The following is a 288,358-nucleotide window of genomic DNA, read 5'->3' on the forward strand; positions in this document are numbered from 1 at the left end:
CAGGAGTGTTTGGAACTATATTTTGTTTGTTTGCTTGGTTTTGTTTTTTAATGTAATGGCTACATATATGACAGATAAACACTTAGGAAACTTAGGGTTTCACAGGTAACTGCAACCTGCTTTGGGCTGGTTCGATTCAAGTGATTATTTTTCTTACTCATTTTAAACTTCCTCCTAAAAGAGGGCTTTTTCTTCTTTGGCTTTTGCACAGGCAGTCTGCCAAATGCTAATAAATTTAGTGTGGTCTGACAAGTCTGTTTATATTTTTGTGAACTATGAAGATCAGGGGGGCCTTGGAGCAGATATGAAAAAAGAGTGTAAGGTGTCACTTCGTTAATTTAAAACACATTACTGGACAGTTATTTTTGCTCCTAATGCTATTGTAATTGAATTTTATTCCTGTTGAAAAACAAGTATCTCTGGTTTTGAATGTGGATAAATATTTCAGTGATTTTTCTTTATGTATCCCTTTGCAGTGTTTTTTCTTTCCCTTATTTCTGTGTTCCAAATAACTCTCTTAATTATATGTATCTTTTCTGAATTACTGTAGATACACAGCTAAAATTTCTAAGATTAAGTATTTACCTGTTAACACTACATAATTGAGTCACATGTAATCCTATGAGTTGACACAACCTTGTAAGCACTAGTTAAAGAAAAAAACTACTTGGAAAAATCACACTTTAAAAGTATTGCACTTATGAGGATTTATTTTGTGGGAATGGATTTACTATAGCATTTTAATATTGCTATAAAATATATTTATGCACATTTATCCTTTATTACTCATAAATACCCACTAAGTAGGTAAAAGACATGTCATGAAGCTGCTGAGAGAGTGATACTGAGTAGGCAGGGGGAGTTAGAGAGACTGCAGTTGCAAAATGTAAAGGGATAGTTGCATCTGGATGGAAACAGTGTGCTCCACTACCACCAATGCCTACCTCCCAGGCTTGTGACGAGGATAAAATGATACAGTGTTATACAATGGCCTTTCTTAGTTCTTGATACATAATAGCTTGCCAACAGATGGTAGAGTCAGCATTGCTAATGATACCACTATGAGTTTTAGTCATAAACAAAGTAAGTCATAAGACAAGGTAAGTTATACTCTACATGCCTGAAGGTATACATGTGTGCACAGTGGCACGGTGTGTGTGTGTGTGTGTGTGTGTGTGTGTGTGTGTGTGTGTGTGTGTGTGTGTGTGTGTGTGTGTGTGTGTAAGTCAAAGCTTAAAATTGATGCGTTCCTTAATCATTCATCACCTTATGTTTTTAAGACAAGGCGTCTTACTGAACCAGGAGCTCATCAATTCAGTCAGGCAGATTATCCAACAAGACTCATAGATCCACCTCTCCTTGCCTCTCCAGGACTGGAAGGTGTACACTATTACCCACATGACTGATGGGAGTTGGAGCTCATGTTTTCCTGCATGACAGATTTGAAGACTGAGCTACCTCTCTAGTCTTTCTCCTCCTCTTCCTTTCCTTCCCTCTCTCCTTCCTTCCTTCTTTCCTTTCTTCCTTCTCTCCCTCCCTCCATTTTTCTCCTTCTACCATTTCTTCCTCTTGCCCTTCATTCCTTTCCCTTTTTCCCCTTAATACTTTCTCTCATTTTCTTCTCCATCTTCTCTTACCTCCTTTTCTTCTTCTTTCTTTTCCTCCTGTTGTTGCTGAGAATTAAGCTGCCCCATGGTAGACAGCACTTTACAACTGAACTACATTCCCAGCCACTAGGTCTCCACACTTGACAGATTAGATCACGTTTATGAGGTTGTCTTTTCTGTTGGGCAGAGTGGTTTGAGAGGCCTTGTGACCTAGACAAGGGCTAACGAAGAATGCGTAGTTATAAGAGCTCTGTGGTGTTTATTCTATGACTTGTGACCACCTTAGATATTGGGAATAGTTTGATATTTTTTGGCTCTGGAAGGCAGAATTATGATGGAATTGGAAAAAAATTTAAGACAATAAATTTGAGATCAACATAAGCGAGAATTTTCTAATGCTACAATATTTAGCCACAGTCAAAACTGTAGAAAAAGATGGTGAATTTCTTAGACTTTGAAGAAGAAATAGGAGATAGATAAAGAGTGACTAAGTTGGTTGAAGGTATTTTAAAAACCAATGAGTTAACCAGGATGCTAAATCAATAGTTTATTTCAATGTGCAAGAAAAATGTATAATCATTTACAGAGTTCAAGAGGAAAAAAACCTCAAAGTGACATAGAATTACGTGAGGGATTGGGCAACCTTAGTAATGACTAGCACAAATAACCATCTATCTTGACACCTAAGAGACAGAGTCTTTCTTTTCATCAATGGACATATTTCTATCCAATTTTTACTTTCAGTTCAAGTTTAGAATTGAAAACAACAACAATAACAATAACAACAACAAAGCCCTTACCTTTAACCTCTAGGTTGCAGTGCCATCTTTTATTCCTTTCTTTGCAATTTCATACCATGGATATTTGTGTTTTAATTTACCTTTATTTGCATGATAAACCTAGATCTCTTGTTTGTAGTTAAACTGAACACTCACCTGTTAAATGGAGATGGGAATAGCACCAATCTCACATGCTTATTATGGGGAGGAAAACTGTATCTCGAAGCATGCCATACAGAATGGGCTTAAAATAGAAATTGAATTGAGGACTTTTTATTTATAGCGTAGAGTAGATTCACTAGGTATTTCCTAAAAATTAATGGGAAACATAGTCCACGAATAACACATATATATTTCTTACATGGGTGAAAATGACATTTTTAGTTATGGAAAATAATAAAGATATCAATAACTGGAAAATTATGGCTATTTGGCTATTGTTAACTAACAGTGCTTGAGTTCTAAGAAAGTCTAAGATAAAGAAAGAGATAGGCAGCACAGTTTCCTTGTGGATCCCATAATATAAGGAGTAGGGTCTACCTCTGATGCGGACTCTGATGCTTACTCACTGATCACCTCCCCCTGGTGGGGCAGCCTTGCCAGGCCGCAGAGAAAGAAGATACAGGCAGTCCAGAAGAGACTTGACAGGATGAGGTCAGATGATAAGGGAGCAGGTAGTCCTCTTTCTGAGGACTAGGGGAAAGTGAAGGGGGGTTGAGTGAGGGAGGGTGGGAACAGGAGGCAAAGAGGGAGGGGTCATATAAAGTGAGCAAATTAAAAAAAGAGAGACAAACTGAATTATACTTACTCAACAGTTAATTCAATGCAGTGTAGTTCAGAAAATAGAAACACAAAATTTAAAAAAAAAACTTGAAATAGTATTATGTACAGATATGTATATATTATATATAAGCTTTAAAAACTCTATTCAGGCTATTGTTGCATGGCTTATTGGTAGAAATAGTTTCTTCTTTGAGTCGAGACTATGTCTCCTATTTCTTTAAATTACATCATTTCTATTAGTACATTGAGTACACAGTGCATATAATTGTCATTTCCGGGCAGGTGCAAAAATTGGAGAATGTTTTAAGTTATGATTTATATTTGTAATAAGATATGTAAATACAACAGTCATTGAAGGCATACTAAATGGAACAATAAGACCAGGAGGGAAAAACATACTTTCAATTACCTACTTTACACCCACAAGTCCTAAAGGACCTGACCAGTACTTTTTTTTTTAAAGCTGTGCTTGCCAGACTTTGTCCAATTGCTAAAACCAGTTTTTCTCTTCTTAAATAAATGATGTGTTTTTTCTCTCTGCTACATCAACTTTTCTATTACATTTTGCACAAGCACTTTGGATCTACATCCCAGAGGAGCTCTGGGAAGCCTTAGGGTATCAGATAAACTTGCACTGGAGGATCGCCAGGAGCATAAAAGCATCTCCAGCTAGGATAATATGAGTTGTAAATTCCTCCTTCCCAAGGAATCTGAATAGATAAAGGACAAGTTAGTTTTGTAACTTCCCTTTTCAATGATACAGATCTCTGTCTTTCAAAATAGCACTATTGTTTGCTAATCTTCCTGCAAAGTCAAGTGTAATTTTGGGGCTTTCTCCAGATCACTTGAATAAACAGCACATTGCAACATGTTTCTCTCAGAGAACAGTTAATGCATCACGGCACAGGCAAGGAAGAGACTGCTGGGAGCCTAAGATTGCCGTCAGAACCTAAAGAGGACAGATACTTTTTTTTATAAGACTCTTCCTGTTTATAGCTATCACTCAGTCAAGACTACTGTTTACACTAAGTACATAGCATAGGACTAGCTAAAATTGGGAAAGGTACAATGAGACAGAGCACTCAGGAAGGTGGGACATACACATTATGTGTTCATTACTGTGGGAACAGATTACAAATTTGGTGCTTAAAAGGAACACAACCGTATCAGCTTTAAAATTTTAGGGTTTTTTTTTTTAATTTTTTTCTCCTTTATTAATTTATTCGTGTTACATCTCAATGGTTATCCCATCCCTTGTATCCTCCCATTCTTCCCTCCCTCCCATTTTCCCCTTATTCCCCTCCCCTATGACTGTTCCTGAGGGGGATTACCTCCCCCTGTATATGTTCATAGGGTATCAAGTCTCTTCTTGGTAACCTGCTGTCCTTCCTCTGAGTGCCACCAGGTCTCCCCCTCCAGGGGACATGGTCAAAGGTGAGGCACCAGAGTATGGGAGAAAGTAATATCCCACTCTGCACTCTACTGTGGAGATTGTTCTGTCCATTGGCTAGATCTGGGTAGGGGTTTAAGGTTTACCGCCTATATTGTCCTTGGCTGGTGCCTTAGTTTGAGCGGGACCCCTGTGCCCAAATCTGCCTATCATAATGTTCTACTTGTAGGCTTCTAGGACCCTCTAGATCCTTCTACTTTGCCATTTTCCCATGATTCTCTCATCTAGAGTCCCACTAGAATGTCCTCCCCTCTGTCTCAGTTTCCTGGTAAGTGAAGGCTTTCGTGGGAAATGCCCCTTGGGCTAATATGCAGATATAAGTGAGTATATACCATTTGAGTCTTTCTGCTTCTAGGGTCTAATTTTAGGGTTTTCAACCTGACATTGGTCTTACCAAGATAAAGTCAAGGTGGCTTTAAGCCACCATTCATTCTTCAAGGCTCCGTAGGAGAGTTTCTTACTTGTTTTCAGGAATTATAATCCAACAACGTTTAGTCAGTGTCTACTTAAATCGGTCTTTATAGCCAGTGACTTTGTATGGATTCTTCAGCCATCATTCATTTCTCTGAACATGGCTGAGAACTTTTTTTTTCTCATTGAAATACCTAATGGGATGGGTTCATCTGGATATAAAGGTGCTGAAGTATATATACCCTTGAGTATATCCCAAAAGCCTTATACTAAAAATTGGATCCCCAGGTCAGTGCTTTTGGGAGACCATAGAATCTTCAGAAGAAGAGTTCTAGTCTTTAGGTCACTGGGAATGTGCCCTTTGCGGGAGGGGTCATGGGACCTGTACCCTCTTTGCTTTTGCCATGCTCTCTTCCTTGATGTGCCCCACCGCTTTCAGGCAAAAAGCAAAGATTCTAACCCTGTCAATGAACTGGAAGGTTCCAAATTGTCTGTCAAAATAAACCTGTTGTCTTTGTGAGTTGTTTATTTAAGGCGTTTTTGTTATGACAAACACGTCAGGATTGTTTCACAACCGAAAGCACCTCTTGTCCCAATTATGCAAAGTCATTTTTACTGTGTAGGTTGTCATGATTTGGGAGTTAAAGCATGGGTACATTGGGAGGCATCTTCTAATACAACATGCATAAATCCCTGTGTGATTACTGAAAGTTGGCAGGGTACTCCGTACATATTTTGAATCAATGAATGAATATAAAGATGTATGAAGGAATAAAGATATAAGGAGAGCACGCTTAGGTTCATGTACACTGCACCCTTGTAGAAAACTGTAATGATTTGTGTGTGGCTCCACACCATCAAACTATTTCAAGTCAAATAATGATTTCAATGTAGAATTTGTAAATGTATGCTTATTTATTCTATTGGATGTATTTGGAACTATAAAAATGAATTGTATGTCCAATACTAATACCTTGTAACTTTTGCTATTATAAACCACAGCCAGAGGAAAAATCAGTTTTCTCAGTGGTGTGTCACTGGGTGTACCAAGTACACTTCACGGTAGGCCTCGTGTCAAGGGGCAATTGGCTAACAACACAAAATGAACTCCATGGTTTTTATTGTGAACCTGAATCTTGGATTTTTGTTCAAAATCATATATAAAGATGAGTATCAGAGAACTGAAATCTTTTAGAGTTCTAGAAATCAAAACCTTTCTAGTCTCATTTATGTCATTTGTAAACTGACAGACCATAGATGACTTAAAGGCATAGTTGTCCATTCTGTGGTAGCAGGCTAGCCTTAGAGTCATTTATGATATCGTATAAACAGATTTTACATAAGCATTTGTGTGTGCATGCACACACGTGTGTGGGGTGTGTGTGTGTATGTGTGTGTGTATGTGTGTTTGCCTAAAACAAATTGGGAAATTTACTATTATTTAGTTTAATGCTTTGACCTGTTAGTACAATTCCTCATGTGGTGGTGATACAATCATAAAATTATTTCATTCCTGTGTCATAATTGTAATTTTGATACTGTTATGAAATCATAATGTAAATATTTTTGGAGATAGAAGATTGTCAAAGGGGCCATGACCATGACCCACAGGTTGACAGCCGCTGGTTTAAAGACAAACACAAAATACTGAATATGCTACATATAAATGAATAATGCCTACTTAGCATCTACCTAGTTGTCTTAGTGTTCTGCTGCTGTGAAGAGACACTCCAGCAATAGCAACTCTTATAAAAGAAAGCATTTCATTGGTCTTGCTTATAGTTTCAGAGGTTTAGCCCATCATTATTAGGCTAATTAGGAAGCATGGCAGCATGCAGGCAGACATGGTGCTGGAGAAGTAACTGGGATTTCTGTGTCCAGATCCGAAAGCAGCAGGAAGAAAGAGAGCCTTTGGGGCTGGCTTCGGCTTTCGAGAACCTAAAATCTTATTCTCACTGACCCGCTTCCTCCAAGAATGCTACACCTCCTAATCCTTTGAAATAATGCCACTTCCTGCTGACCAATCATTTGAATTTACTAGCCTTTGTGGGACATTCTCATTCAAATCAGAATAGTTTCTGGTAGTTGCTAAAATACATTAGACACTGTTATAGGATCCTACTTATGAGATTAAAGTACACCTATTCAATCATATATTCTATAGGCAGTAGTGAATGGCTATCTCAGTTCTTTAGAAATAAAAAAAAAAGTTAACATTTTAGCACTGAGATGTTTAATCAATATGAATGTTTTGGGCCAAGCATGTTATTGATATGACTGCTTATATGGAACAAATACAGACATCATTAATTTCTGAACACTCTATTTTCCTTGAATAACTTCAAGAAAAATCATTTTAAGTTCTGACATAGTGGCACACAGCTTTAATCCCAGCGCTCAAGAACCAGAGGCAGGTGGAACTCTGTGAGCTCACGGCAAGCCCAGGCTACACAGGGAGTTCCAGGGCAGCCAGGACTAATAGTGAGAACTTACGTCAGAATTTTTTTTTTTAGAGGAAAGAAGAAGAAGAAAACATGGTGACATTTATCCAGAAGAGTGACCAAAGCAAATTGGGCATGCTTAAAACTTGTTTACAATGTATAACTACATAATATTTTTTTCATTAGCTATATTTTATAAGATGGATTTCAGTTTTTTCTTCACCTCAACATGAGTTAATATATGGACACATATGGAAAACCTAATTTATATTTGGTTTCACATAAAATTTATTATAGTATTAGCAGACATTATGGATTAAATAACTGTAAAACACTAAGGGATTGCCTAACATCACTATGCCAAAATCATGTCTTCACTCTTTCTTTTAAATTAGGTGTTTTCCATTTGAGATATCTTAAATATTTTGGTATCAAAAATAATTTTAATAACTAAAACTGAGTGTATCCTAATGTGTGTCTCTTGTGTTTTATATGCCTATTCTCTGTAACAAAGAATTATGATTATATTTCTATAATATAAATGTAATTATGCATCTCTGTTGCAATTGCTCTTATTATAACTTTTCAATGATGTATAGTAAATTACTTTTTTAGCTTTTTCCAATTAGTAAATGGTATAACTATAATTATGACTTGAACCATTTAGTCTGGTCTTTACATTATCTCAGTATGTACTTTAACCTGGAAATAAATAAATCCATAAGAAGAACCATTAGCGGCCAGGTGTTGAAATACATCCAGGTATATCACGGAGAAATCCTTAATAAAAAATTAAACAAATAACTCTTTTTTTTTTGATAAGTAACACTCAGGACAATGCTCAGTTACAAGAAGTAATACTGTTGAAGAATTAAATACACATAAAAAAATGTTAGCACAGAAATGCCAGAGTGATGCATGGCTTCAAGCAATAGTTTGCTTGACTCCTCAAGGACAAAGCTGTAACTTCTCATATTTATATAAAAATGATAAATTATTTAATCAACCATGCAGAAGAAATTGCACAAACTCAATGAAACATTTTGTTTATCCAGGCAAAGAAAAGAGGTTATTTTTTTTAACCCTGTGTGTGTGTGTGTGTGTGTGTGTGTGTGTGTGTGTGTGTGTGTGTGTGTATGAGTGAATGCAGGTGTGTGTTGTCTGGAGGTGAAAACATTCAAAGCAGGCAGTCTACCACTGAGCCACATCTCCCACCTCAAGAAGGTTTTGTTTTGTTTTTTAAGAAAGTTATAATCTAGTGTTCTTCATAGTGGGTGTTCTGCTTAATGTCATCGCCTATTCAGTATACGAGGCGTGGTTCTGTTTTAGAGGTATGATGTGAGAACATTTGGCTCTTTTGCCTTTCCCCGTTCTTTCTGGATTAGATTAAAGCTTTGGGAAAGGTACTTCTTCTGTCCTTTATACATTTTTTAGAATTTTGATATTTCCCAATAGCTTTACTGTGACTTGTAAAGCCACACAAAAGGTTAAATTGTTTAACCACAGCAAAGTTAAATAATTAAAAGGCACAAGAGTTTTGGATACCATGCATTTCTTTTTCTCATCCAATGCTCCACAGCTAGAGAAAAGCAATGTTTCTGGTGGGTTTGATAGTCCCTCTGCTCTCTGTAGTCTCCACAGGTCCAAGGAAAGTCCATATTCTTGAACTCAAGAGAAAGGTAAGAAGTTTGCTAAGGACTCTAACACTTTCCATGAGGATCCTAAGGAGTATAGATTAAAGACTCCTATGTAAGCATTTTACAAACCTGCAGTACTTCCATGAATTATAAATCAGATACAAATTCAGCCATTGGAAAATGTACATATATTGATATGTTATAAAGGATCACACTACCATCACACTAAATAGGTAGTAGGTCATCAGTAATTATAAGTACAGCCAATATACCGGATGAATTGTGTACAGTATAGCATATGTGTGTATCTATATACACGTATAAATATGTATATGGATGTGTGTGGAGCCTTTTCTCCCAAGTTTGAAACATAACTCCTGGTGCCTAGTACCATCTGGCAACTTGAGTTGCCCTCAGATATCCCCAAGACCACAATAAACATGCAACATGTACATATAGTGAAAGAGAAACCTCAGTTTTATGGCATGGCTTTTAAGATGCAAGATGGATGGATTAAACAGTTGCTTTGAAAAATCATTCACTGTGAAGACTGCATTTTTTTTTTTGCACTGAGGTTTTTATCTTCAGTTGATTCTAAAGTCAGACAAAAGAAGGTGATTTCCCCCAATTCCTGAATTTTACTGATATGCCTGGGTTCACATGCCAGGTGTGGAGTGCTTAGGGTTTATAACATTTGGGTACTTCAGATTTAACAAAGCAACCAACACCTGGAAATACATAAAAGCTGGCCTCTAAGCTCAAGGTGATGAGTGTTAGTTAACTAGGCCCCCTGGATTCAGAGAACAGTCCCACGTGGCTCAGAACACAAAACGTAAGAGGAGGCAGGATCAGAGTTTAGTTTCAGCTCAGATTTCCTGGGGCTCTCAACGCCTGTCTTCTCTCCACTCCCAAAGGCAAGCGTGCCTCAAGTCATGCCTGTTTTAGAACAGTCTCTCCATATGCACTATAGTATTGTTGCTTCATAAATATTAGTCAGCTCTATGCATTTTTTCCTGCTAAAGTCTACCTAGCAAATTTCTAGAGAAGCAGTGACCCTTCTATTTTTATGACTATGATGATTTGTACCCATGACAATATGCTCTGACTCTTCCTGTCATTTTCCTGGATGCTGTACTGTGGTCTCACCACAAATTCTGCAACAGATTTCCTGGGGGGTGTGGCCAAGGTCATGGGGGAGGGGGTGAGTCTATGAGCTGATTGCTCCAACCAATAGAGTTCTTTGAAAGACTCATCAATATTGAAGAAGATCAACTTAGCCTTAAGTGTATAATGTGTCTGAAAAGTGTGTCACTTGTCCATGTACAGCACAAAGTCTTGCTATGCTTTCAACTCTCAGAGGCTGCTTGGCTCTGTAGATTGCATCACATTCCTTGGTAAACAGGTGTTTTGTGAAACAGCTATTTAAAAACATTTTTTCCCCCTTAAGACCATGTTCCCTAGGTTTGGGTCTCAAATGGAGAACTTGATATATCTTCTAAGCAATGAGTCCATTTCCATCATCCTTTCTTTGTGCTCAGTAAAATGCCTATCATTGTTCATAATGCCTAAAAATCTGACACTATGACTAGGGTATCACATTAGAATGATACCAGCAAACATTTTTTTAATATATCTAGGTTGTTTGTTATTGTTGTTGTTGTTGTTTTTATTTTTCATCATTCATTGTCATTGGCTGGTTCCACCTATCTGATTAAGCCCATAATCACAGTTACCGTATTTTTTTATACCATAAGAGACACTTTTCCCCCCAAAAGTGGGGGAAAATTAGGTGTGCTTTATGGTCCAGTGGCTGTTTTTACTGTTTTTCTTATTTTACTGCTTTAAAAACTGGGTGCGTCTTATGGTCAGGTGCATCTTATCATCTGAAAAATGTGGTAGATAGCATTTAATGAACCATCTTCGACTAATCAGTGTTATATCTAGGGATTTTATGGAATAGTGATTGTACTGGTTGTTTGATGTCAACATGATACAAATATAGACATATTTGGGAAGAGAAATCTGAAGTGAGAAACTGCCTCCACTAGATGGGCTTGTAGGGAAGCTTGTGGATCATTTTCTTAGCTAACGGTTGATGCAGGAGGGAGGACCCAGATCACTGTTGGCAATGACACCACTGGGCAAGTAGTCCTGTAGTCCTGGGTAGTATAAGAAAGCAGATTGTGCTAGCCATGGAGAGAAAAGCAGTCAACAGCACTCCTCCATGACTTCTGCTTTAGTTCCTGCCTTGAGTTCCTGCCCTGACCACCCTGGATCACAAACTATAAAATGTAAGCTGAGATAAACTCCTTCCTCCACAAGTTGCATTTGGTTATTATGCTTAGCATAGCAAAAGAAACTTAGCAGTGAAAATAGGAATAGCCATCCTATACAATGGAAGGATCTTTTTTTCTTTTTTTTTTCCTCAGTTGTTACTATTGAACTTAAAGTTAAATCCTCAAAATAGGTTGTGTAAGTCATGTAGGACAATCTATAGCTACAGAGCTACCCTTCAATAATTTCTGAATGAAGTAGCATTCCTCACGCATGCATCAAATTGTTTTCTCTTTCAGTTTAAAAACATTTTGTGGTTTCAGGTACTAATGGATTTTGTACCACTTCCTATAGTGAGGGGGAATCAATGTAAGTTAATGTAAGTTATCCAATAGCAAAGCATATGTGGAAAACAGTACAAAGAGGCAGAACAAAGGAAGGAATGATAAACCAAAGAAAAGGTAAGAGTTCAGTACGTAAAAATATGGAAGAATTCACATATATGAAATTTTAAGCCTGGAAGGAAGATTCAGAACGTCTTTTAAAAGATGTGCTGCTTCAAATCATACTTTCATAACTATTTAACCCAAACTGAGTTAATTTCTTAACTATCCCTTAGTTTCCTTACTTGTAAATCAGCGATACTATTAACATATGCTTCTTAAATACGCATAACATAGCACCTCCCCTTTCCCTCAAAAGAAGGAATAGTGAGATTATAAGCAGAAAGTGGTTAGTTAGCACCTAGAGTACAGTAGTACTATGTTTTAGTGATAGGGAGGCTTGAGTATTAGACTAATTATAACTATCCACTAATTGATTTAATAAGTGACACAACTAGAATTTGAAAGTCATGTTAATAACATGAATCTAAAGAGGGCTAATCAGAAAACAGAAGGGGGCACTCCTTAAGTTGAATGAGCTTGTTGATACGTAGGAAATTCAGTAGTTGTCTGATACCATGTCTGATACCACGTGTGGTGGTCTGCTAGATACCATGTGTGGTAGTCTGATACCACATGATCACCCCACAAGTTTAGCTTCTTGACGATCACCTGTAGGCACACATCACTTGTGACTGATAAGATGGGCTTTTGAAAAAGTTAGCAGCGTGTGTGTGATATTGTCACTCCCCGTGCTCCAGGAAATTGACTTAGGGCCTCACATATATGAGGCAAGAACTCTATCCCAGAGCTATATTCCTACCCCAGACACATGTTCTAAAGGCATAGAAAGCCTGTAAAATGTGCACTAGTATACGCTTTTTCTGTTCAATTCATCCAAATTACCTGATGCACAAGAGAACTCAATATCAGGACAGATTTAGAATGAGTTTTTATGACAGTGAATATCTATAATGTGTTTACTTTCATAAATTATGGCATGTAAAATATTTTCTTAGAAAACTCATTTTATAAAGATTTTCACAAATTTGAAGGGTTTATAAAAATACTGACACCTGATAATTAGCATGCAAAAGGGAAAGCTTTATGATTTAGAAAGAAGATAGACTGGCAGGCAAAACAATTGCAGTATTAGTAATTTATTAAATTTAGGTATTCCATTATAGATTTGGACACTTTTAAATTGTTTATATATGTATGGAAAGTGTTTGCAGAGATGGGATCTTACTATGTTAATAGGCTTGCCTTGGAGCTGGACTGTTAACGTGGCCTAAGATGGCTCCTATATGTACCTGACCCAACCCAAGACACCCCATGGGAGAGAAATAACCCTTGACATTATTTAAAGATACTCTGCACTGCTTGCAGAGACGAGTCAAACAGAGTTGTTCATTGAAGAGGCTCCACCCAGCAGCACTGGAAATAGATGCTGAGATTCACAGCCAAACATTGGGTGATGCTTAGGTAACCTTGTGGAAAAGTGGAGGGAAGGAAAAAAGGACCTGGAGGGGACAGGAGTTTCACAAGACCAATAAAGCCAACTAACCAGGGCCCAGAGGGGATTGCTGAGACTGAAGCAAACAACCAAGAAACTTGCATGGACTGGACCTAGGTGACCTACAAAGATATAGCTGATGGGCAGCTCAGGATTCATGTGGGTCCTCTAGTAAGGGGAATGGGGCCTCTCTCTGAGAAGGACTCTGTTGCTTGCTTTTCAGTTACTTACCCTTAGCAGGACTGCCTTGTCAGGCTGCAGGGGAAAAGGACACACTCAGTACTGATATGACTTCATGGGGCGGGGGTGTGAGGGGAAAGGTGAGGTGAGGAGGGATGGGGCTATGACCAAGGTGTAAAATGATTACATCAATACAAATTTAAAAATAAATTAATTATATATGTGTTGAACGTGTTTTTAGAGATGGAATCTTACTATGTTCACAGGCTTCTCAGGTAGCTGGGATATTAACATGGCCTAGAATGGCCCCCATATGTTCAAACATGTGTATGCCAAGTCCTTAGTTGGTAAACTGCTTGGAAAGGATTGGGAAGTGCCTCTTTGTTGGAGGTGTGTCACTAAGGATAGGCTCTGAGGTTTCAAAAGCATATTCCAGGCCCAGACTCTCTCTGCCTGTTGCCTGTACATCTGGATGTAAAGCTCTCAGCTACTGCTCCAGCAACATGCCTGTCTGCTTCCTGCTGTGATGGTCATGGACTAGCCCTCGGAAGCTGTTAGCAGGTCCTCAATTCAATGCTTCCCTTTATAAAAGTTGTCTTATAGAAGCAAAGTTGCCTCATATTAAAGGTATCACATACCTTTAATGCCAGCACTCGGGAGGCGGAGGCAGGTGGATCTCTGTGAGTTCAAGACCAGGCTGTCTACACAGTGAGTTCAAGGACATGCAGCATTACGTGGAGAAAGCCTGCCTTTAACTCCTACGGCTACAAAAAATTTGTCTTGGTCATGGTGCCTTTTCATGGCAATAGAATAGAAACTAAGACAGGCCTGTACCAATATGCCTTTGTATGTTATTAAACTGACTTTGGTCATTAGAATCTTGAACATGCAATTCTCACTACCCATAAGTCTTAAATAAACATATCCTTTCCTATAGAGTATGATCAATCTACTTGAAATTATCACCCAGGTATTTACTGTTTTGTGACCTTGGACAATTCAACTTTGTATAAATTTACTTAAGTTTTTTTAAACTATAATATAGGTACTATAATTGTCTTTCTTATGTTTATCCCAAGATTGAAATAAAACAATATGAAGACTTAAGCTGTTAAGCGTGTACTGAAAGGCCAGTGAATACTAGATAAGATTTCAATAAAAAGATAAAAAATAACTTGTCAGAATCAAATAAAAAAGAATGTATAATTTAAAATAGGTGAAGGATGTTTACTGTACTTACTAACATAATTCAATTTATGATAATATGCCCCTGTGATGTTCTGTTTTATCACAGATATATTAGGTCCTAATCTTTTAAAATGATTTTATTAGCAGATATTAATTACATATAATAATGGGATTCATGATGACATTTTGACATAAGGATATATTGATCAAATTTATCCCCCCCCCCCATTATCACCTTCCTGTGGCTGCCCTACTCAGCTGGTCTTCTCTCTCTTCCCAGTGAGGCTCCCTGCTACTTTATAAGTGTTGATTCTTTTGTGAGGGATGGAGTGACCTAATGAGTTTCATGAGGATTGTTCATAAGAGTGTGGCCAACCACAGAAGAAACTGTTATTCTTTCTGTAGTTATTAACTACCTATAGAGCTAACAAGATCCATAGGCTGGACAAGGTCCCCTCAGGCTTTCCCTAATCTATAAGCCCTGAAGACTCTACTCACTCTGAGAGAAGAGAGACAAGCAAAGAGAAAACCTGATTGCTTCATTCCATTCGTTCTATCTACAAAAAAAAAATCTACAGGGAAAATTGTTTTCTAAAAACTCCCTTTACTTTCCAACAAGGCACTAGAGATGTTGCGGGCAACTCGGAGTCATGGTCAGTAATACATTGACACTGACGTGTTTCTTAAAAGGTCACCGGACTCTGTAAAAAGTAAAACAGACAATTGCAACATGGGAACGGAACTGAAAAACGTGTGTTTGGATTAGTTTGTATACAGAACATTGAGGAAAGAAAAGAACAATAAGAAACAGGTTATATAAAGTAGCTCCTTTATGGGGGCAAGAGAAATGACTCAATAGCCAGGTTAGGACTACTGTTTGTACTTCCAGATTTCCTGGGTTCGAGGACAATCATCTGACGCCCTCTTTTGGTAACCTCAGGCAGCGGGCATGTAAATTGTACACAGGCGTACACGAAAGCAAAAAGCATTCATACACATAAAACCGAAGAATAAAGTCCATCAAAAGAGTTCTCCTTCATTGCTAGACATCCCTTAGCCCCAAGGACCTCCCAGCACAGCTCCCTTTCTTTCCTTCTTCTCCCTCTCATTGTAACCTCCTACTCCTTCTTCCTACCTACCTTCCTTCTTTCCCTCCTCTTCTCTTCTCTCGCCCTTCCCCAGCCTTTCCGTTTCTCTTGTCTCTGCAGGTGCCTGCAGCTGTGCGGGAGGATGGGGTTGAGAACTGCCTCAGCTGGTAGAGGTGGAGAAAGGCCATCCTGCAACTGACTTTAGTTCTGCCCGTGGCTACCTCTATAGGGCAGCAGGGCCACACTAGGGAAGGACTCACATTCTGTGGACCGTTCTCTTTCTTTGAAGAGGATCTAGTTCTTATGGGTATTCATCTCAGGAGTTCATCCAGGCAACTATTCCTTCAAACCCACTAGAAACACAGCACTCCGTCCTCTGACATATCAGAGCACCCTCCTGATGTTGTAATAAAAGGAGAAGTCTGGGCAATGATCTCACCAAAAAACGTGATACTCAGGGATCAGAGCCCCTCCACCCCCTGCAAGCATCGGTTCCTCCCTCCCCCGCCCCCAGACTGTGATACTGTGGGGGTGTAGGGGAGAAAAATAGACATTATTTAGGAATTAAAATAGCTCAAGGGAAGTCAAGTGAAAGTCTTACATACTTACTGATACGTGAATATATGCGACTGTGTGCAGGGTCAGAAAGATCAGCATCTATTTGCTTGTCAGGGACAAGCGATGGGCCATGTCTATCCCTTAGAGGTTTTAAGGGAAAGTATCACCAGATGTACCAGAAAAGACACAGTGGAAATATGTATTTGGGATCCATTTGTAGTGGTTTGGGGTAGCACACCTCCTCCTGAAGAGAGCTGTCTGTCCCAAGCCTGTCCTCCACACACCCCCCTACCCGGAGAGGGCAATTTTCTGGCCTGAAAACCTGAGTGCTTTGTTTCTACTGTTATTTCTTCTCATCCTTCAAGACCACACCCTTTTCTTACCTGCTTTCTTCCTACCTAGGATGTCCTAGGCTCTGCCCCACTGGCTCCCTCCCTCTGCCCGTACTGCCTTAAAAAAGAAAAAAAAAGAAAAGAAAAGAAAAGAAAACACAACAACAACAACAACAACAAATACAGGGATCTGGGGTCAGTGTTCATCCCTGGATCTCTCCAGCACTGTAAGCTCGCAGACTGGGAGCTGGGGCTCAGTTGGCAGAAGGGCTGCTCCGTTCTCTTCTTATGCTGCTTCCCCTTCCTCTTTTCCCAGATAGATATGTAAACACATGCATTTTCGTGTTCCAACGGGGCGAAGTGGTGTTCTGCCTGTGCCTTGACTTAGCGATTGGGCTGAGCCCTGCTCTTTCCTCCCTTCCCTACTCGGATAGGAGCCACAGGGATCTGGAGCTCAGGCTTCCAAATTGCAGCTGGCCTCGGGCCAGGTGACCTTTGCTTTGTAAGTTTCTTTCTGGTGGGGGGGGGTGGTGAGTGCGTGGAGGGGGGAGCTGGGATCTGTTGCTTGTTGGTGGGGGGGGGGGTGTGGTGAGGAAAGGAAGGGGCTGGAAGAGAGTAAAGGGCTGTTGTTAAAACAGTTTCTTACCGTAAGAGGGAGTTCAGACCTAGATCTTTCCAGTTAATCACACAACAAACTTAGCTCATCGCAGTAAAAGCAGCTCAGAACCGACCGGCTTGCAACAGGATTCTTTCAGCCCCGGCATCTCCTGCAGGGGGATCAGGCTGCTGCTCCGAACTGCAAGCATGATGTGGGGGACCAAACTTCTGCCGGTCCTGTTGCTGCAGCAAGTCCTTCTGCACCTCCTCCTGCTCCCTGTCGCCATGCCCTATGCAGGTAAGTTTACTTCTGCTTCATGGAGACGGTGATTCCTTTAAGTCTCCTGCTGACCTTGCTCTTTCCTTCCAAGAAGCTCTCTACCCTATTCCCAGCATCCTTTCTTAATTCCATGTGTGGTGTGGGGCTTCCAAACCTCTCATTATGCTCTCTTTTGACATTCCTTTTCTGCTTGGGAAAAAAACAACACACGTTTAAAATAATTAAGATCCTTCAGTGATACCCCTTCCCCCACCAGGTCCCACCTCATTTAGCCAGGCAGTCCGGAATTATGGGATAGGAATGAAGTGCTAACACCGGGCTGGAACTTTGCTGGTTTGGCCAAGTTTTAGAAAACGAAGACAGATTCTGGATTGAAGAGAGGAGAGTGATGGTCAATCTAACCAGGGATTCATGCTTTCCCAAAAGGAGGATTTCCTATAAGTGTCTGTTCAGTCAACCTTCAGGTCCAAATGATGACATTATGCAGGTCTTCATTTGAAGGAGGCAGATTAGTCTCTGAGTACATGAGTGTTATAAAATGAAAGAGAAAGCTTTCCCTTCAAGCTCCCCTCCTCTCTGGGGTATGGATGATTGCCCTTGATGCTGCAGTGCAGGGAGGGACACTTCTGTGACTTGGATGGATGCAGCAGAATTATTCCTGATCTGTTTTCCCCTGTTTTCCCCTGATCTGCAGATGGGGAGGAGACCCGTGGACTAGTTCAGATTTCCTGGGCATTTAGGGATCTCATCTGCTGGTATAGGACATTTTCTGTTATTATCAAGAGCAGAGGAAACATCTGTATTTAGTTGTGTTATTATTGTAGTGGCTGGCCTGGGGTGCCAGCTAAATGACATTCAGCATAGACACAGGGAAACAAAGACTGCAAATAATAAATAAATGCCCAGATAGTAAATAGGTGACCTTTTGAAACCAAAAAAAATCAAAGAAACGGCTTCAGGATTTGGGATAAGTTAACTACGGACACCTCTGGTCCAGTATCTGATGCAATACAAGAAATACCCAGTGCTAGTAAGAAATATTGAACCCACCTGTTTCTTCTGCATTGGGCAGTAATTCTTTGAGGGGGAAAAAGACACCATGGAAAGGATCCTTTGAAAGGGTGTTGATAAAGATTCCTGAAGAAGTGGAAAAGAACTGAGAGATGTGTCATAGTAAGGTGGATCTTTAAGGCTTTGCTGGTTTAGAGGTGTTAGCATAGGTTTTAATCTTGGTCCAGTTTGCTGGTTTCCCTTGTCGTCTGAAAGTACGGTTACCTGAGCTCAGCTGAGCTAATATAAGATCTCAGTTCGGAAAACCCAAACAGTAGATCGACCATAGACACTGTCTATTTGGTTTTTTGGCTTGCATTATGGAGTTTTGGCAGGAGATATACATTTGTAATTATATTTCACTTTGGCTAATGTTGAAATGACTGCGTTTCCTGAGTATACAGAGAGTAGCCTGAGAGTGTGCTGGCAGTCCAGGAGAGGTCCTTTGAGAATTACAGATATATGTTATGAATAATTCCTGAAGTGGATAATGCTAAAATTGTCATCAAAAGAGGGCCCACCTTTGTTGTGTTTGCAACCTTGTTTGAACAGCATCCTAGTTTTAAATGACTCCCATAATAGAGACAGGTAGCTTTCTTATAATATGTAATGAGAGTTTGTTTTTTTTTTTTAATTTTTGTTTAATCTTGAACATTTAGTTTGTTGTTACATGTGTGGCTTATTCTTCAAAAAGTAAGGGAATGCTCTAATATCTTGACAGGCAGGTGTTCACAGAGGGCATTATGTAGATACGTTATTAGGAAGTTTCTTGAGAAATATTTGATGTGTATGATTCAAGCAACTTTGATTGGAGTTGATGATCTATCACATAATATTACTGTCTATTCTCTCACACTAAATACTCTAAGCAAATATTGGATACTCTGTTTAAGAAAATTAAACATTAAATGAATACCCGATGTACAAGGGTCTTGAGGAACAGAAAGGTGAGAAAAAGAGAGAGGTGCCTACATTTGTTGAACTGTAGTGCTAAGGGAGAAGTTGTAAAGTAAAAGTCACTTAATTCTGATAAGACCTGTATTCTCTGATTTATTAGACACACGAAAATCAAAGCCTGAACATCTTATTTTATCTTTAAGACTGAACTGAATTTTCAGTTCAGTTAATTAAGGGATTGAATTGAAATTTCTGAAATCTAAGTGGAATGAAAGATGTAAGTTTTCCCTTATCCTAAAGCCGACAACACTGTAATCAGCTTAAGCGTACTTTTGAAAAATCATTTGGCTAGGTAATTAAACATTAGCCATAAACAAAACAAAACAAAATGTCTCCATTAGAAAAGACCATTACAGCATAGTTGAGAGTTTATTAGTTTAGTGTTCAAGCCGGGTCTAAGAGGTGAGTGGTACCCAAGTCAAGGATGAGAAGAGTCATAGCATGACGGCTACCCTAGTGAGGAGAGTCCAAGTGGCCTGAAATGCTGATGTAAGAAAGTGTAAGAGGTGCTCCAGAAAGATCTACAGACAGCAACTGAAGGGCACCGCTTAGGACTGGTGTGCTGGGTCCTGAGTGGGAGTGTAGCGTGTGGTTGAGAGAGTAAGATGGGATCAAATGGCAGCGCGGAATACCACACAAGGACTATTGGAAGCAGCAGGTGAAGGTTTTTTGCCTGAACAGAACAGGAGCAGTTGCATTTCCGTGTGCTTTCTTTACTTGCTGTGTGGCAGAGTTGCAGGCAAAGAAGGGCAGAGGAGGCAGAGAGCAGGGTGGGGCATCAACAGTAAGGAATTCCAGAAAAGGAACTAGAAGGGAGCGGGAGACTCATAACCTTACCATGATCACTTTACCCCACAAATCTCCTGGAAAGAGATTATTATGTTGCTTCTTAGCCACCAGTGTTTGGTCGAAATGTGCCCGGTCTCTTCCTTCTCACCATCTTCACTTAGCATGAGATTAGCATCTCTAAAAGCGGGGAGTGCATTACTGTCAAACAGTAAAGGCGCTGAGTCCTAGCTAATAGCGGTGGAAACAGGGGCTTCTTTAAGTGATCCTTGTCTTTAGGAGTTAAAAATGTCCAGTCACAACCATTGGCTTCCATCAATTATTTGTACACTTTCATCTTTACATCTTGCCAGTTCCAACTGTTAACCACTAATCGTGGGGGTAGGCTTTTTTTTTTTCAGTTACGGGGAGCCAGATTCCTGCTCTTTCCACACCCCGCAAATCCTTTCTTTGCATGACTTTCCTTTGAAGTCCATGGTTCTTCCACACAGAAGAAAATATATGAGGTACTGAGAGAAGTGAGTGTGAGACACAGGGACCAGTGGGAGAAATGTGTCTTTCTTCAAACACCTTGATATGCTTGACCCCGCTTTTTGTTTGCAGGTTTTCACCAGGATCCTGACCAGTTAAGTTCTAAAATAGAGACTTCATGTTGTTCAGGAAATGTACCTTCCAGAGTATTTTTCCTAAGCCGGCATAAGAGAAAGGACCATAACTGAAAATAAAGGAAAACTTGACAAATTTGCAATGCTCTCTTATCCTTTGGTTTCATTTCAGTATTTTGTTTATAAACTTTAACTACCAGTGACATTTAAAAAAAAATGGTAGAGAAAAATCTGACCCAAACATATTTTTGAGTTGTTTTCCTAAATTAAGCCTGACTTTTATTTGTTTTTAGCAAAAAACAAGCATCAGTTGATACATGTGGAAGACAGTGAAAGCTATTTTCATAAAAAAATTTCATTTTCAGATGCTAAGTTTGAATGACTTCTGTTTTGACTTTTTCTCTTGCTGAAGAAGTAATTAGCTTTATAGCTGCATAAATTAATTGATGTCTAAGTACTTTGAACTTCATAGTTTTGAGTAATTAGTTACTGATCCAGTATAGAGGACTGGGTTACGAAGGAAAGCTCGCATGTCCCAGTGCTGAGGGATTCTCAGTGTCTGGTTCTGATTGGTCCTTATTAACACTGAAGTACTGGCACCTCTACTTATTACGCAATAAAGGCAGATTAAGGACTTATTTATTTTTCAGAATGCTTTTTGATCTTTAGTCACGGAACTCTTACTAGTAAGCAAGAGTAGCTTGTTTTATGAGGCAAAACCCATACATTAACACATTTCAATAGGACAACTGAGGATCTGTAAAACTAATCAGAGCCAATAACTGCAGCGACCTCTTTCATTCAGAACAGTCTTCACCCTTTTATAGCATTGACCAGAGGCTCCGATTTGGTTGATAATTACTAAGATGCCTTAGGAACTTAATGCTTATCATCAGCTATTTTGAAATTACTTTTATGTTCTTATTTTGCTCTCAGACACATACGAAAGCACACTGTATATAAGACAAATGGCATATTCTTAGCTGGAAGAATTAATATTATACATTATATAATAAATACATATAGATACGTATGTACATGTATATAGTCAATTTTGGCTAAAGTTATTTTAAAAATAGATCTTTCTCAATGTATGCTCCTATCACTTATGGGAAACACCTAAATTTATAAGCAATTAAATTGTTTTCATACTGTGAAATATTTAGGAGTGTCAAAGAAGTAGTGAAATAAGGTCACAGAAAGAGAAACTTGTGATGGAGAATTATCTCTCGTTAACAAGATTCTGTGACAGAAATGTCAATCTGAAAAGTATCATGCTTTCCTTTCCTATAAGAATAATAGTTATATCAGAAATTAAGTGATGAGATTTCAAACACAATACCAAAACTCTAATCATTTTTATTTCAATCCCAATTATAATCCTAATATTTACTTAGTGATTATAGCTCAAGTAACATAATTCATTAATTTAACTTTTCTTCTATAGATTGAACAATCAGTATCGTATATTTTTATATAATTAAACAAAGTCATTTGGAAAGTCAATAAAAATGTTCGCTTTAGCTTACTGTCAATGTTATGCAAGGAATGTGGACCCTATACTCATTAAATAATAAGCTACTATTAACATTTAATAGCATACTAAGAACTATTAACAGCATACATTAAATAACATAAATAACAGATTGCTTGAATGTTTATAGAAGGTTTTTTTTTTCTCATTGTTGTTTAAACAGAATCTCTGACATTCTAGCAGTTGTGTCATATAGGCCAAGGAAAGGCATTGCTCTAGGGATTAGTACCAGTCTGTTGGAGACTGTGCTCTGGAGTTTTGCAAAGAACTAGGGATTTAGAGAACTGGATGTTTTCTCTTATTTACTGTGGACTTCAGATTCGAGTAGACATTAGTGAATAGGTCTGCATGCTTAGTAAACTCACTGGAGCCAGCGGTTGCAGGCAAACAGCTAGGATGCCATTCTTGGTACTTCGTTCTGGTAGCCGTCTTTCCAACTTGTCTGCAGAGAAAGCTTCATCCTCTTTTGCTGACACATTTTAGCACATTTGAAGACCAGGAATGCATTTCCTGCTGTGGCATCCAAGCTTCTTTTCACTGATAGCTCTGAAGCAAATCTTTGGGAAATGTTTATAAATGACATTTCCACATACATTCTTAGCAATTCTTAGATAAAAGATGGCAATGTGAGTGCTAACTGAGTGCGAGCTCCCAAGCTAGGTCTCTGGACTTCCAATCTGAACTCTTTAAAATGGTCAATTAATTTCTTCCCATGCCTTTAGATACCTCCAGTTAAAAATAGAAGTATTTAGCTGCCATTGTGATACGTTCTATTAAAATAATTGGCAGGCAGATTTGCATAGCTCCATACCGGCTACACAATAGTTGCAGTCTAATAGATAACTGATACTTATTTCTTTGCTTAGTATTAGATTGTGTACTTTTTAGGAAATTAAGAATAAAGTAGCAAGTTCTTGTTATGCATACGTTTAAGAACATTTGGATGTTTTGGTTCTGGTTGTTAGGTACATCTTAAGTTTCATGCTATCTATGGGTTTTGTTCATTCATGAAGAAAATGGTATTGCTACATCAAAAGATAAATCTTTATATACATCTGATTTGCAGTGATTGGCCTGATATCAACACAGTTTAATGAAATTGAGAAATAGTGTCCCAAACATGAAATACATTTTTTTCTGTATAAAAATAAGAAGAAAGTAGCTAAAATATATGTATAGTATGAAACACTTAAAGGGCAAGTACAAAGAATGTGTCTAGTGTAGAGCATTCAGTGGGAAGTTTCTCACTTGTCTTTGGATTGACAAGCCTACTTAGCTCTGTAACTTACACTGTGGGAGAGAATGATCAGTTTACTTACAAAGCATGGTACACTATGCTCCTGGCTCTGATACTTGAGTCTATGTTGTCTGGAGAACATCATTTCTTTAGGGCGAGTTTTGTCCTAATTTTGAAATAATTATTCTTTAGGGTTATTTATTCTTCGGGGGTAAATTTTGTCCTAATTTTTCAGTACATCCTTCATTTGAAATGGTGTAGATTAATGAGTTTACATAGCAACTATCTGTTTTTACATAATTATAATCTTCATCTCTCTCTTGCTCTTTACATCCTCACCCACTATCCTTCCCTAGAGGTATACTGTGATGCCCTATAAAATCATTATCTTGAGGATACTCTTTAAGGAATTTCCCCTTCTATAATCATTAGAAGCATTCCTTTCACATTGAATTGTTTGATTTTTGTATTGATAGAAGGACAGAAGAAAAGAAGAAATACACTCAATGAATTCAAAAAGTCACCAAAAACTACTCTGACCAAGGATGACCCACTAATGAAGATTAAAAGCAAAAAAATGAACTCGGCTGAGGACTGTGCCAACAGATGCAGCAGGAATAAGGGCTTACCATTCACTTGCAAGTGAGTCACTTCATTTTTTTATTGAATAACTTTCTAATAAAGCAAGAATGTAATAACCATAATTTATCTTCCCTTTTGGTAGTCAATGCAATTAGTCCTTTAGAATAAGTTCAACTCTAGCTGTAACTTATTACAACATCAGACAGAACTCTCAGCTGATGGAGACATTGAATGAGTGTGAGAGACTCTGAAAATTGTCCTCCAAAGTACACAGTTTCTTTGGCTATGGATTTTGAATAATTAACATTGACCCAAAATCCTAGACTGACTTTTATCTTTGCTTTGTTCTCATATGTAGTATTTTTGTTTTCTTCTCCTGCACAGCAGTGCAAGGATTTTCTGGGTAAGAACTGGGCAACAGCCAAAATCTACTGCAACTTATATCATCTCTGCAGGGATTTAAATAAAAGGTGTTGAAAGAATTATATAAAAACCTAGAGTGACTGGTGTCAGCAACAGAGACTGCTTCAAAGAAGTTAGAAGGGAGTGATGAGAAAGGTTTGTTGCAAAGTGAGAGAGCCTTTCAGAGGCCTGAGGTAGCTCCAAGTAGAGACGTTCTTATCTCTGAATGGTCCCCCTTATTACTTTTCCAGTGATCTCAGAGGTGAAAGCTTAAGATTTTGAAATAACAAGATGAACATTTCATCCCAGAATTCTTCCAAATAGCTATAAGAATATGTTTCTATACTCTATAATGCCGAAACATAGGAAACTACTTACTATGAGTTCAAGACAGGCCTGGGCCACAAGGCTACACACACACACTCTCTCTCTCTCTCTCTCTCTCTCTCTCTCTCTCTCTCTCTCTCTCTCTCTCTCTCTCTCTCTCTCTCTCCCTCAAATGCATGCTTTTTTTCTTGATTTATTTTGTATTCTCTTTTGTCCCTTAAAAAAAAAACATCATCTAGCTAGGTGCTGGAGAGATGGTTTGGTGGTTAAAAACACTGCTTTTGTACAGGATATGATTTGATTCCCAGAACGTACATCAGGAACCTCACCATCACCTACAGCCAGTTCCAGGGTCTCTAATGTCCTGTTCTGGTCTCCAAAGGCACCTGTACACATGTGATGCACACACACTCAGGCACACACACATACTCTTAAAATAAATTAACTCTTAACAAAAGATTGTGTGGCTGGGAGGTAGCTTAGTGTCAGAGTGCTTGTTTAGAATGCAAAGGGTCCTGGATTTTATTCATAGTATTAAAAATGAGGTTTGTTTTTTTTTTTTTTTTGCAAAAAATTCTATCGATGTTCAATCCTGATATATTCTATTTTCATGGTGGCTTTTTATGAGAATACAAAGGTCAGAGATCTCATGGTGAGGAGTTCTCATTTAATCTTTCCTGTCTCAAAGAAGTGAGGGTAGGGGTCTGTAGGAAAGGACGTTGTCACAGAAGGTCTTCAGTAGGCTTAGACAGAAGAAAGACAAGGTCTTTTCTATTTTTAAAGCCAAACTGCCATGCTCAGGAAGACATTTCCTGGCAACAGTAGTGGGACTGGATTTGTAAGCTTATCCCTAGGATAACTGTGTTTCGTTCTGACTTTTGCGCAGAAGGCTTGAGATTGAGGAAAGTAAAGCAGGAAAGATTACCCTCAATCAGCATCTGAGCTGTACACATTTATGGAGCGGTTCTATTGGCAACTGGGTTGAAGTTGAGTTTTCCCTCCTCAGGACTGAATGATACAGGAAAGGCAACAGGAGAAGCACATTTCGCTGTGGATTTTTAATGCTGAGTTTGAAAATCAGGCTAAAATAAATTTCGAGAAAAATTCAACACAGGGAATGTGATGGTCCCACACACTTCACATGGAAGTGTAAAATAACATAGAAAAGTACGGTTTTTTTTGAGAGACTGCTGTTGTAATAGAAGGAAAGAAAAGGTTCCATAGACTGAAAATCATACTCACTTTTCTGGTTGAAATTGCTTTAAAAATGTAAAGTATTTTTGGGCAGTTATCAGTTTGTTTTGGCAAATGCTTTTAGTAAGCAATGGGGAAAGCAGTATATTAGCTGCAGGATTTGGGGGTGGGCACCCCATGTTGACATCTCCTATAAGAACATGTATTAAAGGCATATTCTCTAGTGATAATAGTTTATGCAATAAAACGTGTATGCAGATAAACTTATTTAGGGAACGTTGACTTAGAAAAATAGCAGCCCTACAGTCGGATTCACATTCTCTTTAGAAACTCCACATTTTATGACTCATCAAACAAGGATATTATATGTGACAATTTCCAAACATTTCATTTCTGAATTTTCTTTCCTAAGATAATCTCTGGGGGTGGTGATTTGCCAAATATACTTTTTTTTCCATGAAAATTTCTTAAATGTTTACAATGTATCTTGGTCCTATCCTGGTCCTGAGCTTCCAATGCTACTCAGGGTCCCTAGTACATCTTCTTCCAAGAATTTCTTCCTTTAAAAAAAAAAAGAGAGAGAAAACCCACTACGTTTGATTAGTGTTACTTAACCTATGTGAATGGCTTTGGGCTGTCCACCAAGGATCATACTCCTGAAAGAAAAATGACCTTTACTCCTTTAGCAGCTCAAAGCTCTTCAGGTAGGGGTACACCATCAGGAGCCTGTCAGCATTCCATGCTGGACTTTTCAACTGGCTTTGTCTGGTAAAGGCAGCAAGAGTTGCAGTGAATTCCAGTGTGGAAGAGCCAGGTTTTGTCCAGTGAACAGACTTTGAGAGCCCTCCTCTCTGTCTTCCAGTTCTTAGTCTTCACCCTCCCCCCATCCCGTTTATGCCCCAGTTCCTTAGGCTTTGGCAGGGGCCTGGTTCCTGTGGTCACTTATTCTCAGTGCTTTGAACTGTTTGTGGATTAGCCACTGCCCAACTCAATAAGAAGCTTCTCTGCCTGAGAGTAAAAGCAGCACAAAGCTATCTGTGCCTGGAGCCTGAGTACCATGCATTGTTTTGTTTATTTGATTGTTGTTGTTGTTGTTGTTGTTTTGTTTTTGTTTTTGTTTTTCCTGATACAGGATTTCTCTGTGTAATAGCTAAACCTGGCTGTCCTGGAACTCTCTTTGTAGACCAGGCTGGCCTCAAGCTCAGAATGATCCTCCTGCCTCTGCCTCCCAAGTGCTGGGATTAAAGGCATGCACCACCATGCCCAAGTGGTTAGTTGTTTTATGTTTTTGAATTGATTTCTAAATTTATTATAATTTATTCACAATACATCTGGATTGTTATCCCTCACTCTTATCTTACCATTTCCACTCCATTCCCCTTCCCCAGACCTCTGAGGGGCGCCCTCTTCCTCCACCATTTGGCCATGGTCCATCAGGTCTCATCAGGACCTGCATTCCCTTCCTTTGTGTGCCACCCATCTAAGGGGCAATGATCAAATGGTAGGCACCAGAGTACATGGCAAAGGGTCTGAGGCAGTCCCCCCTCCCTCCCCCATCCCTACAGGGAGAATTAGCTGTCTGTTGGGTATATCTGAACAGGAGTTCTAGGTTCTCTGCTTGCATTGTTCTTGGTTGGTTTATCAGCTTGTGCAGGCCCCCCTGTGTCCAGATCTGCAGGCCTCGATGGGCTCTTTGTGGGGCTCCTGACCCCTCCTGGTCCTTCCATCCCCCACCCCCCGGTCTCCCATACAACTTTCAGCATAATGCCAAAGTCTGGGACTTTGAGTCCCAGTATCTGTCCTGATCCCCCACTGGGTGAAGTCTCTCAGAGGACATGTATGTTGGACTAATATCCACTTTTAAGTGAGTATATATTGTAATGCATCTTAAGGAATTCCATATGGGTCCTTTTATTTGAAGAATCCAAGGCATGCTGGGGGCATCCTTCCCACTGACCCATATTCCTGCCATTTTACATTTTGTTTTGTTTTGAGGTAGGGTCTTGCAAAGTTGTCCATGTCTGCCTTGAACTTACTATGTAGCCTACATAGGCTTAGAATATGTTTCTCCAATCTCAGCATCCCTATAGTTGCAATTACAGGGCTACATCACCAGGCCCATATGATATGCCATTTCAGAATATATTTGTGTACTTAAGAGCTTTGGAAACTAATTATGATAGCTTAAATATAATAATTTACATATAAATAACAAAAATAACTAACTGGGCACTTACAAAAATAGTAAAAAAGCCTGAATTAATCTGGGTAGTTGTTGTATGTAATGATTTACTTCTCAAACCCTTTAATTTTCCTTATAGATTATTGAGATTAATGTCAAAACTTCTCACAGAGTATTGATTTGGTTTTCTAATCTGTACCTACTAAAACATCATTTTGTTTTTGGTTTGTTTGTTCCATCAAAACAGAACATACATACACACACACACACACACACACACACACACACACATACCCCACAGTATTTTAATACACAATAATGCCTCATTCTATATGTCTTCCTTGGTAAACCATGTGCACATTTAAAAAACTGTTAAATTTTAATATTCCTTCTTTTCATTCGGCTATCTTTTTCAGGGCCTTTGTTTTTGATAAGGCAAGAAAGCGGTGCTACTGGTTCCCTTTCAATAGCATGTCAAGTGGAGTGAAGAAAGGGTTTGGCCATGAGTTTGACCTCTATGAAAACAAAGGTAACTGCATTTTTCCCTAAGCAATTACGTAACAAAATGAAGGATAACATCTCCTTGGCATTCCTTGCCACACAGGCCTTCCCTGCAGAGGTTTTGGTTGGTTCTGCTCTGTGCCACAGTCAATCATTGCTTACGATTGAAGACAGTGCAGACCTGACTACATGGTGGCTGTTAGCACATGGCTTCCGTGAAAGGCTGCGCATCTCAGACTTTCCTTAATTGAAATCCCTCTCCCCCCTCAGCTAGTCTACTCTGCATTCATCTTTTACACATCATTTGTGTTTTTAGATCAGGGCACCCTATACTGGGAAAAACTGTAAGATGAGGATAGTACTTTAAATTATAACAATTTTATGTAGCTCACGTTGTTGTACTGGTGGTTGGTGAGACAAAGCATAGAGATTTGGGGCAACTAAGTTGAATTCATATATACGTGCTTGAAAAGTTGTTTGAATTAGGAATTGAAGTTGTTAATTCATCTATCATGTGGTATCATATTATATACGATATGATATATAAAGTATTTTTACAGTTTAAAAGCAAAAAGTACCAGTGGGATAATTATAGAATATTAAATATACATCTTATTGAATAAATAGATTTAAAATATTAAAACCAAAACAAGTGACATATGAAATAAAATGTAAGAAAATAAAACTGATTTATCTAGCTCAGTAAAAATTGTATGGGTTTGTTTTGTCATCACCTAAAATAATTATGAGTGGAATGTATGAAAATAATCCTTTTTTATTTTTTTACAAAAAAATCTATTGTGTCCTATTGAATTAGAATATGGATGACAAATACAGACACCTTTATTATTGATTGAATGGATATTTAAATAAAAGTTAATAGTAGAAAATAAATCAATTTTTACATATACCAATAATTTTGCATATCTGAAATCTAATTATTGATAGAAGAGTCATTTTTATTCAGTCTTTCCCTAGTTGGCTAGGTGCACATCCAAATTGTCTGATAACTAATATTTCCTGTTTAGAACTCATCTCTCTAAATTAGAAGTTGAAATGTTAGCAAAAATAAGGGAGATAATAATTAACTAAATGTAGTATGTCATAAAAATACACACACACACAGAAGGAGAGAGGGACACAAAGAGAGGATAAAACAAGACAAAACAAACCTATACAATTTTTACTGAGCTAGATAAATCAATTTAATTTTCTTACATTTTATTTCATATGTCACTTGTTTTGTTCTTAATATTTTAGGTCTATTTATTCAATCAAATCACAGTGTCCTAACCATTTGAATATGAAAACTACTCCAAAAGAAAGATAAAGAATAATCTGTAGCTAGCCAGTATTTTATACTCAAAAATTAAATTAATGACTATTTGACTTATTTGTTTTGTGTTATTCTGAAGCGTGTTATGTTAAAAATACTAGTAGAAGTTTTAGGCAAGAACTTTCATTACATGCATTAATGACTTACAGGCTTATGTGGATTCTTATTTTTTCTCTCCAGTAAGTGCAGCACGTGTTTCACGTAGTTCTAACATTTGTTTCCATCTATGCTATTCAATAGACTATATTAGGAATTGCATCATTGGTAAAGGAGGCAGCTACAAAGGGACGGTCTCCATCACTAAGAGTGGCATCAAGTGCCAGGCTTGGAATTCCATGATCCCCCATGAGCACAGGTAAGAACAGCATGAAGAAAAGAGGGAGCACCCTCCGCTGTCTGCATGTGAACAATTGTTCAGTCATCCTCGGGCATAGCACCGCCCTGTCAGTGGCTGCTGGGCTGGGCAAGGACAAAGCTTAATTAGTATTATTTAAATGTCCTGGACTTTTTTTTATTTTTATTTTTATTTTTATTTTTTGCTTTACCTCAGTGTCTCAATTTGTTGATCTTATTGGAAAGGATTCTCTCTGCTTATAAACTGTGAGAGACTACCCCAGATTCATGGAGAAACCATGATTTAGACCTGTGATCTCACAACAGGTGTGCTTACACTTTGGGAAATCTCAGCTTTGTCTGCATGTTAAAAATGACCCACTGCAAACCTTGCAAAGTGTTACTACCCAAGGTACAAACAGACCAGTTTAATTAGAGCTTCCAGCACAGTAGTGAGGATAAGGCTCCAGGAGATTCTAGGATCCATTCTAAAGTGCCAATAAAGCTGAGATTCACTCCTCAAAGTGCCTTTACCTCAGGTTGACTAGCTTTCTCATCTTTATGTCATCTGTTGCCTAAAGCCCTGGAAAACATTTTTTTTCTTGAACACTAAATGTTTACACTGAAGAGAACTTTATTGACTATAGCAAAAGAATAGTATTTGAGGATCAAAAAGCGATAACAGTCATAGGCATAGGAGGTTTCAATCCTTTTGGAGGAAAAACATAAGCCTTTTATAGGCACTTGAGGACTTAATGGCTCCATGATCTTCAGACCTATTTCACAAATAATTTCAGTAAGAATCAAATAGTTTAAAACAGCTCTCCCTAGACAGACACTTCAGTACAAGGGTTAGTTTACCATGCCCACGTTCCTGGTAGACAGCTTGTTAACTGGACTATTTCATATATTCCTTGGACAAAGAGCAAAGTGAATTGTTTTCTGTTCTTAGTCATGCAGTGCAAATGTAGCCCAAAGAAACAGCATTTTCACAACAACCTTAGTGTTTTCGGGTTTTTACAGAGAAGGTAAGTGGAGTTACCAAGGTATAAGTCCTAGGAGTCTCATGCTGCATCCAGTATGCACAGCGACCCTCCAGCATGGGGCCCTGGGTCTATCTAAAGTAGACGTGCTTAGCTGCAGTAGTGAAATGTGATGTTCGTTTCTTCCTCCTTTTAAAAAAGCATACATTTGCAAGGTGATTTTATTTTAGGAAGTAGATATGAGTTAACCAACTGATTATAGAGTAAAAGTTCATTTGTTCCATGCTGTAACCAAAGCTTTGGGCATCGCCTTATAAACACTAGCTAGTGACTGTTCAAATTGATCAGTTCTGTAGTATTTCAGTAATAGGAAACAACACATTTTCCAAATTATCACAACAGTTATCAAGGAATACCTATGAAACATAGAATTACCACTAGGTTAGAAAGAAATAATGCAATTAGTTTTGTCTTCCTTAGGGGTTTGCATACTGAAGAAAACCTGTTGGTTGTATAGTTAAACCTGATTTTTCACAAACAAAGGAGTACCATCAGAATCAATCCTACCTTAGACCAGGAGAGTGTGCTAGGCTCCCTATAAGAGGTTTTTATTTCAACCCAAATTCTCTATGACTGTTATTCTTTTTTTCGAGGAGTAAATGTGAAATAGATCTTCCTGGGAACTGGCTTTCCTATCCAATCAGACATTTTGCCAAGGAACTTCTAAATCTTGTGATTTACAAGTATACATTTGAGGGGTACCTTGCATATTATTCAAATCCTTTTTCTTTAATGAGGGAAATATTTAATTTTCACCAACTAGCAGTTTTATTGGTATGTCTTCATGATAGCTTAACACTTTCAAATTAGGCATTAACTAAAGACAAATTTTATGGGCAATGGAAAAAGAAATATGTTTTTGTATAGCAGAGTGATTTATTGTTGACTTTCTAAACTGAAATATTTTACAAATGACTTAATGGAAAGATGATGATAGATGTTGAAATTAGTATAAAGCTTAACAGAAAATCAAGTGACCTGATATCTACATCTATACCCTTCACCAGGTTCTTAGCATTTATTAATGAAGCAGATGATGGAATAGATCACGTTTCCTATGAACACAGTTCATATTAAAAGAAAGAGCGAGAGAAAGGGGAGGCTAGTACCCAGAAGATCTGGTTTATGGTTTAGAGTATATTTGGGCATAACCCAGTTTTAAGTATTTCTTCACTTATCTCTCCCAAACTTTGCTAACAGCAAGGACAGAGATAAAAATAGTATCTATGTGAATAGAAGCGCAGTATAGGCCCCACGGGCTGGCACAGGCATTTTGGGTAAGAAGTGCTCATAAACATTTGTCTAATGAACACCTATAAGTGAAAGAGCGAGTGAGGCTTTGTGCTCTGGCCAAGGGTGGGATTTTGAAGGTAGTCAGAGAGAATACCTTATGATACAAAAGAAAGACAGCTGGTTTGTGAGGAAAGGTAAAAAAAAAAAAAAACACCAGATAAAGAAATGAGTACTCAGAGGAAGGATAGCAAGTTACCAAGAAGAGACTCGATATTCTAAGAGCATATATAGGGGGAGGAGGTCTCCCTCAATCACAGACATAGGGGAGGGGAGAAGGGGGGAAGTGGGAGGGAGGGAAGAATGGGAGGAAACAGAGGAAGGGCTAACAATCGAGATGTAATATTAATAAATTAATAAAAAAAGGTAATAAAAAACCAAAAAAAAATGAGAAGCTCTTTAACCTCTTTGTCCTAAGGAGGGATTTGATGTAAACTGATTCATAATTATAAGAACAAGCACATCTCTTCATTTCTTGATTTCAACTCCAGTGGGAATTTTTTCTTCTTTTGGTCATCCTTAATTTAAATTTCTACTTCTCTCTGTTTCTTTTTATTTGTATTTTTCTTTTTTTTAAAAAAAAGCAAAACAAACAAACAAGCAAACAAAATCTCCACCACTTCTTCTTTACAGCTTTTTAATTAAAAAAGAAATGTTGGCTCTACAAATAACCTGGATGCCCCACCTCCTATCCTTGATTTCTCTGGAACAATAATCTTCTGAAACTATAGATATTGAATAAGAATATACTGAACCTGTTCTATGTTGTTATTTTCTTACTTTTTTTGTATTACTGGGTGTTTTTATTTTATGACTTCAAACGTTTTCCCTTTTTTGAAAATAATTTTTTCCCTCATACATCATGCCCTGATTATTGTTCCTGATTCTCCCAGCTGCTCCCTACCACCTCTCCTAGCTGGATCCACACCCTCTTTGTCTCTCATTGGAAAACAAGCAGGCTTCTAGGAGATAATAATAAATATAACAAAATAAATTATAATAAGACAAAAACTACCACATCGGAGTTGGACAGGGAAAACAAAAAGAAGGAACAGATGCCAACGGAAGGCACAAGAACCAAAGACTCCCATGTTGGTATTCTAGGGAATCCCATGAAAACACAGAAGTGGAAGCCATTAGTATACGTGAGGAGGACCTAATCTGATTCATGCAGGTCTGGTGCATGCAGCCTCAGTCTCTGAAATCTAGTGTGTTAAGTAAAATATTGCACCTTTGAAGAACCTGAAACTAGATAAATAATTGTCAGGGGATCTTCATGCCCAGATGATAAGGACATAATATCATGGATTGCTAATAACTAGTATTACCACCACTTGTTCCTAATTTAGTTACAATGGAGTTTTCTTAAATGCATTTGGTTGATGAGTTACTTTATCAAATACATAAAGCAAATGACAGTTATATTTCTGGTAGAGAAATATTTTGCTACTAGTTTACTATGAACTTTTGAAGAAGCGTAAACAAAATGAAAATATATAAGACATAGACACAAAATTCTAGAGTGATGAGGCCACAACTAAGAAAAGACAAATGTCTTACTTTTTGAAAATCAATTCTTGTTAAGGTTTTAGAAATTATAATTGTGTTTAATTACATTGTAGCATCTGTCACTCACATGACCTAATGTTTTATTTCCATTTCCTATATTTAAAATGCTGGGGAAATAAGGATATAAATACTTTATTGAAATAAACCTTGCAGTTGCTTGATTCTTATAATGTTGGTGTGGCTCCTTGCACATGTTTTGTAATTTCTTAGAATGGAGTATTTATTTTGGTCACTGACTTCTGTCTTTGGAAGGCTTGAGTCTGGTGTCCCTTCCTGCTCAGACAGAAGCTTTACCTTGTAAAATGTTGCTTGGAGTATGATGCGTGCTAGTGTCTTTTCTGTAGCTGAACTACTTCATTTTTTTAAAAAAGAGATTTTTCCCTACAGCCTCCTTTTTGATTAGTATATAGTAACTTCAACTATAGCATGTTATATTTTGATGATGTGTATGACCAGCTCAGGATAATTAGCATATCCACTTCTCAATTAGAATGACGTTGAATAGAAAAGACATTTCAATCATATTTACTGAGAGACTTAAAATTTTCATCTTTGTATTCATGCAGAAATCTGAGGCCAATAAATGTAGAAATAGCTTTCAGCAAAAGCCCAGTTAACTACTAAACATGTGATTGAGTTAGAAAAATTTTTACTTATATTGCCTATAGAGGGATTTTCTATCTTAGGATGCTTTGTAGCAGACAAGTATAGGATCCAATACCATAAGCATTACGAACATAAAAGGTTTTCGCCTTTTCTCTTGTTGGAGGATATTTCTGGGTCACAGAATGCCAAGAATCTTTAGAAGTTTCAGGTGCAGTTATTACACTCAATGACACACACTTGTGGCCCAAAACTAAGAACGCCAAGCCTTAGTCTCAGCCATCATCTAAAAAAATTTGAAGACAACAAGCCATTTGATTACTTCTTATGACAGTGACAATGGGTAGTGTGTGACTAATTGTAGTGAATATGGTTGAAATTTGTTAAGTGTCAACTACTCATCATCTCCTGGAACTTCTATAAATTACCATACAAAGTCTAGATCGTTATCAAGCTCTGGGTTTTCTTAGGGAATGAGTAAGCTAATAGTTTGGAGGGGTTAAAGTATGTGCTGGGGCTTCGCAGTTGGCATGAACAGGAGGTAAAAGTGGTACCCAGGCTTATGTTGATCCTGTATTACTGGTTTACGCTATGTCAGCAATATTTTGGCAATTGTGAAGAAACAAAAGTGTGTGTGTGCCTGAGTGTGAGGAGGGGCACAATGGAAGGAGGGAGAGGGAGGGAGGGAGAGGGAGGCAGGGAGAAGGAGAGGGAAGGAGGGAGGGAGGGAGGGAGGAAAGGAGGGAGGGAAGGAGGGGCAGAGGGAGAAGGAGAAGGAGGAGAGGGAGTCCTCATGAAGAAAGTGGTGTATAAGCAGATAAGGACATAGGTAATGACCCTGGATCTGCAGCGTATAGGTGAGATCTGGAGAGTCAACTGCAGATGGAGTTGGTTCAGTTTGTCCTAAGTGGCCTTGTCTGATCATTTGTTAACTGTGATTGGTGTTTTGAACTTGTATTTTATAAAGCACAATTATATTTCAGGATATTTGGGCTTGAGGAAATTCATGGGCTAGTAATTATGAATTTGATGTGAGATACAGAATTTGTTAGGTAAATTTTAATAAAATTCCAGTATTTTTTTTAAGAATATTGGAAATGGCAAATGTACAAAGTCACGTAAGACAGACAAGTTTCTCTACTTTTGGGGAAAATGTACCTAGTAACTGATCATTAATAGCCCAACACTAAAGTTGCCTGCTCTTACACTGTGATGATTATCATTTTAAAACTAGCTTTTTGCCTTCGAGCTACCGTGGTAAAGACCTACAGGAAAACTACTGTCGAAATCCTCGAGGCGAAGAAGGGGGACCCTGGTGCTTCACAAGCAATCCAGAGGTACGCTACGAAGTCTGTGACATTCCCCAGTGTTCAGAAGGTAAATGAACCTGAATGTATCACGGGGTGCTGCCCCCGCATATAGAACTGTAACTCATATTAAAGGCTGCAATGAATATACGGCTCACTCAAGTGCAAGTATAGATAGTTATGGGAGCGTTCTCGCACAATGTGTCAACAAACCTGTGGTCAGCAGATTCTTGCAAGATAACAAAAGACAGTTAACAATGTGAATTTCAATGGCAGGAGGGGGGGACACTGTTCTGGGAGAGGAATTGTGGGCATTTACCTGTTCACTTGCCTACCTCTAATTCTATCCTCATAGACCATCAGAGAGGACCTACGATCTAGGTCAACCTTTGGGGTCACATATCATATGTCCTGAGTACCAACTCTTTGCACTAAAATTCATGACTGTGGCAAAATGGCAATTATAATGTAGCTACGAGAATAATTTCACAGTCGGGGGTCACCGCAGTGTGAGGAACCACTGACCGTGATTTAAAATATGTTTATTATTAATTGTTCTGGTGCTGTTCATCCAGGACCTGCTTCTGAAGAAATGTGCTTAAAACTACTCTGATGTATCTCAGTGCAGGTTGTGTAGAGTCAAGATGTGAAATGCCAGGGCTCACTGAAACTGAACATTTCCATGTGATTTCTGTCAAATGTGAATGCAACCAAATGTGAGACATGACTGGCACTCAGTGCCATTCAGAATAGTGTCTGAGGAGATTAAAAATTGTATCTCAAATTGCTCAGAAGGCCAGCACCTAAGCCAAGATGGTGGTAGAATGGCCATTTCAGCATTGTATATGGTTGATTTTTTTCAGATATTTGCCTAGAGAATAAACTGAAATTTTCTTCTTTAATTCTGTCAAAATCCCTATGATTTCACAAACCCAGAAGAAACACAGATTAAATCATTTTCAGATTCATTAAGATTTTGAAGTACTTGGGGAAGGGGAGAGGCTTCTGGAATGCTGTCCATTTTTATAGTTGGGTATCATACCTGTTTATGAATATCTTCCATGGATATCCATTTCATATTATGTTTCTATTAACCACCTAACAAGTAAAGGAATTGTTAGCTAATTGTCATGGAGAAGGGAAACATGTTTGTGATTGGTTACGTTAAAATCCTTGACCTCAATGTGCTGCAGACAGTGTGTCTCTGTAAATTCTTACTTTCCATTACTTGTCATATTCTGTTCGCTCCTACACCTTCATTGTTTTATTTACTTTTAAAAATAATAAACTTATCTGTGATAACATTATGAATAAGTCTGTTTTGTATGAATAAGTCTGTAATTTGTATTTGTCTCTAAATTATACATGGAAGAGAATAAACCCTTTACTCCTAGGAATTCTCCACTGTCACGATTTTCTGAGACTGAGAATCACTGGCAAATTTGATTTGTTGGTTTTGTTGGGTCTGAGAAAGTGTTTGGAGGGCAGGTAGTTTGTTCAAAGTGCTTAGCCTAACTCTTGCATTACCTTCCTTGTTCTTACTGGGATGTGAATTTCAACCCCCCCCCCTTTCTTATGAAATACATTGGCATTTATTCTCAGAGGGGATTTTTTTTAAGTTCTAGGAAAAAAGTACTTTAAAACATTCCCATTCTTAGGTATCCTTAGGGGCGTGTTGTTCCTCAATAATCTGAGTCCCTGGACATCTTATAGGGAAAAACCTCATTCATTTGTGTGAAAGACACTTGATACTGTTGGTCACCATGTCATTAAAGATTGCAGACAAACACAGAGACCTTACAATAGAATAAGCCTTTAAGAGAAGTGACTGAACACCTGCCCAATGGGTTACACACATTCTAGGCATCATGAGTTGAACAGTGAGATTTTTTAAATTTAAGCTAAAAAAGACTTAGGTTTTATATCTATTTTAGTGAATAAAATTCAAAATAAGCAGCATTGTCCGTACACCCGTGAACAATAGAGCTAATAATAAAAGGGATGTTACAAAAAAGCAAATCTACCTACATCTGATGTGAATGGAAATATGGAAAAGAACTCACAAAATCCACTGTACTTAAGCAAGCTGATGAGTTGGTTGTCTTTGTCATTAGGTTTCAGGAGCAAGTTACAAAGATTCCTTCGCTATGAATGAATCAGTAATTATCAAATAGCTTTATATAGTTGCAATTAAGGTAAAATTCTATGATCAAATTCTGTTTTGTAGTTTTTAAATGAGGGGCTGGCTTCCTAGGCCTCACAGAAGACCTGTTCATTTTCTACACCAACAGCAATGGCTTTGCCTTCTAAAACCTAACTTTTTTTTTTTTTTGCTAACTTATAGTTAATGTATTTTTATCACGTTATACCACATTTATTGCATATTGTTTCTGTATATTTTATCAACTGTTACCTAGATTTTAAAGACAAGGAAATTAGTCTCCTAAAAACTATTACCACATACGCTTAGAAGTTTAGAATACATCACACAGTGAGGCCCTGGGGCCAACAACAGCCATATCTTCTGGGACCTTATTACTGATTAACCTAGCCAAATCTGCTTAACAAGGATCTGAGTATTAAGGATATCCGAAGGTGACACGTATGCACATTAAATGTGGATGCACATTGATCTACCGTGTTTGTTCTGGAAAGTAGTCATGTTATGTAGTCATTAATTTCATCCATGTAATAATTTTTCCTAATGCTGTTAAAAATCTAAGTCTGAAAATATTTTAAAATAATTTCCATAGTAATGCTTCCCAGAAAATAATTATATTCAATTTGATTAGCAGATATACTATTACAAACTGTGAAAAACCAGTTATGAGTAGTACATTACAATGGAAATTGTATATTTGGAGGCTTATGTGTTATGTGAAACTGACCTCGGGTAATTCACTTTTTCACTGAATACAAAGGAGCAAGCAACAATAATAAATGTTGCAGTGTTTTCATGGAAAACATCAAACCTTATATCCTTTTAAAAATGGGGCTAACTAAATAAATTTGTTTCATTCAAATGGAAAACTGAACTGTGATGAGACATAACCCATGTGGAACATTTCAGTGTGGAATTGACTGTGGTTAAACTGATCTCCTTTCTTCCTGAGCTTTCACATCACCCTCCTTTACAGTTTAGGTGCCTATTGGTCATATCCTGGGCAATCGTCATATCACATGAAAGGCGCTGAACTGGTACCTTATCTTATTTCATAAATTATCCCATATGAAAAGAAAGTAGATGGGCCAATCCAATACGTGGGTCACATATTCCAGACAGTTAATAGTTAATGTCCTGTTGTCTTATAAATGTAAACATTTCAAAAGAAGAGATCACTCTTATGCCATAGACCAAGACACTCCCAATATTTATTAGGCAAGAATCCAGTGGATAAATTAATTTTAACATGAATATCTTTCCTCACTTCAGCTAAGGTTAGGTGATCAATGCTCACAAGATACAAATGATGTGTGTGGGGAAATTGGCCGGATTCGTAGGGGAGCCAAGCAATGATTTATTCCAGGATGCTTGCTGTGCTACAAATCAACCTTCTGTTTGAGAAATCTCATTTGCAGCTAGTTGATGTGACTCAGTTTTCAGTGTGACTTGAGACCAGCCAGAGGTGAACAATTAATTAACCCGCAGAGCCGTCAGTATGATCCTGCATAATTAGATCAGCTTATACATTTTTTTAAAGAGTGGGTGCGCGGAGTTCAGTAGCAGGTCATCTTCTGTCCTAAGGTAGGTAAGAACGCTAGCTTGCCCAGCTGCTCAGCATGAACATTTACTAACAGAAGGGAGCTGTGATTATATGATTATCTATAAAAGCTTTGTGTTATTTAACTTGCAGCAGACCAATTGTCTGATTGGTCTCTTAAGTATATTAATTTTTAATGGACTGTAGTAATGTACTCTGCACTCTGTTGGTGTCACCAGATCTTGTATATGTTTAGAGGGTAAGCTGAGAAAGAATTACTATTCTGCTTATGATACAAACACTGAGATCTTGAATAATAGCTAACTCGGGAATAATTTGCAGTTGTCTCTTATTTGTCCAATTTTGATGTAGTTTTGCATAATTATTGAAATTTAGGCAGCATTATGTCCTTATGCTAAATCTCTATGAAACAAACTTAAAACTATTTTAATTACATGATACATCCCAGAGGTATTATTTTATAGTGCTATTTATGGGCATAAGATCCCAATTTAAAATTAAGATGTACAGCAGTTTGATTTTGTAAGAAAAACTGATTAGTTTAATGTTCTTTAATGCTATTGGTTTTACTACCAGAAACAACTAACACAGCATACTTTAATTTTATTAGTTGAATGCATGACCTGCAATGGTGAAAGTTACCGAGGTCCTATGGATCACACAGAATCAGGCAAGACTTGTCAGCGCTGGGATCAACAGACACCTCACCGGCACAAATTCTTGCCAGAAAGGTACCATCTCAACAGATTTTGATGCCATTAATCCTTCTCCTTACAAACTGTTGTTCATGCTGTAATACAGCACCACAAAACAACTCCTGTGCTTTCCTCCTGGGATGCAGGCAGATACGTTGGAATTAGCCTTCCTATGGTGGCTTCTGCCACAGCTGCTGGAGGCTTTAGCTCTGCAGAAAATATACTTGGACTGATAGGATTTATGAGCAAACATTTGAGAACAGTAGCTTCACTTTCAATTGAGTTGCTTAAGTTAGAAAGATTTTGAGCAAACCTGACATGAGGTGCAGAATGGAGACAGTAGCGGAAGTCTCCTCTTGTTTCCCATAGCAGTAAACAGACAGAAACTAAACCAGACAAAACAAAAAGCAGTCTGATGTGGCTCATAAAAAAATAGCTGGTTTGGTAGGCCCAGCCTTCCTGCAGGTAGCAGAGCTAAATGCAACCTCGAGTACTTAGGGTCCATGTCAAATCCCTTAACATCACTCATGTCTGTAATAAATAGAAAGAGGACACAAAAAATAACTTGGATATTTTATCCTTATGTATTTTTAAATTTCTAATGTAAACATTCATTTCATGTCAAAATTTTGAGTTGAGAAAAGAAAGCAAAGTGTAATTAATTTTATAATAAGGAATTAAAATGCAAATATTAGAGTAATCTATTTCCACCTTCTTTTGGAAATTGCTGTAAATTGCTTTGAAATTTTTATTTATTTTTGTTTATCTCTTCTTTTTGTTATTGTAAATGGAATGAAAACTTTTTTTTAGTGCATGTTATTTCTTTTAAGTAAGAACAGAAAGTATATGGTAGCAATTAAATTCAAATCACCAGTTCAGGACGCTGCTAATTTAAAGGGAGGTGGGATGTGGAGAAAGTGGTGTGATGGAGTTTGTCTCTTTCTCCAGTGGAGGTGAGGGCATGACCTAGAAAGGCTCCATTTCGAACACTGAACTGTCATTAGTAGCAAAGCTATTGAAACCGGACTTCAGTCTGAAGTTTAAGCCTGCCCTAGAAAAGAAGCTGCTCCCTTAATGAGCATTCTACACAAGGTCATGTTTGTGGAATTTGTATTTAATTGGACTCTGTGAAAAAGAGATGCAGTTGGAGATCCTAATTGGGAGACAAGCTCCAAATGGACCTAACTTATTAACAAAGAGGATGATATTGTATCATTAATGGAATGTGTGCGTTAAATTGGATGGTTGGTGACTTGCAGGCCCTATAAAACAGAAAGGAGGGAAACTTGTTCTTTTCCTAACTCTAGCATCCAAGCTAAGTGGAAAACTATTCTGTGACTTGAGGGCTGTGTGGTATTTCTAGGCAGATTTACGTGACACTTTTCTTGGTGTGGTTTGCAGATATCCCGACAAAGGCTTTGATGATAATTATTGCCGCAATCCCGATGGCAAACCGAGGCCATGGTGCTACACTCTTGACCCTGACACCCCTTGGGAGTATTGTGCAATTAAAATGTGCGGTAAGCTAGGGTCAAATTTATTGCTTCCTTTTCCTCTAACAGACTGGATCTAAGCAGCAGTTATTAGGGAGATAGGTTAACAACTATTTTATTTGCTATCTTAGCATGCCTGAGTTTTAACATTTTAAGACTATGTTGTGTCATCCTACCCAACCCTTGCAATTTTCATATAGCAATTGTTTTAAAAGGGATACATGTATAAGCGTACACATATAAACATGTTTGTTTATATATGGTGGTATGATGTAAATATGGTGGTAAATACTTGCAGTTTAATGATACCAAGAGAAAATTTAAAAGCCCATAATTGGGGAATATGTACACAAGTATAAAGTTCTCCAACTTCTCCTGGATGCTTTTTCTGCCTATTCTCTGTGAGTTGGAGCTTAAGCTGTCATCAGATAGCAAACCTCTTTTGGATCGAGACAGACCCTGCAATGGGGAAAATTATGCTTCATAGAAGCTGTTTACTGGTGTCTTTAATGTCCAGTGGTCGATGCCCTCCCTCGGGCCTGCCTTGGACATGGTCCTTAGCTAAATGCTCAGGATGCAAGCTAAATATCTCATCTTCTTACTTGTGATATTGCTTTAAATTTGTGAGTGTAGTCCTCTGTTTTTCTTTTATTCTAACCCATGTCTTCTTTTCTCTTCTTTAGAGTTACATTATGTAATAATAATTAGATAGAGACATGCTTTTACAAGACAAAAGTTTTTATTTTTGCAACTGGAATCTAAAATGCTTAAAGATCAATAGAACTGCATAGATTTATGAGGATGTAATAATATTGTAAATTGACTGGTAGTTTAAAGCTATGTATTGGTATAGAGGTATACAAAGAAATGGTTTATATAAAATCGTGTGCCTGTACCCAGAATAAGACAATATCATGTGGCCACGGATAGATAGTTGGAGGTTTCCCTGTACCACCTAGATGAAGAATGTCTTCTGAACAAGCCTTACAACATTATTCAGAGTACTGAATTGTCACTGTAATTCTTAGACCCACTAATAAAAAGAAAGTGTTTGGGCAAGTCATAAGGACGTAGAGAAGGGACACAGCATATGTGAATTGGTCACAGAATCTGGAAGCATCTCAGCTAATACTCAATGTTCCAGGGAGATTGAATCATCTGTTTTGTCCTTTAAAATCTAAGATGACTCCTATGACAGTGTCACTCTGTTGAGACTGGATTAGTTCCACCCATTGACTTATTTAATCATACTCAACTTTCCATCTTTTTAGATCAGTCAGATACAATACACCAATTGTTTGTGATCTAGGCATTATTAAAACATTTTCCTGGAATAAGGAGTAGTGAACACACACACACACACACATGAATGCACAGTGAATTAACCCAGGAATGCATACTCATAGCACACGAACCCATGTTCACATGCATACTCACATACACACTCACCCTTTGACTGGTGTGTGTATACTGGGAAACTTGAGGGATCCTCTCCCCTGTGGTTCCAAACCAAATCATAAGGTTTTTAAAAATGTAGTTGTAAAAGGAAATAAAGAATGATACTTTCATTATTATTATCCTTTTCTACTCTTTGGAACAAAAGCACGTTATCTAATACCTCCTGATTTTTACTATAACACATTGCCTTGAGGTTTAAAAACAATAAAGACAACAATAAAAGAGATATTGAAAATATATTAAAGGTGGGCATGGTGGTGCACACCTTTAATCCCAGCACTTAGGGAGGCAGAGGCTGGTGGATTGCTGTGAGTTCAAGGCCAGCCTGATCTACAAAGTGAGTCCAGGACAGCCAAGGCTACACAGTGAAACACAGTCTGAAAAAACAAAACCAACCAATCAATCAAACAAACAAAAAATACATTAAACACTTACGGCATTTATCAATGTGGGTTATTAATAATTGCTTACTTCTAGATGTCATAATTCATATACATGTACACATATGCACTTCTGTATGTATCCTATAATCATAGGAAATTTATCAATTCAATTTCAGTATGTGAAGTTATTTCAGAGCAATATAATGAGATAAGAAATAAAAGACACCCCAAAACAGTATACAGAATACAGGCTATGAAGAAATAGGGTATAAATTAAAGGAACAAACAGTGAGAAGACAAAGTGCAGATGGATGTGAGTAGTCTTCAAGAGGTAGAATATAAAGCATATATGTCACATTGGGAGGAGTCAGAAATGGGATGAAGATGCTTATGTGAGAGGTGTGCATCTCATGGGAAGGACAGGAAGTGCCTACATTAGGTGAGTTGCATCTAAATCCACTCTTCTGTATGATGTTGGGGAGTGTCATTAGAAATTAAAAGCATGTGAATTCATTAGTAATAGTAAAAACATTGGATAGTAATACATTTAGTTTTAATAAGAATAACTATAGTTTCCAGATACAGGGAATTCTATGGTACTGTAGTAATGTGTGTGTTTCAAATATTTTAGTGCCCCCTTGATAGGAGGTAACCAAGCACTTTTTGCTTACTTTGGGCACAAATGATCTTAGAGTCCGGTTGTGAAGACAGTTTGATTCTGCAGGCCGCCGAGGTTCTCAGGAATGTTAGGTATACCTGAGAGCAACTTTGTAATATGCTAGATCACAGAATGTAGCTTTGGTCCTTTAGAGAACATGGATTAGAATACAGCTCTTGCCCAGTCTGGTTGATCTCAATCCATCACCACCAGTAACTTACCTATCTGTCAAGATCTTTCTCTGAATTTCTTCTTTAATCTTTCAGTAGGGTCTAAAATGCTAGAATAATCCCAGCCCTAGAACTCTGCTCTGTAGTTCCTGTTTTATACGTCATCCACAGCTGTTTGTCTAATCATATGTGAATTTTTTAATTGGCCATTTTTACTCTTCACTGTTTCCTTTATGCCATAAAGTATTATTTTTCACCATCAGTATTTGGATGAAAGCTTTTCTAAGAGGAGTTATCAATCTATTCACTGTTTTCCTCTTCCAATTTTCCTCAAACCACACTACAAAACCAATGACGTTTCAAAATTCTGGTGACATCATTTTTCATCCTTGAGCTGAACTGTAACACACACACACACACACACACACACACACACACACACACACACACACACACGGGGGCAGGAAGGGAGAAGAGAGAGAGAGAGAGAGAGAGAGAGAGAGAGAGAGAGAGAGAGAGAGAGACAGACAGACAGACAGACAGACAGACAGACAGACAGACAGACAGACATATTGAACGTTTTCCTTGATACCAAATAAAGATAAAACAAAGCATCTTTAATTCTTCTTCCACATTTTTAATGTCCTGAGTGACCTTACAATATACCATTTTTCTTTCTAGAAGTTGTTGTTTTCTGTTCCGGGTACATTTTTAAAAAATTCTTCATTTTCTTTTTGCTATCTCATGTATTTTGAATTTCCATGATAATTCCTTTCCCCATAATGTCCCTTCTGCCTTCACTACTGTTTTCTCTCCTACCTTGTCTAAAACCATACCTCATGTCAATTTTATCTTAGCCATCGTTTTGCCCATAGCTATTCTTTCCTCTTTCTCCTCCTTCTCCTTCTCCTCTGCCACCACCCCCTCTGCCTCCGCCTCTTTCTTTTTGAGGCATTTTGTAGCTCTTGCTGGCCTAAAGCTTATTGTATAGTTCCTGCTGGCTTAATCGTGGGGCATACTTCTGCCTTTGCTGCCCAACTGCTGAGGTTACAGGCGTATGCCATTAAGTACTATTTTCATTATCATTTCTAAATTATCCTTGAGTTGGTCAAATATCTACCTATCTATCTACCTACCTATCTATCTATCTATCTATCTATCTATCTATCTATCTATCTATCTACTTATTTTTTTTTGAATCAATATTTTACTATGTAGCCCTGGCTGCCTTAATACTTTCTATGTAGACCCAACTATTCAATTTGCTGAAATCTGTTTGCCTCTGCCTCCTGAGTACTGGGATTAAAGGCATGTGCCACAATGCCCAGCTAAATACCTTCTTCTACCTTTATTATGTATTTATATCATACAGATATTGCTTTTCATGTCCGTAACTGATCAGAATCTCTTAGGCACTTTTTAAAATTCATTTTTTATTTTTATTTGTTTGTTTCTCTACTCATATCCGGAGGCTCCAGTAAGCAGAGTGCTTGGATATTGTAGGAGTTTAATAAAAAGTTGTTTATGAATTAAGGTTGATTCTTAGAAACTTGGAATGTTTTCACTTTTCTTTTTTGTTTCTTTGTATTTGTTTCTATGATTCTTGATTTCCACATAAATGAGGTCTAATGTGTTGTTCCCCATTTTTCTACCATGGCCTAAGCTCATGCATAACTTAAAGGTTTCAAAATTTGCTGGGCTAATGTGATTTTTGCTGTTTACTGGCTTAGTAGATTTTTCTCTGGTCTTAGGTTATCTCACTTCTGTTATTCTATTTCTTCTCTTCTTTCTTATTTTTGAATTTATAGATGACTTTTATTTGACCAGAATTCTTTCACAACACAGGCATCTATTTGAGGCATTTTGATAGACTGAACTGTACAATCCCTAAATTTAAATATTATAGCCTTAAATCCCCACATCATTATATTTTGGCATATGTATTTTAAAAGGGATTTAACACTAAGTAGAGTTCTAAGAAAGGGCCAACAGCTAGTGGGAATGACGGACTTATAGCAAAAGGAAGAGAGGTTCTTCCTGTGCTCCTTTCTCATGAGAGGACAAGGCAAGCAGCCAGCCATCTGCCAGCCAAAAGAGCCCTCATTAGGACCCAGTGGACCAGGACGTTGGTCTAGGACTTCCCAGTCTCCAGCACTGTGAGATAATAAATCACCATTGCTTATAATACTGAGTACTTGGCACTTTGTTATGACAAAATAGCCATTAATAACAAATACAAAAGCCTTCCTTGTGGTAAAAAAGTCAATATAAGCCCATTTAAAAGAGAGTATCATTATGTTTAAAACTTCAGTGTAGTCAGAGATGCTGAGAAACTATTTATGACATTTTTTTCCTCTTAGAGGAAATCTGACTTTTTCACTGAGTTTTATTGGAAGTTCAAGGCCAAAGTAAAGACTCATAGAAATACAATTTGTATTATATTCTCAGTCAGGAAAAAAAATCACACTATCAATACTCTTCTCGAGGGAAAAGTCTTTCACTTGGATGGCTTTTTCAAGTCATCTTCTAAGAAATAATACTATAGCATTGAAGACCTTTCATGAAGGCCTTGTCCCCTGTGTATTTTGTACCAGAAAAGACTTGGACAAAGTCCAGGGAAATGTTTCAGTATGAGTACTGGCTTCACATGGAGAGCAAACGTGCAAGCAATTTGAGGTTTGTAGTTTGGAGGTCTTTACTACTTTCCCATGTCAACTTTAAAACAAGAAGCTCTTTAAATTTACAGTGGGTCTGATCCTGCCCTTTGTGGTCCAAGAAGCACAAGTACTGTTGACTGGAGTGAGGTTTTATATACTGTACTCAAGTCTCTGGGGCCCATCAGGAGGTGAATCTGGTGTTTCCTTGCCTTCAGTAGCTCTGTTACTGAAGGTATGAGGTGGGATGAACTCCAGGGGATAGTCAGGTGTTTGTCCACTGGCCTGCTAAGCAATTTCTTCTTCACCATTGAAAACATATTAGAAGTACAGGGCTAGGGAGCTGCATCCGGGTAAGAACGTACTCAGCAAGTGTGGGGACATGACTCAGTATCCTTAGCAGCCATGTGAGAATAGGGTATCTGCTCTTCCTATGAATTACCTTCTGTTCTCTTCTGGTCTCTGAATACATCACGGGGAGGATGTCGGGCTTCTTACCTCTGTTGGAAAAATCATTTATTTTTGGCCAGGATTGTAACTTGGGAAATTATTGTGAATGTAAGGGTTTACTTGCGTGTATAACACTTATTAAGCCCTGGGTGTGGCTCTTTAAGACTCTTATACTTTAGCTCCCACTCATAGACATTAATTAAAATAAAGTTTGTCTGCAAAAATCATGCAAGATCTCCACAGATCATTCATAAAATTTGTTTATAATAGCATCTTTTAAAAATTATATATTCCAAGCTGCCCTTGTTCTTATGAGCGACATTCCCCAGCCTGTCAAAGGCTAAGTTATAGGTGCATGTCTCCATGCTTTGTTTGGACTGTCTCTAGAGATTTGTTTCTACTAGGAAAAGATGCCTGCCCTAGAGTTAGATATATTAGTCCTCTTTATCACTTTATCTAAAGATATGTATTCAAACTCGCAAACTGCCTTCCAATGTTCTGGCACCCTGATCATCCTGCACTCAAGACAACAAGGTGAACAAGTGCTTCAAGAAACCCCCGTTGTGTTTGATGGTTTTGTAACAAGACAGTGGACATTTCTGTACTGAATATTGTGTTCCTTAAAATATTTCCAAACAGAAATGGTTGTGTCAATCATCAACGACGAACATTCCTCCACTCCTAGGCCACAGAGGAGCACTTATATATCTTTCCGTCTGTTTCCAAAGCCTGGCCACCACTGACACCCCTGGCAAGATATTTTATTTGTGAGGAACTCTCAAAAGAGTTCCTGGTATGTTCAGTGTGAACTTGGTAGACATACTTGAAAAAATATTTGTGTGTGTGGTGATGATGTATTTCAAAACTATGTTGTTTTATCTTGAGCCGATCAGCTTCAGCAGATACTTGGCTCTGATGCTCTTCTTCCTTAACTCTTAGAATGTCCATGAAAGCCTCTTTCAGACCTTACTCAATCCAAGTACCACACTGAAGGATTAATTACAAAGGAATGCCTTTCCCAACATTTGACAGCCCCTTCCAAATCAATTATCTTGAAACATTTGTTTTACTTTTGCTCCAGGTTTTGGTGTTTATACAGTAGGGCTGCAGAAATAGTTCTGAAATAAGTTATTTTATTTGAAGAATAAGTAAGTGAGCAGTGACATCAGACATTTAGACCACACTTAAATGATCTATGGACAAATCATGTATCATAGATAATATTTATCCTTCATCAGATAATTTTATTGAATAGCTTCAAAGAGTCTCACAATGTTTCGATGATTAAAATTATTTAGTTGCCCTAAGTAGTTGTACTAATAAATCTTCATTCATCCAAATTATTTATTATAGTAACTGCAGAATTATGTAGTTTTTATGAGGCCACTTTTAGCAGCTGAATATGAAGTGAAATAAACACAGACTTACTAACCTTGTATTTAGTGTTTACCAAAAATGAGTATTTTCTTTTGTAGTTAAAATTATGATACATTTACAATAAAATAAAATGAGAAAAGTAAAAACCAAGATATTTAAGACTCTATAGAGTTACAGATGCTTATTAAATTAATAGGTAAAAAAAGATGATCATTATTTTCATAGTTTGTGTCTTTATGAAGCCTAATAAAACATTATGTGTATATATATATAGAGAGAGGAATGTATAAGTTCATCAGTACATATATATATACATATACACATACACATACATATGAAATACATATATATATATATATCTTTGGGTGTGTTTGTACATATAGATATAATACATCTGTATACATGCATATGTTGTGGAGGCCAGAGTCTGATATCATATGGCCCACTCAGTTATTCTACATTTTAGTTTTTGAGACAGAATCTCTGAACCTGTAACCTATTGATTTGGTTATTGGCCACATAACCAACTGTCTCTATGGATTTGCCTGTCTCTGCCCACCTCCACCAACCATCCACTCTTTTTTGGGTCATAGACCCATTGAAAGACCCAGATTTTCTGTGGGTGCTCCAGATCTGAACTCAACTGCTCAAATGTGTGAGGAAGGTACTTTGTTGTCTAAACCATCTTCCTAGCCCCTCATAACATTTTTGTTAACATACTACTGTATTTTTCATCAAAGAATGACTTTTAAAAATATACAGGGGGAGAAGGTCCCCCTCAGTCACAGTCATAGGGGAGGGGAGTAAGGGGAAATGGAAGGGAGGGAGGAATGGGAAGATACAAGGGATGGAATAACAACTGAGATATAAATTAATAAATTATATTAAAAACACTCTAAAAATAATTTTCTATCAAAACCTTAAAAATATTCACCTGAAGTACTGAACATGGTGGTTTATGTCTATAATTCCACCCTTTGGATGGCTGGAAAAAAACTCAAATAATAATTATGGTAATAATAATGATGATGATGATATAAAATGAAGAAATATTTAAAAATTTCTGAGTGAAAGTGAGTGAAAGCCGAGATGAACAGTCAGTTTAATAGTTTAAATGGTGAATATTTTATAATTGTTTAAAAGTGGAAAGTTCTTTAATTATTTCTAGCTGGAAACTTCTTTAGCTGAGATTTATTCTAGCAACAGAGGCTTTCAGCTTGACCCTGGCATTATAGTCGCTAAAACATTAATAAGGTAGTTTCCTAATATTACTATACAATTAATTTTCTTTGTTTAAATTAACTTTTATAAACAATATATTTTAGCATATTTTTCTCTTCCCAAAGTCTTCCCTGATATTCCTACTTCCACATTTATCCAATTTCGTTTTTTTTTCTTTCTCTTTGATTTTATTAGAGTCAGATAATTTTTAAATGTTTACTGTGCCATTTTCTTTTTTATTCACTTTACATCCTGGTCATAGCCCCATCCCTCCTCACTTCCCAGTCTACCCTCCCCATCTCTTCCCTACATCCCTCCTCTTATTCCTCAGTAAAGGAGAGCACCCACTTCCTATCCACACCAGCTCAACAAGTCAATCTGGACTGAGTCCCACCAAGGGGAAGTGATCAAAAAGTTGGCTACAGAGTCCATGTCAGAGTCAGTCCTCACTCCCCTTCCTAGGGGATCCACATGAAGCTTGAGCTGCCCATCATCTACACCATTGTAGGGGGCCTAGGTTCAGTCCATGTACCCACAAAAGCTTCTACCCAAAAGTTACACTGTCTAAAAGTTGTGAAAGGATAAAGATAGAATAGATAAAGCAGAAATTGAGGGAATGTTCAATCAATGTCTGGCCCAACTCAAGACCCACCCCATGGTAGAGAACCCACTCCTGACACTATTAACAATACTCTGCTAACCTTGCAGGCGGAGCCTAGCAGAGCTGTCCTCTGAGAGGCTCCATCGAGAAGTGGATATGAAACAGATAGATGCTTAGCCTCACAGCCAAATATTGAATGATGTGTAGGTAGTCTCATGTAAAAGTGGGAAGAAAGAGAAAAGGACTTAAGTGACAGGAGCTCCATAAGAAGACAAACAGAACACCAACCAAGGACAATACGTGCAGTAAACATTGAACCCCTACCCAGATCTAGCCAAGGGACAGGCATTCTCTACAGATGAGTGATATGTGGGGACTGACTTTCACATGAATTCTGATGCCCCATATTTGACCATGTCCCCTTGATGGGGAGGCCCAGTGGCACTCAGGGGAAGGATAGCAGGCTACCAAGAGGAGACTTGATACCCTATAAGCAAATACAGGGGGAGGATGTCCCCCTCAGTCACAGTCATAGGGGAGGGGAACAGGGTAAAAGTGGGAGAGAGGGAGGGATGGGAGGAAAGAAGGGATAACAATTGAGATGTAATATGAATGAATGAATGAATGAATAAATAAATAAATAAGACAAACAGAGCCAACTAACCAGGGTCCAGAGGGGATTTCAATGGTGGCAGCATGTATAGAGTCAGAATTTTTATAATGTAGGCTTTCCTGAAACTTAAAAATGTGCTTATTCATGTGAAAATTGTGTATTTTATTGGTGTTTTAAATGTATATGCTCCTTGTATTTTTCTATTATGTTACTGCTTACAACTGTTCCTTGCATCTACCAGATATTGATTTCCTTATGAGTTATTGTCATCTTACTTATCTTAACAATCTTCTTCACTAAGTGGATTTCAACTTGTCTTTGAACTAACACATCTATCTAGTCTTCAGGTATTAACTGTCATGGGCTTTCATCAGTATATAAGGTCACACTGAATTGTGAATGATGAGTTGAGGTAGAATGTCTGCTTCCAGAAACCTGCACCCCCACCACGACATCTTTTTTTTTTTTTAATCTAAAAGAAGCTTACACAGTAGAAAAAGCAGTCTTTAAAATTTGTGTATAAGTGAATATATACCATGTGAGTCTTTTGACTTCTGGGTTAACTCACTCAGTATGATCATTTCTAGTTCTATACATTTGTTGCATGGTATATACTCACTTATAGTTGGGCACAAGTCCGAAAGGCATGTCCCACAAAAGTCTTGACTTACCAGGATATTGAGATAGATGTGAGGACATCCTACTGGGACTCTAGGTAAAAGAAATATAGGAGATAGGGAAATTGAAGAAGCCAGAGGGTCCTAGAAACCTACACAAAGAGCATCGTGATGGGTGGATTGGGGCCCAGGGGTATCTGCTCAAACTATTGCATTAACCAAGGACAATACAAGTAGTAAACATTGAACCTCTACTCTCATCGATCCAATGGACAGGACATTCTCCACAGTTATGTGGAGATTGGGGACTGACTCTGACATAAACTCTAGTGCCCCATATTTGACCACCTCCCCTTAGTGGGGAAGGCCTGATGGCACTCAAAGAAAGAATAAGCAGGCTACCAAGATGAGACTTGATAGCCTATGATCATTTAGTCGGGGAGGAGGTCTCCCTCAGTCATAGACCTAAGGGAGGGGAATAGGGTGAAAGCAGGAGATAGGGAGGAACGAGAAGATACAAGAGATGGGATAACAATTGAGTTATAATTGGAATAAATTAATTAAATGATAAAAAATAAAACCTGTTTATATATGAAAACATTCTATCAGGTTCCAAGTTTCCAACTATGACTATTTTATCCTTTTGTGTTTACTTTCTTGGTTCGTATCTGTCAATTCAAAGCATGCTCATTTCTTTGGAATTAGCTTTGTACTAATTTCTCAGAGATATTACAAGCCCATATCTAGACAATATGGCCCTGACTGTGACACTGAGCCACTGACAGACAGTGAGACTGATCTGTGGTGTGCAGGATAACAGGCACGGAACACTAAGCATAGTGCTTGAGAAGACCAGTAACCCAGTACACAGACAAGACAAACAGATAAGGAGGGGAGTAAAGAGGCCAAGTGATTAAAGCACGTGATAACACTGAAAATACCAATTGAAGTATAGTTTTTACTGGCATTCCTAACTGTGAACTCCATTGCATCTTCTGGACTCAAGTTCTTATTGCCATCACCAGTCTGCTAGGCAAGAATTTGTGCCTAAGAGCTAAGCTTAGTCTCTTTTATGTTTCTATGACAATATGGACAATAGTTATCTAAGCTTACAGTCCTGGACGCTGCAAGTCTAAGGCGGAGTCAGAGCAAAGGGCAAGGAACTGATATTGTGTTAAACATCTTGGAAGGGAGAAGAGCAAGAAGCCATATGAGGGGAAGAACAACATATTGAAATTAAGTTTAGGATCTTCAGTACAAACTTCTATCTAAGCCACTTAATAAGACAATATATATATTTATTACTTATGAAGCTGTTGTTTTTTCATCTATCTATTCATCCTTCCATCTATCATTCACCCACCTATCATTGATATCAATGATTTTACATAATACTCATCTCAAATGGCAATATAGAGGCCAATCATTGAACATGTTTATCTTCATTTGAATTTCTTTATAAATTAGAATATTTTTGAGCTAGAGTTCTATTTTCTAAAGGAAATGCATAAAATATGAACTATTTTAAATGAATTAGAACAAAGTTATTATTCTAATACGTTTTAAGGGAAATCAGAGGAAACCATTGTTTTACTGCAAGAGACTACCCCAACAAAAGCAGCTTAATGGAGAGAGAGTTCATTCTGTCTCCCAGTTTAAAGTCACAGTCCACAGGGTGGGAATGGCAAGATGGCCAAGGTCTGAAGTGCTGGTTCACATCACATCCATAGTCAGGAAGCAGAAGTGTGAGTGAGTGCTGCTCAGTCCCCTTCTCTACTTATGCCACCCAGGATGCAGGCCATGGAATTGCATCATTCCTACTCTGTAGGGCTTCCCACCTCCATTAACAAACTCAAGGCCATAGTCATGCTCTGATGCCCATCTCCCAGGAATCCTTGTCGCTGTCCAGCTGAAGTGCTCTTTTGTGTAACTGTCCCTTGTTTATCTTTATTGTTGTTTGTTTGTGTTTACAGAACTTTACAGCATAGGCAGTACTTAGCTTGCCTAAGGGTAAAGAAAATTGGCTCAAGAAAACTTAATGAAGTAAAACATCGGTCTACAAATAAAAGAAAAATTAACTTAGAAAAGTAAAAGGTTGTTTTTAATAATCTTATACTTCTACATATAGAAAGCATAAATAGACCATTCTGTGTTTGTAAAGGCAAGCCTTCTAGTTCTAGGATGTAACACCACAGAGAAATTTACTTAAGTCTAAAACAGTTCAAGATTGTGAAAAATGGCTTTTATCTAAAAATTGTTGCATAATCATTTGTCATAAAGAAGAACAGGGGAGTTTACTTCTTATTAAACAAATCAGGGTTTATGCATTTCTTCTGGGTTTGTTTTGAGGAAGGGTGTTAGCATAGTCCAGGCTGGTCTCAAATTGTGGTCTTCCCTCCTTGTCGGTTAAGTGCCCGGATTCCTTATGTACATCCTTACACTCACCTTCTAGATTGTTTCCCACTATATTTGATTGAGAATACATTCAACACCAAAAGACTGAGTCTGGCTTATAGTAAAAATTAATTTCATGTTTATTTTTATATAGTAAGTAAAATCAGTCTCTGTCTCTCGGTCTATCTCTGTCTCTCTCTCTCTCTGCATATGTGTGTGTGTGTGTTTGTGTGTGTGTGTGCGTGTATGTGTGTGTGTGATTGATAGAAGAAAAATATAGGAACAATTCAATTTTTTAAATCCCCAAAATTTGTTCGAAAAGAAAATAAAGTATCAACCTACAGAGCATTTACCATATAAAAATTTGTTGATGATTAAATTGTTCAATTGTATGTCCTGGAGACACTTGCCTTTAGGAATGACATTGTAGTCCTTTCAGAAAGAACTTATTTTAGCATGTGCATGATAGAGATATGTGGAAGCAAATTTATTTCAGAATTTCATGAAAAAATTAATCTAGGGTTAAGATGAAAGGAAAATTGGAATGATAATAGGGATATGTTAATTTAAAATTTTTTACTTCATTTAATTATCTTTTAAATTTTAGAAATGATAAAAAAAAAATCCCTGGTACCCTAAATAGAACACATACTGAATGGGTAATGGCGTGATGAAAGGTATTCTTTAAGTTCATATTTTTTTCTACCAATAGCTCATGGTGCTGTGAATGACACTGAGGTCCCCTTGGAAACAACTGAATGCATTCAAGGCCAAGGAGAAGGCTACAGGGGAACCAGCAATACCATTTGGAATGGAATTCCCTGTCAGCGCTGGGATTCGCAGTACCCTCACAAGCATGACATCACACCTGAGAACTTCAAGTGCAAGTGAGTCAATTCTGGGAAATGCTGCAAATGTCAGTGAATCCCAGGGAAATGGATAGCTTGCTTGTTACTCAGTCTGTACTACAGTTTAATGGCCTAGGTATATTTAAGAGCAAAACGGGAGATAATCTTTTCAGGCCTCATTAAACATTTTTAACAAGCATTCCAGGTAATGCTGATCTAGAGGGCTGATAAACCATATTTTATAAAACACATCTTTAGGTTCTTTTTCATTACAGTTTTTTCCCTGTATGATTTACTTAAGGAATTAATTTTTCGTGAAAGCTGTCTGGTTTCAGACTAGATCCTTTTCAATTTTTCTTATTTGCATGAAGGCAAGGATTGCATTTTATTCTTTTACAGTGATACACACTTTGATTTCTGTCAACAATTCAAATTATTAAGCTTTCAGCCTTAAAAGTCCATGAACAAAATTATTTTCAGTAGTGTAGGTGTTTTCAATTATTTCTGGATCTGTGAAAATAATGAGAATCAAAAATATGTAAATCAGCCAAATCAAAGAAACTGGCCTCCAGTATTAATTACATTGTGGTTATGAACTTTCCTCACAATTCCTTGCCCACTGATTGTCTTATTAGATAACTGCAATACTGCTTTCATGTGTTTTTAACTTGTCCACGTTGTTAGAAGGAGCATGAAAACATTAGTTTCTTTTGAAATTTATAACATACACGCCATGCATAGAGGCTTTTCTGCATTAGCATCAAAAAATAACATATATTGGCTTTATATAATTGGCTTTTAATAAGACAATCTGACAAAACAGGATGGAGAGTTCTGGAAAGGAGGTCTGTAGGTTGCGAGTGCACTTGCACGCGCATGCGTATGCTAGTTAAGTCATTAGTTTTTGTCCTGACTTTTTTCATTATTTTATAAGCACATAATTTATATTTGTCCTTCTGGTTTAACTTCTATCATGCCCATGACACAACCCTATACTCTACTTATGCAAAGGTCTAGTTTGACAAGATTGATTATTACTTGTTGCTTTTCTGACTAGATGCAAATCTACGCATCAGAACCTTGTGTGTTTCCTGTGTTCCATTTGGATATGTATGAAACTGAAAAGCTCTTAATTGTACTGACACAAGCACTGTCCCTTGCAGATGAGTACGCATGTGTGCTTCCACGATTTGTTTAATGTGAACCTTATAGTAAGAAATAAAGACATGGCTGGTGATGGAGATTAGGATAGAACTGTGAACACATTGTTTTGACTTTCAGCACCACAGTACATAGATAAATATGCCAGGAAAATAGTCTTAAATATAAAGAACTTTAATGGACACTGGAGACTAGGGAAACTGCATTTCCAGTGAAAAAACTGGCAAAAGATACGCATGCCTTTCACCGACATCTTCCTCTACAGTTAGGCATGCATATTATAATCACTTCTTAATTTTTTAGTAACATTTATAACAGTAATAAATAACTTCTCTAAACTGAAAAAAAAACCCTATTCATTTAGAAGAAATATGTGCACCAAATTACATCTATCAAAGAAATACTTATTCATATAAAGGAAGAAAATTACCTTTATTTGAGTGTTTGCATAGTTTCAATTTTCATTTAAGTAAGAGAAGTGGATATAAGAAATTTTTCTTCTTCAGAGGGAATGAGTTCTTCATTTATATATATGGAGCCAAACTTTGAGACTGAACGAGAAAAACTGAGAGCTGCTGCCTCTGTGGTCCCTCAGGCAGCAGTGTGCCTGGGGAACTCTGAAGTTTGGAGGACAGTGTTTATTTTACTACCCTGGGGAGTGTGTGTGGTGTATACGGAGCTCCAAGTTATTATCACTGCTCTAATCTAAACCATGCGTACATCTGGGATCCTAGAAACATAGTGGTGCTAGCTTCACCAGGCGATTTACCTTAACATGCTTCCTCTCAATAGGGACCTTAGAGAAAATTACTGCCGCAATCCAGATGGGGCTGAGTCACCATGGTGTTTTACCACTGATCCAAACATCCGAATTGGCTACTGCTCCCACATTCCCAAGTGTGACGTGTCAAGTGGACAAGGTAATAGCTGACATTTTGTAATACGGGCGTGAGTAAATCCACGGGAAATGTCTATAGAGAGGACATATTCTATTTCTTTTGTTTTTTCAAATTTATTTATTTATTATCATTTATTCACATTACATCCCAATTGTTATCTTCTCACTCTTATCTTCCAGTTCCCATCCTTCCTCCCTCTTCTGCCCTGTTACCGTCCCCCAGACTTCTGAGTTGGGGCTCCTTCCCCACTGTCTGACCACAGTCTATCAGGTCTCATCAGAGTAGCTTGCATCCTCTTCCTCTGTATGCCTGCAAGGCTGCCCTGCCAAGGGGACAGTGATCAAACTGCAGGCACTGGAGTTCATCTCAGAGGCAGTCCCCACCCTCCCCTCTGCAGACACACATGGAGAATGAGCTGTCCATCAGCTATATCTGAACGGGGGGGGGGGGGGTCTAGATATGTTGCATGTTGAACTGTTCTTGAGGCTCACAAGGAAGAGCACATGGAGTCCGAAAGGTATATTTTATATATTCATTCCTTTGTTAACTCATTTAATATTTATTTACTCATTTATTTAGTTAGCTATTATTCACGAGAGGGTGTAGTGCTATGTAGTGGCTACATAAAACCCGTACCATCACACAAAACTAAACACCCGGCTCTAGAGAACTACTTTTTTATATTTTGGTTGTGAGCCTAGCCTTTCATGGCTGAGCCATTTCTCCAGCCCAAAAATTCTTTTTTTTTTTTTAAATTATTTATTTTTAATTTATACATCCCGATTGTAGCCTGCTCCCTCATTCCCTCCTGGTCCCCACCCTTCCTCTGTCTTCCCACTTCTCCCTCTCCTGTAGTCCTCAGAAAGGGGGAGCCCTCCTACCCTACCTGCTGCTCCCAGCCTATCAAGTCTCATCTGGACTGCTTGCATTCTCTTCCTCTGTGGCCTGGCAAGGTTGCCTTGCCATGGGGAAGTGTTCAATGAGCAGGCAAGAGAGTCCGTGTCAGAGGTTAGCCCGTCCTCCACATATTATGGGACACACGTGGAGACTGTGCTGTCTGCCTATTGACTACATCTGAGCAGAGGGGCTAGGGTCTTCTCTATGCATGGTCCTTGGTTGGTGCAGCAATCTCTGCAGGCCTACCAGGACCCAGATTTGTTGGCTCTGTTGTTCTTTTTATGGAGCTCCTGTCCCCTCGAGGTCCTTCAATTCCCCCAACTCTTTCATAATACTCCCTGTCATCTGCCCCTAAATTTGGCTGTGAGTCTCAGCATCTGCGCTTTGATCCCCTGCTAGGAGGAGTCTTTCAAAGGACATCTATGGTAGGCTCTCATCTTGTCCCCTCTTTCTGACCACTCCTGTTTGCCCTTATGAATGAGAATCAAGAAACCTCCCTAAGGTCCCCTTTGTTATTTAGCTTCTCTTTAGTAAGCAGGAAACATGTAAAATGAAAATGCCAGTGGCTTGTTATGTAAATTTGTCGCTAAATACCAGAGAGAAAATGAGCTACAAATGAGAGGTGAGGGGTGTAGCAATGGCCATCTGTGTAAAGTATAAAATGATTTAAGGAGTCAGGAGGTCAGAGAGCTGTGCCCTCCATGCATACATGTGAAGAACATCCTGGGGAGATGTAAATTCAAGTAGTTCAAGAGGAAGGAGTACTTGAAAATTTGAACAGGAAATGAATTCTTTCACTCTGACTGTCACCAAATGAGCAAGATGGACCAGTAAACAAGGCTATATAAAGGCAATAGTGTTCAATTGTATTGGGCTCGCAGGAGCTCTCAGACTGATGCACGGGAAGTGTTGGTGTATTGCTATGAAGTTCTGTGATCTGATTGGAGCTTCAGCTGGATCACACTGGCTGCCTCAGAGAAATAGACTTCTTAGGGAGGGCTACAGATAAGCGGGCCAAGAAGCAGTGTTTCAGCAGATCCTGCCAAAGGAAGTGACTGTGACCTGGGTGTTAGTGAAAGTGACCTTTAGTGCTGTGTTTAGATAAAATGCAACTGACTTGGAAAGAAGAGCTGGTTCAGGGAGCAGTAGTAGATAGATTGAGTTTACTCTGTGGAAATAATTAATCAGTGGTGAATAATCACGTTGCACTCTGGACACATGTTGATGTGCAGTAAATTGAGAGCTATACTTTTAGTGATTATATTCTGGTTCACATAAACTTAAAAATCATGGCCATTGTCATGAAAGGTCCAATTTTACCCTAAAACTCCATTTCTTAGGCTCATGGCACTGTGTACACTTTTGTCCTTTAACATTTCCCCCAGTGGCACTGTTGTGGAGCAGCTCGGAAAACAGAGCTGTAGAACGAGCCACAGAAGAGTTCATTTAGTCAATCTCACTATTTGGTAGTCTTAAAGGTCAACTGGAAATAATGTTAAAACCAGTAATTAGGGAACATTTGTTGGCACGTGAGTCTTCTGCATCCTTGCTGAAATTATGGTAGAAGAAAATGAACACAGCTCTTTTTAGAGCTTCTGCTTTGAACTGAGTTACTTTTATACATACAGGCTTGCTTACATACAGAAAGAGCACATACACACACAGACACACACAGACACACACACACACACACACACACACACACACACACACACACATCAACACATGCCTCAGCATTTTGTGAAATTTGCTTAGAAATAGGATGGCTACACAGTTTCAAACCCAGGCAGGTTTAGGATCTGCTGTTATTGCTACATACAAAGAGAATTTTTTCCTTCCCATTTCTTAATTTACTGACCAGATGCATCAGTTATCATGCTCCCAAATTGACATCATGTGCCCAGGCGTCATACTCTGAAGAAAACAAACTATTACCTATGTGGTTTTCCTGTCAAGCATCTTTAAGTTGATCTCATGAGTGAGAAAATAATTAGACCAATTGAAACTTAAGAACATTTTTACAATGGCTGTCTTGTGTGACTCAGCATGCCAAGATCACAAGAAACCAAAATCTAAATACAAGGAACTGACTGGTGTAGATTTTTATTGTTATTTTTATACATTTTCTGTGCAGTGAAGAGCTTCAAAAGAAAATTCTTGGGAATACAAAGATCATTTTAAATGTTTTTGGTGTTCCAAAGAGCTGCCTGTCTGATTTTCTTCTTCTTCTTCTTCTTCTTCTTCTTCTTCTTCTTCTTCTTCTTCTTCTTCTTCTTCTTCTTCTTCTTCTTCTTCTTCTTCTTCTTCTTTGTAAATGTGAGAGATGTTATTATGTAAACATTTACAATGGGAATCAAAAGTGTAGTTTTTTTGTTTGGTTTTGTTTTTTTTGAGACAGGATTTCTCTGTGTAGCTTTGGCTGTCCTGGACTTGTAGATCAGGCTGGCCTTGAACTGACAATGATCCTCCTGTCTCTGCCTCCCAAGTACTAGGGTTAAAGGCATGTGCCACCGCGCCTGGCTGTGTAGAGATATTTTAATCTGAGATATTTCTCACTAATTCACATAGATGTTAGTTTCTGTTTTCATTGTTAAGTTGATTTTGATGGTTTCACATGCTTACAAAATATTTATGTTTTACCCTACACAAGAGTGTTGAGTCTTGTGTATTTTATGCCTAGATTGTTATCGTGGCAATGGGAAAAATTACATGGGCAACTTATCCAAAACAAGGTCTGGACTTACATGCTCAATGTGGGACAAGAATATGGAGGATTTGCACCGGTAAAAGATTTTTTTCTTTCACTTATAAATTGTGATGATAGTACCAATCAGGTATATTCAAATATACATAGTTATTTCCTTCCATTTTTTAATAGAGGAAGACAAAAGAAACTATGGAGTATTCTGTTTATATAATTTATGCTATTGTTCTTTCTCTACAGCAAATGTTTAAGTATATAATATAAGCAGTATGTATTTGTTGAACACTTCATATTAGATCTGAAATATAATAGATACTGTGAGGAACATGAAAATGTGGACATGTAGTTTGATCCCAAATTTCATCAAGGATCTAGTCACACAGACAGAAGCTTTACATAACTCAACAAGACAGTATGGCGGCCAGGTCAAAGGTGATAGTGTTAGTAAAAATAAGACTAATAATAGTGTGCAAAAGAAATCAACAATAATTTTTATATGCATATTTAAATTAAATATCCACTTGACACGTAAAATTTATGGAAACCGTGTCTCTCTAGCAGTTGTAATGTATAAAACTTTGAAGTCATTACAGAAATATACTTAGGAAAATATTTATATTTTCAAGAAATATACATATTCACATTGGATATTTTCTTAAAGAAGGTAACATTCACAAAACACTAGAAATAGTATCAGCACTTGCAAAATCATAAATGAAGACTGACATATAGTCTTTACTTAAAACAGATTCTCAGTAAATATGGCAGAATATACACACTAGAATAAGGGAAAAGTATGTAAGTTAGGATCCTTCAATTAAATGCCTGCCACACATCTTTTTACACCAGTTTTGTACTGCTTTATCATTATATTATTATATGGGAGATATTTCTCTGTGTGGATAAGAAATCAAGTATTCAGAGAGGTTGGATTACTTTACTTCAGGTCATGTCTTAAATATAAAATTCCCTTCTAAATAGTATGCTACAGTGGTTGATATTTTTTAAAATTTATTGACTTCAAAATCAAACAAGATAATGTATATAATATTTTTAGACAGGTTGCTTTTAGATCATGATCATTTACAACTCAATTTTGTAATTTGTTACTTAGCTGTCAGAAAACTCTATGTTGCCAGTATTAAGCCAAGAGAAATTTAGAATTTAATTGACAACTCATTTCTCGTTCGTTGTGATGATTGTATTGCTAGTGAAGATGCTTATTTGTGTGAAAGATTAAAAATTTTTTTACAGTAGCTTGTATTTTGTACGTATTTTATAATTTAATATTCAACATCTAACTGCTTTCGTTTAGATAATGTTTTCTATATTTTATGCATAAAATTGTTATTTTGCACTGTAAAATCTCTCACCACTCTATGCATACTATTTATTGAGCTTCATTCCGTATACTCTAAACGTGTAAGTTGAAAGTGTGCTTCGAAACTACAAGAAAGATAGCCAAGGCTTGTGTTGGGTATGTAATGAGGGAGGTGTGTTAAGATCATATCTCCTTGTGCCATTGTGTTTCTCTTGGCTGGAAGAGACACTTCCTAATGTTCAGCTTGTTTTCACAGTCATACCTTCTGGGAGCCAGATGCTAGCAAGCTGAATAAAAATTACTGCCGGAATCCGGATGATGATGCCCATGGACCTTGGTGCTACACGGGCAATCCTCTTATTCCTTGGGATTACTGCCCCATTTCCCGCTGTAAGTAGTACATGTCATGTTCTTCCTCAGTTGGAATGTTTCAAATGTACTGCATCTCCACTAAAACAACTTCTTAATCAGAGGTTACAATGATGTAGGACTCGGCAACTGATTCCAAACAAGCAGTTCTCCAGAGAGCAATGAACACAGCCTGTCTCCTCTGTCTGTTCTTCTCCCTTCCCTCCCACCAACCCTCCACTCACCTCCTCTTTCTACACTATTTTCCCCTCCCTTTCTCTCTCCTTTCCTCGTTCTTTATTTCTCCTTCTCTTCCATGATCTTTTTATTTATCACTTCTTTTCTAGAATAAAAGCAATTATGCAAAAAAAGCAATTATGCTTCTTTAAAAGTGTTCGTATCCTCAGAAACTTCAATTTAAAATTAAAAAGTAATAAACTGTCATGGTGTTACTATATTTGGGCCAAAAGACTCATCCCAGCACGAACACTGCCTATTCATCACTGAGTATAGTAGAGCTCCTGGTAAACTTTCTACTTCTGCAAAGTCTGTGAGAAGACTTGAAATCCTCTGTAGTAAAACACGAAAATGCATGGAGGTTCAATTATACTTTGTAAAATGTGTTTTAGTATTACTATTTAACATTAGTAATAAAAGTTAAGATAATTTTGTTTAAAACTATAATGTATAAGTGCTAGGTATAAATTTCATTTTACATATTTCATAAAAGTATGTGCTGTGTATTTCATATTTAATGAGATATAGTAATAAATAAAAATGTGACAATTCAGGAGAAATGACAAAAAGTTAGCCTTTTGGAATGAATATAGTTAATAAGCAAATGCAAATTAAAAATAAAAAAGAAGGCTGGATATCAAGAGAAATCATTTCAAAATGTCTGATGGCAAATGATAAAAATGATTGCTAGTATTCAGTACTGGTGAGCACATGTCACCCAGTGCAACACTACTTTGGGTAGTAGGAAATCCTGTCTATACGTCAATTTTGACAAATGTATCAAAAGAAACACATATGTGATTTCCCTATTTCTTCTGGTTATGTTGTTCTGGGATCTAACCCAAGGCTGAATCTTCTACCAAGATCTGGCTTGTGGCTCATTTCTGGGCACTCATATTGCATCGTTGTATCTTTAAGCAACATTCTATGATTAAGAATAATAAAGGCTTATATAGTATACAATCATAGAAGAATTTTTGAAAAGCTGGCCTTTAAAATAGATCATACTAATTTCCATGTTAAGTATTGCTCAACCTAGAACAAATGTATAGACCAGAGGGATTGAGGGCTTGTGTGTGGCTTGACTTATAAACTTAAGGCAGGCAGCACTCATGATTTTCAGGATTTCAAAAACAGATATACAACTGACTTCTGCAAACTAAAATCATCAAGATGCCGTTGAAAGATATCAGTATGTTACTAGTGTTTGATTAAATGCTCTTACCAATAACTCTTTTTTATTTCAGTGTATACTGGACGTTAATTGCAATAAATATTTTCACAATGTCATTTTTCCACTTATATTTATAGGCAGGGTTTATTTACATTTTCTCCTTGGTGAAAAGCTAATACAATTTATCTTTAGAAGATTGAGCTCTTATTATTTATTTAACCTCAGAGACAATATTCATCATTTTTCACTATATCTTTTTCTCACAAAACATGTGAAGATTTGAAATTGCCAAATAGTATCTAGCATATGTGGTGGTGTGGAGTTCATCAAATAGGTAATAATGAAGATATGGCTATATGAATTCTGTATGTACACTGACCCACACATACATACACTTTGTGTAGCTTAAGTAAATTGTAGTTATTGAGAGTGTAGTGGTTGATTTCAACTCAGATTTCCTAAGTAGAAAAAACAGTTCTATGGTTCTACAAGTATATATAAGTAAAAAAAAAAAAAGCTCCTTATCCTACTTATGACATGTATTCTGTATTTGCAAAATTCTATAATGGAAGTAATAATTGTACTGGGCTACTGTGAATAGAATCTATAAGTACAAAACTTTTTTATTTACCTGTTATTACAATATGATACTTATAGAAATTATTTATATATTATTTCTTAACCTCAAGCAATTTGCAGTATGGAGGAAACACTTATAAAATAACACAATCCTCCTCTAAGTATACATTAACATAAGAACAATGGGAAATAGATATTTTAGTGGAGAAATAAGTTATACTCATAATATTTTAAATTTTAATGCAAAAATTTAACTGTATGAATGAGGTTCTTCATGTTTTCAGGAAGATCCAAAATACTATAATGTGAGGCTCTCCAAATATGTGTACACACACACACACACACACACACACACACACACGCTTTCCAACCTTTCATAAGTAAAACTTTCATAACTGATACAATTATAAAGTTCTCAGATTAAAGTTGAATCATGGAAACAAGCTTCATTGCTCATTTGTCAGGTATGAGTAGCGGGGCAACAGAGGAAGGAAAGTGAAGGAAGGGATGCATGGCTAATGCTCAACAGTGAGGCAGAGACAGCACACTAAACAGTTCCATGGCGTTTTCCCTACAGCATGCACCAGAAGAACTTAGAATGTTCAGACAAACCCAGAAAACTACCGTCCCCAGAATCTGGTTGTACATGACATTTCAGCTTAGTTTTAAGTTCAAGAATAGTAAAATAGAAGAATCAAAATAACAGTTCATTATCCTTGAGTCATTAATTATTACAACTTCAGATATAAGATCCCTTTAAATGTGTTAAAGTAAATAAACACCTAAACACCAAGTAACCAGCCGTGGAACTGACTGTATTTAGTTTGGCCTTTACTATAGAACGCATATCTTAATCTCTGTTGTGACAATGTAAGGGATGAATACCACATTACTCAAACATTTCAAGTCATGAAATTGAATACACAGCAAATATTTTTGCTGAGTTAGTGGCTATCCATTGTCTTTCCTTGTACAATGACCTGAAGACCTACGCCTTGCAGGACTGTAAGGGAAGACCATCTGTAGGCTTTGTTTTTTGTTTTGTTTTTGTTTGTTTGTTTTTTACCAACCTACTTTATTTTGGAGTCTTTAATAGCTACACCTCCCTTCCAACCCACCTGTCTTAGACAGGAGAGAAAGGAGGTTAGTGGGGACAGGAGAAGTAGACCTTTTTAGACTTAGTTCCTTGGAGCAATTCCACTCTTTGTCCTCAGCTGGAAGGAGGAGCAGCAGCTGAACCCAGACCCTGGAAGCGGTCCCTGGAGTGTTTCTCTCTAGGAGGGTCTCAAAGTGGAGCGATGAACAGAGAAACAATGATATAAAGGGATGTCAAAACCAGAAACCCAAGCCTCGGAGTTGGGGATAGATATATATCTTCTCAGATTCTGTACTAAGATGTTTGTCAGCTGGCAAAGACCGTGCCCCCCTTCCCCCAGGAGGCAGTTCATTTTCTAGTGGACAAACAGCACGTGTCCTTTCACAAGTCTTTTTCACATCCCACACTTGCGATCAAGCAGAAACATGTTTATATCCACTACAACTGTCCACATAAAGTAAAAGAAAATGATGAAGAACATTTTTTTGCTGTACATTTATCCACCTATAATATCTCAACCTAGAGACATAAATCGAAACCCTTTTGTGTGAATTAAGCCTCCCAAGAACTCTCATAAATAACAACCACATTTGCATTCCAAAGGTGTCTATATGCCATTATTGTTTTGTTGCTGGATTATCTGAGCTCAGGGCATTTCCAGGGATTAATGGCCAGCTGGGTTTAGAGAGAGCCTGGCTGAACTCTAGGCCATCAATTCTGCAGTTAAGACCTTAAGCTTCAGGAAATGTCTTGTATCTCATTCATTACTATTCAAGTTCTTCCAAAATCCTAGCCTCTTTTAAGCTTTTCTTTATGCAGTAATTAAGCTCCAGTAGAGAGTTCATGGAAAAGGAATAAGTCATGAAAATTCAGGTATAGTTATGTGTAGTGGTGTTTTCTTTTTACTATACTCCCTCCCCAAACATCTGGAAAAGCTAACTTTTGGCACATTCTATCAACAAAAATAATTATTATCCTCGTTTCTGAAGAGATGACATTAATCTCTATTTTGCAAATTCTTGCAAAGATTTACAAAGCATGTGCATTTTCAATGATCTTCAATCATGTATAAATAAAAGTAGCTTTTAGAAAAAGCAAACAGTTCCAAATTCAGTGAAAATAAACCAGTTAGTCTATATGGAGTCTCCACTCAGACAGTAATGAATATGACTGCTTATATATGGAATGACTATGGTGTATTTCTCAGAAAGAGATAATCTCCAGCTATTGTATAGAATTCAGTGTGTCAGAAGCCAAGAAGCCACACACACCTGCAGCCTATATAGTCACAAAACAAGACTTTGCCCACATTATGTAGTACCAAGCACAATGTCAAACAGGACAGAATTACTCAGAAAAGTTATTATATTTAAATTTTATTTTAATATCAATAATGTTAATAAGTTGCTCATTTTTAAAGATATGAAATATTAATAATTTTAATAAGTTATAAATAATTAGATTCCAATGACATCATTTGGTTTTATATAGATGTATGTGTACAGGTTTATAATATTTATCATAATATTTATTTCTACAGGTGAAGGAGATACCACACCTACAATTGTCAATTTGGACCGTGAGTAGTATTCAAAATATTAAATATAATTGACTTTCTATATCTCAAAATCATTTCATGATTATCTTCATAAATAGAATAAGAATAGAAAAAAGTTATAAATAAGTATGGTTTATATGAAAATATTTAAAACCACAAAAATCTCTTCTAAAGTCAATGTGTTTCTTTTCATTTTATGGCTAAGTTATGTGCATGTGTGTGCCTGAATGGGGGTTTGTGCACATTGGTGCAATAAGTAGCCCAAGGAGAACAGAAGATGGTGTCAAATCCTCTGGAGCTGGTAGTGAGGCACCTGATGTAAGTGTTGGGAACTGAACTCAGGTCCTCTGCAAGAGCAGTGCTACTGAACCATTTCTCCAGCTTCTACTTGACTTTATTTTTAAAATATACACTTCCCTGAATATGGATGTGAAATAGTTATAAGACCTGAATTTGACTTTGAAAAGAGAATTTACACACTTTTAATTTGGGGGAATACCAATAGCAATTGACTGCACTTATATATACGACCCTCTAAAGGACATGAGAATACTAATGGCAGAAATGATCAGGACAGGTTTCGAACATTCGTATAGTATATATATTTTGTTCTGCTTTAAAGTTTTTTTTTTTTACCAGCCCTGTGGTCTGTTAATAGAGATGACAGCATCAGAGATAGTCACTTCATATTTACAGCCACAATCTAGCAGAAGCATTTGTTTCTATTTTTCGCATATTTTTTAGGCTGAAAGAAGTTATTTATATATTTTGTTATTTACAAACAACAAACAAATAAACAAGCACCCATTTTCTGTGCCCCATGCTGAGGAAGCAAATGAAAATCTAATCTAGACCATGGACAGAGTACAAGAGACCAGATAGAGAACACAGCACAGGGTGAAGAGAACACTAATTCAGCTCATTTGGACATGACAGTCTGGTTATAATAATGCCATTAGGCATAAACTTCATGAGTAGAATGCTAGTAATGAATTTCAAAACTCTTCCCTTTCAAATTAAGAATAAATGATTATAATTTTGTACTTTTCTCACTTTGGCTATTTCAGTGGTTCTCAACCTGTGGGTCGTGACTCCTACACAGGTTAACTGACCCCTTCATTGAGTTGCATATCCTGCATATTAGATAGTAACATTGTTCTCATAACAGTAGCATAATTAGCTAGGCAGTGGTGGTGCACACCTTTAACCCCAGCACTTAGCAGGCAGAGGCAGGTGAATCTCTGTGAGTTCGAGGCCAGCCTGGTCTACAAAGCGAGTCCAGAACAGCTAAGGCTACACAGAGAAACCATGTCTCAAAAAAACCAAAACAAACAAATAGAAAACCAAAACAAACAAACAAACAATAAAAAACAGTAGCATAATTACATTTATTGAATAGCAATGAAAATAATTTTGGTTATGGGTTCCCTAGAACACGAGGAATTATATTAAAGGGTCACAGCATTAGGAAGGTTGTGACGACTGGGATATTTCACTGTGTACTGAGATCAGTGAAAAAACACACTGGTGCTAGATTTGGAGAACTTTGTCTGGGTGCATTGTGAGCTAAGCTATTGTCATTCTCACTGTGGGCCTGTCTACTTTTGGTTTTTCTGTGTCACTCAATAGCAAAGATGAAGATGGTAAGTACCATGCACTTGATATACAGTTGTGGCCTAACCTTAAAAGATTGCTTTAAAAAAAATCACACTAGCCACACCTGTTTAGCTATCACTGAATAATAAAAGTAAAAGGCACTGTCTTGACAAATCTTTTATGTGGTCCTGTTTTTTAGATCCTGTAATATCCTGTGCCAAAACAAAACAACTGCGAGTTGTAAATGGCATTCCAACACAAACGAATGTAGGGTGGATGGTTAGTTTGAAATACAGGTAATTATTAATGATTACAAATCACAATATTCTGAAAATTTGCAAAACAGTATTCTCAGCTTAAGATTGCAAGAAGATTGTGTCCCATACAAGACACTAAGCTGAGGATTGAGGACTGACTGCTGTCCTTACCAAACTGCATACTCTAGATTATATAATATGTTCATGTGATAATAACTAAGTTTTAACAAAGTTTTCATTAATTCTGATTCTATATGACACTGGTTCTGATAAGCTAGAAGACAATGACACAAAATACCTATCTATACCTTCATGTTACCATGATAGCTATAGTACATATGTTAAATTTCTAATCCAGAATATTTTAAATATATGTTCTAAGGTGTTTATATAATCATGAAGTTATGTATTTGTTTTTAGCTTCCAACAGCATTGAAATTTAGAGAAGCAATTTTCACATGTTTCATTATAGAAATCAATAATCTATTATAATAATTGGGTGGTTTTTGATTTTTGTAATTAGCTTGGATGCAGAAATTTTAATCTATTTCTCAGAGCTCTTACAAAATAGTAATATGATCTATGTAATATCAATATGCAAATTATATAATAGCAAAGGTTAGAACCATGACTTAAAAGTTAGACTTACATTGTTTATATCCTATGCATATTAGTCCACAGAGTCTTTTCAATCCAAGTTCTTAGTAACCACAGCTGTTTGGTTATTTTTCCAAAACATACACTGAAGGGAATAGAAGTTAAGGCTCAGTATATACTGCATCCTCCTGTGTGGTAAGCCGTAAATAACTGTCTCCTCAGCTAAGAGTTTCTCATGTTGCCCTCTGAAGCCCCGAGCAGCTGTTCTCTTTGGAAATGTGAATTGTGAAATGCTGTAGTCTTTCTACATTTCTGCCAAAAAAGGAATGGATTTACAGATTTTTGGAAATCAAAAAATACATGCACTAGTTCTTATTCTTTTTTTTTTTTTCTTCAGTTTTTTGAGACAAGGTTTCTCTGTGTATCCTTGACTGTCCTGGACTCACTTTGTAGACCAGGCTGGCCTTGAACTTACAGAGATCTGCCTGCTTCTGCCTTCTGAGTGGTGAGGTTAAAGGTCTGTGCCACCACTGCCCAGCTTTAGTTCTTATTCTTATGAACAAATATTTTTAAATTTCCTAGATGATTTATCTTGAAAACATTATTTTACTTTCATAAGTAAGAACTGTGATACTGACATAACACTTGGCAAATTTATCAAAACCCAATTGTATCACATCAAAACTAAATGGTCAATGTAAAACATGTTGTTAGTGTATGCAAGGCATTTACCATATCCAGAGCTGCACAGAATGCAAAACCCAAAACTACTAAATAATGGCAGATGAAAAAGGTTAAATGGAAATGGAAAAAGGAATGATGTAAAGGTTAAAAATAATTGATACCCGTGGAAGGTTGTTCAGAATTGCTTAATGAAATTTCAAATTATTATTTTCATAATCAAATGATGAATTTTTAAACACTTCCACAATTTTATTCATTTGAATTGTCCTATATTTTCAGTGTGTATTGGAGATGGACATATGCATAAATGTATATGTTTCGAGTATATACTGATATGTAGTGAGTATATTTTCTATTTCTAACTTGATGTCCTACAATTGAGAAAAGATATTACTTGTTCTTTTCCCTCTTTTTCATAGAAATAAACATATCTGTGGAGGATCATTGATAAAAGAAAGTTGGGTTCTTACTGCAAGGCAATGTTTTCCAGCCAGGTAAGGTGATTTTTAAATCAGTCTTTGTTTGGGAGCATTTAAATACGTCTTCTATTTTGATTTCAATATTGAGCATGTATTTTTACAGGAACTTAATCAGAATAAGCGAAGCTATTTAGTTTACTATAAAATAAAAATAAATTGTGGCATGTGTGTGTGTGTGTGTGTGTGTGTGTGTGTGTGTGTGTGTGTGTGTATGTGTGTGTGTGTACTTGACATGGCCGGCATGCGGAGGTCAGGAGACAACTCATGGGAGCCAGTTCTCTGTGTCTATCATGTGGGTCTCAGGGATCAGGTTCACTTCATCAGGCTTGGCTTGCTTATCCACAGAGTCATCTTGTCACCCACTCCTCTTAAAATGTAATTACAAACATCGGCTTCCGTAATATTTTCATATTTAGTGCTAATTCGGTGTTTAGAATCCATTCAGCTGATTTTTTTTCATCAGTGAACTTCAACTCACTTGGGAAAAAATATTACTTTGAATTATGTAAATAAAGCCATGTCCGGACTTCCCACTTGCACTTTGTATTTCTAGATATAATTGCCAGCAGGCTTCCTTGAATCCTTGCATCTCTTTTCCTATGTAGAGACAGTGTTATGACCAATTTGGGAGTAATTTCAATGGGCATTACATCAGCAAAAATAAGGAGGCTATCCTTGGATCTTACTTCTTACTTCTCTTCATATCACTTGTTTGTTTTTTTTGTGTGTGTGTGTAAAAAATCTTCAATACATTTCCTAAACTTAATAATAGCCTTTTAGAATTTCTGTGCCTTCAAACCCTTCTGCTTCAGTACATCTGTGATGTTCAGAACTTCCCTGAACAAATGTGTTGGTCTATATTATGCTCTGAATCAAAATTTAAATGTGGGCATTTATCCTTATAAGTTAAAAAGAAAATGTAAATTAATAATAATCTATAACTATAAATTAGAGCTTACATACTTTTTTTTTTTTATCTAGAAACAAAGACTTGAAAGACTATGAAGCTTGGCTGGGAATTCATGATGTCCATGAGAGAGGCGAGGAGAAACGCAAACAGATCCTAAACATTTCCCAGCTGGTCTATGGACCTGAAGGGTCAGATTTGATTTTGCTGAAGCTGGCTCGGTGGGTTTAAATAAGATTTTGTATTTTAATGGAAACTAGGTTTACTGAAACTTTTTTCAGCTGTGCTTCTTTTTCTTTCACATGTAGATTTATTATTATCGCACATATCATGAGTATGTATTTATGTATGCATATATATATATATATATATATATATATATATATATATATATGGACACACATTAGAAAGAGGTATCAAAAGATTTTCAAATACTAAATAAATTTGGTGAAATATTCTTACAACTTTAAAACTGAGGTTTAATAAGCAATTATTTGACTCCTTAGAAAAATAAAGATAAAAATTTTATAGAATGAGAAATTATTATAGACTATTTTAGTAAAGGTCTCTTTCCTCTATGACTTATCCCAAGCCATATACTATAAATTAATTAGGTACATTTTCTTTGCTTTTGTTCTTATAACTCATATGTGTTAATGTTGTACACATACTGCATGTACATGTTTCTGTAGAGTTGTATACAACAGAGTACTCACACTATATTTTGTCTTTTCAGGCCTGCAGTCCTGGATAATTTTGTCAGTACAATTGATTTACCCAATTATGGCTGTACAATCCCTGAAAAGACCACTTGCAGTGTTTATGGCTGGGGTTATACTGGATGTAAGTTAATTTTTAAGACATGAGGCACTATAATAGTTATTTACCATATAAATGTTTTCTGTTTATTGTTTACCTTGCCTTTCCTCATGCTCATTAACTGCATGTTTTTAATGCCATTCCAGTGATCAACTCAGATGGTTTATTACGAGTAGCACATCTGTATATTATGGGAAATGAGAAATGCAGTCAGCACCATCAAGGGAAGGTGACCTTGAATGAGTCTGAATTATGTGCTGGGGCCGAAAAGATTGGATCAGGACCATGTGAGGTAAAAACACAAACCAAACTGTTTAATAAAGAGTATATCATTGAAGGCAGGCAGGTGGAGCATCCTATAACCCCTGAATTTGGGAGGCTGAGGCAGGAAGATGCTAAGTTATTGGCAAAAGTCTGTCATAAAAAAACAAACTAAAACAAAAATGTCTTAAAAGACAACAGAATACTTTCTTGGGTGTCTTCTGTTCATCTTTGTCAAATTGAAATATTTGCTTACTAGCCCATTCCTCAAGAGAAGAAGTGTATAGATAGCCCCCTGTAATTTTTGTTCATCTTTTTCAATTGACTAGCTAGCAAGCCCATGGTTCTTTCACATTTGCCTCTAAAAAGAATACTATAGAAAACTCTAGAAGCCTCAGAGGAGCCTGTGCTGGTTAGAAGTACACAGCTAGGTTTTCTACTTCTTTGTAAGTTTGTCTATATTCATGAGTCTCCCTCGATGAACCTTACTATTAATATTGAGAGATACATGCCTGATTTGAAGTTCTTAAGGGTGCTATGGGTAGGCTATGTATTTTTCTAAAGAAGTTTTTGTTTTTTGTTTTTTTTTTAAATCAAAGGTCAACATTAGTAACTGTAGTAGCTTGATTGGTTTCCTTTGTTAGGCAACTGCTCTTACAGTTTGGCAGGGTGACTTTCCTCGTTTTACAGAGACAAGCTGCTAAGGTATTATTTCAGATATACTTTGAGTGTGAGAATTATGTTCTCCAAGGCTCACAGTTGCAGCATACTGGAATACTGTGTGGAATAAATTAAATAATTTGAACATTATTGAATGAGATAACATCGTTGATATGTAAAAGAATGTATATCCTAAGCATAGACTATAAGTACACTGAAATGTATGCATGACATATGTGTCTTTCTCTGGAATTTTGTTCCTGAAAAGTATATGTTTATTGAGGCACAGAGTGCTTAGAGCTGCTTCAAGTAATAAAGTTAAAAATGGGTAGATTTCTTTCTAGCCGGTGAGCATTATTATGGCATATAGTGTATTATTATGGAAAGGAACATTTAATAAGGAGAAAAGGTACTTATTTAAACCCACAGTTCTGTGAATTCAGGAGTTTGGGCTCAGACCAGCCTGTGGGATTCTCTAGAGGAAAATACAGATGTCTCCTCCTGCTTCACTGTCCGTGACTTGGTAACTTCCTCCAATTTTCTTCTTTATTGCTATCCATGTGTATGGCTCAGTTTCCGGACTTTCCCCTTGAATTCTTTGTCCTTTCATTCCTTGTTTACAATTTCTAAATCTGTGGAGGAGAGTTAACTTCATATCGCTTTCATATCTTCCTCAGAAAACAATTGTCATTCCGAAGACTCACGTATTCGTGTGTGATCATTTTTTCCACTCTTCCTTCACTCCTTCTTCCTGCCCAGCCTCTTCCTATCTGTCATTTGGTTATCTCATCACTGAAGAATATTTGAAGACCCAGCTACACAACCGTTACATATGTGCACAGGGCTTAGGTTTGTTCTGTGCGTGCTCTCTTGTTTGCAGATCAGTCTCTATCAGCTCCTATGGGCCCAAGTTAGTTGATTCTTTGGGTTTTCTTGTGATGTCCTTGACCACTCTGTCTCCTTTGTTTCTGCCTCCCCATCTTCCATAGGATTCCCCAAGCTCTATCTAAACTTTGGCTGTGGGTCTCAGCATCTGTTTCCATCAGTTTCAGGATGAAGCCTCTCTGATGACGGTTACGCCAGGCTCTCGATTGCTAGTACAACAGACTATCATGGATAGTGTCAGGGGTAGGCTCCCTCTCATGGCATGAGTCTCAAGCTTGGTCAGTCACTGGTTGCTCCTTTCCTCTAATACTTCTCCATCTTTACCCCTTCACATCTTAGAGGCAGGACAATTTGTGGGTCTAATTTTTGTCTCTCTTTTGGGGTTCTAATGCCTTCACTCAAAGTCTTGGCTGAGAACAGGAGATGGTCCATTCAGGCTCCATATCCCTCGTTGCTAGGAGTCTTACCGAGGGACACCCTTATAGATTCCTAGGAGTTTCCCTTGTTTCTAGCTCATCCCAAAGATGCCTCCCCAATCGAGTTGTCTCTCCCTCTGTCCTAACCTCACCTGGAACTCCTAAAGCAGGAGCAAGGACTATCTGTGAATACATTTCCTGCCTTTGGCTCCCTTTCCCCTAACTCAGCTGCCTTGTCTCGCCTCAATAGAAGAAGATGTGCCTAGTCTTACGGCCAGCTTGATATGTCAAGGCTGTTTGATATCTATGAGAGTTCTCCATTTTTCTGAGAAGAAAGGGAGGAGGGGTAGATAAGGGGTAGGAGAGGTGAGAAGGAGGGACTGGAAGGAGAGGAGAGACCGGAAGCTGTGATCAGGATGTAAAATAAACTAATAATAATAATAATAATAATAATAATAATAATAATAATAATAATAGACTACTTGAAGAGAATGGTCCTAAATGTCTGTATGGAAGAAATGGTGTGGCATCTATTGAAAGCCCCCAAAGAAAGAAATTTTGAAAAGTGCCTGTCAGGCATCACTAGTGTAGTATTTCAACATCAATATTATAACCTTATGAAGTATGATATATAAAAGGTGTGTTAAAATAAAGGATTTCTGTACTGTTTGACATTTGACTTCGTGTCTACCTTAACATCCCTATTAAAAAAATATCAATGGCTCCTTCTTTTTGCTCACAATCCAGAAGTAACGTTTTTCAGAATTTATTTAATTTTTTAAAATCACATCACTTTTAGAGGAAAATGAAGATAATCTTAAACATTCTTCTTTATATAAGGATGCCCAAATCTACCCACTGTGTTCCTCTTATGTGTATGTAATAGAGCTTGAATGCATATATGTAAATCACATGCATACTCTGTACCCATGGAAGCCAGGATAGAGTGTCAGGTTTCCAGTAACTGGAGTTACAGGCACCTGTAAGTCACCCTGTATGTGTGCCCGGAGCCAAACCCGAATGCTCTGAAAGAGTCCTCTTAACAACTGAGCAATCTCTATCCCTGTCACTGTGGTCTTAAGAGGCTGCAGGGCACACAAAAGTGGTACTGCACTATTTTAACAGTTTATGGATAACAAGGTGTGTATATGCATATTCACATACTTAACCTTTATATATTCATGTATGTGCAATGTGTGTATATGCACAAGTTAATCTATATTCATTAGTCATATATCTTTACTTGATGACATAATATTGTTATCATTTAAAATTGCCATGGAATCATAGGTTTACCTTTTAAGGAAATATACATATCTAAACTACTAGCATCAACTGTGAGTAAATATTTCATGCCTGGAAAGTAATTGCCAAATTATATGGAATCGTTGTTTCAATTATAAGGATTTTCAATGTTGGAGGAAGGGAGAGTTTCAGAAAGGAGAGAAAGTTTAACGAAGCCAATCCTTAAATCATGTAATTAGAAGTGGATTTCTTTTATATTTTGTAATTATTTACATTTTCAAATGATATTAAACAGGTGGTGAATATCAACACCAAAATAAATATAAAATTGACAATGCTGAATGACTATACCCATTAGCTGCAACTCAACAGTGGATTTTACTACGAATTATTGCCATTTACTTTCAAAATAACTTTTTTTTTCTTCTTAGGGAGATTATGGCGGCCCCCTCATTTGTGAGCAACACAAGATGAGAATGGTCCTCGGTGTCATTGTCCCTGGCCGAGGCTGCGCTATCCCAAATCGTCCTGGTGTTTTTGTCCGAGTAGCATATTACGCGAAGTGGATACACAAAGTGATTTTGACATTCAAGTTGTAATCACCATTGAAGAAGCCAGTGTGCTCGCAGCATCCATCAGTACATGAGGATTTCAGAGACTGCAGGATTAAACTGTCACCTAAAACAGTTCTAAAACAGCTACTTGAGTATTCAAATGCTCATTAATATATATGGATGTTTTCTGTTGCTCTGTTTGTCAGTGTTATTTCACAAATGTTGAAGTGAATTAAGGTACCTGCAACTGCAGTAACACATCTCCTGAAGATACTTGAATGGATTTAAAAAAAAAAATGCAAACTTACAGTTGCTAGATCATAAAAGATTTAAAGGAAAAGGTTAGTTAATCATTCTGTGCTGCTTTCCAAGTTAATAGAGAAATGATGAAGTATTCATAAGTTAAACATTATTTTAACCCCATCAAAACAGTTTATATCTTGTCTTTTTAGCTTGTAACTCAATATTAAATTATATTACATTTCATATGCCATATGTTATAGCCGATTTATTTGTTTTACAACATATATCGTGACATAATGATATACAACCATTCTTTTACAAAAGCAGATACCCATAACACATGGCTGAGTACACAATACAGTTTCAACCATAATATATCTCGTGTAATCTCTAAATATTTTTGGATGTACACATCTATATTTCTTCTAAAATTAAAATGTTTTGAAAGATCAGTGGGAATATTCAGGAAAAGTGCAAAGTATAAGTGACGGGCCCTCTCTCTATATGGCGAATGACCTCCTCTGGGTGGTGTTTAAAGTGAGGACAGGACCCATAAGATAAAATAATGACTAGTTGATAGTTATTTACATTTATTATACTAGTTATTTTGTGTGCTATCTAATTCCTAAAACGTGGAAAGTAATATGTGTATTTGTATTATTTCTTTCCTCCAAATTTGGCCTACTTATTTATGCAGGTAGATCAATTTTCCTAAGACATTTATTCATTTTTCAAATGTGTGTCTTAGTGAAGAAATTTTAAAGTGTCTCTGTTTTAAAAATGCCTCTAAAAATGTCATTCTCCTTAAATTAAAAAGAAAAAGATTTAACATATAAGTTTCTATGTCTGCAAAGCTTCCTTTATTAAATTTTATTTTGAAATATTTTGGACAAAAAAATTGAAAATACTTTTCTCAACCTAAAAAGCCTTAGCCTGTGAGTAATAGAAAAAAATATGAAAGGAGGAACTAGTTCCTCTAAATTCTTTAATTCAATTACCTTAAAAATATAATTGATTCAAAAATTGAGTATGTTGTGAAGACATTGTCATATTATCTCATTTCTTTTAACAAAGGTCTTTTCTAATAACATGGAATATTCATTTAAATTTTATAATCTATATGATAGCATTCAAATTATACTTACTATTTTACTTTCCATGACCAGTTAAAAATTGCATATTTATCCAAAAGCAGGATATTAAAAAGTAATAAGGCAGCTGTTAAATTCTTACAGTCTTCATGTATAAATCGGAATATTAAAAGTTTGAAGTGTTTTGAATCCAGGATTAGCTTTTTCAGATTGAAGTCTCTTAAATTATCTACAGGCAAAAGATCTGAACATTATCCCAATGTATTTTCCTGTGTGTTCCTAGGGAAGGAATCCAAAAATTATCATACAAGGTATGACATATATGTGTGTGTATATCATATATATATACATACATATATATCATGCATACACATACATATGCAAATATGTTTCTGATCACGTAGGTACTGTGTTGAGAAATGGTGAATGCAGAGCGATGCAGTAAATCTCCAGCCCATATCATTTTAGATTCAGTACACTTTTATTTCCCTTTTGTAACTCATTGTTTGAACTAAACAGAAAGTTTAAAGATACATTATTAAAATATTAAAGTCATTTTCATAGCTTCATAACGGACTGTATAAATTTCAGTGCTATATGTAAATTATATTGATAATGCTATTATAATAAATGCAATATTTTAACATACTGACATTTTAGACTACTTCTTTTGGTGTATTTTTTGTAAGTACCCATGAAAAGAGAAACAGAAATGACCAAGAAACAATATGAAGTCAAGTTTTCAGCTACTTTGGAATCAGCATTTCTAACTTTTTTAAAGGCAAATAAATGTCAATAAATCACCAAATGAGGCTCATAAAGCAACTCTCCCATGAGGTTTCCTTTGCAAGAGGGCAAAATGGACAGCACTGATTCTGAACAAGATTCATAGTGTTTTACTTGGTAGGAGAGGGTATTTATCTTGTAAACAACACTATGCATGGGATAGTTTTCTATGAATAAAATTCAAAGGAAAAAGAAAGAAATTTTTCAGCTTATCTATAAATCTATATTATATTGTGTCATGGACAAGAGCGCCTTTTAAAATGTGAGCTTTCAAGGCTGGGTTGCTTTGACTAAGTAGCAGTTGCACACTGTTATAATTGTAGACATTTTTTTATGTCTGCAGGAATAGAAGCACAAAGCTAAAATATTAGTCATATGCCTCTGCTGTGCAGGGGATGAGAATTCTTTCGCATATTTGTTTAATGGTATTGTAAAATGTAAAGTAACTTTTACCTATTTGCTGTGGGCAGGTCCTCAGTATAATGGTTTATAGAGAGTCAGTCTCTAGAATTAACAGGCTCTTCCTTGCTGTCTAAGTGTTTCAAGATATGTGAATGTGAAACACTGGAAGGCAAGAAAAATAACAATAATGGCATGTGTGAGTAAAGCTCTTTCACATATTCCTGTGGCTATTTCTTGCTGGTACCAATGGTACTGTACAGGGTGAGTGTCCAAGATACAACACCCCCTGAAAAGAGCACTGTCAAGAATTGTGAGTCGCTGTTAGGCGTGTTCTTGTTTTTAAATATTTTCTCTTTTACAAAACAATTACTAGCTTTGTAACATAGAGGACAGGAAGGGGGAAATGTCAATACTATCTCATACTACGTAAAAGGAAGTCTTAAGTTGATTTACTGAAGTACGAAAATAACTACTCCATTCTCTGTGTGTATACACCCACACATTTATAGAAAACTCATAAAATAAAAGGAATTTGGATAAAGACAACATACTTGCATCTCTATACTAAATTATTTGCAATGAATTGCTCTTCAAGTTAAGTCCAAGAAAGATGTATCTTTCAAAATTCAATTGAATATTGTACCAAGAATTTATTAATAAGAACAAATGGACAAATCAAACAAGCAACAATATTAAACTATCCTGGACGTTTTGACAGTGCCACTTTCACATAGGTTCATTTCTCTTTGCACAGAAGGCTTCTGCCTCTTGGCAGTCAAAAACCGAATACTGTGGACATTGCAACTTGTCGGCCTGTGTAAACAGCACAATGATAAGCTGCCAGTTGAATAGAAAAGCTGGATACAACCCCCAAAAAGGGAACACTGTGGTTATAACTTGTATTATAAATTCTCTGTAGTTAATAAAGTTATTTTTATAACCATTATTATATTATTACTCTTAAAAATAATAAAATATTTTACCAAAATATCTCCTTTTTCTTTTATACTTATATATATATAGATAGATTTTAACTGTCCTAGGACTTTAAAGTAGAAACCAGCAACAACATGGACTTAATTGAAGCAATGATATACGTTTTGTTACAAGAAATATATAACTTCTTTATACAGCTAAGTAAAAACTGTAATTTTTTCCCTGGCATTGTCATGGGTCGGCAAAGAAAAGATTAATGTGAAATCTCAATTTTCAAATTTTGCTCATGAAAATCTCCAAGTGTTAGGATTATTTTTTCAGCATTCAGTTTTGCTAGGAAGCCACTATGGTGTATTTTGCAACTATAAGCAAAATATTTAAATGTTCCTTACCTTCTCATACAATCATATGATATAAAATTGTTTTAAATTTTAAATTAATTTGTGGTGTCCTTACAGGGTGCTCAATAATATCACAATACATATGAATCCAAAAAATTATTTACCTCAGCGTGGAAGAACTAATTACTAATGTTCTAACCAGGAGCTCTGTAATTTCATGGGTTATTTCTAACTTTGCTGTACTGACTTTCCTCCACCCAATCATTCATTCTCAAAATAATGATTCTTTTATAGAATCTGATTTCAAATGATGAGTCTTACATATAACTTGTTAGGCATAGTGAGACAGCTAATCATCGTTAGTAACTATGTTTAAAATAGAATATGTACATTTATTCGTTTGTCTTAATAAGAGAGCAAACTTCATAAGGAAACTCAGGAAAGTAGGGCTCCTAATACAGTATTGTTTACTCTTCTGTAGTGGGAAGCTCTAGCTAGTCTCTAGTTAATCATTAAGTCTTAAGGTTTTATAGTAATTGTTTATTTATATGTTTAAAGAGCAATAATCCTTCCGTGCTTTATTGTAGAAGTTCTTAGTGCTATTTTTATTGAGTGCTAGGTTTTGAAATACAGTTTTTAGTTGCCGAATTAAACTAATACTATAATAATATGTTTAAAATGTTTAATCTCGTATTTGAGAATTTCGTACACGCAGGCAGTATATTTTGATTATATGCACTATCCTCTCAGCTCCTCCTAAATCCCTTCCCATCCACCTTCTAACATCATGTCATTTATTATTATGACCCACTGAGGCCAATTAGTGCAGTCTGTGTATGCATGCATGTGGGGCAGTCCACTGGGGCAGAGTAATTAATCCCTATTTGTCGATGACCCTAAAGAATCACTTCACTCTGCATTTACCCTGTGCTCGGTCCAGGAGTTCTCTCATGGTTCTCTGTCATTAATCTCCCAACAACACCAACCTTCAACTAAACAGTTCCAAACTAGCTCTCCACACCCCTTTAATCAATGACAAGCTTGTCACGTAAAAGTAACAGCAGAAGTTTTACTCTAAAGAGCCTATGGTTATTTTTTTTTTTTTGCTATTTACGTTCACAGATATATGTGTTCTTTACGAAAGAAAAAACTCACTGCAAGCTAAAGGTGTATTTGGAGTAACTATGGAAATAATTTTGAGAGCTTAATAAATATGTTATTGTCCTAAAGTATGCTTAGTGAGATAGGAAAAAAAATACAGTTAATAAAACCTACCTTTATTTCATAAAACATAGAAGGATTGAGTAAAAGTTAGTTCTGTGCTAATTTATAGTTTAAAATAGAAGAAAAACATTAAAAAAAAACATATAGACACTATAGCAACAGAAACTGTGAATCTGTCATATAATGAATCTCCAGACTAGCATTGGACCTTTCTCTCTCTAATATGCTTGAATAATCAGAGTTTTACATTCACTATCCTCAGACATTTTCACAGGGAATCCTCATGGCCGTGTTCACCAGCTTTTCTCTAACCTCGCTAAGCTTTCACTTAGTCTCCTTTGTGTTTGCATCCTCATCACCCATCTATAAGTTCTCATCACCCACGGGTGTTTGCCCCTTCTCCTTTGTCCTTGGTAGTAGTTGACCTATGACTGTTCTTGGCCAAGCTTGCTTTACTGGGCATTAATTTTTGTCTTTATATGCAGTTATTATTTTTTACATATAAATTCATATAATTACACATATATACAATAAGCTATATATGGAGGGGGGACCATGAAACCACCAGGGATTATATAAATGTTTCATTCATAGTGTTTATTATCTAGAGTCATCTCATTGCCCACTTGCACACCAGAATGTTTTCCTTTGAACTAAATGTAAATTACTACCTATTGGTCAACTTATCTCCATCTTTCAATTTTATCCAGATTCTAGTATCTACCATTCTACTCTCACTGTCTAAGTTTTGAAAACTGCATCTGTGAATGAGACTGTGGCATTTGCCTTCCTGTTTCTGGCTTATTTCAAGCAATGTGGTCATCTCCAGTCCCATCCATGGTTTTGCAGAGCAGGGTTTAGTTCCTTCTTATGTCTTCCTAATATTCCACTCTGTCTGTCCACTCTGTCCACTAGGTTGCCTTCATATAACGGCTTGAATGAAAAAGTACTGCAATGATTTTGGGAGTGAGGATGCCTCATTAGCAGATAGATTTGATTAATAGTCTGGGGCTGGATTGTGTAGTAGCTTTAATTTAAATTTCTGAGTAATTTCCTTCTTGGTTTTCACAACGGCTGAGCTAATATACACCAGCACTCCCCTTTTCATACCCTTGTTTAGCTTTGCGGGTTTTTCTTAAAATAGCCATTCTTACGGTGAAACGATGGCTCATTGTGGCTGATCTGTTTCCACGAGGACGGGTGGTGGTGAGCATATTTTTGTATGTGTGCTGTCCATCTACATCTTCCCTTTCGACTGTCTGTTGACTCCTGCTTTTTGTTTTTTTAAAGGCTGAGCTTTTTTGTCTGTGCTTTCCCTTTTGCTGTAGTCAGCTGAGTTGTGCACACATTGTGTCAGCCTTAGGTCAGTTGTGCAGTTTGTACTTATTTTCCCTAGTACTGTGAGCTGTCTTTTCCATTTTGATGGTTTCCTTGGCAGTGCAGACGGTTTTTAGTTTGTCATCCTATTTTTATAACTTTGTTTTTGTTTCTGGTCCTCTTTTTTTTTTTTCTTAATTAAAAAAAAAAACACATTTCCACTTGTAATGTGTTGCAGTGTTTTTCTTATGTTTTATTATAATAGTTTCTTAGTTTCGGGTTTTTCATGTAAGTCTTCAATGCATTTAAGTTGAAATTGGTATAATAACCAACTAAATCCTAGTTGAATTTGACTTGATGTGCAGTTAGGGTATAATTTTGTTCTTCACATGAATATACAGTTTTTCCAGTATCAGTTAGTTAAGGGACTGTTTTCCAACACCTTTTCTTAGGACAGTTACAAAACAACTCAGTGTAGAATTGTGAGATGGATTCTAGGATCTCTATTCTGTGTCATTATTCAGTTTTTCACTGTATGCCAATATCATAATGTTTTAAATACTATATTACTGTGGTGTATTTCGAACTTAGGTAGTATAATACATTCAGCTTTGTTCCTTCATCCAGGATGAGTTTGGCAATTTAGTATTGTTTATAATTTAATACAATTTTTATAGATGTGTGAAGTGCCATTATTATATTTTAAAATAAATTTAAAATTGTATTTGTGTGTGTGAGTGAGTGAGAGAGAAAGAGAAGGAGAGAGACACACACACACACACACACACACACAGAGAGAGAGAGAGAGAGAGAGAGAGAGAGAGAGAGAGAGAGAGAGAGAGAGAGAGAGAATATGCCACATGAGAACCCATGGAGTCCAGAAGAAGACATCATATCTTCTGGAGCTGGAGTTACAGACATGAGCCACATGATATGGGTATTAGGGACTGAAATCTGGTTCTATAGATCAGGAAGCTCTCTTAACCACTAAGTCATTTTCCAAGCCCATGTCACTGGCATTTAAATAATACAACTTCATTCAAGTTGTAAACATGTGATGCCTTTTTTTTTGTTTCCTTTTCAATGTATTTTTCAGGGTTTACATTGTAGAATACTTATATTTTGGTTAAGTTTTTCTCTTTTTTGTTTTGTTGCTAATATAGGCAAACTTTTCCTTGAAAATCTTTATTTGATCATTTGCTACTGGTGTCTAGACACATTCAATTATCCATTGTAGGTTTTTTTTTCATTTTGAAACTTGGATGAAGTTTGCATTGGTTTTAATGTTTTGGTGATATCTTTTTGAATTTTCTCATACAAGTCCATGGCATCTGCAAAGAATGAAAATTTAACCTCCCTTTTCCAGTTCAGATGTCCTTTGCTTCTTACTCATGCCTAGTAAATCTGGTGGGATTTTCAGGACAATGGTGATAACAGAAGTGCTTCCTGGCATTGTTTCAGATCCTAATGGGAACACTCTCATCTTTGCTGTATTCAGTGTGAGGTTAACTGTGGGCTTGTTACATATGGCCTCTATTAAGATGGGATCCATTACTCCCATAACTAATTAAGAGCATTATCATGAAGGAACATTAAATGATATCAAATATTTTTTTGCATTTCATAATGATCATATTGATTGATCTCTTCATTCTGTTGACATGATGTATCATGTACATTGTTAGCATTTGTAAAAACACCCTTGCATCCTTGAAATAAAGCATTGATTATGGTCAGTAATTTGTTGGATTTGGTTTGCTCATGATTTGGATTTTTGCATTTATGTTAACCTGAAATATAGAGAATTCCAGGACAGCCAGGACTATACAGAGAGACTCTGTCTTTTTAAAAAATTATATTTTTCTATTTGTAGATTGATTTTAAAAATATAAATGGAAAATACATTTTGTACGATTTTTACTTTTCTTTTTTGAATTTATGATGGTTGCGCAGTTTTTACATTCCCAGTCTTCCCTCAAACCCTTTCCACACTTGCTCTCTTTTAAATTCATGCATGGCTTTTTTTTTTCTTTAGGTGTTATATATTATATACATAATTTCTCTCTGTATATTCCTAATGCAATTTGTTCAGTCTCTGTGTTACTATTGTGTATATATTTTCAGGGCTGATCATGTAGTCTCCCTCATATCAGTAGTCTTTATCTTTAGTATACACACACACACACACACACATACACACATACACACATACACACGCATGTGCATGAGAAAGAGAGAGACAGACAGAGAGAGACAGGGAGACAGAGAGATAGAGAGAAAGGCAGAGACAGAGACAGAGAGAGATAGAGACAGAGACACGAATACATCTAGGGAAACCATGCCTGGTCCTGGAACCCTAGCAAAGTATCCAGGCCTAGGGCAATTAGGTTTTTGTTCCTTAATAAGTAAAGGTGTTTTCTTGAGAAACTTAATAGAACTTAGATTATGTTAGGGTACATTTACCATCTGGTATTCCACATGAAGGTTGGATGTCATAACCTTGAAGGGGAAATTTATAGTAATTACTGCAAATATTCTTAGTCAAGATAGTCTACTCATTGCTTCTATGCAAAATTTTCATCTGAGAAGCATTATAAAGTTTCATAATACCAACACTATTACTTAATTAACAGAAGTTTTCCATTTCATGATTTTTGTTTAGCAGGGAGAAACCAAAATAGGTAGCATGATGAAATGAGGGAAAAGGAAGGATTTTGTATTGCTTTTTCCATATAGTTTGCAGCTTTTGAAATATCTCCTCAAGTTTTCAGATCTCTGAGTGTTATATAACATGAAATCTAAATATAATCATAGCTTAGAATATATAAAATGCATCCTGCATTTTCACAACGCATATATCTACCAGCCATAATATTTTGCTCCCTAAATACGCACATATATGCCAATTGTACCTCAAAACAACGGAAAACTATCACTGAGAAAATCAACAGGTAAAAATAATCACAAAATAAAAAGAGCAATTTTATGAACAAAAGACTTCAAGAAATAGGAAAAAGTAATTCAAGATCTCTAGACTGTGGAGATGAATGTGTAAGACCAGTATTTCATATTTTCCTTTGGTTGTTCAAAGAGCCATTCTAAGAAGAAATGCTCACATTCTTCTTGATTGATAAGGTAAGAATCTAGAAAAAGCAATTATGACACCTTAGTCAGAGAGTTTAGGTAATAATTCTTTTTTTTCTTTATTCATTTATTCTTGTTACATCTCAATGGTTATCCCATCCCTTGTATCCTCCCATTCTTCCCTCCCTCCCATTTTCACCTTATTTCCCTCCCCTATGACTGTTCCAGAGGGGGATTACCTCCCCCTGTATATGTTCATAGGGTATCAAGTCTCTTCTTGGTATAATTCTTAATTGTGAAGCCTAAACTTACATAACTGAACAGGAAAAAAAAATCATAGCGCCTCTGATCCTGAGCATTCCATATAAGGAAACAATTGTTCAATTACAGTCATGTTTTACTCAAACTGATCTTTCATGGAACACTTAAACCGCCCCCCCCCCGAGAAAGCCATGTGTTCGAGGCTTGAATAAGTGTGGAGATACACAGACACCTCATATTTTACTTCATTCTCTAGTAGTTGAGACACTCTGGATAGTGGCACATATTTTAAGGCTCCACGAGAGTGATTATGTATTTACTTCAGTAAAAAGGGTTTCTTACATATTCAAACCAAATTTTCTTTCATCTGTAAGTACTGATGTTTAGGTAACTGCCAAAGGGGAAAGATTCAACTTATGTATTTACTGCATGGCTTCTCTTTATAATCTTAAAAAAAATTTTTTTTTACAAAAATAGCTTCTAAGATATCTATTCGTTTGACTCAATTTCCCATATCTCTTTTCTAGGCAATGGGAAAAAGGTTTATATACTTAGCGATACTCGAATTGACTTTTCTGATATTTGTGACACCTGTTGGAACTCTCCTCACACTTATGTTGTTACAAAATTAGTTATGACAACAGTTTGAAAGTTTTCCTACTTTATTTCCATGGAAGCTTTGAAAAGGTAGCATAGCTTGTTTTCATTTCACTAGCACTTCCAAAGTTCCTGTATCTGTTAAATTTTCATTTTTGAAAATAGAGACACAAAAGAAAGAAAGAAAAGGGTTAGTATATAAAAAAAAGTGGAAGAAGGATTTTTTAAAACTACAAGTTATTTGAAAGAATATTTACAAAGATTTCTATATATTCCCAAAAGTGAGGTCAACCAAAATATCTAAAAAGCATTGCTCTCCTTTGCCAGACTTTATGCTTTCCCTAAATCAAGGTAACTTTTATTTTTTCAGTCTACTTATAAGACTAAGCATATAAGCGGAATAGAATGTGAGTGTAGTAATCTATCACAATGTTTTATTTTTATCATCATCTACTTTTTGGTGTTTTTAAAACCTGTTAACTTCCTCAGGGATATTTTTCCAACTTTATTGAGGTATGATTGACAAAACAGAATACATATTTAGATAGTAAAAATGAGGGCTGACATATGTATACACTGTGAAATGATTATAATAAACCATTAACATAGTTATCACCTTCCACTGTTAACATTTGGGAGGGTGTGGCGGATTGTACTGAGAGCTCTTGTTCTCTGTGCTCAACAAGAGTGTTTAAACTATAGGTGCCATGCTTCAATTAAGTCTCCAGTATTTATTCATCTTATGACTATTTGTATGCTTTGTGCAAAAATAGAGTAGAACATAACTTGTCCTTTAAAGGCTGTCTTACCTTCAGGAACTCAGCATCTTTCCATTGCCCTACCCGGAGGCATAAGATGCCGGGAACTTCATCAAGGCAGCCCAACTGTCTGTAGGAGCTTCCTTTTGGCATGCTCACTCAGTTTGTTAAGTGAATATTTCCAAACCTAAACCTCAATTACTACTTGTTTTCAACCTTCCCAATCAAAACTTTGTCCTTATGGTACTCAAAGCTGAATCCAGAAAACAACTTTTCCCCTATATATGTCCCCTTTCACATTCATGTGATCACCAAGACATCAATTACACCTCCTGCCTATGTCTTAAATCTTCCACGGGTTTTCATGGCCAATGAGTTCTCCTTTCTCAAGCCATGATTTTCTTTTTACTTTCATTAGAGCAATAATTCTGAGACTTGTTTCTGCACCTAAATATCATCTTTTACCAAATTTAATGTACAATTAAACATGTAACTATAATTCTCCAAGTAAAATTCCTTTAATAGGTACCCAGTGGTTGATCAGTAGTAAAATCAGTTGTCTCTGAATATCCAATTCAGTCAGCCACGTTCTTTCCTTTTGCCCACTGTGTTCCAGTTTCTATGAGAATTTTCAGTTTTGCAAATTGACTGAACTCTTTTCCTTAAAAACCTTTGCATCTGCTACTCTTTCTGCCTGGAATTATCTGTCCACCCACAGTTTTTGCCTGACTAATATTCAATTCATCCAGCTTAAAATGTCACCAATTCCCCCCACCCACCTTGGTAACCAAATCATACATTCCAATGTATGATGCATTTCTATTTTAGAACACTTACTTTGGTTAACTCGTCTATTATTTGCATATATACATTTTTTGTTATTTACACACACACACACACACACACACACACACACACACACACACATACACACACACATACACACACAATTTTTTTCTACTAGACTGTATGTTTCCCAGGAACAAGGAATAGGTCTATATTTGCCTGAACTTATTTTTCAGTGATTTTCACTCACTTCTAAAATGTAAGCATACAAATGTGTCTTAATTATATTTACTCTTTAAGAAAACCAGCATCTACAAATTCCTTTGGTGGTCCCTGGAGGGATGGTTTTCACTGGCTTCTGTCATATGCTTCTGCTTTAAATCAGCACATCAGTCTCCTACTGTGACAGTTTAAGGCACTGGGAACATAGCTGTAAGTAAACAAGTCTTGGCTCTTCTGAAAAGAAAAAGTCTGGGAGACAGAGATAGAGCAGGACCGTGTGGTCATTAACAGACAACTGCAGATAGCTGATGGAGCATGTTGGAAAATTTTAAACATTTATTTATTTTTGTTGATTATTTCTTAATCCTTGATTGCCAGAATCTCAAATCATGAAATTTTGGATTTTTGTTTTATGAATACTTCTATCGTCATCTCATTAATATCTTTTTAAACCTGTTCAGAGTCTCCCATCTTTAGTTCTTCATGTTTTCTCAAGCTTCCAAAAGTAAGATATATGTGAAACTAAAATATTTAGCATGGAGTGCTTTTACTTATACTTGAAGATGGCCTAATAACAACAAATGATCCTTTGTGCTGCCTAACTTTCCAGCGTTGTTTGATCTCTTTCAGTCATCATTACAACTTCACAAATGCAGATTCAACAATGGTATCTTCTTAATGAAAAGGAAGTGTCTAATTATTTGTAATAGGAACACTTAGGAGTGGGTTCTCAATATCAATTATGCTCGATCCCTTTATTTCTATCTTTGTTAACAGAACATTTGATTAATCACTTTTTTGGAAAAGGTGGAAGGAAGGAAATTTCTGTTATCATCTAGCAGATACAAACAAGAGCCTTTTGGAGCAAACCTTGCTCAGTGGTAGACAAAATGTCAGCCAAGGAGCTTGGCTTCCTCATCCTTAAATACAGCGAGTGGAAATAAATACAAGGCACCATGACAGTTATTACTGTGGAGGAGATAGGCAAACTCCACTTAGAAAAGGCACTTCCTCCTGCCTCTTTAATGGGGACGTAAAGGATAAACAGTTATTAACAAAAGTGACAACTTCGTAAGACTTAGTTAGAACTGTGAAAAGAAGAAAATAACATTCTTAATTGTCCCACCAGGAGCAAAGCTCAGAATTCTGGAACCATGTAAAGCAGGAATGATTCTTGTCTTCCCTACAGATACTATAAGATGTCACATAGAAAAGATCCTTCAGAAGATAATCAGATCTTTCATAAAGTCACCTCCCAGGGTATTGCCAGGAATCATAGATTTTTGACAACTGAAAATGCATGTGTTTTGTTTTTAACAAAGAAAAACCAAAGCAACTGGAGATTAGAACTTGGCCAGGATCATACAGCATACTGACATCATATGCGTAAAACGTAACCTACTGAAATGTAATTAAACTCTAAAGAACTTTTGTGTTTTATAAAAAATAAACAGTTAACACAATTATAAAACATTTCCTACAGGCGGGAGTAGGGGGGGCAATGAACAGAATGAATCTCTTGCAGAGTGGTGTTTTAACTACTTCCTCTAAAGTTTACTTCTTGCAAAAATTGTTTATTTATTTATTATTTTACAGGTCCCAATATTTAGTCTCTGCAAATCTTGAACTCAATATACTTTTATCTCCATCTCCTAAATGCTAGCATTAACAGGCGCATAACACTATGCTCACCTCTATTGGAGACTTACTCCTTAATGGAAAATTCTGGGATGTGGGAACTTTATGCAGTCAGTAGGTAATAAGTAATTCTCTACCTTTATGAAGTTATTAATGCGATGCTGATCTTATGCAGAGTTCGTCCCTATCTCCCTCTTCCTCTCTCTGTCTCTCTCTGTTCTTCTTTTCCCTTCTTTGTTCTCCCCTCTCACTCTCTGGGTGACTTCTGCCGTGTTTTAATAGGCAATGAAAGGCTCTCACCAGATGGGGTACCTCAATCTTAGTCAAACCTGTGTGGAAAGCCAACCCACGTGCAGTTCTAGCGAACTCCCACACCAGGAGCAAGCCCGTGCTCATCTGCATTTGGCTCCTTTCCTGGTTCAGTTTGCGATCTGTCTTCCTCTCTGACTGTGTGAAGGAGAACCTGGAAGACCGATTCCATAGCAGAAGTCGAGTTGAAATACAGAACAAAGAGTGTGGTAGAGCCCAAGCTAACAAGAAGACGCATAGAAAAGAGTAATGAGCGCAGGGCCTTCCTTTCCAATCCCCCAGGGAACACATCCTGCTTGGCTAATTGATTTAGAAATCTGCAGGAACACGTGATGATGGAGAGAGGGGTGATTTACATACTTCAAAGCTGCTTTAGGAAGCTGGTTGAGTCAGCAGAGTTAAGAGGCGCTTTTAAAACCTAGTCCTGGAGGATAATGGTCTGTTCAGAAAACAATCATTTGAACTGGGAATCTGCTTTTCACAAATGTAATGTTATATATTGTAAGTAAAGACAGGAAATAGTTCATACCTTTTACATTGTTATGCGTATGGTTTACACATTCCTCGTGCACCATAATGACCCAATCTGAATTCTCAAATTCTGTCTCCAGACACATCAGATACTCACATGCCTAAAAATCAAGGCTTCCCTTGGTCTGTCTTTCTCTGTCTCTCTCTGTCTTTACCCCTCACTCCATGAAAATAGATGTCCTTAATGACCATTTGAAGTCTGACTACTTCAATTTGTTGTCCAAAATAGAAGTTGCATTATCTTCTCTTTACTGGATTTTTGTTCCTGAATTAGTAAAGAGTGTAACATGGTTTTTATTTTTACTATAATAATAATTTGGACTTCATGTTATCCAGCTGAATTTTGGGACCCCTCTTAGTGTTATGCTTGGAATTTAGTGATATGGGGCCTCACATTCTTATAAATTTTTGTAGATAAAGTTTATGTAGAAAAATTGACTTCTGCATATCTCACCTCCTGGATGTTTGATAGATACTTCAAATAATGTATTCCAAAGGTAGAAAGGAAGTTTCTTTCCCTAACTTAAGTTGGTCCAGTTCTTTTCCATTTCCTATTTTTCAGAGCCTTATGGAAATCACCAAAACTAGGATTTGGATCTAAGCTCTTCGGTCTCCAACTCACTTACTTATTTTCTGACTGCCCCTTATTAGCTCACCTCTGCTGGCTCTTCCTAACTGAACCCAGAAAGCAACCATTTATTTGCTTCTCATTTTGGGTGAAATTTTCTTCATTTCCTCCATTGCCTTGGCATTCTAAAAGGCAGTTGTCTACATCACTTCTCCCCAAAGTCACCCTACGCCCTGCTGTATGAGAAGTTTATGTAAAGGGAGCATGGGAAAAGGCAGTCTCTATTTCTGCAGTCCCATGGTCTGGCTACAGGGTAATCTTAGAGAGCTCAGGGCTCACCCTGACCCCTGACCTCCTTCCTTCTTAGTTCATGTTGGGTGCTGAAGTGAGAGAGAATCTGGCATTTCCTTGAGAGAGCACGCATGGGTGTTGTTTGATGTTTGTTTTTACTTGCTCTTGGGATTTTTGCCTCAATAACTTTCCCAGTATTCTGTCTTCCCGAACCAGTTCTGCCTACCACCTCTTCCACTCACGGGTAAATCCAACTTGGGTTTTCAGTCTGATCCTGAGAATAGCCTTCGGTTGGCATTTACCCCAGCCAGCTGTCTGGCTGGGTCCAAACTTTCTTGCGGAGTTTTAACAACCCCCAGAAAGCCAAACATTGCCTAAAGCTAAAGTCCCATTGCTTTGGAAGTAGGTTCTTTAAAGATAGCCATGTACAAACAGATGAAAGAAACTTATTCTGCTTCACAGTCAGTAAATGGCCTTACCCTCTTTATGTTTGCACAGTAAAGGTATAAGGCTCTCACTAGAGGTTCAGCTTCTGCCTCATGGTTTGCCAAAGATGTTCATTAACTAGAAGGAAAGTAGGTGTTCCCGGTGAACAACAGGTTCTGATACCTTAGCTTTTCCTTCTATAACGTAAAGTTGAGGACAGCACACAAAATTAGTCATCAAATTAGTCATCAGTACTTGGGATAGGCACTATTTATGTGTTAACAGAATCCACATAGGTTTTTATATGTTTTTGCTATTTGAAAAGTTAAGCATTTCTATATTGGGCACTTTGCTTAGTAACAGAAAAGGAACCTTCATGTATGTGGATCTATCCATCTGAATTAGAGCTGGCTACAAGTGAAAAAAATTCAGAGCAATAGTTTTAACAGCAATTTGAAGGAGGTAGTCCAGAATTGGCATATATTACTTTAAGGAATCACAGGTACTTAGATCCTGCTATGTCACTGCACTATTGTAAGCATCCTACTTTATTACAGGCCCAAAATTCCTTCTCAAGTTCCCATCATAAGTCTGTATTCCAGACATGTAGGATTAGAAAAGAAGACAGAAAGTGGACCACCCTAAATCCCAATCTCCATCCTATCATGGTCAATTCTCCTTGTCTACTTGATTGAGTTTGGAATCAGCTAGAAAACCATGGCACACCTCTGTGTTTCTACGCTCATGCGCAAAGGGGATTGACTGATGGAGGAAGCCCCCTCCCATTCCCCAAGTGCTCCCACTGGGGGATATTATCTCAGAATAACAAGAGGAAGATGAGAAAACAAGCTCCCAGCACTTCTCACTCTCCACTCTGAGATAACCATAATGTGGGCTGTTATGTGAGCTGTTAGGCCTTGACTTCCCTGCCATGAAGAATAGAATCCTCACTTCCAAGGGTATTTCCTTCAGGTGTTTTCTCACAACAGCAAGAAAAAAAAAGAACATCTTTTCAGAACACACCCTAAGAGGTCACCCCTTGCTTTTAAATGCTTATGTTCTACTTAACAAAGATGATCCTCTTAGCCTCTTCCCTTGAGGAAGGACCCAGGAAATACAGTGGCATATAAAATCAAAGGCAGCAGTGGATTTAGGAGTATACTATAAAAGTCTGTGATTGAAATTTTTTTCTTCTTCTTAACTATATAGTCTTGTTTATAATTTTGAGTAGAAACCCTAGTGCATATGTTTCTCTCCTTGTCTAGCAACCTATGGGTGATTTGAATAGAAAGACAAGAAACTAGCACTCCATTATAGCATTGCAGCATAGGAATATTGCTGAACATAAGCAATTATTTAACTCATCCAATGACAAGAACACTTTATTTAAATGACAAAGTTAGTTTGTATAAAAGGACAAATAGACATTTGCAGTAGAAGTATCTTTATGTCCCAAAGTATGTGTGGATACACTTACCACCACCAACTTTTATTTAATAACAAATAAGATGATAAGATACCAGGCAACAGATATTATATTATATGAGGTTTATTAAGTGATCATGGGGACAGAAACGGGGGAGGGATGCCCCAAAGAGAAAGAGAGAGAGGTGGGAAGAGACAGAGACAGAGACAGAGGAGGAGAGAAAGGAGGTAGGTAAGAGCTCCGCAGAGATAGCCAGGAGGAGGATTTGGCCTTTTATAATCTTGGGTAGGGCCATGCCTTCATGGCAGGTAGGCAATGACATCACAGGTAGGTGGACTGAAACCGAATCCTAACATTCCTCCCTTTCCCTATAATTAAAAAATGAAGAATGTTGGATCGTTTTTATGTAAGGTATGTTAAAATATATAAAAATAGGTTTGTTGGAAGCAGCTTTTGGCTGCCATGTAAGGGGAAGAGAGAGAGAGAGAGAGAGAGAGAGAGAGAGAGAGAGAGAGAGAGAGAGAGAGAGAGAGACAGACAGACAGACAGACAGACAGACAGACAGACAGACAGAGACAGAGAGAGAGAGAGACAGACAGACAGACAGAGACAGAGACAGAGAAACAGAGACAGAGAAACAGAGACATACAGGGAGACAGAGACAGAGATGGAGAGAGAGACAGAGAGAGAAAAGAGGTAGGTAAGAGAGTAAGAGAGAGCAACGAGGAGGATTTGGACTCTTACAATCTCGGGTAGGTCTATGCCCCATGGCAGGGCAGGTACACAATTATATCACAGGTAGGCAGACTGAAGCAGAATCTTAACACCACCACCACCAATAACCTCACACCACCAAATCTCTCCTCTTATATTCATTTTCTATGGTCTTCATCTAACTACAGTCTTAACGTCAACACACACACACACACATACACACACACACACACACACACACATACCTTACAAATAACTCTGTTTAACTTCTACTTGAAAAATGCGCACCCAATTAATAATAATAATAAGAAAAATCAAACAAGAACAACAATGAGGAAAAAAAACTAAAACAATATCATGTAAAAGCAACAACAAAAATCATTCAGACAAAGATGTCCTCAGCGTCTGGTTATTAGTACTTCAAGCAGCACTCATGTGACAAGATGATGCACTGGAGAAAGAGCTGGCTTGGAACAGAGAGGAAGCTCAAAGTAATACTTTTTATGTGTTTCCTAGCAGTGACTTCAATTCACATTAATATATTTATATACCTGTCTCTTAAAAACAGGCTTAGAATAAACTACTAAGTCACATTGTTATCAATGTATAAAAATTATTAGAATTTAAAATATAGATTCCATATGTTCATGAAGAAAGAATTTCATTTGCCATGGCCAAATTCAATAAACAAACAAACAAACAAACAAAGCAGTTTGAGAAAAATGTCCACAAAAATACCATTGAATTAGGATTTTTTAAAATTTTTTTATTAATTTATTCTTGTTACATCTCAATGGTTATCTCATCCCTTGTATCCTCCCATTCTTCCCTCCCTCCCATTTTCCCCTTATTCCTCTCCCCTATGACTGTTCCTGAGGGGGATTTCCTCCTTCTGTATATGCTCATAAGGTATCAAGTCTCTTCTTGGTAACCTGCTAACCTTCCTCTGAGTGCCACCAGGTCTTCCCCTCCAGGGGACATGGCCAAATATTAGGCATCAAAGTACATGTGGAAGTCATACCCCACTCTCCACTCAACTGTGGAGAATGTTCTGCCCATTGGCTAGATCTGAGTTAGTTTTATACTGGGTTGGATTTCTACTACTAGTTAATATATCAAGTGAAGCTCTATTGGAAAAAACAGAATTTTCCTTTGCAAGCAGATGTCCATTATAGACAGCTCCATGGTTAGGGATGGGATCCTGTGTCCACTTCCCTTTTCAGTGAAGGGACCCTGACTTGCCACTACAGTTTTTCTGATTTTATATGTCTATCAACAGAGGAAACCTTCCTGGGGTTGGTTCTTCCTTTCCTCCTATGTCAGCTCTGGGGACAGACTTCATGCCATCAGTCTTGGGGGCAAATGCTTGTATCCGCTCAGACATCATATCTCTTAAACTCTGTACCTATTTATTTGTACTAAGTAATTGTTGAGATGTCATTATCCTCCTTTACCTTATACATAGTTTCTTACCCATTTAAATATAAATAAAACAGTTAACCTGTGTTCTTAATCTAGGCCATCCGACATCTGGACTTCATATGTATGGATCATATTTCATTTCTTTGGTATCCTATAATCTTTAGTAGAAAAATTTAAAAATATACCATGACATCTTGGGATCTCCTCATCAGAGTTTTTTGTTGCAGTTTGTTTTTGGTTACGTATGTGACCAATTCTATATGGCTTGTAGTTTTGTAATGTATAGCTACTAAAATCTTTACAAGACTAGATTAGTGATCAGTTAATGATTAGATGGACATTATAAAAACATTTGGAAGCAGCATTTGCTGAGAGCCTTCTTGTGTGTGTTGGAACATTCCTTTCAGCACTCAGCCAGGCTGTCAACACCTCTGTCTAATCCTCATGGTCTATTTTCAAAAAGCACCAAGACCAACCAGAGGTAAGAGAATCAGGGCTGGCTTGCATCTGAGTGTGTGCACAGGCCTCCATGTGGCCTTCTGGGTTCCCAGGAATATGAGGACTACTCCTTTAATAAAGTTTATTTTCAGCACAAAAGACATGCTGAACAGAATAGGCAGTAACATCAATAACTAATCAATGGGACCTCACGAGATGGAAAGGCTTCTTCATGGCAAAGGACACTCATTTCGACAAAGTGACAGCCTATGAAATGGAAAAAGATTTTTTTTTAACCAACTACACATCCGATAGAGGTCTATTAACCAAATATATAAAGAACTTTAAAAAACTAGATATCAAGAAAACAAATAACCAAATTTTAAAAGAAATAGAATACTGATATAAAAAGAGGAAATGCAAATTGCTGAAAAACACTTAAAGAATGTGGAACACCTGTTTAAAAAAACTGAAACCATGAAACTAGAAAAAATTCACCCTGAGTAAGGTGACTCAGATGTAGAAAGGCAAAGACAGTTATGTGTTTGTGTTTATGTGGATATTAATGCTAGGTCAAAGATGGCTAACTTATGATTCATAGAACCACAGAAGATATGTGTGTGTGTGTGTGTGTGTGTGTGTGTGCACATGTGCACGCGCATGTATATGTGTGTGTGTAAATTACTTTTGGGGGTGCACAAATCTCTCAGAGAATGTGAACTCTAATAGGAAGTTATGAATGGAGGGACCTGGAACAGGAAGATCATGTGGAGAGAAGGAGGGAAGAGAGAGACGGGAGGATAGAGACATCTAAAGTTAAAGGCCATTTGTGGGGTAGTATGGTGATCTAATATAGTAGAAGGCTCCTAAATTCCTGGACCATATGTACATAAAGTTTATATATACATATACATGTTTATATAGTTCATATATATACATATATATGTTTATATAGTTCATATATATACATATATATATGTTTATATAGTTCATATATATACATATATGTATATATAGTTCATATGTGCATACACATATATAATTATATAGTTACATACATATATATGTGTATAAAGTTTATACACACACAAGCACACACACATACATATACATATACATATGAAGGTGATTTAAATGAAATTGTCAAATAGTTGGAAGGGATCGAAAGATACCTTGCATGTATATTTTGGCTTCTGGTTTAGTGTATTTATGAGATTCCTGAGTGTGCAAATGAGTGGATCTGTTTCTTGTGCCTGCTCTTAGGCTGTTTTTCTGCTGTTTTGTTTGGTTTAATTGTACTATATTAGCTTATTTATTTATTTATATAATTTATTCAGATTACATCTCAATTGTTATCCTCCCCCACTTGTGTCTTTTTGTTCCTCCCTCCCTCCCTCTTTCACCCTATTCCCCTCTTCTAGACCTGTGACAGAAGGGAACCTCCTCCCCCATCATATGATCACAGCCTATCAGGTTTCATCCAGACAGTCTGCTTACCCTTCCTCTGAATGCCAACAGGCCTCCCCACCAAGGTGAAATGGTCAAATAGGGGATACCAGAGTTCATGTCAGAGTCAGTCCGGGCTCTCCACACAACTGGAAAATGCACTGTCCATTGGCTAGATGTGAATAGGAGGTCTAGGTTTACTGCATGCATTGTCCTTGGTTGGTACAGCAGTTTATACAGGCCCCCTGTGTCCAGATGCGCCAGCCTTGATGGTCTTCTTGTTGGGTCCCTTTATGACCTATCTCCCCACTCTCCCATACCACTCTAACTTGGAGTCCCAATAGCAAGTCACAGCATCTGTCCCAATCCCCTGCTGAATCAAGACTCTCAGAGGATATTCATGTGGGGCTAATATGCAATTATAAGTGAGTATATACCATGTGTAACTCTTTAGGTTTGGATCAACTTACTCAGGATGATCATTTCTAGTTCCATCCATTTGTCTGCAAATTTCAAGATTTCCTTGTTTTTAATAGCTGAGTAGTATTCCGAAGTATAAATGTACTACAGTTTATGCATTTTTCAACTGAGGGACATCTAGGTTGTTTCCAGATTCAGGCTTTGGAGATCCTGACCTCGGCCACTGGGAGCCTGGGGTCTTGGTTCAATCCACCAGAGAGTGCCCTGCAGTGCTGGTCTGCTTCCCTGTTTTTAAGTGTATATTTCTAGGACATAAGTCATGTTTTACTTCCTTATATTTATGGAAATTCCTTGTAGCAAAATAAAAAACCATTATTCACGAATGTAAAATCCAGCCTCTCTGTAAGCTACAATATTTGCTAACTTAACTCACATATTTACTAAGCAGCTGTTATGTGTCTGGTACTTTCGTAAGATTGAGACTGATGCAGGGACTCTGTTAGATGAGGCAGAAGTGAATCGACCAGAAAAGAGTAAAAGCCATGACTTTAGACCTGAGACCAAAAAAAAAAAAAAAAAAAAAGAATGCAATAAGGAAATAAGAAAGAAGGCCTGAGATAAGAGTTCTGTGATAAAGGATTTCCTCTGCAAAAGACCATGTCTGAAAAAGATCGGAACACTGGGAAAATATGCATTCCATACATGGTGGAAGGCAACGTGTTCCCGGACTTTTAGAGTAACATTAGTGGAAGCCAGCATGTGGATACTTAAAGAGATTTAGATTTGGTTTTAGAGGCAGACAGAGACCATATGACACATAGAGAGCTTTGCAGTCACAGTTGGTATGGAATTTTACAGCCTTCGTGGTGGTACATGGCCAGTTGACACAGAGGAGAGGGCTTAGAGAGACTGGCCAGTGTCAATTCATACCACTTTTATGTGCAGTCTATTGATGGGAATGATGCACATGGCCAAGCCTCCGCCAGGGAGCAGACAGTGTAATCGCTCCTCAGGGAGACCCAGGGAACATTCGCAAATAAGACACTGAAAGGTAATTCTAGTTGAAGGTTCATGTTTGTTTTTTATATATATACCAAAGTTTAAATGATATTAATTTCAAATATATTTTAGTTTAACCGAAGGTTTTCTTTTTCACTGAAAGATAAGCTAGAAATATAGAATGTCCTCTGACTTCACTCAGGCAAAAAAGAAATCACTGGATTAAAGTTAAGACCACAGCCAGTGTTTGAAGATCTTTGCACAGAACCAACAGACTTCACAGCAGGTTGCTTGACTCTAATTTCTGTCAGCACACAACGCGGACTAAAGTAGCCTTGCAGTGCTGATAGTCTTCTGGCGTCTTTCATTTTGGGTTCTTAACACAGTACAGCAGTGATAGTTTTTCTACATTACTTTTAAGCAGAGCTACAATTCAAGTGTGTCCAGCTCCCAAAAAATGGTTTCCTTCTTGTCATAACTACATAGAATCATTATGTCATATATGTGCTATACAAAGCCTTTGTATGAAGCTTCATGCAGCAACTGATAGAAGCAGATGCAGAGACCCACAGCCAAACTTGAGGCAGAGTTTGTGGGTATCCCAGGGAAGACAGAGGAAGTATTGTAGGAGGCAGAGGGGTCAAGGACATCACAAGAACATGGCAGCAACAGCAACCTTGGAGCCTGTGTGGGTCTGAGCTAGGTCTTCTGCATATATGTTAGAGCTCTGTAGCTTATTGTCCTTGTGAGACTCTTAACAGTGAAAGGAAAAGATGTCTCTGACTCCTTTGTCTGCTTTTAGGACCCCTTCCTGCTACTGGGCTGCCTTGCCCAGTGTTGATGTGAGTGCATGTGCCTAGTCTTCTTGTAACTTGTTATGCCACGTCTGGTTGTTCTCTGTGGGAGGAATACTCATTTAGGAAGAGAAAGGAGGAGGAGAGGATCTGAGAGAGAGGTGAGGTATGGGAGAGAGACTGGGAGAAGAGGAGGGAGGGGAAACTGTGGTTGTGGTATAATAGATGAGAGAAGTGGACCTAGGAGGTACAGACTTTACTAGCATATGCAGATTTGATCCTCATCCCATGTCCTGAGGGAAAAAAGGGAAAGAAAATGAAAGCCCAATACTGTGAGATTCATGCTATGTATCATTGAGGCAGCCTGTTTGATTGATGTATTTCCAAGGCACATGAGAACTCTTACGTGCCTAACAACCAGTCACAGCATACAATAGGCGTCAAGATGCTATGGACTGAATAAAATAGTATCTTTTGCATATGAAACTAAAACTAAAATTCAAGTAGGCAAAAACTCTAAAGGGTAAAAAAACAAACAAACAAACAACAACAACAACAAAAAACCCCAAAAACCCTGATTTTGAATTCTCCTGCCACTTCTCAGCAACTCTGACTTAGGCCAGGGTATGTAGTGAGAGGAATTTATGTAAAGGGTTATGATTTTGGATAGCAAGGCCAGAAACTAACTTCCGTAGACTAAGGAAATAAGCCCAGAAGAAAAGTATTCAAGCATGTTTATCATAACACATTTATAAAGCACAAACACAGAAATAGCTTAAGAATCCAACTTCAGAGTAGTTTAATAAATGGTAAAAACCCACAGATAAATTTTGTGCCATAAAAATATGTTATATTGCAGAGGTTACATGTGGAACTGTTTGGGATTATATATTTGGTATATTGTATATAAATGTACAAATACATAACATATGTATAAAACAGTACAATAAAAGTGAGCAAAAAAAACTGCTAGGTGGCATGAAACCAACACAGCATATATAGCCACAGGATGATGGGAAAAGTGGCGATTTAAAACCATTCCCGCCTTGCTGTACAAACATCACCTTAATACGAGGGCACACTCACAGTAGTGTAGAAACACAAAGTACCTCTACGGTTTGTCAGAAAGGATTTTATGGTCCCTTTTAGAAAAAGTAAGATTGAACTGAGAGAAAATAGAAATCGGACATAATGTATTGGATTAGCAGAAAATTTGAATTTGTGTTTTTCCAAAATTTTCCTCTCAGCGGTGTGGTTATCTAAGCAGAAAATATAATATAGACAAATACAGTGCTCATGACTTTGTAAAACAGAAAATGTGAGTTCTCACGTACAGGAGGAATGCATCTCTCCCTTAGTGCTACTACCAGTGCTTCTTCCCACAATCCAGACGGAGACACTCCACGACGCCATATTAATCCACCTCATAATCACGAACATTCAATTTATCATTTAAACAAGGCACAACATTTCTCCCCTATTTTTGAGGATTGAAAATAAATCCCATGGAGTTGTAGATGCGATAGACCGAGCTTAATTTAATGCCATTTATCAGCACAGCTCCGGAACCCCTTTGCTTCTAATTCTGTGTGGAATAAAGGGAGACATTTATCTTCATTTACCTAACTTTAAGGCCCACAGATTGCCTCTGTTGTTCATGGACAGCAGCAGAAATGGAGTCAGGAAGCATAAGTGAGTAGAGCCGCAGTTCCACCTGACTCTTTCAATTACCCTCCTTGGACTTTCTCACTATCAACTTTGTCTTCATTAAGGCAAAGCCAGCACTTATGCTTTGCATGTCTATATGCTAATATCCTCTGTATGAGGATTTTTATTGTTTTCTAGAGCTGTGGTTTCTCATGTCTGTATGCTAATGTCCTCTGCATGAGGATTTGTATTGTTTTCTAGAGCTCTGGTTTCTGTGGTTTGTGTCTCATCGGTGTAAGATAAATGTGTATCTTGGTACGAGGTGTGCATGTATGTGTTAGCATTTTGTATTTATAATAAAATATGATACATGCTCATGACTATGAAAAATGTAAAGGACATAGAACAACTAAAAGGATTTCATCTTCATCGTCACAGAGATAAACTAAGAATTTTCTGTCTAGCTTTTACATAGGGCTCTATTAATATAATAACTTATGTTTTCTTTTCTAAAATGTGATTGGCCTACACATGAGTGCTGCAAATTTTTCAGACTCCCAACACTATCAAGACCAAGTTCCACTGATAACATTTGTGGAACATTTCATCAGTTATATCTGAAATACTTGTAAAGGTTCACTGACATTATCTTCAGTACTATAATTTTTGTGCAGGTTGGTATAGCATGCCTTGCTACTGCCACTGGGGAAAAATCATTACTTAATTCCCAAGACGTCTTTGTGTCACTTTCAAAATAAGTATTCTTTTGATAGTTTCTTATTTTTAAAAAAAACTCAAAAACAGAAAACAAGCAAACATTCACTCCTTCTCTTATTTGCAATTAAAAGTCAAAAGAAGGAGAAACTAACAATGTTATTCTGTGCCTTTTCAAGTGTATGTTATTTTCTTTTTCATAACTCATGAGTGGTAAAATATTTTTTGAACACCTATCATGTGCTCCAACTATGGTAACTTTATCCAGCTGTCATGAAAGCTTATATATTGTAAAATTTTTACAAAAAGAAATAGAAAACCGATTCCCAAGGATTAAAACTAAAAGCAATAACAAATCATGCAGATTGAAAATATTTATATTTATTATATAGAGCCTTCACTTTTTACACCAATCTGTTTCTTAGGAATATTACTTGCTTCTCTTTGGTCAACCCTTTGCCTTTCTGAATATAAAATTTAAGTATTACCTTTAAGTATGTAACAGCTTCCAGGTCTCTAAAGTAAGATTAAGTCTTAAATCCCCAACATTGTTTAGAAACTGTGCAACTGATTTGCCCTCTGGGCTCGAATGTCATCATGCAGAAGTCATTTTCATTCCTCAAACATGACCCACTTTCACAACTCTGCATATGCTTTCTCAAATGCCAGTCTGCTTCTCTTCACATGTGATGAGCTTGTAATAATATAATACATCTAATTAAATTGTCATCACCTTTGTGAATCTCTTCTAGACCTCCTCAGAGAGAATAATATTTTCTTCTTTGATCCATGATAGATGTTTAAGCATCCATTTACAATTTTACATATCATAATGGGCTGTAATTATACCTGTGTCAAGCAGAATACTAGAATCTGGAAAGGAGGATTCTTGGATTAGGTTTCTGCCAATCATTTTGTTTGTCCTGAAAATCATCAATATATGAAAGTTGAGTTAATACAGTGGAATGATTGTATTACAGCTACTTTCTGAATCAGATAAAAGAGTAAGGTGTTGCTGCATCTAGAAATAGAACAGTGATTGGATTTAATCTAAATTTGTCTTTAGGAAAGATGTTTTTGTACCTATGGACAATACCAACCCTATGCCTTATCTACTAACTGCCTATTTTGAATCACAGGATTTATTTGGACAATGAGACATCTCTGGATAGTGTCTCTATCTCCTAAAGAACAATTTAGAGAATTCAACATAGACGGACAGAGTTTACCATGACCTTAGCTTCAAATCAAGCATGGTGTTTTACTGGGTTCAAATAGACCCAGGCAAATATCTTTTAAGGACCTGGTGCCTGGTATAACTTCATGCATGTTTATTGGCTCCATTTTCCCTCCAGTTAAGGCAAATATGAGATTAGAAATTTTCCAGTGTCTCTCTTACTGGATTTTCCTGTTACTTAAGTTGGTTTTGGTTCATACTATTTTTCTTTATGATTTTTGAAATGGAATCTTTCCAGTAGGAGAAATTAAAAATCCATTGCAGAAACAACCTAGATTTGTAAGTTGCTTTCCTCTTACAAGTAAGTCCTCTGGTTGACACATAGTTACACTGTCATGAAATACCATCCAAAGGAGGCATTGATTCCTATAAGCTGAAGCTTAATAATTGATTAAAAATAAGATTATGTTTAAGTGAGAGAATTCTAACATCATCACAAATTGATTAGTAAAGTGTTTAAGCTTTCTAAGTTCGCTTCTTCAATAATGTAATAGAAACTAACCACTGTATGTAAGCATAGTATGGGCTTCAGAAATAAATGCATCAACATGGAAGCATAAAGAAATTAGCCCTTAATTTGCCTCTGTTTTGAGAAGAATGATCCCACAAGGAAATTCATGTATTATCTAGAGAAGGAAGTTAGTTTTGACTTGTGTGTAGTTAATTGAAAAAAGATGTGATTATTTTTCTCTCCCTTGACTTATTGTTATCCAACTCTAAGAATATTTTATGCCAAATTAATGTTATCTTATTCATGAAGATGTTGAGGCTTTTTTTAATCCACCCATCTCAGGCTTTAGATAACACGCCTGATGCAGCACCTCACCTTGTGAGCTGTGGAATTTACTGTCATTAAGGCTGGAACAATAGCAGGAGCCAGGAGGTCATGCATGGATAGTGTTAAGCTTTCCTTCCACATCAAAATCAGCTGCTGAAATCTCTTTGACCACATGCCACAGAATCTTACAAATCCATTCATTTCAGAAAATCATTTCTTGAAAGAAAGAAAGAAAGGGAGAGAGAGAGGAAGGAAGGAAGGAAGAAGGAAGGAAGGAAGGAAGGAAGGAAGGAAGAAAATCTTTTATTTTTTTGGATAGCTAAACATTTGTTTATTGAAATGAAGAATTTAGGCTCATGCTTAAAAACAAAAATCATGATATCTCTCAGGAAGCTTTATGAAGTATAGAGCTGACTATTTCTCTAAAATAATTACTATCTCTAATGAATCATTTTGCTGAATAAAACATCCATAATGCTATCCTAGATCTAACAGGTGGGGAAGACACCCATTGAAAGGAAATATTCAAATCTCATAGACTACAACAGGCCAGGAACTGGGGTTATTGTCACATTCACATTATTTTAACCACAGAAAATGAATTTTGAAATTAGATCCAGATCATTTAATAGGAAGACACAATTTTCTTAGAAATCTGTCTTTTTTCTTAATTACAATCTGTACATCTTGGATTGGTATTCTACCAACATTCTACTGATGTGAATGTTATAAGTGGTACTGACTTTCAATAGAAATAAGCTCTTCCTTAGCAGTTATGCTTTTAGAAAAGTGAGAAAAACTTAATGTTTTTCTTTCAGGTACACATATATACCTCTGGTCATTTCAATGTTATCAGAGATTGGTTGATAATATCATAATTTAATAGACAACTGTCTTAGTTCATTTCTCTTTCTGTAACACACTGCCCAAGGATGAATAGTTTATAAAGAATGACATTTATTTAGTCCACAGTTCTGAAGGCCAAAAGACTGTGGTTAAGTGACTTTATATGTTGGCTTCACTCTACATTGGAAACACAGAAAAGAAAAGGACCACTTATGTAAGTGGACAAGATGAAGAGGTAAAAAATGTTAACAACCCACTCATATAAGAACAAACCCATTCCTATGAGTTCTAATCCAGTTTCCTGAGGAAGAGATGAATCTCACTCAAATGGCCCACCTTCCAGTAATGCTATTTAGTAACTAGCTGAAAAGTGTGCTTTTTCCAGGTCACATTGCATCAAAACACCAGCAACAAGTTAGTCCACATGTGATGCCCTTGCTTCAAGACTGGTAATGTAAGGAATGTGCTCCTCTACTGGATGGGAGAGAAAACTGATGGGAAGGTAAGAGCAACCCACCCAGGCCTTGGATGCTTCAGATCCTTGAGATTCCAGCCATGATCACTGAAGTTACTCCAGATAACAGAATCCATCATAACACCAGCAGGTAAAAGCCTTCAGTGTTCCCTCATGGGCTGTAGTTAAAAACATATGGAGGTATCGCGTGTGCGCACACACTCACCCCCCCCCACACACACCCTCAAGATTCTTCTCAATATGTTACATATATGTAAATATGTCTTTCCAATTTTTAATATATTTCTTTTTTCCTTGATTATCCAAAGTAAACCACATATTTTGACCATAGTTAGCTATTTGTTTGGAATGCACATGTCCTTGCAACTTTTTACTAAAACTCCAATAAAGTTTTCTGTATTAATCTGACTTAAACTCTATCAGCCTTGCTAGTTTATAGACCTTTCTGACAACTAATAACAAGTGGCCAAGTCACACTGTATAGCATTCCTAAGTCCTAATGCTATTTTAGATTAAGTACCCTCGATCAAATCTTTTAATACAATGTTTTTTTCCATTTTCATTTTTGCCTACAGAGACTGAGACTTGGTTCCTAGTTACTTTTCAGGTAACTTGTGTGTTATTCTTACCATAATAAATCGAGCTTTCTTCAAATTTTCTGTGCTCGTCTCTCTTCCCTGTGATCCCTACCACAGCTGCATTCAGATTCCTATAATTTTGCATAACTGTCCCTCTGGAAGGCTTTCTTTTTCTGTCCTTTAACCATCTGAGCCATCAATACGCACCATGCCTATAAAGCTTCTGTACAATCCAGTTCTCATTTCCCTTATCAAACTGAGATACTAATTCTGAATGTTTTTACCAAAGAAAGATGGTAAATGCAATACTATTTGGATGTGGCACACTGGCTATCTGCAGTCACAAAATATGCATTATTTTATGGCAATTTTTATAAAAAAATTTTCATATCTTAGTACAAAAATCACTATTTCAATCATAAACGGTAGGATAATGGTGCCTGAACATTTTAAATTATCCAACCTTTATGTAAAAATCTTTAAAATACTCAAATCTTGTGAAGTGCGAAGCTAATTTATGAAGTGAATTTCAAATGGCAACATTGACTTCCTTGTGAATTATGCATTCCTTTTGGGAAGCTGTGCCACTCTCTATGAAATGAAGCATCAGGTGCCTCCTCTTGTGTCGTCAGCAGAGACAAAGCTCTGTCTTTTTCTTCTGTACCACTATCCACTCTGTGGTACATGAGTCCAGTCTGCTGCTACAGTTGCTCTTATCTCTCTTGAAGCAAAATATCTGGCAGTGTCTTATCTAAACTTTAACAAGTGGAGATAAACCCTGACAGAAATGTTTCTGGGCTACAAGGCTTGAACAACAGTAAACTATTTAAACTAAAAGCAGCTGTCTGATATTTTTTTCCTCCTAAAAAAAAAAACCTAAAAGTATAATTCTCCCTAAAGCACGACAATATAGTTTTCCATCAATTGCAAAGGTAACTATCCTGGAGTTTTATCTGTGATGGAGGCAGGCCTAAGGGCATCAGACAGTGGTGCTAATGTAGCTCAGCTATTTCCCTTGGAGATGTCTCTGTTGTTTTTGTTAATACGTCAATTTGAGAGATTTACACTTATGTCCTAGCATTCAGTTTGCTCTCGAAAGATCTCAGGGAAGATTCTTGCTCCTGAATAGAAAACGGCAATTCCAGAATCCCCACTCCCCTTTAGAGGAGACTGTATGAAAATAAATCATTAAAGGAAGGAAAGGACTAAATACTATCAGTGAAAAGGTCAGCTAACAAATGTTTCCATATTATGAAGGAAGAGTCTGTATTTTACTTCTGGTTGTGAGCCTAGTCTTTAAGGGATGAGCCATCTCTCCAGCCCAAGTCTGTATTTTAAATTTTTTAAATTGGAAGGCCATCTCCTTGAAAGGAGCCTGCTTACTTCTCTTAGCTCAGTGTTATGATTTACTAGGAAAATGCTCATGCAGAATGCAACACCCCCATTGGGGATGTTGCTAACATTTTCATTCCCACAAACATTGTGTTGATAAATATTAAAATTTATACCAATTTGAAGTTGTTCCCCTCCCTTTCCTTTCTTTTCTCTTTCCTTTTCTTCTCTTTTTTTTTTGATATTATAATATACTTACATCCTCAGAGGAAGGATAGCAGGCTACCAAGAAGAGACTTGATACACTATGAGCACATATAGGGGGAGGAGGTCCCTCTCAGTCACAGTCATAGGAGAGGGGAGTAAGGGGAAATTGCAACTGAGGGAGGAATGGGAGGATACAAGGGATGGGATACCAATTGAGATGCAATATGAATAAATTAATAAGACATATTAAAAAATAATATACTTATAAAATTTACTCCTTCCCTTTTCCCCATCCAAACCTTCCCATGTACCCAGCTACTTGCTCTCCTTTAAATTTGTCATCTTTTTATTGTTTATGAAATTGTTGTTATGCATACATGTTTGTGTGTTTGTGATGTGTGTGTGTTCCTTAACACATAAATACAACCTGTTTAGTCTGTCTAATGCTATTTGTATGACCTTTCTCAGGGATGACCATTTGACATTAGATTATTAATGTGCTCTTCCCTGGGGAAGATGGTTCTTTTTGTTCTTTTCATTCCTTAGTTGCCTGCAGTTCTTTGTCTAGTGCAGAGGCCTCATGATCGTACATGTTAGCATGTCTATTGGTGTTATCCTTGTTCTGGTCATGTTTAGGCAGCCATGCTGGTGAGACTTCATAGGTGTAGCTTCTCTGACATTTCTAGGATTATGTCCATTTCTAGGACATAATCTTAGAGCAAACTCCCTGTCCCCTGGCTCTTATAATCTTTCTGTTCCCTTTTCCACAGTGAGCAGAGGTGCAGGAGTTGTGTTGTAAATGAGTGGGAATTTAAAAAGCCAATCTTAATTCAGACCTCAGAGACTTAAACTATGACATACACTTCTGTGAATCTAAGTCTGAAGGAATCTTTTAGAGAAAAGAAGGTACATATCTCAAGCTACCTTCCTATGCTTTCCAACTTTTTAATGCTCACTTTAAGACACATATTTAATCTCAAGTTAACAACAAACTTAGTTTATTATCAAAGGTTTTATTCAGCCTTTGGAATGTGGCAAGTGTGTACTGTACATGTAAACAAGAAACTCTTACACTGGATTTTCTAGGATAAATTAATTCAGTGTCTCTCCTTAGTTAATCTTCATATTTGTATGTTATGATTAAGAGTGTCACTGAATTTTATATTTCTCTTTCATAACACTGTAAGCGGTGAGTAAGTGTGTTGTGCCTAGTATTGTATTTTAGTTGTGGCTTCAGCTTGGATAGTAAAGGAACTTAGAAAAGATAAATTTAAGTAATTATAGTAATTAAAATTACAAAGTATTTTCCTTTGTTTGCCAAGCACTTAATAGCTACGGCTTTGCTGAGAGACATTTCAGTGCAATAGATCATGATTGAGGAGTAGCAAACCTTTGATTCATATTCCTGGGCAGAAGTAAGCGAAAGATGGCTATAAGGGAATCAAATTTATGTGATAGAATGAAAACCAGAATCATTCCTCAAAGACATTAGGATTTATTATCTCCACATTGAAATTGTTTAAGGAATTCTCTTAAATAACGCTATGATAAATGCAAACCGCACTTTTTTCTTAACGTCCCACTTCCATTCTCTGAATTACTGAATGTTCTCAGTAGCTGTGTGTAAGTGGCTTCATGATGAGATAAGAGCAATATTGCAAACAAACAAAGAATTGAAAACCATTTTATGCAACCAAATTGATCCATCTGCTTTTTTACTGTTCTTCAAAAACAGTTGAATGAAGTTTGAACAGAACAAGACGCTTATGGTACTTAGGAGCCAAGCCCTAAATGAAACTAAAATTACACCTAAAAGTATCACAAATTAGCTATTGTTGTCTGCTTTCATAAGATAATATGAAATTCTTTGAACTAATCAGCTCCCGGACGACAGCCCATCGAGAAGCATACTTAAGTATTGATTTTAATCTTTTCATGCATTTTCCCCTGCAAATTTGAATTGATTTTATCGTTGCTGATAATTTTTAGTTATCATTTCCTTGTATCAGACATATTAAGATATAATGCCAATCTTTAAGTTTTTCAAATGCCCCTCTCAACTCCTTTAACTCTTTAATTTATGACTAATAGTTTACATCTTTGTAGATTGCTTAAATGTACAGAGTCTGAGTATCGCCGTTTGTTCCTGGCTATTATTTGGTCATGGACTGACGGTGAGGCCAGGCTTGGTGACTGACATTACATTGTTCACTTTATATATGTATTCTCAAATGATTAACTACATTCAAGGGACGATATTATATATTTTAGAAAATTTTAGTGAACTATTACCAGAACAATTAAAGTAGTTTCAAGGTAAACTTTTTGTGGTGAATGATATTATGTGTGCTCTATCGTTTCATTACATAAAGAATAAATTTGATGCTAAATTTTAGGGGAATGTATCTTTTTCCAGCCAAATTGGTATACCTATGGCTTCATATAACATACTGATTTGCCTTTGGGTCTAGATTTTACAGAATCACCATATTTTCAACTTATTATTAGCAACCCGTTTTTGAAGGGAGTCTTTAATTGAAAGCATTTTTATAGCAAATACTCTCCTTTTAAAAATTCTTCTTGTGTCTGTGTGTGGGTTACACATGTGTCATAGAGGATATGTGAGGTCAGAAGACAGTGATAAACGTGAGTTCTAAATTTCTTTCTTATTTGTGACAGGATGTCTGTTGTTGACCATTGGGTGTGCCAGGATACACTTCTCAGAATTCTACTGCCTCCACTTTCATTCTGATGCACAAGTGCTGATATTATAGATACGTGCTAGCGTATCTGGCTTTATGTGGGCTCTGAACTCTGGATTCAGGCCGTTAGGCATGCAAAGCAAGCACTTCACACATTGATCCATTGCTGCAGGCCCTAACATTAAATTTTATAACATTTTCACCCTTTTTGTATGTTTAATTTCATTCTACCCAAACCATTTTGAGAAGAGAATTTAAGATAAGAGAAGTTAGTGAATCATGAAACAAGAGAGAAATGTTATAATATTTATAATTATTAACAGTAAATACAACTACCAAACAGTGATGCCATTTGCCCCCTTTTTTTAGAAAAAAAAGAGAGTCCTTGACTCAAAAATTTGAAATTACAGTTAGTACTAGTTATTGTTTTTAATTTTTACAATATTTGACAAATGGAAAATAGATGTGTTACCCAATATATTTGTTGAGTAAGGATTTGCTAAAGTTCATGTGAAGAAAAAAAAAAAAGTTTTTCCTATCTTGTTTTTCTTTTGTGGTGTACAAGGGACATAAATATTTAGGAACAGGAAACCAAGGGTCTCTGCAGAACATACATCTGCTACTGGGGAGCTCCAGCGACGTGTCACAGGTCTTTCCCTGACATATGCACATTAGGAAGGAATGTTTAAAACAAGAAAAAACAAGAAAATGCAAACTCCTAACAAACATTAAAATGGTGTCTATATAATAATACAAGAATGTCCCATTAAAGGACGCTGGAAACATATCTGGAAGACATATGTGGTCTGCCAGCTGCCAGCTTGTACAAGAAGTTCAGCAGATTTATAGTATCTCCTGTGTACTCCCCACATGTTAATAGTAGGTCTTCTAGGAGGGATTAATATTAATGCTATTAAAAAGAAAAAATAGGTGCCTATCTTTGAAAAAAAAGTTAGTGTTGGCACATAATGTCTAAATTGACTCAAACTTGATAAAAGTGTGTAAGTAAGAAATACTATTTTAAGCAGTACTAAATAATGCCTTGAAATAAACTCAAATAAGAAAATATAAAGTATTAAACGATAGTGGGGACTTTTATGACCATGGAGACCTAATCATTACTTCTATTCATAAACTTGGTTGCTTAACATTCCTTCACAACTACCTGATAAGGAATATGATAAAAGAAAAATGAATTTTATATGTGAACGAAACTCAAATGGTGTAGGAAATGCAATTCTGAAGGCTATAAAACTTTAGTCACATATTTATGACCATCATAATCTTAGTTCATTTACAGTCTTTTGCTGTCTTGTGTGTGTGTGTGTGTGTGTGTGCGTGTGTGTGTGTGTGTGTGTGTGTGTGTGTGTGTGTGTGTGTGTGTGTGTTAATTTCTCTCTTTCTGTCTTCCTCTCAACTGCAAAAGGAATTCAGACATTTTACATGCACACAGTCTTACATTTAGCAGGAATATTGTCTGGGCCCAATGAGTAAAACTGAAACTGCCCCGATCATGTTTAAAAAGACAAAGTAGAAAACTCTGGTTTCACAGGCTAAAGAAAGCCATCAAGATCACAGAAGCAGCATTAGGAGACAGCTGCCATCCTGGAACAGAAGTGACAGCATTCTGGGGCCATGAGAATACAGTAAGTGTCTAGGAGTATAGAGGCAGAATCTGCAATAAGATGCAGATGCTGACTGCATCTCTAGACTGGACCCCACGCTAGCAACAGAACCTCTTGCTGCTTGAACACAGAAGAAAACCTGCTGCAGAGTGGTGGGAAATGAGCACAGATGGGTCAGTCATTCTGTGAAGCTTCATGGGAGAAGGATAAGAGAAGTATCATAAGAGAAATTAGAGGTGGGTAAGAAAGAATTCCAGAGGAAAATAAAGATAAGAATGGTGGTAAAAAGCTGCACGTGGTTTCACTGGCTTGCAAAATTTTAATAAGAATAAAAGATTTTGGAAAATACAAAAGACCAAAGCCTAGTTCAACATCAAGAATGGAATGGACCTGGTTCATTTCTAACAATGGTCACCTGTGTGGCATCATGAATGTTTAATGAGGACTTCATACTAAACTCCATATGTGACACCACACTGTCTGAAACACTTCAGCTCAGAGACCATCATGTGTTCAGAACTGCTGTGATTTCTATTGGAAATACAGAAACATAATGGTTTTACTATGGAAAACAAAGGCTTTTAACACAGTTCTACCACCAGTCCTTCATATACATCAAGTTACTATATCTTCCAATTATACTGTGATGTTTTTCTTGGCTTTAAACAATACTGTTTCAGTTACTGATTTGAGTTTTATATAAAAAATAGCCCATGAATTTTGGTTTAGGATAAGGACATAATTTGTCACAATTTCAAAATTCGTTTTAAACATACTTCTGAATGAGAAAACATAATGAAAAGGAAAGGAAAGGTAAGGAAAGGTCATATCTGTCCCTACGTATGCCAGAGGAAAAAGTTTACTGTAGATAAAGGAAAAACTTAGTCAGAGGCAAAGACATCTGGGAAAGTCCAGGTTGGACATGACCAGACTGAGCTGGCTAGACAATGTGGAAAGAGCAGAGAGGGAAGAGAGAGGAAAGAGGGGAACCATGAAACCAAAGACTCAAAAAAGGGCAGGACCAGGTATTGTGATGTAAGAGTGTAATCCCAGCACTCAGGAGGCAGAGGCAGGCAGATCTCTGTGAGTTTGAGGCCATCCTGGTCTACAAAGTAATTTCCAGGATAGCTAAGGCTACACACACACAAACACACACACACAAAACCCTGTCTCAAAAACCAAAGAAAGAAAGAAAGAAAGAAAGAAAGAAAGAAAGAAAGAAAGAAAGAAAAGACAAAAAAAAAAGGGGGGGTGTAACTAAAGTGTTTGGATAATATAGGGAAGAGCCTCTGGGGGAAGGGCAGTGTAGCCCCTGGGTTGAAAAGTTCAGTGTAGAAGGCAGGGCATTTGAGCCATGCTAGGTGACAGGTAGGGACTGAGAGACACTGGGAGAATCTGGAAGCCGGGTCCACTTTGATATGTTAAAGATGAACCTCGGCTATTTGTGCTGGGTTTGAAACTTAACATCCTAGCCTTTTTTGTTGATAATAAGTGGATGATAAGAGGTGATATAATTGTCTATGACTACCTTCTGCTGGCTCTGGGGCATCCTTGTTGGAGACACAAAAGCTGGAATGTTGGTCAAGTGCAGGAAGAGCAGGCTCTTTCTCTTAGTGTCCAGCCTCTGCAGGACCATCTGAGGTGAGGGATGTGAAGACAGCAGTTGGAGCAGTTTGAAGTCTTTAATTATTGAAAAATATGTTGGAATCCCAGGACCAGGAAAAGGAAAGAGACTCCACCCACATGAGTAGGCAGGTAGGGGAAGAGACTATTGATTGACAGTACTTATCTGGAGTCCATTTAGCCTGTGAGAGGTAAATCCAAGTTGATTCCCTGCAGCTTGCAAGAATTTTTGTAAGTTGTAAAAAAGATGTTTTAGATATGTTAACCTTACCACTGTCTTGTAAGCTGTCCTGAAATCTACATTGTAGAAAGAGCAGTAGACTCATACCTTTGGTTAAAAGCATTAAAACTCTACCCTCTATCTAGAAGACTGGGTGTATATAGATTAAACAGAAGTTTTTAGCACTGTGAGAAGCACTTTTAAGTCTTTATTTAGAAAGCAATCAAAGAAAGTTTAAAATATTGACCTTGTGACTGTGATAATTGTAAGTGTAAATGTTTTTATTTTCTCTGAGCAAGGGATGAGGGCAATATCCAAACTTTAGTAATACATGGCTTGGGCTGAGCCTAGAGTATTTCTTTTCCTCTCCTCTCAAGCTGACTCATTCAAACTGGCTTATCTTGCCTTCTGACAGAATTGCTCTACTTGGAAAATCTGCTTCTGAACTCCAGGAACTGAACTGCATGAACTCAACTGCACTCAGCTGAACTGCACTGAATTGCACTGTACTCCCAAACTCTACTGTACTGTATTTTCCTTACTGTACATTCATCCACTATACTGTACTGTACTGTACTGCCTAACTCTCTCTTTCCCTCTCTCCCTCCCTTCTCTCCCCTCTGCTCTTAAGTAGAGTAGTTGGTCATATCCTATCTCTGACTCAGTCTATCAAATCTTTTCCTGATTTGTCACTTTGTCAGTCCCCAAATTAGACATCATTGTTTGGGGATTGAAGTTATGTACTAAGGGTGTGTCTATATTCCAACCAGATAAAACGGACCTAGGTCTTTGGATGTGATCCCTTCCAAGAGTAGGGATCCATGTTGCTGGGTTAAAATTCCTCTGCAGATAATAGCAGTTAGTGATTACCAGTGCGAGAATAATAATTCAACAGAACGCCACTGATTCATGTTAAAACTTTTGACGTCTTAACACAGTAATAGCATACAGAGGCAAAGAAAGCTTAGGCATTTTTCACTTTTTATATACCTTGAATCACTTTGTAAAATCCAATTATTTATCCAGAAGTCATTGTAAAGCAAATTACTTTAGGTACATAAATAATAAAAAGGTATTTTGAAAAGTGCTTTGTAAGTTTAGCTCTTTTTAGACTCTGCTTCTTTCTCGTCCGGAGGCCTAGGAAATTGAGGCCGGTTTTTTATATATAAGGAGAATTGAGAAGGCCTCTATAACCTTGGTTGCTGCTGTTAAACTGACAGATCAATCATCAACTCCATTACAGATTTGAGAAGAATAAATTTCACCCGAGTAAGCAGGAAGAACTGATCAAGCAGCTTCCAGAGCTATAAAAATGACCGAGACTTTCTGGCTACCTGGACTTTCATCCTAGGGCTCTCTGTGATCCTTGGGGTCAAAGATCCCAGGGTAGCATCAGTCTTCTGCTGTCAGGCCTAGAAGATCCAACAGGCTTGTCTGTGGAGTAGAAACTTGGGTGGACAGGCCTATCTTGTCTAAGCAAAGCAGGACAAGCAACTCCCAAGAGTCCTGCCGGGTTACGGTTTGGAAAGGATTCTGGTATCAGATGAAATGAAGGGCAGTTTTTTTACCCAGTGCCTGGCTTTGTCACATTTAAAACAAGCTCCAGGTGGAGTTCTTCTGTGTTCCATCATCTTCTTTGGAAGAGATCCTAGGGGTGCTGCCAGGAGCTAGCACTTACTGTTTTATTAAGCATTTTAAATGCCACATTCAGTAAATCTCTAAAGAGTGTGAGGACCATCTGTCTATTAAGTATACCTGATTTAGTTACTTCCTTTAGGCTTAACTTTGAAAACATGTACAGGAGGCTAAATAAAGCTTATTCCTGTAATTGATTACATTAGTGCTTAGCATGACCATAAATACTGTTCTGAACATATCAATAAATTTGATCATTGAAAAGATTACTTGTAACTCTCATGTCATCTTTAATGGTTTATAATAAGTTAGTATTGTTTATAAGAGTAGGATTTTGCACTTTACCTCTGTTAGGTTTACCCTTAAAAAATAACAATTTACTAACTTAAGCTCTTTTAGTACTAAAATAAAACTTTTAATTATTGACAGTTCCTGGAGAGTCTGGCAACTTAACTGGTCTATTTGTAGAGTACCATTATAGAATATGGCAGGTTTTTTTGTATGGCTTAGTTTATCCAAATATCTAAAACTTAAGTGAGAAAGAGACTGAGTAGCCAGGCAAATATTACTATGAACCTGAGTAGACCATAGGAATATATAAATAATGATTATTACATATACCTTATCAAACATATGCTTGGTGTTGAACAAATTGCAAAGACATAAGCATTTATGTGTAAAGTCAGCTTCTATTAGTTTGAATAGACTTTTATAACCTTAGATTTTTAGCACTATATAGGGGATATTGTAAACCAGAATTGAGTCACATACATAGTATGTTGTAGCAAATATAACCTTAAAATTTTATCATCATACAGAAATCCATACTTATCCAAAATATTTGGGAGACATGTGGCTTCCTTAGCCTAAAAGAGATATAACACTAAACTAAGGGTTTAGTAGGACTGAGGAGTTTTATAGTTGTTGCTTTATGCAATGTGGTCATCTTAAGATGGTTAAGTTACAAGGAAAGTACCCTTTAATCTTAGTAAAGATGGCTGCCAGTGATGTACCTGCTTACATCTTATAGGTCATTGACCAATTCAGAGATGAGCCACATGGTTTCTATTTAAAACATGTTTTCCTAAATAAGAGTTGAATTTAGGTTACTTATACAGTATATTTTACATAAGAGTTGAATCACATATATAGAATGTTGTAGCAAATTAAAATATCTATGTATAGTTTATAGTTATAAGCCTTTTGTTATAAGTTTAAAACCATTTTTTAAGAGATTTTTTACAGATTCTTTAATCACACCCAGTGAATTTACAAATCAATTCTGGGATAAAGACTGTTTACATAATAGTCTTAAAGGATTTCTTAGAAGCAGAACACAAAGAGATCATAGAGATAAAGGACTTAAGAGAAGAAAGGTGTAAAATCTTAGAGATAAGAGAATTTGGGATTCTTTGCTTGCGAAGTGGAAGAAGTTGTTAGAATCTGTGAGATTTTGGAAATTGAGTGTACTGTCTTTGGCCAGCTAGCTATTCTGAGATCAAGACATTTGCAGTAAGAGAGGGAAGCATTAAGAAAACTCCGAGTCTGAGAAAGGAATTGAATCCAGGGAAAACAGAAGATACAGTCAGAATAGTCAGGAAAAAAACTTCTGACATAGGGAGGGTTAGTCAATTAAGAGACAGAGAACAGTGTAGCCATAAGGGACAAGGAGGCATAGGCAGGAACTCCAATGAGGGTGCCAGTTTCACAGAAGCCACAAAGGCATACAGAAGCTGCAGGAGTTATCAGGTAGTTCCTAGGGGGAGTCAAGGAAATTCCCAAGGTGTGGACTCTGTAGGGCACAGGGAGAGATATAGCAGATATCTCCACGGGGAGAGGGTAAGAAAAGGGGCTCAGACCCAGGAGTGTGTAGGCAAACCCCTAGCAGGGAGTGGAGAAGTCGAAGGAAGAAGTTGAGAGAAACCATGAGGAACCAGAGGGGACAAGTGTCCTGGTAACAAGAACTTCAATCTGGCATGTACCTAAGTGGACTGAGACTTGTCAGAGGGAACGTCCCAAATCACAGAGAGTGTGGAATGTCCCAGATCACATGATGGCAGGGCAAGAGGAAGCTTCCTGCCACACTTGTGAGGCTTTCCTAGTAAAAGTGGAAATGGAAGAGAAGTCCATAGTGACATAGTGACCTGTCTCTCCCAGTAGAAGGGAGAGAGACAAGTGGTTAGAACAGACAGAGAAGAAAACAGCTGGAGAAGTGCAAGTGTCTTAGGAAGTAGATTTGCCCACCTGGTGGGGCCCTTAAGGGCATACCCACATGGTTGGTACTCCCAAAAGCCATAGTAAAGAGATGCCTAAGGGATGGAGTTGAAAGAGGCTCAGATGGTAGATTACCAAAATGGGCGTAGAAGGGAGACGCTCATGCTGTGGGAAGCCCAAAAAGTCATAGTAAGGAGTGAGGGTACATACTGAGTTGGTGAGGAAAGATGGATGGTGAGCTGAAGAGGCAGACTCTAGAATCAAATTTGGTGGGTAGAAATGGCAGCAGACTCAAATGGTCCACATATGCCTTAGGAGAGTCAGCTCAGCATCTTGGTGGAAAGCAGCAAACTTCTGTGCAAGCGAACTCATTTAAGCCACTCCTGGATTTCAGCACCAAATTAATGAAAAATCAGCAAAAGCAAGGGAAGGAAGGGATACGGTGGAGGAGAAATTTGGTTGTAGATAAAGGGAAGGATAGGTAGAGGCAGGGACATCTGAGAGAGTCCAGAGTGGATGTGAGCCTACTGAGCTAGGTAATATGAAAAGAGCAGGAGGGGAAGGGAAACAGGAGAGAGGGGAACCAGTTGCAGCAGCCAGGAGGCTCAATGTACAAAATGGGAGTAGGGAAACAAAATATCTGGGATATAGATGGAAGAGCCACTGGAGGCAGAGCTGCCAAGCTCATAGGCTGGAGAGTTCAGGGTAGAAGGAAGGGTACACCAGCCATCTCCTTAACAGGAAAGGACCAAGGGATGCTGAGAGAACCTGGCGACCAGGTCTGTTTTGATGTGTTAAATAGGCACCTCAACTGTTTGTCTTGGGTTTGAAATGTAAAGGCTTCTGCTTTTTGCCATATACTCTATAAACTAACAGGATTATATCTTTTGCTTCCTAGAAATATCACTTCATCCCTTTCACCAGCACCATGATGAGTTTGGTAACTTGGTGAATGAAATGACAGTCACTGGAAAATAAGTCGTCTCAGAGTAGGTTAATGACTGTTAGAAGTAGCCATTTTGAAAATATCAAGGATGCATAAAAAATAGCTACAAGTGATGGGATAACAATTTAGTTGTAATCTGAATAAATTAATTAAATAATAAAAAATCAATTAAAAAACAGCTTTGATTTCACTATTACTACCCACAGTTTCTCTGGTCAACAAGGAGAGAAAATTAGATGCTTGAGAATTCACACTCGCTGTGTGTTAGCTGCTGTTCCATCTTATTGTAACAACTCACAAGCTAAGGGATCCGGGGGAAATTTGCAGTTTTTCTGGCCTTACTGCCCTTATATACAAACATAAGACCTTCTTTAGAAGACTTTTCAGTATTATTTTATAGCTTATTAATAAATTAATATTTTAAAATATCTTGAAAGAAGGCACACACTAAGAACTGAACTATTAAAAAACTTTCAGCTGCTTGTTTAAAATTACCTGCTTGCTTACTTATTATGTTTAAAAGTACAGTACTTTATGCTTCTGGTCAGCAGAATGTCCCTAGAGGTATATTTCTTCATTTTTTTTTTATGCGTTTGTATTTGTAATAAGCCAACCCTTGACCTACAGGTAGCTCCATGTGAGCACCGTCATTTATCATGTCAGATTAAAGCAAAATTTATTGCGTTTTCTTTACTCTGCTTTAACTGCGTACACTCTTACTACTGAATTCTATTTGAGCCAAAAAAGAAATAGTCAGAGTTGATGTTTGAAGCTCTCTGTATTCATGAGGTTAGAGAAAATATGTGTCTTGAGATAAAAACACAGCTGAGGCTTGGTTACGGCTAGCTGCCTGGAATATAAACTTGCTGTTAAGTAGTTAAATAAGACCAACATCTGGCTGGCCATTTATTATTCATTCTGCTTCCTAGGGGGAAATACTGCAAATGAGAAAGCATATGTTGACTTGGGATCATTTCAATAAAAACTCTTTCTTATGCAAATATTTATCTTAAATTCCTAAAAGCTACTAATGAAGGCAAATATTTCTGAGCAGACAATGGAATACTGTTGACACTGGGGATATGGGACATGGGACATGGAGAGAGCTACATTTTCAAGGGTAAACCAAGATTCTCCTTTTGGAATGCTTAGAAGAGTCTCTTGGGTTTTTTAAGTCTTACTAAAATAAGCATGTATTGTTTACAAACATGAAAAAAGAAACAACAAACAACAAAACTACATAAAGGTCCAAACAAAACATATAATTTCATTGTAACTACAAGAAAGCCGCATTTTTAAAAATTAAATGCTCTCTGCCATTATCTTGTTGAATTTTAGCAGATACCATGAAGTACTGTTTTCTTCATTCATAGGAAGAAAACTGAGCCTAAAGACTGTTGCACAGCTGAAATGGTCTTATACAGTTTTGTTTTTGTTATTTTTCATTGCCTTGGCTAGAATGTAGCTTCTAAGAGTTGAAGACATGAACCCATGACATCTTAACAATATGGTTGTCTAAATAAGACTTGCATAATAAGGAAGGCAGTTGATATGACTGTGTGGTTGAAGCATAGTGTATAAGGGCCCTATAAGGGGCTACAGGCAACTAGTGGCTCATTAGCTGCTGCAACTGGAAGGATCATTTTTCTGCAAGGCCAAGCTCCCTAATAAGTAACTAAATACCAAGAGGTCAGCTGGAAACACAGGTACTATATGGACTCAGTAGAGCAGAAATCTCTCTCTCCCCCCCCCCCTCTCCCTCCTGTGTGTGTGTGTATGTGTGTGTGTGTCTGTGCCTCTCTGTGTGTGTGTCCATGTGTGAGTGTAAAAGAGTAATTATTAAAAAAGGAAGGTCTTAAAACAAAACTTTATCTTTTCTCTCATTTGCATGTCTCCTGGCTCCGAATCTATAAAACAGAAAGAGACCATGGTGTAGATAGCAGGGGTTGGAAACTCATTTCTGATTAGTGTACTGATGCTATCAGGTGATTCCCTACTTAGTATAGTCTGTTCTATGAGTTTGTCATATGCCCCTTTTATTATGTGGGTGTATGGGGGGCAATATTTCTATCATTCCTAGTTTCTTTGAGGCTTTTGTCATGGAGGTATGCTGAGTTTTCCAGGAGCCCCTTATCCTTCTGTTGAGATGATCATGAGATTTTTTTGTCCTCAATCTACTGTATTTGCTGATTTTCATATGTTGAGAAAAGCTTGATTTTCTGAAACAAGATAAATAAATAAATAAGAAAGCTAGGAAGGAAGGAAGGAAGGAAGAAAGAAAGAAAGAAAGAAAGAAAGAAAGAAAGAAAGAAAGAAAGAAAGAAAGAAATCTTGAATTGACAGAATGAGGGAGGGACCAGGAAAAGAACTGGAGGGGAAAACAGAAGAAGATGAAAAAGATGTAAACACAATACTTTCATTTGAAATTTCCAAAAAGTTAAAAAAAAATGACTTAGTAGCATTTTTTTAAGTTAAAAAGTAAAAGAAGTATCACTTAGCATCCACTACCAAAACAAAAGAATGAAAACTTTTTTCTACTGTTTCACAATCATGGTGGTTAATCTTGTATAGTAACTGCTAGATCTGCAATCAACTCAAAGCATGCTGCTGGATGAAACTGGGAGGGATTTCCTTCCTTAGGTTATTTGAAGAGGAAGTGGCAGCTGGAGTAAAGTGATGTTAAAGAAAGACCCTTTGCTTTTGTCTCCCTCCCTTTATTTTAAGTTCTCCCTGTTGAGTGCAACCACTGATGCTGCTGCTGCAGCATTCCTCTGCTATTAGTGACAAACCTGCCTGTCTACATCTTGGGCTTGAATGCCATCTCATAATAAAGACAAACTAGATTCATTCCAGTTCACGATTAAACCTGTTTCTCAAGGATTGGACTATGCCCCACCTATAACCTTAACTACAAGTGATTCTGTACTGCCTGTTCCAGGAAATGGCAACCATGCCTTTGTTTCAAAAGGTTATTATGACCATCAGTTGTTATGACTCCATTTTTAATGACTACCTTCTTATAGGTACTTTACAACTCTGTTTCATAAGAGGTTGCTATGACCAATGTGTTATGCTTATGTTCTGCTTCTATCACCCCATCCATGATCCTGCCAAACCTTCTATTTGGAACTCTGATCTACATCCCTTATCTTGCCCACGTTCAATGCCGACCTCTTAAACCCCTTCCATAGGGAAGGCAGCCCATGTACATGAATAAAAAGGCTTAATTGCTTGCTTTAATTAATTTGGCCAAGATGACTTGGTCTTCTCTTCACATCATTAGGATTAACAATTAGACCCAGTATATCTGAGCTTCCATTGTGGAGTGAAATTCTTCAGGAATTCTCAGGGCCTTCATGGGATGGCTGGTATTCTAGCTTCATGGACTGACTGAGTACCAGGTTTTCTCCCCCTCCAGTATGAGGCAGTCATTGTTGGACCACTCAAATCATACTGTGTAAGCCAATTTAATAAACCACATTCCTTCACAAGGTTCCATTTGTAAAGATCCAAGTCCATTGAAAGAGAGAAAGCCTAAGATGAAGAGGCTCCCCAAAAGTAACTGACTGGAAAAGAGTTTCTCTGGGGCTGGCATACAGAAGCAGATACAGCTATTCGTAAATGTGGTGGGACAGTGAGCAAGTTCCATTTCAAGCTACTGGCATTTTGCCAATGGTTTTTGAAGTCATGAAAGATGCCATACCAAGAGTCATAGAAAGTAGATGAGGCAAGGCAATATGTGGTTGGAGTTCTTGTTGAGAGACAGTTAGAGGCTCTTCATCAAGTTGCAAAAGTAAAACCTAGTTTGCTATAGAGACTTAAAGACAGTGGAGATGCCAGGCACATGGGATATCTGCTATGAAAAGCCATCTCCAGGAATTGGAGCTGATTCAACAGAGAGCTTATATGCACTATAAACAGTACACTTGGAGGAGTAGAAATACTCTAGCCTTTTGGCACCCAGTAGATTATATAATAGTCCCCAAATGATGGGTATGATTCTGTAGTTTAGTATTTGTCTTGCAGGATTTTGGTCTTTAGATTGATCATTTCTTGCTATGTACTATTTCTTTTAATTAAAATGAGAAGGTCAGTATAAGTTGCAAGTATGTAACTTGGTTTTGATTTTTATAAGATATTGTAATTAAAAGACTTTGGGTGCTGGCTGATGGTAGCACATGCCATTAATTAATATCAGCACTGAGGAGGCAGAGGCACGCAGATCTCTATGAGTTCATGGCCAACCTGGTATACAAAGCAAGTTCTAGGACAGCCAAGGGTACAACAGAGAAACCATGTCTGAGGAATTAAAAAAAAAAAGATTTTGGATTTTTATTGTCAGAATTGTTGATTGCCACATCAACTTTTAAAACTGGACTGAATATAGTTTGGAATTGTAAAGTGATCAAGTGATTACAGGGAAAAGAGAATGACTATGCTTTAAAGTAATATGTTTATATATCAAACTGACAAATGATGGAATCATTATGTTTATTTTTAACATCAACTTGACATAGCCCAGCATTAGCTATGAGAAGGGTCTGAGAAAAAGTAAAGGATTATCTTAATTATACTGATCAATTACCGAGGACAAATTCAATGAGGATAGCATTATTTTTTGGAGTGGGTTTAGACTAAATAAAAAGAGAAAGGTAGCAGAACACCAAAATGTTTTAATCCACCATTCTATGTTCTTTGCAGTGGATCAATTGTGACCAGTTCTCTCAAATCTTGCCACCATGACTTTATTGCCATGAAAGACAGTAACTTGACTAAGCTCCTTTTCCTTTGTTATACTTTTGTCAGAATATTTTATTACAGGAAAGAAAGTAGGATACAATCAAACTCTCAATGTCTACACTATGCTTATGCATACAACCAATCATCGGTCAATTTATAAACTTAAGTTGCTGCTGTACATAGTTTGTTTGATGATATATAATTCAGATCACCCTGGATTCTTCTTTCTTTGTGACAAGACACTAAAGGGTAAAACAAACAAAAAAGAAGCCATAGAACAACCATTGTTGGTCAGGTTCTGAAAAGTACAATGCCTTTTATCAAGTTCGGCACAAAGAAACAAGGCTGTCTCAACATCATTATTTTCTCAGAAACAGCTGCATGGCCTTGGGCAAGGTGCTTACCTCATACTGGTGAGATGAGGATTACATAGAATCTGAAAGTTCTTAGAATAACATGTGGATTTTAATAAGTCAGTGTTATTAAAATGCTGCCTACTATTATTAGCATTTTCTTAAATTATTTTTCAGTCGATTTCTTTTCCAATTTCTGTTAAGGAAATTCTGGATAAACAAATGTGTCCAGCTGGTAATCTTTGGAAGAGAAAATTTTTTATTTATCTTGTTCATCTATATATAAAATAGAAAATAAGAAAAAGAGAATAACAAGAAGCAATTTTAGATGTTTGTTTTAGTAGCAAAAATGATTACATTATTCCAAAGAATAATGTCTCAGTCTTTGATCCTGTTTCTTTATATATTGAGTTATCATAATATAAACAAAACATTCACAATTTATATGAGTAATATTTGTTTCTTGGGGATAAATTCTATAAGCACACTATAATATAATCACCAAGCTATGTATGATATTTATTCATACAGGTTTGGATCTATATGAGGCTGCATAGGCAGGGAATAATGCATGAGGTAACTAAGGAAAATTACATCTAAATTGTGGTAGTTTATTTCCTAAGTATGTGGAGGATGTGAGGAGACAATGAAAACTGAGATGAACCCTGGTAGTTGTGTCTTCAGATAGAATATCCCTTTAACTTTAAACATCCCTGAGATGTAGTTGGGTTTTTCTGACAGTATCAGAAAATAAGATAACAGAAGACTTTACGAATTGCCATACATGCACACCAATTAAGAACATGCATCCTCAAAAGACCACAGGTTCAGTATCACCACTTACCCCTCTTATGGTCTTTTCAAGAGGATTGTCTTAGTTAGGATTATTATAAACTAGGGTTATTATAAGGGTCATGAAATATGACCAAAGAAACTTTGGGAGTCAAGGGTTTATCCAGTGTATACTTCTTTGCTTCTGTATCATTCTTCATCATCAAAGGAAGTCAGGATAGGAACTCAAACAGGGTAGGATACTCAAGGCAGGGGCTGATGCAGGGACCATGAAAGAAGCTGCTTACTGTTTTGCTTCTCATGGCTTGCTCATTCTGCTTTCTTATAGAATCCAGGCCTATGAGCCCAGGATGGCATCACCCACATTGGGCTGGGGCCTCCTCATCAATTAATAATCAAGAAAATGCTCTATAGGCTTGCCCACAACCCAATACTATAGAGACATTTTCTTAATTGAGGTTCCCTTCTCTCAGATGACTTTAGCTTATGTCATGTTGTCACAAAACTACCCAGCACAAAGATTATAGGAAGAAATATCCTGAAAGGAAGATCTGATCTACCAAGACTTATGATGAGAATAAGTTAACCCCATTACATGTCACTCATTATACACACACACACACACACACACACACACACACACACACACACACACATGTGTTTGTGTGTGTGTATGTGTGTAATAGTAATTAATGAAAAAAAAAAGAGGCCATAGACTTGAAGGATAGCAGAGAGGGGCATTTGGGACAATTTGGAGGAAGCAAAAGGAATGGAGAAATGATGTAATTAATTGTGGTCTCAAAAAAAAAAAAAACAACAACAACAAAAACAAAACAAAACAAAACAAAAAAACTTCTTAAAACCCACAATTCAGAAACCAATGGGATGCCACCATGTAGCCTCAGCTTTGAGTCAGACCCTCCAATCTCTATTCATGGTCTTATTTTGTTTGGTAAAATGTGTTTCACTGAAACTGTCTGTTTCTTAACTAAATTCTTTCTTTTCAAAAGACAAGGCCTGAGAATAAACCTTCACACAGTAATAGGGATCTTCTTTATAAAATACATTATGAGTGTAATTATACATAAAATGTGTGATAAACTCTTCAGTATTTTAAAACTAACATCCTATAGCTGATTACTAGGGCTTTGACATATTATCTGGGTCAAATATTTATACAGCTTTTCCTGAATGGCTTTGTCTAAAAGTCCATTTGCTATTTCAAAGAGTACCAATAACCAAAAGTAGAAATAAATTTCTCAGGGCCATCCAGAATAAAGTTCAGAGGTTAAAATTTAAAACATATTTTTCTCATTTTGCACAATGTCAGCCAAAGGCACTTTCAATGCCTATGTATATATGAACACACAAGAAAAAATAAATGTTAATATGTATTGATTATGTAAAAGAATAACGAACAGCATGGCAAGTCTAGTTCATCAAGTAAAGGCACTTGCCATCAAGGCTGATGATCTAAATTCAATGCCTGAGATTCAAGGAAAGAAATACACACTTCCACAAATGCCTTCGATCTCCACACCTGTGTTGTGCATGAGCACATCCTGTCCAGTTGGGGGCACAAGGATGCTATTGCCCACAGGTGATCACAGAAACCAGGAATGTTAAACACAAAGGGGCTTCTTCTCGATGGAGGAGATACCTGCTTTCCTGCCCATAAGGCTGGGAGTTGATCTTAACAATCTGGTGATCCTTTTGCTATCTGTGGAGGCAGACCTCACCCACCCACAATTTGCTATAGAAGCAGACCTCACCCAAATACCCCAGAATAACTATCTGAGACTCTCCTTCCTAGTCCATTACCTTTTGCTCCTAGCTTAACCCATCCTTAGGAGAGATGTCACATGTGTTTTATTGCCTGGTTATCTCTATGGTATTGGCCAGAGGCCACAGTGGAATCTAGTCCCTTCAGCTATAGAAGCCACCTTCATGATTACATGTACATTACAAATGGGGTTTCTAGGTAGTCACCCCTGAAGCTTTAGTGTGCAGCTGGAATTAGAATGATTGTTGCCTGGAAACCAGGAATGAGAATTATTGTTGCCTGGAACCTTTTTTCAAAATTGCACCATGTTTTTAATGTGCTGCCAATGAACCCCCTGGCATAAGACTCTTTAAAGTGTGACCCAGGGTGATGGAGTCAGTCTTCACTAGGAGTTTTCATTCTTATTTCTTTATCACTGTCAGAAATGATGCCTGAAGAGAAGGCTCTCTGATACTCTCCACACCTACACTAAATAAGCAAGTAAAGGAATAAACACAGACTTTATGAGAATGGTAATCAAGTTGTAAATGTGTCTAATAAAAAGGTACAAATGGCAATTGAAAAGCAATTAAAAGAATATACACCTTAGGTGCAACAGACAGATATGATTCCATAAAAAGATAAGGTAAAATAGTTAGATAAGGTCTTAAAAAAACTTTGGAGACATATAGAACCTGGGATTTAAAAATATTCTTATTATTTTAAAGATTCACTGACAATGAGACAGGTTAACTCCTGGCAACACCCAGCCTACCTCAAAGAAGATGATGAGCATCAAAGAACCTCCTTATGGAGTTGGCTTCAATTGCGGTAAACAAGCCACTGGGCAAAATGTCCTTCTTTCAGTCACAGACAGAATTCTGCCTAAAATTGTCAAGCTTATATGCAGGCAGAGTCAACAGCCAAACTCTGCCAAGACAGGGTAAGCAAGTTCTTAATAGTTCCTGCCTCACAGATATATCTGTCAGATATATTGGGCCAGAAGGCTAAAGATGATGCTCCAACATTATAGAGAGTTTTGTGTGACTATTTAGATAGAAAATAGTCTCTGTCATATTCTCATTTGGGAAGCTGCTAACCTGCACTCTGGTATACTCAGGTAATCAAATTTATTCCTTCTCAAGTCTTTGATGGGGTTGAAGACCAGAGAGTTTAGTTTTACAATTAAGCTTAGTTGTTTAGGGGTTAAGATGCTTTTAGGTTTAGATAGATGTTTTAAGTTGATAATGATGAGATATGATAGATATTGATTTACATTCAGAATTTTAGATGCACCAAGATGGCAAAGATGTTTTCTTCAAGGCTGCCAAATACAAAATTCAAAACACTAAGAATGTAACATTTATATAATTCCTGATTGTGTTGTGGTTTTTCTTGCTAAAGGTAGTTTATTTTATATAGCTTTACTAATATAAAAATATATGTAAAAATTAAAAATATTTAATAAAAAGTAAAAAAAGGAAAAAAGAAAAGCAATTAAAAGATCTGAGTTAGGTTTTGTTTTGTGTTTAAAATAATGTAAATATTTTACATATATGATATATAGATAAAGATAGATGTAAGTATCCTGAATGTTATATTTCAACCATAGTCATTTTTGTCTTTAGAAGATGTTTGCTTAATTAAACAGTGTATTTGGGCATTTCTTCATGAAAATATCTTTATTTTATCTTTACTTTTTAGTCACAAGGGTAATTGTCTAATATGAAAAATTCAATGAAAAATTCATTCCAAAAATAAGCAAATATTCATTTACTTGTATGTATTTTCTTTAAAAACAAGTACCAGTAACTCCCTTTAAAAATCACTCTACCTTCTTTGTAAGCTCTATGCTTACTGAAACAGTTCCATGAAGTCCCAAATATTTAACTGCTAAAAGGACATATCCTATTGCTATAACTCCCTACCACTGGCTGTTTATTACATCATTTCTTTTTTTTTTCCTAAATATGGAAAAGAAAACTTGGTCTCAGGATAGACAGTGATTGTCTGTTATGTTACATATGAGTGTTTTCATCATATTCCTTTGGAACACCCTAGCATCACATTCCTGTCAACACATTCAACTTTACACAGGGCTATGCTATGTACTTGCACAAAAGGCTCAAATGAACATAGCAGCATGCTTCATGTATGGCACAATTTAAAATATACATAGCCTTCCTTTTCTCTGCGCGCGCGCACACACACACACACACACTCAAAAATATACACACACTCACAAACACACACCACACAGATGTCCTTTAAAATTTTATTTATTTATGTATTCACTTTGTATCCCTGCGTTAGCTTCTTCCTCCTCTCCTCCCAGTACAACCCTTCCACCACCATTTTCCCTCCCCTTTCCTTAGAAAAGGAGGACCCTCATACCTGCCCACCCAGCTCATCAAATTGCAGCAGGAATGAGTTCTTCCTCTGTGGTCCAGCAAGGCAGTCCTCATCAGGAGGAAGTGATCGAACAGTAGGCAACATTGTCCTCTCAGTCCTCCCCTACCTCCCCTTTCCCCAAGATCTACTGGTCCCCCATTTCTTTTCAGAAAAGAGTAGACCTCTTAGGATATCAACTGAACATGGTATAATAAGATGCAATAGACTAGGCCCAAACCCTCATATCATAGTTGCATGGGGCTTCTCAGGAGGAGGAAATGTGTCCTAAGAGCAAGTAAGAGTTAGAGAATCCCACTGTGACTGTTAGGAATCTTACAAAACTACAAGCTGGGCTCACTGTCATAAGTTCCAGAAAGTTTCCACCGCACTTGGTTTCTACTTTGCCTGGCAAAGGACCCACCAAGTAATCTATCCACATATTCTATCCCTCTACTTCTCCCTTCCCCATTTGCTCCCTCCTGTTCCCTCCCATCAGGACCACATGAAGCATCTATTCTATTTTCCTTTCCAGGGAGATCCATGTATTTCTCTAGAGCCCTCCTTGTTACTCAGCCTTTCTGGGTCTGTGGATTATAGCGTGGTTATCCTGTACTTAACAGCTAATATCCACTTACAAATGAGCACATGCCATGTTTGTCTTTCTGGGTCTGGGTTGCAGCAATGCAGTATGATTTTCTTCTAGTTCCATCTATTTGCCTGCAAATTTCATGATGTCATTTTAAAAAAGAAAAAAAGAAACAGCTGAGTAATACTCCATTATGTAAAGATAGATTTTCTTTATCCATTCTTCAGTTGAAGGTCATCTAGATTATTTTCATTTCTGTCTATTACGAATAAAGCCACTATTAGCATAGTAAAGCAAGTGTCCTTGTGGTAGGATAGACCATCTTTTTGGTATATGCCCAATTGTGGGCATATACTGGCCCACCTGGGTTCTTGAGGTAGACTGAATCTCAATTTTCTGAGGCATTACCATATTGATCTTCATAGTGTATGTACAACTTTGCATTCCCACCCATAATAGAGAAGTGTTCCCTTTGCTCAATATTCTTGTCAGTATGAGCTGTCACTTGTATTTTTTATCTTAGCCATTCTGACAGGTATAAGGTAGAGTATCAGAGTCATTTTGATTTGCATTTCTCTGATGACTTAGGACACTGAATATTTCTTTGTTTCTCAGCCATTGGAATTTCTCTACTGAGAATTCTCTGTTTAAGTCTACACCTTGTTTTTAAAATTAGATTATTTGCTTTCTTGAGTTCTTTATATATTTTTGAGGTTAGCCTGTTATCAGATGTAGAGTTGGTGGAAATCTTTGTCCGTTCTGTGGGCTGACGCTTTGTCATATTGCTGGTGTCCTTTGCCTTACAGAAGAATCTTTCAAGTTTCATGAGGTCCCATTTATCAATTGTTGATCATAGTAGCTGTGTTATTGGCATTCTGTTTAGGAAGGCATCTTCCATGCCAGTGCATTCAAGGGTATTTACTACCATCTCTTCTGTCAGGTTCAGTGTGTCCGGCTTTATGTTGAGGTCTTTGATCCATGAGGACTTGAGTTTTTTGCAGGCTGATATATATATATAAATCTATTTGCATTCTTCCTAATGCAGACATTCAGCTAGACCACTGATGCTTTCTCTTTTTCATTGTATATTTCTTGTTTCTTTATTAAAAAAAAAAACCAAAAAACAAAAACAAGAAACAAAACAAAACATAACAAAAACCAAAAGCCAAAAACCAGGTGTCCATAGGTGTGTGGATTTATGCCTGGGTTCTTGATTCTATTCTATTGATCAATGTATCTATTTTTATGGAACTAGATTGTGGTTTTTCTTACTAGAGCTCTGTAGTAGAGCTTGAGATCAAGTACTGTAATCCTTCTGGAAGTTCTTTTATTGTATAGGATTGTCTTAGCTATCCTGAGTTTCTTTTTTTTCTTTCTATATAAAATTACTTATTGTCCCTTCAAGGTCTATAAAGAATTATATTAGAATTTTGATGGGGATTGTGGAGAATCTGTAAATTGTTTTTGGTAAGATGGCATTTTTACTATGTTAATCCTACAATTCCATGAGCATAGGAAGTCTTTCAATCTTTTGATGTATTTTTTCTATTTCATTCTTCAAAGACTTGAAATTTTTGTCATAAGTTTTTCACTTCCTTGGTTAGAGTTATACCAAGATATTTTGTATTGATTGTAGCTACTGTGAAGGATGTTGTCTCCATGATTTCTTCTTTCATCTGTTTATCATTTGTATGTAGGATGGCTACTGATTTTTTTTTCTTTTTAATCTTGTATCAAGTCACTTGCTGAAGGTGTTTATCAGCTATAGGAGTTCCCTGGTAGCATTTTGGGGTTGTTTATACTATCATATCATCTGCAAATATGGAAACTTACTTCTTCCTTTCCAATTTGTATTCCCTTGATCTCCTTTAGACGTCTGACTGCACCAGCTGGAACTTCAAGTCTTATAATGAATAGATTTGGAGAGATCGGGCAGTCTTGCCTTATTCCTGAGTTCAGTGGAATTGGTTGGCATTTCTCTCTGTTTAATTAGATGTTAGTTATGGGCTTGCTATCCTTTGCCTTTATTATATTTGTCCCTTGTGTCCCCACCCTCTCCAATTCTTTTATTATGAAGGGGTGCTGTATTTTAACAAAAACATTTTTGGCGTCTTAGGAGATGATCACATGGTCTTTTTTTTTTTTTCAGTTTGTTTCTATGGTGGATTACATTGCAGATTTTTATATGTTGTATCATCTCTGCATCTCTGGCATGAAGAATACTTGATCATAGTAGATGAGCTTTTTGATGTGTTCTTGTATTCCATTTGTGAGAATGTATTGAGCATTTTTAATCAATGTTCCTAAGGGAAATTGGTCTGTAATTCTCTTTCTTTGTTGGGTCTTTGTGAGGTTTGTGTGTCAGGGTGACTGTGACCTCATAAAATAAATATGGCAATATTCTGCTTTTATTTTGTGGAATAATTTGAGGAGTATTGGTATTAGCTCTTCCTTGAAGTCTGGCCTTGGAATCCATTGTTGGTGTCTCTTCCCAGAATTCCATCCTGCACCTCACCTCTTGGTTTTTTGAGACAGGGTTTCTCCATGTAGCCTTGGCTGTCCTGATTTGTAGACCAGGCTGGCCTCAAAAATACACTGATCCACCTGCCTCTCCCTCTCTCAATGCTGGGATTAAAGGCATCTGCTAGCATGCCTGGCTCCCAGAATCATCTTTATTTTTCCAGACAGTGGTACATTTTTGTAGACCACAGTATACTTACACATTTTATGATGCTCCACTGAGGTCATTTGTCCTCTCAAACATTTTTCATTTATTTGTGATGAAGAAACTTTTGAATCTATTTTGTAGCAACAATGACTTACAAAACATATTGTTGGCTAAGATTGCCCTGTATGCACCAGGTCACAGGATCTTTCTCCTGCTTCCTGCCTGTAACATTGGACCATTGACCAGCCTCTCATGGTTCTCTCCGCAGTCATTTCTTCATATTAATCTCAAATTCCCAGGTGAAACTTTAACATTTTCCCACATACCGCTTTAAACAGATTTTGTTTTTCTCAAAATTGCTAAAAAAAAAAAAATGGGAACATATGGTTTCCTTTCTGATGACTTCTATTTTCAGTCCTGTTACTTGGGCTCTGGTTGATTCACCCTCACAATGTGTCTGTAAATTGTTCATGTAATGATGACTACCTATAAAATTACTTACTCTGGCTCATGTTATCTCTCACTGCAGGGCAAGTTCATGTGCTTTGGCATTCAGTTAGAGAAGGAGCAAATTCCTGTCAAGTGAATCAGGTGCTGGATTTACAACTGTGAAATCTGAGCCTTTTCTGCCTTTGCTCTTGTGGTGACTGTCTGAAGAAGTCTTGCCTGAGGACAGGGGCTTGGTTTAGTCATCCTCCTTCTATTTTTCACCATGCCTCAGCGCTACGATTTGTTTCCTCAACACTGTGCTGCTGCTGAGGTTCTCTTTGCTCTTTAGGTTTGACTTCCTGACCTTGTCACATATAGGGCCTGGGAACTAGAAAGTTCTTCCAGAAACAGGCATCTCAACTGACACACTGACCTTTTTCTTCTTCTGTGATCTTTGTCCTTTAATTCCTGGATACTTGCTTTCATCAACAAGTACTTTTCCTAATTAGCCTTTTCAGGCTACCAAAATCATTTTAGTGATGATGATGCCACACCATAAGTAACACATACACACGTATTTTTTGGTTGAAAATCATGCAGAATTTGGGCCTGACCATAATGTGTCTGTGCTGTCTTCATAACTCATTCTTTCTAGTATTAGCTGCCGTTCAGTTCTCCTAGTGCCTCCCAACTGCTATTATTTTTCTGTTTTATAAAGTGGATTGTGCCTCTCTTCTCCTCATCTTCTGCTCTCTTGCTCTATGCTTGATGGTGCTAAGGACTGAGTCCAGAGCCTCATGCTTGATTTGCAAGCACTCTACCCATTTCGGGAGACTTCCTGCCATTCTATTTATAGACCCACAGCTGGGAAAGGACAAACACACAGACACACACACACACACACACAGAGAGAGAGAGAGAGAGAGAGAGAGAGAGAGAGAGAGAGAGAGAGAGAGAATGATCCAGCTTCACAGTCCTTTTATAGTATAGAAAGTGAATGCAATTCTGCTTTTTAAAAATTTGTAGACAAAAAGGCCGAAGGTTTATGAAGACTTTCAATAAGAAACTCACTGGAAGACTACTATAGACTGAATTCTCTACTAAATTCTAGAGATATAGAGGAGAGAAAACACAAGAATTTCGTTTCTGACATAAACTTTCAAATGTAGTGACCTAAGAAAGACATGATAGAACTAACAGAGATAGATTTCTAGTAACATATGTACATTGTGTAAACTGATTCAAAATTGTAGGCTAAATATATGTAACTTATCAGAAAATGAAAAGAACTCTATGAACATTCATTTTGCTTATACTTTCATGTTCCCTGCAACAGTAACACACTTATACCATCATTGGTATTTGAGTTTTTTGGGGGTATAGGCATTGTTTGCTACTTTAATTATGGAGAAATTTCTTTCCAGTTCCATGATTATGATACATCCGTGGTTATTGTTGTTGGACATGAACTGCATCTCTGCAGTCTTTAATTTTGCTTTAACTGTCAGACTTTTGCTTGTTTGTTTGTTTTTTATGTGATCCATGTATATTCTTAAACACGGAATCTCACTTATGCTGTCACCTCTAGTAGTCTGCAGCCATGATATAGTCTGGGGGTGTTCAGGATAAATAGCAACACTCTAAAGACGGGACTCATAAAGCTGTTTGTTGATTACATGACTTATGTGCGTTGGGGCCCCATGAATTATTATAGGCTATTAATCATTATATACATGCCAGTATATTGACTTTTGTAGGTAACAGATGTGTTTTTTTCCAAAATACACAAGCTAAAGCTGTTTATAAAAGTCATTAGAATGATTTCCTTCCTTCCTCCTTTCTTTCTTTTCATTTTTATATTTCCCCTCCTTCCCTTTCCTTCCTTTTTCTCTACCTTTCTCTCCTCTCCTCTCCTCTCCCTTCCCCTCCCCTCTCCTGCCCTCTTCTTTTCTGTTCTTTCCTCTGTTTTGTTCTCCTCCACTACTGTCTTGTCTCCTCTGTTCTCCTCCCCTCTCCCCTCCTCCCTCCCCCTCCCCTCTCCCCTCCTCCCTTCCCCTCCCCTCCCCTCCCCTCTCCTCTCCCGTCCTCCCTTCCCCTCCCCTCTCCCCTCCTCCCTTCCCCTCCCCTCTCCTCCCCTCTCCTCTCCTCTGTTTTTTTCTCCTCTGCTCTCCTCTCTTTCCCTCCATTCTTTCTTTCTTCTTTTTTCTCCTTTCCATTCTTTCCTTTTTCTTTTTCACTGTTTTAGTAATGGATTATCAACCTAGGACCTTTAACATGGAGAGCATGTACTATACCACTGAACTACTGAAGACTAAGGTCTTCAACTATTTTTCAAAATTGTAAATCCCATGGGCCCTCTTATCTATACAGCTTTTCATGTGTTTGCAACAACCACTGAATGTAAGCCACCATCATCTTCCTTTCAAAAATGCAATCAAGCCGGGCGGTGGTGGCGCACACCTTTAATCCCAGCACTCAGGAGGCAGAGGCAGGTGGATCGCTGTAAGTTCGAGTCTAGCCTGGTCTACAGAGTGAGTCTAGGACAGCCAAGGCTACACAGAGAAACCTTGTCTCGAAAAGCCAAAAACAAACAAACAAACAAACAAACAACAAAAATGCAATCAATGTCCATATCAAATCCCTGCATCTATTCAACAATGCACAATTTAGTCTCAACATATATGCATAGACATACTATATACAATATATATGGCTGTCTTAGACTCGCTTTGTAGACCAGGCTAGCCTCAAACTCACAGCAATCTGCCTGACTCTGCCTCCCTGAGTGCTGGGATTACAGGTGTGTGCCACCACAACTAGCTTTGAGTATAAATGTAGTTTTAAAACAAAATTATCATGGTGCTTGCTTCTCTCTTCTTAAGTTTTCATAAACTCTCATGCAAATTTTGAAAATGTCTTAAGAATAAAGAAAGCTTAAAATAATATTAAATCTTTAGCATAGCTCAGCAGTCTAGTCAGTGAGGCTGTAAAGCGCTTTGGCTAAGAAAATACCCTCTGGAGCCACTTCAGTTCCTAGCTCTCCTGATTGCTAACTATGTAATGCTGGAAAAGTGTTTAAACTCTCCATGCCAAGGACTTTCTTCTATACGATGCAGATAAAAACGTGCATTATACTGTTACTTGGAAAATTAGATACTTTAGTAATGGATTTACTATAGTGCATGAAAGCACTCAACAAACAGCTAATGAGTGGTAACTTCTCAATACACAGCTCCTGATTTTATCTTCATGGTTGCACTAACATACCCACCATCCTCCCACACACTAGGCATGCTTTAACTGTAGCCTAGCTGACCTGGCTATGGCTGCATGAACACCCTGAAGCCAACGTTCCTTAATGTCTTTACATCCACTGTTTCTGTTTTTTACTTTCAGAACTTAGCATTATTGTCTGATATTTTGACATCAGACTGATATATGATTTATTCTAATTATGTTTCATTAGGGAGATGTGATTGTGATCATTTCAAGTAGTAATTTTTGGTTGGTCTCCATTCTAGGTTGGATATCCCGTAGTGGAATGCTGGAACAAATTCAGCTCATTTCTCAGTCACGGAAATCTATAAAATGTATAATACACACTAGCTTCCCATTAATTTTGTTTAATTATTATCCTGTAAAATAAAGGGTATCCTGGAAACCTTATTAATAGAAATCAATGTCTTGAGGTGGGCATGGAAGGGCAAGCGCGATCTGATAGCTGAGCATTTTGGAAAGCTTAGCTTAAGGTTCTTGTAGCACAACTGTGGGTTGCTTAGGAGAAATTTTTTTTTTTAATGTAAAGACAAGTCGAACAGTAAGTTCCAGAAATAGAAAGCTTGAATAGTTTGGATTAATACCAAGCAAAATCTAGCTAAAATAAATATCAAGTACAATTGTCAAGTATGAACTGTACCTAATATGGGTATTTTGTTTAACACAGTTAAAAGGATGACTTCTTTCCCTCCTGGGACATCCTTGGGGTATCCTTTGTTTAGTCATTCTTTTCTTGTCTGTTTCCATTTCTACCTGCCAGCATCCCACACAGATACTTTTCGCCATATTAAGCCAATCTCGCCTCCCCCCAAAGAGGCTCAGAGCCACAAGAAACCACAAATAGGCATGCATGTCTTTGAAGCTGAAGGTTTGCCAAGGAGAAATATCCATACCAAATCAACCTCGAAAGCCTCGCGCTTTCACACTTAAAACATTGCAGTTTCACGGTACCATAGCATCCAAAACCCACAATATTTAAAGAGGCTCAACACTTCATGATGCTGAAGGATAAATAACTGGAACATAACATTTTGATTAAATGGAAAGCAAATAAAGTAATGGTGTAAGTTATCATCTTACTATCTTTTATCTTAGGAAATTTAAAGCCTATTGAGTAAAAACTAAGGTGAGATGTCTCATAATGTGTGACATGAAAGTAACTTACAATAATAATATTAGAGTTGATTATGTCCAAAAAAAATACTATGAAAGTTATCTGGAGAAAATCTGATTTCAAAGTTTAAAAACATTGGTTATGTGGGATTGCAGTAAAACAATGCAATACTCTGCTGTCTCTTTTTATACAAGAACTACTGTGCCTTTTAATTTTTACAGTATTATTCACTGCTTATTTTTAGTTTTTATTAATTAAATTTAGTGTTTGCTAATTTTACACATTTAGATATTTCATCCTACTTTCTCCCTGTCTCAGACACTCCCACCCAAGTCAGAATCTCTCTTCTCAACATGTCCTTTTCCCACCTTCATTTCATTTTGTTCTATGACACATTGAATTGAATAAGGGCAAAAAGACAACCATTCCACCCTTTCTCTGTGTCTGACTCATATCTTTTACCCTCTTCACTGTTACTTCCTTAGCCTTAGAGGGGTGATATTAGTGTTCTGTTTATTGCTTAATATTTAACCATTACTTGTTCTCAGAACATTGACCATAAGTCTGCTTTCATTTTAGGTTCATAGTTAAATTTATGCGACAACAAAGAGGTATGCTGTATATTTTCCAGTTTTTCCCCAACACAGAAACAACCTCCAATTAGCAGTTCTTCCTACCAGAGAATAACTTTTCATAATCATTTAATCTCTACTGACAGTTTGGAATCATTCCAAAGTCTACAGTGGATATATTAGAGTGTCTACACCCTATGGCTCTGGGCAAATGCAAAATGACATATCTAGTGTGCTATTATACAGAGTATGTGGGGTACCTGAAGAATTCAGCTTGTACCTCTATCTACCCCCAACCCAAACAGGCATCAACTAATCCTTTCAGAATCTTTATAGCTTTCAGTTTCCTAACTAATCATTAGAAGCGTGGAGTAGAAACACTGCCAAATTGGCTTATTTTGCTTACTATTCCGGATATTCAGCTTGATACAAGCTAGAGTCATTTTAGAAGTACCTCAGCTGAGAAAATGCTCCCACAAGACTGGGTCATGGACCCAGTTACGCATTTATTTACCTAAGGATATCTTGATTGTTTTTAAGTATGAATGAAGTTGTTAATCCGCCTATTGATTAAAAAGGCAAGTGTTTTTGTTGTTTTTTTTTTTTTCTTTTTTACCTTTTAGGAGTAAATTGCAAGAAGGATGATTACTAAGTCATATGGCAAAAGCATGTATAGAAGTTTCTAAGAAGTGAATAAACTATTTTCTAAAGTGGTTGCACCATGTTGCAACCCTATCAATGAGAGTGCAACATCAGCGACAGCATTTGGTTATATCTGTGCTCTCTGTATGTCTATGGCAATAGCTACGTATTGGAAGCAGCCAAAAACACATTGAGATGGTACAACTTTCTTATCTAGGAAGTGCACTTAATACTATGCATGCACTCTCTTTTATATCTGTGCTTCATATAGCAGAATTCTTGTCATAAAAATACATCAGAGTTTATCTCTTGATGTGGATAGTAAGTGCTTATCAGTTCCAGGTAATGCTCTCGTCATTTTCCATGTATTATCTCAGTTCTTCTTCATAAGCCTCACATACATTATTTAAGAGCTATTATCAAAAACCATTTTACAGTTGATGAGATAAAACATAGAGGCAGTGACTAAATATCATTCCACTGACAGAACTGAAATCTGAAAGCTGACAAATACAAACTTTTGTGCAGCATTACAGTGGCCTGTGTAGGCTTCCTTACCATCTAACTTTCTTTCTTTGTACACTAACCTGGCCTTCATTACAGTGAAACTCAGCTCGGCACCCAATGCTTAGCTGCCATTCTAACTTAGAGTGCTGCAAAGCTTTGCCACAGTTCAGATAAATACTGATTTCTTCCATATTGAAGAATGGCTTCTTCTGTTTAGCTTCTATGGAACATTGTCTTTTCTTGGTATTGTCATGGTTAATTTTAAAACACTTTATTTCACTTATTCTTCTAGCCCTGTCAAGCTCTTTGTATGTTTTGTTTTGTGATGTTTTAACTCAGTTATTAACCCTTTCTTCATTATCTAAATGTTATTTATTTATTTATTTGTAGTAGTATACAACTAAATATATTATAAGTAATTTTAACAATCTTGCTAAATTCTTTAGCATTTTTTTTCCTTAATGAAACTTGTTCTATCTTATCTAACTCTTGTCTCAGGACAGGACCCTTCTATTATGGAGAGAGCCAGCTTAGTTCCTGTCCCTGTGTTCTTCACAGGGGAGCCTGGGCAGTTCACATCACACCCCTTTCTACTTCCTTAGTAGAGGGCTCAGCAGTTCTAATAGGGATTATTTCTGCTGCATTGGTTTGCCTCAACTCCTCTCTCACCATCTTCTCCTACAAGACTCAAAGTGATCATTACATAGCAGAAACACACTCTTACCATTCAGATGAAAACCCTTTAGTCCCTCATTTTATGTCCACATTCCTCTACATAAGTCCTATCCTGAGAAATCAACTTTCCACAGCACTCACCCCATTCCAGAGTCATCTGTTCCTCTATATATGTAACCATCAATCATTCACAGACAGCCAATATACATTATTTGTAGATTCCACTTCTGAGAATCTGTCTATTTATAAAAGTTGTTTGTAACTTTTGTTGTTGTAACGGAAAACCCATGAGCCTTTGCAGAGGCTAGGGCACATTAATGGAGTGCTGACGACTCGGTTTCCTTGAGATACTCATTCCCACCAAAGATCTCACAAGGAGTCCCTGGCTTTCCTGTTTCCTCTCTCTTACTGTAAACAACCACATTTGTGATCTGTTTAATGCCACATTTCCCACATTTTTATGTATTTGCTAGTGATTTGACTGTTTATAATAGTTCCAAGAATTATGCTGAAATGCAATCTAGTTTCCTAGTAGGGCAGTGATATGCTTTCTTTTAAAAATGTATACATTAGATAAGCGCTTTTTAAAAACAAGGAATTGCAGTACTGTTGGCCAGGAGTTCAATGCTAAAAAAATTATAATAAACATCACATAATGAGCATTTGAATATAACATTGAATAAAATGTGTTTATGCAATAGTAAATCATTAAACTTGATTTATTAATATTACTTGTTTTACTATTAAAGAGCAAAACAAATGAGGAATTTATTCCTTGTGAGATTCAGTATAGGAGGACAGAAATGTAGTATCAGATGAGTCAAGAGATACATCTTAATCTCAAGTTTGGTTCTGTCATACCAACAAGATTTAACAGTGTAGTTGCAGGTTTTTTGATACAGGGTTTCTGTGTGTAGTCCTACTTGTCCTGGAACTCACTCTGTAGACCAGGCTAGCCTTGAACTCACAGAGCTGAGAGTGTCTGCCTCCTAAATGCTGGGAATAAAGGTATGTGCCACAGCTGCCCAGTTTTCTCTAAACTATTTTTCATGACAAGACTAATCTGAAATGATAGTAACTTAGGATAATCTTGAAGATAAGTACAGGAGCACAAAAACAAAACATGGCAGGAGTGAGCATTCTGCCAATAAGAAAATACCACAGGTGACTCCATTTCCCCCGACATTTTGAAATTTGTGTGTGTGTGTGTGTGTGTGTGTGTGTGTGTGTGTGTGTGTGTGTGTGTTGAGATAGGGTGGCTATTCTGGACTTGTTTGGTAGACCAGGTTGACCTTGAATTCACAGAGATTTGCCTGTCTTTACCTCCCTAAATGCTGGAATTTAAGGAGTAGGCTACCATGACCAGCTCATTTTGAAATTTTAAAATATTCCATAGTATCCCAAAATATTGCATTTAACAGATTAATATTATTGTAATTGGTATTATTTTTAGTATTTTGTTTATTGGAGTGCCTAGAAGCACATGAATTTATTCACTTAACTATATTCCCCAGCAAGCTTTTTACCTTCTCATATTTCGTTCTCGCTAATGTCTCATTAGCTTTGTTTGAAGGTCTGCTTGGACATTCTCTCAGATTTTCTTCTATCTAGGATCTCTCAAGTGTAATTTTTCTGGACGAGTATTCTTTGTAGACAGGGTCTCCAATGCTGTGATCACCTCATGCCACTTCTTGGTGGGAAGGTCTCTGTGGAATTGTGCAGCCTTGTCTGTTGGGTCTCATCCCTGGCAGCTTAGTGGATCTTCTCTTTGCCCTCACCTGTGACAGCTTGAATGTAAGATGCTTGGTTAAGTTATATATGACTGGTGATTGTTAATTCTTTTACCTGAATATTCCTATTTTCTTCTTAGTTTATGAGTTCTTTGTTTATGATGGTTAAACTGACTTGTCAACTCCAGTTCATCTGGAATTAGCTGAGAGACAGGCCTGTGAGTGGTTTTTTAAAGGTATTTCAGATTTCAAGATGGTGGTGCCTATCATGCACTGTATTTGATCTATCACAAAGAGACTAGGGACCTGACTGGGATCTTCAGAGCACAAGAAAGAAATTAAGATCTTCCTGAAATTCAACAAAAATTAAAGAAGAACATACCCAGATTTGTGGGACACATTGAAAGCAGTGCTAAGAGGAAAATGCGTAGCACTAAGTGCCTTTATAAGGAAATTGGAAACATCCCATATAAGTAACTTAACACATATGGAAGCCCTAGAAAGAAAAGAAGCAGAAATACCCAAGAGTAGTAGACATCTGGAAATAATCAAATGCAGGGCTGATATGAATAAATAGAAACAAAGAGAACAATTCACAGAATCAACAAAACCAGGAGCTGGTTCTTTGAGAAAACCAACAAGATAGACAAACCATTAGCCAAGCAAAGTAAAAGGCAGAGAGACAATATCCAAACTAACAAAACCAGAAATGTAAAGGGAGACATAACAACAGACACTGAAGAAATACAAACAATCATAAGATCCCACTTAAAGGCATATATGCCACAAAGTTTGAAAATATAAGGGAAATGGACAATTCTTTGATCGATTCTACTTGACAAAATTGAATCAAGATCATATAAACATAAAGAAATAGAAGCAATCATTAATAGTCTCCCAAATAAAAAACCCAGGGCCAGGTGGTTTCAGCGCAGAATTCTACCAGATCTTCAAAGAGGAACTAATTCTGATACTCCTCAAGCTACTCCAAAAGATAGAAATGGACGAAACATTACAAAATACATTCTGCAAGGTCTAAGTAACTTTGATACCTAAATCTCACAAAGAAAGAGAATTTCAGACCTACTTCTCTTATGAACATTGATGCAAAAATACTCAATAATATACTTGCAAACTGAATACAAGTGAAGGAGAGATAAACTTGTTTTTGTTATGATCCCAAGTGTGGGATGGGGAACAGTCTTGTGAGAGAACAGGTGATGTTAATCCACTAGAGGGCAAACCATCTCATGTGGGAGGAGATATATAAGTGAGCCAAAAGCAAGAGGAGGGGCCTTTGGAGACTTGGGATTGTTTTGGCTGTTCATTTCTCCACTCTGAGACACTCCTAGAGAGATCTACTCAAGAGAAGGCTTCGGGGCTCCAGACTCCTGCTGAAGTTCTGGGGTCTGGTTACTCCAGGTTCCAGCAGAAATAATCCTGCTGATTATGCCAGGAGAATTGTTCCTTGGAACTGATATCCTTATGTTTTTGTTATTGTATTCTTTAGTCTTCTTTTCCTATTGTTTAGGTTAGTCGGGTTATAAGTGAAGTAATCCAGGTTGTTAAGTTCGTAATAAAATATATTTAAGAAAATTGAGCCAACATCAAAGATATCATTCACCATGACCAGGTAGGCTTCATTTCAGGAATACAGGGATGGGTCAATATATGGAAGTCCCTCAATGCAATCCACCATATAAACAAACAGAAAAAAAAAACCCAAACAAACCACATGATCATCTCCTTAGATGCTGAAAAACCCTTTCATGTTTAAAGATTTGAAGAGATCAGGATACAAGGCGTATACCTATAAACATAATAAAGGCTATATACAGCAAGCCAATAGCCAATATGAAATTAAATGGAGATATACTCAAGAAAATTCTGCTAAAATCAGGGACCAGGCAAGGCTGCCCACTTTCTCCATATCTCTTCAATATAGTTCTTGAAGTTCTAGCCAGAATAATAAGAAAATTAAAGGAGATCAAGAGGATCCAAATGAAAAAGGAGAAAGTCAAATTATACCTATTCACAGATGATATGATAGTGTACATAAGTGACATCCAAAATTCAACCAGAGAATTCCTATAGCTGGCAAACACCTTCAGCAAAATGGCTGGTTACAAAATTAACTCAAAAAAGTCAGTGGCCTTCCTATATACAAATGACAATCATGCAGAGGAAGAAATTAGGAAAACTACACCCTTCACGATAGCTGCAAGGAATATAAAATATCTAGGAGTAACTCCAACAAAGCAAATGAAGGACTTGTTTGAAAAAAATTCCAATCTCTGAAGAAGGCGATTGAAGATGACATCAGAACATGGAAAGATCTCCCTTGTTTGTGGATTGGGAGAATTAACATAGTAAAAATGGTCATCTTACAAAAAGCAATTTACAGATTCAATGCAATACCTATCAAAATACCTACACAATTTTTTAAAGATGTTGAAAGATCAATTCTCAACTTCATATGGAAAAGAAAAAAACAGAATAGCTAAAGGAATCCTGTACAATAAAAGGTGCTCAGGAGGAATCTCCATACCTGATGCCAAGCTGTACTATAGAGGAGCAGTAATTAAAACAGCATGGTACTGGCACAACGATTGGCTGGTTGATTAATGGAATTGAATCAACGGCCAGAAATGAATCCACATACATATGGCCACTTGATTTTTGACAAAGAAGCCAAATCTATTCAATAGAAGAAGGATAGCATCTTCAACAAATGGTGCTGGTGTAACTGGATGTCTATATGGTGAAAAATGCAATTAGATCCATATTTACCACCACAAACAAAACTCAAGTCTAAGTGGATTAAAGACCTCAACATAAAACCAGAGACACTAAATCTGTTAGAAGAATAAGTGAGGAAGAGTCTTGAACACATTGGCACAGGAAACAACTTCCTGAACTGAACTCCAATAGCCCAGGCCTTAAGGTCAAGAATTATTAAATGGGACTTCATGAGGCTAATAAGCATCTGTAAGGCAGGAGACACTGTCAACAAAACAAAGCATCAGCCTACAGACTGGGAAAAGATCTTCACCAACTCTACATCTGACAAAGTTCTAATATCTAAAATATATATAGAATTCAAGAAATTAAATACCACCAAATCAAATAACAAAAATAAGAAGTGGGGCTCAGAATTAAAGAGAGAATTCTCAATAGAGAATATCGAATGGCTGAGAAACACATAATGAAATGCTCAACGTCCTTAGTCATCAGAGATATGCAAATCACAACTCTGAGATTCCATCTTACACCCATCAGAATGGCTAAGATCAAAAACTCAAATGACAACACATGCTGACAAGGATGTGGAGAAATGGGATCACTGATTCACTGCTGGTGGGAGTACAAACTTCTACAACCCCTTTGGAAATCAATCTGATGCTTTCTCAGAATACTGGAAATAGGGCTACGTCAAGACCCACCTATTCCACTCCTTGGAATATTCCCAGAAGATGCTTCACCACAGAACAAGGACATATGCTCAACCATGTTCATAGCAGCCTTTTCTTAATAGCCAGATCCTGGAAACAACTTAAATGTCCTTCAGCTGAAGAATGGATAAAGAAACTGTGGTACATTTACACTATGGAATACTACTCTCTATTTAAAACAAGGAAATACCGAAATGCTGACAAATAGATGGAACTAGAAATGACCATACTGAGTGAGTTAACCCAGAAACACAAAGACTCACATGGTATATACTCACTTATAATTGGACTCTAGCCCAAAAGGAATGTCCTGTGAAAATCTTTACTTACCAGTATAGATGTGAGAACTTCCTATTGGGACTCTAGGTGAAAGAAGTATGGGAGAACGGGGAAATAGAAAGATCGGGAGGGCCCTAGAAACCTACAAAAAGAACATCATGATGGGTGGATCTGGACCCAGGGGGGTCTGCACACCCTACTGCACCAACTAATGACAATACTTGCAGTAAACATTGAACCCCTTCTCAGATCTAAGCAATGGACAGGCCATTCTCCACAGCTGTGAGGAGAGAGGGGACTGACCAAGGAATTAGACAATGCTTCCTAATAATTACAATACCAAAGTTAGGCCTGTAATCAGCTCTTTGTTGGTACAGAAATCAGCATCTGAATACACAGTACATTAAGGCATCACTCCAATAGGTGTTAAGGCAGTGTGGAGAAATATTGTCATCCAACTTGTATCTGTCAGGAAATAATCCTTTCCAGGAGGATCTTACTCATTGGTTATTTTGGGTTCTCTGGAGAAACAGAACCAATACAAGAAATATAGAAAGATTTATTGCATTGGTTCACAGCATACAGTCTTATAACCAAGGCTATCTCACACTGGGGAGGCCAAGAATTTGAGAGTCTCAGTCCATAGGCTAGGTGGCCCAGCAGTCTTCATCTGGGTCTAAAGGCATAAAGGATTTCTGGAGAGCTACTGTTTTCCAAGCAACGCAAAAGAAGCTTGGTTCATCACAGGAATGCAGCAGGAACAGAGTAGACAAACTTACCAGCCAGGATGAAGGCAACAGAAGAAGAACAAAACAAAACAAAACAAAACAAAACAGTCCATTTTCTCAACTCTTTTAGGGAGGGTCATAAAGAATATGACCAAGAAAACCCCTCACAGGAGTGTCCAGCTGCTTGCCTTTCAGTGTATCCTAGAGACAGTCAAATTCACAACCAAGGCTATCTATGGAGTGGCCATCTTCCTTCACTTTTACTCTAGTGTGCTTCACTGACAATTTCCATAACCTCTGAAGAAAAATCATAGGATTGTGAAACTACCTTTATATATATTAAACTATTATAATCTTTTGTTAATTAAGATTATGACATTAAAATCACAGATACACACACAAACTCACACTAACAGACTCATGCTTTGGAAGAAAATTAAAAGAAAAAGAAAAGCACTTCTAGGGACGCCTTCCTGGGCGGACATTTACAGTCAGTCTTAGCTGGTGGTATTTCCTTGAAGATTAATGTCTTCGCCTTATCTCTGCCTTGCTGGCCAGATTCCCACAGCTGTAGTTTATGCTTTTATATCTGATTCATGAGGATTTGTTGATACCTTCTTCTGGATAACCAGACCAGGACAATTCTGCTGTACAGTCAATCGTTATCTCTACTGATTTTTAACAGCAGTCATAGTTGAAATTTTTAGGAATATCTCCAGTTGCTTGTTATATTGGTTTCTCATAGCACCCTGTCTTATAAAATAATGAATGTGAAATTAATATCATCTAGGAACCCAACTTATAAAGTAATTTGTGTATAGATTTATATTCTGAAATATGCTAAGCCTTGTATCAAATGATAATAATAATTGAGCCTGAAAACACCTTTAAAGGGTCCGGAGCTAAATATGAGTCAGCATGGCCCATTCTTTAAATTCTAGTTTTCAATCTGGAATCAGTTTCATAAATGTTTTATATATATGATGAAAAGTATATATGATCATATATATGATGAAAAAAGTAGGTATGGAGTCTCCTTTTGCTTTTCTCTCTTAGGCTTTCATGATACAAGGATCGAAACAAGGCAAACACATTTTAAATAATGTCTTGATTATGGATGCAAATTTTATGCTTGAAAAATTATGGATGTTTCTGTTCTGTGGTTATATTGAATATAAAATGTTTACTTTAGCAACCTATACAAAGTAAAGGCATTTAGAGACATAGAAATAAATAGCAACAAAATCAATAGGCATAGCAAATGGAAAAATTCTGAGCATGTCTAAAGTGGACAAGGCTAAACTATCTTGTCAAAGTCCTTTAATTTTTTTCACAATGGCATTATCATGATATGAAACCATTTGCACACTAATATTTATAGTTGTCATGTTGCACAGAACTTTTGAAATTGTCCCTTCAATCTAACTGAAACTGTAGTCTTTGACCAGTATCTCAAAGCCTGTCTTGCATGCTTTCATAATCTTCTTTTTATTCCGCTTCTCTTAGGACTTTTGAGAAAAACAATTCCATGCATGCATAGATAAATTTGTATGAAATACCAGCAAAGCAAAGCCCCTTTCGGTTGTGTGGAGGGAGCCACAAAGTTATCACAGTGAACGTTTCTAGGGATTACCAGTTTGATAGATGTGATGGTGGACAAAAACAATATAATGTATGCCTTTGAAGCCACTGTGATGAACATTTCAGAGTTTATCCTATCTACTATCATTATGCCTCTAAAACTTAACTCTACTCACCAACTTACTGATGTTTCCATGTTTATTTCCATGAACAAGATGAAATAGTTCACGTACTCTTAAACCTTACTTTCTTCATTAAGTAATATATTGAAGTAAAATTTATAATTAAAAACATGAAAAGTCTGTCTGACTTTAAACATCTTTTTGTGAACACTGTTCAGAAGACGTATTATTTTCTCTATTACAAAGGTTTTTATGATGGGAAAAGTAATTCTGTTGGCATAGATTAAAAAAAATCTAATTCAAGATGTGAATATACTTTTTCAAGTTGACTATATAAAGATTGTTGGTATGTCACATAACCACACACAAGATACGACTTTCAGCAAACTTCATTGTTTTTAATTGTAGTTTTTATATTGTAGGAAAACATTTGTGTTAATGGTATTTCCATCATGTAGTTGTATATATGTATGAATATGTAAAGTATACTCACATTGTCGACCATAGTCTTTCATCATATACTATTGACTCATTTTAGTATATACATGCCATGGAATTCTAAGTAAGTTCTGGAGTTTTCTTTCATTTTTATTTCAATGTTAATTAATTTTACTTTATGAATATATGACCATATATAGTATATCTTAAATATATTTCAGAAAATATTGCTCTTTAGTGATATTATGGATGATTTACTGTTTTTAATCATCTTTTCTAATTTCTAAATCAAAGCATGTAAGCCAGATTGCTTTCATATATTCTTTTCTCTTGCATATGTTACATGTTCAACAGTCTTTATTGTTATGACATAACGATGATTAATATTACCAAGACATTGACTTTTAAATGATGTGATACAATGTCTTTATTTGACAACTGAAGGACTAGGGGTAAGTGTTGGAGCACAATTGAGGAATGGAGTCCTGCAAGAAGAATATCGAAAGCCTGCGGAGCTACTCTAAGAAGACAGGGCAGTAGACTTGAGACTTTCTTCAAAACACACAATTGTTCTTGGAAAGCACTTTCATGTTCCTCCCAGGGTGGGAGTAGTTAAAGGAATATTTTTATGCATTAATGCGTAGAAGTCATTTACCACAGTAAGCTAGCAATTAATACTGAGTAATATTCAAAGTATGTCAGTAAATAAAAATTTAAGTATATTCTTTTCTTCTTTAAATGTTTTTTTCTGGTTCATACACACTAGAAAATGCTAGGACCACACGCGGCATATTTTCCTCCCTCTCGGTTCCGTTCCTACTGCCTCATATCACTGCAAAGAACTTCTCTTTTTCTTCTTGTTGATTACTGAATGTATTCAGGCATGATTATCGCTCCCACGGGGAAGCATGAAGTGAATTTCCTTAAACATTTAAAAATATAATTACTTAGCGCATGTTTCTCCTACCTAAAATTAGTGTAGTAAAACTAAACTGTTTTTGTTGACCCATTTCTTTGTGAAACCATAAATTTTCTTTAAGTAGAGATGTTTTCTTTTTCTCTTTTGAGTGCATAGCGGTGCGCATTTCAGTATTTTTTGAGTCATAGGCTACTAATAAGAGTTCATATCTTAAATTGAAGATACATATAAAATAAATGTTGCCTTAGGAAAGATACATCACTAAATTGTTAAGTTTAATTTTAAAAACTCTGATAAATGTATCAAATATAACCAAACAGCCTCACTTTGTCAGAAAAAAATATACTTTGATGCTAGTATGCCATTTTTCTTCTGTCTGTATAGGGAAAATATAATTTCAAAATAAAACCTCATTAGTATAATTTATCTGGGTACAGACACAAGATTTAGAGTTGATTTCACATTTAACTTTTTAAAATAGAGAACACATTAACATATAAAGCAATACTTTTGCTGAACTCAGTTAGCTTGGGTCTTGACCTAGCAGAGCAGCATTATGTGAGAAGTCCGAGCTCATTTTCCTATTGCTTTCAGTTTCAGAAATTGGCCTTTGAATGCTTGAAAGTTTTTCAAACATACAATATTTGGGGATCTTTAATGCTTATACCTCCATTCCAACCCACCTACCTTAAATAGGAGAGGAAAGAGGTTAATGGGGGCCGGCAAAGTAGACATTCATAGACTCAGCTCCTGGGAAAAATTCCATTGGCTTAGTCAGCAGGATTCCAGCAGATCTGAAAAACAGCGAACCGGCAATTCAGCGGCAATTCGGCGGCAATTCAGCAGCGCGAACCCAGCGCGGCAGCGGGAACCTAGAAGCGTTCGCTGGAATGGTTTTCTCTAGGAGCGTCTCAAAGTGGAGCGGTGAACAGCCAAATCATGGGAAAAGAGGCCAAGACCAAAAGGACTCGCCTCATGATTGAGGCATATATTATGTGTGTGTGTCCTCTCCCTAGTCCGAGTTCGTATTCAGATGTTTTTCAGCTGGCAAAGGCCAAGCCCTCAAAAGGGGCGGTTCCTCTTCTAGTGGATAAACACCCCTGGTTCTCTCACAAGTTTGTTTCCCATCCCACACTTGGGATCAAAACAAAAACATATTTACATCCATTACTTACCGTTTTTCTGTCTTTCTCGCCTTTCTTCATAATCAATAATTTAGTTTTTACTTAAGTGGATGCTCTAATAGAGGTGCTGTTTAAAGTCTGAGCATTGCAGCTTTCCTGAAGACTAACACCTATGATTCAGGGCAACTTAGAGAGGAAGAGATTATTGTAGATTCTAGTTTGAGAGAGAGAGAGAGAGAGAGACCATGTGGGGGAAGTCATGACCAAGCCAAGCAGAAGATACGATAGCACATCTTAGTGAAAAATAGAAAGCAGAAGGAAGCAAATGGAAGTGGGGAAAGGATATCCATTATCACTTCTTCCCCCAATGCTATGCTTCTTCCAGTAAGATTTGCCCACATACAGATTTTATAACCTCCCGTAGTATCACCAGAAATCGACAGACCAGGTATTCATATACATAAGCAATGGAGGCTATTTCTCATCCAAACCACCACAGAATGAGTGTAAGGTCTATGTCTGGGGGGGTTAATTTATCATGTAGAAGTTAGAGGACAGCTCTTCGTGATAACTTTTCTCCTTCCATGTGGGATCCTAAAACAGATATTGAGGCCAGATCCTCAAGCAGGTCTACCACCTTGGCTGTGTTCACTGGCTCTACTATTAATTTTTTACTGTTTGGTCTTCAATTTCCTTACCCATTTTAATGATTTCGTATAGATTTTATTTTTTCTCAGCAAAGTTCAGATTATCTGGAATAATAACTTATACTCTATATCTTATCAGGTCTTTGGATTGTTTAAAAATTTAGAAAAGGGCTAAAACGCAAAATTTTAACAGAAGCGATATTATAAGGCTTCATTGCCCAAGTTGATAATGACAAGATGTGATGGGGACTGATATACATTCAGAATGTTAGACACAACAAGATAGGAAAGATGTTTTCTTCAAGGCTATCAAATATAAAATAGCCAAAGCACTTAGAATGTAACATTAATATAATTAGTAATTGTGCCATGGTTCTCCTTACTATAGATAGTTTTTTGTGTAATATTACAAATGTATATGTAATACACACACACACACACACACACACACACACACACACACACACACACATATATATATATATATATATATATATATATATATATAGAGAGAGAGAGAGAGACAGAGAGACAGAGACAGAGAGAGAGAGACAGAGAGAAAGAGAGAGAGAGGGGGGGGGGAGAGAGAGAGAAACAGTTTTCTACCAGGAGTTTATGTATGACAAAGATACTTTTAGAAATCTCATGGTACTCCTGGTTACATTGGCTGTTATGTCATGAGGATTGATTTTATCAAATTATTTTTAACAGCTTAACTGCTCATCTTCTTTTACATTCTCTCCTACAGTGCATAATGTGATACAATTTCTTTATTTGACAACTGAAGGATTGGGGGTAAGTGTTGGAGCACAATTTAGAAATGGAGTCCTGTGAGAAGAATATTGAAAGACTGCGGAGCTACTCTAAGAAGACAGGGCAGTCGACTGAGACCTCACTTTCTTCAAAACACACAATTGTTCATGTTCCTCCCAGGGTAGGAGTAGTTAAAGGAATATTTTTATGCATTAATGCACAGATGTCATTTACCACAGTAAGCTAGCAACTAATATTGAATAATATTCAAAGTATGTCAGTAAATAAAAATTTAAGTATATTCTTTTCTTCCTTAAATGTTTTTTTCTGGTTCATACACACTAGAAAATGCTAGGACCACACGCGGCATATTTTCCTCCCTCTCGGTTCCGTTCCTACTGCCTCATATCACTGCAAAGAACTTCTCTTTTTCTTCTTGTTGATTATTGAATGTATTCAGGCATGATTATTATTCCCACAGGGAAGCATGAAGTGGATTTCCTTAAACATTAAAAATATAATTCCTTAGCGCATGTTTCTCCTACCTAAAATTAGTGTAGTAAAACTAAACTGTTTTTGTTGACCCATTTCTTTGTGAACCCATAAATTTTCTTTAAGTAGAGATGTTCTTCCTCTCTTGAGTGCAAAGTGGTGTCCAAGTCAGTATTTTGTGAGTCATAGGCTACTAATAAGAGGTTATATCTTAAATTGAAGAGACATATAAAACAATTGTTGCCACAGAAAAGATACATCACTAAATTGTTAAGTTTAATTTTAAAAAACACTCTGATAAATGTATCAATATAACCAAACGGCCTTACTTTGTCAGAAAAATATATACTTTATTGCTAGTATGCCATTTTTCTTCTGTATGTATAGGGAAAATATAATTTCAAAATAAAACCTCATTAGTATTGTTTATCTGGGTACAGACACAAGATTTAGAGTTGATTTCACATTTAACTTTTTAAAATAGAGAACACATTTAACATATAAAGCAGTACTTTTGCTGAACTCAGTTAGCTTGGGTCTTGACCTAGCAGAACAGCATTATGTGAGAAGTCCGAGCTCATTTTCTTATTGCTTTCAGTTTCAAAAATTGGCCTTTTTAGGCTTGAAAGATTTTCAAACATACATTATGTGGGGATCTTTAATGCTTATACCTCCATTCCAACCCACCTACCTTAAATAGGAGAGGAAAGAGGTTAATGGGGGCCGGCATAGTAGACATTCATAGACTCAGTCCTGGGAGCAATTCCATTGGCTTAGTCAGCAGGATTCCAGCAGATCTGAAAAACAGCGAACCGGCAATTCAGCGGCAATTCGGCGGCAATTCAGCAGCGCGAACCCAGCGCGGCAGCGGGAACCTAGAAGCGTTCGCTGGAATGGTTTTCTCTAGGAGCGTCTCAAAGTGGAGCGGTGAACAGCCAAATAAATCATGGGAAAAGAGGCCAAGACCAAAAGGACTCGCCTCATGTTTGCGGCATATATTATGTGTGTGTGTCCTCTCCGAGTCCGAGTCCGTATTAAGATGTTTTTCAACTGGTAAAGGCCAAGCCCTCAAAAGGGGCGGTTCCTCTTCTAGTGGATAAACACCCCTGGTTCTCTCACAAGTTTGTTTCCCATCCCACACTTGGGATCAAAACAAAAACATATTTACATCCATTACTTACCTTTTTCTATCTTTCTCGCCTTTCTTCATAATCAATAATTTAGTTTTTACTTAAGTGGATGCTCTAATAGAGGTGCTGTTTAAAGTCTGAGCATTGCAGCTTTCCTGAAGACTAACACCTATGATTCAGGGCAACTTAGAGAGGAAGAGATTATTGTAGATTCTAGTTTCAAAGGGAGAGAGAGGGAATCATAACCACAGCCAGAGGAGAAACTAAGATCGCACATCTCAGTGAAACACAGAAAACAGAAGGAAGCAAACGGAAGTGGGGACAGGCTACACATGATCAAATCTCTTCCCTCCAATGCTGTACTTCCTCCAGCAGAGTTGAGCCACATAAAGATTTTATAACCTCCCCAAATATCACCAGCAATTGGGAGACCACGTATTCATATACATAAGCCTATGGAGGATATTTCTCATCCAAACACCACAGATTGAGTATAATTTGTATGTTTGGGTGGGTGTAATTTTTCATGTGGAGGTTAGAGGACAGCTCCTTAGGGTAACTTTTCCCCTTCCATGTGGGATCATACAGCAGACATTGTGGGCAGTTCCTCAAGCAGGTCTACCACCTTGGTTGTGTTCACTGGCTCTACTATTAATTTTCTATTGTATGGTCATCAATTTCCTCACCCATGTTAGTGCTTTCGTATAGATTTTGATTTAAGTTGCTCAGGAAAGTTTAGATTATCTGGAATAATAACTTCCATTCTATATTTTATCAGGTCTTTGGATTGTTTCAAAATTGAGAAAAGGACTGAAACACAAAATTTTAACAGAAGCAATATTATGAGGCTTCATTGCCCAAGTTGATAATAACAAGATGTGATGGGGCTGGATTTACATTATGAATGTTAGACACACCAAGATAGGAAAGATGTTTTCTTCAAGGCTGTCAAATCCAAAATAGGCAATGCACTTACAATGTAACATTAATATAAGTCCTAATTGTGTCATGGTTTTTCTAACTATAGATAGATTTTTGTGTAATTTTACAAAGATTATTTGTATATATATCTCTCATTATATATATGAGAGAGAGAGAGAGAGAGAGAGAGAGAGAGAGAGAGAGAGAGAGAGAGAGAGAGAGAAACAGTATTCTTCCATGAGTTTATGTATGACAAAGATACTTTTAGAAATCTCATGGTACTCCTGGTTACATTGGCTGTTATGTCATGAGGATTGATTTTATCAAATTATTTTTAACAGCTTAACTGCTCATCTTCTTTTACATTCTCTTCTACAGTGCATAATGTGATACAATGTCTTTATTTGACAACTGAAGGATTGAAGGTAAGTGTTGGAACACAATTTAGGAATGGAGTCCTGGGAGGAGAATATTGAAAGCTTGTGGAGCAACTCTAAGAAGACAGGGCAGTTGACTGAGACCTCACTTTCTTCACAACACACAATTGTTCATGGAAAGCGCCTTCATGTTCCTCCCAGGTTGGGAGTAGTTAAAGGAATATTTTTATGCATTCATGCGTAGAAGTCATTTACCACAGTAAGCTAGCAATTAATACTGAGTAATATTCAAAGTATGTCTGTGAATATATATTAAAGCATATTCTTTTCTTCTTTAAATGTTTTTTTCTGGTTCATATACACTAGCAGATGCCCGGACCACACGCGGCATATTTTCCTCCCTCTCTGTTCCGTTCCTACAGCCTCATATCACGGCAAAGAACTTCTCTTTTTCTTCTTGTTGATTACTGAATGTATTCAGGTATCATTATTGCTCCCACAGGGAAGCATGAAGTGGATTTCCCTAAACATTTAAAAATATAATTCCTTAGCGTATGTTTCTCCTACCTAAAATTAGTATAGTAAAACTAAACTGTTTTTGTTGACCCATTTCTTTGTGAAATCATAAATTTTCTTCAAGTAGAGATTTTTTTTTCTGTCTTGAGTGTATAGCGGTGTGGATTTCAGTATTTTGTGAGTCATAGGCTACTAATAAGAGTTTATATCTTAAACTGAAGAGACATATAAAATAATTGTTGCCACAAGAAAGATATATCACTAAATTGTTAAGTTTAATTAAAAAAACACTCTAATACATGTATCAGAATGTAACCAAACAGCCTCACTTTGTCAGAAAAAAAATATACTTTAATGCTAGTATGTCATTTTTATTCTGTATGTGTAGGGAAATACTGTTTATCCGTGTACAGACACAAGATTTAGAGTTGATTTCACATTTAACTTTTTAAAATAGAGAACACATTTAACATATAAAGCCGTACTTTTGCTGAACTCAGTTAGCTTAGGACTTGACCTATCAGAACAGCATTATGTGAGAAGTCCAAGCTCATTTTCCTATTGCTTTCAGTTTCAAAAATTGGCCTTTGTAGGCTTGAAAGATTTTCAAACATACATTATTTGGGGATCTTTAATGCTTATACCTCCATTCCAACCCACCTACCTTAAATAGGAGAGGAAAGAGGTTAATGGGGGCCCGGCAAAGTAGACATTCATAGACTCAGTTCCTGGGAGCAATTCCATTGGCTTAGTCAGCAGGATTCCAGCAGATCTGAAAAACAGCGAACCGGCAATTCAGCGGCAATTCGGCGGCAATTCAGCAGCGCGAACCCAGCGCGGCAGCGGGAACCTAGAGGCGTTCGCTGGAATGGTTCTCTCTAGGAGCGTCTCAAAGTGGAGCGGTGAACACCCAAATAAATCGTGGGAAAAGAGGCCAAGACCAAAAGGACTCGCCTCATGATTGGGGCATATATTATGTGTGTGTGTCCTCTCCGAGTCCGAGTTCCTATTCGGATATTTTTCAGCTGGCAAAGGCCAAGCCCTCAAAAGGGGCGGTTCCTCTTCTAGTGGATAAACACCCCTGGTTCTCTCACAAGTTTGTTTCCCATCCCACACTTGGGATCAAAACAAAAACATATTTACATCCATTACTTACCTTTTTCTATCTTTCTCGCCTTTCTTCATAATCAATAATTTAGTTTTTACTTAAGTGGATGCTCTAATAGAGGTGCTGTTTAAAGTCTGAGCATTGCAGCTTTCCTGAAGACTAACACCTATGATTCAGGGCAACTGAGAGAGGAAGAGATTATTGTAGATTCTAGTTTCAAAGGGAGAGAGAGGGAATCATAACCACAGCCAGAGGAGAAACTAAGATCGCATATCTCAGTGAAACACAGAAAATAGAAGGTAGCAAATGGAAGTGGGGACAGGCTATACATTATCAAATCTCTTCCCCCCAATGCTGTACTTCCTCCAGCAGAGTTGAGCCACATAAAGATTTTATAACCTCCCCAAATATCACCAGCAATTGGGAAACCACGTATTCATATACATAAGCCTATGGATGATATTTCTCATCCAAACACCACAGATTGAGTATAATTTGTATGTTTGGGTGGGTGTAATTTTTCATGTGGAGGTTAGAGGACAGCTCTTCAGGGTAACTTTTCTCCTTCCATGTGGGATCATACAACAGACATTGTGGGCAGTTCCTCAAGCAGGTCTACCACCTTGGTTGTGTTCACTGGCTCTACTATTAATTTTCTATTGTATGGTCATCAATTTCCTTAACCATTTTAGTGCTTTCATATTGATTTTGATTTAAGTTTCTCAGGAAAGTTTAGATTATCTGGAATAATAACTTCCATTCTATATTTTATCAGGTCTTTGGATTGTTTCAAAATTTAGAATAGGGCTAAAACACAAAATTATAACAGAAGCAATATTATAAGGCTTCAATGCCCAAGTTGATAATGACAAGATATGATGGGGATGGATTTACATTATGAATGTTAAACACACCATGTAGGGAAGACCTTTTCTTCAAGGCTGTCAAATACATAATATGCAAAACACTTACAATGTAACATTAATATAATTCCTAATTGTGTCATGGTTCTCATTACTATATATAGTGTTTTTTGTAATGTTTAAAATGTAGATGTAACATAAATAAATACATATATATATATATATATATATATATATATACACACACACACACACACACAGAGAGAGTGAGAGAGTGAGAGAGAGAGAGAAAGAGGAGAGAGAGAAACAGTATTCTTCCATGAGTTTATGTATGCCAAAGATTCTTTTAGAAATCTGATTGTACTCCTGGTTACATTGGCTGTTATGTCATAAGGATTGATTTTATCAAATTATTTTTAACACTTTAACTGCTCATCTTCTTTTACATTCTCTTCTGCAGTGCCAATGTGATACAATGTCTTTATTTGACAACTGAAAGATTGAAGGTAAGTGTTGGAACACAATTTGGGAATGGAGCCCTGTGAGGAGAATATTGAAAGCCTGTGGAACTACTCTAAGGAGCCAGGGCAGTCGACTAAGACCTCACTTTCTTCAAAACACACAATTGTTCTTGGAAAGCACTTTCAAGTTCCTCCCAGGGTAGGAGTAGTTAAAGGAATATTTTTATGCACTAATGCATAGATGTTATTTACCACATAAGCCAATAATTAATATTGAATAGTATTCAAAGTATGTCTGTAAATATATATTAAAGTCTATTCTTTTCTTCTTTAAATTTTTTTTCTAGTTCATATACACTAGCAGATGCCCGGACCATAAGCGGCATATTTTCCTCCCTCTCTGTTCCATTCCTACAGCCTCATATCACTGCAAAGAACTTCTCTTTTTCTTCTTGTTGATTATTGAATGTATTCAGGCATGATTATTGCTCCCACGGGGAAGCATGAAGTGGATTTCCTTAAACATTTAAAAATATAATTCCTTAGCGCCTGTTTCTCCACCTAAAATTAGTGTAGTAAAACTAAACTGTTTTTGTTGACCCATTTTTTTGTGAAACCATAAATTTTCTTTAAGTAGAGATTTTTTTTTCTCTCTTGTGTGCATAGCGGTGTGCATTTCAGTATTTTGGCAGTCATAGACTACTAATAAGAGTTTATATCTTAAATTGAAGATACATATAAAACAATTGCTGCTTCAAGAAAGATACATCACTAAATTGTTAAGTTTAATTTTAAAAACTCTGATAAATGTATCAAAATATAACCAAACTGCCTTACTTTGTCAGAAAAATATATACTTTATTGCTAGTATGCCATTTTTCTTCTGTATGTGTAGGGAAAATATAATTTCAAAATAAAACCTCATTAGTATTGTTTATCTGGGTAGAGACACAAGACTTAGAGGTGATTTCACATTTAACTTTTTAAAATAGAGAACACATTTAACATATAAAGCCGTACTTTTGCTGAACTCAGTTAGCTTAGGTCTTGACTTAGCAGAACAGCATTATGTGAGAAGTCCGAGCTCATTTTCTTATTGCTTTCTGTTTCAAAAATTGGCCTTGGTAGGCTTGAAAGATTTTCAAACATACATTATTTGGGGATCTTTAATGCTTATACCTCCATTCCAACCCACCTACCTTAAATAGGAGAGGAAAGAGGTTAATGGGGGCCGGCAAAGTAGACATTCATAGACTCAGCTCCTGGGAGCAATTCCATTGGCTTAGTCAGCAGGATTCCAGCAGATCTGAAAAACAGCGAACCGGCAATTCAGCGGCAATTCGGCGGCAATTCAGCAGCGCGAACCCAGCGCGGCAGCGGGAACCTAGAAGCGTTTGCTGGAATGGTTTTCTCTAGGAGCGTCTCAAAGTGGAGCGGTGAACAGCCAAATCATGGGAAAAGAGGCCAAGACCAAAAGGACTCGCCTCATGATTGAGGCATATATTATGTGTGTGTGTCCTCTCTGAGTCCGAGTTCGTATTCAGATGTTTTTCAGCTGGCAAAGGCCAAGCCCTCAAAAGGGGCGGTTCCTCTTCTAGTGGATAAACACCCCTGGTTCTCTCACAAGTTTGTTTCCCATCCCACACTTGGGATCAAAACAAAAACATATTTACGTCCATTACTTACCTTTTTCTGTCCCTCTCTTCTTTCTTTCATAATCAATAATTTAGTTTTTACTTAAGTGGATGCTCTAATAGTGGTGCTTTTTAAAGTCTGAACATTGTAGCTTTCCCAAAGACTTACATCTATGATTCAGGGCAACTTAGAGAGGAAAAGATTATTGTAGATTCTACTTTCAGAGAGAGAGAGAGAGAGAGAGAGAGAGAGAGAGAGAGAGAGAGAGAGAGAGAGAGAGAACAGAGTCAGAGACACAGAGAGAGAGATAGTGAGAGACTGAGAGGGCTACAGAGAGAGAGATAGGGAGAGAGAGACACACAGAGAAAGAGACAGATAGAGAGAGAAAGAGAGAGAGACCATGTAGGGGAAGTCATGACTGCACCCAGAGGAGAAACTAAGATAGCACATCTCAATGAAACACAGAAAACAGAAGGAAAGAAATGGAAGTGGGGAAAGGCTATACATTATCAATTCTTCCCCCAATGCTGTACTTCCTCCAGCAAGGTTTGGCCACAGAAAGATATTATAGCCTCCCCAAATATCACCAGTAATCGAGAGACCAGGTATTCATATACATAAGCTTATGGAGGGCATTTCTCATCCAAACCACCACAGAGTGAGTATAAGGTCTGGGTGGGTGTAATTCATCATGTGTAGGTTAGAGGACAGCTCTTGATGTTAACTTTTCTCCTTCCATGTGGGATCCTAAAATAGACATTGAGGCCAGATCCTCAAGCAGGTCTACCAGCTTGGCAGTGTTCACTGGCTCTACTATTTTATTTTCTATTGTATGGTCATCAATTTCCTTACCCATTTTAGTGCTTTCCTATAGATTTTTTTTTTTTGAGTTTACCAGAAACCTTTAGATTATCTGGAATAATAACTTATACTCTGTATTTTATCAGGTCTCTGGATTGTTTAAAAATTTAGAAGAGGACTGAAATGCAAAATTTTAACAGAAGCGATATTATGAGGCTTCATTGTCCAAGTTGATATTGACAAGATGTGATGCAGATGGATTTACATTCAGAATGTTAGACGCACTAAGATAGGAAAGATGTTTTCTTTGAGGCTGTCAAATACAAAATAGCCAAAGCACTTAGAAAACTTGAGGAGTGTTACTTTTATAGTTTTATATGTATAAAGTGCAGTACTCTTAGTTGCAGAATTATGGTTAGATGAATAATTTAGCCAATTTCTTTAATGATTAAAGAGTAAGACTTTTTAAAAAACACTTTTGTTCATTACTTTATAATATATTTAGACCAAAATGAGTATTTATTAAGTAGAAAATTATTTACTGAGCTCTATAGTCTTGGCCACCCCTCCCCATCTCATAGATTTAATAATATTTTATTTCCATAGTCTTAAAGATATTTCCACATGTGTGTGGATTTTATATAACTGAAATCATTCACTAAGTACTTTTGAACTTGGCTCTTTGTCTCTTTTTTTTTTACATTTTATTTTAATTTCATTAATTTATTCAGATTACAACTCAATTGTTATCCCATCACTTTTATCCTCCCATTCCTCCCTCCCTCCTGCTTTCATTCTATTCCCCTCCTCTAGTCTATGACTGAGGGGGACCTCCTCCCCTACTATGTGGTCCTAGGCTATCATGTCTCATATTTGTAGCCTGCTTATTCTTTCTTTGAGTGCCATCAGGCCTCCCCACCATGAGGAGTTGTTAAATATGGAGCACTACAGCTCATGTCAAAGTCAGTCCCCACTCTCCACATACCTGTGAAGAATGTTCTGTCCATTGGGTAGATAAAAGTAGGGGTTCCATGTTTACTATTGTATTCTTCTTGGTTAGTGCAATAGTTTGAGCACACCCCCTAGGCCCCGATCCACTCATCACAATGTTCTTCTCATAGGTTTCTAGTATCCTCTGGTTCCTTCTATTTCTCCATCTCCTACATTTCTCTCACGTAGAGTCTCAGTAGGTTGTGCTCACATCTATCCCAATCTCCTGGTAAGTGAAGACTTTCATTGAACGGGACTCCTCATCTCTTAAGATGGGTGAAATGTACATTCATAGTGTTGCAGATTTGAGTGCATTGTTTCTTGTAATTAATGTTATTCTTTTAAATAGGCAGATCACAATATATCAATTTCTGTTAGTAAAGATTGGGTTGTTAGTTTATAAATATGCTAGATAAAAATGCTAAGACATATTTTGTATAGAAATTTGTGTAAATGTTTGTATTGAGCAAATATCTAGAAATTAATTGTTGATAACATTAAATGCATGTTTAACTTCAAACAAAATTCTAATCAATGTTTCAAAACAAAGTTAAATTATATGTTTTTCAGCAATTTTCATGTCAGGTTCATTTTTTTAAAGCTCCAGCTGTGGCAAAAATAGAATTTTTCTGTGATTTTAATTTACAACCATATACAGCCTAATGATATTAATACACTTTTATAATCTGTTTGCCATCAGCAGTGGGTGTTTTTTATGAATAAGTTTGGATATCATTTAACCATTACTTTGTGTTGATTGTTTATTCTTTCTTTAACGAGTTTTTCATGGATTTCATATTGTGATTTATAAAATGTGATTTATGAAGCATTCAAAGTGAGTAGGGCTCCTTTGCGGATTTCAAATAAGTTATTTTATTATTCTGAGGTGTTACTTGCCTTTCCAATAATCAGCATTTGTGTTAATAGTACAGATGTTACATTACTAGTAATTAAGTTATTATCACCAATGCACAAATAATCAAATTTTTAGTATGGTGTTTGTAGTATTAGCTACAAGTGAGGGAGATAAAGAGGATACAAGTATAAGAGGAAGAAGTCAGCATGTCCTTATTTGTAGATAGTATACTCCTATGTATAAAAGTCCCTACAGACCCACAAGAATACTCTTAAACTAATAAATATTCATCAAAGTTGCACGGAACAAGTAACATGGGAAAATCAGTAGCCTTGGTGTAAATGAAAGACAGATACACTGAGAACAAAATTAGCAAGAAAAATATCTCTCACAGTAACTCTATGATTCAAATACCTAGGAATAAATCTAACCATGGAAGAAAAGCAAAACAGAACAACAAACAAACAAAACAAAACAAACAAACAAACAAACAAAAAACCACCCTTGTACAATGAAAGTTTAAGACACTGAAAAATGTATTAAAGAAGATACCAAAAAATAGAAAGGCTTCTCCTACTCATGGACTGTAGGTTTAATATTGTGAATATGGCCATCCTTCCCCAAAGCCATCTACATATTCAACTAATCCTCATAAAAATTTCAACGCAGTTGTTCACAGAAGCTAAAAAGGCAATCTTAAATTTCATATGGAAACAGGAAAGACCCAGGACAGACTAAATAATCCTGGACAATTAAAGTCTGAGAGGTATTACCAGCCCAGATTTCCAGTTATGCTATGGAGTTATAGTAAAGAAAACAACATGACACTGTCATAAGCACAGACAATGATTATTAAAATAAAACTAAGGAACAACATATTAGCCAACACTCCTACAGCCACCTGATTCTTGGAGGGCAAAAGTACTTACTGTAGAAAAGAGCATCTTCAACAAACGTTGCAGGTAGAACTGGATAGCCTAATGTAGAAAACGGAAGTAGATCTTTGAATGCATCAAGGATCTCTACATTAACTCGGATACTCTGAACCTGGTGGAGGAGAAAGTAAAAAATAAACTCCACTTCATTGGTATAGGCTTTCTGAAGAGGACACCTATGTTACAGGAATTAAGAACAGCAATTAACTGGCTGTGACCCAAGTTGTTACAGAATTATTTTAGGGAATCATGGCTGTTCAATTGTATTTTAAGAAACAAGCCCATGGACATAGTCTCACCCCTGAGAACTGTAAACCCAGTAAGGTCAACTGTAGCCACTTGAACTGTCTCAGCTATACTGAGACCAAGTGACTCTGGTGTGAGCTTACTTGACTTTCAGTGCTACTGAACACATGGGTAAAATTGAAAGATAAACCTTATTTACCACTGCATTTAGATTGATTTGGTGTAGACTCTTTAACCAGAAACGTCTTATGATTACCACAAGCTTGCATTGTTTGGAGCTAAATCTAACTGTAAATCTAAAACTTATTTACAACCTGAAATAAAGTAATTCAAATGGCAGTTATTTAATTTGATACACTTCAAAACAAACAAACAAACAACAACAGCGATCAAAGCATGAGCTTCCCATACTTTGTGATTATTTCTAGCAATCATTTTCTTTGATGACTTTGCCACATGTAGGGCAAGAGGTCAAGTTAATTACATTTCATTTATCTACTCTGGTTATGGTTTGTGACTTCTTTCTTTCCTCACTGTAAACCGCATCATGGTATTATAATCCTTACAATACCAAATTAAGAACTTTTGAGACATAATTCTTTTTACTGAGAAAATTTTTTCATTTTTTTATATTTAGAAAAACACATGCAAGTCTAATAACATGTGTGGGATAATTGTTTTCAAGCTTATTACCATGTTGAATACTGTGTTTAGTTTATAAGAGAACACTAACAAGGTTATGAGCCCATATGTAAACAGTCTATGTTGATTGCTTTTATAAGTGGTCATTCAATATCTATGACAAGCCAATATCTATGAACATAGTAAGTATGACATAAACGCAAAAATATGTGGAGTTACTGCATCTGGGTGCTCTATATTTTTGTGGCATTGTGGCACAGTGCACAGCATGTGTTCAAAATTGAAAAAGTATTTCTCATAATTGTGAAAAGGATTTAGCCTTTGTTAAATATTTGCTATGTCATTGGATAAATTACATGAATTTTGCATAAATTCTCACACTTAATTCATATAATGTTACCAGCCCTACTCTATAGAAGAAGAAACTAAGACTTAAGTATTAAAATAATTTACTCTAAATACAGAAACTATAAGGTCATGAACAATTCCATCTGCTTTTAAGACACACCTCATTAATTTGGCATTAAATTTTCCCTTCTCACAATTTGCACTGATTTTAAGTGTGAAATATTTTCATTTACAGAAACTGTCCATTAAGTTCTATTTGATCTTCAGGTCCAAGGCCAAGATGTTGGGGTTTGCTTCATAAACCATTTTAATTATTAACTAGTACCCTGCTTGTCTTGAACCTAGTAGTTCTGTAGGGTTTTTTTTGTTGTTGTTGTTGTTTTTGTTTTTGTGTTTTTTTTTAGTTTCTCCATTTTAATCCATTATAACCAGTGCCTTCACAGTAAACTTTACAGCAATTTTCAAGTGATTGAAATGGATATTTATTCAACGAAAGTGTTGAATAAACACAACTTTTTCCAGCTTTTGAATTGCAGTTGCCATCACATGCTTAAAACAAAATTTGTGTTCAGTTTGATATTACACTGAGATTGTAATACTTACATTGTCGTGATTATACAGTCTAGAGGTTGTTATTTTTATTAAAATGATAAAATTCTTACTTGTATTAATTTACAGAAAGATTCTGGGCTATTACCTGTGGACATAATGAGTACTTCAATTAACAGAAGGGAGAGGTGCACTGTGAATCTTCTGTTCAGGTTCATTGCCCAAATAAATAAAAGGAAATTTACATTCTGTGAAAATTTGGGCAATGAACCTGAACCTAGTAGTTCTGAATCTCTTTCCTAACTGATATAGATTCATAATATAATCATTTTCACCAATGTTGAAAGCAACCAGTAGAAATGAAATAAGCCTAATAAACACAGACTTTCTGAGGGTTCCATTTGGATGGGAAGGGTACTACAGAACAGAACCACAATAAAAATCTCAAGGCATATTTACTTCTGGATAACTGACTGTAATATTACTTTTTCCTATTTTCTCCAACATTGATAAAAATGACTGCTATATTACACACAAACAAATTATTTCTATCTCAAATTTCTACTCTTCCTGTGCCCTCTTGAGTCTTTATTCTGATCTCATTCTGTACCTCTTGGCTAATACATATCTATATGTTAAATTTTAAATAATTCTTTATGGTGAGAATGACAAAAACATTAATTTCTCTGTAGGCTTAAATTAATTGTTCTAAGTATTTATTAATGAATTTAAAGGGCAAATATTCTAGATTGAAAATCATGACTTTCATTCACTTAGCATGGCCATCCTGGGTGTCCTGGAACTTGCTCTGTAGACCAACCTGGCATTGAACTCAGATATCAGCTTTTCTCTGCCTCCTCGAGTCCTGGGATAAAAGGTATGTGCCTCCACCACTATCCAGCATTCTAGGAATTTTTTGTTTGTTTGTTTCGTTTTGTTTTGTTTTCTTATTTTTGTTTTTTGAGACAGGGTTTCTCTGTGTAACCCTAGCGGGTCTGGACTCACTTTGTATACTAGGCTGGTCTCAAACTCACAGAAATCCTCCTGCCTCAGCCACCGAAATGCTGGGATTACAGGCATGCAATACCACGCCCAGATTGGTTTTTTTTTTTTAATTTTAATTTTTAATTTGCTCACTTTACATCCCAATGGTAGCCCCTCCCTCACCGCCTCCCAGTCCCGCCCCTCTCCCTCTTCACACCTCTCCCCCTCCTCTAATCCTCAAAAAGAAGGCTCCCTCCTCCCCCATCATCTGACGTCAGCCTATCAAGTCTCACCTTGACTGCCCGGTTCCTCTTCTGTGGCCTGGCAAGGCCGCGCCGCCAGGGGGAGGTGTTCCACAAGTGGGTACCAGAGTCCATGTCAGTAGTCCCTATTCCCCATATTATGGGACCCACAAGGAGACTGCTGCCTATCTACTACATCTAAGCAAAGGGTCTAGGTCCTCACCATGCATGGTCCTTGGCTGGTGCATCAGTCTCTGCAGCATCCACCCCCCTCCAGACACACACAGTGCCTGGATTTGTTGGATCCATTGGTTTCCTTGTTGAGCTCATTGGTCTTCTTGTGGAGCTCCTGTCTCCTCTGTCCCCTCCAGCTCCTTCTATCCTACAATTCTTCTATAAGACTCCCTGCCCACCACTCTTTAGTCTCGTTTGGCTCTGAGTCTCAGCATCCACTTGGATCCCTGCCTAGGTGGAGTCTTTTAGAGAAACTGTGGTATATTTACACAATAGAATACTACTCAGCTATTAAAAGCAAGGAAAGCTTGAAATTTGCAGGCAAATGGATGGAGCTAGAAACGGTTATCCTGAGTGACATAACCCAAACCCAGAAAAACAGGCATGAGATATACTCACTTATAAGCGGATATTAGCCACATAATACAGGATAACCACATTATATTACACAGACTTAAAGAAGCTAAATAAGAAGGAGGACTTTAGGGAGGATGCTTAATTCTCATCCAGAATAGACACCGGAAGTGGTGGAAGAGAAGGAACAGGATAGCACCTACCATTCTAGGATGTTTTAACTTTTGTAGTGATTCAGTTTTCCCTAATCAAGGTCTTCCAATCTGGTTGTTCACGGTTATTGAACAAGTACTAGATGCCTAGCCTAGGAATCCCCATAGGTCCACGATGTCATTTCTGAAAGAAAACTCTTGTTTGTTACATGCATCATCTCAGTCTTTTTGCACCATATATTTCAGCAACAACTTTCTCAATTCAATATAAAGAGAATGATATTACCACCATACTGTTAGTTAAAATTCATAAAGCTAAGAGTCCCCTCCCAAGCTCTCACAAAAGCATCGCACCTTAGTTTTCAGTGTCTGTGCTTTAGACAGTTATGAAGTGCCATTTCTGAACTATAGGGAGTTATAATATCAAATGAATCCTTCTGAATTTCAAGTTTTAAGAACATGTGTGCACTTAAGAAAGCAGGTTAACACTGTATGAATAAGTACAGAAAGCTTAATACCCACCTCAATTTGAGTACAAGTGACATGGTGAATGTAATCCTAAGAAAAAGTTACTGATAGGCTAGTAACTTTATGAATATTTCACTTTTAGAAACCTACCTACCTAAAGTACTTAAACCAAAGGATACAAAGTATATTGTCAGGATAAATTAACAATAGCATTAACAGAGGAGGTACCAGAGCAAACTAAAGCTGTTCTGGAAATTTGTCCATTAGCAAAGGCAGGAAATGAGATAACTATATTGTCTCATTTAAAATTTTAATTATTAGTTGGAAAAAAGTAGAAATGCTTGTTTGGTTGGGTTTTTTTTTTTTTTTTTTAGAAATTTTATTTATTTTAAAATAATGAAAAAACAGTTATCTAGTGACTATTTGGGTACTGTATTGACATTTTTTCACATTAAAAATGGAAAAAGTAAAGATGAACTCTGTTATATGGAAGAAGTCCTTCTGTTTTTCTCTATTAACAACAGATATTTTAATAACTATTGACAGACTTTTTTCAAGGAGAAATTATACTTTTTGATAACAACGGAAGTGGAAGAGTTTTATTCCCTTATTGGAAACTCCCAGAATGCATACTACATTAAACTGAAGTAGTAGTAAATTAAGAATATTTGCAACTTTTCACTATCATTCACAAATTTAAAGGAAACAGAATTTGAGGAAAATATAAAAGTTGGAGAAATAATGTCTTTGCATTTTCCAAAAAACACCAGAGAAAATGTGAAAGCCCATTTCACAATGTCAATACAAAATGCCCCTTAATTCATATTTCTCTGAGCCAACAGCTGGTTCCAATGGGTCATCTAAACAATCTATGACTGTACAACATTGGCAGAATGTTGTCCAACTCTGTGGTCTGGCAAAAATTAACCTTTTGCTAGTGGTATCAGGCTGGGAAAGCCACTGGGAAGACAACCACAGGGTCAGGATCGCAGTGTTCTCTTTAACTGGGATCTAAGAGAAGTCTAAATTTGTCCCCGCAGGTATTGCTGACCAAGTCCAACCATCTGAATACTTCTCTTAAAAATGGTAAAATGTTTGGATGGCAAAGCTAAGTAGCTAACAGAGATGGGAATGTGTGGAGGAGCAGTTTTTAGAAAAAGGACTTTTGTTTTAATTATTGAGAATGAGATTGGAAATTCATGACCAAATAGGATAATCAGAAGATAGCCGGTGATGGTAGAATGAAAAACTGAATAGCCATTGGTATGAAAACTTGCCAAAGAGAATGACAAATAAATGAAAGGCTTTTAGTAGGAAAATGGGGTGGGGAAAATATAATGGTTTTGTGCTTCAGTCCAGTAACAAAAATAATAAGCATTGTAGTATTTAAAGCTCCTTTTATAGGCTATGCAGTTGAAAAACTAACTACTGTGTGTTCCAGACCGTGGAAGCATTACACACTGACTGATAGAGAGCAGTCTTCCAAGGAAAAAATAATAACAATGCTGCTGTCAGTATAGCACTGGGACTTTTTATTCATTTAAGTATCCTTAGGCAAAGAATAAAAAATATAAACATCTTTTTCAGAAGTGTCTTCCAAATCATAGATTTAAACTAAAAAAAAGTGAAAAATCAAAGAAAATTTCATTAAAGAAAACTATGTGTTTTATGAGTTAAAATATGACTCCTGGGTTCCTAAAACAAAAATGTAAACTCCTGCCAAGCCCCTGCTAGACTTTGTCCTGTACACAGTGTTTTATTCCCATAGCAGGGAGAAAACGCTTTCTCTGTTATTTTCAAAATGTTATTTAAATTCTTGTTAGTTTCATCTTGCCGTTTGCAAGGATATTTGATAAAACATTTATAATATACTCTTGATAAAATCTTGAGTATCTATTTGTAGTAGCTATTGATGCTCTACCCAGAAGCTGTGCTGTCATTCTGAATAGATCCATCAGACTTTATCACTAAAGAGTGAGATAGTTCCCTAGGATCAAACACATACAGATGTTTAAGACTTATGGTACAAATTAAAGGGAAGAAATTGTTTTAAAAGAGCCAACCTACTTAACATGCAAAGTCGTCTTTAAAAAATTCTCCTTATGGAAATGCAGCTTTCACTGAAGTTTTGCCTAGGCGGGTAATCATTCTCTATGAGAGTTGCCAACGTTCACTGTCTATCCCCACTGGAAAGAAAGAAAATGGATGTTTTCCATCTGCAGAAAAATAGAGTCAAAACAAATGTATTTAAATTGGAAACACTTGTGGCCGAAAGAACTGTTCTCCATGAAAACATCTGGTTGTACTTTTAAGTCATTGCCAAATAAACGCATGCTGGAAAGTCTATTTTATGCCACACATGGTCACCCGTGTAGATGTGGCCTAAACCTGCTTTCCTTTGAGGTCAGCACCCTGTTTTAGGAAGAAAAGGACAGACTGGTGAGTGTGTAGTGATTTTTTAACAGTACTGCTGCAGTGGAAGTTACAGCAGGTCGACCTTCTTGCAGATGGAGAGCAGACAGAGACAGGCCTGGCCTGGTCTCAGGTAGACGACGCAAAGACTGAAGTAATGACTGTTGCGAGACAGCTCAAGTAACTACTTACTTGTGAACAAAGTATGCTGTGGTGTCTGGTTTCAGCTAGCTCTGGCTGTTTCTCTCCCACCCACCCCCGCCCCCGCCCCCCGCCCCAACCCCTTCCATCTCTTATTTTCACGGATCCAGAGACATAGATCATTTGCTGAAAAGGTGTGAGCAGATGGCATTTCGGGATATTTGGTGTGTACACTAGTTATGCGACGTAAGCGCCAAATACCTGTAATATGACATTCGTTTTATTTTAACTCAAGTTTGGAGCAGCTTTCCGTGTTGTCATCCAGAGACCCAGGCTTGTAAGATCCTGTGACTGTCTCAGTCTGGTGGTGGGCCTTGAGGTCTCTGGGGGTTCCTCTGCGTTTGGTCATCACAAAGTTTGTAGGTTCATGTGGGGATTTTCTTATGTACTAGGCTTGGAATTGTATGCAGTAATCTCTTCCACATATCATCGGGCACACCTTGTGAAAAATAATACAAAGCAAAACAAGGCGGTGGGGAGGGGGGCGCAGACCCAAATAACAAAACAAAAGGACCCAAATGTATCTCCTAGTTGTGCATGACGGAAAACAGGATTTTATGGGTGAATACAAAGTTGCTTTTGTTTTAATGAGGAGAGTCACAAGAGCTGGTAGAGAGAGATCTCCAAATAGAAAACATTGATATAAATGCATATATTGAACACATGTACATATGTATATTGGAGGGCTTTCCCTCTTTCTCATGTGTGTGTATATGTGTGTGTCCAACATAATCACAATCATCATAATTGACATGCTCCTGGCCTTTTCCTCTCCTTATCACTAAGCTACCTGTATGGTAAGCTCCAAGAATCCTTCTGAAAGGAAATCTCTTACTGGTACTTAAACACACAGCAACTATAATGTACTGCTATCTTCTCTCACTATATACTGCTCCCTACTATAAATGCCTTCACTGCCTTGGGAATCATCTATGGTGCTCTGCTGTGACCATTTCAAGGCAAGACAAAGTATGCCTTTGAGATACCTAATTCATGAAAAGTAGTGCTGCCAAAGTGGGACAAGCCCATGAGCGCTGATTTAGGCAATGCTACTCTTGTGTTCCTTTGTGTATCTCAAAGACTCTCTTAAAATGTCTTCACCCTCTCTCTGACTTTAGCCTCCTTTTGCTGTGGTCCCAGAAATGGGTCTTGGGCTATTATGAATGCCCATGCCTATGGAGACATGCCCAAATCCTTTCTATTCTACTCAGCATCGTTATGAATTGTATATACATATGGTGTGCAATGTGTACAATAAATGTCTGAGTGGATCCATAGCAGTATAACAGTTATTGCTCCCACTTCTCTAGTAGGAAGACTTAGCCCTGTGTTTCAGAGGTTTCTACAGCCTAGTGAGAGATTCTGCCTCAGATATCTGAATCCAGCGTTCACATGCATGCACACTCAGTATTCTTCACAACTTCATTTGTTCCATAAAAGAACAACTGTACTCTTACTTTTCTAAATATGTCTTATTTTTACATAATTCCCCATTTCTTCCCTTCATATTGCAATGTCCAGATTTTTTTCTACTAAGAGTTTTAATTTAGCACAGGTAAATGTAGGCTCTCATAAAACTTCTTGAATCCTATTTTCAGATTCATGCACTGGAAATGCATAGTACATTGTACATATAAGAAAATAGGGCCAAGACTGTGGCATTTTAACTAGATGTTATTGACCTGACTTAGTGACCATCCTGTAAGGATGCAAACTGCCTTGCCGCATCTAAGGACTTTTGTAAGCGAGGTTGTGGTTTTGCACTGGTATGTGCAATTGACTATCATCATTTAATTGACTTTTCTTTAAGAAAGTGGGTTTCTTACCTGAATGTGATCCCTTTGACCACTTAACACTTTTATGGCAGAAAATAACGGACTGCTTTACGTATGGTGAGTTATATTAAGATTTAATAAGCATAGTTGGGCAGTGATGGCATATACCTTTAATCTTACCGTTTGGGAGGCAGAAGCAGCTGCATCTCTATGGGGTCAAGACCACCTTGTTCTACAGAGTGAGTTCTAGGACATCCATGGCTGTTGGACAGATAAACCCCGCCTAACAAACAAAACAAACAAATAAACAAAAAAACACTCCAAAAATAGTTTAGTAACTATCATTAGTTTCCTTAAGTCACTCATTCATTCCTATAATTTATAACCCATTAGTTATTCTATTATCCACCAAACTGTAAATTTATGTACAAGGCACCAAACCCAGAAAATGAAAATAAAATTGTTCTCACTTTTAGGGCATTTGCAATTATGGACAGAAAAGAAAATATTGAATTTTTGATAAGTGTAACATACTAGTCATGTAAATGGCAAAATTATAATGAACTGATGTGTGATGCATGTTCCTTTTCAAATTCACAAAATGACATACACTTGAAATGAGGCTCTACACAAAGCTGAGGACAAGTATAGCAGCCTTGACTTTTTTTCATAAATGTCTGTATCATTCTTTATCCCAGCCAAATCTTCCTTTTTCTCTTTTGAGATATAGTAGTTAGGTATAATCCATAAAGGATTCATGATCTGAATGTTGAGTTTTTTTAAAGAGCATCTAAGAAAAATGGAGAGAAGAAAAATATCATTTGCCCCAGTTTTCCCTCTTAATTCATACTTGCCAACATAAGGAATATTAAGGAAAAATAAAGTCAGAGTGCCTTAGAGTGTATTCTCTTTCGATCAAAGCTAAATTAGCAGGGTTTTTATTGTATGGGCTTCTTAAAGTAATTTTTCACATTTCAGAATAAAGGGTAATTAATTAAAAACACTCTGAAAAACTAAATAACATTTAAATATCAGTCAGATCTCATAATCCTCCTCAAGTAAATTGTGTGGTCCTAAATAAACACATCCGGCAGGAAATGGAATGCTTCTTATTAAACATATCTTTTAGTTGGATATCCTATATGAGAACATTCCTATGATGGATGGGAATTTGTCTCCGTTGTGATATTAAATAATATTTCAAAACCAATTATAAACTGCCATTTCCTCCAAAGGTTACCAAAGCCCTTGGTTCAAAAGGGCTCATGTTCTTCACTGAGCTCTCTATTTTTCCAAGCACGCACGCAGTGACTCATAGGACACACAGCAGAGCCAGGCCTCGTCTCCTTCCCTACTTTTCCCTGCTCTTCTTGGCTTCTAGAACACAGATTAATTGGCTGGTTTTTTTTGCATGCCCTTCTGTTGCTTATCTCAGTTTTTGATTTTAAAATCTAAATTAAAACTGGTACATTCCAAAGGAACTAACATACTACTGAAAAGAGAAAAGATGTTTATTTGTGCTGTTGGTATAATTTATTTACTTACCAATGTTTCATATTCAAAATAATAGGGAGTTCATATACTTCTCCACTTGGTACAAATGTTCAGCATTTGTACAATAATTGTTTTCTTTAAAAAATTTAACTCATCATTTCATGAGATGTACAAGTCGATTGACACAACTCTAGGCTGCACCTCTGAGTTATCTGAGGAAGTATCTTACAGAACATTTATGCTGTAGCAAATGTTTTCTAAGTGCTTTTCAGACACCCACACATGTGTAAACCCTATGTGTTTGCTGTGGTTTGGGTATGAAATGTGTACCCTACACTCACATATTGAAATTTTTTTTATCCCCAGCACTATTTTAGGAACTCTGGGAAACTTCAGGAGATGGGTTCTTATCCACAGAGGGGAGAGGGAAGACCATGGTAGCAAGACTGTAAGGACAACTTGTGTTTTGTCCTTTTTGAACCAGTCTTCTTGCTTGCTGTGAGAACCCTGATCTACCACATACTCCCTTGGTCATGACATTCATAAGTGCTTGGGGCCACATGCTCATGGACTGAGCCATCTGACACTGTGAGACAGTTGAATGTGTTGCTTTGAAGCTATTCTTCTAAGTGTGTTGTTCATGGTGACACAAAGTAACTATATTTATTAATGTAATATAAAGATAAAATATCTGTGATATAAACCTACAATCAACCTACCAGTCTACTCCTTGTAGCACCTGTCATCTAGTTAGGTGCAGTATATATTCAATACATTACAGTACCATGCATCAGTTTCTTTCACATTTTCCTGAACCAATTTTTATATATGACACTGAATGCAAAACAATACAGTTTGGCAATCTTTGCTATAGTTGTTTCCCCAGTAGTTATTTTGGATGGATTTTCCAGCATACGGTTCTTCCAGATCCTAAAGATACCTTCTTGAAGAAAAAAAAATCCTTTATTTCACATAGTTTACACACTAGTGATTGCTAACAGAACACAGATGCCATACTTTAAACAACTGCAGAGGATGTTAAAAGACAATGAGCAATATTAAAAAAAAAAATTAAAGGGCAAAAGAAACATAGGGAGAAGGAATCGTATGGTCTAGGTAACCTTAAGGAAGAAATAAATGATCAAACCTTGAAGGAGTTCAGGAAGTAAGAGTTGTGAATACACACATTCAAAAGGTTCTATGAAGAGGAAATGTTCAGTTTCAAATAGCTTAGGCAGTACTGTGTTTGATGAGATTTCCAGCAGTTGGAAATTTAATGTAAGATTCTATGAGACTATATTTATGTATAATCCAAAGTGAGAAATTTATTTTTTAATTGAAAAAATGTTTTTGTTCACTTTACAGCCTTATTGCAGCCACCTCCTTCAAGTCTCACCTTCACAACCCCTCCGCCATTTCTCCATCCCCTTATCCTCAGAGAAGGGGAACCCCACCCCCATTGGGACCAACTTATCTTGACACATCAAGTCATAGAAGGACTAGGCACAACCTCTTCCACTGAGGCCAGACAAGGCAGTCTAGCTCGGAGAAAGGAATTGAAAGGCAGGCAACAGAGCCAGAGGTAGTTCATGCTCTAATTGTTAGGACACTCACATGAAGAATTAAGTGGCCCATCTGATACATATATGTACGGTATCTAAGTCAAGCCTATGCATGTTCTTTGGTTGGTGGTTCAATCTCTGTGTGCTTCCGTGGGCCCAGGTTAGTTTACTCTGTAGGTCTTCTTGTGGTAGCATTGACTGCCCCAATTCCCTGAATCCTTTCCCCCACTCTAACACAAAACTGCCAGAGCTTTAACTATTCTTTGGCTGATCTGCTTCCATCAACTGCTGGGTGAAGCCTCTCAGGGGACAGTTAAGCTAGGTTTCTGTCTGCAAGCACAGCAGATTATTATTAATAGTGCCAGGGCCACCCAGCAGCAGTTTGAAACAGATGCAGAGACTCACAGCCCAACATTGGGTGAACACATAGGGAGTCTAGAGAAAAGTAGAGGGAAGGATAAAAGGACCGAGAGGCAATAAGTGCTCTACAAGAAGACCAACAGAACCAATTAACCAGGGCCCAGAGGAGAGTGTGGAGTCTGAAGCACCAACCAAGGACCATTGCAGGGACTGGACGTAGGTTCTCTACATAGATGCAGCTGATGGGCAGCTCAGGCTTCATGTGGGTCCACTAGTCTGTAGTGGAGGCTCTCTCTGACATGGACTTCACTGTCTGCTTTCTGATCACTTCTCACTGATAGAACTGCCTTGCCAGGACACAGGGGAAGAGGATGCATTCAGTCCTGATGCAACTTGATGAGCTGGGGTGGGTGGGTGGGACTCCTCTTTTCAGAGAAATAGGGGAGGGGAAAAGGGAGCAAGGGTGAGACTTTGAGTTGAGGAAGGAGGGGTCTATGACCTGGACAAAAAGTGAATAAATAAATATATTACAAAATAACCCAGAAGCAGAAAGACTCAAATGGTATATACTCACTTATATCTGCATATTAGCCCAATGGGCATGTCCCACGAAAGCCTTCACTTACCAGGAAACTGCGACAGAGGAGAGGACATTATAGTGGGACTCTAGATGAGAGAATCATGGGAGAAAGGCAAAGTAGAAGGACCCAGAGGGTCCTAGAAGCCTACAAGTCGAACATTATGATAGGCAGATTTGGGCACAGGGGTCCCGCTCAAACTAAGGCACCAGCCAAGGACAATACAGGCGGTAAACCTAAACCCCCTACCCAGATCTAGCCAATGGACAGAACACTCTCCACAGTAGAGTGGAGAGTGGGATATGACTTTCTCACATACTCTGGTGCCTCACCTTTGACCATGTCCCCTGGACGGGGAGACCTGGTGGCAATCAGAGGAAGGACAGCAGGTTACCAAGAAGAGACTTGATACCCTATGATCATATACAGGGGGAGGAATTCCCCTCAGGAACAGTCATAGGGGAGGGGAATAAGGGGAAATTGGGAGGGAGGGAAGAATGGGAGGATACAAGGGATGGGATAACCATTGAGATGTAACAAGAATAAATTAATAAAGGAGGAAAAAATATATTACAAAAAAAAAAATGTCAGGAGTCGGCTTACTCCTAAGGAGTGCATCTCAAGTTGGACCAGACATTTGTTGGCTATTCCCTTGATCATTGCTCTACTTGTAGGCAGGATATATACTACTCAGCTATTGAAAACAGAGACATCATGAAATTTAGAGGCAAATGGATGGGAAAAAAATGCCATCCCAAGTGAGGTAACTCAGACCCAGAAAGGCACACACGGTATGTACTCACTTATAAGTGGATATTAGCCATAAAGTACAGGATAACCAGGCTATGATCCATAGACATAAACATGTCAAATAACAAGGGGAGACCAAGAGAGGATGCTTGAATCAGATCTTGAATCTCAGAAAGGTAAACACAGTAGACATCTGAAGTAGATGGAAGGAGGGAAGTGGATGGGGAGGAGGTGGGAAGGGGAAGAGAAATGGAAAGGGAGAAAAGCTGAGAGAAAGAATGGAAATCAGTGGGGGGGGGCGTCTCTGGGACAGGGTAGGCGTCCAGGAATCTATGGGTGTGACCCATGCTGAGACTTCCACCAGAGGGGGATATCAAACCTGAAGAGGTCACCTCCTGTATGTAGCCAGGCAGGACTTCCAGTAGAGGGAGGAAAAATTTAACATGGTGGAATTTAATCCACAGTATTATACGACAGGCAGCTTTGTTATTATTCATTAGAGATGAAACAAAAAGAAAGTAAGCCTTTTCCTTTAGAGAGATGTGGGGAAATGCTAATTAGACAATAAAGACTCAAGTACATTCCTCCTACCACTCTACCTACATGTGCTCTCCTGTATGATAGAAGGGAGGCACTGTGACTGCTGGGGAAATCATAAATAACCTCACAGTTAAAGTAATGTTTGATTTTCTTCCTAAAACAATGAGTAAATTTTACAGGAAGTAAGTGAAAGTGAAGAGAAGCATTATTGGGAAATGAACTGTATTTTTGATTGACCGGAAGAAAATCTGCAAAGGTTCTGATTTCATTGCACGCATTTTACATGATAATGGAAAAGAAGAAATGAGTGAAGAGCAGAATTCTACATTTTGAGTAGTTAGGAATGAATGTTTTGTGGGAAGAATAGGTTTAATGGAAAAATAACGTAGTCAGGCTTTCAAAGTAGAACAGTTTGATGGTGGGTTGCATCATGCAGGCCATATTCTACAGTTACTAGTTGTCCATAAGAGGTCCCTGTAGACACACACATAAAAAGCTTTTCATTCCTCAAAGAAGTTTTATGGCATTACGTAGCAATCTCATTGCTATTATTGATATAGAACAGAGCTCGGAATAGGATAGGTTGCTTCCGAAAATATTTAAATCAGAATCCCAGGGGCTATACAACATGAAGGACGACAGAATCCCACTGTAGAATGTGGGTTATTTAATAAGGTATCCCAAGTAACTCCAAAGCAATAGCAAATGGTTTTGGAATGATTCTTGGATACCCTGTACTGTGCTAGCTTCTTTTATGCATGGCCTCATAACAGCTCTGGGGGCATTGTTTTAACTTTGCATACATTATAAATGAAGAAATTAATGTCTAGAGAGATTAATCAATAAACTTATCTAGGTATTTTCAGTTACATATATACTGCTATGCGATTTCCTGGAAAATTTGGCACATACTGGGGTTCATAGTATTTCACTATAAAGGCTTCCTTCCTACAATTAAAATAAAAACTTTTGGAGGTGTTTTTTTTTTTTTTTTAGATTATAATATAATTACTTCTCTTCCCCTTCTCTTTCCTTCCTCCAAAATCTCCCATATATGCACCAGGCTGTCTTTCAAATTCATAGATATTTTACTCATTAATTGTGGTTACATAATACATACATACATTCATAAATACATACATACATAATATTCCTAAAGATATATGCACAACCTACTCATTCTATATAATGTTATTTGTATATATGTTTCAGAAATGACCCTTAGGTAGTGAATAACCAGTTGTTCACCATAAGCTCAGTAATTGGAATTATGGCTTGTTGAATAAGAGGAAAGTTATGCCTGGCACTGGGCATCCAGGCAACTACCTCTGACTATTGAAGGATCTTGAAAGAAATCCTACTGCTTTCACTTTAATGAACTACTAGCATGATTTTTAAATAAATTCTAAATATTTCTACAAGTTCACACTTGGCTTTGTGATACCTACTGAAGTAATAGGATCTTGTAACTAGAAACATATATTGAAATTTTCTATTTTTTTTAATAATCAAAGATTTTTAAATAAAGTTAGTGGAACCTTACAGTGTTTGACTTGAAAATACACCACAGAGCTATAATATCATTCCTCTTCTTTGTTTATTATTTTTCTTTTTTACATATACATATATATATGTATATATATACATATATATACACACACCACAATAAACTACCTACAACAAGAAGAACCATGAAACAATCAGGAATTATAAAAATGTTACATTCACAGTGTTTTTGCTATTTGTATTTGGCAACCTTGAAGAAAACATCTTTCCTATCTTGGTGTGTCTAAACTTCTGAATGTAAATCAATATCTATCATATCACATCATTATTATCTTAAAACATCTATCTAGACCTAAAAACATCTGAACCCCCTAAACTTCTAAGCTTAATTGTAAAACTATACTATCTGGTCTTCAACTTCATCAGGGACTTGAGAAGGAATAAAATTAATATTCTGAGGAGACAGGAAATGTAGGTTAGCAGCTTACAAAATGAAAACATGACAATGACAGTTTGTTGCCTCAACAGTCACCCAAAACTCCCTATAATGTTGGAGCACCATCTTCAGCCTTCTGGCCAAATATATCTGACAGACATATCTGTGAGGCATGAACTCTGTCTTGGTAGAGTTTGGCCGTCAATTCCATGTGCATCTAATCTTGCCTATTTTTAGGCAAATTGTGTCTGTGGCAGAAACAAGGACATTTTGCTCAGTGGCTTGTTTGCTATATTTAAAACCATCTCCATAAGGTGGTTTACTGATGTTCATCATCTTCTTTGAGGTAGGCTGGGTGTTGCCAGGAGTTAACCTCTCTTGTTGTCAAAGAATGTTTAAAATAATAAAAATAATTAAATGCCATATTCTGTAGGACTCTGAGGTTTCTGAAGACCTTATCTAATTATTTTACCTCATCTTTCTATAGAATCATATCTATCTGTTACACTAGGATGTATATTCTTATGATAAAAATAGACTAGCAATCAACATGACCATGATCTAATCAACTAACAATTAACTTGTATTATCCAACCATGCTAAGCAGTCTGCAATAGCACTTTCAAAGTAGTGGAAGTAAACTTTGTATTTTACTTGAATTGTATGGATACAATACTTCATATTAGGGTAGAAATATATATACTGTGTGTGACTAATAATCTTAAATTTGAATTCTATACCAATGTATCAAAATTAAACTTATTTTGCATCAATATACAAAATTTTATACCACTGAATTAAAAATAACCTGGTGAGTAACAATTAAGGCATTAAGTTGAGGGGTAGATTCAATAATATACTTTTTGTCCTATCATCCCTATATATTTCTATATTTCCCCCTTCTTTCTTTTCAACCTTTATCTCCAAACTTAAGAAAGAAAGATAAAAGAAAATAGAGATATCCCTGAGTTGAACTTGTTTTCTCTTTGGATAAGATCAATAAAAACTTTAAACCAATTCCCAATGAAAATAAACATCTATAGCCCAAGAAAGCAACCAAAAACCCTACCCAAACCCCCATGGGGAAATGCAGCATTGTTCTCTTAAGGTTTCTTCCAGCTAATTTGGGATGAATAATACCTTTGTAGGGGCCCAGTAAAATTGGGGAAAACTGTTAAACAAACTAGGAATAGCATTTGTGGTTCAGTTTCTAAATGTTGAGAAATTCCAGGCTTAATTAAAGTCCTGTGTGGGACAGTCTGAATTGCTGGACTAATTGGGTTTGGAACCTTTCTTTGAAGCTGTCCTGGGAGCTGTCCTGTTCTGATGAGGAACAGCAACTGAACTTGGTGCTGGAGCATGAAGGATGCAGGATGTTAGTGTCCAGCATGCTAAGAGGAGTGAAATCTTGTTATATCTGATATAGTGTCAGTGTTCAGTTCTTTTGTTCTGAAAACATATAATTTCTCCGAAGCATTATACAATTTTAAAATTATAAATATACGAGGTGGTCATGATGCACATAACAATTAAGGCTGGTTCTCCGCTCTTTGTATGAGCAGAAGACATCTGTAAATCTTCATCCATGCCATAAGAATAATGGCATCTAATAATAAGTCACAGGGATTCGGTAGCCAAGAAGAATCTTTGTCTATGCATAGACATTCTTGTTGCAGCCAGTCTCAGAGCTGTTCCCATGTAGTGGGATTAACAATATATGCTATCTGCTTGCTCTCCAGTTTGAATTTTTCACATCCTTATTGGAACCCCCTCCCTCATCACCTCCTGATTCCCATGCCCTTCCTTACTCCCTCTTACTCTGTGGGGAGCCATGCCAAATTCTGCCATGTTAGAAATCCTGTGCTTAGGCTGTATGCTGTGACCTTCGAGTTGCTGACCTTTCCTCACCACGTGATCTTGTGTTCTAGGCTATCCTTGGACTATTTACCTTTGAAAGAAGTAGAGAAGTCTCAATTTGGAACCACCCAGAGGATCTAGGAAGTTCTTACAAGGAACTACTCAGAGAACTAGGAAGTTCTACAGGGAGCGATTTAGGCTATTGCATTCTTGCCGGGGGCTAGGGTGAGTGAGATAAGAATAGATCTTATTGACCTTGCCCTATATATGTTCCTGCTAGTCGGCAATAAAGTGAATCTTGATCTGAAATGTCCTGACTTGTTCGTTATTTCTCGTGTCTCTGTATCCTACTTTCAATCCCCACTCCCTCTTTCAGGTGAACCCTGATTCAATTTTTCCTGCGGGCTGGGACCTGGCATTTGGTGCCTGAGCAGGGGACTGAAAACGAGGGTTTAAGTGAGGGACGTTGCGTGGAAAGAAGAATGAACGACAAGCGGACGTTTTTGCTCCGAAGCCATCAGCTTCGCAGAGAAACGGCAAGGTAAGCAACGCAAATATGGGACAGAGCAGTAGTAAAGACATTTATTCAGAGAGACATTGGAAAAGAAGTTTCAAATGTGAGGAATAAGGGTAAATAAAGGACAGTTGGATGAATTTTTAGATTTTGTCAGTGAAGTATGTCCATGGTTTCTTGAGGAAGAAGTGGTTAGCTTAAAAACTTGGTAAAGTTTTTAAAGTTGGTAAAAGATTACAGTGTCACTATGTTACTGATGGATCTGAAGCGATAACCTGCCGTGTTTTTTTTCCCCCTTTGGGTTTTGATCAGGTATGTTCTTGATCCCAGACATGAGAGGGACAAATTGAGAGATTTATTTATCACAAGCTGAAGATGTCTTGGAAGGAGATAAAAGAGAATCCAGAAATAGTGATAAGGAAGATATAGAAAGGGAAGCTGTTCGCTCTAAAGAGCATGACTGGCATCCCCCATCTACAGCACCCCCAGAGCAACAAGATCCCATTGAAAAACTTCAGGAATGGGTTCAGGCCCTGGAGGAAGAAGTTAACTTAGCTGAGAGACGGAAAAAAATTAGAGAGAGAATTAGAAAGAACAAGGATTGATGTTGATGTTGAGAAAAGTCAGTTTCAGCCAGTGAGAGATGGTTTGCTGATTTTTACGGACAGGTCTTCTAATAGAAGAGCTCGTTATGTGGTAGAACAACAGGCATATGTTATTCCTACTACTGCTAAGTCTGCTCAAATCGCTGAGCTATAGGCAGTGGCTACTGTTTTCCAACGCTATGCCTTCTGTTCATTTAATTTATATTCAGATCGTGGCTATGTGACAGAGGCAGTTCCTCGCCTAGAAACTGCAGGACAAATCCAATACCAATCACAGGCTAGCAGATTATTTTCTCAAATTCAGACAGCTATTCAAAAGAGAAGACATCTTTTTCTTATAGGACGTTTAAGAGCTCCCACTAATCTACCTGGACCTTTGGCTGCAGGTAATGCATTAGCAGATGCAGGTACCAAAAATTTGGTATGCCTTACAAATGTAGAAAAGGCTCAAAAGGCTCATGATTTACATCATATTAATAGCTGAAGTCGAAGACTTCAATATAGGATTACTAAAGAGCAAGCTCGAGCCATTGTGAAGGCATGCTCCACATGTCCTCAGTTCCTTCCTGTACCACATCTGGGAGATAATCCCAGAGGACTGGTCCCTAACCAACTTTGGCAAATGGATGTTACTCATGTACCTGAATTTGGTGAGGTAAAGGTCAGCAACTCGAAGGTCACAGCACACAGCCTAAGCACAGGATTTCTGACATGGCAGAATTTATCATGCGTCCCCACATTACTCACTCCCCTAGTCCTCAGAAAGGGGAGCCCTCCTACACTACTATCTCACCTCATCCTATCAAGTCTCATCTGTACTACCTGTTTCCTTTTCCTCTGTGGTCTGGCAAGGCCGCTTTGCTCAGGGAAAGTTACTAATATTGGGGGAACCAGAGTCCATGTCAGAAGTATTTCCTACTCCCCATATTGCGGGACTCACAAGAAAATTGTGGGGCCTATCTACTACATCTAATAAGATGGTCTAGTTCCATATCATACATGGTCCTTGGTTGGTGCATCAGTTTCTGTATTGTAGTGTGGTTATCCTGTGCTATGTGGCTAATATCTGCTCATGAGTTAGCATATACCGTACGTTTCTTTCTGGGCCTGGATTACTTCACTCAGGATGATCTTTTCTAGTTTAATACATTTGCCTGCAAATTTCAAGATTTCCTTGCGTTTGATCGCTGATTAGTATTTCATTGTGTAAATGTACCACAGTTTCATTATCCGTTCTTTAGTTTAGGGATATCTAGGTTGTTTCCAGATTCTTGTTATTATGAATAATGCTACTATGAACATAGTTGAGCAAATGTCCTGTTGTCTGGTGGAGCATCTTTTGGGTATATGCCCAGCAATGGTATAGCTGGGTCTTGAGGTAGAAATTATTCCTAATTCTGGAGAAAGCACCATATTGATTTTCAAAGTGGTTGTACAAGTTTGTACTCCCACTAGCAATGGAGGATTGCTCCTCTCTCTCCACATCCTCACCACCATGTGCTGTCCCCTCAGTTTTTCTTGTAGCCATTCTAATAGAGGTAATATGGAATCTCAAGAGCTGTTTTGATTTCCATTTCCCTGATGACTGGTGATGTTGTGCATTTCTTTAAGTGTTTTCAGCCATTTGCTATTCCTCTGTTGAGAATTCTTTGTTTAGCTTTTTACCCCATTTTTAAATTGGGTTATTTGGCTTGGTAGTGTTTAATTTCTTGAGTTCTTTATATATTTTGGATATTAGCCTTTTGTTGGATGTACGATTGCCTCAGATTGCACTTTCTTTGTTGCTTCTAATTCCCTTTTTTTTAGGTCTTGAGTAGTTTTATTCCTTTCTTTCATTTCTCTCTCCCATTTGTCTGTGCTCTGTGAGGAGTTGAAGTTATCAGTGTGCAGACACTTGGCTTGCCATGTGCATAGGTATCCAGGCTCTAGTACTTATTATCGCATAGCGAGCATTCTTCTTCTTTTTTTCTTTTTATAGTCAAAAAGTCAATTGTGACTCAGAAAAATCACTTTATATTTTTATTTTTAAATTAAACATTTTATTTAGTTTGATATGTATATTCATTTTTTCTTTCTTTTTAAAAGTTGATTCTCTTTTATTATTATTCACTTTACATCCCCTCTCTCCTCTCCTCCTGGTCCCATCCTCCTCACTCTTCCTCCACCCCCCCCCCCTTCTCCTACTCCTCAGAAAAGGGGAGCCACTCCCAACCCACCCTGGCACATCAAGTTGCATCAGGACGAAGCACATCCTCTTCCACTGTGGCCAGGCAGGTCAGCCAGAGGGAAGTGATAAAAGGCAGACAACAGAGTCCATGTAAAACACAGCCTCTGGTCTCCTTATTAGGGGACCAACATGAGGACTAGGCTTTCTATCCAGTTCAGTTTTGTATAGGGCCTAGGTTCAGTCCATGCATGGTCCTTGATTGGGGTTTCAGTCTCCATAAACCCTGCCCCTCACCCTACCCTGGTTAATTGACTCTGTTGGTCTTGTGAAGTTCCTGTCCCCTCCAGGTCCTTCTATCTACCCCAACTCTTCCACAAGGCTCCCTCTGCTCTGCTTAATGTTTGGCTGTGAATTTCAGTATCTGCTTCTGTCTGCTGCTGCATGGAGCTTCTCACAGGACAAAATGCTAGGCTCCTGTTTGCAAGCACAGCAGAGTATCTTAATAGTATTAGGAATTGGCTCTCTTCCATGGGGTGGGTATTGGGGTGGACCAGGCATTGCCTGGACATCCACTCAGTTTCTGTTCTATCTTTATTCCTGCATATCTTGTAGGCAGGTTAAATTTTAAGTCTATACCATCTCTCTATCTGCATTCAATGAGGTTTAGCTTCAAATATGAATATGTAAAAATATTAAACAATTAATTAAAATAACACCTTTATGCAGAGAATAAATGACTATTCTGTATTCAGCTCTAAATGGATCATTGGTATTATTATCCTCACCTTAACACTAGGCTCAGGGAAAACCATGGAAGAATGAACGAAAATAATGTTAAGAACTGGATGACAGCAAAGAGTGCTAAGAAATGTTGCTGTGGTGACCTGCACAAGATCAAGCCAACAAGTACAGTCAGCAATCCAACAGGCAGCATTAAGTAATCTCAGTGAGTTATGGAGAGAGAGAGAGAGAGAGAGAGAGAGAGAGAGAGAGAGAGAGAGAGAGAGAGAGAGAGAGGCCATGAAGAAAAGGAGTTATACGGGATGTGTTTGGGGCAAGATAGAGTAGGCATTGGAGAACAGAATATTCATATGACAAAAGTAAACTGTTTATATATATCAAATTATTAAAATAAAATTTACTATATTAAATACAAAATCATCCTTTTAATAGCATTGTTTATTAATTTTTAATCTAAGTACTTTAAGGAGTATAATGAATTATATTATCTTTGTACTTTATATAACTTAAATATACACATCTAATAAAATGTTTAGTAAATAAAATTCTCCTTGAACAGTTAGTGGGCAAAATGGGAACGAGTTTTGAAAGAAATATTATTTATTTTTTATTTACTTCACTCTTCATCTCATTAATATTACAAAATAATAATAATTCACATTATGAAATAAATCATTTGCAATAGTTAAGAGACAGAAAACATTGTAGTATGCCATATTTACATTGCTTTCAGTGTATTAATGATCATAAATGTGTAACAATGTAATATGATACTTCAATCATTACATCATTCTTTTAATTTTATTCTAGTTCTTGCAGATAATTCTAAATTTTGACAAATTACATATGAATAATTTATAAATATGTAAACATGTAAATATTGAGAACAACAAATAAACCTTTTTATAATGAGATGGCTGTAAAGCCTGCACATAAGGCCACCTCTCTGAGGATTTTTGTCCTTTCAGAAGTGTTTCTTTCAGACCCAGCTATTCCATTCCTTGGAGTATACCCAGAAAATGCTCCACCACACAACAGGGACATATGTTCAATCATGTTCATAGCTGTCTTATTCATAGGAAACAGCCTAACCCTCAGTAAAAGAATGGATGAAGAAACTGTGGTACATTTACACTATGGAATACTACTAAGCTATTAAAAACAAGGAATTCCCAAAATTTGTGGACAAATAAGTTGAACTAGAAATGATCATAATGAGTGAGTTCACCCAGAAGCAAAAAGAGTCAAATGGTATATACTCACTTATATTGAGACACTAGGCCAAGGGGCATGTCCCATGAAAGTCTTCATGTACCAGGGAAGTGGGTCAGAGGGGAGGACATACTATTGGGACTTTAGGTGAGAGAAGCATGGGAGAATGGGGAAATAGAAGGATTCAGAGGGTCCTAGAAACCTACAAGAAGAACATTATGGCGTGCGGGTCTGGGTCCAGGGGTCCTGCTCAAACTATGGCACCAGCCAAGGACAATATAGGCAGTAAACTTCGAACCCCTACCTAGATCTAGCCGATGGACAGGACATTCTCCACCATTGAGTGGAGAGTTGGGTCTGACTTTGGTGCGAACTCTGGTGCCCCATTTTTGACCATGTCCCCTTGATGGGGATGCCTGGTGGCACTCAGAGGAAGGATAGCAGTTTACCAAGAAGAGACTTGATACCCTCTGAGCATATACAAGGGGAGGAAGTCCCCCTCAGGCACAGTCATAGGGGAGGAGAGTAAGGGGAAAATGGGAGGGAGGGAAGAATGGGAGGATAAGAGGGATGGGATAATCATTGAGATGTAACAAGAATAAATTAATAAAAAAAAAAGTTTAAAAAAAGGTACACTGAAACTGAAGTAAAGTTGTTTACAGCAAATATACATACATACATATATATATATATATATATATATATAATTATATATATATAATTTTTTTAAAGGAGTGTTTCTTTCTGACCCAAGCATTCATGAACCTTTATTGACGCCCAAATTCCCTCCTGAGAAGTATAGTTATTTTATCCATTCTTTATGTGTTCTAGGTTATGCACCATCTATGTGTGGGTATTGATTCTCCTTGCATCTCCTCAGCAGCTGTAAGTACGGAGGTGACTACAGCCAGTGCCCCTCAAGTGCATGTCCAGGGAGGGTTTGCAAGAAGGATTAAAGAAGAGATCACCTGGCTTCTAGCCAGAAATGCCCCATAGGAAACCAGCCATTAACTGAAAGGTGTAAATTGAATAGGTGGCATATAACGATCCCAACATTGCTGGTAATCTCACCGGATTTGTGTAGGAACAAACACCGGGGCCGAAACATGACCTGTGCACATAATCACTCAGCTAAGCAGAGTAAACCCACTGTCATCACGGTTGAGTAACAGCTTATTGACCTGCTGGCTTAACTTGTGTGAAGACTGAATTTGTATAAATAGCCAGAGTTGTTCATTCGTTGGGGGGCCTTGGTGTGGGTATCGGAGAAGCCAGCCTGAGCATGAATATCTTCAAGATACTGTTAATATGCAGAGGTGAGTTAAAGTAAGAGACTGGGGCATTGAGGAATTGGATCTGTGCTGGGATCCTTTCAGTTTGAGTTAATATTCTTCAGCTTCCCACTTACCCTCATGTGCATGTACGTGTGTATGTAGGGAAAGAACCTTGATATGGCCTTGGGTTGTTTCATGTAGGACTCCACTTGATATCTTACAGAGTCTTCCTTTCTGTAGCACTATTTGCCTTGAACATCTTTTCTTCTATATAACAGCATCATATGATGCATTTATTAAGTTTATGACTAATTTCACACTATGCTATTTCTCTGGGTACTGCATATGCTCATTTATTATCTCATGAGTTGTATTTCACACTCTGAGAGTGAGTTTAGCAACATTTAATTTTTGATTTTTGCTGTGGAGGTCTGGAGTTGTATAGTGTGCCACATCTAAAGTGAAAATGAGTTCTTTTCCATGATGATGAATAACAATGAAAATAATTAAGTGAATTAAAATTATAATAGACAGTATACTGATGTTTTGAAGTGGTGTTTTGAAAAAATGCAGTAAAGTTTCTATTAAAATGTAGTTTAAGTGAACACACAAAATTGCTTGACTGATCAATAACACAGAGGGAATTTGTGAAATTTCCTTTGGACAGGAATAATCATTGTTCTTGGTAATAGTTTAGCAGTGAAATTGAATGAAGAAATAAATTAAAGATAAAAAGGATTGGATCATTGGACTGTTCTTTAGTCCAATTTTATAGTGCATGGCCTAACAGAAAATGCATATAAAAATGTCATTCAAAGGGAAAAATCAATGCTGGTTTGGCTTTAAATGTACCCTTTAGCCAACTTGAATCACAAATAAACACAAACCTATGGAATGATCATGGGGAATATGTTTTATTTTTGTATTGCTCTTTCTTGGTTTTACTTACGTCTTTCCATATTACTGCTTTAGTGTTTTCCTATGCTGGGGCAGAAATTCAGATATTAATCAACCCTGTGAATCTGCCTGAAAATAAGCTTCCTGGAACAGAACTAAGCCGTGCTTATGACAAGGACGTGGCTGGAAAACCAAATGCCTACCGCTTTTTGAACAAAACAAAAGATTTTGTCATCGATGCAAGTAAATTAAATTTAGGATTTATATATTTTCATTTATTTTATAACTGCTACTTTAAAGCGAGGTTCTGAAGATAATTATTTAGTTATACTCCAATAGTATATTAGAATGTTTGCTCAAACTTTGCTTCAGATAATTACAGTTTCTGAAATTTTCCCCTCTGTCTTGCTCCACATTCAGAATAAGCCTGATACTACCCCCAAGGGTTCTTTCCTGAGTAAAATAAGTTTTGTCTATTAATTAGCTTGAGAGTTGCTTCTTCCTTTTCAGACCAAAATATAGCTCTTGAATAATAGATGACTTTTGAACCAATTTCAAGAAAAAGAATTTGAAAATATTTTGATGGTGTCTTTGTGATGTCTCCATGAGATTTACTCCAGCATCAGTTAAAGTAGGGAGCACACGTGTTTTTTACTGTTCTGACAGCATCCAGCTCCTAGACAGGCAGTTTGCACTGTTCAGTGCTCAGTAACTTGGTAGGAACAGGCTCCCAGTTGAAACACTGAAGAAACAAGCAAAATTCACTTCCACCTCCAATTATCCTGTGATCCAGGTCCACTTGAAAGTACAGGCGACACTCAGGAAGATTGCTGAAAGACCATCAGCTGGATTTTATCTATTTTTTTTTGTTGTTCAAAACATGAGCTTTATAATTATACATGAAATGAGCTAATTATTATTTATAAACAGAGCATAGCTATTTATTTATATTTCAGACAGCTGTTAAAAGGCATGCACACGTATACTTGTCTATTATATTCAAGACTATGAAAACATTGCATGCTATAATTTTTATAAATGTAAGAAAATAGGCTTTAAAATTAGAAATAGCTTTGTGTCTCAGTTTCCAGCCATGTGTTTTCTTCGGAATGCTCTATCAACAGCAGTGCAAGCTCCGCACTCTACAAAAGCTCCATTTCCAACTCCTGCTCATCAGACCCTCCCCTTCTACTCAATCGCTGAGACTCTGCATTAACCTCATATTTACGATTATTTTATTCTAACTACAGTGTAATACTAGGAACCTTCCTGTGGCTATCAGGCTTCTGATTTATCCCTTTACTCTTTCTTTCTTTCTTTCTTTTCTTTTTTTTTTTTTTGTGGATATAAACATTTTTACTTTTATTTTTTAATTTTAATTTATTATAATTTATTCAGATTACAACCTGACTGTTATCCTCTTGCTTGTGTCAACCCATTCCCACCCTCCCTCCCAATTTCCTCCCCTGGACCTCTGACTAAAGGGGACCTCTTCTCCCACCACATGACCACAGTCTATCAGGTCTCATCCAGAGAGCCTGCTTCCCCTTCCTTTGTGTGCCACCGGGCCTCCCCAACAAGGGGAAGTGATCAGAGGCCGTTGTTGCTCTCCCCATAACCATAGAGAGTAAGTTATCCACTGACTAGATCTGTCCAGGGGGTCTAGGTTCACTGCATGCGTTGTCTTTGGTTGGTGCAACAGTTTGTGTAGGCCCCAAGGTTCCAGATCCAGTGACCTTGATGGTCTCCTTGTGGGGCTCCTGAACCCTCCGGTCCTTCTATCCTTCCATTCTTCCATTCAATTTGCATAGCTCCATCATAGCCTAGATCCCAGTATCTGTTCGAATCCCTTGTGGGGGAAGTCTTTCAAAGGACATCTATGTTGGGCAAATATCTACTTTTTTATTAAATATTTTTTACATATACATTTATATTATTACACACATATACAATAAACCACCTACACCAAGAAGAATCATGAGACAATCAGGTCTAATATCTGCTTTAAAGTGAGTATATACAATGTGTGTCTTTCTGGGTCTTAGTTATCTCACTCAGGATGATCATTTCCAGTTTTGTCCATTTGCCTACAAATTTCAAGATTTCCTTGTTTTAAATAGCTCAGTAATATTACATTGTGTAAATGTAACACAGTTTTCTCCATTTGGACATCCAGTTAGACCAGCATCATTTGTTGAAGTTGCCAACTTTTTTTCCATGCATGTGTAGGTCAAGAGACTGCCATGGGGGTCTTTTTCAATTGCTTTCTTTTTGACGTAGGATCTCTCAATATATCTGAAGCCCACCAATTTGGCTAGGTTGTCTAGCCAGAAAGATCCAGGAATCCTCCTGTCTCTGCTACTCCTGTTCTGGGATTACACAACATGCTACTGTGCCCAGATTTTATGTGGCTCTGAGTACAGAGCCTCATGCTCGCTCAAGAAACTCTGCCAACTGAACCATTTTCCCAGACACAGGGTCTTTGATTTTTCCTAGACCCTCTAGTAAGATTCTTTAACTGCCTGCTATTTGGACCCAACACTTATTTTTTCCTATTTGACCTCTGCTAGAGTGACAGTGTAGATCTTGCTTGAATCCCTGATGAACCCCTATGAAACCCTTCATATCCCTTGCTCACCATTTTTGTTTACAACAAGACTATATCTGCATCTAATTATGGAAAGCATATGAACATTCAATCTCCTGTGGTCCTTGGTATTGACTAAGGTGGAAGCATATCCTTTCCTCTCGCTCACCAGCATCCTCCTCAGCCTCTTCACTGAGCCAATCACAAGCAGTCTTGTTTGCTCAGTCCTTCAGTTCTGCTCCCAATGTATGCTCCTTAAGCAAAATTGATTTTCTAAAAGAACCCTTTCTTTAGCAACCTATCTTGTGACATTTTTCTACATCTTGGATTTTACCAAAATGTTTCATTTTCATGGAAAACCATAGCATGTCTCCTGCTGATATTACTCACACTCCCACACATCTCATATCTCTGGGTCAGGAAGTGAGGCGTCAGCATACTTCTCAGTCTGTATAACTGATTCCTGAATGTGGCTTTGGTCCTCTTTGGAATTTTCTCTGCTTATTTTCAGCTCCGGATATTTCACTCCTTCCCACACTCTCATAGTCATTTCCCTGGGGTGCTTGCTTATGTCATTCATACTATTTATTTCTACTTCTTGTTCTGCTGCAGTGTTTCTTCTGTTTCTTCGATCTTCACACCGCCTTTTATCCAGTGTCCCAGAAGCTCAATCTCTTTTGTGAGTCAATGTAAAACCCTGTACTCAAATGTCTATAACATTAAAGTAAGTTGCACATCCAGAACAATTTTGCTTCAGAATTCAGTTTCTTTGTATGTGTGTAGCATGTTTACATATATGTTTATATGTGCTTATATGTTTGGAGCTGTGTATATTTGTATAGATGCTCATACACATATACTGGGGGGTGGCAAGGATTGACCTTGAGTATCTTCCTTCCTTTCATTGCTTTTGAGCTCTGCATTGAGGGAAGGTCGTTCACTTGAACTCAGAGCTAACCAGTTTCACAAATCCAGCTAAGCTGGTTTCTGCCAGGAAACCTTTTCAAGACTGGGAATATAAGTGGTCTTCGTCTACCCAGATTTTGTGTGGGTACTGGGGATCTGAATCCTGTCTTTGAACTTGGACATGTTCTTTCACCACTGAGTAAATTCCCAGTCCCTATTGTTTTCCCCTAGTTTCATAATCTCAAACTCAAGCTATTTTCCAAACTATTTAAACAGAATAACTAATCATTTCAGTAATCATTTAAGTCCTTCTTATTTTAATATAACTTACATGTCTCCATAAAACATGGATTTCTCTTTAAATTGTTCAATGTTTGTAATGAACTGTCTTCAGCATTGTTTTTAAGTCTGACCTCTGTCATACAGTCTTGAGTAAAGTTCGGTATGAAGTCTGATTTCAGTGAAACATACTACTCTGCTTTAGTGGTAGATCTAAGGTTTTAGTTTGGTCTTTGCCCTATAAAATTTTATTTTTGTTGTGTTTTTGCAAGTAGAAGTTATCCTTTGCTTTTTAAAACACACTCATTTTTTTTGAGACAGAATTTATCTGTGTAGCCTTGGCTGTCCTGGACTCACTTTGTAGACCAGGTTGGCTTTGAACTCACAGTGATCCGCCTGCCTCTGCCTCCCAAGTGCTGTGATTAAGGCGTGCACCACCGCTGCCCAGCCACACTCATTTTTTTTGAGGTTGTATTCATTTTTAATTTATGTCTATGGTACTTTGCTTACATGTATGTCTGTGTACCATATGTGTACAATGGTTCCTACAACCCAGAAGAAGGTTTTAGATCCTCTGGAACTGGAGATGCAGATGGCTAGCACGTAGGATGGGCTAGAACTTGGGTCTTTGGGATGAGCAGTCGGTACTCTTAACAAGTGAGCTAGCTCTTCAGCCACCACATTCATCCTTGGATTTCTATGATACTTAAGTCTACTGAGTTCCCCCAACTATACTTGTCTTCCACCTCTTCTCCAAAATCCTGTTCTTCAGGGCTATATTTGTTTCCCTTCACTTATTCAACCTCTTGACTAAAACCGTGTATCTATCCCTTTACTGCAGTTACAAAGTATATTTGCATGATCTCAAATTACACACACAAAGCCCAAATGTTATGACTGGACTCTAGTTAAGGACATACCTTCCTTCTGCAAAGAGATACCCAGAAGCACCTAATGTTTAGTTATTTACATCTGGCTTGATTAGCTTTTCCTATAGCTTTTACTTTAACTGATGTGGGAGTCCTGTATATAATACTTGACTCTCTGAAGACAAAGCAGCCCTGTACAAGAACATACAGCCTTCAAGTACCCCATGGCTTGCATCATCTACCACTTCTTAGAGCATCACACACATGATATATATTAGACTTACTACTGTGTGCCCATTAGAAAATGTGTGACAAATGTGGATTGCAGACTTTCCCCACAGCTTCTGTCTGATTAAATCCATCTCAAACTATTTGGATTCTAATTCTGTGTCTTTAAAATCGCTCTCTCAACCATTTCACATCACATCTCATCCATGTTACCACATTCCCCACAACAGTTTCCTTATTTCTAGATTTCTTTCATTTTTTTAAAAAATCTTTATTAACAGGCCTTTTGTTAAAGAGGAAATATGGTCACTCACTACAACACTCTGATAGCCGTCTATGTTATGTCACATAATTATATAGTTTTTCTTATTTTCTCAAGATAAAAGACAAACTCTTTAAACCAATTCATGAGTGACTTTAAAATGTGGCTCCTTTTTATACTTCTATTTTCCTTTTTTTTCAAATGTTTTTTGTTTTATTTTATTTTATTAATTTATTCTTATTACATCTCAGTGGTTATCCCATCCCTTGTATCCTCCCATTCCTCCCTCCCTCTCATTTTCCCCTTACTCCCCTCCCCTATGACTGTTAACTGAGGGGGACTTCCTCCCCCTCTATATACTCATAGGGTATCAAGTCTTACTTCTATTTTCAAAGGTAGCACCGTTGGTTCCATGTTTGATGTATTAGTGAAAATCTCCTATGCACAGCTTTCTTTCTTGGGCCTTGGCACATATCATGTTATCTGTCTTTATTCTTCTCCTAAATATTAACCCCTTCCTAGCTTTGATTTGTCAGTTGGAAATATGTTAAAAAAAACAAAACAAAACATCATTTTAGAATGCACCCTGGTCGCAACTTAAGATTAAAATACTCCCTTATCTGTTAATTCCTCTTCACCCATCTCTTTCCTTCCATTCCATTCCTTTCTTCATGTTTTGTTGCTTTTTGTTGTTATTTGTTTTTGTGTTTTGAGATTCTAAGTGTTCTGAGCTAGTCTTAAGTTAGTAAACTTCCTGCCTTCATTTCTTGAGTATTAACATTATGGCGTTGTGGCACCATGCTTATCTCCCTTTATGTACTGTAAGTCTTTATCATCTTCTGTATCTGATTTTATTTATTGACAGATAAATGGATAAGTCCGATGCCTTTGACTCTTTAGTGTATGTCCCTATACTATTAAAGTCATGTCTTTGCTCCTAATACTTAATCTACTTCTTCAGATCTGTGTGCTTCTTCTATTTTGTTGTGTTCATAACAAATCACATCTATTTAGTAGCCTCAAGCTATGCTGCCTCATTTCTTATGTTCTGTAAGTTGGCTAAATGACTTTTCCTATATTCCTGTATTTCTTCCTAAGCATAAATTCTGAAAATGTGTTCAAATATGTCTCAAAGAAATGGTTTGATCAGTCCTTGAAATGAGCCTGTCAATATTATCTAAACATTCTTTCTTAATTAAAGTTCTACTGCTGTGAAGAGACATCATGACCTCAGCAACTCTTATAAAATAAGCATTTAAATGGGGCTGGCTTACAGGTCCAGAGGTTTTTGTCTATTATCATCATGATAGGCCGCATGGCCATATGCAAGCAGATATGGTGCTCAAGAACGAGCCAAGGGTTCTATATCTGGATAGGTAGGCAGCAGGAAGAGAATGTTACTGGGCCTGGATTGAGCATTGGAAACCTTGAAACACACCCCAAGTGACATACTTCCTCCAACCAGGCCACACTTAGTTCAGTTAAGTCATACCTCCTAACAGTGCCAATCCCTAGTGACCAAGCGCTGAAGTCTTGAGCATACAGGGGCCATTTCTCTGTAACCCACCATACATTCTTTGTTTTCTCTAACATGCTCAGGGTTTGGAAGGTTATGGTTTCTGTTTGGTTGCTTCTTTGCTGTTTGGTCTGAAATGTTCTTAGACAATGTACAGATGAATGGCAAGGAAAAGCATCTCACTTCATGGACAGAGAGAAAAAGAGGATGGTGGTGAGAGAACAGAGGAGAGAGTAAAGAAGAAAAGGAAGGCTGATCTCACAAAATTCTACTTTAAGACACTCCTTAATAACCTGAAGACCTGCCACTAGTTCCCACATCCAATATCACAAAGTTTGAACTCAGCGTTTAGCACATAAAACTATATAAAACATTATGGATTCAAAGATTCAAACTAGAACAGATTCTAAAGCCTTTTTAAAATTACACCCTGTCATCACCAAACATCTTGGACTACATTGTTACCAGTATATGAACTATTATGAATCTACTTCTTTTGATAGTTGAGCCTTCACATGCCAAATGCAAACAGTATTTTATATGTTATCTATATAATACAAAAAAATTGTATTATATCTTTTTTTAACTTTAGCTTTAAGTCTATGGTTTATATGACATACACCAAAATCCCTCTCCTCCTCCTAGAAAAATAAACAAACAGACAAACAAATTTCTTGTCACAAAAGCTATAGTGTATCATTAGTATAGTTTTTTGTCCACATAGGTTTACTTTCAAATGATCATTGCTATGAGTCATGTGTTTGGTTTGAGGCCTACAGTAGCATTACCAGATGCTCACTGGGACTGCTGTTGGATATCCTGTTATTGCCATGTGTCAAGGAGATTTTTAATCTTTGAATCTGCAGGTCTGCCCCATTCATGTGTTCCAGCAGGTCATACAAGGAGTAGATGTTGGGGTAAGGTCTACTCAGAGCCCTGGAACAGGGCCTGTCCCGTTGTCCTCAGGGCAGGGCCCACTCTCCCACTCCCTTTTCCTCAGGGCAGGGCCGGCTCACTGGCTCCTTGGTCCTCAGGGCAGAGCCAGCTCACCTGCTCCCACGTCATTATGGCAGGGCTGGCTCACCTGGTCCTGTGTGCTCTGGGAAGAGCCTATTCTCCTGCTCCAGAAAAAAATTTTGTATTATATCTTTAACACCAATTTTTTTTTGTGGGAGAGTTAGGGAAGACTCATAGGGTCATTCAGCCTAAGAAGATGAGACCCATTAGGAGACACCATGGTAAATAAGTCCTGTCATTGATCTTATTGATATTCCCTCAAGGTTGAATCTAGCACTATAATTTGAAATTACCTCTTATAAACTCCATTTTAGTGTGAGTCAAGTTCAAGTAGTATTATGTTTTGCTTTTGCTGTGACTTGAGTTTATCTGGCACTTGCCATTCCATAAAATTGAAAAGGAAATCTGTAAGAACTTACAGGAAGTTTGTTTCTGGAAAACTTACTAGTTGGCCATTTTTAACTGATAAGAGAATATCAGTAAGTCTATATGGTTTAAAAAATGATATCTCCTGATAATAGTGAATGTCTCCAAAGTTATAATAGTTTTCTCTGTATTCAGTAAGTTTATATTTGCTTTTAAGCAACTTATTTACTAAAACATGATTATAACACATTTATAGATATCTTAAGTATTTTATAGACAGAAAGATAGCTAGATAGCACAGTAACTAGATTAGTAGACAGTATTTATGATTTTAATTATCTCTTTATTAGATTCTGGTATCATCACATCTACGAAAATCTTTAATTATGAAACAGACCCAACCAGGTTTCTACTTATAGTAGATACTGGAGGGGTCATGAGACATGTTTTGACCATTAATATAATCGATGTTCCTGAAACTCCAGACTGTACTGTTGACCCCCTCTTTTCTTCAGGCTCAGGTACGATTCTTATTTTTTCTATTGTTTAGTTTCAGTAGAAATCTACAGTGAAAGAGATAAAATATACTGTTTAATATGAAAATATTCAGGATTATTTTATTAGACAAATAATGTATACATACGTACATACATAAATACATATGTATACATACATGCACACAAACATATGACAATATGCATGTGTCTCAGAAAACACACAAATCCTCACTAGAATAGACTGAAAATATGTTTCCTAGGTAGACATTTTCACTTACACTTGTGAGCTTAGAAAACAAACTCATCCTTCTGGCACATTATATGTGACAGACGTTTATATAAAGCAGGAACTGTTAAGGACTTGCTTACCATGTCTTTGCAGAGTTTGGCTCCTGACTCTGCCTATGTCTAAGGTTACCCACTTTTAGGCAACTTTCTGTTTATAGCAAAAAAGAGGACATTTTCCCCAGTGACTGGTTTGTCACATTTGAAGCCATCTCCATAAGGAGGTTCTTTGATGCTTATCATCTTTTCTGAGGTAGGCTGGGTGTTGCCAGGAGTTAATGTGTCTTATTGTTAAAGGATCCTTAAAATCATTAAACTATCTTTAAATGCCATAATCTGTAGGTCTCTGAGGTTCTGAAGACCTTATCTAACTATCTTACCTTATCTATCTATAGAATCTTATTGTTTTAGAGTATTTCGGGTGACTGTCTAGACAGAGAACTATCTCTGTCACTTTCTCATTTTGGAACCTCTTAACTTGCACTTCCTGTTTACTCACAAAATTAATTTTAATCCTTCTCAAGACTCTTGTGGTGTTGAAGACCAGATAGTTTAGTTTTACAATTGAGTAATTGTTTGGGGGTTAAGGTGGTTTAGGCCTAGATAGAAGTTTTTCAGTTGATAGAGATGAGATATACTAGATATTGATTTACATTCAGAGTTGTAGACTCATCAAGATAGAAAAGATGCTTTCTCCAAGGTGGCTACATTCAAATAGGTAAAACACTATTAATGTAACATTTATATAATTCCTAATTGTTTTGTGGTTCTTTTTGCTACAGGTAGTTTATTGTATATATGTGTGATAATATAAATGTGTATGTAAAATTAAAAAAATAAAATTAAAAAAATAGAAAGCAAACATCAAAATTAAGTATTTTTAAAAGAGGGTTATAAAAGAAGACAGAAAGTAGGTGAGATATATAAGCAAATGTATTAGGAAATAAATGGCTCTACCTTCTTGACTAACAAGTGAGACTTTAAGAATCTATTTTCATTATATTAACTTTTTTTTTGTTTTTGTAACTAAACTTTGTCATCATAAAATGTTTCTTCTAAAGTATTCATTTTTTCTAACAGTTATTTTCCAATTAAGTTATTATGGTCAGTGCTTAATCTGTGCTCTTTGTCATGCATCATAAATTTAACTGTGGAGATATTGTCTAATAAATACAATTTTCCCCAACAAAAAAGTCAATGACAAAATAGTTCACATACCTTAAAATTGTGTCAGTTACCCTACCTTCTTCTTTTCTAATCATAGAGAGTCAGTGTGATTATTAACAACAGTAATTTGTTGAGTATTGGATGCCTGATGCTCACAACTTAAACTAATGGTTTCCATTACTCAACTTTGCTCCTGTATAGCAGAAATTCAACAATGTATAAATGACAACAAGCAGGTGTATAAATGTTATTTATAAACATTGAAATTTCAGCTTCATATATCTTTTTGTGTCGCAAATGTTTGTTCTTTGTATTTTAGTTCACTTTATTTTGGAGAAACTACTATAATTTACAGCTCATAGAAACACTGACAGAGTTCTAGATGTAACTCTTGAATATGTTTAAAGATATATAGAACAGACAGAGAAAAAACAGCCCGCAGTTTGTTTCAGTAATCCAGGAAGGGTATGGTACAATTTTGCCTAGAAATGCGGTAGAAATAAATAAAAACAATTGTCCTGATATTCTTAAATATTAAATTAACTTGATAGCAAACTGAATACAAAGGAAGAAGAAAAGCTCTCTGATTGGTAAAACTGAAGTAGAGATCCTCAGCACAAAAGGGAGACTGAGGAACAGACATTTTAAGAGAATTGTATCTCAGTATGAACTTGATTTGTTTGTTAAGAGGTTAGGTGATTAAATAAGAACCCTAAACAGGATGGCAAGCAACCTTCCACTGAATGACATCCTCAGTGAAACATATCATATTTGATGTGCCTTTGTGACATATATTAGAGGAGGGATTTAAGTTAGCAGTTGAGCACAGAGGTCTCATACAGGGTTTTGTAATTGAAACCACGTATTTGGATGAAATCACTCAATCACAGTGGGGACCTAGAGCAAAGCAAGGCACAGGGCCAAACCCTGAAGAAATACATTTAATGACATGGAGAAGAAAGTTAGCCTGCCAAGAAAAGAAAGAACACTCAAAATGGTGGTATTAAAAGGAGAGAGTTATGCTGTGAATAGCAAAGGAAAAGAACATTCCGGGAGAATTTCAGGTGCTTTCTTAGTAGAAGTGTTTTCTAGAGCTAACTCAAATGGTTACAATTCCCATTGCTTCCCACAAACAATATAAAGAAACATAACTAATGAGCCTAGGAACTATATTTTACCATGCCATAGGCATAGAAGCCAGAGGGCTGCAGGTTGATTAGTGAGTTTGAGGAAAGAGAACATTTCTCTAGACATCTCAGTATGAAACTGGAGAGAAGGCAGTGACTGGGTTATATGGCATTGCAAAATCTTGCCTGTTTATCTCTTTTTAAAAGAAGACACTGGGTAGTTTCATAAACAAAAGAAAAGACTCATTTGACTGGGAGGTTGAGCTACCCAAAGGAAAGTTGAAGTGGGTAGCATAAAAGCACAGCTGGAATTAATGGAACATCTATCACTGAGTGCATCTCTCTCCTAAACAGTTACATGCCTTTATCGTTTTAATTTATTTTCTGTGTTTATCAAATTAAAGAATGCCTTGAAATTTTATATTTTCTCCTTACAAATTATACTTGTATTCTACATTCTGAAGACGTACTAGTGACCTGAGTGTCTCACTTGTGTATTGCTTCAAAGACATCTTTATCACTGCAATTAAAGTGTAGTTCCATGAAAATATGATGTATTATATCACAATTTTGAAGATCATGAATTTGAACTGTAAATTTCTTTTGGAAACATGAAATAATTTTTAAAATATATCATTTTAAAGTTTGAAACGTATGAAGCAAAATAAAATATTCAATTTACTAAATGATCCATATTAAATATTGTAAAAATGATCATTCAAGTAAATTAGGAATTTGTATTCGGAAGTATACAAAATTTGTACTGTATTTTGCTCAACCAACTATTGCATTTACTTACAAATGTCAGTTGCATTTGGAAATGGAATGTATATTCCGTAATGTCAATGCAAAATAGTCTTTACTTGCTTTGACCTCTACGAAAAAAAAATGCTCCCTAAGAATTATGTACAGTTAGTCTTCAAAGGGAAAGAAAATATGAATACCCACTTTCAATAGTATTTACTGTAGATTTAACTAAGTAAGTGGGTTCTGTTTGTGTTTGTTTTTCTTTCCTATCATGGTCAAAAAGTGAGGTGACAGATTTTCTCTCTTGGTCTTCTCTGTGCTCTTGAGTCTTTCTGGATCTCAAACTCCTATGATTCTTGAGTCTGGAGACTACCCACTTCTTAATTTTGGAATCCACTCTTGTATATGAGATGATAATAAATGTGTGCTCAAGAGTGACAGAATAAGAGAGGGTAGTCCCTGGAGACTGTGGGTTGTTACCAGTCTGCTGGGCATGACTTGAAAATCTGTATCAGACTTTGTCTAATTAAAGAACTTCACAGCTACTCTGGAGACTGCCAACTTTGAGTTTCCCGATAGATAATTTCCACAGGTGCTGGGAGATTTAGAGGAAAACCTTTCTAGTGGTGCTCTTTCATCTGCCAAGTGAAGAAAGAAGAATCACATGTATGAATGTTGATGAGAGACAAACAACATGGACACTACATGTGGTCCATTTGGCTAGCAAGCATGGTTTTACAAATAAGTTTGGGGAAACTACTTTTGCTATGGAATGGGTTTAAGATAATTTAAACCATGGCAATGATATAGGAGAAACTGGGGCCATGGGTAAACACTGCTTGCACAGGTGTGATGTCTTAAAGAAATGGAAGTGTTGACATCCAAAGGAGCAGTGGGCAGAAGTGCAGGGGAGACTGACAGGAGAGGAAAGGTCAGAGCAACAAAAGAGCAAAGGAGACACCGCACAGTGAGCAGGTTTGCAGAACCCTTGGGATAAGTTAACATTTTTCTAGCCTAATTGGTTGTTTATTCTGTGATATTTTAGCTCTTCTATGGACTTCCAAGGTGGATGAGAAGGGGTTAAATGTTTAGGGGGGAAAAAACAAACTGAAATGATGTAGAAAGTTAAAGAGGACACTAATGGAGATTGCTTCAGAGCACAGAGGGTCCAGTACAGTTAAACCTTTAATGATTCTCTTTGTAGATAATAGCTTGGCCTCATAAAGACTCAAAAACAGTCTGACAATTGGCCAGCAGTTGGACAATTCAAAAAGCTCTTAAATCTAGTATTCTGATCATTTGATCCAAGCCTGTGTCTGTCTACCTAGGCTTCGTTTCAATCATTCATGTTAAATTTCAACTTAAAATTAACTAAAAGTAATTTTTTTTATTACTTTTTAAGAAGAAAAAAATTTGAGATATGTTTGTAAGTCTTTCTGTCCTTCCCTCACTACACTACAGTATACTCAGGATGCTTTGAACAGAATTTTCTGGTTTTGCACCTTGAATACATTTAACTTTTCTTGTAACAATTCACAGCACAATTAGGCCTGCATTTTTCTTGCAGTTTGTCTTGGTTATTTTTCAATTGACATGTGATATCATAATAAAAACTTAATTCAGTGATTACCAAGTTTATTAAGATTTATTCTTCATATTATTAAATCACCTAAGTTACTTTAAAATTTGGTGATGATCCATCTTTAAATTATGCTCAGGATTTGTGTGTGTGTGTGTGTGTGTGTGTGTGTGTGTTTCTTCTTCCTCTTTATCTTCCTCTTCCTTTTCTCCTCCTCTTTTCCATATTGTTTCTGGGGAAAATATGGGAGGCATGTTCCCACATAGCAGCATTACCACAGCTACACCAAAATCTCTTAGAGATTTCCTTTAACAATAAAAAAATGTACATTTAGTTGAGCAGTCCGGTAAATTTTGATTCTATTATAATTTTAATTTAGTCTACTTCTTCGATTAAAAAAAAATAGGAATTTGAAAAGCCTTGTCCCTGAACTTGATATCATGTTTCAATAAGGTCTAATGGGTCAGTACAGAGGCACACAGACCCACACACGTACACACACTATGTGTGTGTGTCTGTGTGCACGCACATATGTGTGGTGTGTAGATGTACTCATTTCAGAAGTCAAGAAAATATTTCATTTATCCTGTCTTACCCTGAGCCCACTCCATCCATCCATGCCTTTTTTGTTATAGGTTATATATATATGTAAAACATATATATAATGTTGTAAGAGATATTAGGAGGTTTGTGTGAGTTGGAAATTAACTCTCATCTACTCAAATATTTCTGTGAGAAATGACTCCAGTAGATATAGATATAATTTATGGCCCCTTACTGCATCCTCATTGTCAGTTCTTTCTCACTAAGCTACAGTTGCTGCCAATAACACTATGGAGTAAAGAAAAGCAGTAGGTGGGACAGGAGTCAATCAGTGAGTGGGAGAGAGGAATTGCTGTCCTAAATTGTTATCTCAGTCTCACAATGATCTAAAATTCACATTAACATTATTGGTATTTTGTTTTGATGCAATGTTTTTCACTTTTGCTTCACAGCTACCTTTGAAATTTCTGAGGACTATCCACTCTTTCAACCCATTTATAAAGTGAATGTCACAGATGAAGACATTGTACATGGTGACAGGCTAACAGTAGGTGGACATCATTGTGGGAGATGCATGTATTTCTGCAGCAGGCATACAGGACAAAGTATCTGAGACAGTTTAAAAGAATACAGAATGTATCTTGCTAAATGAATGTGTGTATATATGTATGTATGTGTGTGTGTGTATGTGTGTATGTCTATGTGTGTGTGTGTGTGTCTGTATGTGTGTTATGTGTATTTATGTGTGTCATTATATGCGTATGTGTCTATGTGTGTATATGTGTGTCTGTATGTGTTTATGTGACTTTGGTACTTTGATTTATTAATTTATAAATATCTATTCTAAAGAAATTTCATTTCTCATAGTTGACTTATGGTTATACAGTTTCTCATAGGCTTGGAAACAACAACCAAAAACTACTAAAGTGAAATTTTTACTACCAAGCCAGTAACATTCACAGTGATGTACTGGAGCACCAACTGATGCTGGGCTGTTTGCTGACCTGGGCTGGTTTGGATTTACCCTAGGCTACTGGGATGGCATAGGGAAAGTCACATAATCTCCATCTCCCTTGATTTTCACCATTAAAAGATATTTTTTTTCTTTCCCTAATCTTCAATGATATGTGTTGTTATCAGTCAAGGTAGTAAAATTCTCTGTGGAATAGCCAAAGTTATATTTTTGAAGACTAGCCAATGTAAAATTGTTAAGAAATCTGAGATCTTTCCTATTAGATAATGTCTTTTCAGTATATTGAAGAAAAATAATCTCTGGTACAGCTGAAAATAGTTATTACCAGGCAAATATTTCTAGGAACATGAGAGAGACCAGCAGGTGATAGTTTCAAAATACAGTATTTTGAGAATTGGTTATATTTCTGGAATATATGATTTATACCAGTTTAAAAATGAATTCACAACAGTAATTGGACCTTTCTCTAATAAATTATTATCTCTTTTAACTTTCTAGAAAAATAGCTCTGTGAATAGATTTATCTACTTTACCTTCTCCTTAAATCATTGGAGAACTTTTAGTACAATTTTAAAACCTGCATATCCAGCTATATTAATACTTGAAAATTTTAAATGTGTGTAAATTTTGAATGTTTTGAAATGTACATAGTGACAATAAATTTTTCCTGTATGTATATCCTTTCATATATAAAATCATTTGTAGAATCAGAAAAAAAGCATTTTAAAAATTATTTTAGGAAAATGTGGTGTGTAGCTCTATTAAATATTAGCAAAGGGAGTATAAAATATGGTAAGTAAAAGAGATGATTTTTCTGGCAAATGACAATATGCCAGTGATTTCCTGCCAACTAGACGATAGGAGTGACAAGTGTAAAAATGCTAAGGAATTCTCTATATGTTCATCGTATTATTGTGTACTAACATATTTCCTGTGCCTTTTGATTCATTTCCAAGTGAATAATACACATCTTATTTTCCAGTACAACCTTGAGACAGAGTTATCTGGACCAAAGAGAGGGGCAAACTCCTTTGGAGTGGATCCTGTAAATGGTGTTGTTAGCTTAAGAGGCGACAATGTCTTAGACTTTGATGCTGGCTATCACGTAATTTAATTTTATTTCTTCCTCAATTAAGAATGAAAGTGAACTGAAAACACTTTGAATGCTTTATGCATAAATTAAAGACATAGTGACATTGCACAGGGTAATACTTTGTGAGATTCATTTGCAAGGATTTGCATAGTTAACCAAAGGTCTAGATGTGTAAGTCTTACAGCTAACAGAGTGTAGGGATTGTACCTTAACTATATAAAACTTTCTAAAGACATTTAAATCAAAATGATCACAGATGTCCTAGCTAAATGGCCATTGGGATCAGTGTGAAAGGAAGATGAATATAAGTTATGGCAGGTGTTACTATTATTATAAAACTATTTCTGCTTTAGAAATGCCTCCATATATGCTAACCTATAATGCAGTTGAGAAAATATTGAGAAACAGAGCACATAAGACTCTTCAACAGTGGGTCTCAACCTTCCTGATGCTGTGACCTCTTAATGTAGTTCCTCATGCAGTGGTGACTCACAACAGTCAAGCTATTTCATTGCTACTTCATAACTGTAACTTTGTTATTGTTATGAACCATAATGTAAATATCTGATATGCCGGATATCCGATACGTGACCCCCCAAACAGGTTGTGACCCACAAGTTGAGAACCAGTGCTCTAGAACAAAAGTGAAGAAGCTGCTGCTGATATTGCGTGAAGGTGAAGAAGACTTCAACTTTCTAACCTGAGGAAAAATAAGAGGCCGAGGGAGGGATGCACATGAATCTTATTTAAACCTCAGTTTGGAAACACTTAAGTGTTGCAGGTCTGCTTTATGACGTTAAGTTAGGAGGGATGCGGAAGACCTCGCTGTGAGTGGGAGCAGTTCAGAGCCACCCTTCTGGGCCTGCCCTGCCTCCCTTCTGTCTCTGCTCACACATTCACACCAGTATGTGCAGTCTACTAAAATTTCTTTCTGTTTTATCCCCACTACACACTTCAGCAACTAATTGTACATGGTGGCGCATAGTGTCACCCACATGATGACTGTCTTTCATTCAGCATGGAAGCGTGTAGTTGTGGGCATTTATTAACGTTTGTTAAAGACCTTTTACTAGGAGTCCTTTGCTTGTGTTGCCAAAGTGGCACTTGATAGGAATGTATGATATCTAAGTGGGGGGTGGAGGGACAGGCTGACAAGGAGTGCACTCTTGACATTCTTAGCCCTTTGAAAACTGCTTCATGTGCTTACCCTAAAGAATAGCTTGATGTCCCACATCTTGGGATCTGCCCCAAGCAGTCTGCTTTGTTAAGATCTTTAGTTTACTATATTCTGGGCTTTTGGTTAAATACAGAATTCATTCATGTTTTTGTTTCAATTGCTTCTATATTTAGGCCAGCAGCCAAGCTTTAAAGACTTCTGAATGAAACGTTATAGGATATAAAATTAAGCTTTTTGGAAATTTATTGTGTGTAGTTAAAGAATTATTTATGCTTATTAAGACTTCAGGATATATATATATATATATATATATATATATATATGTGTGTGTGTGTGTGTGTGTGTGTGTGTGTGTGTGTGTGTGTGTAATATGTATGTAGCAAGAGACATATTGCCAGTTATCAAATAGTGTATTATTATTTTTCAAAACCTCTTTTCCAGACTTTCCAGCTTTCAGTGAGAGTTACAGATACAACGGGTTTGTTCTGCCAAGGGACAATAATTATTAATATTAGAAACATAAATGATGAGGCACCTCAATTTGAGTAAGCATATTCATTTCAAAGAGTTTATATATATATATACTATAAATGACAATAAAGATATGTGGTAATAGAGAAAATAATATCATGTCTTGCTCTGTCAAAACCATATTAGAATATACCTACACCTGGTGCATGCACAAAACGTATTAGAATATCCTCAAAATAAGTTTAGAAGTGATCAACCTATAATGCGGTGGAAGTACTTGGTTCTGGTTCTGTTTTCATTCCCTCAAATTTTTAAAGCTATTACACTGATATCTAATGACTACATTGACATTAAGGAGTTTAAAATATTTAAATGTTTTATTTTAATATTTCCACATACAACTTGAAATTAAGGAAATATTTGAAGATTGTGAATTGGTGTTTTCCATACTTCAAAATGCAGTAATTAAATTTTAATCTAAAATGGAAGAGTAATCAAATACTTGTTAGATTACTAAAGACAGAAATGTGATAGTATTAAGGTTACTTTCCTTACGTTACTAAGTTGTGTCTCCAGAGATAACCTGAGGGAATAATTTTTTGTGTTCCTGAACTCACCTGATTACACTATCTGAAAAACTGAAGCAAATTTAGAGATTCCATAATCCATTATTTCTGAAAATAGTCAATCTGCAGGTCTAACTTTGTTTACAGTAAAAGCACCACCATAATTTAAAAATAATATTTTGTTGCTTTCATTACTTAATAAACATAAATGTATTACTCATTTAACAGAATCTATTACTAAGTATATATGAGCCATGGCCAAATTACTAAATAGTTTCTAATTGTTTTTGATTTATGAAGAGACACAGAACCTTAACATAATAGGGTAACAGAGAAGAAAGTGATTTAAAGTGTCCTAGAAGGTGATTATTATGGGAATTATACTTATTATAGTAGTTGTGAAAGAGGAGCCAAGTGTGACATGATCAAGAATGCTGCTGTAGCCTTAATATCACACAGTCAGCTCCCTTGTCCTTGGACCTCACTGGACACATAGGTCATCAGTTAACTATGATGTCTGAAAAAATTGCCAAATAAAGAAACTTACATTTAAGAAATATCCTAAAGGTTATCAGGAACATTTTATGCAATGCAGACAGCTAGTAAATAGTGTTACAGGAATTGATCTACTACCTTGTTCTAAGTGATAGCTATTGAAAGCAACTCATCTTCCCAGATTACAAGATGAAAATGAATATACTTAGTGTCTTGTATTCATTTTCTATCTGGAACAATGGAGATTTTTGGTTCCATTCAGTTTTTTTTTTTTACTTTCTATCTCTTGTATTCTATGATAAGATAGAATACAATAATATTGCTTAATAGCAGAGATGATATACAATAAAAATCATATTAAAAATCCCAACACTTGAATATGTTTGGAGCTTTTAACTACTGAAAAGAGGAAATGGCATCATAAACCTAGAAGATTCATTAAGCTATATATTGACAATTAGATAATAAGAGTTGTTGTTTCTAAATTTTTTCTTGACAATTTTATTCTTAGGCGATTTCCTATGGATTCAATTAATGTGACTGAAAAGAAACCCATTGGAGATTTTGTAGCAAGAGTAAAGGCCACAGACCGTGATGAAGACAACAGCATCATGTACTCCTTTAAAACCCGGCAGGAAATGTTTGGTTTAGACCCTTGTACGTTTTAGATAAATACTTCTAGACTACTTTAGCTAAACATACACCAATCTCTATACCCCTCTTGGGAGTTTGGACTGGTAAAATTACTGTTTCAAATTTAAACAGAGTCGGAAACATAGCAGAAACATGTGACATTTATACTTACAGCTTTCCTAATGTTAAAACAATCTCATAAAATAGAGAATGATATAAAACTTTGACACTCTTATATACCATTCTCCTTCAGAGATATTAAGCACGGATATATATATGAAAAAACAGTTACTCTGAAATATTGTTTTTGTGGATTTTTTCATACCTGGTATTATGAAATATGAGAACCAAACAGAAAAATATAATCATCAAACATATGTTGTGGAAAGCTGCCTATGTAGTTCAAGATAGGCTATGGTCTCCATCTAATTCTATAGCTTGAAATCAGGAAAGGAAGGTAGACATAAAGTGGAAAAACTTAGGGTAGATTAGAATACAAAAAGGTGAGGGGGATTTCATCGCTGTGACTTGACCCCTGAGAGTTCTTGCCTCTCATTTGATGGTGGTGATTTCCTGCAGAGCCTAGATCTTTCTGTCTCAGAGCTTAGTATGCACATCTATCCTAGCAGTCAGAATAATGGAAGAATCGCACAGATGTGCTGAATCTGAGGTTCAGTATAGCTATAGATGTGGGTGTGTTTCAATTTTAGTGTAACTCAACTGCATTGTTCCTGAGCATGAACGTTGAAGAATACTGCGTGTTGGGACAATGTCCAAAGGTTGAAAAGGCTGGCGGGAGGATAAGAGAGTTACGAATTTATTTGTAGCCACTTCAGTTTAGCAGCAATACAGCTGATCAAACAAAGTACACTTAAAAACTAAATTACAATATAATAGGCTGCTGTTACCTTTCTAACCTCCAAGTTCACCAGGTATCTCCCTGTTTGCCACCAAAATCAAAAACAAATAAAAATAGAGTTGTCAAGTTGGCACATTATAATGCCATCATACTGATCAGTCAATATTTGAAATTTTTTATTGAATCCATTCAATTTGCTTATAAATCTTCAAATTCAAGTATCAGTGCAAGAAGAAAGTAAGGAAATTTTAGAGGCATCCCAAAGCCTTGTAAAGGTTATGAAGACATATGGGATAATGTCAAAGTAGATCATTTCAAAGAAAAAAGAACAAATTCTTAGAGGAAATGTAGGTTATAATACCAGGGATGAACAGTCACCTCATTTTAACAAACTTTTCTTATTTTAGGTCAAAACTAGTGTGCATCTTCCTTCTACCATTTTGTGTAACAAAATGGCCAAAGCCTTTTATGAGAAGCAATGAATGACTGGGTTGAGTCTTTACACTCACTACTATGATACATTATAATCAATGTCAAATGAGACCTCTTACGTTTGGTATTTTAGGATAGGACTGTTACTTCCTTATTTGGTAAACAAATAGATAGTAATTTAAAAAGATTTATAAGCCTGTAATTAAAAAAAAAAGGTTTAAATATTTTCAATGAATATATACTTGGTAAACATCACTTTCTTATAAATAAAATTATATGTTTATATAAATGTAAACAGCATTAGTATAAACTAACATAGGAATAATTATTTGAGTTTAGTCATTTTTATTTATCTCCTTCCTTAGTCACAGGTATAATCACTGTCCTTCAGCCTCTGAGTCTTGACAATCCAAGTAACTCCAGACTCTACACGTTGGAAGTTGAAGCCAGAGATGACGGCAATAACACTAGCTCGTACATGTTCACAGTCTTTGTGGAGAATGTTGATGACCCTATTTCCTGTGATCCAAGTTTTTCAACAGGGGCAGGTATATTACAAGGCAATAACATCTCAAAGATCCAAAAAGCACCATCGTAGAAGAAGCACCTTGGACATAAATGAGCTTACTTGGTGACTTGATTCAGGGTGCAGGGCACTAAGGGTTGAAGCGTTGGCCTTATGTACTTAGAGCCATGCTCCGTCCTTGAGCTAGAGTTCTAGTTCTCGGGTGTTTTTGAAACAAAGGTTCACTTCGTAGCTCAAGCTGGGCTTGAATTTCTGATGCCTTTGTGTCCTTCTCCCATTGTATGACACTAAGCTTGAAAAGGATTACTAACAACAATCAACAAAAAAGTCATGAATTTGAAAATGAGCAAGGACCGGTATATGGAAGAGTTTAAAGAGTAAAAGGAATATTAAAAAATTTCTGCCTTAAAAGCTAGATATGTTGAGAGATAGACTAAAAAGTAGAGAAAAATGTATCTGTATAGTTCAAATTCCAATTATAATTATTAGTTTGTGTGGTAGACAGAGGAGAAGAATAATGGAAATAGTATTCTATATACATCTGTAACATATGGCTTGATATGTCCCACATAACTTGTCAAATGTAGAAAAATCTAAACAGTAAAGTATAACTTATGTGGAGAAATTGTGATCACTAAGGTGAGTGTTGCAAGCATGAGGGCCTGTGTGAAAGTGCCCAAAACTGTTTAAACATAAACAAGCTAACAAATAAATGGACAAACTATACTAACTAACTAACTAACTAACTAACTAACTAACTAACTAGCTAACTAACTAACTAACTAACTAACTAACTAACCAAGAAGCCAGCCAGCCTGCCAGCCCACCTGCTAACCAACCAACCAACCAACCACCGAAAAACTACCTACCTACCTACCTACTACTTAACTAACAAACTAACTACCTAACCAAAATACAGCTGGCATTATGTGCTCATAATCCTAATGCTAGTGAGTCAGAGATTGTTGGGTCTCTGGAGTACCTTGGCCAGTCAGCCTTGTCAGTTGGAAAGCTCAGATTTAGACATTGAGCTACTGGCAACTGAGGAATACTGAGAGCAGGAGAAATAGTCTTTCCAAAGGAAAAAGGACAGGAATTGTTTACCCCATGCTACATCGTCATCCCTGAAAACACACGTACAAGTAACACTACATAGGTGATGAAGGCAGAATTTATATATTTGGGAACATACACACACACACACACACACACACACACACACACACACACCAGCAATGAAATAAAAAGAGGTCATAAATTTGAAGAACCTAATGGATAGGGCGACATAGTAGTAGTTGGAAGGAGTAAAGGGTAAAAGGAAAATGATGTTATAATATCATAATCTCAATTTTTAAAAAATAGTAAAAAAAAATATAGCAAATCTTACAAGGATCTTGGTGTAGACTTGTTTTCTGTCTTAGTGTTCATGAAGATATTATCTTTTTGGATGACTATGAAACAATTTGATGTTCTTGGTAATTTCATTTTAGTGTCTCCACATTATAGTAAACTTGTAAAAGCTGCACATGGATCTCAAGGTCATTCTGACCTGATTTCTACCATAGACTTGGCTGAGCTGCTGAGGCACACTTGAGATCAGGAAGCCTTCGTCACATCCTATCAGTGGTTGCTTGCAACTAAGGCAAGGCATGAAGAACTCACTTTCAGTTCAACAATGGGCCAACTTCTGTGAATTTTTCCAAAAAGACATTATGACTATTTGCATGTTGCTGATTTGACATCCATATGATCAATGCACTTCCTGCTTTTAGTTGCCCAGAGGCAACAACTACCCAGAGTGAATCGCAAAATGAGATGTCCATGTACAACCAGTGTGAGGCAAAGTTTCAAAGTAAACTAACTTTAATTCATACAAAAGTGTGTTCAGTAAATATTCTTAGAAATATCAAAGAACATAAGGATTCTGTGGGCCTTAAAAAGTAGATTATAAACAATAGGCAAACACCTGAAGGGACTGCTCAGTGGTTAGAGTACTTGCTGCTCTAGCAGAGGTTCTGGGTTTGCTTCCTAGAATCAGCATGATGGCTCATAACCACCTGTAACTTCTGTTCCAAAGGATCCAGCCCTTCTTCTGGCATCTTCGGGTCCAGTAAAACAACATGGTACACACATATAAGCATGAAATAAAAATAAATAAATCTTTTAAAACAATCCATAAGACTTGATTCTAAACTCATGTGCACAGTAAGCAAGAATCATCAAGTGTAAATTCTAAAAATATTTGAACATATTAAGTCCTTGCAGATAATTAACTCTTAGCTCTTTCATTTAATTCTACCGGATGCCAGCATTTATATATGCTCTGCTTTTCTTCTTCTTCTTCTTCTTCTTCTTCTTCTTCTTCTTCTTCTTCTTCTTCTTCTTCTTCTTCTTCTTCTTCTTCCTCCTCCTCCTCCTCCTCCTCCTCCTCCTCCTTCTTCTTCTTTCCTCCCCATGTACTTCCTTTTGTTCCTTCTTTTTATGTTTATATTTGTGTGGTGTGACTATGCATATGCATTAATGCATGAGTGTATCATATGTTGTTAAAGATGAATTGGTTTTTAATCAGATGAAGAACCCCTCAATGCCTTATATACCCATGTGTACATTTGTCTTATTTTATTTTGGAATAAGACAGAGACAAAAGTACACTTGATTACATCAGAACCAAGATAAAGTGCAGTGTTTGCAGAGCGTAGCATTTGTTAAGATGTGTGAGATATTTACATATTACACTAACTTCCTAGAACCACACTAACATTGAAATGTACTTTATCTCTGTTGTACAAATAAGAATGGGGATGCAGTATGAATTAAAACCTATTTTTATTTCACTGCATCTATTTTTATACATTACTATGGAAAAGAATAGACAATTCAAAAATTTTGCATTTGTGAATCGTAGTACCTATCGATGTTGCAGACACTGAACAGTTACATCTCATTCCCTACATCGACCAAATGCATAAATTTAAAAATAAAAACATGAATTGTATTGATTCTTTTAAATGTCAAAAGTTAAAAGTAGTTATCTGGGCCTGTGCTTTCAGGTTAGAGCTCCAGTTATTTGAGAAGTTGAGACAGGATTGCTTCTGCTCACTCATAGGAGACCAGCCTGGAAAGCTTAGTTAACTCTTATGTCCTTCTATGTACATAGGGTGTAAAAAGTGACCCAGTGCTTAAGTACTGGTATGCGAGCATGAAGCCTTGGGTTATTTCCCCAGAACATACACAGAAGTTGGGTGTGATGGTGCCCATCAGTAAGCCCTTTACTGGAAAGATGAAATTCATTTTTAGGGGCTCACTGCTCAGGGAGTACAGCTGAAGGTGAGAGCTCCCGTTAGGAAACTTGCCTCAAAGAATAAAGTAAGGCATCAATATACAACATTCTATACCAATGATTTAAAAATAACCTTGTGAGTAATAACTAAGGCATTAAGTTGAGGACTAGACTCAGTAGTCTACTTTTTGTCCTATCATACCTATATATTTCTATATTCCCCCTTCTTTCTTTTCAACCCCTGTCTCCAAATCTAATAATGAAAAATAAAGAAAAGAGAGACATCCCTGAGTCCAGCCTAGCTTTCTTTCTGAATAAGACCAATAGTTAGTCATAACTAACTCCCAATGAAAATAAACATCTATTGCCTAAGAAAGTAAGCAAAAACCTACCCAACTTTGCTTAAGGGAAATGGGTCATCATTTTCTTAAGGTTCCTTCTGCCTGATGGGATGAATAATACCTTAGTAGGGGCCCAAATAAAATTGGGGAAATAGTTAAATAAGCTAGGAATAGCATTTGTGGTCCAGTTTCTAAATATTGAGAAATTCCAGGCTAAATTTTGATACATAGGTATAGAATTGAAATTTGTTTATTCTTCACACCCATTATATATATATTTTATATATATATAATATATATATTACTCTCTCTATATTCTCCCTCTATATGTAATTTATTATATATAATATATATTATATAATAATATAGTTAATATATTAATATATATTGTACATATATAATATCTATATATTACTCTAAATATGAGGTATTGTACCCATACAACGCAAGTAGAATACAAGTGCTATTGCAGGCTGTTTAAAGTAAGTAAGTTAAACAAGTTAGTTGTTAGTTGATAAAATCATGGTCATGTCAATTACTAGTCTATTTATATTACAAGAATATATATCCTAGGTTTACCAGATAGATATTAATCTATAGGTAGATAAGGTAAAATAGATAAGATCTTCAAAAACCACAGAGATCTATAGAATATACCATTCAAAGATATTTTTATTATTTTAACAATTCATTGACAATAAGATATGTTAACTCCTGGCAATACCCAGCCTACTTCAAAGAAGATGATAAGCGTAAAAGAACCTCCTTATGGAGATGGCTTCAAATGTGGCAAACAAGCCACTGGACAAAATGTCCTCTTTTTGGCCACAGACAGAATTCTGCCTAAAATTGTCATGTTTAGACTCAGGCAGAGTCAACGTTCAAGCTCTGCTAAGACAGGTTAAGCAAATCCTCAATAGTTTCTGCCTCACAAATATGTCTGTCAGATATAATGGTCCAGAAAGCTGAAGATGATGCTCCAACATTATAAAGAGTTTTGGATGACTATCCAGGCAGAAAATTGTCTCTGTTATCTTCTCATTTGGGAAGCTGTTAACCAGTATACTTCTGGTATACTCAGGTAATTAATTTTATTCCTTCTCAAGTCTCTGATGGGGTATAAGATCAGGTAGTTTAGTTTTACAATCAAGCTTAGTTGTTTAGGGGTTAAGATGTTTTTAAGCCTAGATAGATGTTTTAAGTTGATACAGATGAGATATGATAGACATATATTTACATTCAGAATTTTAGACTTACCTAGATAGGAAAGATGTTTTCTTCAAGGCTACCAAATATAAATGGCCAAAACATTATGAATTAATCTTTATATAATTCCTGATAGTTTTGTGGTTCTTCTTGCTATATGTAGTTTATTATATATGTGTGTGTTTAATAATATAAATGTATATGTTTAAAAAATAAAAAATAAGGTAAAGCAATGATAGAATAAGACACCAACATCAATCTCTTGTCCTCACATGTGCCTGTGTGGGCAACTGTACCGGTAAACATACGTACGCCCTTCACCCCCAAGATGTAAATAAAGTTAAAGTGAAAGATCAACATTAATGTTTATCTGAACAAACATTTGTAGTGTGTTCTAGAGCAAATATCCTTAAAGAAATTACTCAATAGAGATTTTTATTGCCTGATGACTTAGAGCAGCCATGTGAAGCAAGAAGGGGTGGGAGGCATGTGTCATTTAATTACTGTTAATATCTTGCGTGGTTGTGTAGGTGTTTCAGTGTCTGTTGCTGAAAATATCCCCTCATCTGCTTTTATATATGCAATCCTTTCAAGAGATCCAGATCTGGGACAAGAAGTTGAAGTGAGTTTATAATTATCATTTAAGTTTCCCCCAATATTTAAAAAGTGGAACGCGTGGCTTAAGTTTTAATGAGCAATTTTTTTCCCTCAGATTTTAATTAAGCTAGTCGGTGTGTCATATGATGCTTACTAAAATGAGAGAGGGAATTAAGATTTTTAATATAATAGCAAAATAAAAATGATAAGACACAAAATGGAAGTCATAGGCCTAAAATGCTTTGAAAACATAGTAAGTAAAGTCTCTCATCGCTACCAATTATCTGACACTGATTATACACTCTAGGATGATCTCTTCTGTTTATTTTCATTCATTCATATTTTATTTATTAGATTCTGAATTTAGATAAATGATATTTTCAATCTTCATATTATTTTGGTTTCAGCAATAATTTTTAAATAATCAAGAATAAGTAAGTAATAGATTATGAAATAGCTACAGTTTAATGGGGGAATGAAGAAATTTATTACTGTGTTTTCTTCAAATTTTTATGGTTTAATACAACCCATAATCTAATTATATTTCTAAGAAACAAATTTAGTTACTCGATAATATAGTAAATCATATTAATACATTGGAATATCCTTTCCTAATTTTAAAATTTTAGTTAATTTCTTGATAGAATGGGCAAGATGTTTTGTTTGCTCTTGTTTATAACAACAGACTTATAAATAATCTTGGGAATATGGCTAATGCTGAAGTTTGAGATTTAGCTCTCAGGAGACTTCAGCCTTTGTAGACTGACAAAACCACACAGGAAAATATAATTCCTTCTTTTTGGTTGCAAAGGTCCCATTTGTGAGAGTGTATTGTGTAGGTGGAGAGGAGAATGTAAGAATATAACTTGTGCACTAGAGGCTGTGAGGGATATTCATTTATGGGGGTGTGTATAGATCATATGTATGTGTAAACATCTGTATTTTCTCTAAGTGAAATCATTATAATGTTTGCGCTACAAGTCACTCAAATGAGAAGCAACATAAAGGTTTCAAAAATAACATTTTTAGGCAATCCAAATCATCATAAAAACTGAAGAAATAAAATATTTTTTCACAAAAAATGTTTCACAAAAATGTCTAGTCTAAAGTAAGACAACTTTGGCTGTTCAGAAACAACCACGTAAAGTAAGTCAATATGTCGATGAGCATGACTGTCCTATGTATTCCTGAGTCTTAATCATCTCATCTCCCAGGTTTTGTTTTTTCTTTGAATCAAAAGTGGGATGTGATTTTTCATCTTTTTACAGCTTAGCATTTTAATAATTTTTTTATATCCTACACTATTTATCTTAAGTCTGGGCCTCATTATCCAACTAGAAGTCTGGATAATAATGACGGAGAATACTATGTCATTGCTCATTAAAAAAACTATTTGTTTAAAGTATTATTTTAATTTATTTTTAATGCCTAAAATCAACACTGGGATGAGATTGAATGCTTTCTTCCAAATAGTTTGTGTGTGTGCCTCTTTGGATACACATCATCAGTGTACAAGAGTGTCAACGTAACACTAGGAAGTAAACTAATTGTGAAACGAACGGCAGCCCTGGTTCTTAAGTACAAAACAAACTATGGAGAAAGTACAGCTGAGAACGTGAAGGAATGTTTGCATTGTTTTTGAAGTCTGGGTATAAAAGCAAGTTCAGATTTTATTTATGGGTACTGTCTTCACACAATGAAGCTGAGGGTAGCTTTTGCCAAATAATCGCATCAAAAATGTCAGTACAAAATTCATGCTTTTACAATAATATATCAGCCATATTTTTGGGTTTTGTTCCAGTTTGTAATATTAAATTCTTCAACCAATGCCACTGTTTACTTCGCTTTGGATTCACATAGTGGTGTCGTTTCTAAATCCACGGAACCTCTTTTGGATTATGAAACAGATCCTAAGGTGAGAACAACCAGCACTTTAAAATAACCAATGCCTTTATGTTACCCCTTTAATCAAAATCTTTTAAATGTGCTTATATTGAAATAAAATGCTATCCAGTTAATTCTGGTCTATAGAAATTCATTTAAACACATATTGAGTAGCGCATCTGATGATCTTGGGATGCGAGTTGTACTGTTTTGTAGAATGGACAAAGAGATAAAGAAGGCCAACGCTGAGAAAGTAAAAGTGACAGAAGAATGGGAAAGGTGCAGATGCCAGGAAAGTGAGAGTGACGAATGCACCTTGAGGGCCTTAAGGATGGTACCAGAAAAACAGCACAGAAAGAGAAGGGAAACACAAACTTCGTTAAAGCAGCCGGCCAGCACTCATCCTAGCGTTGGGAGTTTGGTGGGGCTCTGGGTCAAACTTCTATAGGAATCCTGGTCTTTCATCTTTCAGAACTTTCCCTTTCTGCAATCATTGGTTCTGCACAGGAATGTGCTGTCTTATGGCACGTGAAAGTTCCTCTAATCCTTCTTCATATTGATATATCTGCATTAATTTTAAATTAAATAGAAAATAATTGACATCTTATAAACCTTTCTGCTCTGCAAAATGAATTCCAGGAATAAATGCTACACAGAGTAACCCTGTCTCAAAACAAAACAAAACAAAACAAAAACAAAAACAAAAAAATCAAAACAAAAAAATCAACACCAAGCATCTAACAACTTGCCTACCTACTCTTAATATCCTTTGCAGACCAAGTACTGTTTTCACTCTTGTTCTTATTTCTAAGGTAACACATGTTGTATTTTCTTCTGGCATTTCCTAAAGAAATCATGTTCTCCTCTCTGCTTTACATACTTTCTGGTTTTATATATACATATATATGTATATGTGTGTGTGTGTGTGTGTGTGTGTGTGTGTGTGTGTGTGTGTGTGTACGTGTTTGTGTGTATGTCTATAGTAACAATTTACTTTAATGACAATATGTTGTTAATGACTAATTGTAGTGTTGTGTGAGATCTAATTTCTTTCTTTTTTTTAAATATGATTTTGAGTTTTTGAGGACTTCATGAAATGTATTTGGATATTTTGATCACATTCAAACTTCCTCCACCACCTCCTACCTATCTACCCATATTTATGTTTTCTTTTCCTCTTGTTTTTAAAACAAACAAGTCCATATATGTCCAGTATGCTGCCCAATTTCCCTTGGGTGTACAGCCTGCCTCGGAATGTGGTCCAGCTAACAGGGGCTATATCCTTGGGAAAAAAAAAAAACCCTGACTTTCCTTACCCAGAAGTTATCAGTTGCTAAGCTCTTCAACTATGGTGTGGGACTGAATGCTCACTTACAGCCCTATTATGAGTTATTTTCCTGGGCTTGAGCTTGCTCAGGTCTATTTTATATCATCGCAGTTTTTGTGAATTCATGTCTGTAACTGCCTATTGTGTCTGAAAACACTTTTCTTGTATTCATCCTCTATCTCTGGCTCTAGGAATTTTCTTTCTGTCCCTCATTCCAACTTATTGCTAAGATTTAGGAGGAGGTGGTTGATATAGATGCCCCATTTAAGGCTGAGTACACCACACTCTATTGTTCTCTGTATGTTGACCAGTTGTGGCTCTCTCTGTCTACTGAAAGAAGAATCTTCTTTTATGATAGTTGAGAGATGTATTGATGTGCATCTATTGATGTAGCAGTAAATCATTAGGACCCATTTCAATTCTATGTCTTCTGAGCAGAATAATAATATTTTGTTCTTCTAGGTCTGATGATGTATCTAGCTATCCATTCTTTGCATTGATAATAGTATCATGTATGCTTTTCCTCTTGTGGATCTGACCTTAAATCCAACTAGCATTTGTATGGTTATTTCCATAACATTGGTGCCACTATGTTTGCATTTCTTGCCACAGCCATTATTACTGTAGATAAGATATTTTACAGCTGAATGAGACTAGTGATTACTTTCATCCTCTGGTAGGACACAAAAAGAGCTTCTAACACTATGAAAAAAAAAGGCAGTAATGATACAAGTTCAATGTCAGTACTTGTTTGATTTATTCATGTTTCATGTATGATCCAATTATATGATGTCTTCAGCAATAAGGCCACGGTATCAAATCTGTCAGGTAATCTATTGAAATGGCAATTCCCATAATGTTTGAAAGTCTATGAAGCCCTTCTTGACTAAAAAGAAGGTAATCCTTTGTTTGCCTGTGCTTCAATTAAAGGCTTTTGCCAACACACCAAGTAGAAGCATCCTTTGTAGGTTTCCAGATAGCTGTCTCAGAAGGCCCTTAGTTTTAGTTATCCTTCCAAGTATTTCCTCTTTTACTCAGCCCATTCGTCACTCAGTTCATTTAGCCTTTCAAGACAGAGAAGATAGACAATAATTTAAAGAAGAAAGGGAAAATGGTCAAACAGGAATTTAATGGGATCATCTTTAATTCCTGCTCACTCATGGTAGAATTCCTGCTCACTGAAGTAGAAGGTTCAATAAGGGAGGCTATTATCAGAATTTAGTGCATTTTAATAAGATTTTTGCATACATATTCAGTCTTAATGATTATAGAATTAACTTAAATATCTAAAACTAGACTTTATCAGACTTATTATTATCTTGTAATATTTTATTTCATAATTGTTTGGTTGTGCAAGAAATCATATTTTAAAAGAAAATTTACATATTTTAAATTGGCAAAAAAATCTATGAGATATCAATATTTTCTAAAAGTACAATGTCCTCCAGATTTTTCTCTAATCATTGAGAATTAATTTACTATTTCATTTGGATATTGCAAGATTTTTTTTATATGTTACTACAACATAATAAAATTAACACTTAAAAATACAAACTAATAACTAATGGTAATTGGAAGTTAACATTTATTGCAGTAATACATATATAAAAGTAGGAGATAATCTTTTCAATGAATGTTAAGGAATTAAGAATGATAAAACTTTTTTCCAGTATATTTTTCATTTCATTTAAAAATATTTATTTTAATGTAAAAGAAGATTGTATGTACTAAGCACTCAAAGTAAAAAAAAAAAAAGAAAAAGACCTAAAACATTCTGTCTTTTGTTCTTAGGTTTTCCAGTTAGTAATTGCTGTGAGAAGTAGGGACAGCTTGTCTCTGGAGTCATGTGTTGGCACCATCACTATAAACATCCAAAATGTTAATGATGAGAGTCCTGTTCTGATGTAAGCAATGCTTAATCTAAATATTTAAATGGCTCAATTTAACCACTGGAACTTTTTTTTTATAGCAGGATAAGTATCAGCATGTTACCATTATTTTCATTGCATAATTCTTTGTAATATTCAAAATGATTTAGAAAACAAACTTCTACAGTCTTTGGAGCATTGTTCCTTGCTTTTCTCATGAGCACTAAATACAATAAATTGCATTTATACTTTTCTTTTGAAGTACAGAAAATGATCATTTTTTGATGGAATATAAGCTTCTTATTTTTTGCTATTCATCATTAATAAGAAAAGTGTTATGAAAATGAACAGTGATATGTTCATATTGTTAGATCAATGTATACTCAGGGGAACTGGGACAAAAATAGTTTGTGACATGGGTCTGTAATCTATAAAATAAAAAGTCATTGCTGAAGTGTTTGTAGTATTTTCTTGTCTAGTATAATTAATAATCAGCTTAAAGACTAAAGAAATAGAATGGATAAGATATTGTTTAAATTCATTTTTAAATATACCAACAATGGCTAAGATATATTTATAGAAATTTATAAATTATTTTAATTCAAAGGCTGTAAACTGTCACAAAGGATGGACAACATGAAATTTCAAATGTTTGCTATGTGACATAGATGGGAAGTGACATTTGTTTACACTGAGTGATAAAACTTCTGGTTTGTCCTATAGATACAGACCAGATGCACCTATAACTATTAATGAAAATCTGCCTGTTGGAACCAAGTTGGCCAAGTTCACAGCAACAGATAGAGATATAGAGGATGCAGTACATTATGAATTTATAGGAACACAGAAAGAGTTTGCTATACATGAAGGTATAATAATTTTTATGGTTAATCATTTCAGAAAGCCTACTATAAAGTATTTTTATTCATTAAGCTAAGCTCTCAAGCCATGATGTTAGAATGAAATGCTATTTTAAATATGTGGGCGAGCACTTAACATATATTTTATGAGGGAAATGGTAATCCTTCCTTCCTTGTTAGAAGTGTGGAAGTGTTCTCAGTGTTGGTCTGCTCTGGCAGACTTTTCAACAATTCAGATGTGTAAGGTTGCACTGGAAACTTGTTTTATGAGCTTTCTCTGAGAAACCAATTTTCCCATGGAAACCAGAATATTAGTTATCATAAACTAAATATTCATTTTATGTCATAAATTCTTGTAAGGACATTACATATGTAAAAGCCAATTTGAATTTTTACTGGACCAATCCACATCTGAACTATAGTCTACAGGAGGAGTTTTTGTTCCCTTCTCCCACCACCATGGAGGGGAGCAGAGGTGGAGCCTTGTAATGCTAAGCAAGTGGAGTGCTACAACTCTTTGCTACTCAGATCCCCAGCCTATAATGCATGGGATGAAATTCCATGGCATAGATACAATTGGATTCAGCCTGTTTGACTATGACACTCGTAACTTTGGGTACGCATCTCACATGCTCAGAGAGCAAGGGGTTCTGTGCTTCTAACAACTTAGGAATGAAATTAGAATACAGAAGAAATAAATATTTCTCCCTCTCTTAGGAGAGAACATACTCTTTCACACATAAGTAGGGTAAGATTAAGCAAACATACACTGCCCATCACGTAAATACAAAGATTTCCAAGGAAGGAATCTTGCACTTACAAGCACTTCACCTCTACTTCCACTTCTGCAACTTTTTATAATTGTAAGCGAACAAACAAATCTTTAACCACATTTTTATTCAGAAAAATAATGACTCCACAGAGGAGAGCAGACATGAGGGAGAGGGAGCTGATAAAGAAGTGATCCTGCCGGGGATTTACCAACATAATGGCGCACATCAGTTATTTATATACCTATAGTTGGTAAAGCAGTGCACATACTTTGAGCTTGCACGCTCTGAAAGTGCAGATGCAATCCAAATATTTAGGAAGTCCTCCCCACCTAAAATATCCCTTTTACTTCTTGTTGTTTTCTGATGGATGCCATCCACAGCTCCCTCTTCTAGAACCACTATGTTTCTATCTGCCTGTCCTGCGTTCACTATTTCACATCCACCCTAAGCTTCATTGTGTGTTTCCCACTGCGGTTGCTATGACTTTCCCATGAGGGCACCTATGTAACCCAGGAAGCTCTGTCTTCTGTCACACGTTCAACCTCCATTTCTCATATGTGTGCAATTGTCATTTGTTTGTGACTTCCTTAGGTCAGCAGCTGACCTTTATTTTATCACTAGGGCTTCTCTAATCATGTCATGATTTTAATGCACATATTCTTTGTGTTGTGGATGCTATCTGCCTGCCACTTAGATTTTGGAGAAGTCACTGTTGCCTATCCATTGGACTATGAAGATGACACAATCCCAAAATCTTGGGTCTTATATGTTAGAGCTTATGACAATGAGCGAACACATTCAACCACTGGGACACTCACAGTGATTCTGGAGGACGCAAATGACCACCATCCCCGGTGCTCACAGGATATTTATGTGTAAGTAATGTCAGCAATTGTTGGGTCTTCAGACATTTGGAGAAACCATAACATGAATGCATGAGTGGGCATCACATACCCTCGAATCAAGGCAGGATCTTTTCATCATTGTCTTCATTCTCACACATGAACAGCTTCTTCTTTCAACTGCCTGACACAAGTTGACTTGCTCTATTTGTTGTCACAAAAGATAAAAATCAATGCTGAAGTGCTCCAAATTCTGGAATGTCTAGCAAGTCACCATAATGGCAGATAAGGAGTTTTCCATCTGTACACAGAAAACCTAAGGGAAAGTTAGAAATGTGTACTCTTAGCATCCAAATATCAAGTAGAGGAAAATAATGCCAGCTACTTACAATGGAGAGCAAATAGTATTGTAGTCTAAACCATGAGCACTCCCGATTGCTGGAAATTTTCACTTTGGTGGCACAAACAATGTTTTAATACCTAGGGTACTCTTCCTTGAATAACTTTTCGCTCACTTAGCAGAACACCTTCTGTATATATAGTGCAGGCATGTCTAGATTACTTAAGAATAATAGGACACAGGACAAGTCTCCACATAAAACTAACACCGCTGCTCTGTTAAGTTTTTTAAACCAACCTCTACGGTCTGACAGATAGGAATAATTGATTGTTGCTAGAGGCCTGGGAGAGTGGCAGGACGGAAGCAGAGGTTCTGAGATGCTAACGTGGAGTGGGGCGATTACAGATAACCATAGTGCTCTGTATTTTTCCACAACTTAAAGAATGTAATTTAAATGTCATCACCTTAAATATATGGTAAATGTTTAACAAGGCAGATGTGTTCAGACCAATAAAAGAACAACTTTCTAGAACATTCTTAATCTTAGCAAAACAGACAATTTATCTTTCATTTCATTATTTTTCATGCTAAAATGATTGTTTTACCTTTCTTTAATTTAGAGATCATAGTTAAAACATTTCTCCCTTCCACTTCCTCCTTCCTAACCCTCCAACTCAACTTGCTCTTTTCAAAATTCATGGCTTCGTTTTCATTGTTATTACACACATCAGTATATATATACATATATATTCCTAATTACAATCTACTCAGTCTATTTCCGGTTACTTGCTTCTATGTTTGTCAGGGATGACACTTGGTATTGGGTAACTAGTAGGTGGACTGTTTCCTGGGGAGTATTATTTCTCTCATTCACAGCATTCCTTAGTTGACTGTATGTTTTTGTGTATGGCTGAGGTCTTAAGGTATATTGAGAGCTTTGGCATAGGGACTGGTGTCATCCTAATTCAGATCATGTCTGAGCTTCATGCAAAAGTATAATGTAAAGTTAAGTTGTAAACATTCCCTCCAAACTGATGGGAAACACCATCGTAGTTGCTTGCAATGGCCAAACAAATGACCACTGAGTTACTGTCAACAATGTATCTTCAACCCAATCAGCATTTCTTTGCATTGATGAAAAGTATAGTAAAAATCTATTGACTCTCCTGTGGTCCATGACTCAAGGATGTGTCTGACGTTTTGTTACATTCTGCTTCTAACCACAAGTAGTGAAAGGAGATGCAGATGTAGACGCCCTTCCACATTCTAATCATCTACTAGGAACTGTGGTAGTTGGACCTGTCAATAGCCATACCATTTTCCAGTAGACCTATCACAAGCCATTTGCAAAGGTTACAGGGAAACTGAGATCTATGTGAAAATGTGATTACTTTTGGTATGAAATTTACGTCAGTCGAATAGTTATACTGGCTATCACCCTTAGTGGGTTTAGAATCACCTTGGAAACAGGTACTGAGCATACCTGACAACGAGTTTTTATAATAGATCAATAAATGTGACCATATATGTTTCCTTCATCCTTAAAAAAAAAAGTAAAAATTGGGCTTCTGGACTGAAAAGGAAAAAGAAAATGTGCTGGGCCTCAAAACTCTCTGAGACTCACCACAAATAAGATAGGACCACATGCCTCACATTCCTGTTTTCATGCCTGCAGTGTCATGACTTATGCCAAAATGCATCCTTCCTCATTAGTGATTCTTAGTATTTTGTCTTAGTAAACAGGAAAATATTTAATATATAATCACTTCTCTCAGCTCACTGATAACTAAATGTAAATAGTCAGCAATTCTTAGATTCTTTATTTTTTAAGGCGAGGAGAATGGTATTGTACCAGTTTTAAGAAAAAGCATGTCCATTTCATAAGATCACAGAGAACTTTATCATCTGCAAATATAAAAGTATCAACCTGAGGAGGGACAAATTGTCATTTGTTTGGTAATATTTATTACTTCTTAAGTGTGCTGTTCAGGGATCTAGCATAAGAGTAACACCATTTCCCTTAGCTTTATCACAACTGCTATATCGTGTATTATGCAATTTTTCACGGGTACTGTGAAAGACTTATAGTCAAAGGGGCTATTTAAATTATAAGCACATTTCAAGTCATCTATTATATTAAACTGAAATCATCTGACTAAATCAAGTCCAATATGTAACTTTTTCTTCTCATTGCGCAGAATTGAACTTCCTGAGAACATCCCAGTTGATACCCCTGTAGTCTCCCTAACTTGTACAGATCAGGATGGAACTACTCCAAATAACAATATAACTTACCACTTGATTGAAGACACTTTTTCAAACAGAACCTTTACTCTTACAAACAGTGAACTGAAAGTGAGTATTGTAAAGTCACTCCTGTCTGTGGCCCTGCGATTAGCCTGAGCTGTTAAAAATACCCTTATTTTTATTATTATAAAATTGTTAATGAACTGCAGTAGTTCAAATAGCTGATGGCAGAACTTCTTCCTGGATTTTCAACTGAACCTTAAATTGCTGAAAGCCTGGCTTGCTTCAGGATGAATGATGGAATGCAATTTTGATCTTGACAACTGAACTATGAAGGTTATGAATTTCTTAGAACAATAGTTTTGGGATAAAACTCTGTGTATTCGATTGGAATGTGTTGAAATATGTTTGGTAAATATGTTAATTTTGAACTAAGTAGAACAAACATGCATACTTTACTACTGCATCCTGTAGTGTTCAGCAGCTCAAAAAATTGTGACTAATTTAATGTGGTGTGTGTGTGTGTGTGTGTGTGTGTGTGTGTTTGTGTGTGTGTATAGATAGGTAGGCAGATAGATACTCAGATAGACCAACAGATAGGTAAAAATAGATCGATATTTACTTCAAGTACATTTTGAAGTCTGAGTCAGGTTAAATGTAGGTACATTCATACATTTTGAAAATTGATTATGCACAGTGAGATTAGGCATTGTGTGAAAATTAAATGCAGCACATCTAAATAACTGTTTACGAACAACCCAATATTCTCTGCATGTGCAGGATGGTAGTAAGATGTACATTTGTATTTTATTTTGGTATGGATTCCACTGCACTGAACTTCTATCCAAGACACAGTTCATACAAACTCTCCATATGCTTGCTACCTCATGTTGTGTGAAAGAAATGCAGAAAATCACATCCATGGTCTTAAAAATGGATGCCTTTCAGCTTTGAAATTTGCACTGCTCATCTTGTTAGAAATCTTCTTAGTTTTTAATGTCTCCACTACTCAGGTGCTTTTGTATAGCTTAGTAGTTTTTGTATACATTTCTCATACGAATCTGACCCTGACATTTCTTTTGCCTTGTGTCTGCGTCATAGGTTTGTCCTTGAGTTCTCTCAATATTTTGTCTCTGTTCCTCTGTCAACCAATTAAACATTTCAATGGTCCCTAGTTAGAAAATGAAAGAAAAAAGTTCAATACCAAATGAATGTCTGGAATATGTATAGTGCTGATTGGGATTCTACTAATTATTGACTTAATTCATGAGGGATAACCAGGTGAAACTGGCTGGTTGGAGTGTATAGCAAGACATTACTTCTAAAAGCCACAATGCGACAAATTCGTAGTTGCATATATTGTTGGGATTGAAATATAAAAAGAGATCTTTGTAATCTAAGTGTAACTATAATCTGATAATGATGGAAAAATATAATACTAATATGCCTGAAGTAGTAAATATAAAAATAGTGGAAGTTTTTATAATTCTTTGAATTATTTATATTCAAGGAGTTCTAACACGGAGTGTGAAATAGCTGAACAACCAGCAAACTTATTGATTTGTAGCAATTCTAATTTTTACTAATTCTCTGACGCTAAACACACTGATACATTACACAATTTACTTTTTATTTTTCCTCCATTTGCTAAAGGATTGTAATAAAAAGATGTTATTTTACTCAAAGGGTAATTAGGTGTGAAAGGTTATTATTGTGCCTAAATTCTTATCTTTCTCCAAAGCAAGGAAGAGAAGACACTTAAATAAAATGACACAATTTTAACATTTAACGAATTTAATATTTATTATAGAAATATTGAAAAAATAATATTTATGGCTTTCCAACCATATCAACTATTTAACTACAACAGGATCATAATTTACATACAAAGTTTTTAATGTAAAACTATAATTCATTAACTCTTTGATAACCCAAAATTAGTATATATGTTACAGAGAGATGCGGACAAAGTTTTATGTTATTCAAAGCTCAGATTGAGAGTATGCACTAAAAGTTTATGTTAAAATAATGAATAAGGTTTTAATAGGAGCCAGAGGCATGGAGGACACCAAAAGAAAGTCCACAGAATCAGTGTATCAGGGCTCATAGAAGCACACACTTACTGAAGTGGCAATCAAGGAGCCTGTGAGGTTCTGACCTAGGCCTTCTGCATATAATCTGTGGTTGTTTACATCAGAGTTTTTGTTGGACTCCTAGTAGTGGTGGTAGGATTGTCACTCACTCTTTTGTCTGCTCATGGGACCCTTTTTCTACTACTGTGGTGCCTTTTCCAGCCTTCAGATGAGGGTTGTACCTAGTTTTACAGCATCTTGTTATATAGTGTTCTGTTGATATCACTATTCTTTTCTAAAGGGAAATGTAGAAAGAATGGATCTGGGGGAGAGGAGAAGAGGGAGTGCTGGGAGAAGAGGATGGAGGAAAGGCCATGGCCAGCATGTACTGTATGAGAAGAGAATAAAGAAAAAAAAGAGAATTTCATACAATATTTTTTGATCAAATCAGTTCCCTTCTTCTAACTCTTTCAAAAGCCCCCCCTCCCACCTTCCTGTTCAGCCAATTTCACGGTCTTTCCCATTCTTGAAAAAAAAAAAAACCCTAAAACCAAAAAACCAAAAAACCAAAAAACCAAAGCAAAGGCCAGGCGGTGGTGGCACACTTCTTTAACCTCAGCATTTTCGAGGGAGAGGCAAGTGGATCTCTGTGAGTTCTAGGCCAGCCTGGACTACAAAGTGAGTACAGGACAGTAAGGCTACACAGAGAAACCCTGTCTCAAAAAACCAAAAGAAAAAAGAAAAAAAAGAAAAAAAATAAAAACAAAACAAATAAAAGCAATAACAAAAAAATCATATTAAACAAAGATCTGATAAGACTAAAAAACACGAAACAAAACTAACAAAAAAACTCCAAACAACAATAGCAACAACATCATCATCAAAATCAAACTCAGCCCAAATAAAACTAAAACTAAAAATTTATGTATTCACCTTCAAATTTCATTTTTCTCGGCAGGTTGATAATATTACACAGTATAAATGTACCAGGTTTTTCTTATCTATCCACCAGTCTTTGGACATGTAGACTGTTTCCAAGTTCTGAGAATTATAAAAAGAACATCAACAAACATGATGGCCAAGTGTCTCTATTAGTATGTACAATCCTTTAACATATACCCAAGAATGATATAGCAGGATCTTGTGGCTGATCAATTTACAGTTTTTTGAAGAGCCTCCACACTTACTTTCATAGTGATGTATGAGTGTGCACTCCCACCAAAAATGACTAACTGTTACACTTTGCTTGCATCTTTCTCAGCATGAGCTATCATTTGTTTTATTATTTTTGGCCATTCTGACTGAGGAAGGATAAAATCTCAAAGCAGTTTTAATTTGTATTTTTATTATGGATAAAAATACTGAACATTTAAAAAAATATGTCTCAGTAATTTGTATTTCAAAGATCTTGTGAAAACTCTTGTTTTAGTTCAATACCTCAATTTTAATTGGATTGCTTTTTGATGTTCAGTTTTTATTTTTTATTAATTAATTTATTTAACCACTTTACAGCCCAGTTGTGGCTCTCTCCCTCCTTTTCTTCCAGTTCTACCTTCATATCCCTTCCCCTCACTTTCTCCTCAGATGTATGCCCCAGTCTGGTGCAGCAAGTTGCAACAGGACTAAATGTATCCTCTCCCACTGAGGCGGTACAAGGCAGCCAGGCTAGGGGAAAGGGATCCAAAGGCAGGCAACAGAGTCAGATACAATATCTACTCCAATTGTTAGGGGACCCACATAAAGAACAATATGTTCATCTGCTACCTTATGTGTAGGGTACTTAGGCTTAGCCAATTCATGCTCTTTGGTTGGTGGTTCAGTCTCTGTAAGCACCCATGGGCCTAGGCCAGTTGACTCTGTCAGTCTTCTTGTCTTGTTCTTGATCCCTCTGACTCTATCAATCAACCCTTCTATCCAATCTTTCACAAGGCTCCTCGGCTTGGTCTATTGTTTGGTTGTGGGTCTCTACACTTGTTTCCATAACTGCTGGATGAAGCCTCTCAGAAGATAGTTATGCTAGGCTCCTCTATGCAAGCATAGCAGGGTATTATTAATAGTGTCAGTTGTGGCTCTTTCCCATGGGATGGGTCTCATTGGACCAGTCATTGGTTGGCCATTCCCTCAGTTTCTGCTCCACCTTAATTCCTACACTTCTTGTAAGCAGGGCAAATTTTGGGTATCCCCTTTTCCTCTCCGGTAGTCCCACCTGGCTACGGGAGATGGCCACTTCAGGGTGCATATCACCATCTGTAAGGAGTTCTGCCTAAGTTCACTCCCACAGACTGCCAGGAGCTTCCCCAATCCAAGAGATGGCCCTCACTGACTTTCATTCTTTCGCCCAGTCCTCCTATTCCCACACTCTCCCCACGTCCATTCCCTGTTGCCCTCCCCACCTCTTCTCTCACCAAGTTCCCTCCCGCCATCTACTTCTGATATCTGTTTTATTTCTTCTTCCTTAGGCTCTTCTAGTTAGTTAGCTTCTTTAGATCTGTAGATTTTAGAGTGGTTATCCTCTACTTTATGGCTAATAATCACTTATAAGTAAGTATGTACCATGCATGTCTCTCTAGGTCTGGGTTACCTCCCTCAGGAAGATATTTTCTAACTCCATCCACTTGCCTGCAAGTTGCATGATGTCTTTGTTTTTAATTGCTGAATTTCATTATATACATGTACGACATTTTGTTTATCCATTCTTTGGTTGAGGGACATCTAGGTTGCTTGCAGTTTCTGGCTGTTAAATAAGGCTGTTATGAACATAGTTGATCAAGTGTGCTTGTGGTATGGTAGAGCAACCTTTGCGTATGTGCCCAGGAGAGGTATAGCTGGACCTTGATGTAGAACTATTCCAGATTTTCTGGGAAACAGCCAGACTGATTACCACAGTGGTTATACAAGATTGTGCATCCACTGGTAATGGATAGAACCTCAGAGTTGTTTTCATTTGCATTTTCCTGATGACTAAGGACATTGGATATTTACTTAAGAGCTTCTGTGCTATTTTCAATTCCTGAGTTGAGAATTCTCTGAATAATTGTGTACCACATTTTAAAATTGGGTTATTTGGTTTGTTGGTGCTTACTTTTTTTAATTCTTTACATATTTTGGATATTAGCTTTCTATAGGATCTAAGGTTGGTGAAGACCTTTTCTTATTTTGTAGGCTGCTGGTTTTTGGTCCTATTGATGGCACTCTTTGCCTTGTAAACATTTTTCAATTTCATGAAGTTTTACTTATTGATCTTTTAAAAAAAATTTTTTTAGAGATGTATTTATTTATTGTGTATACAATGCTCTACCTACATGTACACCTGCAGGACAGAAGAAGGCATCATACTGGATTGTAGATGGTTGTGAGCCACCATGTGGTTGCTGGGAATTGAACTCAGGACCTTTGGAAGAACAGTCAGTGTTCTTAACCGCTGAGCCATCTCTCCAGCCCTTGATTATTGATCTTAATGTGTTCTGTTCAGGAAGTTGTCTCCTATACCAATTAGTTCTCCACTTTCTTTTGTATTAGATTTACTGTATCATGTTTTGTGTTTGGTTCTTGGATCCATTTAGAGTTGAGATTTCTGCAGCATGATAAATATGGATCTATTTGCCATCTTTTACCTGTAGACATGTAGTTAGACCAGCACCATTTGTTAAAGCTTCTTTCTTTTGTATTGTACAATTCTGGCTTCTTTATCAAAATCAAGTGTTTATAGAGGGGTGTGTGTGTGTGTGTGTGTGTGTGTGTGTTTTATCTTTGATTCAATTCCATTGAACAACCTGTCTGTTTTTATGCCAAGATCATGCAGTTTTTTTCAACTATTGCTTTGTAGTACTGCTTGAAATCAGGAAAGGTGATGCCACCGAAAGGTCTTTTATTGTACAAACTTGTTCTAGCTTGTGGGGTTTTAATTTTTCCATATAAGGTTAAGAATTGTTCTTTCAAGGTCTATGAAGAATTGTATTGGAATTTTGATGGGAATTGTGCTGGATCTGTAGGTTGCTTTTAGTAAGATGGCCACATTTACGATATTAATCCTATTGATTTATGAGCATGGGAGATTTCTCCATCATGTGATATCTTCTTTAAATACTTGAAATTCTTGTCATATAGGTCTTTTACTTTCTTGGTAGATTTGTACCAAGATATTTTATATTATTTGTGGCTAGTTTGAAGAGTGTTCTTTCCTTGATTTTTTTTTCTCAGCCTGTTTATCACCTGTATAAAGATTTTTTTGGTTATTTTTTTCACCCAGCCACATTGATGAAGGTGTCTGAGTTCTCTAGTAGAATTTTGGGGGTCACTTTTGTATAGTGTCATGTCATTTGTGAACAGTGATATTTTGACTTCTTCTTTTCCATTTGTATCGTCTTAATCTCATTTAGGTGTCTTACTACTCTAACTAGATGTTCAAGTACTATACTGAACAGATAAAGAGAGTGGGAAGCCTTGTCTTGTTTTTTTATTTTAGTTGAATTGTTTTAAATTTCTCTCCATTTATTTTGATGTTGGCTATTGGCTTGCTATATATTGCCTTTATTGTGTTTAGGTATGTGCCTTGTTTCCCTGATCTCTCCTAGCCTTTTTTTTTTTTTTACAGTTTTTTTTTTGTTAAATATTTTACATATACATTTATATCATTGCAATAAGTTATCTACAGCAATAAGAACCACAAAACAGTCAAATTATATATAGAGTCATAGAGTCTGCGGGACAGGAAGAATTTAAACTGTCCCGTGGAAGCCTGTAGCTAAACACACCTTTGACCACCAGAAAAGCAACTTTTCTCAGTTACCCTGAAACTGTGAAACAAGCAAGATTCTCCACCAGATTATTATAAATAAAAAGTGTAGGCATGTCCTGTATTTTCCCTCTTTGTTACATTTTGAAACAATAGCACTTAAATATGTTTTCCTGAATAGTGTACTTCATTAAAATTAATTACATATGTTTTAAATTTTTCCTGTGTTTACTATTTAAGTTAAAATTGATACATGGCTTGTGTTTGTGGTTCATAGAACATTCAACTAAACAATAATAGTATTGTAAGATGACACATTTATTTATTTACTTATTTACTATCTTCACTTTGGTTACCCAATTGGCAAAGTGGGTATACAATCAAAACAAAACTAATAATTTATTATTTTTCACGTGCAGATTGGACCTATGCATCTAGATTATGATAATATAATTTTTTCAGGAATGGACTTTAAACACACATTGTTTGTAAGAGTGTCTGATGAGGGAACTCCTGCACTCTCAAGTAAGATGCTATTAAATCAATACATTAACATAGTTTAAATTAAGTAAGATACTATGTATCTTAAATATTATTCCTTAGATTTTTCATAAAGATGTTTCAATTATAAGTTATAATACAGCATATGAATAGTTATAATTAAATTAATTCATTTAGTTCATGTATATTACTGTTTAAACACTGAAAGCCAAAATAAAAGTAGAATTAGTTTGAGATAATACTCTCAAATGCATAATACAGCTCTTTGCAGTCCCTTGAAGACAGTTTTAATATAGTCTTTCTGTAAAATTTGCATGTTTAAGATATTCAACAATGAATCAATTTCTTCTACATTGGAGACTACTTAAAATCAGTAATAAAGCATTTTATGCTAAACTTAGTTTTAAGGACGCTATAACTAAAAGTTAATAATTTACTAATAATGCATCAATATGAACATATCTGTGAAATATTTGCATATAAAATCTAATAGGTGAGTGCCTGGTATAAAGGAAAAATTAGAGTTGTTGAAGAGGACATATCATTGTTTTATATATATTTTGTAATTTTTTTTCTCCATAGCCATCATTAGAATCATATTAAGGGTGAGCCGTATAAATGAACTGAATCCAATTGGATCTGTGATGGCTTTTACCTTCAACATATATGAAAACAGTCCAATTGATACACTAGTTGGAAAAATTGCATTTACAGATGGAGACTGGCCTTTTAACAATATGCAGTACACCATTGTTGGAGGCAACTTTGGAATACCTCCAAAATTCTACATTGAATCAGATACAGGTAATGTAAAAGCACTGATGTCAGTTAACAATAAAAGGGAGACTAGGATTCCTCTAGCGGCAATTTAAGCTCACGGGTAGGCTTCTCAATCCTAAATTGTTAGCTTTAAGCTTGCTAGTTACATCCCAGTAGCTCTAACTGAATTGGGTAGATTGTATATGTAATATACAATATTCCATATATGTATGCATATATGTGCAGCAATAATAGTTATAAAAGAAGAGGTAATGAGTTCAAGATGGTTGTGGAATGAGATAGAGGAGAAATAGGGAAGGGTTTAAATTATGCTAAAACACTATATTCATGCATGAAATTCTCAAAATTTAAAATAAAATATACAGATCTCATTTTAAATATATTTTAGCTGGTATTCGTGGGAATGAAAACTTCTTATCAGAGGCCTTCCCTTGAGTTACATACTGTTCACCGTGGTTTGTTAGCTGTACCCATAATTCTTAGCAACCACAGAGTAAACCCTGGAGCTTTGATCTTTGATATATTGAGGTTCAGAAAGCCTTTGCACACATGTGTTCTTCCAAATGCCTAGAAATGTACAGTAGGTGACTAATATATGGATTAACATCTGCCATGGTTTAGCTGTGGAAATAATTATATAAAAATGTAACGAAAATGATTATGTCATGTAATTTCTATTTGGTCCTGTCACAAAGACTTCATTTATACAGGCTTGGGGGGTTATTTGCATTGATTGAATCTACTTAGTAACACTGAGATAACACCTTTTGTATTGTTTTTGTGCTAGGAACAATAAGGCTGCTGAGTTCTCTGGACAGGGAAGTAGCTTCTCAGTATAAGATGGCCGTGAGAGTCACAGATGTGGCAAATGATGCTCTCCCTGACCCTCTCAGGCAGAGAAGTGCTACTGCTCAGGTGACCATCCATGTTCTGGTAAGAATGCATCAATGCGTGAGGGATTGTTATTTCTTCACAATCAATCAAACAAACAAACAAACAAATTAAACAATGAAAACAGAGGACAGTTGGGAATGGTTAGTACAATCTCTCAGCAATGACCTAAGATCAGATTGAGATGTATGGTCCAAAATCTGTAATGATCAATGACAAAATCATTAATACATACAAAATACTCTGCGATTTCTGAATCACATAATCAGAGTTTGCATGAAGAGATGTCCTGGTATTACAAATTGCACTGAATTTATTAGAAGTACTACTTAACAATTAAGCGTATTTTTGCAAACAAACAACCATACTTTAAAGATTTTGGCAGCTACTCTGATTCATTTTAATCTGCCTATTTGTTCATTTTAATATTTTCCCCATCTCACTTTCACTGAGGGAATACCTTCATATTTTAAGTGGTAAAGACTAACATCCCAGTCAGCGTCTCATACCATGAGACAAAGACTTTAAAATATTCAACATGAGAATATATCTGACCTTGCTTGTTTGAGCTTTACATCAATGTAATCAAATGTGCCATTGTCATTGGTGGAACTGTGCAAACCTATTTTTATTTTTATAGATAGAGCCAAACTCTCTTAATCAAATGATTGAGTTCCTCTCTGTGCTTGAGGACTGTAAGGTTTTCAACCCTGGATCCCAGAGAAAGGCAATGATTTCTAAACAAATGATGATTTAAAGCTGCAGACACTGAGTAGAGCCATTGCGTAATGCTTTGAGGTGAACATTTTCACATGTGCTATGGTGAGCTGAACCTCTCAGCGGTGTCCATGGCTCAGTGCTGTAATCCCCTCTACAGCCTCGTTACGTCTGGAAAATACAATAAACCAGGCCAAAATCTTTTTAGAGAGCAATTTAATGAAGTGACTTGAATGGTTTCAACCATGACTCAAGGATGTCAATTTGCTAATGAAACTTCTTTACTATGCAAGCTTTCAGTAATCCACCTAGACACACTCAATACTTTAGTTGCTCTGTTTGGAGAAGGTCTGATTGCTAGGACTTCTAAACCTACTATTGACATTTCACTCTGCTTGTGAATGTCTACTATTCAGTAGGTAGGATGAGAAGAGTTTGATGTATTCCTCATTGATGAAGCATTCATCTCTTTTCTATTTTGGTATCTTGACATCAGGCAAAGTATGTACATTTTTTTTTAGAACTATACACTCTTTACTCTGAAAATATTCCAGATAAAACCTTTGGTGAAAGTTACTAATACTTTTTCAGAAAGTAAGTCAATGCTCAAATATATAAAACTGCAGGTTTTCTAAAATAGAACCTCATTGTAACAGAGACTGGGGCCTGTAATGAAGATAAATATAGCAGAGTTCTATTACTTAAATCAGAAGTGTAAGAATGCAACAATGCTTTATCTGTCAAAATGATCTAACCAAGTGTGTTATTTACATTGAAAGCTAATGTCCTTTTGGGAACAATGATCATACACACCCAAGTTTCTGTGTTGAATCTTCATCTCCAGTGTGATTTGTTTGGAGTCATTTGCAGTCATGTTAGAAGGTAATTAGATACATGATATCAGGAAGGTGGGTCCCAGTCTGATGGGATTAGGATAGTAAGAGAAAAATAAAGACACACACACACACACACAAAAAAAAAAAACTCAAGGCAGTAATTTCTCACCACCATTTAGAGCTTCTGAGAGACACTGGCTGTAGCAAACCACTCAGGAGAGAGTCCAAAAGTCTCAACAAATTGTGACTTTCACCCTCTAAAACTGCGAGAAACAAACTTTCTGTTATTTAGTCCCTGTAACTTTTTTTTTTTTTTTTGGTTTTTCAAGACAAGGTCTCTCTGTGTAGCCTTGGCTGTCCTGGAGTCACTTTGTAGACCAGGCTGGCCTCGAACTCACAGCTATCCGCCTGCCTCTGCCTCCTGAGTGCTGGGATTACAGGCGTGCACCACCACGCCTGGTTAAATCCCTGCAACTTTTTGTATTTCTCTATGGCAGCCCACAAAAACTTCAGGAAAATATTTGAAAGATACATTATTAAATCTATATACTTAGCAAACATGTGGATAGATAAATGGAACAAGGTTAAATGATAAATAGGTACATAAATGGGGAGAATAACTCAAAGTCTCATTTTGGAAAACAATAAGCATAGCTAATCAGCACTGTGCTCCTGTCCAGCCAGACACCAAACCTTTGTCTCCATAACATTCAAGGTATGTGGATCACTCTTTATCCCAATGGTGTGCCTGCCAGGGTCTGAAGCAAAACAAAGGCAGATGCTCTTACTCAAATAAAAACAAAACAAAGTTGAAAAAAAATCCCCAAGCAAAAAATCATTTCATAGCATGATCATATATTGTGTATTACACCATAGTGCACTTGCTGACAAGAATTTGCATACAAAACTGAAGGCTGTTTTGTCTCCTGCAAAGAGCATGCTCAATTTCCTCAGAGGACAGTTTCTAAATCATCGCTGTCTCTTTTGTGGATCTTTTTGAAGAAATTGTTACCAAGCATGTACCCTTTCTTTCCAGACTAAAGTACTGTGGCTCTCCCGTGCCAGATGCATGCTCTGATTCTGAAACATGTAAAGATTTGCCCTTCCTCTATACATCTCCACTAATAATTGAATAATGGCTAAAAAGTGAACGTCTGCCCTTCCTTGAAAGTGCCTTGAAGAGTGGTCACGGTCTGAAAAATTCATTCCTGTAGGCACCATTTGGTCTGGAAGAATGCAGAGTCCATGCAGAATAAATCTGGTTGTAGGTGGGAACTACCTATGTAGAAAGGGCATTTTAATAACTGTCCTTTTTTAAAGGAAATGACCCTTTGAAGTATGAAGGTTTACACGTGGGTTGTACCTTCCTGCCAGTGCAATACATGCAAAGATATTAATCCTGGATCTGTTAGCTACAGAAGCTGTGAACCAAAATGATGTGGAGCTATGTGCACATGTTCAGTGTCAATATGTCATTTAATTTCACTTATACTTGTCCCAGAAGGAAGTACCTATTTCAAAGTCTTAACTTGAATTAGAATCTCAGCCTCTCCACTTACTATTATGGATGTAGCACAGGTTATTGAAACATTTTAAATTGTTTCCTCATCATAAAATGCTGATGGCACCACATGATGTCATCCTGTAGTCTACCCAAATTTAAAATGTAGCTTTGTATAAAGCACTCAGAGGTTCATACTGAATACTGTACCCATCTGTCGTAAGCAAGTAAATAAAGTAGGACCACTCAGAGATGGAAGAGAATATGATTGACATGGTCCTTCTGTTGGCTCAAAACCTTTTATTATGATGGAGTTTCCATCATTTCTTCCACCAAACAAAAGCTAGAGTCGACTTAGCTGTGACTGATAAACATGTTTAAAATGTTCTTGCTTTTATAGATTATGGAATTAAAGCTAGAACATAAATATTCCTCGTCTTGGATATTTTTAAAAACACAATGTTCCTTGAATTGTTTATGCTAATATGAAACTGAAACTGTAAAAACTGTAAATCAATTTCTTTCATGCACTAAACATGGCAGAGTTTAGGAAATTTTAAAATATAGCATAAAGAGCTAACCTACTACAGATTTTATTTATTGGTTGTGTAAGATCACATTTGGAGGGGAAAAGAATGCAAGCTGGGAAACAAAAGAAATATCAAACACTCTTTTGATAGATGCCGAGAGCTGGATATTAACCATTCTTTTCACTGGCCCCTGGATTCTTCATATATATATATATATATTTCATCATTTAAATCCTTCTGAAATAAATTATAAAATAATATATTTAATTTATAACATTGTTCAGCCCTTGATGGCACAATTCTTTCTCATGTATCTTTTTCCTTTATCTAATAATAAAACGATTCATTTAAATATTTTTAGCAGATTATATATTGGAAACGTGGCTAGAAAGTCTGAGTAGAGAAAATGCACTAATTCTTAAATTAATTCCAAAAGAAGGAGAATTTTAGAGCTTGAGGAAATTTAAGGGAAACATATTTTTTCTTCCTTTTACACAATAGAGACCTAGATACCCCTCATCACTACTCAAAGTTAATGTGGTTTTTTAAATGTTTTTCTGGATTTTTACTGTTATGTAGGACCCATGACTGTTTTGTGCTCAAGGGATATTTTATTTTCTACATGAAGAAGCTTGTAATATTTTCTGGCTACTTTTCAGTAAGACCATGGCCATGTCAATAGCTAATGGAATGAAGAGCTTTGACGAGCATCAAAAACTTTGCCCAGTCTGCCTGTTTGAATGGCTGCTTTGAAGACAAAAGTGTGTGTGTGTGTGTGTGTGTGTGTGTGTGTGTGTGTGTGTGTGTGTGTGTGTGTCTGCATGAATGTCCTGATGTATCTGCTTGTGTGTGTACCTCTGTGTAAAGACCAGAGGTCAACACTGTGTCATTCCTCAGGAACTGTCTATTTTCTATTTTAAGATAGTTTCACAGGCCTGGAATTGTCTTTGTAATTGTGAAGTTCCTGGTCATCCTGTCCCAGGGTCCTAGCTTTCTCACTCAGTGCTGAAACAACCAACATAAACCCTCAAACATGGCTATTTGGAGATTGAACTTGTTCTTACTTTTACATGGTGGCAAGCACTTTACCAGTTGAATGACCTTTCCAATCTCTGAAACAAAGCCATTAAAAGTGGAAAAGGTATACAATGAAGAATATGAATCTCTAAGTCAATGCATAAAAATCAGCTTTTAAAAACATCAAACATATCTGATTGTGACATAGTCGAAATTAGTCTCATTTCAAGTATAGTGAGTCATGCTTCATGCTTATTTTTGACTCTACATGATCCACTACATTTTACATACTGAAGACTTTCCCTGTTTTCTAGAAGGATCCCACCAATGGTTAGAATTCTCACAAACTTATTCCTGCCTTTCTATTCTCATGCTTTAAGAGTCAACAACCATTGTTTTATGTAGCTTACATAAAAACGCACACATTCACTTAAGAAACTTGTTTTCAAAGAAAACCATTGTTATCACTTTTTAATCACCAAACTTTAACCAGGTCACTCATGTGGGCATGAGTACAAATGTATCTACTGGATCACGAGTCACACAGCCGTGGCTACATCACTGATGACAATGATGTCCTTTCCTCTAGTAGCCCTCTACTACTATTCATTCATGCCTCTGGGCAGAGCAGGGCCCTATGATCCCTTCTCCTATCTAGGACTGAACTGTTGCTGTCTCAGTCTTGTGAAGGCTGTATGTGGGCAACTGCAATTGTTGTTAGTTCTGCATGCCTGGCCATTATCATACTCATAGAACATAATTTGGTAGCTATCCTCCCTATCATTTTTTCTCTCCATTCCTTCTGTGTACTTTTGTATGATGCTCCCTTTGCCATGGAGAAGGCTATATGGATCTCCTCTAGAGCTCACAATAGTCACATGGTCTCCATACTTGGGCAACCAGAAGCCTTTGCATAAATGGCATACTCTGAAAGGGAAAATTTCCTTGGTCAAAGCTAAGGAAAGCACTAGTTTATAGATACTAGGAAATAAATACTAGGAAGCGGCTTGACAACATGCCCACTTTTCATTTTGTCTTCTCCTCATCAGGCAATATTTTGACATGTAGAATTCACTTAGTGATAGGTGAATAATTCAGTTTTGATTGTAAGTGAAAACCAGTATCTCCCAATGTTGAAAGCATATGTTCAAAGTATCATACTCTTAGTCAATTGTCATTTTTTTTTTTAAGAAAACAGGTTTCTGCGTCTTCTTGTAACCTACTAGCTCAAAAATGGCAGAAAGAAACGCTGTCCAACCATGAAACCACTGCTTTCTTTGTATCCAGGGCATGCAGAGGCCCCTGTCTTGTTTGTGATTGAAAATATTATCAGCATGCTTGTCTCATTTTTGGCTAATAGTGTCAGAAGCACATAATAAGAATTACTTCTGTTTGTGAGGAAAAATTGAACATTAATAATATATTAATAACTTCCATCATTCTTTCATGTTAAAGAAGAAAATTGGGACACTTACACTGATAGATGGAAAAACTTTTGATAGAATCAAATACTACTTCATGATAAATATTCTAATAAAGTAGGAATAAAGAGATACCTTGACTGATAGAAGAAATAAAAAAGCAGAACTCTTCAAACTAATATTTGACTTAATGTACCTTCTCATTGGCATTTTGACATTATGGCAGAACCCTAGTTAGTGCAAGGACAGATAATATATCTCAATGGCTCAAGGATGTCCCTTCTCACTATTGTTTTGACATTAAAGCAGAAATTCTAGTTAGTGCAAGGATGGATAACATATTTATTTATTTGAAATAAATAAATAATTAATTATTGTCCATGTAAGATATTTTTGTTTTTGAAAATTAGGAAAGAATAATTTAAGAGTGCTAGAATTAAGAACCTATTATAAAAAGCTTATCAAATATTAGCACAATATTCTGAAACTTATTATTTAATAACCCACAATGAACAAGTAGAACTTAAAATCATAAATGGATTCACATAAAAAGTCTAAAGAATGAAAGAGTAGTTATAAAGCTAACAAATAGGACTATATAAAGAAAGCTATAAAATTCAAATGAAGAAAATAAAAAGAACTACACAGATAGCTTTTTCATTTCCTCAGACAGATGGCTCAATATTGTTAACATTTCACTTACTTGCAACTTGCTATAGAGATTCAATGCAGTGCAATCCAAATTCCACATATTCACTTTATGGATATTGACAAGCAATTTGGAAGAACCAAAAACTCTACCTGAAATATTGAAAGATATGAAAAATATCTTTAAGAAAATGTAACAGGGTGTGGTGGCTTGTGTCTCTAATTCCATCACCTGGGAGGCCCAGATAGGAGGATTGGCTTGGTTTACAGAGCTACAATGTGAAGTGCCAATTCCACAAAGGATAAGTCCACAGTAATTAAGACAATTTCGTATTAGGGAAAGTACAGGGAAATAAACTGATAACAGACATGGGGGCAAAACCCAAAGCACTCAGTAAAGATAGTGTCTCCAGTGAATAGTGCTGGAGTGGAAGAACTCGTGGCCTTTACAGACTTCACTCCAAGTAATTTTAGATTTCAGTATGAAATGTGAACTGTAAAACTTCTAGAAGATTTGGGGAGTGTTTTTAGAAGCCCATCTTAAAGGTATAGCATGGAAAGAGGACACATGAAAGTTGTGGCCAACTAGACGTCATAAAATTCAATGTTTTTTGTTTCTGACAAAATGACGCCTAAAAATTTAAAGACAAGCTACAGTGTGAGAGTAAATATGTGCAAAAGATCTGCCTGTTTTATGACTATTGTCAAAAGTATTCCAAGGATGCAAAAAAAAAGTCAAGGGTAAGAAAAGAAACTCTATTAAGGCATGAACAATAACAACAAAGATCCTGAGTAGATATTTTACTAACAATTTGTAGGTGGAAGCAAGCATAAGAAAATGTGCTCAATGGCATTGTCTTACAGACATAAATAGTAAAACTACAAAGAAAGACTAGTAGACATGCAATTAAATGGTGGGGAAAACCCACTGAAACCACCAAATGTTGTCAAGGCTGTGGGAGAACAGGCACATGTGTTTCTTACCAACAATATTAAAAACAATGTGTCTAGTTTACAAAAAAAAATTCAACTTTGCCATCTAGAAATTATGCTCCATAACATTTAGTTTTGTTAGGTGAAAACCGCATGTCTACTTCAAAGCCGGTATTTGTATATTTATTGCATCTTTCTTTATAACTACTCAAGTTTAGAAACAAGTAGGATGCTCTTTAGTGAATGGATAAGACCTGTTTGAGAAATCATGTTTTAAATAAAGAAAGATGTAATACATACATATCATTGAAATTTTATTTTAAGGGTTATAATACAAGAAACATTGTTAAAAGCCCCAAATGACTTCAATAAAATAGATGGGGCCATATTCTAAAAATGTTGAAAAACAAATCTATTGGAAGCTATAAAGGGAGCTGGAAAAGATTGGGACAAATGACTGCTGAAGAATCCCCAGTAGTGATGCTATTTTTAATCTAGTTTGATCACTGGAAGTCTGCCAGACCATAACAAAGCAAGTTCCAGATTATGATTAGCAGATACTCTTGTGTTGGCTGCAGTGCCATTTTGCTGTTGTCAACAACCACACCATCTTGTATTAGAGTAGCGTGTCAGACATAGGACTGCACTTGCCATGGAAACCAAGATTCCTCATGAGATTCTGAACATTGGAACAACAACAGCATTGGATAGTCTAGCCACATGAGTGCTTCTCTTTCTTTTGTCTTCTCTTTCTTCTTTGGCCAAAAGAGGAAAATGCAGAAACAGACCCATGAGCTGGTTTGATTTTTGTCATTTTTTTTTTTACCTTGTATATGAGTTTGATTTCATTCTCAATGTTGCTGTTGTTTAATACAACCTACTTTCTTGGTCATTTTCCCAACAGAGCAAATAACCAAAGCAACAATAAGTGGAAGAACAGGGAGTATTATTAATATTTTTTTCTTGTTATTTGGATCAAGGATGGTTAGTGTAAGTTAAAAAAAAAAAAAGGCAAGCAGAAAATGATGTCTGTGCCCACCCAGAATTGGAAGGCCTTGCTAAGATGGTAATTAAAGCGCAGCCTGAGGCTAGAGTCTGTGTGAGCTTAAGCCCTAGAGATAACATGAAAATGCCTCTGGTGTCCTCTGAGACAGAAGATGCTCACTCAGAGTCCAAGAACTCAAGAACATATGTTTTACAAGGGAAAAAGCCAACATACAAAGTTTCCTTTAAGTACTACAAATACCATATGGAAAACTGATCCCGTAAACCAAGAAGAAAAACATATTAAAGGAATGAGTTTTGAATCCCACTATGCCAGTTAAAGGATATATTCCAGTCTTTTATCCTAACTTCCAGAAAATAGGACTAAATTGTGAAGTGGGGGAATCTGACAAGTGTTTCCAAGACCTTGTTTGAGTTTCTTTGCAAATCTTACACAACTGACTACATTGTCCTGTTGCTTGAAAAACGAAACAAACAACTTGAGAAGAGAAAGAGAGGGAGGCGGAGTCAGATAAAGACAACAATAGAAGAAAGACAAGGCAGACATTATTGATTTTCTGTGTTATATAAAAGTTTAGGTACGTGTTTTATTTTTTTTTCCCAGAAACTGTTGGATTATAGTAAATTTATTTTAAGTTGTAGATAGTTCCAATAGAAACGCCAAAGGGAACATTCCTTCTTTTTGGGAAATGATACACTTACAGTGCTATCTATTTGTTTGTGTGTTTGTTTATTATGTATGTGTGCATTTGTGTGTAGGACCACACGTGTGTATGCCTGAGCACAACACATGCCATCATTTCTGTGTCAAGGTTAGAGGAGAACTTGTGAGATTTGTTTCTCTTCTACCATGTGTTTCTGGGGTGGAGGCAAGTATTCCTTCCCACTGAACCATCCTCCTGGGTACATCATTTAGAATTATTAAAGAAGAGTAGATATCAGTTATTTAATTAAAAAAAAAACTACAAGTAACATAAGCACATATAAAACTGGCAGCTTGTTTCTTACTCTTATTTCCAAATTATGAAATAGTTGTATTTTAATAAAATGTTCAATTATTGATTTAATGTTTAAAATAGTACTCCAATTCAAGTATATTTTTGGTCCATTTCTGATAATTCTGTCATTTTATAGAGGACTGTTTGTGATTTACAATTTTGTGTACATACTCTTTTCAGATTTTCCTCATTGTAATGGAAAAGCAACTATCTGGATCATAAAATTATGTCCATGTATCTAGTTTCATTCTGCTCTTCATTTTTTAAATATAATGTGTTGTGGATCAAACTTTATATTACATTTCTTATTGAGGTTCCCAAAGTATAAGAATTAGATAAATCTTAACCCAGGGAGGAAAAATAACTGTGCTATCTTGAGCAGAAGTTCTCAAAAGCTTGCAGAAACTGTGCTTCATATTTAATTTATTCCTGGAAACTTAAGACTGTGGAGGAAAAGCTAGAACTATCAGAACCACTGTCCCATTTAGTCCTAGAGGACTGATAGCCAATATTAGGGATGGGGACATTCAGATAAGTTCTCAAGTATCAAAGCGAAATAGCCTGGATCTCCCATGCCCAAAAGAAGTAGATGAGACTCTTGGCTTTTCTAGTCTGATTCCTCAGTGTACTGAAAAATGTCTTCCCACATGGTTGGAGTATTCGTTATTATATAATCTTATGTTGCAGGTGTTAAACTCTCAGAGACCTTCAGAGACACATCTAGAAATGTGTTCTCATGTGTCTGGAAACTTTTAACAAGTTTTTCAAGGTGACTTGACTGCTGTATACCAATCCACGTGGTGCAAGAAATTTAATTAGCCTTCTTCTTCCCTTGGTGCTGTCACCATTTTATTCTAACCACTGTGATGTAGCTAGCATCTCTCCACTGCATTGTGATGGTGACTGACAAGTTGTAGTGATGTTCACTTAAATGACAAAATGAATGCTAGTCACAAATACAGTAAAATGCTTTATGTTCAATTTTGATATGTCATTTCTATGTATTTCTTTATTTGTACTGTTTAACACATTCTTATACTTTTGATTTTAAATATTTTTATATAATCTTATGGCTTATGATTGACTATTATAGTTGCGTTTTTATATAGTTGCATTTTAATGGCAAAGCTAGTGCCTTTACATTCATTATGGTTGTTAATGTATTTATTTATTATTTTGTTTTACATGTTAACAGATGTGTTTATATTTCCTTTTCTACATTTTTCTCTTTTTCTGTTGACTGTTTTCTTTTCCCTGTTTGTTTTGAGTTACACAGTACACTTTTGTCAGTGGCTAAAAATTCCCCAGGAATAAATCAAGAAGGCATGAAGCAAATGAAAGCCCCATTCATAAAATTAAACAGCATCTCATATAGAGGACTGTATTGTTATACTTTATACAAATCAGTCAGAATATATTATATCATTACTCATATTGCTACCTAAACAGAGATCACACTATTAAATAGAAGACAGTAGTGAGTTAAGAAGTAAAAATGAAGAAGATCATGGAAAACTAAAATGGTGCTAAAAGGAGGTGTCAAGTGTTTCCAAGGTAGTAGGGGTAAAAGTAGCCACCACCTCAAAGCACAGGAAGAAAGGATAACACCAGCACGATGGGACGATGACAGGACCTCCTTCTTGGCTGGAGAACATCTCAGAGGGAAGGGTGTCTGTCTTCCCTGCAGCCTACAGCCTGCCACAGCAAACAGAAGGAGAAGACCTGGAGCGTACCTGCTACCCAAGCACTGGAGAGAGTTAGACAGGCTGAACTGGTCTATAGAAGAGGAGAACTTGCTGGGACAGCTGGCTTGTCCATAGTTTATTGAGGCTGCTCAGAGCGCAGGGGGCACCTATGACACGTCCTGTGCTGGGAACCACTTGCTGAGGAGTGTTACCTAGGAGTGAGGAGAGGTTCAGATGAGAGGTTATTGGAGTCTATGCAAGAAAAATGTTAAAGGTACGTTAAACTAATCTCTCTCTCTCTCTCTCTCTCTCTCTCTCTCTCTCTCTCTCTATCTCTCTCTCTGTCACACACACACACACACACACACACACACACACACACACACACACACACACACTACAGTAGTAAATAGAGGACTAAAACTTGAGAGAGAGGGTTCTTGCTCTGGATATTTTTGCTTAGTAGTGTTATTCTAAGACTTTTCTATGTTAAAACCCTTAAGAATGTCAGGTAGGAGAGTTACTTCTGTGAAAGAGGGCTCCAGCTCTCGCTTCACAAAACAGGAGCAAAAATCATGGGTAAAGATAGAAAAGCTTAATAAAGACTTGCATTAGCGTCACTACTGAAAACTTGTCATTATCAACTTCGGTCTATAAAATGTGAGTTCATTTTATTTACCTCTTTTATAGGCGTGCTACCTGTACACATTTTAGCATTAGGCATTATAATCACACTGTGCATTTACTTTTCTTATTATTGTCTTTAAATAAAAATGGACATTGGGTTCTCACTTTCACATTATTTCTTTATCTTATTTTTAAATTTAATTAAATGTCCTTTATTTTATGTATTTTATAAGTAATTGCAAAAAAGAGATTGGGATGTAGGATGTGAAATTCACACGAATCAATTAAAAACTTTTTAAAATAGAGAATTATAATGATGGTGAGATAAAGACACTGTCATTTTAATTTTGGCCATTCTTATTCTTCCTTTCTAGAACATTGTATAAAATAAAGACCGTTTTAAAATGAAAAAAAAAATAAGTAATTGCAGAGTTGTGAGGACAACTTGCAGGAGTTGACGTCTCCTTCCTTAGTGAGCATCCCAGGGACAGAACTCAGCTTGTGACATGTGATGGCCATTACGCTCTATGCCATCTTGTCAGACCTGTTTTATTTTATTTAAAAATAATGTTTTAAAAAGGTGTCTGCATCGCTTTTATCTTTTGCTCTGATAAGACACTCTGACAAAAGCAACTGTAGAGAAAAGGGCGTCATTTGGGCTTCCAGCTCCAGATAAAGTCTCTGATGGTGGGGAAGTCAGAGCAGGGGCTGGCTACGTTTTATCCAGTGTCACATAGCACAGAGATGAGTCTCTATCACATTGGAAATTAACAATACCCACTAAGGTAGCAGACAAAAATGGTTTCAATAGCAATTTGTTTATATTCCACCATTTCATATTACAGAAGTTTACATGGGCTAGTTTCTTCTCTCTTGAAATGCATACATATGTTTTAACTCAAGAAGAGCAATAGCAAACATTTTTCTCTCCTTAATTATTGAAGATCATGCACGTATAAAGCGACTAAAGATCATTAAGGATACTAATTATTTTCAACATGCCACATCTGCACCAACTGTGACAATTTTGTCATTTATTTTACCCTTTTCTTCTTTTTAAATTGCTTTTTAAATTTAATATTGTGCGCGCACATACACACACACAAAACAGAGAGAGAGAGAGAGAGAGAGAGAGAGAGAGAGAGAGAGAGAGAGAGGAAGAAAGAGAACAAAATCACGTGTTGGTTTTCTGGTGATATTACTCCTGGGCATAGGGTCTCTGGTGGAGTGACCTTGGTACACTAAGTTTCCTCCATTGGAGAAACAAATTTTCCTTTTCCCAGGAGCTATAGTTGCAAATAGCTTCTTGTTTAAAGTTGGGACACTACATCCATTCCCCTTTTTTTTTTTTTTTTTTTTTTTTTTTAAGATTTATTTATTTATTATTATGTATATGTATACAGAGCTCTGCCTGCATGTACACCTGCAGGCCAGAAGAGGGCATCAGATCACATTATAGATGGTTGTGAGCCACCATGTGGTTGCTGGGAATTGAACTCATGACCTCTGGAAGAGCAGTCAGTGCTCTTAACCGCTGAGCCACCTCTCCATTCCCCTTTTCAGTGCTGGGACTGACAAAATAACTTCCAACCAGCACTTATCAGAAGAGGTAGGGAAGGATATTGCATTGTCATTCCAGGAAATCCACAAAGAGAACATTATAATTCTAAACACCCATGAACCCCAAACAAGGGCACCCCAATTATACAAGTAATCTACTTAATATTTTTGTTTTGTTTTAGAATGTATAGTATAAATCATATTAAACAAATGATCCAGAGCTTCCCAAGTTTTCCAAGTTTACCCCATTTGTATTTAAAACACAAAAATTGCTTATTTATGTATTCTAGTTTATGTTTAGTCATACTTTCCTCTCTGTACACACCAGGACATCAGATGAATGTGTTTGAACTCCAGTTATAGATGGTTGTGATCTGTGATATAGGTACAGGGAACAAAACCTGGGTCTTCTGCAGAAAGAGTGAATGCTCTTAACTGCTGAGCCATTCACCAGTTTCTGCAGTTAAGAACTTGTTGGATTTCTGTATGTAAAGGCAGTCTATTTTATTCAAAATATAATACAAATATAAATATGGCTAAATTATAATTTATATATTGAGACTACATTTTATTTTTTAGAAATCAAGAAAATTTAAATAGTCTGTTTTATTTAATAACCACCTTAGGTAATTGCATAACAACACAGAGATCGAAAATGCCTTTCCAGATTACTTAAAGATAATTGCAACTCAATTTATTTCTCTTTAATTGGAAACAGGTTTTAAAGAATTTACCAAATGCACTGGCTAAGTTTGTTTTTATTTATTGAAATTTAGTCAATAAATACATGTAATAACATTTCAGAGTATGTTTGTTCCAGAATTATGGTGATTCTAATTTTTAAAGTGTATGAACAACTAAAACCGTAGTTTTTGCTTTCTTGTATATTTCTTATTGGTCAATTTTCCATAAAGAATAATAATTTACTAACATGAATATGCTATGTTCTAATGTAATCGGAGATCCAGTTATTTAAGAAAATGATGGTCTTTTGCCAAAATTAATTCTGGCAAGCAAGATTGGAATGATATATTAAATTCCAAGCCATAGAAACAGCACCTCAAAATAAGAAACTGATGATTCAAGGTTGGCAGCGTCCCCTCTGTTTAATTTAAGAACAAGCTTAAAAGCTGGCCATAATAATGTTGGAGAACTAAGAATTCCTTCTTCCAAAATGTTCCCAGAGCTTCAAGATGTAATAGGAATATCAAAACCACTGTAGAGAATATCAGTCCTGGGAGTTTATTTAGAGAGGTGCGCTTGGAGTCCACCAACAAACATCAACCACATATAATCATAAGAACAATTGTTAAAGTGTTTAGAGAATTTCTTTCTGAGAATGTTTTTCTTGGCTCTTTCCTTATTTTCTAAGATGATGTGTTTATTTTTTTATACTTGTTAATCTGCATTAAGACCGTAGATTAATTTTTAAAGGTAACCACGATCCTTCAAAATTTGTGAGTTTAAACTGATTAATTGACTCCTGTCCTTATCATGCCAGTCTTTCCCTTATAACTTTGATGATCCTGGTTATCAGTTCATAACTTGACATCAGAAGCCTCCTTTGAAAAGTCAGCAGAGCTCCTCTGCACGGTTCTCAGGATATTTAGCATGGGGTGTGGGAAGAACTGTAAGCTTTGTCACAGGTGAAAGTAGTCTTGGCGGGCTTTACCCTTGGACACACCATGAATAGCTTGAGATAGACTGGGTTGAGCCATCCTGGGCGTGGAATTCAGGAAGCGGCTCTGGGGACTCCACCTGGACTATTGTTTTTCTAATCAACCCTCAATGGGAGAAGGAGACCGCCCTTCCCACGTGAGACAGGCAGGCGAAGAGGAGAGAGCAGCAGCAGGTTCAGACCTGCTTGAGCACATGTGGATCAGAAGGAGGGTCAGCAAACAGGCTGGACCACCACGCAGGCCAGAGACACCTAGGGACCCATCACTTGGAACGGATACCTGAAGGTTCACTCTTTTTTCCCTTTAACCTTTTTTCCCTCTTGTGTGAGCTAGTTGGGCTGTATAATAAAGTTTAATTGTTAAAAAACAAAACCTACAATGGGGCTCGTGAAAATTTAAATCGTAGTGTTTCCTATGTGTGGTTCAAGAAGAAGCTATTCTAGGCTCAAACCAATTGTATCATCTGTCTACTATACCTGTTTGAGTTCACAAGTTAGTAATTTGAGGAAAAAGAAAAAGGTGACTGCATAAGTCAGTAGAAAAAAATATATGTGATGAAATAAGTTTTTCATGAAGGAGTATATTGGGACACATTGTAAAAGTGAGGAATTTCTCTCCCCCACTCTGAGTGTGTTTGTGTGTGTGTGTGTGTGTGTGTGTGTGTGTGTGTGTGTGTGTGTGATGTATTTCTATAGTTTACTTGAAATTATCTAGGTCAACAAATACAGGCAATGAAAGTTGAAAAGCAGTTAATTGTCTGTGGCAAGATGTCTTGGAAGGGGATTTAACCTTGGAATATATCCTTTTGTTGTAGAATGTGAATGACAGGCCTCCTGTATGCACACCACCACATTTAGAAACTCAGATTTATGCCACCTTTCGGGGTCCTTTCATTCGCCTCAATTGTGCAGACCAGGATTCTCCACAGGATCAACTAAGCTATTCAATCACGGAAGGTAAAGCAAGTGAATTCACACTGGCCTCGTCCACGCTGTTTTATATGATTCTCATGTCAGGCATTTTGTAACTGGTGGGAACATATCATAAAATATATCTTAAATGAAAACTTAAGCACGGAAATGAAAATAACCATTCATAATACAGTTTCCATTGTTGCATTACCTCATCTTTCTTAGGAAACACAAACAATCACTTCACGCTTTGGAGAGAAGGTGCTGAGTCACCATTCCTGGCCACCAGGCAGGATTTCCAGAACGATCTATTTCAAGGAATTCAAGATGTGGTGACTTTCCAGTTACTTATTGAAGTCACTGATGAATTGGGTGGGAATGAAGCTAGTCAGCTGACAGGCACTACTACAGTCATTATTCATGTGCTTCCCTGGACCACAACACAGCCAACTTCTTCCACAAGAACAGCTACAACTACGGTGAGTAACAGCGCTGGCCTGGGATTCTGAAGTAGTTTGAATTGGTCTCATAGAAAGGTCCTGAGAACTCTCATGGCAGTTTTTTTTTTTATTGTTTTGGGATTGAAAGACATTAGAAGGAGCAATTACTTCAATGTAGTAGAATTCTAATCTTCCAATAAGGAGAAGCTATTGTGTTGGTTAGTCAGTGCTGAAGTGAGGTGAATATATCACACATAGCCATTTTCACGTTCTTAGCTATTTAGAATGTCTAATAGCTATGTTGATTCTTGTCAAAGTATGTTTTTCTCTGTTTAAGTTAGTAGTCAAGAATAATTTATTATGGTAAAAGCATCATTTTGTGCTTAGAAATAATATTTAGCATCTTTCTCTTTTAAGAAGCATACAGCCTCATGAGAAGTTAGGCTGTGTGTTGTGTTGGTCAGTTCAAGTGACAATTCCACGTAACTAGTGACTGACAGCACAAGCACTTAGACTTGACATGTGTAAGCATTGAGTCGTAGAAGGTTAATGCAGTAGCTGAGCTAGATAGATGCACTCTTATTTCCAGATCCAAGATTCCCATGTAGGAGGACTTGGTGGCTCATGCTCCTCTGTGAGTTGGAAGCCAGCTGGAACTACAAAGGAAGTTCCGGGCTAGCCAGATCTTCACTGTGAGGCCCTGTCATAAACAGAACAAAGTAAAAAAAGATTTCCTCCTCTGTATCGTGTCCCCATATGGTAGAAGGAGCTCTCTCTGGTTTTCAGGGAGGGTACCAATCCCACTCATGGAGGCTCCCCACTCAAGACTTAATCACCCACTAGGAAGGCTCTGCCTCTTAGCACCATTCTGTTGTTGCTTAGGATTTTAACTTATGCATTTTGAAGAAGTACAAGTGTTCAGCCCTTAACACACTGAACTTAATAACTTTAGGATAGTTTACAAATACTACCCAGTGTCGAAATTACTATTTCAATATTTGAGGTTGAAAATAAGGTATGTTTGGGCGGGAAGTCTTTAGTTCTCCATTGTAGAGGAAGACAAGAATGTTGGTTTTTTTAAAAAAGATATTAATATTTTCATGCCAACAGAGAAAAATATTTCAAGGAATAGGCCTCAGTTATCCAAGGAAGAATATAATACATGCTAAGAAAGTGATGCCACAAGGTATTTTTTCCTTTTGGGACAAAGAGTGTTGACGGTGTAGCTTACTGATGAAGAAGAACGTGCCTGGCAAATAAGTAAGCTGTAGGAGCATGGGATGTCTTGAATCTGAAGGTTTGGGTATTAGGAAAGACCTGAAATTACAGTCATTTCACAGCAGAGAAGATAACCCATAGTGTTTGGAAGACTTTACTAATATTCAAATAAAGAGCAAATTCTGGTGTGGTAGACAATCGATTTGTGGATGACTTCAGACAAGTAAAGTTTAAATAGCCAACTCTCACAGCATATCCGTGAGCTCACTGATCTGTCTTTGATGCTCTCTGTGTAACAATGCTAACCCCAAGAGGCACACTTGAAGCCAAATAGTCACTTGTTGAATAAGTTACAGAAAACGTCTCATTTCTTGACTTTATAGTTAAGCTTTGTTTTAGCAATCAAAAACATAATGCCAAATTTAATAGTTCTAAAGCTAAAGAAAATACACTGACTTATGTTATGATGACACAATACTGCTTAATAAAGCGATGCACTTTATCAAACCATTAGCATGTAACAACTTGGATTTTCCTTCTCATACAGCCTTCATAAATAAAATAGTTTCACTCTCTTTGGCACTTTGTCTTCTGCTTAGGAGATTCTAGTCATACATTTTATTCAGTCATACTCCACCATTTACAATTTTAAATAGTCATCAGCAATTCATTTTAGGCCTCTCTCCTCACTGCAGAGTATATACTCATCAAACTTTCACATTCCACGAACATGTATTGAGCTATTTCATAAGTCAGGTAAACATCGCAATGGGCTTACATTTTTGGAAATGTCCTCAGATTAAGTTAGAGTAGCATTCCAAAGAGTTAAAATGCATCGTCCCTCCTTTCTGGGACAATGTGTACCTCACCTTCTTGTTCTCAGGCATTCTACTCTCCTGGATCCTGTTCTTCGTGAGAGATTATTTTAGCCTACATTGGTATTGTGGGGTGGTAACTACATCCCTCACAACTTATGCTTACATCCAAATTTCTGCCAAACAAAAGTTTGATTAAGAAGGTCTAGCAAAGCAGAAGCCATTACACTAAAATGGTAGGCAAAATAAACAAGTTCCATAGCAAAATATACACAGATTTTTTTTTTAAATTGTGGGAGAGCTAAGTGGTATTATAATCCATACAGTTCCCTTGGTGATGCACATTAGGATTTCTAACAGAGGCAGGACAATTAAAACTATCTGGAAATGATTACTAACGTGTGATTTACAAAATTATTTCCATGAAACAAGTGATTTTTTCCCTTAGAAGCCAAATCAACGTTACTGCTTGTTTGCATACTCACACAACACATAGATTTCTATAGGGAGGTACATATGTATACTTCTTACAGAAAAATGTTACTAAACTGGAAATCATCTTACAATCTCTGCATTTCACTCAAACATTTCTAACTTCAATGTGCTTGCTTGAGAGTTAGCAGTCATATATACAAAAGTAACTACATGTTATAAAATAGTTCCTAAAAATAGAATTTTAAAAAATGTTTTGTTAAAAGAATCACTGACCAGATGCTATTTAATTTAAGGATACTATAAAAATATCAGATAAAATTCATCCGTGTCTTTATTTGTCTCTTTACAAACCTCCTGAGAAAACTTTCGGCTAACTGTTGGCATACAATATTTAAGAAAGTTAAGGAAAAATAGATAATGAAGAAATTGATAAAAAATGGCTTCCGTGACAAAAAGTTGTTTTGAGAATTCTCTCAGACTCCTACTGAAAGATTTTAAAAGGTCTAATGGCTTACTTAAGGAATAGAGGCTTTGTTTTTCATTGTGGAGGCTCTACAGAGGGGTGATGAGATACTTGTATCAGACACAATGTTTCTAAGTTTGATAGTGGTTAATAACAGCAAAAAGAATACTAAGTGAATATTGTGGAATAAATGCACACAGTAGAAATTAGCCATTTATTGTAATGATTGAGATGAAGGAGGCCAGAAAATAAGGACTTTGTATAGAAATATGGCTGCATAAAAATTATATATATACATGAAATAGTTCATATATACACTATGATATAAAAATTTCTGTACATTTTGCTCAAAAGGAAATGAATATCATACATCATTGGAATAAGATTTTTTTCTTTAGCCTTAGCAGTTATTATTATAAAGTATTATTATTATAAAGCAATCTTCTACTTAGAATGTCAGACTATATATGAAAACTTAAAAATATTTTAAATGGTCAAAGTACACTGCCAGAATTTTATCTGATTCTAAAATACAATTATGAATCCCATTATAAAAACAGAACATTCTTAAAAGCAGACTGCTCACAATATTTGCTTGTGAGTTTTACAGAAATGAAGTCTTAATGATAAAAAGCTTAAAAAGTTAAGTTTTTATTCAATTATGGCATAAATTCTATAGAATACATTGTCATTCTGAAATTCATTATAAATTCAAAGAGAGAAAGATTATATAATGTACACATATATACATGTTTATATACATGTATACACACACACATATACAGAGAGAGGAGAGAGAGAAATATCAACATAAGTTTCTTGTAGTTTTGGGAAAAATACATAGGCTATCTCAGAAATTACAATCTATATAAAATATTCCACAAATTTCTGCATATTTTATAATGGCAATTATAATGCAAGTATGGTCAGAGGAAAAATATCACATGTCATAAAAAAGTTATGTGACACTTTTTAATTGGAGAAGGTGGGAGTTCACGAGCTATAGAATCTGAGGAAGTCTATCTTCCCTCAATCCAGAACAATACATGCATGTGCATAATTTTGTATTCCATTTCAGAGACTACTAAGAAAAAAATAAGGAACTGAAATTACAAAACCTTGACTAAAACAATACTATATAATTGCCTCTGACTTTGTAAAAAAAAAAAAAATGCTTCCGTGAATAAATATGTTCCCCTTGGTACAAAGTAAACAAAGAAGTCAGACTACCTAGCCACTGAGAGCACTATAAAATACTCCTTAAACATGGTGACACTTGGCAAGATCGTCATTAGAATAAATAACATAATCCCTAAAGGGGCAGAAACAAGATGGAATCATTTTAACTACAGAATGACTTAGTTAAAAGGCTAGCAACAAGTAAGCCCAACCACAGACTGATGAAAATAAACAGAAGCACTGTAAAGTGTCTCCTGGTCACCTCATACCTCCTCATTCAGAGCCTTTTTCCTCAAGACAGGTAGGGAAGAGAGACACTAAGTCATCTTTCATGAGCTGAATTAAATTCTTCAGCTTAAATGTATGTTGTCTAAAGAGACAATGAGGTAACTGGCTAGACACTGTTTCCTGCAAATACAATTCCCCAAAGGAATCATGAATCAAAATTCCAGAGACTGTGTGCAGCAAATTGAGCCCATAATAAAAATTCCAGGCCTAATGTCTATTTTGACAGAAGGGAAGATGGTAGAAACTTTAAATCATCTTAATTTGTAACTATGGTTTTTATTCTTATTTCAACATAGAGCATAGGAAGGAGAGAGTCTGTAAATAACTCTGCTCAGCCTTTTCATCAGGTCTTCTGGGTAACACATCCATACCTCATGATGCATATCAGTACAATGAAAAGGCTTTTATCCTGTCAGTGAAGAGCTGAGAAGACATTAGTGCACGGTGTGGCAGAACTCGTAATTCTTTATCGCCTGTACTGAATCTAAACTTTAGAAGTGAATTCTAAGGCTGTCTTGGATACTTCCAGCTCTGTTTGCTTGCTCCCTTACTGTACTCAAGGACATATTACTTTCCCAAGCCTACTTCTGTCATGCCAAAAAAAAAAAAAAAACCAAAACTTGTTAATATGTATCCCATGAAATATTTTACAATTGATAATGTAACTAATTAGAGCCCACTATAGTTTTCAGAAAGTCCTTTTTTTTTTCTGATAAGCCTCCCATAGAATTGAAGTTGATCACCATGGGGACGATTATAGCATAGAGGTACACAAAGGCCCCATCCCAGAATTCCGTTTTGTTTTGTCTTTTTAGAGTTGGTATATCAGCATGCTCTCAGACCTGCCTATCTTATTCCTTATGGAACTTAAAGCATAGAAAACCTTTCAAAGCGAGTGGGATTCATTCTTACATGTAATAACAAAATACTATTAAGTGATCAAAATGGATGAAAGCATGTATTTTTTTTTTTTTTTTACAAACTTAGCCCTTTTAAATAATAACACATCACCAAAGCCATTTTTAAAAGAGAGCGTACCCATAAAAGCAACTGGTAACCTGACTCTAATCATTTTCCTTTTATGGTTTTTGGTTTGGTTTAGTCTGATTTTTTAATAGACCTCATGTAAATACTTGGCTTGACCTCCATATGTAGCTAAAGCTTGCCTGACACTTATCATCTTCCGGCATTTACTTCATAAATGCTGGAATTAGAGAAATGTGCCACTGTGTCTGGCCTTTTTGCTTTTATTTTGAAACTGGGTCTTACTGTATGTCACAAGACAGTTTCAAATTGATGATGCCTTTGCTTTAGAAGATGAACTACTGAGATTACCAGTGTGTGCTCAAGGATAAATGTAATCTTTGCTTTTATAAAGCAAGAGCAGAGATAAGATAAATGTATGCATTGCTGTGAGCTACGTCTAAACACACTCTGCATTAGCTTAGAAAGTAGAGCTCTCTGGAATTTATTTGATCATTGCCTATCTTTATCTGTTGAACTGAATTTTTTTTTTTGATATTTCTATTTTCCTATTATGAAATCTGAATTCTGAGAAAAAGAGCCATAGTAGTAATAAATGATCATACACTGGTTAGCCAGGGAATGCTATGAATTCATGCAAAATTCTTATAGTCTTTACTATAATCTTTTTAACTATGCATCCTTGTCCCAAACAGAGACTGTTTACCCAAATAAAGAGACAGTCATAACTACAGTTTCTAGCTAGAGTCAGAGTCCTTTTCTGTCCACTTTTTCTGCCAATTTTGCATTTTGAAACATGTTCATGCACATTTAACTCTTTCTAGACACCAAAGATTGACTATCATTTTTATGAAGGATAAAGAAAAATATATTAAATAATTTATTTTTGTGGCATGGAAAATTAACCTTGGGCATCACACATACCAGCCAATCACTCTGCCAATAAGCAACACCCATAGATTTCCTTTTACAAAGTGGGTTTTTTTTTTGTTTTTTTTTTTTTGTGTGTCAGAGTCTCACTAACATGATAAAGCTGGCCTTGAACTTGTGGTCTTCCTGCCTAGCCTTCTGAGTATCTGGGACTAATGGGCTGCAACCAAGAGACATGAAAACATGTAACTTCTTAGTAAAGTGAAAGAATTTCATAGCATGTCAAATTACTTCTAAAACAGACCATTAAATGTTGAAACAGTGAACTGATAACAATAAATATAGAACCTTCATCATTGGGTAGAAATCAAAGAGCCTGTGAAGTGTAACTTTGAAGTGAATTGTGTCTGTCTTACTGGCTGTAACAGGATGTAGGACACATGCAAAATGTGGAAGAGATAAGGAAAAGATGAAATGATTCAATTATATTATAATCTCAAAAAATAATTAAAAGTAAAATAATTTATTATAGAAAGTAAAAGAAACAATAGCATCCTCACTGAGTAAGACTGTGTCTGGTTGCACCCACTGAGGTCAATAGTTTTTAATCTTGTACAAAATGCATAGAGCAAAGTCCAATGGTTTCAGTGGTGATAATGTAACTACGGTGGTTTGAATAAGAATGACCCCTATATTTGAATACTTAGTCATCAAAAAAAGTGGCGCTATTTGAGGATTAGAAAGTATTCCTTTGTTGGACAAACTGTGTCTCCAGAAATGAAGTGGGCTTTGAGGTTTCAAAAGCCCCATACCAGGTCCAGCCTGCCCCCTCTTCTTGAAGATCAGGATATAGCTCACAATTACTTCTCCTGCATCATACCTGTCTTACTCTCCACCATGATGAGAGTGGACTAAGCCTCTGAAACTGTAATCAGACCTAAAATGATGTCAGGTCATGTAGAGTCGGCTAACACAGTTTTCATACTGGTAGAAAACAATCTTAGGTCCAGACGGAGTGGCAGAGTCCAGCCTTAGTGATGAGGCAGGTCCTGGCTTGACTCTTTGTCTTTCCTCTCCATCACTAGGTAAATCTGTGCTGAGTCATTTACTACACTGAGCCTCACCTTCCAGTCTGTCAATAAGGATTACTAACAGAGGTTTCATCAACACTTCCTAACACAGTGGCCAGAACAGAAGATGTAATTAATATATAACATGCTTCATAAATGTTTTCTAATTGACTGAAAACATAGAAATAGATGTTTCTTGTTATGAAGTTTTCAGCACAAACAACTTAGTTCTCATTTACAGTTCTCATGAAGAAAGGAGAAAATTTTCCATGTTTTCTTTATAACATTCAAGTTTTCTAATGTTAGTTTTGTAGCTTTTACTATCTATAGTAAGCGTCTATGGAAGTGGAAAAAAAAACATCATTTTTGCTTAAGTCAGAAATTAAAGTTATTTGACACTTTCATTAGACCTCTTTTCTGTATTTAATAAAATATTTGAGAATAAATGTTAAATGAAGATTCTCACTGACAATCTTTTTTTAAAAGTCTCAGTGACAGGGAAATGGAATAATACAAAAGGTAGAAGAACTCATCTAAATTGAGCTGTACAACTACATAGCCTGGGACACCTGTGTGCGTCTGATTACAAACACTAGTGAAATATTCCATGACAAGAAATAGTATTATTGTCTTTTCCGTAAAGTATAACAAGTTAAGTAATCAAGGTTATGAATCAAAATAAATTAGCTGCATATAGCAGTAAAAAGTTTAGTACAGGACCAAATGACAGATGGGAAATTCTTCTGTTTTCACCAGTGATTTACCTAAGGGTGAGATAAATGTCTGATGACATACAGAGTTGGCCAGTCCAGAGCAGTGTGTCTCATCGCTCCTCATGTTCTTCACTGTAGGAGACACCACTTCGGTGTCTGAGTCCGCTAGTCCGCTTAGGTAAATGTGAAAGCATTTGAAAAATGTATCACCCTATATTTCAAAGCAAACATTAAAATTATACATTTTGCATGACAATGAACGCACAATTTAAAATGAATTCTGTGACATTTAGTATTTAATAATTAAAGTCAATTTCCTTGGGAACATTGTACAACTAACATTTGAGCAAGATTTCTTACCTAGCAGTGGAATTTTTTTTGTCTTTAAATGCATCGATACTTGAGCTTTCCCATTTAAAAAGTGATGTCATCTAATCAAATTCAAAGATTTGACTGTTTTTGTCACATTACAGAGTTAAAACCTGAAATACTGAGAGTCCAAGTTCTTTTCTCAAGTTTAAATTATTATCTCAAGCCCACAGACTTACTAAATGATATAGTCATAAAGATCATAAAAAATCAGCAAGGCTTGAAGCTTGAGGAATCATGTGAGTAGTGTAGCAACTGAAACATGAAATAGAAGAAAAGGTCCATAGCACACAAAGCCTGCGAAGTCCCAGTAAGCACAGAGGTTGGTTTCCAGCAAATTAAGTTACAAGTCATTTTGACAAGTGCTGTAAAGAATAAACAAATGTGGGGGGCAGATGTCATATCAAATTCTGGCGTGAAGCACGTGAGAAAGTCCCAGAAGAGTTGGTGGAATTTTAGGTGGGTTCTCATGGCTGGAATGAGGAGTATGGACATTACGCAACGGCCACAGTTGAGAAAATGTAGATTCGAGAGCACACGGCTTTTTTTTTTCTCTATAAAATCAATGTGTCCTTAGACAGAAAGGGAGGTTGGCCTGAGGTAGGGATAGTGACTAAATTAGGCAGACTGACAAAACTTGGAGAGTAGGAAAACAAAAACAAAAACAAAAACAAAAACAAACCAAAACGAACCAAAACAACAACAACAACAACAAAACAAACCCACAGGCAAGTAAGTTAGACAGACCGGTGCTATAACAAACGCTATAACAAACGGTCAGGCAGGCGCTGCTGACTGTGACTCCTGTGAGCTGGGGTCTCCAACAGACTTGAAGACAATGAAACATAAACTTTAACAAGCCTTGTGAGCAGTGAGACAATAAAATCCCACATCTAGGACTTTCAAGTTGTTTTGAATCACAAGTGAGAGTTGTGTAGCTCGAGGGAGTCCAACCTACACTAAATCCACATTTAAATATTTACTCAGGGCACAGGATTACTAGACGGATTAGAATAGTTCAATGTGCTGAACAAAAGTTTTTATTAGGATAAAATGAAACAAGAGACAGAGAAGGCCTTGTACTAAACACCCTGTACAAATACAAGCCATTTATATTGTATTAATACCTGGAGAAAGATTTTGCTCTTTTTATATCACTTCTCAAGGTATTATCCTGACTTCTCTAAGGAAACTGACATAATTGACATTTAAGTTTGGGTTTTTAAGAAATGAAAAGTGTTAGATAAATTTTAGGTGAGCACATGAGAAAACAAAAGAGGAAGAGCCTCAAAAACAAGTCTTTTCCTGTTGTCAGGGAGAGAAGCACAAACAGCAGGTGAGCATCAAGCGCTGTCAAGTCAGTGTCCTAGAGCGGGATAGTTGTGTGTGGGAGCGACAGTGGCTGTTTGCAAGACTGTGCCTCGCTTTTTAAACTTAAAATTGTCACAGTGCTTGAAGTCTGAGAGTATGAAGCGTAGCACAGGACACTGAAAGGAGCGCGGTCTTTGAAGGCACACAGAGATGCCTGTGAACTCCTTTTCTGCCATTTGGACTTGGCACCCTATAGGAGGCTCTGAGGTACCACCCATCTCCACTTCTTCCTTGACCACGGTGAGGCCCTCTCCCCTGAGATGGGAATTAAGAGCCATAAATAATTAAGGTAGTTTGACATTAGGGTCCCCAGTAGTTAGGAAATAAATCTTGTGCCTGAGATTCGAGATTCTGTATTATCTTTATATGTTGAGCCCCAGAGTACTAAAAATAGTCAATAAACACTTGATAGAAGGAAGAAAGAAAGGAAGATAAGCAAGTGCAGTTCAGCCTTTGTCTTTGTATATTGTGGCAAATGTACTCGAAAGGGCATTTTATTATTATAGTAGTAGTTTAGTTTTTGAGAAGGAGTCTTAAGATGTTGCACAGACTGAACTCCAACTCCTTAGCTTTGGTAATCCTCCAGTCTCAACCTCCACAGTAGTTGGAACTCTAAGGGCGTTCCACCACACCCAGCTATGTCTTAATGATCTGAACATAATGCTATGCTTAAAAGTGACACCTTGTCAACCTTTGGGTCTATCTATCATTTAGAAATACGGTACAACAATATTTATTTATGAGAATTAGATCACAGCAGTTAAACAGGCATTGCTTAAGCTTAATCTGATTTCCTCCTCTTTCTTTGTTCGGACCTGTCCACACTCGTGTGCTGTCATTCAGAATGGTTGTCATACAATGCTTAATCTTAACAGCCACCCAGGTTCAACACAGCTAGCTTCCCTTTCACTGAATTGCATAAGTAGTGAGATTACATCCACCTCCCCTGCTCACTGATCCTTTTCGCAAACGTCTCCCTTTGCAGCCATTTTCCGTGCTTCCCACTCCCATGCCATTTCTGTGAAACTAGCTTTATAGAGTACATTACCTTAAATGTCACACCAGATGCATGCATTTACAAACTTATCCTATCTTATGCTGCCATCTGCTGGATGCCACTGGTCCTCAGGCAAGGACTTTGGTCACAATCTGCTGAAAACCTTATTTGCTTAGTAGTTTCTTAACGGGCACAGTTGGGATAGTAATCGAAATTTATATGCAGGGGGAAGAGGGAATGTTGTGTTTCTTGGTAGGAAACAGAAAAGTCCAGTAATGCTGTGATTCATTTTCGAATAATACTTTGTCCTTTAAAGAATTTGCTGGCTCACCCTTTATGCCATTTTGCCAGTATTAATTAATTTGTGTCCAGCAAGATCTTCACAGAATCCACAAAGATACATCAGAAATAGTCCTTGCTCAGTAATAGTTTATTTTCTATCAGGAACAGTCACAAAGAAAATAAATATGAAGAAATTCTCTCAGTATATACTGTATTTCATATTTTTTTTTGTCGATTGCTCTGTTAATGCTTAAGAAGTATTTATTACATTTTTTCTCAGATTACTACCTCTGTCTTAAGGAAGATCTCATACTACTGGATGCCTGACAGCTGGTTCCCAGCAGTCCTCACTCTAACAGGAGCTCTCTGTGTGACATGTCTCTACGCAGTTGCATGGTGTCTCTTCAGAGAGTAAGATTTTAGTTGCTCCTTCCTTTTGAACTTGTTAATAAGGAACTCAATCAGAGGAACCTTCAAAATGAGGACAACAGTGGAAACAAGGACTTTGAGAAAATCTTTCTGTTATTTTTCATGCTTTATCATGATTACTGTTTTACACGGGGACTTTGAGTCAATGCTGGTATGGTTGATTGGAAGACACTGGGTTTTTTTTTTTTAAATGACCACAAATAATATTTTAAACTATCCATATGTGTAATCAAGGTCAAGATCCATGATTATATTTGCTTATTAAAAGGGAGGCAGAAGTCACAAAGTAAGAGACCAAAGAGCCTCAAGAGTAATTAGAGGAGGGCTGGAACAATCTGGTAATTATCTTCATAGTTGGGCTATTGTGACAGGTGAGGACCTGAGCACAGGCATGGTAATGGACAGTGTGTTCTTCAGGAACACATCCTTCAGCAGAAAAGGAATTATATCACAGAGCAGGGTGATAAGGGGCTGACTGAAATGCCAGCATCTTTCTATGCCTTGGTGGTGCATGTCTTTAATCCCAGCACTCGGGAGGCAGAGGCAGGTGGATCGCTGTGAGTTCGAGGCCAGCCTGGTCTACAAAGCGAGTCCAGGACAGCCAAGGCTAACACAGAGAGACCCTGTCTCAAAAAACAAAAACAAAAACAAAACAAAACAAAAAGAACTCTTTCTTGTCCAGAGACACTGGCAAGAGAAAGTTTTATTGAGAAAGTGCCACTGCAATAGGCTTTGGAAGAGTAAATGGGAGCAAAAATAAAAGAAAGATGTGGAAAATACTTTATTTATATCAAGGGTGATTCATTCTCCTTTTTATATGCATAACAATGGAAGTGGGCTCAAATGAAGCTATTATCCTTCTAACCTTGGCTCTTATCTTGAAAGATGGACTTCAGATTCTGAAAGGTAAAATGGCATGATCCAAAGGCAAAGGAAAAGCTAGCAAGAAAGTTTAAGAAAACAAAAAGAAGACAGCTGAAAGGATTGTCAGAGCCGTTTGCTGGGCATGGCATGACCACATGGGCTCACAGCATTAGAGGTTGCATGCACAAGATCTGCACAAGACCAAGTCTGCCAAAATTCCAGCAGGGCCAAGGGGCAAGGGGGATCATGATTTCTTACTCCTAGCTGTGGAGATATTGGCATTGACTGCTGCTGGGGTTGGAGCAGGGTGTCTATGCCTTCAGGGATGCAGCCTTTGAAAGGCTACACAGGTTTCAGCAGATTTTCCTTCATTCTTATACAAACAACTGACACTAAGTGGACTGGATGTGTCTAAAACCAAGAGCACTTGGAATTAGGAAGGAAAGAAGTAGGCAATAGGGAAGAATAGTGGTCACTGTTTCCTTTGCAAACACACTCCTGTATTTGATTCCTTCCAGGGTTCCTGCCTGCTCAAGACTATTTCCTCCCTGTCACAGGCAACAGAGTCAAGCAAGTCTCATGGAAAAGGATGCTGTACAGGCACCCAGGTAAAGAAGATGTGATGCTTTCAAGAGAGAAGTCTGAGACTCTACAAGTGATTCAGTGTATTGAAAATTTAGATATTTGTAATGTCAGTGTTCGAAAGGTTAAACCTTACCTTTAAATTCTACATCAATTTTAAAAGTAGCCTTATTCATCAATGTTTATTGACCACACAATACATTTCTAGGCCTGAGATCATAACAGAGAGCAAAGTCAGACTTGAAGTTAGAATTGTAATCTATAACATTAAGGCACTGTTAAACTCAAGCTGTTTCTTTAATGAGGAGAGACATACAGAAGAACAAGAACCAATAGAATACTCTGCAGAAATTTTACTTAGCATTGCATCAAAACACATTACTTATTTCTAGAAGATTTAATATTAAACACTAGTAATATACACTATTAATCTGAACTTTAAAATTAACTAGCTATATGTTATAACAAGTTCAAGGTTATTCAAGCTACTTTGAGCACTGTCCTAACTATGGCATTGTGTAGGAAAGGTAGACATATTGATTTATAAAAGTTAACTTATATCATTTATCATTTGCTTATATTAGCACTGAAATATATTTTTTGTATTAAAGATTAAAATTAATATGTCAAATATGTTCTATAATAGGTATGAAAGTTCACTGAGTGTTGGCACCAAACAAAGCACAAGACCAAACTTGCTGCCTGGAAATGATAAAGTAAGGACAAAGAGAAGAAAACAAACTGTAGAGTCCAGAATGCCTATCTTTTTGCCATTTCACAGAATCTAGACAACAAAAAGCATGTGAGAATACGTGATAGTTAATCGTACCTCATAAATGTAAATGAGAGTTTATTCAATTTAATTCAAAGTGGAAGCAAACTTGAAGCAGGTAGAGGTCCCATGACATTTTCAGGATTTGATGCTCAGATCACTAAGGAGGCAAGAGACAGGGCTGTTATATTTGTAGAGGTCAAATTGGTAGCAGATATTGCAGACATAGCTTTCAAGTATCCTTTGTTCAGTCTTTAGGTGTCATAAAACTACATGGAAATTTGATGGGGCTGTTGCTAAGGGTAATTTTGATGTTTGTTTATCTTTATCAACTCAGTTACTCAGTGGAAACTTGCCTTGTGTCAAACTGTCTCAAGAGACGGTTTCAATTGGTGTATTCATTGAGTATATGTTGTTTTTTAATGTATTTGTTACTGTTTAAGAATTTTATACACAATAGGGTGTGGTGGCACACACCTGTAATCCCAGCACTCAAAAGAGACAGGCAGATCTCTGTGAGTTTGAGGCCAGCATGGTCTACAAAGTGAGTTCAAGACAGCCAAGTTTATACAGAGAAACCATGTCTCAAACAACAACAACAAAACAAAAACAAAAAACAAAAAGAAAGAAAGAAAAAAAGATAATTTTATACACACATGCAATGTGGTTTTGTCAAGTCCATCCTTTCCATGTCCTCTGCTATAAATCCTCCTATAGTTACTTTATTCCTGAGCCTGACTATTTTCTCTCAGTCTAAGGTGATAAGGCGATTTCCCCCCCTTACTGATTCCACATAATGCTGCCAGTATGTGTATGGGTGAAGGGTCATCTACCAAAGCCTGATTATCTGCCACAAGAGCTGCATCTTTAAGGAACACTAACTTTCTTCCTAATGAATTTTGTTTTGTTTGTTGCCAGCACTCAGTGAACTTTCATACCTATGACAGAACATATCTGAAATATGAGCATTTTCAGAAGAACAGATATTTTTTTTCTCTTCCAACAACTGTTGATTGCCAATGGCTCCTCAGCTAGAGGTGGGACTGTATGACCACCTTCCCTTGCCATGCTGGAATTTTGTCTGGCTTCATTTTATGCAGGTCTTGTGAGTGCTTTTCTCAATTGCTGTGATTTTTATATGTGAAGCTGTGCTCCCATAAAAACCATCTTGTTCTTGTCATCCTCTGGCTCTTACAAACTTTCCACCCTTCTTCTGCAATGATCCCCCAAACTTTGGAGGATTGCAAATAAAACAATGACTTCAAACCATGATGCTTTTGAACAACAGAAACAGATTGTTTTTCTAAAACTACACGTGACTTGGCATCTTTGACAAGTAAAATAGTTTTGAGTCAACACCGTGGCAACTAGAGCTTATATAATGTTAACCAATACTATTAGCCCAAAAGTTATTTATTCAATACCCAACTATAAAGATTGTTTTGCAGAGTACTTGAAAGTATTTAAGGAGATATTAACATGAGTTTCACTATTCATATACCCATATTTCATCTTGGAGAAATACAAATAAAGCATTGTAAGAAATAATGATAGTAATTGATAGATTCTTAAAATGTGCATCTCATGTATGTAAGTGCCACAAGATTTCAGAGTCCTACAATGTCCCTGGGCGGTAGAACAACCAGAGAAAGAACAGAAGAATGAATGTGGGATGGCATGTGAAGAAGTTGCATTGTTTTATCATGGGAAATGTAGAAAGATCATACATGTTTATCTTGGCACTGAGCATGATTTACAAACTCCATGACATTTCACAACCTTTCCTTTCATTTGGACCAGTATTCATCTTTCTTTTGCCTTCCTCACGCTCTAGGACTCTGCTTGCCTGGTCACAGTGCCTTGGTGCCACCTTCTCTTATTTTCCTTACTAATCTAAGTTAAATGCATCCACAGAAGCCTGCACATACTTCATCCTTGCCCTATCATGCAGTATGAATGCGTATGCATGCATTTTCCACAACATGATATCTTTTATGTTCCTCGTTGATACAATTTTTTGTTCATTTCACGCGAAGAATGTCATCATTGAAGTTATGTTTGAACACAAGTCCCATCATCTCAAAGATTGTGGCGGCAATAAGAAACTTACTTTTAAATCCCTTTTCATCTCTCTGTGTACATTGCTTTCATATTCCGAATTACTACAATTTGATACTGGTACCATCATATGTTTTACAAACACTATGCATATTAATCTTACCACTGAACTAATTCCTAAGGACTCTTTTCCAGTATGTCTTCCGGTATCTACCATGGAATTTTGAACTCTCTCCAACATGGCCAACATATATCATCACCAGTCAGTTCTTTAATTCCTTCATTCCTGCTCTCCCATTCCACTCATTCTAGACATACTTTCCCGTGGCAACCCTCAAGACTTTAATGTCATGAAAATTTTAACACTTTCAAAACTCTAGATTACAAACATACTCCTTTTGGTTATTTTTCAATTTGGTTCAAAATATTCAATATTTATCAATTTACCTAAACACATTTATGATGATTGCCATGCTTCTATTTTTTTCATTGCCGTGTACAGTGCATTTTCTCTCTCTCTCTCTCTCTCTCTCTCTCTCTCTCTCTCTCTCTCTCTCTCTCTCTCTCTCTCAGTGTGTTTGTGTGTGTGTGTATGTGCGTGTGTGTGTGTCTGCATATCTGTGTGTGTATGTGAATATATACTTGTGGGTATATGAAAGACAGAGATCAATGTTAGATATCTTTCTAAATCACTTTTCATGTTTTTTGTAGACCAACACTCACTGATTGGCTAGACTGGCTGGCTAGTAAACTCTGTGGTTCTGTTGATCTATTGTTCCCTGCCCATGGTTAGGATGATAGACTTGGTTGACCAGGTCCAGAATTTGACAGGATCCTCGTGCTTGTGCAGCAGGCCCTTACCCACAATGCTATCTCCAGAGCCCTGTGTATTTTCTTTCCCCATTATTCATCTAATGCTGCACCTTGCTTCTATCTGTCTTGGTAATCCAAAGATGAGGCTCCACTCACAAACATTTCACTTCTTCCTCCTACTATCTCCATTAAAGTCATTTAGGGGAACTATCCAATCCCAATTAAATCCACATATCACTATTGTATGACATTAAGCCACACTGTGTTTCCTAGGAAAATAACATAATTCTGTCTTTTGGACTCACTATGACAATGTTTTCAAATGGCAGCTCTACATAACCAGCCTGACTACAGATTTATAATCAATTAGCTTTCCCACTTTGGATGAGGATACTTGACAGCTCTTCCATTTCCCCCTAATTTCTAATACATTTCTGTCTTTTCAGTTTGAACTGTGATATCTCTGCACACTTCACAAACAAAAAGATGAGATTAAATTTCAAATTCTGTCAGACATGCTTGAGAGAAGCCTCAGTAGTTCGCAGCATATGCTGCTCCCAATGTTGGCTCCCAATGCTTAAAACCATTAGCTTACAACTGCCTGTAACTCCAGCCCTAGGGAATCAGGTGCCTCTGGTCTTTATGAAAACCCCACATAAAAATACATACACCTACATGCATGCACATACGTGTGTATGCATGCACATGCACGTAAATGCACGATTTTAAATAAATAAATATTTTAACTGCTTTCTTGGTCCCTTAAAAACCCACTCAGAAATCCTCTTCTATTGAATCTGCCAAGTACCATGATGTCTCTGTGTTTGTTATGTACAAAGTAACCCTCTCTGATAGTTTCATCAAAAATATTTGTCTGTTCTGTTTCTGCTAATTTGCATGGCCTGAGGTAGGGAGTCACTGTTATTTTGATTTTCTCAGATCCTCACTATTCTGTTTTAAAGGTATTTTTAGTGATGCCATTCACCTTTTAGGAACCACTTCAGTTTTTCTTAGGAAAATTGACTAGCTGTATATAGCTGCTAACCTCCAAATCTACAGTCAATTCAAAAGAGGGTCCTCAGAAAACCAATATTCATATATCCCCTTCCCAGGTCCCTATGATGTACAATTTAGGAGAGAATTGTGATTTCACTAAACCTATTGCTATAAATCCAATAGGAAAGTCACACTAAATGTTCCCTGTTGGTATCAAACAAGATGATTACTCCGTTGTCAGATTTCTTGTGTATAAAGGACTCTAGGATAATAGGACATAATTGTAAAACATTATTCTTATTAATATTTATAAGATAATTAATATTGCCAGCATCTGCATATAGGGATAAAAACTTGTAATAAAATAATAAATGTAAATTTGTTTTTTTCCAGCCATCAGTAGTTTAAGATGGACGTGCAATTGATTCTGGTAAGAAGTATATCATGTCAACTCTCCTGCTTCTAACACATGGAAAGCTTGCATAACACTGAAGAGACACATTGTGATATAATTTATATTACACTGTAAAGGTTTTATCACATTAAAAATACATATGCTTAAAGATACATATGCATTATACATTATTGTACTCTTAGAATAACTATTGTTTCTTTTTCTGATCAAATGATTGATTCACAAACTTTGGGGTTAATATTTTTGAAATGTATATTACAAAAACTCATAGACCTTATTCTTCATTTAACTAGTTTCAAGTACTTCTAATAAATCCCATTAATCTCAACTGTTTCCTAAGCAGCTTTAAGTAATAGTTTGTTTTCTGAGGCCAGGCAATTGCTTCCTATTTTGCCTTACTCTTTGTTTTCTGTATTTCTCAGAAACTGAAGTACTGTATTCATTGCGGTTGTATAATGACACAAACTATTTATGAATGACATTGCAGAAATCTGTTCAAGTCCAGGCCAATATGAATAAAATGTATTCCTCATGACTTTATAAAGACAGAAATAATTACATTCCAATTTTACCACAGAAAATAATTGTTTGTGTATGTGGGGATATCAAATTGCCAAGACTTGCAGTCATTAGCTGACCAAAATGAACATGTTTTTACTCTCCTTAAATGTAAACTCCAAATATATTTTATTGTTTCTGATACTGTATTCCTATTTATAGTTTGTAACTCTGGCACAATGTGCCAGGTCTTTGTTCTTTTGTAAAGGACATCTTTATATATATATGCTGGTTATGTTGATTTTTAAATTTTAGGTGACTTCAACACATTTAACTCTTTCTCAACTAGCTAACCATTGTTTGAAAAGAGGATAGAATTCATATCCTCTGCATAAACTCAGTTGAATGTCAATATCTATTGTGCTAAGAAACTAACAACATATAGAATAATGCTGATCTCTGCTATCCTTAGAAGGCAGTATGATATGCCAGTTAAATTATATGCCTCCAGCTAAGTAAACACCAGCCATTCTAGCTGTGTTTGACTAAAGGGGGATTTTGTATTCAAGATATTGCAAGTAATCATTAAGAAGACAAATATCATTAATAACCATAATGTGTGCAATCAGGCATGATCTGTTTTTTTTCTAGAGGTTTGTTTTGTTTTGTTTTTAGCAGAACTGAGGAAAGAGGACAGTAGCACAACATAGAAGACTTCATGTGATAACTTAGCTTTGTGCAACTATACTATAAAGCTCTGTATCTGGACATTATCTGTCTCTGTCTCTGTCTCTGTCTTGGATATATAAAGATAGGCTATGGGGATATTTTACTGAAATTGTAAATGAGGTAAACAATATATATCGTAGATTCAGATGTGAAAAGTATAAGAAGACAAATTGAAGCTTGGCAATATTTTGGAGTTATAATTTCATTTTTTCCTTTCCATATACCACTAGCCTGTTCCTTTTTCTATACTCTGTTACTGTCATTGTTAGGACTTACTGACATCTGTACCAAAAACAAGGACGACTAGGGATAGAATACAGGAACCACTAGTTTATGCCTCAAAATTCAAATGTGCACATAAGCGTTATACTCTGTCTCTAGCGGCAACCATGATTTTATCGTACAAGTTAATAAATTAACATACAAATATCTCATTATGATTATATAAGTATGCTATGAGAGAAATAAGGCCTGAGTAAATGCATAAGGAACAGATGAAATCCTGAGTGCATCTGTACTTTTGACAAGGGCCTGAAGTCTTTACAGCATGGGAAATTGTAAAGCCTTTCCAGGGCCCAGTATCAGGACTTGTCAACGGTGTGCTCTGCTCAAAATACAAAGGTTTACCAATGATTGACCACTGTTACAAACACTAGAAGCACAGCTTCTTCCTCCCTGGTGACTGAAACGTGAGCCTGTGCCCCATGGAGACTAGCTAACTCTTCTTCTCTGGGCTGTACATAAGAAACATGCTACACTATCAGTTTGTTACATGGTTGGTGTTGCTCCTTCAAGAGTCAGATGGCCCATCTGTCTGAAAACAGCCCAGTTTCTCTGTATGCATGCCTGTGGGCCTGTCATTTCTTCATTCCTGTATCACCTTAGTCAGGTTTTCAGGACCAAGCCATGAAGCATGTGACATGAATACACCTCACTGAATAACACACAAGCGTGATATTTTGTTTGCTCTCTTGTTATGTTCTACACATTTCCCATTTTATCATGAAATATATACATTTCCAGGAAGAAATCTAGTGCCTCTTTGCATTACACATGAATGTTTATGTGTGAACTATTATGATATTTTAACTTGAACATCAAAAGATTAGACAAGATACGAACATTAAAATTGTGAGAGAAAAAAAGTTCCTAACAAACTTCCTATAGCTGCTGACCTGTCATGTGTGTTCAGCTTTGGAGCCACTTTTCTAGAGATCCAGTGTAATAGACCTCAAGATGGAGAAAATGGTGATTATCTGCATCAAATTACTTATCTCATGCATTTTTACTCATTTTTGTACTTAAGGAATGGTTTGATATGCTTTATATTTGAAATATAGTATTAGTTTAGCTAATTTCCTTATGGACTGAAAAATATAAATTTGTCAATTTCTCAAATTAACTTTCTTTCTATATGTTTCTGTTGCATAGAATCCAAATTCCATGACATTTCCATTTTTTTCATCAAAGATTTTTCCTTCCAAAGCTCTTCCCTATCACTCCATGCAACTTGGTAAAAGAGCTACAACAATGTCTTCTTCACCATACATTCCCTATGAAGTGTTACTGTCCCATTAAATATCAGTGATTTATTTTATGTGTGTTTGCACATACATGCATGTGGTTACACATTAAAACCTGACCAAATGTTTACATTGAGTTTGTTTCTTTTATATCCATTCTTGAGTTTTCTCAGCCAGTTGGAGTCAAGTACATGGTGTCTTTTCCATAATTACAAAACAACTTACTCATAAATATTTATGCACTATTGTCTTCCTTTCATTTTTTCATGATTTTTTATATGATTAGGATATTTATCTTGAAAATACAATGATATGAAGCAAAGTAATATTAGACAGCTGATTTTGCTACCAAAATGTATCACAAGCTCTTATTTCAAGAAAAGGAATGAAAGAAAAGCCTAATAATGAATCCCAAAGAATATTCCTTATGCTAACTGAGTCACCTCAGTCTCAGTTCATATAGTGATTATTCAATAACTACATAAATATCTTTGATTCCAGGACTGCATCTCCTATACTATATCCCATACACAAAGAGAGAATTTCTCTTCTATGAGGAATGAAAAAAATCCCTAAATGTTTCAGCAATTTTTTTTTTATAAAAGGCATACACACATACATTCATTTAAGGTTTATAGCTACCCTAGGAGATAAGTCCTGTTTCACCTGTGCCACTTGAAAGAGATGATACAGAGGAAAGTAAAAAACCTGTATTCCTAGCTAACAAATATAAAACCCAATCCCAACTGACCCAGATAATAAATACATCTATCAACCAACAGCCCATAAATGGTTGCTTTCAACCATTTTATAATTGTTTTAGGGAAGTTGTTTTAAATTTCTGTATCACACCAGATTATATGATTTAAGATTGCAGCTCTAAATTAGCTCAGGTTGTGAAGTTGATTACATGCATGTCCAAACCAAGTAAAGTTGGTTGCTACAATGTTCTCTAAAAGGCATCTCAAACAGACAGTTTGAGTATGCATTAACCTGGCAGTCTTAAGTCTCAAGTGACCTAAAGTTGTATTTTAATTCTGGCAACTAGCTCCAGGAAAAGTTCTAGTCTCTTAGAACGGAAGAGAGGTTTTCAGAATATCACATTGTCACAATTCTCATTACTAATCTCTCAATGAGAATGTTCCCTAGGGCCTAGGAAAGTCAAGTCAGCAGATGTTAGTGACAATGGAGATGATACCTTCAAGAGCACAAGTGGCTCCATGCAGCTTCCTAAGAAAGTGGAGAGATTTCATTGGCAGGATGCAATAAGGAGAAACCAATATATGCTTATTGTAAGTTCATAAAGCAATTAAACTTAACCTAAATCTCTGATCTCTATTCTTTTCTCATACATTATACATAATCTAATGAACATACACTTGAGATTTTTGGTTATCATGGAGTACATAATTGTTTTCACTAAAATCAGCAAGTTTGGAAACATATGTGGCAACAGAAGCAATAATAATTACCTTAACAGTGTACAATAGTTGCATTGGTATTATCTTTATTAATTAAATGACATTTTAGTACTAGTATTGAAATTTTAAAGATTTTAATCCAGTATTTTTTCTTTTCTCAATGACAAAAACACAATATCTATTTAACAGCCAGACAGGGGGTGTGAAGATGTTGAACTATTAAGAAAAGAACAATATTTTAAAGGAAAACATTTTGACTTTAACCAGAAGTAAGGTTACTATATCTTGATGTCACTTGCTTTATTTGAAAAGGTCTTTGAAAACACATTTTTAACAATAAAAGAGATTCAAAGTTCTGCAACATAGCCTTGTAATCTTGTGTGACATGTCAAAATTTTGATGTGCCTGAATTCTACTGCTGCATTTGTCCATAGATTTATATGCCATAAAGATGGGCATGTGGACAGTTAAGGATCAACTGTGACATACCAATCACGAATCAAAAGTAAACAGATCTAAATTAAGATGAGATTGTGCTGATATCTCAATAAGTAGTTGTATTTAAGATTTGTGGTGATTATATAAATTAACTCAACATACAATACATGCTAGAAGATTAAATTATTCATTAGGTTATGAAAGAACTTTATTTGTTAAAGATAATGTTCATTGTGTATGACAATTTCATATCCTAGAAACAATGAGTTTTTCTGACTAATTTGCTTTTATGTGTGTGTATGGGTGTTTCCACTTGTCTGTATGTCCACCTTGTGTGTTTAAGTCTTTTCAAAGGACTAAAGAAAATGTTATATCCCCTGGAATAGGAGTTACAGGCAGTTGTGAGACACCTCATTTGGGTGCTGGGAAGAAAATCTGGGTCTTCTACAAGATCACCAAACATTCATCACTCTTAGCCATCTTTCCCACTCTTACTTTGGAACTCTTCCATGGGTCCTATTTAACCTTGCATACCAACAAACCTCAAAATATTTGGTATTCTGAAAATTAGTGGTATTTTATCAGATGCAATTGAAAGAGAGAGAGAGAGAGCTTACTTCATTTACTTGGATTTGGTATAAACAAATGCAAAAATTAAAGCTTTTTAAATGTAAAAATAAAAAATTAAATATTACATTCTGATCATGGTTTCTCCGTATCCACATTCTTCATACTTTTCAACTCTCTGAACGTTATATTCTCTGTCTCTCTCTCTCTCTCTCTCTCTCTCTCTCTCTCTCTCTCTCTCTTCACAAATAAGAACCCATACTGAACACTGCTCAGATGTCCATGAACCTTAGACAAGATAGGCCATGGGCTAGGAGAAAACCAAGTACTATTGTTCTGCTATACCAATAATTGAGTGTTTGGCTCAGCCAGCATCAGAGAAGCTTCCTTTGCTTGCAAATGGGGAACTACAATTCTTTTTTTTTTCTTTTTTTCTCCTTTATTAATTTATTCTTGTTACGTCTCAATGGTTATCCCATCCCTTGTATCCTCCCATTCTTCCCTCCCTCCCATTTTCCCCTTATTCCCCTCCCCTATGATTGTTCCTGAGGGGGATTACCTCCCCCTGTATAGGAACTGCAATTCTTTAGCACACATTCATCTGTTTACTCTGTGGTGCTTTGGGGATAAATATCAAGGGCAGTGAGTGATACAATGGTTGAATGGAAATAGAACTTTCAAAACTATGCAATAGAGCTTCTATCCCAGAGGAAAAATAATGTAAAATGGATACCAAGAAAGAGAAATACCAAATGGTAGTTGAGGGTCTCTAACCAGCTGTGCCAGCAGTGGTCAATTGTCTGCAGGCATCCACATACCACAAAAGTTCAGTGGATAAACACACAAGATTTTCTCTCTTCTAATAATGGGGACATATCATGTAACTGAAGACAGACTATGAGTGCATAGTATACAGGCTTGCATCATCATAAAACTGAGCTAACTTTGGGCCTCCAACATTAGCCTGGCTGATTTGGATATATTGATACTCTAGTTTTACCTTATATTGTGGTTTGTTTCACCCGGTTTTTGCCTCAGTTGGTTTTTTTTTTAGAAACAACATGATGTGGCCACATAGTCATTTAATCAATTTGATTAGTCACTTTGACTACTCTTCAATTAGACTTCACTTTCAAACATGGCTGCTTCCTTCTATTAACTAACCTTATCTTCATTGTTTGGGATTAAAGACGTACATTAAGAGCATATCTGTATGCTATCCTGATTATACTGTAATCCAGAACAAGTCTTCATTCTGGTGGATGGTCTTTGAATGTGATCTCTTGCTAGATCAGACATGTTGTTAGATCAAAATTCTCTACAGAAAAGATATGATTGAAGTATGTCTTCTCCAATTAAGAACTAAGATGCTTTTATAGTAAATTAATTATACAAATTACTGCAGTTTCTGAGTCTTGAGCATGAAAGGATGATTTCTTCCTCTTTTTTTTTCCCAGTTTTTTGAGACAGGGTTTCTCTGTGTAGCCTTGGTTGTCCTAGATTTGCTTTGTAGACCAAGCTGGCCTTGAACTCACAGCGATGCAGCTGCTTCTGCCTCCCGAGTGCTGGGATTAAAAGCATTTACCTCGACACAAGGCTCCAAAACGATAACTCCTTATTGGAGTAACTGACTTAAACTTTAGGTTGAGAGATCCACAATTTACTTAGTTGTAGAAATACCCCACCGGATAAGTAAAAATGTTTTGTGTGTAACAATACATTCCATCCTGAATTGGGACAGATACTTCCAAGTGTCACTATAACCAAGCTACTCATGGTGGTGTTTCTAAATCTTGACCCTTTAAGTAGATATTTTCTTTTTTATTAGTATGCTCTTATCTCCACTGCAATTGTAGCACAATGTAGTCTAATGATAACTATTTCTCCCTTCCCCTTAATCCTGATTTTCTCTCCTGTCTAGTGTTAGGAAGTCTAAAGGGATGAAGTAAAGGGTCTAGAAGGTTAAAAGAGATAAAGGAACCCACAAAGCAGCAAACACCAGCTGCATCTATTAGTAAATCACTGGTTACTGTGATTTGTGATAGGTTATTAGTTTCTAATATTACGCAGATGAATTCTGTCATCAGTTTTAGGTCACAGAACTCTTGATCTGTCAAGTTCAAGTTCAGCATTCTTAGGAGTTAATGCAATGTGTCCTCTTAGTTATTATCCAGTCCTTTTTCCAAAGCAAACAAATTTACCCCTTTAGAATATATGTTGACTTGAGCTTAGTTAAAAATCTGGTAGTCAGGATGGAAAGTTAAAGTCAGTCATGACCTTCTTGTAAAATAAGTTTCAAGGGTATTCAGTTACAAGGTGAGATGAGCCACTTCTATGGGGCCAAGGAGCTCAGAAAATCAGAAAAGAGTGATTTAAAGCTGAGTTTCTTCTTGTAGATGATTTGATTTTAAGTTTCATTTCCCTTCCATCAAGGTCTTGACCTTGGTAGAAGAGATTTGCCAAAGCTGAGAACTGAGGGTTTTTTTTTTTTAAAAAAGATTTATTTATTTACTATTATGTATATAATGCTCTGCCTGCATGTACACCTGCAGGCCAGAGGAGGGCACCAGATCACATTATAGATGGTTGTGAGCCACTATGTGGTTGCTGGGAATTGAACTCATGACCTCTGGAAGAGGCCTTAACCAGTCAGTGCTCTTAATCACTGAACAATCTCTCCAGCCCCAAGAACTGAGGTTTTACTGGAGTCTACACCCCACGGAGTTACGTTCTGGTCTTGGGCCTGTTGTTTTGCTTTGTTTTCTGACTATTGGAGGCTAGAGATGAGAGCTCACGTCACTTAGAAATGTATTTCCCTGACTTACATCCTTTTGTTTTTCCTCTTTCTCTTGGTACACATCTCAGGCTCTCAGTGTAAAGGAGAATGCCTTCTTGCTTCATGCATGTGTGCTAGTATTCATTAGAGAGAAAGTCTCCCCTGAGATAATTGACTTTTCAATTGTACTGTCCCATAGAAAATAAGTTCACTGAAAGTCAATATTCATGAAGATTACTCGTTGATTATTACCCACATGATTGTCTCTCTTCATGTATTTCCATTATCTTTTGGAGGAAATATTATGAAAGTCATTAGCCTATGTTTTAGTTGTGCTATTCATTGTTTTTTATTCTGGACTCTAGGTACTTCTTGATTGTTTTAGGGATTAGCAAGTTACTCCCCCCATTCCCAATCTGTAAATTGACTTTTTACTCTGTTCATTGCTGTATAGAAATTTTAAAATTATGTGTGTGTGTGTGTGTGTGTGTGTGTGTGTGTGTGTGTGTGTTTGCATTATTGTTGTTGTTGTAATTGACAGAATCTCACTGTATATCACTGGCTGGCTTGGAAATAGTTATGTAGATCAGGGTGGCTTTCAACTTAGAAAGTTCCACCTGAATCTTACTTCAAAGTGTTGGAGTTAAAAATGTGTGTCCAAAAGTCTGGTCCTATTTCTTGATATAAACACATATACTTTTGGTACAAATTTTGGGGAGTTTGAGCAGAGTTGCCATACAATTCCAGAAAAAGTGGAATCCACTCATGTTATTAGTCTCATATGTTCCATCATGTTCATAGCAGCCCTACTCATAATAGCCAAAACATGGAAACAGTCTAAGTGCCCCCCAGTAGAATATTTGATAAAGAAACCGTGGTACATTAGTCTCATTAAGAAAAAGAACTTAAGGAGCTAGAGAGGCAGCTCAGTGATTAAGAACACTTGCTGATCTTCCAAAGAACCCAGGTTCAATTCTCAACCCCTACACAGTGGCTAACATTCTTTTCTAACTCCAGTTCCAGGAGATCCAACCTCCTCATCTGGCCTCTCTGGACACCAGACATACACAGCAAAACACCCATCTACATAACATAAAAATAAATAAATCCCAAAAAATGTAAAAGAATTTAAGAATGGACACAGAAACTCAAAGGCAATTTCATTAGTGTTCAAAAGAAACATCTTAGGGAAGATAAATTGTATGTTTTAGCAGCCACCTGGAGGAGAGTAGAGAAAAGAAAAGAAAAATTAGCTGTTTGAGTTAAGTCAGCATGGAGTCAGTCACATGCAGAGAAACAGTAAAGACGCCTAGAGACTAGGGAGATCACACACAGGCTCTAGTCACCTTCTGAAAGAAGAGGTCAGGGAGAAAATAAAGAGTAGGTATACCTTTGTGAGTCAGAACTCAGGAAGGCAGTCAAAGATAGCTGACCCTCAGGGTGGCTTTCCAGAACAGTGCAAAAGGAGGGACAGTAATTCTAGGGAGAAAAAGTCAATTACCTCAAGGATGAACTTGCCTTCCGAGGGATGGCTCCACCTTCTTGTGGGAGAGTACTTAAGCCGGGTCCTTGATCAGCCAGACTGGCTTACACAGAGGTCTAAGAAGGGGCATGTTTCCACATAGATAGATTTTATTCTTTACTATAACTGTGTTACATTCCTACCCAGAGAAATAATGTTAAAAAAAAAAGATATAATAATCAGAGTGGAAGAAAATATGTTAAATGAAGAAAAAATTTTAAATTCACTCTTTCTTTTATTATTAGTGTCCTTATTTTTTTCTTATTTGGTAGATGTGTATGTTCAGAAATGTCACTGATTTTTGTCCTAATTTTTATCCTGCAATTTCATTAAACTGATATACTTTTAATAACAGTATTGTGGAGTTTGTTTTCTTTAGGACTTGTTATTAGCAATCACACCATTTGAAATCACTACACAAATAACACTGATAAACAAGGGCTGGAGAGATGGCTCTGAGGTTAAGAGCACTGACTGCTCTTCTAGAGGCCTTAAGTTCAATTCCCAGCAACCACATGGTAGTTCACAAACACCTATAATGTGATATGATGCCCTCATCTGGCCTGGAGGTGTACATGCAGGCAGAATATTGTATACATAATAAAAAAAATAAAATAAAATGAAAAGAAAGATAAACAAAATTGTCAAATTTTTAGTCTGATAAAGATAATTGGGGGTGAAAAACTCATGTAAACTCAAATATGAAAGGGAAATATTGTAACTGATAAAAATTAAAAATATCATAAGAACCTATTATCACAGATTATAATAGTAATGGGTAAGTTCCTAGAAAGAAAAACAAAGATATTTAATTCCAAAGAGAAAACCTGTTCAGCAATAAGTAGAAGACTGGATTAAAAGAGAAAAAGCTTTTCTTATCAAAGAACAAGAACAGCTGGGGATCAATGGCCTATGCTGAATTCTACAAATGTTTAAAGAATTAATAACAATAATTTTCAAACTCTTCCAAAAGTCTGATGAGGAAATAATGCTCCTCAGAGCTTTGACGGGAGCATTGCATTGATTCTGAAGCTACACAAAGACAAGGTGAGATGTGCAAACCCCAGGCCAATCCATGAATACATTTATGCAGAATTTCTCAGTAGGACCTAGATTGATGTTTCCATGATTAAGAGAAGTTAATGTATATTCATGAGAAGTAGAATTCACAGCCCTGCACTTGTATAATAAGCCTGGTACCCAGTACACAGTGTTTCTTGTTCTAAGAGAGACAGAGGCAGGAATGTAAGCTGAGGCTTACTGGTTCCCAGCTTAGCCTAGTAAATTTGAGCCCTTATTTCAGTGAGAGACCTTATCTCAAAGGAATAGAGGGAAAATGATGAAAGAGGATACCAAATTCCCCCTTCTGTCCCCAAAACCTACCTGCATATAAATATACACACAAGTCTCTCTCTCTCTCTCTCTCTCTCTCTCTCTCTCTCTCTCTCTCTCTCTCTCTCTCTCACACACACACACACACACACATACACACACACACTCAGTCATTCTCACACACACATCAGTAGCATATAAAAATGACTAATTGGAGTTTACCATGATTACAAGGAATGTTCAACATAGGATGAACCACACTAACAAAAGTGAGGATGAAAACTGAAGGTTCATCTGAAGAGATACAGAAAAAGAAGATAATCTATATTTTGAAATAAACTGTTTTTTACAGAGTAAATGCACAAGAAATTGGCCTCAATATAATAAAGAGTGTAGATAGCATAGTATTTGAAGGTTGAAATCCAAAGTTTTTCTTCTAAGATTTGGAGTAAAACAAGCACATACTGATAGTATTGCTTCTATCCATTGTAGAGCTGGAAATGATATCCAGAGAAATCAGATAAGAAAGCCATATAAAAGGAGCCCAAATTAAAAGAGAGGATGGAAGATTTTTATTTTTGAGTAAAACAAATCCTCCTTATTTTAAGTCAATATAGAAATAATCTATATTATTATTATGTAATTTTATTTCATTTAAAAAGTAACTGTAGCCTATTCTGCCATCTTTTATAAACTGTTTAAATTCCATTAATATTTAAAACAAAGGCACAACTATGAAATGTAAGCTCATGAGGAAATAAATGTAGGAGAAACAGTGCATCTTTTCCTCTCATTTATTACTATAGGTTTATTAAGCTCCATGTTGTGAAGCCACTGAATATACAAGAAATAATATTATAGAGAGAATCAGATCACAGTACTAAATTATTTTGTCACTTTTTATTTTCTCAATTTAAAATATTTATTTTTAAGTTATAGAAATGTGTGTACCATTTAAATTAGTATAATTTTGAGATTTTTGAAATGGAATATTTGAACAAAGAGCATTGGTCAATAAGAGCACCAGCTCATGTCTACCACCTAGTGGCAGTGGACAATGCTTCATGTACAAATTTAAAATATGTGTGTATTTTATACCTACACTATAATTAAACAATTTTTCCCTTTCTTTAATCCAAAGCCTCTCATACACACACTTTATCTCTTTAATGTTCATTTTATGTTTTATCAAGAATTGTTGTGATACACACACACACACACACACACACACACACACACATATACATACATATTCCCAAAGTCTCACCAACATGACTACCTAAATATGAACCTGATGGGGACAATACCAATAGACATTCTAATGTAAAAGTTCCGAATGTACATTTTCCCTTGTAGTATGCTACTTATCAGTTTATATGTATATAAACAAGCATGTATGTATACATATCCATACACACACTTGTATATATATATACACACACACACACATAAGTACATAAGTACAACCTGCTCAATCTGTATGTTACATATCTATATATGTCAAGGCTGACCAATTGGTAATTGGACACTAATCTGTGTGCTTTTCCCTATAATAGACTATTTTTTACTCCTCTCAGCATTCCTTAGAGACTGTAGTTGTGTAACATTAAAGCCTTCTGGACTCACCCTATCTGTTTCAACACATATAATCACTTATTACATCCTAAATATTTGCCATTATATCCATGTGTATGCATGGAGTCCTCACCAAGAACTTTTCCAACAAAGACCATTACAGAAAACCACAACTAATCAAAATGCATAGTAATGTCAGACCCAATGGATACATCTGCAAAACACACCCGCGCCTAAGGCTCAGTGATCAGTGAAGAAGAGATGTCTGAGAGATGGTAAGAACCAGAGGATTAGGGAGTTTACTAGCATACTGTGTCTCCTAGGAATGTCAGTAGTTATACCCATAAAGCCTCACCAACATGAGTACCTAAACATGAGCTGAACAAGAACAATACCAATAGATAGGCTAATGTATCAAGTTCTGAATGTACATTCTCCCTTGTAGTATGACATGAACCAGTTTATTCTTGTGACTCTTCACATTGCTCATTCCTGGGGTTTAAGATATTTTATCTAAATATACATAAAGATAAATGATTTGTCATTGTCGTCATCTTCTTCTCTTCTCTCCTCCTCCTTTCTTCTTCTTCTTCTTCTTCTTCTTCTTCTTCTTCTTCTTCTTCTTCTTCTTCTTCTTCTTCTTCTTCTTCTTCTTCCTCTTCTTCTTCTGTTAGCATAGGCTCTGGGCACCAGTGTTAAAGTAAGAATAGAGATGCATTCATAGTCTAGAGGGTATTTTTCCTGCATTTGTATCTGTGGACCTCAGCCAGCAAAGGCCAGAAGAATGTGTTGGGTCCCCTAGAACTGGAATTTCAGATAATTGTGACCCACCAGTTAAATGCTCTGAATTAAACCTGGGTCCTCTAGAAGAGCAGCCAGTGCTTTTAATGCAGAGCCACCTTGTACTTGTACTAAACCAGCCCATTTTACTAATATCCAAATGAGGCTGTCACATACCTCACTGGTTAGGTAGCTCAGCCAGTTTGTCTTCTTTAGAAATCTCACAACTACATTTTTTTCTTGTTTTGAAAGAACTGTAAGAATATTAATTGTTGTTATCAAATTACAATATAATCTGCTTCACTCCAACATTGGGGGCCTATGCCCTAGATTACTGATTTTAGTATCTGCTCTAATGTAGGGGAATCTAGGAGATAAAACTGTCTATGAATATATATAATCAAAATAAAAATATATAGCTGTACTTCAAAAGTAAAGTTAGAGAGAAATGCCATTTCAAATTGTGTTTTAATTCTTATAGCCAGTAGTAAAATCTATTACTAAAAAAATTATGAAATACTTTTGAATGAATATTTAAAAGTATGTTACTCCTTTTTTGCTGAAAAGTATTACAAATTATCACCTCATCCAGTTGAAGCTATAATCCCCTTTAAAATTCCTGTCTGAGAAGCTAGTAATAGACTAGCTGTGAATTCAGAAAGCACACACTTCAGCAGTTCTTGCTATAGTACCAGACAGAAACAACAGCACCAGAGAGCTCTACATCTGGAGCAAATTAGAACACATTCTCTGCAGCTTTAACATTGTCTACAAACAATAGCATCAATGAAACACCGCTGGAAATTGTAACAGGGCCCCACATATTAATAGGCCCCCAGACCTTAGCACAACTGACTCCATGATGGAAGTACCATTCATGCTGTAAAACTCAGCTCATAGACAGCACCACCTGTCAAAACTAAAACAAAGGCCTAGTCCATCAAAGTCTATAGAGTTCTGGGAAAGTTTTAAAATGTACTAACTTTGCTTTTTAGCTTCTGTAGTTCCACTTCTGGATGACTGTTCTTGTTAACTGAAGTATGTTGATCCAGATCATCATTTTTGTGCTTAAAAGGTCACCCTGATAAAGGCTCAGTGCTACACAGGGATCCAAAACACCTAGTATATCTGTCTGCTGGCTGCTGACATCTTTCCTATCTTGGTGCATCTAAATTTTTGAATGTAAATCAATTTACATCACATATTGTCATTATTATGTCATTACTTAGAACACCTATCCAGACCTAAAAATATCTTAACCCCTAAACAATTAAGCTCTATTGCAAAACTAAGTTACCTAGTCTTGAACTAAATCAGAGACTTGAGAAGGAATAAACTTGATTATCTGAGTATGCTAGTAGTGCAGGTTAGTAACTTTCCAAAAGAAAAGAGGACAGACACAGTTTGCTACCTGAATAGTCACCCAATATTCTCTATAATGTTGGAGCATCTTCTTCAGCCTTCAGGTGCAATATATCTGACAGATATATTTGTGAGGCAAAAAAAATGATTAATCTTAAGAACTTGCAGAGTTTGGGCATCGATTCAGCCTGCATACAAGCTTGCTGTTTTTAAGGCCGAATTCTGTTAGGTACTAGAATAGCTACTCTAGCTTGCTTCTTGGGTCTGTTTGCTTGGAACACAGTTTTCCAACCCTTTACTCTAAGGTAGTGCCTATCTTTATTGCTAAGGTGTGCTTCTTGTCTACAGCGGAATGAATGATCCTGTTTTGGCATCCATTCTGCCACCCTGTGTCATGTTACTGGGGAGTTGAGGCCATTGATATTTACAGATATTAATGACCAGTGGTTGTTAGTTCCTTTTGTCTTGATGTTGGTGGTGGTAGAGTGTGTATGTTTCTGTGTTTTGGATTTTTGGATGTGGAGTTTTTAATTTCCTGTGTTTCTTGGGTGTAGTTAGCCTTCTTGAGTTGGAGCTTTCCAGCTAGAAAGTCCCTTCTGTAGGGCTGGATTTGTGGTTAGATGCTGATTAAACTTGGTTCTGTCATGGAATATCTTGCTTTCTCCATCTATGTTGGGTGTAGTAGTCTAGGTTGGCATCTGTGGTCTCTTAATGTTTGCATGACTTCTGTCCAGGCCCTTCTAGCTTTCATAGTTTCTTTTGAGAAGTCAGGTGTAATTATGATGGGTTTTCCTTTATATGTGACTTGACTCTTTTTTCTTGCAACTTTTAATATTCTTTCTTTGGTCCATACATTTAATGTTTTAATTATTATGTGGCAGGAGGATTTTCTTTTCTGGTCAAATCTATTTGGAGTTCTGTAGGCTTCTTGTATGTTTATGAGCACTTCTTTCTTTAGATTGGGGAAGTTTTCTTCTATGATTTTGTTGAAAATGTTTTCTGGGCCTTGATGCTTGGTGTTTTCACCTTCATCTATTTCTATTATTCTTAGATTTGGTCTTTACACAGTGTCCCATATTTCTTGGGTGTTATATGTCAGGAACCTTTTAGTTTTAACATTTTCTTTGATTGGTCTATCGATAATTTAGATCATATCTTTTACACTTGAGATTCTTCCATCTCATGTAATCAGTTGGCATGGCTTGTGCCCTTCATTCCTGTTCTCTTCCCTATGTCCTCCAAAGCTAAGATTGCCTCAGCTTGTGTTTTCTTTGTTGCTTCTACTTCCCTCGTTAGGTCTTGAATAGTCTTATTCATTTCTTTCTCCTGTTTGATTGAATTTTCCTGTAATTCTTTACAGGATTCATCCAATTCCTTCATCTGTTTGAAAGTATTTTCCGGTGTTTCTTTGAGCGATTTATTTTACTCTTTCAAAGCTCCTATCATTTTCATCACCTCAGATTTAAAGTCTTATTGTGCTTCGTGGGTGTTCATACCTTCAGGGCTTGCTGTGTTAGACACTGGTTTCCAGTATTGTCATATGGATCTAAGCTTTGTTTATAGTCTTTTTGCACTGTCCTCTAGGCATCTGGTTGTGTCTGGTGGTAGCAGGCCTAGAGGTTCCTCCAATGAGGTCACTGTCGTTGTCCTACATTGTCATGGCAGGTTGGGAGCAAATAAAGAGAGCTCCAATACTAAGGTTGTTTTCTAGGGCTCCCCATAGGCCTCCTCAGGAGGTTGGACAGTGGAGTTAGAACCTACACCCAGCTCAGGTCAGCTGGGTCTCCTGACTGTATCCAAGTTGAGTCAAGCAGAAGAGGAGTGGCTGGTAGACTTCAAAGCCCAAAGTTGATCAGGTGCCCTACAGTCCTTTTTGAGATGGCAGGGCTCTGTCTACCTGCTGTGTTCCAGATGGTCTAGGGGAGACTGTGAGAGACTCAAGCTTGAAACTGCTCGTGTGCCCCACAGACCTTTTTTGAAATGGCAGCCAATATGAATCTTGGTCTGCGCCAAGCTCAACTCAGTCTATCTGATCTGTATCCCAGATGGGTCAGTATGGTAAGCGGTAGGGGAGCTGAGGGGAACCAGAACCCAAAGCTGCTGGTGTGTTCTACAGGCCTTCTTGATATGATAGGGCTTTACTTATCTTCTCTGTGCCTTAGTTTGGGTAGGCTGGTAAGCCTCAAGCATGTGGAGAGAGATTGGAGCTCAAAGCTGCTCATGAAATAGCAGCTAATGTGGGGTGTGGCCTGCGTAGGTCTCTGCTCTGTGACCTAGGTGGATCAGGCCAATAGGCTGTAGATGAGATGAGCAGGATAGCAGCTGATGAGGGTTGTGGACTGAGCAGGTCTCTTCTCAAGCTGTTTGCTTTGTATCTTAGCTGTATCAGAGCAATATGCTTCAGGTGGGAGGGCAGAGATCGACCTAGGCCTGAAGTTGCTCACAGGATAGCACCCACTTCGGACTGTGGCCCATTGCAGGTCTCTGCTCAGCCTGTTTCCTTTATGTCTTAGTTGTGTCTGAGCTGTATGCTTCAGGCAGGTGGACAAACACAGACTATGTCCCAAAGTTGTTTGTAGGCAGTTAATGCGGATTGTGGCTAGTACCTGGATTCATCTCTGCCCACCACAGGTCCTCTTAAGACAGCAGGGCTGTGCTTATCTGTTCTGTAACCCAGCTAGGCTAGGTTGGCAAGCAGCTGGGGGTCTGAGAGAGATCAGAGCTCAAAGGTGCTTGAGTGCACTGCACTCTTTCTTGGGATGCAGCTAATGTGGATTATGTCCTGTGCCGGGACACTACCTGTCCACCACTCCCTGTCCCGAATTCAGCAAGCAATAGGAGGGCAGTGAGAGCCCGAAGCTGCAGGGATATCCTGCAGTCCTTCCCAAAATGGCAGCTTTTGTGGGCCGTCCCACGGGATATTTCTGTGGGTTAGCTGGGTGGCCAGGGCTTAGATCCACCCATGCTCCACACAATGTGGATTCCTCTCAGCTGGGAATCAGCAGCACTGGTGTTTTGTAGCTATCAGTTTAGACTTTAGGTTGCTGTGAAGTCCTGGTTTTCCTGCTAATCAGACACAATGTGAGATTGGTGCAGCCATCTTGGATGCTGCTGCTACAATGTAATTTTTTTTTAACCAAAATAATAAGTAGTATTTTATATTGTAATAAAACAATATTTCTGAAAAGACAATTTACTAAAGAACCCAGACGACCATTCAGTAGAGTTTTGCAGTATTTACAAAAGTAAATTAAGGAAATATCACTGACAAAAAAAAATGGCAAAAATATTGGGAGCAATGTAAGCACGAAGTCTAACACCTGTCTAGAGAATGCTTCCACGCCATCTAAAAGCAGCATGAAGCCTCAACATTTTGTGGAATGTAAATAGGTTATGAGGTTACATCATGAACAACATAATAGGATGAAAATGTCAAGGTAAATTTCAAATGCATGCTTAAATATGTTTAGATAATAATTAAAATACTTTTTGCTTATATGTTTTTTCAATTATGCAGTAGATGTAAATTATTTGTTAAATGCCTCTGAAACTTACCTTTTTGTAGGTTAAATTTTGTCGAGTAAAGGAAACTTCAAAGGATTCAAACTGATGTTTTATCATTTTTAATTCAAAAGCAGTCATACCTATGTAGTTTTTTATATACAAGCATAGAAGTGATATTACAAAAACAGAAAGAAACTAGTAGCTAAAGAATATTTTATCTGGAGCAGTGGACCTGTTTAGAAGCCAAATGATGTATACTCCCTAATAATAGATTCTACAGGGACTCTTCTATTATCCACAAACTCACCTTTACTATTTGAAGCTTCTAAGACTGGCTTTTCATGTGAAGAAGTGATCAACATGAATTTTATTTATCTTGACTTCTCTCCCACTCATGGGATATTCACTATCATCTTCTTTCAACAACAGATTTTAATTATTGTAAGTTCTGTGAATTAAGCTACTTATCACCTTAACATAAAAATAATTGAAAAGAGACATGAATAATTTCTAAAAGGCTCAAGATTAGGGCAGAGTTATGGCAGAGTATGTTTCCATGAGATATCATAAAGGTTAAAAAATTTTAATAATATTATTTCACTAGATGTTTAAGTATCTGTAAAGCAATATCTGAATCATATAGTGAATGTTATAATGTTTAACTTTAGATCAATTTAATGAATTGCTAAAGTAAATTCAAAATTGGCTAATGTGACTCTGATGTTACATACTATTAAAGTTTATGTGTCAGTGTTTATTGATTTTTTCCAGCTAATAGTCACTGAATATGCGCTTATATGTCATTTTACATAGAAAGCCTTGCTAAATATGAATAAATGGATCAAGGTTTTTCTTTCAGGAATCATGCATCTTTTCTTTCAATGTGGTTTCACTACACCATGGAGTAATGGAAACTGAGAAATCTTGAAGACACTGAGGATAAAAACATCTATCAGTTATTGTCAGATATAATTAAGATGATTTCAATTCCCTTGAAATCATTTGTGGCTTTATGATGGTGATAGTTCATAGGTGTGCATACTTACCACAAAACTCAGGGGAAAATGTATGCTTTCAGTATACAGCTTTGTGTGTTAGCCATACCTCAGTAAAGTAGCTTAATGTTTTTTCAGTACTTTAAGTATGAATACCCTAACTCAGCATTTCTTTCATTACAGAAGCATTCAAAAGAGCTGAGATGAAACAAATGTCTATCAGCAATTTAGGGGATAAAACATACGCTGTAGTGTGCACATACAATGGAATATTATCCTTACAAGTGAAGAAATTTCTACCATGTAGTCCAGAATGAATTGAATGTATCGTGATGGAATTATGTTTAATGACACAGAGAGATTTATAAACCATATTTCTCTGATGTGTGGAGTCAAATGTAGTCAAAATAGAGAAAAACAGTGAAGTAAAGTAGGATACAATAATAACAACTGCAGTATTATTGTCAAATTATTGAATTCCCAGTATCTGAAATTCTCTTGCATAGGAGAGGCAAATACAGGGAATGGGTGTAAGACATAATAAAAGAGACACAGCTAATGGAAAAATGAAAATAGCTGTTTAATAAAGATTCTTCAGGATTTTCTTGCGTTTTATAGTAGCTGTTTCTAGGTTTGAAATTATACCAGAAAAATAATTCACCAGAAAATGAAAGACCGCATTTTCAAAAGTGTTTATTTCTATAAATGATCCCAATTATCATTTTGGATTAAAATTGCTATTACCTCCATTTAATAACAATGTGAAAATGAAACAAAGAAGAAAACTCAGAACTCACTCTTTTCAGTTCTAGAAAATAAAATTTTACTGCAGATTAAGAGAATATATTGTTAAAAACCACTTAAAAAGCAATTTGATAATAAATAAATCAAGTAGAGATTAGAGATTTATAAATGAGAGATAGATACAAAGATAAATGATGGATACTGATAGATATTACCTAGATGATAATTAACACATGGTGATAAAGACAAGATAGATAGAGATTGATAGATGATAGATATGATTATAAATAGATTAATATAGAAGATAGGTGCTGAGAGATTATGAATAGGTGATTGAAAGAAGATAGAATTATGATAGATTTTATGGAAATAAAAATAAATAGTAGATAAGATAGATAGCATCTAGATAGAGAAATAATAGACAATAAGGAGATAAATTATAGATAAATAGATGATAGGTGGATAATTATGAACTAATAATTTGACTTCAAATTCTGTTTTTATAAGACACATCTAAACCCTGGATACACACGACAGTTGATTGCAACACTTTTTACCGTTTATAAAATGCTGATGATTTATCCTTCTTCAAGAAAATGATGTAGAAAATAAA

General features: G+C 36.7%; 2 protein-coding genes and 1 long non-coding RNA gene across 7 annotated transcripts; 2 read left to right on the top strand and 1 right to left on the bottom strand.

The window, feature by feature from the left end:
• Positions 1 to 16,753: 16,753 nt before the first annotated feature.
• Positions 16,754 to 79,016, top strand: HGF (hepatocyte growth factor). 3 transcript variants are annotated; one of them, XM_084787705.1, is made up of 19 exons: positions 16,754 to 17,129; positions 17,401 to 17,522; positions 24,150 to 24,315; positions 28,777 to 28,889; positions 30,438 to 30,552; positions 36,270 to 36,412; positions 40,675 to 40,795; positions 42,161 to 42,279; positions 55,561 to 55,735; positions 57,650 to 57,777; positions 61,334 to 61,436; positions 62,935 to 63,068; positions 67,653 to 67,691; positions 69,466 to 69,562; positions 71,224 to 71,298; positions 72,265 to 72,411; positions 72,927 to 73,033; positions 73,156 to 73,301; positions 76,908 to 79,016. In XM_084787705.1, the coding sequence occupies exons 2-19, from the start codon at positions 17,432 to 17,434 to the stop codon at positions 77,073 to 77,075; spliced, it is 2,187 nt and encodes a 728-aa protein (XP_084643831.1). In that variant the 5' UTR covers positions 16,754 to 17,129; positions 17,401 to 17,431; the 3' UTR covers positions 77,076 to 79,016. The 3 variants fall into 3 exon arrangements, with proteins under 3 accessions (XP_084643831.1, XP_084643832.1, XP_084643830.1); XM_084787706.1 differs by lacking the exon at positions 16,754 to 17,129 and having other exon boundaries at positions 17,181 to 17,522; positions 36,285 to 36,412; XM_084787704.1 differs by lacking the exon at positions 16,754 to 17,129 and having other exon boundaries at positions 17,184 to 17,522.
• LOC311600700 lies at positions 17,912 to 159,004 on the bottom strand. 3 transcript variants are annotated; one of them, XR_014780316.1, is made up of 8 exons: positions 158,627 to 159,004; positions 155,660 to 155,767; positions 152,743 to 152,848; positions 149,723 to 149,829; positions 31,573 to 31,702; positions 26,794 to 26,834; positions 22,802 to 22,993; positions 17,912 to 20,983 (listed from the first exon to the last, which is right to left on the bottom strand). It is a non-coding gene; the product is annotated as an uncharacterized lncRNA (long non-coding RNA). The 3 variants fall into 3 exon arrangements; XR_014780317.1 differs by having other exon boundaries at positions 17,912 to 22,993; positions 158,627 to 159,001; XR_014780318.1 differs by lacking the exon at positions 31,573 to 31,702 and having other exon boundaries at positions 17,912 to 22,993; positions 158,627 to 158,998.
• Positions 159,005 to 186,855: 27,851 nt separating this feature from the next.
• On the top strand, positions 186,856 to 263,955 carry LOC311599106 (cadherin-related family member 4-like; the record flags this gene model as incomplete). The annotated part of the gene is made up of 21 exons (XM_084784753.1): positions 186,856 to 186,889; positions 187,820 to 187,987; positions 196,125 to 196,295; positions 202,172 to 202,266; positions 203,675 to 203,797; positions 205,404 to 205,507; positions 207,006 to 207,151; positions 208,784 to 208,966; positions 214,302 to 214,393; positions 219,371 to 219,483; positions 220,171 to 220,316; positions 221,775 to 221,955; positions 224,461 to 224,617; positions 231,736 to 231,841; positions 232,400 to 232,621; positions 233,385 to 233,530; positions 249,460 to 249,601; positions 249,782 to 250,035; positions 261,331 to 261,461; positions 262,862 to 262,951; positions 263,796 to 263,955. The coding sequence occupies 21 exons, from the start codon at positions 186,856 to 186,858 to the stop codon at positions 263,953 to 263,955; spliced, it is 2,964 nt and encodes a 987-aa protein (XP_084640879.1).
• Between the last annotated feature and the right edge of the window lie 24,403 nt (positions 263,956 to 288,358).

Source organism: Acomys minous, assembly GCF_964271855.1.
Source record: "Acomys minous genome assembly, chromosome: 6".
In the NCBI taxonomy this organism is placed as follows: Eukaryota; Metazoa; Chordata; class Mammalia; order Rodentia; family Muridae; genus Acomys; species Acomys minous.

Excerpts from the sequence above, each read along its gene's own strand:
- HGF (XM_084787705.1), top strand. The coding sequence starts at position 17,432 with ATGATGTGGGGGACCAAACTTCTGCCGGTCCTGTTGCTGCAGCAAGTC. Across the intron at positions 61,437-62,934 it reads AATATGGAGGATTTGCACCG|TCATACCTTCTGGGAGCCAG; the intron begins GTAAAAGATTTT and ends TTGTTTTCACAG. Across the intron at positions 71,299-72,264 it reads AGGCAATGTTTTCCAGCCAG|AAACAAAGACTTGAAAGACT; the intron begins GTAAGGTGATTT and ends TTTTTTATCTAG.